Source organism: Epinephelus fuscoguttatus, linkage group LG2 (genome assembly GCF_011397635.1).
Source record: "Epinephelus fuscoguttatus linkage group LG2, E.fuscoguttatus.final_Chr_v1".
Lineage (NCBI taxonomy): Eukaryota > Metazoa > Chordata > Actinopteri > Perciformes > Serranidae > Epinephelus > Epinephelus fuscoguttatus.
The window spans coordinates 1,305,438-1,593,795 of NC_064753.1; the positions used below are offsets into that span (position 1 = coordinate 1,305,438).

General features: G+C 41.4%; 6 protein-coding genes and 1 long non-coding RNA gene across 11 annotated transcripts in view; 6 read left to right on the plus strand and 1 right to left on the minus strand.

Moving 5' to 3' along the window:
• The first annotated feature begins 23,634 nt into the window (after positions 1–23,634).
• On the plus strand, positions 23,635–28,742 carry LOC125905502 (uncharacterized). Its single transcript, XM_049603487.1, has 2 exons — positions 23,635–24,630; positions 28,594–28,742. Coding segments are annotated over exons 1-2 (690 nt in total). The 5' UTR covers positions 23,635–23,941; the 3' UTR covers positions 28,595–28,742.
• Positions 28,743–34,910: 6,168 nt separating this feature from the next.
• LOC125905467 (uncharacterized) lies at positions 34,911–47,707 on the minus strand. Of its 2 annotated transcripts, XM_049603393.1 has the most exons (8): positions 47,489–47,707; positions 44,277–44,365; positions 43,343–43,413; positions 43,020–43,093; positions 38,422–39,454; positions 37,661–37,816; positions 36,547–36,639; positions 34,911–36,231 (listed from the first exon to the last, which is right to left on the minus strand). In XM_049603393.1, the coding sequence occupies exons 5-8, from the start codon at positions 38,578–38,580 to the stop codon at positions 35,815–35,817; spliced, it is 825 nt and encodes a 274-aa protein (XP_049459350.1). In that variant the 5' UTR covers positions 38,581–39,454; positions 43,020–43,093; positions 43,343–43,413; positions 44,277–44,365; positions 47,489–47,707; the 3' UTR covers positions 34,911–35,814. The 2 variants fall into 2 exon arrangements, with proteins under 2 accessions (XP_049459350.1, XP_049459359.1); XM_049603402.1 differs by lacking the exons at positions 43,020–43,093; positions 43,343–43,413; positions 44,277–44,365; positions 47,489–47,707 and adding an exon at positions 41,952–42,150.
• Positions 47,708–55,210: 7,503 nt separating this feature from the next.
• On the plus strand, positions 55,211–57,583 carry cartl (cocaine- and amphetamine-regulated transcript-like). Its single transcript, XM_049603708.1, has 3 exons — positions 55,211–55,748; positions 56,815–56,892; positions 57,473–57,583. Exons 1-3 carry the CDS (start codon positions 55,611–55,613, stop codon positions 57,578–57,580), a joined length of 324 nt encoding a protein of 107 aa, XP_049459665.1. The 5' UTR covers positions 55,211–55,610; the 3' UTR covers positions 57,581–57,583.
• Positions 57,584–69,073: 11,490 nt separating this feature from the next.
• On the plus strand, positions 69,074–70,891 carry LOC125905695 (uncharacterized). Its single transcript, XR_007451686.1, has 3 exons — positions 69,074–69,107; positions 69,262–69,382; positions 69,844–70,891. It is a non-coding gene; the product is annotated as an uncharacterized LOC125905695 (long non-coding RNA).
• A 17,398-nt stretch (positions 70,892–88,289) lies between these two features.
• On the plus strand, positions 88,290–233,247 carry iqgap1 (IQ motif containing GTPase activating protein 1). Its single transcript, XM_049602676.1, has 37 exons — positions 88,290–88,569; positions 89,832–89,934; positions 146,656–146,812; positions 147,562–147,639; positions 161,224–161,300; positions 166,120–166,187; positions 166,518–166,631; positions 167,910–168,088; positions 168,700–168,787; positions 168,910–169,067; positions 169,152–169,236; positions 169,323–169,486; positions 182,087–182,247; positions 182,391–182,515; positions 190,520–190,683; positions 199,438–199,528; positions 199,960–200,127; positions 204,247–204,389; positions 204,473–204,643; positions 204,735–204,818; positions 204,911–204,982; positions 205,366–205,435; positions 205,525–205,889; positions 206,000–206,163; positions 210,692–210,916; positions 213,781–213,921; positions 214,011–214,095; positions 215,241–215,473; positions 215,884–216,016; positions 218,240–218,342; positions 224,354–224,489; positions 224,624–224,711; positions 226,630–226,839; positions 226,926–227,092; positions 227,879–228,001; positions 231,068–231,176; positions 231,296–233,247. The coding sequence occupies exons 1-37, from the start codon at positions 88,524–88,526 to the stop codon at positions 231,407–231,409; spliced, it is 4,962 nt and encodes a 1,653-aa protein (XP_049458633.1). The 5' UTR covers positions 88,290–88,523; the 3' UTR covers positions 231,410–233,247.
• Positions 135,712–138,632, plus strand: LOC125905388 (RAB6-interacting golgin-like). The gene has a single exon (XM_049603315.1). The coding sequence runs from the start codon at positions 136,903–136,905 to the stop codon at positions 137,983–137,985; it is 1,083 nt and encodes a 360-aa protein (XP_049459272.1). The 5' UTR covers positions 135,712–136,902; the 3' UTR covers positions 137,986–138,632.
• A 1,502-nt stretch (positions 233,248–234,749) lies between the features above and the next one.
• Positions 234,750–288,358, plus strand: part of crtc3 (CREB regulated transcription coactivator 3) — a 146,144-nt gene continuing 92,535 nt past the window's right edge. For 3 of the 4 annotated variants that reach the window (XM_049602966.1, XM_049602973.1, XM_049602982.1), the window contains exons 1-4: positions 234,750–235,993; positions 255,245–255,352; positions 275,791–275,919; positions 281,220–281,281. In XM_049602966.1, coding sequence (XP_049458923.1) covers positions 235,862–235,993; positions 255,245–255,352; positions 275,791–275,919; positions 281,220–281,281 — 431 coding nt within the window. In that variant the 5' untranslated portion in view covers positions 234,750–235,861. The remainder of the gene's footprint in view (positions 235,994–255,244; positions 255,353–275,790; positions 275,920–281,219; positions 281,282–288,358) is intronic. The other variant, XM_049602990.1, reaches the window with a different exon arrangement.

Below are 288,358 nucleotides of genomic sequence, written 5' to 3' on the forward strand. Positions count from 1 at the left end.
AAAATACATGTTCAGATTCACAGGAAATATACAGATTCTGTTCACTAGATGCAAACAATCTTTTTTTTTTTTTTTTTTTAAATAAACTTATTTTGGGCTCTAGTTTCCCAGCGCGGCACAGGGTAGCGCAAGGTGGCGAATCCCGCACAGAGCTAGTTTTGAGCAGCGCAACCAGAAGCGCGCTCAGTTTGGTAGTTTGGCAGACTGACGTGCGCTGAGATGGGTGTGGCGGCGCAGCAGGGGGAGGTGTCGACAGATCCAGCTTGGCACAGTGACAGTTTCATGCCAAAAGGCTTCGCCAAAGGTGTGCTAAAAGCTCGCCAGCTGAAACCAGGTCTACTGTCAGCGCAGGTGGAGCGCAGCCGATGTAAGCCGAAGTTTGGCTGACCGGCTGATAGTGCGCACACGTCACCAAAGCCTCACAGGCAGGTTTCCAGAATATCAGGCACATTAATAATGCAATAAATACCCAAAAAACATTATTCAATGCAACTATCTGCGATCAGCACATAAATGTATCTTTATATCGACTGTCCCATCACATCTGATGTCAGATCAAAGGGGATTGGCATCGTTTGGCACGTTTGGCAAGCATAATGGAAACCCAACTTGATTTGATTAACACAGCTGCAAACTAATGAGTTCACATCCCTCTCAGCCAATCACAAACATGCCACAGCATCAGATAGGGAGTATATATTCAGCATCTGTCATCTTAGAAAAGTCAAAAGAAAAGAAACAGAGTGAAACTGCGAGAGAGAAAGAGAGAGCACACGCTCGTGCGAGAGAAACGCAACATTGATTTACAATTGTGGTGACCTCCTCCCAGGCTACCTTTGCATCATCAGCCCATGGAGGTCTGCTCGCAGTTCTGTATATTCGGACACTGCGAGCTTGGACCTCCCGGACCAAAACATCAGTTTCCTCCTGGGAGAAGATTGGCCGTCTGACGCTGTTGGTCTCTTCTGCCATGGCGAATTGAATAAATTCTCATTACGCCTTCGCTTAATCTTAATCTTATGTTTTAAATAAGACAGGGCAAGTTTACTTATAGTACATTCTATACACAAAGGCAAAGCACATAGAGCATAAAACAATATAAACATACAATAATAATAATATAATAATAAACTGAATTTACATACCACCTTTAATACAAGCAGTGCAACACAAAGTGCTTTACAATAAGGGTATTATAAGCAGTGTTTAACATGAAAATATATAATGAACATAAAAGAGACAAACAAGGCAATTCAATATAAAAGGACATTTAAAAACAGTTTAACCAAGGGCGGAAATTCCATTTTATTGTTATAACACATATAAATGGAACCGGCAGGGGCAGCTGGCCAATAGAGGGTGATAGCCCCTCCTTGAGCCACAAAAGAAAAGAAAGATAATGATAATAAATGTATGATTATCATCATCATTTTTGTCATATATACACATGATATATTAATTATTCTAATCATTTTCACTTGAAACAGCTCGTCCTGCCTTTGAATATCCCATTAGCCGCAGTGTGAAGTTGCATTCTGACCCTTTGGGGCGATATCAGTCTTGCTGGAAATTGCCCCGATCACTCTCATAGACTTTCATGTAAAAGGCTTTTTTTTCTAAATGCAGGCACTCCAATGCAATCTCTAAGGGTTCTGGGAGGACTTGCCCTAACATGTTTCCTTCATATGTAAACCAGCAAGTATCATTCATGCGCTCCTTGGTTGGTCCGATTTCCCATGTCGGGAAGTCGTTCTTCTGTGCTTCATTGTGTGTTCATGAGCGTTTAAGTCGTAATGTGGAGACAACATAGACATTACAAAGAAGACGTGTTGTATTTTATCACTCAAAATGTTTGAAAAACACGTTGTCAACCATTTCCACTGAAATATTGCTTTACAGTCGGAAACTCATTTTTCCGACATCACATGAGGCAGCGCCACTGCGCAATGGTCACATTCACGATCAACATGGCTAACATTTCCAGCTGATACAAGAGGTTTTTTCAATCATAGGTTAAAAAGTAACGACGCATAGTGTGTCCAAATTCACACCTGTTCTTCTCTATGGATTTTTTCCGCGACTGTTCGTCATAGCAAGAAGGCACTCAAATCACGTGAAACAGCAGAACCGCAGCTTTCGACAAGACCAAGCACTTGTCGGTAGTCCAATGTTTTCACAACAAAAAAAAACTATAAACTTACACTAAAATTATGTATAACAATTTACTTACTTACTTACTTACTTACTCGCGAATGCAGGGTCGCACAGAAATGCCACGCATATCACATGAAAAAGCTTTCCAGTCATCCCATCATGCTATAAATCTAGATAAATTGTCTACAAAATAAAAACCTGACAAATTTCTTTACAATCCATTATACAGATCTTGTTATCAGTCACTTCGTATAGTGAGGAATATGGTATCTTACCACGTCTTAGGCTTGCGTGTGTTTCTCCCTGTCTATCCACATTTGTAGTCCGGCTTTCAAGATGCAAATATCTCCGTATTGTCCCATTAACACTCCTTCAAACTTTGAATGACAAGACCAGCACACTTCACCTTTGCGCACCCAGACAACTGTAGCCTAATCATGCATACATGACAGGGCAGTAGTCACCATATACATTGAGGGGGACAATAAAATGTTTGTCTGATTAAGACTGACAATGACTCAGTGAATACCTTACTCAATTTTATTTGATTAATGGTAAAACAGGTCTCTGTTCTCATTCAAAGGTATTTGTGTGGGCAAACTGATGAAAATTAGTCTGTTGATGACCACAGTGGATTGTTCAGTCGAACAGTCAGAACGGGTCACCTTAGCCATCATCACAACAATTGTCCCCCCTGAGAAATTTGGCAGGAGCCGTCACTGGGAACCGACATGGTCAAATGTATTTAATAATTATATTAAAAGTAATAATAATGTTTAGAACAGCATCCCTTATAATACAGTAGCCCCTATATAAAGGTTTTTAATACCAAGAATGACTAGTAAGTGGCAATGTACATCAAATATGGGTGTCGTTTTTCTTATTACAAAGACTGAAAATCACGATGAAGATAGTTTCAGTTTGAATTTATCTTCATCATATATTTTCATGGTCATTCAATAACTGTCACTCATTTTTATCTCTGCTACAATACTTCACAAGAATATAAATCTCTAAATAAACTCAAAAAAAGTTTGGAAACGTTATTTCGGTCAATTATTTCTCCCCTTTGATAATACTAATTGGTTTTGTATCATATATCGTTGGAAAGCCTGATTAGTCACCTTTACAACAAGGTATCACTTGTAAGGATCATGCTTTCGTGGAATGAGCAACACAGCTAAACGTGTGGGTAGCACCCCCCACCCCTGTTGGTATTCACTCTTGTTAAGAGCTGCTTGGTGGATTGGATGATTGCACTCTCCCACAGCAATAAAGAAAAAAACAACACATATTGGCCATTTTTTCACTTTATTCATTTTACACTGTCAGGGACCTCAGTAGCGTGTGGAAGATCCATACACAGCCACAACAGCTTGGCACCTCCTCCTCATGCTGGTCACCAACCTAGCCACATTTTGCTGTGGGATGGCATCTCCTGGTAACCAGGAGTTGTTGAAGTCGAACCAGCGTGGCTGTGTCGGTCACTCTGGCACGTGCAGCACACCCAAGCTGATCCCACAAGTGTTCAGTTGGGTTGAGGTCTGGACTCACGGCAGGCCATTCCATCCTCTCCATGCTCAAATTCTGGAGGTAGTCTGTGATGATCCTGGCTCTGTGGGGGCGAGCGTTGTCATCCTGGAGGATGGAGTTAGGTCCCAGATTCTGGAGGTATGGGATTGCCACTGGCTCCAGAATCTCATTCCGATATCTCACTGCATTGAGATTGCCTTCAGTGATGACAAGTTCTGTTTTGCCTGTGAGAGAGATACCGCTCCACACCATCACACTGCCCCCATTGAAAGATGTGACGCAATCTGTGCAGCAATCTGCATAGCGTTCTCCATGCCGTCTCCATACTTTGATCCTGCCATCCAGCTTCCGCAGACAGAACCTTGATTCATCACTGAACATGACGTTGCCCCACATTCTTAGGTTCCACTGTTGGTGCTGTCGACACCAACGCAAACGGGCCTGACGGTGAAGGCCAGTCATTGCAGGCTTCTTGGCAGCCTTATAAGCACGAAGACTGGCCATGTGCAGTCTGTTCCTCACCGTCTGATCAGACGGTCAGTCTGTGGTACCATTGTGCAAATCTTGCCTGTAAATCTCTGGAAGAAAGCCTAGAAAGAAAGAAGAAAGCTCTTCTTGGGGTGTTGTCTTCCTGGGACGCCCACTTCTAGGTCTGTCTTTGACTTCACCAGTCTCAAGGAACTTGGTCCTAAGTTTGGACATGGTACCAGGGCTGACACCAAATAATGCTGCCGCTCTGCGTACCGGAACACCAGCTTCCAGTTGCTCTACTGCATGGGCTTTATCCTGAAGGGACAAATTTGGCATGTTGATGCTTGGAGCACACACAAACTCAACAAAGTTGCAGGACCCATGCACACAAGTGCTGTCAATTAGGTGCTAATCAGGTGCCAGTCACACACCTGTGACTGGCACACACCTGGCAGCACTTGAAGCTCAAAACAAGAGTGAATACCAAGAGAAGAATATTGCAGGGGATTTTGGCACATTTTTTGGGGGCGCTACCCACACATTTTGCTGTGTTGCTCATTCTACAAAAGCATGATCATTTCAAATTATACCTTGTTGTAAAGGTGACTAATCAGGCTTTCCAACGATATGTAATACTACACCAATTAGTATTATTAAAGGGGAGAAATAATTGACTGAAATGTTTCCAAACTTTTTTTGAGGAGTTTAAATACAAGTTCATAGGCAGAATAAATCCTTCAACTGTTGAACTGATAGAGGTACCTTGATTTTTAATTTAGAAATATTACAGTTACCATTTACAAATGTTAAAAAAAAAAAATGTTATGAGAGTGAAGTATTCTCTTGCGTAAAACACACTTTAGTAATTTTTTTCTGTAAATTGTAACAATCCAAATTGTAAATTGTAACAGTCCAAAATTCTTTGAGTTTGAACAATTTATAGCGGCTGGACTGTTTGTATGACTGTTGCATTCAGACAAAAGATTCAACAGCGAGGTAATTAAGTGAACAAAACGCTGCCTGGTTACAACTGGTGTTTTATTCTGTTGAAAAGTAGAAGTAAATAAAGGTGTCCAACATGTCTCTTGTTTTAAGTGAACTTTTGCAAAGTGCTTACTTACTGGAGCCGAGTTTCCTCTACTCTAACACACTTCCATTGATCCACAGTCCGTCCTGTCGAGTGCTACTGTGTGTCGGTGTATGCAGACAGGGACCAAACCATTGTGAGGCAGATGAGGGGGGAGGATGCAACCTGTTAAAAGTTATAAATGCATCGTGTTGCGTATATAATTGGCACAAGCGCTTGTATAGTTTCCTCACATGATATATTGGGGTGGACAGTTCCCCATTTTTCCAAAGAACACTAAGATTTGTAAACTCTGATTTAATTCAGGGAGTTAAATTCCCCAGATTATTTAGCAGCATTTTTGATTATGTTTTAGGGCCGACAAGCAGGATTTCAGTTTTGTCATCATTTAACTTCAAAATATTATTGCTTCCATTTATTTCTTGCCAAAAGACAGGTAGTAATAGAATTTATGGTTCCAGTATCTTTTGGTTCAGCAAGCATGTACAGAAACAGAAACAAACAGAAAATAAGACAATTATAGAAATAAAAAAAAAAAAATACATTGTCAAAAAAACAACAACAAAATCAGAAAATCCTAGAGATGCCTCCAAGAGTCAATAAGCAGCTCATCTGTTCACACTATGCTCCTAATTATCTGACTGACAGACAGCCTGCAAGGAGCATTGATTTTCTGTATCAATGACCTTGAACAGTAACAACACCCACTCAGTTAGACCCTACTGAAAAAAACACATCAAGCTCAGTGCAGGTCATCCTAAAATTAAATCCTGTTTTTAGACTTCATAAAATGCCCCAGCACAATTTCTCACCTCTTTTCCCCCTCACTTTCTTTATTTGCTCTGGAGCAGACACCCCCCAGCATAATTTATGCAGTCAAGCTGCCGATTGCCTCCTGTCAAAATTAATCCCTTCACTTGATCCTTCGTATATAAACTTTTTAAAATACACCCTTTTTAAGAATCTCATGATAGGGGGAGGTCATTTGTTTCAAACCTATGTGGGTTGAGCACATAATTAACTAAAATTCCTGTCAGTTCTTACCATCAAATGATAATGCTCAGCCCCTTAGAGACTGCCCAGAACACTGAGGATACAATTTGTCTTTCATGCGTGGACTGTAGAAGTCCATTTTAAACAGTCTGTCATGTTGCAGAACATTTCAAGCGGGTTAAAGAGATGATGAAACAGCTTTGATCTGCCCTCACTGAGATTAATACTTCAACTTTAATAAAGTGAAAGACAGAAATATTTAAATAACAGAATATTAAAGAAGAGAAATAATAATGGCATTGGTCTGAATCATAAATGATTCATACGGACCTCTACCTTATTCTGCCCTTTCCTTTTGAACCCTCAGGACAAAGGGACAGCTCTGAATTCACTGATCAGTAAATAACATACACTTGGACGGAAGTTTACTCTGTCAGCCCAGCATCCTTCCAGAGGCACTCTTGTGCGTCACTGTGAGGTAATTAAGGGTTGTGGGTTCAGGACCTTTTTGATTCTGTCTGCCTACACGCCTCACATTTGTTGTTAAATAAAGCACACTGTTCTCTGTTCTGTAATTGCAGTGTAGAGAAACAGACCGGTGACAGTTTTTGCAACAACGATAAGAATTTCTCTCATCTCTACTGCTACTCTGCACGTGTGTGTGTGTGTTTTCACCAATGCAAAGACATGTACAGAAACACACATGCTTTCTCATCCTACTCAAAGACACACCAACAGGAACGCACACATACACATTATTTAACAGAGCACAGTGGCATTTGAGCCTTTATGTTCATCTTAAATACATTAGATGATATGATTTGTGGTGGTGCATCCATCTCTAAACTGCAACACAGTTTTAAGTTCAATACAGTTACTTGGATTTTTTAAGAGCCTTAATGCTGAAAACATTAGCCAATTAATCAATTAATCAGTCAACAATTTTGAGAAAGTTTGCTCAGCAGTTGAGCTGAGATTTTGAACAATGCTGCCATGGTCAAGGTCAAACTTTTAATCGCTTGTAGTAGATCCAATGAAATGAAAAATAATTTTTTATCTCACACAGGCTCTGCCCTCTACTGTACTATTTGGGTAATACCACATCAATCATGAGCACGCATTCTCTAACCAAGATTTTCATAAAATAGCTGGCCAGTCAGTATGTGCCTTCCTGAATATGTGCAGACCTGAAAATACATAAGGAGGAACACTGTCTGACATCCCTTCTCCCTTGAGCAACAAAGACCAAATGAGTAGCTTTCTCCATGGATGGAGCTGCCACTTCAAAAACCTCATCTTTGCCTCGATGCAGACCGTACAAAGTGGTGTTCAGCAGCCGCCAGCCTGTGAGGCCTGCCTGGCACTGCCAATGTTTACCAGCAGCGGTGGGATAACTTCAGATGCTTCAACGTAATGTTTTGCTGCCATGAGAGTGAGCAGGAGCTCGAGATAAATAATGTTGAAAGCCCAACTCCAACTGCCACACTTGGCAGCCTTGGTCAACCTCGCTGAGACAACAGCTTGGTTTCAAGATGATGACAACATCTCGTCTGTGACGCGTGACACACACACACACACACACACACACTCCTATCCAAGCCAAGTCATCTTTGTTATGGTCCACCTCGCCCAGCTAATGCTGCTTTTGTCTCTCACATCTGGCAGTGTGTTGAGGCATCCTGTCCCCGGCTGTGGATATGGTGGATTATCTCAGGATGCACGGAGTAATATGCCCCCTTAACAGGCTGGCACCCGAACCACTGCTGCTGCGTGACAGAGAGATGCTGGAGTATTTTGACTAGATATTTCAGCAGGAATGCCTTCTCCCTCACCATCTCAGAATGACATTTGGACCACAGCATGGACATATCATAATATCATTGAAGATGTTACTGCAGATGACTGTGTGATGTCTTGCCACAGTAGGCTCTTGTCACATGTGACTCACTTCCCCTATAAGTACTGTTGTGATCTCCATGAGCCACAGATTGATCTCAACGGTCACTTGGCTCCTTTAGCAGCTAGAGGAGGAGAAATTGCAATTTTTTCCTAACTGCTCTCCTATAGGAGACAAGAGGAATTAAGGTACTGTCACCAGTCATGAATCCTATACTACACTGAACAAAAATATAAACGCAACACTTTTGTTTTTGCTCCCATTTTTCATGAGCTGAACTCAAAGACCTAAAACATTTTCTATATACACAAAAGACCATTTCTCACAAATATTGTTCACAAATCTGTCTAAATCCGTGTTAGTGCTTCTCCTTTGCCGAGATAATCCATCCCACCTCACAGGTGTGGCATATCAAGATGCTGATTAGACAGCATGAATATTGCACAGGCGTGCCTTAGGCTGGCCACAATAAAAGGCCACTCTGAAATGTGCAGTTTTGCTTTATTGGGGGGGTCTGGGGGGGTCAGAAAACCAGTCAGTATCTGGTGTGACCACCATTTGCCTCACGCAGTGCAACACATCTCCTTCGCATAGAGTTGATCAGGTTGTTGATTGGGGCCTGTGGAATGTTGGTCCACTCCTCTTCAATGGCTGTGTGAAGTTGCTGGATATTGGCAGGAACTGGAACACGCTGTCGTATACACTGATCCAGAGCATCCCAAACATGCTCAATGGGTGACATGTCTGGTGAGTATGCTGGCCATGCAAGAACTGGGATGTTTTCAGCTTCCAGGAATTGTGTACAGATCCTTGCAACATGGGGCCGTGCATTATCATGCTGCAACATGAGGTGATGGTCATGGATGAATGGCACAACAATGGGCCTCAGGATCTCATCACAGTATCTCTGTGCATTCAAAATGCCATCAATAAAATGCACCTGTGTTCATTGTCCATAAAATACGCCTGCCCATATCATAACCCCACCGCCACCATGGGCCACTCGATCCACAACACTGACATCAGCAAACTGCTCACCCACATGATGCCACACATGCTGTCTGCCATCTGCCCTGAACAGTGAAAACCGGGATTCATCTGTGAAGAGAACACCTCTCCAAAGTGCCACATGCCATCGAATGTGAGCATTTGCCCACTCAAGTCGGTTACGACGACGAACTGCAGTCAGGTCGAGACCCTGATGAGGACGATGAGCATGCAGATGAGCTTCCCTGAGACAGTTTCTGACAGTTTGTGCAGAAATTCTTTGGTTATGCAAACCGACTGTTGCAGCAGCTGTCTGGGTGGCTGGTCTCAGACGATCTTGGAAGTGAACATGCTGGATGTGGAGGTCCTGGGCTGGTGTGGTTACACGTGGTCTGCGGTTGTGAGGCCGGTTGGATGTACTGCCAAATTGTCCGAAACACCTTTGTAGATGGCTTATGGTAGAGAAATGAACATTCAATTCACGGGCAACAGCTCTGGTGGACATTCCTGCAATGAGCATGCCAGTTGCATGCTCCCTCAAAACTTGCGACATCTGTGGCATTGTGCTATGTGATAAAAGTGAACATTTTAGAGTGGCCTTTTATTGTGGCCAGCCTAAGGCACACCTGTGCAATATTCATGCTGTCTAATCAGCATCTTGATATGCCACACCTGTGAGGTGGGATGGATTATCTCGGCAAAGGAGAAGTGCTCACTAACACAGATTTAGACAGATTTGTGAACAATATTTGAGGGAAATGGTCTTTTGTGTGTATAGAAAATATTTTAGATCTTTGAGTTCAGCTCATGAAAAATGGGAGCAAAAACAAAAGTGTTGCGTTTATATTTTTGTTCAGTATACAACATATTGTTGTCTAAAATAATGTAGCAGCTCTGATTAACTTAGCTTACAAAAAGGTTAAACACATGTCTTTTTCTCCCTTACCAGCCTCCATGGAAGATGAGAGAGACTGAACAGTGACACAATATCAGTTGCTGCTTTGTTTATGGGAAAGCTGGCAATCTAGGTGGTGGTGGGAGAGTAAAACAAGAATATGGGAGGGATGGATCTGCTTGCTTCCTGTTTGCACTGTACTGAACCAAAATCAGATCAAATAAGTCATACCACTGGCTTCTGTTCCACCTCCTGGATATGATTGTTGTGACTGGCTACTCTACTGAAGAAGTTATGAAGGCACTGGCATTGAAATGAAGGAACAAATGAGGATGTGTATTTTCAAGTCATACAGCACTGAAGGCCTATGCAAAAGTGGAAAGGGTCTGGAACACAAGTTGTACCAGTTTCTAAATTGCTGTATGAGAAGAGGTGAAAGACATGACCTGTGGCTAAAAGGCTAAAAACAGAGTTCAAATGACGTTTTTTGAAACAACTTTTTATGTCGGGGCTTCAGGACACTTGGATCACTACGGATGAGCATGTTGGAGATATTTTGTGGTTTCAATTTTGTGTTCTTGGACATTAGTCTGGGGTGCTGTATGCCATTAGGTGTGCTAGCTGCTCCCCCCGCTGATCTCCACAAGGGATGTGAGGACTCTAAAACTTCACCAGGGCCTCTGTCGGCATATGGGTGAGTAGATTATGGCTGAATTTTCATTTTTGGGTGTACTATCCCTTTAAATGATCTGGCCCTGATGAGGAGATTGGCTGAGGAAGGAGTCAGGCCTCAGAGCTGCATTCACAACTACACTTCATGACACCTAGGGAAGTATTCCCCCACCACATGATGTTTTGACTTTTAATCTTATAATTGTAGCACACTGTTGCCTGAAGGCAATAAACCAAAACCTGGTTGGGGGAATGGGATCCAGGACCTGTTACAGAAATAGGCTGTGCCTGTCATCCCCGCTCATGACAGACAGAAGGGGTTTTATTCCGCACTCTTCCTCGTTCCCAAGAAGGCAGGAGAGACATTCCAAGACATTCCATATGCTAAACATCAAGCAGTTACTGGAACTGGCCCAGCTAGTTCACCACTGTTGACTTAAAAGGTGCATACTTTAATGTTGAGGTGGCTCTGCAGCACAGGAAATTCTTACATTTCACCTCCCAGGGGATAGCATTCAAGTACGACAGACTGACATTTTGCTATTACCTGGCACCTTGCGCCTTCTGCAAATGTGTGGATGTGGCACTTTGGCCGCTGCCTGTCCGTGGCATGAGGGCCATTTTTTCTCTTGACAACCTTATCATGGCAAAGCCCAAAAATCTGGCGATGTTCCACATAGTCCAGTTGACCTTACACCTATTCAAGTTAGGGTTTATGATCAAATGAGAGAACAAGACAAGCCCCCTACCACACCAAACTGGTGGAGTATCAGTGGGTTTTGTTCAACACACCTTGCCTGCAGGCCACTCTGTCTGAGCACAGACAGATGACTCTGCAGCAAGCAGTTTGCAAGCTGCTTGGCGGACCGAGCAGTGCACAGCCGCTCCCGGCATGCACTGTTGTTCCTTTTGCTGTAAAATACAACAGCAGTCTTTGCGGGATAAAGACAGCATTCATACATAAGCCGCATTGAAGCTAAGCTAACTAAAGCTAATTAGCAACAAGGTGCCTCCCTTTTCCACGGATGACTACCACAAACTTCTTCAGAACATAGCTGTACTGAAAATGAAAATTCACCTACTCGAAGTGAATGTGGAGGTAAATGTGCTATCTGGGAAGGAGACCACTCTACCGATGACTGAAAAGAGTGGACAGAAGTAGGCCAACAGCTAATTAGCACCACCACAAAGAAGGAGGAGGCCTGTGTAAACAGCAATAAATCAGCCAGCAGCCCTCCCTAGAACTTGCTTTGAGCAAAGCCCAAGAATAATTCAGGTAAAGATATGGGAAGATGGATGACAGGCAGAATCCAGCACCCAGAGATAAATGAGGAAAATGGTTGGCCTACACTCCCATCACACAGAGGTGTTTCTTCAGCCCCATTACTGAGGAGAGAACAACCACAGATAGTGGTTACAACAAGAAGTAAAAGCGAACCAACCCAAGACACAGACATCCAATTGGAAAACAGATTTGCTCCACTTCTACAAGACTCTGACTCCCTGAAAGAAAGCTCATCTACCAGCACCAGAGAAAGGTATGAAACTAAATCATACAGTAAAAGGCTGCAGAAAGAGCGAACTACTGGGCCTCAAACACTGATAGTCGGTGACGGAGCTGTGAATGAGATAAAATGCTTTTGCAGTGAGAAAAACACCAAAGTACTATTTTCAAAATGACATGGTATCTGATATCTCAAAGAAAATTATGAAAATTGCTGCTGAGCATCCGACAGTGAAATCTGTCATCATACACACAGGAGCCCTATGTTGTGAAGCAACAATCAAAGGTACTGAAACAAGATTTTATTGATCTGCTGGACAAAGTTCGATGTCTGAATGCTGAGGTGTATTTGAGCGGACCTCTGCCAACAGTACAACAAGGAGATGAGAGATTTAGCAGGCTGATGATGCTTAACAGGTGGCTCAAGGATACGTGTGCCACTCAATCAGTGAACTTTACTGACAATTTCTACATTTTTGGGAATGTAGGCATCTATTTAAGGCAGACAGATTTGCCTTAATAAAGCAGGAGTACAGTTGTTAAGTTCCAACATTTTTTATTGTGTGCCTCAGTCGCCAATGGCCTCTGCCAAGGACAGGAAATGAGATAGTTCAGCAGGGCAGATAAGATAGCGCTCTGGAGGACGGCAGACCCAGATCAATTATGTTGTTCCCCAGGAAAAGTCAGGGCCCTATGGAGCTCAGGCAGCCTTTTCTATTCCTGTGATAACAGGGAACAGAAAAATGGTTAAAGTGATGAGAGATAAAAACAATACAGTTGCTAATTTATTGAGTATAATATGTCAACCTGAGAACACATCAGTGTCTCCTGTTACCTCTGCCAGGTTACGTCTATTCAGTATTAGATCACTAGTTAACAAATCACTGTTAATTAATGACATCATTTTGACCTATGATCTAGACTTTTTACTTCTTAGTGAAACATGGTTGACTGAATGTATCTGTGACACTATTCTTAATGAGGCAGCACCAACAAATTTCAGTTTCATGAACAAGTGTCGAACTGGCAAGAAAGATAGAGGAGTTGCCGCATCTATAAATCTGTATTTCAGTGCAAGGAAATTATATTTGGTGATTTTAGCTCTTTTGAATATCTCTGCTTTTTGGTAAAAGGTAATCCAAAAGTCCTTTTTTAATCACTTATAGACTTCCAAGATACTCTGGAAAATTCACTGAGGAGTTTGCTGAACTCCTGTCAATTATTTGTACTGACTACAACTTTTTAGTCAAAATGGGATTTTAACATTCATGTAGACAATAGCATGGACAGTATTGCCAAAGAACTCTCTTCTCTACTTGACACTTCAACATGTGAAAGGGCTTACACACACTCAAGGCCACACTCTAGATTTGATTATCTATAAGGGTGTTGACATTTCTTCTGTTGATGTTAAGGATTTGGCTCTTTCTGATCATTTCTGTGTGTTATTTTACTTACAGATCATTCCAATTATTCAGTTAACCTCTGTGTCTGTTAAGAAAAGGTACATAAAGGAAAATACCAGTGCTCAGTTTATGGAGACCATAGCTATGTCACGAACTGTGAGTGTAGAGACAGTCATTTGGAAAATCTCAAATGTCATGGATGCTGTTGCTCCTATTAAAATTAAAACTAAGACAACCTTGAGCAGACAGAAAACACCATGGAGGAACACTATGATGGTAAAGGCCTTAAAAACAGATTCCAGGAAAGTAGAGCATAAGTGGAGGAAAAACTGAACTTCAAATTCACTATGACCTCTACAAACAAAGTCTTTGCAATTTCAACCATGAGTTATTCAGGGTTTTTCAGAAATCATCAGTAAGAACATCAACAATACTCACACTTTGTTTGCTATGATTGATAAGCTTACTAACCCCCTAATCAGATAGCTCCAGAACTCCTCTCAACAGATAAATGCAATGAATTTGCTTGCTATTTTAGTGAAAAATATTAGCACACAGCAGCAAAATAATAAAATGATGCAACTCTTAAAACCACCCAGGAATAACTCAACAACCTTGTCAGAATTTAAAACAGTTGACCTTAAAACTATAAAGGAAACAGTTCAGCAGCTGCCATCTGACTTCTTTCAAACTATTGCAATGTTTGTCCTTACTGATTTGCAGCAAATTATCAATTGCTCACTTGAGTCAGGCATGTTTCCTAAACTCCTAAAAGAAGCTGCTATTAAGCCACACTTAAAAAAGACAACGCTAGATGCTTCCATGCTAGCAAACTTCAGACCTATCTCAAATCTTCCCTTCATAGCCAAGATTGTTGAGAAAGTGGTTTTTAATCAACTCAGCAATTTATTTATCTTTAATGGTCTTTTTGACAAATTTCAATCAGATTTCTGACCTCATCACAGTACAGAATCGGCTCTGAGTGCTAAATGATATAAAGTTGAACACTGACTCAGGCAAGGTGTCAGTTCTAGTCTTATTGGATCTCTGTGCTGCGTTTGACACTGTAGATCACAGTATACTGTTGAACAAGTTGGACACTTGGGCAGGACTCAGTGGCACAGTTTTAAAATGGTTCAGATCCTACCTGGAGGAATGAAGTTATTCCGTGACCATCGGAAGTTGTGAATCCAGTTGAATGGCTATGACATATGGGCTTCCTCAAGGGTCATGTCCCAAACAGACCAGGAGAAGCTCATGCATGCTTTCATCTCCAGTAGACTTGACTATTGTAATGGTCTTCTGACTGGACTCCCCCAAAAGAGCATTACAGCTCATTCAGAACACTGCAGCTCGGGTTTTGACCAGAACAAAGAGATTGGAGCATATTACTCCAGTTCTGAAGTCTTTAGACTGGCTCCCAGTCAGATATAGAATAGACGTCAATGTTCTACTACTGGTCTACGAATCGGTTAATGGTTTAGGTCCAGAATACATTAAAGGGATAGTGCACCCAAAAATGAAAATTCTGCCATTATCTACTCACCCATATGCCAAGGGAGGCTCAGGTGAAGTTTTAGAGTCCTCATAACACTTGCAGAAATCCAAGGGGAGAGGGGGCAGCAACACAACTCCACCTAATGGAGGCTTATGGCGCCCCAGATTCAAATGTCAACAACTTTTTTTGTCGGGGCTTCGGGACACTTGGATCACTACAGACGAGCAGTATAGAGATATTTTGTGGTTTCAATTATGTGTTTTTGGACATTTGAATCTGGGGATTTTTTGACTGCACTATCCCTTTAAGGAAATGTTACTGGAATATACACCCAGTAGGGCTCTGAGATCTAAAGACTCAGGTCAGATAGTGGAGCCCAGAGTTCAAACCAAACACAGTGAAGCCGCATTTAGCTGTTATGCTGCACACAAATAATATAAGCTACCAACAGAACTGAAGTCAGCCCCAAATGTGAGTGTTTTTAAATCAAGGTTATGATTATGATTGAGCTCTTTTAAGGAACTTTTAAATTCTTATCCTTCATTTGCAATGTTTTTAATCATTTAAAGTAAATTATTGTTTTATGCTGTATTTTAGTAAGCTGTCTTTTTATTTTTCTTCACATTTTTACTGCTTTTAATGTTGCACTTTTTATCATGTACAGCACATTGAGTTACCTTGTGTATAGTCTCTATATACAGACTCTACATTCAGTAAATATAGAGTCTGTAGGCAAATCCTGGAGATCTTGCCTCTGGAAGAAGAGCGGAAGAGCCCTGGTTTCTGGTTGTAGGATGTTTGTAGTCCGCGTGATATTGACCAATCACGTTTGAGCCGGCTGCAGTTGTTGCCAGGTTAAATGGTCCGTGCGGTGAACTAACAAGGCGGAACATAATTGGCATCACTGCAAACTCTGACTCCATCGCAATGGTTCAGCATATTTATTTATATATAAATGGAAGTCAGAAACAGAAATTCGCCTCCTCCACCAAAATCAAACCGGAATGCCAGCAACAGGCAGTGTTTTTGGTCCTCCAACACTTCATGCCTATGGCACAGGGAAAACATGTGCTGGTGAGGACCAACTACTGCACAGGCAGGGCAAAGTTCCATCCACTGCACTGTTGAGGATGGTGAAGAGCCTGTGGTTGTGGGCCTCCGGGCACTTGTTGTCTCTGAAGGTTCTTCACATTCTGGGACTGGAAAACAGGGGTGCCCCTCATGTCGAGGGGTGATCCCCTACCAGACGAGTGGAACCTTCACCCTGAGGTGGTAAAGCAGATCTGGACTCAGTTCAGGTAAGTGGATCTGTTCACCAAGTTATCCCTGCCACCACAAGACGACAAGACTTGTGTTGACCTCAGCTCAGAGACTGTGCGAACTATCCGCCGGTGCACTCCAGTTGCTTGCTGCTCCATGATGACTGCAGTGAGGCGTCTTTCAGACCAGTTCGTTTCTTTTTTACCAAGAACTGAAGGAGTTAATTCAGGTCAAGAGTAACACAGTTGTCACAAACTGGCTCAGAGTATGTGACAATTAGGGAGTCCACACAAAAGATTTACTTAAAACAAGCCAAATTTATTAAACTAAAATTAACTTAATAATCAATGGAGTGTGTAGATCAGCAAAGTCAGTCATGAAAGCCATGCATGGGTGAGTGTCAAGTGTTCTGTGGAGGTGTTGAAGGTGCAAACCAAAACCAAAGATGCTCAGTGGATGTAAGCTGAAAGGAAGGGAGAAACCAAGTGAACAGATTAGGCAGCTTTTATAGCTTGGAAGCCCAGGTGAGCCTAATCAAGGTAACGACCCTCCCATGTCAGCCAGCTGCCTGACGAGACTGGCTGAAACATTCTCAAAGACAGTGGGAGGGGCGTCACAACAGTAACCTTATTAAGACTTTTACTTCCTCTAAATCAGGCCTATTCAATTAGTGGCCCCTCTAGTTGATGACAACTACGTTTGTTACGGTAAGTAAGTGCAGTACAACCTCTGCAAGTAAAAAGCCAATACATTATCAATATGTGTTCAGCAAGTAGAAAGCCATATTTCAATCTGCTCTGTCCACAGTCTCTCATTCACTGCTATTATGGCTTATGATCGTGGTTTACACAAGCACATCGCACTTGCGGGGTTAACAGCAAACTGTTAAAGACAAACTAAAATGAAAAATGTCTGTATGTAGTCTAACACTTTATCTCAAAATGTACTTGAGGCAGCTGACCTGCAGACAGTGAGTCTCCTCAGTAGAGGGGGGACAGAGAGCAGGATGAATGACTGATACTGATGTCTGTGTACTTTATGCTTGGATAACGTTACTTTTTTCACTCAGTATTGTGATGTCAGGAGGAATACTTTTTTTTTACTGACGTTAGGTTTGTTTCCAGTGAGATATTATTGAGTTTATATAGTGACTTTGTTGCTGTAAACATGACTGTTGCTGCCATAGACTGTATAAAACTATATTCTGTGTATTTGACCTATAAGGAAAATGTCAGGAGGTGAGGTGTGTGCATGTGTGTGTGGAGAAGAGGGGGAGAGGGAGAGAGGGTGATGCTGAGAGATAGTGTTATTAGTTACTGTTAATGCCTCTTATTATGCTTCTGTGCATTGATAACTCTTTTTTATTCTTTTTCTGCATTATGTTGAGGAGGGCCGTATATATATCTGTACACGGTGAAAATGTGGCCCATCGACCTTTCATTCTTCATTAATGATTTTGCTTTTGTCCGTCTTGCGTCGGTCCAAGAGTTTCACCTCTAGTGGCACAATATGAATGCCCCTGGCTGTCCCTCACAATCATGGCCCCAGTTCAATGAGAAGACCCATAAGATAGAACCAGAGTCCAATTCCATTATTCACCAGGCCTGCTTTGAACACTCTAATGTTTTCAAAGTAAACACTTCAGAACCCACCATACATTCAGCTGAGACCATCAAGGCGGCGAAGAAAGGCAGGGGCTGGTACAGACGGTAGCTTGCCTTATGGCGGAGCATCAGCTCGATCCTGAGATCCAACTATGTACTGCAGCAACTTTAAGATACACTATTGGAGCTGGAATAACCGCGGCTGCTGGCATCACACTTGCCTTCCAACTGATCATTGTTAAAGGATTTAAGTGTACTCATTCAAATTACAGGGCTTTGAAAGAGTCCTGTTCTGTTAATTTTCATTACCACCTCCCCAAGTCAGGAGTGGGTAATTTGCAGACCTGCTGCCTTTCTTGGATGGAGCAGCAATTTCTTAGGGTCCCCCTCCCGCATCAAACTCTGATCCCTCATTACCCATGGTTACCATGGTAGGCACAGAAATCATTAAAAGTTGATAGGGTAGACATTTTAATGAGGCATTGCCACCACAAGGGCTAGTGATCACCCCGAGGTAATCTAGAGTCACCTAAGTGATCGGAGTGCCCTGAGAGGCACCTGCATGGGGTCTGTGCTCTTTGGCATGTATTAGCTCTGGAATTGCTAAGTCTTAGGGCTGCTGTGAATCTGTGCCTACTTAGGGCAACAGAAAAGTTTATCTTGGGTGCGTCGGTACAGTGGACAACCAAGGAAGTGTTGGGAATCAACATATTATTACCTCACACGGTGGCAACAAATATGTTGGGGTTAAATTGGCTATCGGAAATAATTAATAATTATTATTAATAATTAATAATTATGTTAAATAATGTGACTTAATTAACATTAAATCACCTCGTGGGGCACCATTCCTGTAAAGGATAAAATGATAGCCAGTTAAAGATATCAGTCTCATAAAATAGGCTAAACTGTTAATTTGGAGTTTGATTAATAATTAAATTAATGACAACAAGGCACACCTGTGCAATATTCATGCTGTCTAATCAGCATCTTGATATGCCACACCTGTGAGGTGGGATGGATTATCTTGGCAAAAGAGAAGTGCTCACTAACACAGATTTAGACAGATTTGTGAACAATATTTGAGGGGAAATGGTCTTTTGTGTGTATAGAAAATGTTTTAGGTCTTTGAGTTCAGCTCATGAAAAATGAGAGCAAAAACAAAAGTGTTGCGTTTATATTTTTGTTCAGTGTATATACAAGCTTGGTGTGTATGTGTGTGTGTGTGTGTGTGTGTGAGAGAGAGAGAGAGAGAGAGAGAGAGAAGAAAAAGACAAAGGCGGGTGTTGGTGATCAAGTAGCTGTTTGGCCTACAAAACAAAATGGCTGACAACAGCGAACTACCAAAATGGCTGAATCAAGGCTGGCTTCTGGTTGGGGGAGGTGTTTGTCTGACCGTGTGGTCAGGACAAAGACAAAGGAAAAGAAGCGGGAACTTTGAAATGCCTGTTTGGATGTAGCTCTGTTGAAAGCCTATTTGTTAATTAGTCTATGTCAATGTGACGTGTGTTGCAAACGGTCTGAATTAGTGCAGAGATTTTTTAGTTGCATGCAAGAATCTGTTTGTGAACAGCATTAGCAAACTAAACACTTAGCTGTGGCGAAGCCAAGTAATCAATGACCTAACTGCAATCTATCACAACAATAACTCAGTAAACAGCATCAAATCACGTACAACAAGTTAAACAGTCTTGCTCAGCCTGTAAAGCTGTGATAAGCTATGCCCAGTTGTCAGATTACCGATCCTTGAATGGATGGAGGAAAGAGTCACTCGGTGGTGTACTGCTGTTAGCCGGCAGAAGAAGGCTGGGAAGATGGTTCCAGCTGCAGTCTTTGATGGGTCCTTGGGTCCTTTGGGTCCTTTGTTCCAAAGGTTCTGATCCGAGGAAGCTGGTCGCTCGGGGTCCTTGCAGAGATGCTGGGTGCTAACTCACTTAGTTCCTTGTTGCTGGTTGCAAACCTTGTGTTCGCAGGAGAGGCTGTGATCAATTGCCCTCCCTTTAGTGGTTTGGGCTATGGAGCCAGGGTTTGGGCCTTTGCTGTTCCAGGCCCAACCGGGAAGAGATGTGAGCTGCTGAAGCAGCTGGCACAAGAAGAGAGAGATCTGTGAAAGGGAGCAGATCTTGTACAGATGCCTGTGACATCACAGAGTCACATGTCACTGTAAAAGGTCTTGTCCAATCAAGTTTTGGGACTTGAGTCTTACTGAGGTGTGAGGTGAGACCTCCTGTGGAGATGGGTGTCACCTAGCTCTCTTTGTTTGAAGACAAAGAGCATGCAGAGGAAAAAGCCTTGAAATCAGTGATGATTTTACCAAATGATCCTGTGAATCCCAACAGAAGAATGGCAGTAAAGATGCCCACACAGCATAGCTAGGTACAAAAAAGGTACACAAGCTGAGATCAAGGCAAAAAAGTTAATACATTTACAATATGAGAGTCAAGGACTGAAATGTTTGCTGCTGTTTTAAATAACTTTTTTTGGGGGGGGACTTTAAGCACCCTTCTTTTTGTGCACAGATGTTCTAAATTAATTGATTTTTATTTTATTTTTTGTATTGATCCCAGCCTGCAAACCTTTTCTGTGGCTGTCCAGACCATTGTTTTGGTGTGCTGGTATCATCTTTGACATCCTTTCTTATCTCGAGAATTGCCACAGTTACTCATGTGACACTGGAGCAATTAAAGGAACCATAATGATGAGCCATTCCCAGTACCTGGACTTTACTGGGACTTAAAGAAATTGCAGTCTGAAGTTTCTGGCTTTCTCAGAGGGAGATAAAAAGTCATTGCTTACCACTCAAGATTGGGAAGAAAAAAAATCAATAATGTCGGAACTATTCCAGGCTTTTCAAAGCCATAACATGGCAACTTGAAGTGACAAGGGAGGTCACATGGAAGAAAAAATCCAAACAGGCTGGAAATAATTGTACAGACTGTGTCTTCACCAGGCTTCATTCTTCTCAGGAGATTGTCATTTTCAAACATTTCTTAAATAAATAAGTTAGTGTATAAGTTTAATTCCTTAAACTTTTTGTTTTATTTTTGATCACAAAGATCGTTATATATAATTGAACATTTGAGCACTTAAAAGGTCTTTGGTAGACCCTTTAATGGGGTCAAGCACAAGAATTTACTTACTGACTCAAATCACTGACAATGCAAGTTAAATGCAAGTTAATCATTAATCATCAGTTCATCTAATTTCACTTCTGCACACAATTTGACCAATATTTGAATAAAGCAGCCCTCAAAATTTAATGAATAAATGAAGAAAAAATATTTGTTCACTACTGATAGGGCCCACTTGTGGAAATCAGAATCAGAATCAGAAAGCTTTATTGTCTGTTGTGACAGAAAATCGTAGATGTTGCTTATACAACAAACAACACAACACAGAAACACACAATTCCTAAAAACCTAGTGAGATAAAAGAATACTGAAGCATAAATAATTTATACAGAGTTTAAGAAAAACTCTAAAATGTGCAATGTGGTAAAGTGCATGTGCTGGGGATCATTTATGAGCTATTGTTTGTTTAAAATGTTTATGGCAGTGGGGATAAAAGAGTTGCGGTAAGTGTTTTTCTTGGACAGGGGGACTTTATAGCGGCAACCTGATTGTAGGAGCTGGAAGGACTTGCGCAGGGGTTTAGTGGGATCTGCTGTGATGAGGTTGGCTTTCCATGTGACTGCTTGGGTATAAAGTTCTGATAATGGAGTCTGAGTTTTGCCAGTTATTTTACTTGCTTGGCTGATGATCAGGGAAAGCTTTGATTTGTTCTTGACAGAGATGAGCTGAACCAGGATGTGATGTTGAAAGTGAGGACCGATTCAATGAGTGACTTGTAAACAGCTGTTAAAATGTCCTTCCTCACATCAAAGCTCCTGAGCTTCCTCAGCAGGAACAGGTGTTGTTGTGCCTTCTTAAAGACAGAGTCAGTGTGCTGGGAGAAGGACAGCAGGTTGTCTACCATTATGCCCAGGTATTTGAATGCCGCTACCTGCTCCACTGCCTGTCCCTGCAGCTTCAGGGGCTCAAAAAGAGGGTGGGTAAGATCCAGTGCTCGCCTTCCTGCACAGCATAGTTCCTTTGTCTTGGAGATGTTAAGTTCCAATTGGAGCTCTCCTTAATGCAGGACATCAGGGTGTCCACCTGCTGGTGGTATGCAGACAAAGAGTTCCCATCCTTAATGTGGGCCACCAAGACCATATCATCCACACTGTGGTCCTCCTGCCCATATGTCCTGACAGCTGGCCCAGTTACAGCACATGTGGTATGAAAAACAACTTTATTGACCGACGCGTTTCGGCTTGTGGCCTTCATCAAGGTCATCAAAAAACATATTGCACACATCATTTAAATAGGTTCATTTGAAATTAAAAGAGCAGAAAAAAATGCATGCACGTGACCAATTCTGTGCATCCACATACATATATCTCAGCCAGTGAATCACTTGACCAATCCGAAACGCCCTCATTTTGTTTTTTTTGTATCACCTCTTAAACAGAAAGTTCATCTGAAAAAAAAAAAAAAAATTAAAAATCCTCTTCCGTAAAGCTATATCAATGTAGATCCTTTTGGTGTGAGTGGCTGAGTGTTGACACATAGTCTCTTATTTTATACTGCTAACTCCTAACTCCTTACTTGAACCAGAAGTCGTTCGAGTTCCGCCATCTTTAAGGCCGTCTCATGTCTCTTATTCCTGCCAGTAAGGAGTTAGCATTAGGAGTTAGGAGGGATCTGTTAGGTGCGATGAGTAAGGTAACATGAGAGGTTCCTAACAGGAAGTCTTTTTCAGCTTGAGGCCCTGACATATAAACACCCGCCCCCTACATCTGGTTCATTTGAACGAGATGGTGGAGAAACAGCGCAAGTGTGCCCGTTACATGCATTCTTTGCAATGAAACATTGTAATTCACATGCCTATGTGACTACAAAGAGTAACGTTAATGATATTTCGTGCAAGACTGTCATGTTGTAATTAAGTTTATTTCATTCACAACCTGTTGCGTTGTTCAGCGGACTGTCGGTGATGTGTGGCTGTTAAATGTGCAGCTGCTCATGTTCAGAACCACACATGTTGATATAACACCACGCACGCATGCACGCACGCACGCACACACACACACACACACATTTGCCCATCATTAATTGTCCTGCATGTCATGTGAGTGGAATAATGTTTAATAGCCTGTAGGTAATTCATTCATTCATCTTCTAACCACTTCATCCTCTTGAGGGTCGCGGGGGGGCTGGAGCCTATCCCAGCTGACATTGGGCGAGAGGCAGGATACACCCTGGACAGGTTGCCAGACTATCACAGGACTGACACATAGAGACAAACAACCATTCACGCTCACATTCACACCTACGGACAATTTAGAGTTACCAATTAACCTAGTCCCCAATCTGCATGTCTTTGGACTGTGGGAGGAAGCCAGAGTGCCCAGAGAGAACCCATGCTGACACGGGGAGAACATGCAAACTCCGCACAGAAGGGCTCCCACACCCGGGACTGAACCAGCAACCCTCTTGCTGTGAGGCGAGAGTGCTAACCACCACACCACCGTGCCGCCCCTGTAGGTAATATTAATTATTAATATTAATATTAATTAATATTATTACGTTCATTAATGCTGTTGTAAGCTACTGTCATTACCGTCTGTCCTGCATCTCTCTCCCTCTCTGTCTCTCTCTCCCTCTCTCTCTCTTTGTCTCCCTCTCTCTCTCTCTCTCTCTCTCTCTTTGGCTGCCTTTACACTACCATGTCTTCATGCCCAGTTCCGATTGGTTGCCTACATCCGATTTTTCCTGACTGCTGTTTACATTTTCTATAGAAGTGAGCCATATCTGATATCTGTATTTACATCTCCTTTGCTTGTGTCACCGGTCTGGCTTGCGTGAAACAACCCGCATGCGCAGACGCAGTTTGGCCAACAAAGCGGAAGAGGAAATTGGCAGTCGAGTTGTAAACAAAGATGGACGCTGAGGAAATAGACGTATGTTGTCAAGCACTGTTTTTCCAACGCACTTTCAAAAGTGCACAGAACATTTGCGGCATTTTAATGTGGAGGAGAAAGAAGAGAGCCGTTATTAAGGCCTGGGCATATGCTGCAGTTATCGCTGCCACGTCGGTTCAGTGCAACGTGTGGGCACTGGAAAGGACTCAAGATTGGTGGGATCGTGTTGCGGTAAACTGGAACCAGGAAGAATGGGTCAGCAACTTTTACATGCGGAGAGAAACGTTTAACATGTTGTGTGAGCAGCTGTCGCCAAGGCTCTCCTACAAGGATACAAAATTTCGCCAGGCAATCCCAGTGCAGAGGCGTGTAGGAGTCGGACTATGGTGGTTTGCTACAGGAACTGGTTATCGCACATTGGCGCATCTGTTTGGTATCAGCGAGGCATCAGTATGCCTGATTGTCCGCAAGTTTACCCAGGCCGTACGATATGAAATGCTGCACGAATACATCAAACTACCAGAGGATGAAGTGCTCCAAACTGTCCTCGATGGGTTCAGTAACTGCTGGGGGTTCCCACAGTGTGCTGGGGCTATCGATGGAAGCCATATCCCCATCATTGCTCCTGCTGAAAACCACACAGATTACTTCAACCGAAAGGGATGGCATTCCATGCTGCTGCAAGCAGTGGTGGACCACAGATTTTGGTAAGGACAGATAGGCTATGATTTATATTTTGATGACTATTGTTTTTCTCAATTACTTAGGCTTGATTATCGATTGTAACTTAAATTAAAAAAAACAAAAAAACATTACATATATTTCAGGGAATATCAAATGCAGTGTAATAAACCTCAAATGTAATCATAATTACCTAAATATAGGTGCAGCTATGATGTACATGCATTCTATCGTATTATCACATCTGAGTCCTCATCTTGGTCACAGACTTCTACAACACAACCATGTAAACTGTTAAAACATGTTCTTAAAATATTGCACAAAAAACAAACTCATACCACTATTGTAATATTAGCCTCTTGAACAATGTATTCCAAAAGCTCGTGGGCTGATTGTCATTAAGGTGTACCTATTAGTGTCATGTGGAATCATTATTTTTATATTGCTACATCTGCATGTATATAAGCCCAGGCACAACAGATGGAAATTAGCATTGCACTACATCTGGTGCAATATATTTATTGTACACTGTCCCTGCTTTAAATAAACCAATATATGAAATGATGAAGAATGAGACTTTTCAAGGATTTCATTCTTTATATTGGCCTACTTAATGTCTCTGTTTCTATCACTGTCTATACTCCACTGATTATTTTTGTCATTACTAATAAGCAATTTTTTCTTCATAGTTTCACAAACATTAATGTGGGGTGGCCAGGGAATTCAGAAATCTATGACACGGGAGAAAGAGGAGTCCTTTTTCTAGATGTGAGGTTTTTTTCTTGGACATTCAAACTTGCACATGGGTCTTTTCTGTCCTCATAAATTATGATATACCACAATAACAACTGACCTATCTGTTGCCATGCATAGTTAAAAAAAGGCCACACTATTTTGCTGTTCTTGGTAAAAATGAGTGTGGCCATTTTGTTCATCCCCACATAGCAACAGGTAGGTCAACATTTGGATATTTGACTAATGACAGATTAGTAGATAGGATTTGATGTTGTCATTCCGTATGTATCATTGATATTAAAGGGATAGTTCAGTTTGTTTTTTTTTAAGTGGGATTGTATGAGGTACAAATACCCTCTAAATATATTAGGTGCAGTAGATAGCTCTCTGCTCTCCTCAGTCAGCCACAGCAACACAGCGAACCTACAAGAACTCCCATCTCAAAATAATACCACAGTTTAAGTGTATGCCATAAATACTTTTTTCAGTGCATTAATTGGTCAGAAAAAAGAAGTTTATCTGGAACTAACCAACTCACGTCATGTACTCCTCCGCACATCCTGCGTGCTGAACTCGCCAGCTCCGTGTTGACTCATAGGCGGAGTGATTCAGTGCACCGCAGAGGAATATGTGACGTGAGTCCGTTAGTTCCAGAAAAAAATGAAAAAATCTTTCCAACCAATTAATGCACTGAAAAAAAGTATTTATGGCGTATATTTAAACTGTGGTATTATTTTGAGATGGGAGTTCTTAAATACGCTGTTTGTGTGGTGTACACTTCCTTGTTTATGGCTGCTTCTGTGTCCTGCGCTGCTGTTGCTTACTGAGGGTTAGCTGAGAGCTGTCTACTAGCGATGGCCTCATGAATCATTTTCTTTATTTTCTCAGCCCACTAAATGGCGCTTTTTGTTCAACAAAAGGTTTAAAACACACTGAATTGCCATTCTTTGAGCCTCTCTCTTTAAACCAAAGAGTGCCATCTAGTGGGCTCAAAAAATAAAGAAAATGCTTCATAAGGCCTCATTCGGCCATCACTACTGTCTACTGCAGCTAATATATTCAGAGGGTATTTGTACCTCATACAACCCCACTTCAAAAAAACTGAACTATCACTTTAATGTGCAAGTGTATACATATCTTTTCTGTATTTGCATATTCAAAATGTGATCACAGTATTTTACTTTAGTATAAGCTTTAATGATATATTTTTCTTTATTTTAATGACCTCAGACCACAGAGGAGATTGGAGGCACAGCAGTGCCCATCATGCTGGTGAAAACAATGCCAATGTAAAGTCAATTAGGGTCCTCTCCCGTGGTGGACACACGGATTCCCTGATTCAATCACGTCACGTCAACCTCGTTTTCCTCAATGATATCTTTAACATTCCTGTACACACACAAAAACGCGGAAGTGTCCTTGATAACTCAACAATATGACAGGTTAATGTCAAGGCCATAAAATAAAATAAATGTATTTTGCCAGCTTTTGATAGCGTAGGGCTTTAAGAGCATTGTGCTGTGGGCGGATGGGGCGCGTTCCACTACTGTTTTGTAGCTGCTGTCCGCCGTCTGTGGGCTTAATGCCATTTCAGATTGCCATCCGTCTGCCATAACTGAATCCAAACGCTACTAATAAATAAATAAATAAGAAGATAAAAATAAGGCTGAGCACGGAAGAACCAGAGAGGAAACACCATCACATGGAGCCATCTGCCCCGAGAGGGACCCAACTGCAGTCAAGATGGCCGACTAGGGCGCCGCCATATATCTAGTCTATACCGGAAAGTTGGAAAGTCCCAAGCGGAAGTTTCTTCTTCGTGTAATTTTTTGCTTATTCCATGGCCATACTGATTAGCGGGTTGTGTTCAGAGAACGAGAGAACGGTAAGAAAAATAATCTTTTAATTATCACCCAACGAGTGTGGTATGGTTTCTAAGATGTAATTCGTGCTATTTACAAATGCGATGCATCGAAGAATTAGAGCGTCATGTCTCATAAAGGCTGTTTCTCCGCTTGACTCGATGGTCTGGGCTAACGTTAGTTTAGCCAAAGAAAGTACGCAAAGTCGTATGGCAATTTTTTCAGCGTTTTTGGTGTGTGTATTACCCTATACACACACACGCGCATATTTATTTCTTACATATATATGTATGTGTGTGTATAAATAGATACAAACAGTCAGTGTGGGTCAAAATGCCGTAACAGGCTGTTTTATTATGGTGGAGGGTCGCTAACATCAATTTGAAAAGTTAAAAAGTCAAATATTTCGCTGCAGGTGGTGGTGGCACACCGGTCAGCAGGCTGGTGCACTGGCAGTATACTATATGTGAACAAAACAAGAAATAATTAAATGCCAAAACTAGAAAACAAAATAAACCCTCTTTACCCCAACAGAAACACACCCAAATTAATACCAGTGCCACAGCAAACCTTAAAGGATAACACCACAAATCGACAGGTGAACTCCCACTGCACCAGCTGCTCCTGTGACCAAAGGCCAACACCAGCTGCAGCACTACAACAAAAAAAACAGAGTTATAAGTTAGCCATGTACTCCAACTACTAAAAACAAAATCCAAATATAATAGTAGGCCAGAACGGCAATCAGCACTTTCCCTGTAAATTTAACAGAGCACATGTTAAATCTCAGGCTACAGACATGCAAACAATGGTTGATAATAAGGAGGCATTCTCATACCTTGCCCTTGGCACTACTGTAGGACTGTTAGGACCCTTTACAAAAAAAAGAATAAATTATTGGCAGACCCACATATTTACACAGTTTCTATATTTACATACTATATACAAATAAAATACCTCAGGGTGCAAAATATATATATATATATAATAGTTCGTGTGATCCTGGTCACATTATTATTACCATCAAGGAACATATCTGTTGCCCGGACATAGAACTGTTGGCTGTTGGACTCAGGCCGTGTTATTTGCCAAAGGAGTTTTCACATGCTATTATTATTATCCCTCCTCATCCTCATCCATCCTTCAATCATGTCACCAGGGCAACGACACTTTGTTTTTGTTTTTTTACACTAGTATGTGTGCCACTGCTGTATATATTGTTGCATATATTCTATTGTATTGTACATATTGTTGTACATTTTATATTTCTATATGTTATATATTATACTACAGTCTTTGTTGAATAGGAGCAACTGTAACACTAACAATTTCCTCGGGATCAGTAAAGTATTTTGATTCTGATTCTGATTCTGATATATTCTTTTCTTCCAGATGCACCCTTCTATAATTGAAACAGGCTGAAGTGCACAACCGTGTCGCCATCTGTGTTTGCGTGTCCTCTCTGCCCCAGATTCACTACCAAAACGAAAAGTGTCATCCAGAGGCACTTGGCGAATCATGAGGCAAATGCAGTGCATTTCAAGGGTATGTTCATCAAAACATCAAAAAAAAAAATCTGTGCACACCTGAGTGTGTGACAGGTGCGTCGGAGGAAAATTCAACTCAAGAACAATTAGGAGACTCCGCACACTGTCTCGCTTTGTCTTGATTTATTGAATAAACGAAGCGCGTTCGGTCTGAACGACCTTCATCAGGTATACTTGCAGCCTGCAAACATTTCTACACATGTGCACGACTTAATGTAGCACTATTATGTCTGTTGTATAACTCTACTTCCCTACTGTGCAATACTGTATGTTTACACTGTTTTTATCTCTATGCAATATTTATTCCACTGTGTATCGCACTGTAAAATCTCGCTGCTAATATTCTGTGCAATCCGTAAATGTAAACATAGTTTACATTGCTTACATGGCTTAGTATGTACATTGCTTAGTATTTTTATTCTTAATGTTACACACCATGTGTGTATTGTACAACTCTGTACACAATTATCCTGCACATATATCCATATCTCTCCCATATATACAGTACAGGCCAAAAGTTTGGACACACCTTCTCATTCAATGCGTTTTCTTTATTTTCATGACTATTTACATTGTAGATTCTCACTGAAGGCATCAAAACTATGAATGAACACATGTGGAGTTATGTACTTAACAAAAAAAGGTGAAATAACTGAAAACATGTCTTATATTCTAGTTTCTTCAAAATAGCCACCCTTTGCTCTGATTACTGCTTTGCACACTCTTGGCATTCTCTCCATGAGCTTCAAGAGGTAGTCACCTGAAATGGTTTTCCAACAGTCTTGAAGGAGTTCCCAGAGGTGTTTAGCACTTGTTGGCCCCTTTGCCTTCACTCTGCGGTCCAGCTCACCCCAAACCATCTCGATTGGGTTCAGGTCCGGTGACTGTGGAGGCCAGGTCATCTGCCGCAGCACTCCATCACTCTCCTTCTTGGTCAAATAGCCCTTACACAGCCTGGAGGTGTGTTTGGGGTCATTGTCCTGTTGAAAATAAATGATCGCCCAATTAAACGCAAAACCGGATGGGATGGCATGTCGCTGCAGGATGCTGTGGTAGCCATGCTGGTTCAGTGTGCCTTCAATTTTGAATAAATCCCCAACAGTGTCACCAGCAGAACACCCCCACACCATCACACCTCCTCCTCCATGCTTCACAGTGGGAACCAGGCATGTGGAATCCATCCGTTCACCTTTTCTGCGTCTCACAAAGACACGGCGGTTGGAACCAAAGATCTCAAATTTGGACTCATCAGACCAAAGCACAGATTTCCACTGGTCTAATGTCCATTCCTTGTGTTTCTTGGCCCAAACAAATCTCTTCTGCTTGTTGCCTCTCCTTAGCAGTGCTTTCCTAGCAGCTATTTGACCATGAAGGCCTGATTCGCGCAGTCTCCTCTTAACAGTTGTTCTAGAGATGGGTCTGCTGCTAGAACTCTGTGTGGCATTCATCTGGTCTCTGATCTGAGTTGCTGTTAACTTGCGATTTCTGAGGCTGGTGACTCGGATGAACTTATCCTCAGAAGCAGAGGTGACTCTTGGTCTTCCTTTCCTGGGTCGGTCCTCATGTGTGCCAGTTTCGTTGTAGCGCTTGATGGTTTTTGCGACTCCACTTGGGGACACATTTAAAGTTTTTGCAATTTTCCGGACTGACTGACCTTCATTTCTTAAAGTAATGATGGCCACTCGTTTTTCTTTAGTTAGCTGATTGGTTCTTGCCATAATATGAATTTTAACAGTTGTCCAATAGGGCTGTCGGCTGTGTATTAACCTGACTTGTGCACAACACAACTGATGGTCCCAACCCCATTGATAAAGCAAGAAATTCCACTAATTAACCCTGATAAGGCATACCTGTGAAGTGGAAACCATTTCAGGTGACTACCTCTTGAAGCTCATGGAGAGAATGCCAAGAGTGTGCAAAGCAGTAATCAGAGCAAAGGGTGGCTATTTTGAAGAAACTAGAATATAAAACATGTTTTCAGTTATTTCACCTTTTTTTGTTAAGTACATAACTCCACATGTGTTCATTCATAGTTTTGATGCCTTCAGTGAGAATCTACAATGTAAATAGTCATGAAAATAAAGAAAACGCATTGAATGAGAAGGTGTGTCCAAACTTTTGGCCTGTACTGTATGTGCAAGTGAAAGGTGTATATACTGTAAGTAGTCTTGTGTGTATAGCCCTGCCCATTTAGTACTTAATATTTTATATTTGTTATATTTGTATATCTTTGATTCTGATATGTATATACAAATGTTCTGATTTTTAGCTTAATTTTACAAGTATCCTACTGTCACTTTCTCCTTCCTATCTGTACAGCTTGAGCTGCTGTGACATGATTGAATTCAGTAAAGACGTTGTTTACAAAAAAGAGAACTCCAAGTGAAGTTATTATTGCCAGTATGATAGTGTAATATTGTGTTTTATTGGATTCCAGAAATAAAATAGAATTAACAGAAGACTGACAATAGGAAAATATAATTATTGCATTCATTTAATAGCTAAACTGGATAATGAACACATCTCTAGACCCAGGAAATACCTGTTCTGTTGCAGTAACAAATGTCTGGCGCCATTGTGTTGCCCATGATGTCCCCGCTCATCCCTGAAGATCCCTGGTGGATGAAAATACAACCAGCAGGATTGAAGTCATTTCTCTAAGCTGCTGTTCTGTGCCTTTGAACAAACAGGGTGTGGGGAGCTGTGTCTGCACAGTGTTTGAATGATATTTGTAGCAGAGGCAGATTAATACACCATGAATCTACAACAATTTTCCTTCCTCCCCAGCAGACTGCAGCATAAAACAACACACTTGCCACCACAGACTGATAAAACATCTGCAGCATCTTACTACAGATGTCAAGAGATCTGAGCTTCCTTAAGAAAAGAGGTGGCTCTGCCCCTTTTGTAGAGAGCGTCTATGTGTAGGGACCAGTCCAAATTATTATCCAGGTGTACACCTAGATACTTATGACTTGGCACCACCTTGATGTCCATCCCACAGGTATTCACTGGCTGAAGAGGGGGCTTGGACCCACAGAAATCTATAATCATTTCCTTGGTCTTTGAGGTGTTCAGTAGGAGACAGTTCTTGTGACTCCAGTCACTGAAGGCTTTATCAGTTCTCTGTATTCAGATTCCTGCCCATTCCTGATACATGCCACAATGGCAGTGTCGTCCGAGTATTTCTGGATGTGACAGGACTCAGAGTTGTATTTGAAGTCTGCTGTGTACAGTGTGAACAGGAATGGAGCCAGGACAGTCTCCTGTTGAGCCCCCGTGCTGCTCATTAATGTTCCAGAAGCACAGTTCCCCAACCTGACATACTGTGCGCTTCCTCTCAGGTAATCTGTGATCCAGGAGATAAAGGAAGGATCATATGATTAATGCATAATGTCTGGGCAGTACAACCCTTACACTGTACCACCAATGATTTACAGTGCTTTCTTTTTTACTGTTAACATAAATTAATATTAACCATATGCTAATGTGAAAGTAAGTATGACATTTGTTGTGACCATGTGTGCATGTTGCAACTGCAGCCTAATCTGAAAGTGCTGTTTATTTGGTTGTGTAAATTCTCATTTTTTATTAAATCTCAGTTTATTTAATCTGAGAATTCAGTTTATTTAACTTTAGTTATTCTTCAGTCCTATTGTGAATGTGTGTGTGTGTGTGTGTGTGTGTGTGTGTGTGTGTGTGTGTATGTGTGTGGCCACCACCACACAAACATAATATTTACATTCGTATTCATAACGTTGATATTAAAGTTAAATCCATGAAACGTTAGCATTATAACTTAGTGATATTATTGTAGGCTTTTAACTAACTTCTGAGTTTTACAGTAGCCTATAAAGTCGTGGCGAGACAATTAACTAGTCACTTATACCGTTACGATAAACATGTAACTGCACAAAATGCATAAAATTATGTTATGTGTAAACGTACGTGTTTTTTAAGCTTTTATTTTTGTTTTAGCTCGGTCATATTTCCGGGATCGAGCGGCGATTAACCAACTTCCGGTTGTGACTTCCGGCATGAATTGGATGTATGGGGCGGCACCCTGTCGGCCAGATAAACATGTAACTGCACAAAATGCATAAAATTATTTTATGTGTAAACGTACATGTTTTTTTAAGCTTTTATTTTTGTTTTAGCTCGGTCATATTTCCGGGATCGAGCGGCGATTAACCAACTTCCGGTTGTGACTTCCGGCATGGATTGGATGTATGGCGGCGCCTTGTCGGCCATCTTGACAGCAGCAAGGTACTCTTGTCTGCCCCTGGCAACCCGGCCACCCTCCACTCCACCAAGGGAGAGCGGACCCCAAGCCAGCGCCACAGAACCAGCGGCTGCCCCGCTGGTTATACCTCCGACTGTGGCAGCTGTCACACAAACCGCTGCTGAAAATTATAGCCTACATTTTGATACAGGTAGGCTATATAGATATTGCAAAACTCTGTAAAAGTACACCAAAGCATATTTTCGTTTCCAAATATTTATTTGAAAACGAAACCATTCATACGGTCAATATAAAACATTTTGTTAGTAATAAAAAACAAATGGAATCTCAATGTGACCACGCCAGCCGGCGGGACTGTGGCTGAACCACTTCCAATGTTCATTCATTCATTCATTCATTCATTCAATTGCGTGTTCAATGTGTGTGTGTGTGTGTGATCAATAAAAAAAAAGTAATTATTTCGGTGTTTATTTCTTTTATTCTTCCGTTTTTTTAATTAAAATGCGTAATATAGCCAACAATATTATAGACCAAATGTTAATCTAATTATTATTGTAGAATGTATTTAGCAAATCATCACTCTCAACTGGAGACAGCAGCAGCAAAAAAAAAAAAAAAAAAAAAAGTATTATAAAAAGCCGACAAATAGTGTTAATTAATTGACGTGAGACATTGAAGAGGCTGTCTCCTATAGTCTGTAATTTTTTATTTTTTTTTTTATCATAACTTCTCGGAAATTACTCAAAAGTAGAACATCTTCTTCTTCTAACCGCTTCATCCTCTTGAGGGTCGCGGGGGGGCTGGAGCCTATCCCAGCTACATCGGGCAAGAGGCGGGGTACACCCTGGACAGGTCGCCAGACTATCGCAGGGCTGACACATAGAGACAGACAACCATTCACGCTCACATTCACACCTACAGACAATTTAGAGTTATCAATTAGCCTAGTCCCCAATCTGCATGTCTTTGGACTGTGGGAGGAAGCCGGAGTGCCCGGAGAGAACCCACGCTGACACGGGGAGAACATGCAAGCTCCGCACAGAAGGGCTCCCACGCCCGGGATCGAACCAGCAACCCTCTTGCTGTGAGGCAAGAGTGCTAACCACCGTGCCGCCCAAAAGTAGAACATGCTAAAAGTAAATATAATAATAGGCTAAATAGTATCTAAGCAATAATAAAGTGTCTAAACAATAATAAATATTATCTAAGTTATCTATTAGGCTACCATTCCACTCTGTAAATACACTGAAAAAAAAAGTCTTTTGGATTTACATAAAAAAAACATGTACATCGGTTCCACATATTAAAGTTATGTTTACCAAAGTTGATATATTCATGTTCTGTACATTAAATTATTATTTGTTAAACCAACATGACTTTCTTATATAAATCAAAAATATTTATTTTATGTTCTATATATTAGATTGTATTATGCTAAACTGACTATTTTTATTATGTCAAATGAATGTGTTTCTTTAATGTGTATTATATGTAATTATCATCAGTCGGATCAACATGATTTTTTCGCGTGAAGCTAACCTAATCTCAACAAGTAAATCAGACACTATTAAGTTCGGTACACTTTAAATATTTAAATTACTTTCATAAGCTGATTTGTAAGTTAAGAATTTCATTTCTACACCCTTATGCCACTTAATCTAGTCCAATCTTTTACCTACATTTACTAAAGCACATGTGGACAACCAACATAATCTTCAATTATTAATTCCAGACAGTGCATAATAAACATGCATAACTACTAAAGATACAACCTGCTAGGTAATCTAATATGTACATCACATATTGACAACTCAGTGGAAAAATAAACACTAATTTAATTGAAAATTACCATTTATATTTATTGAACATTTCAAGCAATAGAATACTGCAGAAAACATCTTTAAGGATGTACAGTTGCAAAAAAAAAATTGCAGTGTAAAAAAAACATGGTGTCAGCATGAAATGAGTGTATCAGTGTTCAAAGTAAAGAAAAACTCACCCCAAACCCTAAAAATGGGGGTTGTAATGCATTTCAGTTCTATAAAAAAAATATAATTGATAGCCTTTTTTTCCAACAAAGATACAACATTATTGGTGAACCAGAGGAAAGGACTATCCATGGAGTCAGAAATGTGTTTGTGCATGTGGATAACAGAGGGACATTATGCACACCAGAACCTTTAGCAGAACCTTTAGCTACAGTAACCACACATATTAAAAGTCACCTAAACACACCGACACAAAGAATTTTCACTTCACATGCATTACACACCTGTCCTTTCACAGCACATGTAAATGTTCCTTAATGTGAAACATTGAAACAATTGCAGTGGCTCATTTCCAACTACCAGTGCTCACAGTAGACAAAAAAACATCCCAAACTCTTTTGGGGTTATAGTTCAATTTAAATTTAAAAGAAAAAAGGGCCTCCCTCTTGCACAAAATGAAGGTTCAACTGGAGGAGGTAGGTGCAATGTCTCACAATAAATCAAACAAATATACTTTTTTCAACAAAGAGAGCATTATTGGTGAGGAAAGAGGACTGTCCATGAAGTCATAAATGTGTGTTCGTGTGGATAAGAAGTAGACTTGTGCACACCGTTTCGCAGAACCTGTTCATGTTAATACAACACACTGACATGGAGAGAATTTTTGCTTGAATACACACCTGTCCTTTAACTCTATGGTACACAGCGCACAGCCTGACCCTGACTACAAGACATGTAAATGTTCCATACTGAAACAATGGTAGGGGGGCTTGTTTCCCATTATCAGTGTCCACAGTAAACAAAAAATCACCCCCAAATTCTGTTGTAGTTCAATTTAAAAAAAGGAGGAAAAAAAGCCTCCCACTCGCCCAAAAGAAAAGTCCAACAACTGGAAAAGGTATGTCTTGCAAGGAATCAAGCTGGAGGGCCTGGATAGCCAGTTCACTGATAGTCTGTTTTTCAGGACTTGGGCTTTTTTGGACAGTGCATTGCCTTCAAGCTCCATGACCACCTTCTGCAGCACTTCAAATGTGTACTTGAGTTCAGCAGGATAGTTTAAGTTCAAGGAATAAATGAGGCCAAACAACATGGCAGCAGCTAAGGGAACATTGTCCAAATCCTGCATCACAATCTGGGACTCAAGTACAATGCCAATGTCCTCTGGTTTTTCACTGGCATCTCTGCGTTTCAAGACATATATACCCATGGTGGTTTCCTCAATGGATTCCTGGAGGAGGGATTCATCAGCTGCCTGTACAATGCACAAAAAATAAAACAAGTGGGATTATACTACATGCCACGTGCATACAGGAATACTGCATGTGTACTGTGTAATTTATTAAGATATCAAATCTTTATTTATATGGCACTTTTCATACACAAAAGTAACACAAAGTGCCTCACATTGGCTCAAAACCACACACAAACACACTTTGATATTAAGATCACTGTCATATTATCTTACAACTTAGCTGATTGTGAAGTAATTACAATGAGTAGATGTTTTAAAGCTTATACAAAATATGAAAGATAACACCTCAACATACTAAACCTAAGTAATACTTACCACATACTCTCTTAACAGATTCTCTGGGTCCTCGTTAAGGTACACACAGAGGGCCTTTATGACACACTCTCTTCCTCGATCCACATCATCCTCCTAAGGCAGAAAAGCAGAAGCACAAGTTGTTTTGTTTGAGTAAATTGTAAATTGTCATTTGTCCAGGCAGTGTTTCCCACAGGTTTGTTGGAATCTTGATTGAAAATGAATGTAGTTCTATGGAAGCTCAGTGGCGCCACCTCGGTTCAACTCGACCGCAGCAGAAGTGCGTTTGATTTCAGATCCAGGCTGCAAGATGACATTGACGCGCTGCTCCGTTCAGACGTTGTGCTGAGTGTGAACGCACCCCACTGGCGCAGCATGAAGAGAGAAATAAGGAGACGGAGGTGTAGTGAAGCGAGTTTAGTGCGAGGTATGTTGAGTCTAAAGCCAGACTCTCCTGTACTACAAAGGTGGCTCCCTTTTAACCCGGCTAGATCACCATGGTAACTTATGCTCATCTCATAACCTGGTCCCCACCGGGTTATGTTCAGAGTTTAATAATAAAATCGGCTATAAAAGCGCCGCTGTTTCACTATTTAACTCATTTACAGCTGCGTGTTAACTCCGGGGGGACCGCGGGGCTAGAGGTTTTGTTGAGCTAGAACATGAACACAAAGCCTGGTTATATTGAGCCTCCTACGCAGTAGCTACAGGCCGGAGGAGTCGGTGTTTTTTTTTCCTCTGCCTTTATTTAGAAAGGACAGCTGGAGAGGGACAGGTAGGCTACGCAGAGATAAAGTGAGGGGGGATTGACACGCAGTTCCATTATTAGGCTGAAGCTTTCAGGCAACGTTATCACCCCTAAAAATACTATATTGGTGAGAAATGAACGTTGAGGAGGGGAAAAAAGGCGTGTAAACGATTACTGATTTTTCTAAACGGTTATGATTTGTTATCCGTTTACACGTGTAGATGATGACACCCCTGTGTGTTCGTGTGGATAAGAAGGGGTGGGGGGTGGGGGGTGTATTCGTGGCGGACGTAATAAATGAATGTGTGGGAAACACTGCCAGGTAAAAGGGATTTTTGTCTTGAAGACAATCAATTGTTACACCCCCACCCCAGAGATCATACTTACTTCATCCATGGGTGCAATGATGTCCCCTAGGCGTCTGCCAATCTGTCCTCCTCTGTTTTTAAAAAGTTTGATGAGTTTCTCAGAGTGAACATCTAACTGAGATAGAAATCTGGACTGCAGGGGCATTGTTGTGATCCGCTTGAATTCAGCATTAATCTGAAAAGGAGAATGATTACAGACATCAACATGCGATATGGCAGTAATTTGGAAAAGCATTCATTAAAAAAAAGCTTAAGTAAGTTTAAATTAAAATATTTGTACAGGAGCAGAATAATTCAAAAAGCTCCTCGTTTTATTGCTTTATTTTCTAGTTGTCATGATCATACTTAAAGAAAAATCATTTATGCTCTCTAAATATTTTCCAGCTGAAACTTACTGCTTTTTAGTGTGTAAGTACATCAATTCAAAATCCTTTGTCAGCAGTATCAGTTGATTAACACATGGGACAAGTTTTAAACAATGGACTTTGTCTCAAACAGTGAACATTGCCAAATAGACCTTGGATCATTGTTAACATTTTATCAAAACCACTACTCATATTATTTCTTTCATTACTAATTGTTTAAAATATATATACAAAAAATGAAGAAAAAAAAACAACAAAAACAAACAATAAACTCAGAAAACAATAACAAAATTATTTAGTTTGGGAGAGGGTCTGTTAAGCAGCCAGCAGGCAAGTGTAAAACTTTGTCAAATAGTTTGTAATGTCTGTGAGTGTATGCAAGAGAGAGACACAGTGAGAATCATAAAACACATACCTTGCCTACTTCAAAAAGTGCTGGCCATCTCGCCTGGAAGTCTTTTATCATTGGTGTGTCGCAAACCACTTCCTGTCTTCTATAGGCAAACGTCTTCTCCATTTTCATCCTTACAGCCTCCCTGTTGTTCCTCTTCTTAACATCTGAAACAAGCTCCATTCTCACACTCTCAAGACTCTTCTCAGATTCTCCAGTAGGATACGGCGGACAGTAGTTCACTTCCGACCTTCTTGGTTTTTTAATGCCAAAGGCAGGGCTTGATTTGCCCTCTGGTTTGTGCTTGAGAGAGTTTATTGTCACCTCATGACACCCAAGCTTCCTCAGGTGAGTGCGATAGATCGCCAGTTTGTTCTTCAAGCTGCATTTCCACCCAGCTTATCCAGAGAGTGAGCCTTTCTCAGTCAGGCAGGGATGCTTTGAGATTAGAGCCTCTCCAACTGTGCTAAAGTCTTTGTCAGAAACATAAAGTTTGTACCGAACAATTTCTTGCACTAGGCCCTCAAGAATGTTTGACTTCAGTTTATGATCTGGAATTAGCAATGTACCATTTTCCCTGTAAGCTGCATTGCCCTGCTGAAGTTTCAACTCTGCATCATAACTAAACTGAGGAACATGAAAGATGCTCGGCCAAGATGACCGAGAGCTGGATGACTCTGACTCTGGTGAAGAGAGTATGTCAGTGTCAACTGTTCCACTGGACAGGGATGAGGATTCATCAAAGGAGTGATGGGCAGCTAAGGTGGGGGGTACATTAGCACACTGAGGAGTGGAGGTACCTGTCAAGGTAATCACTCTAATTGTCCCTCTATCCTGTACTTCATCCATTGAAGTGAGGTTCATGAACTCATTTCCAAATAGTGTATCCATAAACTGAAGTCTGAAGTTAGAGTCAAGTCCACATTGTCTTTGTACCTCACCAACTAGTTCATTAACAGTTCCTGGGAGTCCATTTGGGAAAGTCATTCTTTGGCTGCTGTTGTCACCCAAGATGACTTTGAGAAGTGCCGGGGCATTCATGCTTCTACGTTTCAGTCTGTAAAAACAAATAAAGTAACAAAGAGGAAAAAAGGTTAATGCTTATTGTTTTGTGTTAATCACATTATTTTTCCTGTGTCAACACAATAATTGATGCAATATGTTATGTTAGGTTTCTCATTTTCAATTTACTCATATAGTATGACCAGTGTTTCTCCTAGTGTTTTCCCCTCACTTTCATTTTGTAATTTGCCCAACCACTAGATGATCAAATCCATCTGTACTAGCTTCAAGTTCTACCTAAAAAATACTCAGAGGTGGATACAAATGAGAAGCCTAGGATGTGACCCACAAGAATCAGTATGACATGCAATATAGTATGACCTATAATAGACAAAGAGATTTCAGAGAAAGTCCCATTATTAGTACACAGCAAACAAAAAAATACAGTATGAATGTGGAGGGAAAATAGATGTGATGATACACAGGCAGACAGAGTGACAGACTCCAAAGACAAATATCTAGTGACAAAAAACCCCATAGAATTCAGCATGCACATCACCAAATGTATGTGTTAAAAAAAACACAATTACTTAGGACTGAAAATATTGTGATTGATTGATTCTGTGTACCACCCACACAGCACTTTCACAATCAGGAACAACGTCTCATTTATCACACAAATCTGACTAATTTCAGCGAACTCTGGTAATCCAGCTACTGATCCATAAGCAACTAACATGCCATTGCTGTAGGCTATGCCATTGCTTGATGCATTCTTAGCCAGATGCACTTCAGATGTGCTAGGGCATTTTAGCTTTATAGCCTCAGCTACTTCCTCTTTCAGTACATCAACTGGAACTGTGGACACAGTAGATACATCTAGGCAAGATTTACCATATGATGGTGAGTTTATGTGAAAGGCAATCATCATTTGATGTTTTGAAGCCAAAGTCAGTGGTACATTCCTAAAGCAACTTGTGTGTTTAACAATGTTCTTGAAAAAACTATGTTTAGATTCAAATCTCATTGTCCAAACTGTGACTAGAGGGCCAAAACACCTTATCATCTGCGGGTAGTGTTCGAGATAATGGTGTTTTGGTGCAAGTCTGACACCAGGGAACAGGTCTTCGTACCTCTGTCTGTGCTCAACAATTTTACTTTCAAGGTATGAGATGGATTCATCTGTATGCACAGGAGCAACAACTAACTGCACAATATCTTTTAAATCCATCAACACAAGCCATGCTGGCTCATTTTCTGGGACAAGGGGACCTATCACAAATGGGAGTAACCTCAGTAAACTCCAATTCTCGTGAGCGTTGCCACCAATAGTTTTCCGACCTAAGAAACTCTGTGGTACAATATGTGGCTTGTTTGTTTTGTCTGACCACTTGTATGGAAAAGTCAGTATAGCTTTATTCAGTTCATCTAATGTAAAAAACTTCTTTGTTATCAGTGATGCCAAGCAGTGGGCCAGTTCTACAGGCACAACACCTTCAAATATATCGTGAGCAACATCAGGTGGAAACCCGGAGACAACATGAAATTGAGAAAGAGTTTTGTTAAAAATGCACTCTTTCTTAACTCCAAAGCAATGTGTATTCTTTTCAGAAGCTGACTTTACATGATCTGCGTGGCCCTCTCTAGTCCTAAGGCTGAACGCACCAGAAGCAACACAGTGATTCCTGAACTCAGAACTCTTTGCTGTGCAAAAGCGACAGACGTAATCACCAGAAAAATTTTCTATGAACCCTGCAATACCATGCGCTCCTAAGTTGTCCGCCACAATACTCAGCACTGTACCTTTTAGAGACTTACCTAATAAAGGCACATACACACCATGGTCCTCAAGAATTTTAATATCTTGAAGAAGGGGTTCCAAAACTGTCTTATAATCATATGTTTTTACATCACAACTTTTGCAAAGCACTGCAAGATAAATAGATGATAAAGATGAGTGGGAGCCTGGTGGCAGGTTACTTAGTACCCAGTAAACACCACAAATCTTATGTTTTTACGAGAGGTGCCTAAGGGATTGCAGGTCTCGAAATCGTCCACATACAGACGCAGTGATAACCGTAACTCATCTGCATTTAGGAAGCTGTTTTTCTTGAAATGCAAACCATCTTCAGGGGACCTGAATTCAACAGATGGGTCAAGTTCAATGTCCTGCTTTCCTCTATGATTTTCAATAACCTTATCAAGAATGGCCTTGTTATTTAAAATTTGCTGCAATGATTTCAAGAGTGGAACATACTGAAAAGTGTGTTTCTTTTTATGGTTGAGTATGTAAGTAACTGGATCAACAACACAGAATTTTTCCTTATAAAATAGTTTACGATGATATGAAGTACTGAGAGGCCCGCCTTTTTCAATTGCTTTTGGAACAGGGTTAGATGAGCATACTGCTTTGGTGATTTCTGTAACTACAGAGTCATCAACTTGTACGTTGTGATGTTTAAGAATATCAGTCACAACACTTTTAGATAGTGTGACTGATGCTGTGTTTATCAAGTAGTGAAGTTCTTGTAAAAAATCGTCAATTGCTGTACCTGGCACGTGAACTAAATATTCCAATTTTAGTAAGGCTGCTGCAAGCTGCTGCTCAATTGCACTTGGAAGTGCGCTGTGTTGCTCTCGTGAAGAATCAGTAACTTCCTCCAACACACAGTCCTCGTCCTGGCTATCTGAAAACAAATCTTCTAATGGTGGAGATGCTACTGTAGTTGTTTTTACAATACCTGGTAAGAAATCAGCTAATGTGTGAGGTGTGTGTCATGATTTTATGAGACTTAAAAGTTCCATAAATACTAGTTTGAAAACTACAGCCAACAAACATGCAACTAACATTTTCATTTCTCTTCAGATGTGTGTTTATATGGACAAAAAACTCCCTTTCATTAGCTAAATTTTTGCATGCACATAAGTGACAGCTGAAAATGGACAACTCTTTTAATGTCCGAGTATCTTGTGTGGAATGCACTCTACTTTGATGTACGATTAAAGCATTCCATGTCTTAAATGTACAGGGACATCTAGAATACGTACATGGATAACTTGTGGTGGGTGTTTGAGTTTATAATGATTAAGTAATGCAGACCTACTTTGCACAGCAACTGAACACCCTTTACACTACCACATTCACTAGAAAAAGAGAGACAAATGGAAGTTCAGGTCATACGTATGAGGGGCCGCGCAAGCCATAATTCATTCTGGTCCTCTCACATACATATATTTTCTCTCATACTCACATACATTCTCCTTTCACACACATACAGAGAGGTGAATATATGTGTGTGAGAGGGCCAGAATGAATTAAGTCCTCACACACACACACATACACACACACACACAGTCTAATCCAGAAATCAGGAAATCTTATCATAAAAGTTATAGTAATATAGTTTAGTAATTGTCAAAAAACTTACAAAAAAAGAAATTAGAAAATGGCAGGAGAAGTTGCAGTAATTATCTTTACTCATAATATGTTTAACATTAAAAAATATATATATATATATATATATATATATATATATCATCATGTGAAGAAATCCATTCAGTCTTGTTTAAACAGATCCAGTAAACCAACAAAAGCAATTTAGGCTAATAGTAATACTCACCACTACTACAGAGCCTTTGACATAGCAGCACCCAGTATGTCAAATATTCCACAGCACATTCCCTGCTACATTCACTAGAGAAAGCAACACAAATGGAAGTTCAGCTCACACACATTGAACAGAAATACAGCAAATCTTTACCATCATTTACCATGTTTGCCATTTCTTTCTTGTACTGAGAGATTGATTATTAGGCACATCTCTCCAAAATAGTTTAAACAAAAAATGAACATTAGAATCTTAAAGGCAGTAGGACTTGCAGTAATTATCTTTACTCACAATATTTTGAATATTTAAAAAAGCAACTGAATAGTAATACTCACCACTACTACACAGAGCCTTTGGCACATGCACCCAGAGACATGTATTATGGGCCTTGGCTGGAGGATACTATCTACACAGTAAAAAAAAAAAAAAAAATGTTGAAAAAAAAAAATCAAGCATGTGGGTGCGTAGGCAACATCAACTCAAGGCAGGACATAAAACAGTTAACGTATAATGTTAGTTGACCTAAAGCCGAGCAAGAACGACAGCCTCCCTTATTAAAAGAAAAAAAAAATCACAGGCCATTTCTGTTCAGATGATTTAAGTCAGCGGTCCTGAGATGTCTTCCTAATACACATTCTACATCTCGGTGGCGACTGTACTTTAGCTAATAGATTAACTTAGCATGCGGCAAACATGTACGAACACGTACGGCTACGGCGACAGCGACGGCGGCGATCACCCCCCCGCCCGCCGCCACCACCACCACCACACACACGGGATAATTTGAACAGACAATAGTCACCTCCATAGTGGAGGCAGCTGAACATGAGATACACCACTAGACCTCAGCATGCCAGTTAATATTAAGATAAGTTACGTTACTTTAATGTCGCCGAGTCAGTTCCCTCCTCCGCAGCCACCTTTAGCCAAAGCCAATGCCAGAGTTACCCATCCCCCACACTAATTAACCTCCCAGTGCCAGTTTGAAAAGAGAACAGACCTATATTCTTTGAATTTTCCCATACAAACTAGGTGCCGTGCACACATTACCTTATCAGAAATAAAAACTAATGAAAAGACTTAAGGACGGCACCCATGACCGCTGCCATCAGCAGAACAGAGAATGACCAAACAAACGTTAGCAGTTAGCCCCAAGACTAGCTCGGTTTTACTCGACGTTACGGGGCAAATAAAAAGCTAAACATTTTCAAACCTTGATTATAAACACCCCACTTCTATCTCTGGCCCATATTCGGTACGTTTTTATACCTTCATCGTGTCCAGAGCCGACCAAATCCACAGAAACATCACAACGAGGGAGAAAATGGCAGAGCCTGCAGGTCCTCAACAATAGTCTTCTGTACTGAAAAAAAAAAAGTCTTCTGTACTGAAAAAAAAAAAGCCCCGAAAAGACCGCCCTCTAGAGGCGGGCTTTTCAACTTACTTCCGCCTGATAAAACATAACTTTTTTATTTCTTCTTAAAATGACAGAGACATGTAGGTTTAACATTGCTCAGTATTGAAATACTTTTTTAAGATTTAATCATGTTTTAGAGAGAAATAAAAAAAAATTATGTAGCATATACAAAATTCATACTTGTAAATTGAACAACCCCCCTTCTTCCATATTATCAGTGTAAATTTTAAAATTTCAATATAATTTTAATATTATTTTTGCTTATTTCATTATTGTTATTATTGGTTTTACTTTTTAGTAGTATTGTATTGTCTGAGGATGACTCATATTAGTAACTATCTACAGTAAAAAAAGAAAAAACAAGCAAAGAAACAAACAAAACTCATTTTATACACTGGGCCTTCGAAGTGCTCTCTGAAACTACACCTGGCATGGCTTGTGTCCAAAAAATGAAAAAATCTAAACTTTGTCGTAGAGCTAAACCAAATACATCATTGGAAAGGTCTCCACCTGGAGAGTAACATATGTCAGTATGAAGATTCTACATGGCTCCTGCTTTCAGCCATTGACCTTTGAACCTTGACCTCAGTGCATGTTTGAGGGCTTATAACTCAGCAACTAAAGGGGGTACAGACATGGGACCAACTGTTATAGAGAGCTCTTGACCTCAGCTATCATGTGAGTGTAGTCAACAACTGAGGGTGCTGTCAGATATGGATAAAATATGGATAAAATTAATTTTCACCCATTTAGAAATTAGATATTTAAAATCTGATTACACAAGTGTGTTTACCATTCGCTTAAAGTCCACACTGTACTCTCAATTCAGTATTTACAACTTCCAAATCTGGGAAAAACACTTAGATTTTTAAAAAACTACAATTCCCTGGGACCACGCCATGCAGTTTGATACATATCAGCAACATAGTTGTAGTTCTTCTGATTTGCAAAGTAGGGCTCTAAATAGGGTTGTAAAAAGATATATCTACTGAATATATCTAATATCAATAAAGCCGAACTAGTTATTACACTCCACCTAGATGAAATATGGTAAGAAAAAGTAAAGATGTCGGCTAATTTTCGATATTTTAGCTAATACACTAGAAACGGCGTTTTTGGGACAGTAGGTTCGTTTGCTGATTGTAAAATAGGGTTGTAAAAGATAGATCTACTGAATAAATCTAATATCTAGTAAAGCCGAAGTAGTTATTACACTGCATCTAGATGAACCATGTTAAGAAAAAAAGCAAGGATGTTGGCTAATCGTAGCTATTTTAGATAGTACTCTAAAAATGGCGTTTTTGGGACGGTAGGTTTTTTTGCGGCTTGTTGTAAAACAGGGTCGTAAAAAGATACATCTACTGAATATATCAAATGTCTAGTAAAGCTGAACTAGTAATGACACTGCACCTAGATGAAATATGTTAAGTAAAAGTAGGCATGATGGTTCATTTCAGATATTTTAGCAAGTTCTCTAGAAACAGCGTTTTTGTGATTGAATATTTGAATAGGCTATAACAAATATCTAGAACAGCTGAACTATCACGTTATTACCATTATTATTATTATTGGTGGGAAATTATAACAGAGGAATGTATTTGCCGTCTTAATATCAAGGACACTTCCGCGTTTTTGTATGTATACAGGAATGTTAAAGATATCATTGAGGAAAACGAGGTTGACGTAACGTGATTGAATCAGGGAATCCGTGTGTCCACCACGGGAGAGGACCCTAATTGACTTTACATTGGCATTGTTTTCGTGGTGGCAGCACGTAATTTCAACCCATTACGTGCTGCCACCACGGAATGCGGTGTTAAGAGGTCGTGGTCATTTCACGTATTTCTGTGAGATCAGGTTGATCCAGCATACCCACTTCGGTCATGGCTGATGAAGGGCTACCCAGAGATGGGAAATGATAATGAAGACCAGCGTTACTTCAAAAAGAGATTAAGCAGGGCCAGAATGTCTGTGGAGTGTGCCTTCGGGCGTTTAAAAGGTCGATGGAGGTGCCTGGCAAAACGTCTTGATGTAGACATAACACTGGTCCCTACAGTCATCTCTGCTTGCTGCACTTTGCATAACATTTGCGAAAAACACAACGAGGCATACACTGAAGATCCTGATGCAGCTGGGCCTTCTGACGTACCACCAGTGCCTGTTGACCAGTTGGGTGTTGCAGACATCCAACCATTAAGAGTGAGGGAGGCACTGGCCCAACATTTTGCTCAACACCACTGAACTTAGGTGTCTTTAGCTTCCCTTTACATAACTAGTAACTAACTCACATTTTCCAACTTGAATATAAACACAATATTTTTGACACATTTTAGTGTCAACATTCTCAATGCTAAATATTAATTTCAGCACATTTTCCAACTCTAATGCTGAACAGTAACAAAGAAAACACCTTTAAGTGTTGCCACTTTATCTAAAACACAGTGGCTCTTCTAAACTAGCTGTTATTAAATCAATCAAGTATGTTTGCATATACAGGTGCATCTCAATAAATTAGAATATCTTGAAAAAGTTAAGTAATTTTGTCAGTTATTTTAGAAAATGAAAAATTAAATAGAATATACGTAAATATTTTCAGACACCTCTAAAAAAATTAGATATGGATGTACTTTTTTAAAAATTTCTGAAATAACTGACAAAAAATCCTGAACTTTTCCACTATATTCTAATTTATTGAGATGCACCTGTAGGTACCAGCACTTGTTGCTGCTTTTCTGCACAAAAATAAGTGCAAAAGATCTCTTCCTCAATCTGTAAACTCAAACAATATTTTATTCCTCCTCAATATCTTAAGGCTTTCTGAGGCTAATGAGGTAGTACAAGGAACATAATGTTCATGAACATACTGTACTGAACATGACATTGATGAATATAAATTTCAAACCAAAAGTTGTACAAGACAATGTTGCTTACCCCTGCCTGCAATGTCTACATTAAACAGAAATCATGAAACAATAGTCCACTAAAATGTAGAAAAACTAGAGACTATTCTGAACTGTTCATAGCTGAATGTCAAGCAGGTGAAGAAATGGTGGCAGGGGATTACTTTTCCTGAAACAGCTGGGGAGATGCAGATTCCAATGTGGAACTGTCTTGCTGGGCAGCACCTATTGGCTGAGAGCTGATGTGGGCCTGGTGAGTGGATGGAGGCTGAAGGTTGGTGAAGGTTGGTGGAGGTGGGGTATCAATGAGAAGAGGAAGGAGTGGTCTTTCATCCCCGCCAAAGAATGGAGGTTGTGGACAGTGAGGAGGAGCGGATGCGGAATATTCCTGATAAAAGGAAAACGAGGAGTAGTGCGTGTGCGATCCTGGGGAAAGGTAACAGGGTAGGTGTAATCTGGACCAAACCGTGGAGGGTGAACATGATCTGGGTATGAGCTTGACTGGGTGTTGGTGCTTGGGTGAATGGGTGGCTGGTGGGGTTGTCTCCCTGCAAGGAACTGTGTAAACAGGCTCATCATCCTCTACTCACGCTCATGCTGAGCGGCTTGTAGTTTCAGCTAAAGTTCAGTATCATTTGCTTGTGAGAGGGACTCTTTAATCTTTTGGCTAAAAACCTCCATTGTGGTTTCCATATTGTTTCTTCTCTTCTTGTGTGTGTTAGATTCATCTGATCCACTACGCTTCTGTGGGTTTGAGCCAGGTGTTGCTGTTGAGGGCCCTGAATTCACCTCCTCCCTGGTGGTGGGTCTCTCATTGGGTGATGTTCTCCCAGAGGATAAAGGTGGTGTGCCAGGGGCTCATCTGCAGGACAAAATGTTGATTTGTAAAGTTAACCAACAGTGACCGATGAACTAATGAACTATGTCGACTGCACACACACACACACACACACAGCTACATGATTTGTATGATAACGTTAGCTAGATTAGTGACAATACATCATCATTTTTGCTATCTGGCGATGGCTGAACAAACGTTAACATCAATATGCCATTGAATTTACTGAATGTTAGCAACTTTTCCTTACCAGTAACGTTAGCACTGTAGTCCGTATCATACTTTGTATCCTCACTGTCGTCCACTGACATGGTGGCGTCCCCTTTTAAGCTGTTGAGTATTTCAGGTGGTCGGCAGCTCGGTTTGTCACCGAAAATAACATCAAGCTGGTCGTAGAATGGGCATGTAATACGGCTATTGCCACTCCTGCCGTTATGGTCTTTGACCTCCTTGTACCTGGCTTTCAAGCTTTTGATTTTGCGCTGGCACTGTAACCATGAGCGTTTAAAACTGCACTCTCCCATTGCGACTGATATTTCCTTGTAAACATGCTTGTTTCTGTACGACCCTTGTATTTTCGCGTGCATGTTTTCTTCACCCCAAAGGCTCAAAAGACAGGAAACTGGCTTGAACTGTCGTCCTCCATCGTTGAAATTTTCCGCGGCTTTCCTTCCTTTCCCTCGCTCATGAGCATGTCATCAAAATGCGCTGTCATCGCATTGTTCATGACGTGCGACGTGGATTGCCAGGAAATATCCAATCTGTCTGTTTAGATTACAGACCTATTGGCAGATATTTGATTCATATCCGATATATTTCCACATATGAAGGAGGCCTGAATCTGATCTCACAATATCCAATATCATGCGTTTTTTTCCTGTTTACACGTTCATGTTACAGATCTGATCTGTGCCACTTGAGAGGAAAACATCGGAATTGGGTCACTTGAACCATGTAGTGTAAAGTAGGCCTTTCTGTCTCATTGTGTCATACGGATTACTGTTAATTTATCATGTTGATCTGTTCTGTATGACATCTATTGCGCGTCTGTCCGTCCAGGAAGAGGGATCCCTCCACAGTTGCTCTTCCTGAGGTTTCTACCATTTTTTCCCCGTTAAAGGGTTTTTTTTTGAGGAGTTTTCCTGATCCGCTGTGAGGGTCCTAAGGACAGAGGGATGTCGTTTGCTGTAAATCCCTGTGAGGCAAATTGTGATTTGTGATATTGGGAAATAAAATGAAATAAAACTGATTGACTGACGTAGACTGACAGGTGTGATATGTCTTATTCACTCAGCAGCTGACTTGTTGAATGGTGGTGAGTGGATTTAATAATAGTGATAATAATGATGATGATAATGATAATAATGATAATGATGCTCATCACAGTGACAGTGGCAGGGTTACAGACCGTTCTTTAATTGCGACAAACTTCAGCAAATGACTCAATAACAGTGGTAATACATGGGGGTTAAAGCTTTGATCAGCGAATATAATGGGACTTGAGATGTACGCCAAACGCTGGCTCCGTTATGCAGCAGATCCAGCTGTCGCACTGTCACCAGAATAGGACGTTGCTTTACGTGGCGCTTCAGAGTAAGGCCGTCTCACAGGCACGGCGCCAGGATTTTTTCTCTCCCGGGGCTAAGGGGGGGCTTGACCAATACGTGGGGGTGCTAAGAAAATAATTGACTTTCATGACTTCAGTTACTTTATAAGAAGGTTCTTGTTTTTTCAGTAAAAGCAGCTATGATACACAGCACAAGCATGTTTGATATAAAAGTGGTTTTAACTGAATTTGGCCAAAGAATGTCCAACAAAATAGTTAAGCCTAATACAAGTGACCACAAGGCAATGGCAAAAATGTTTCACATGCAAAGGTGACAGATTCAGCACAGGACAGCACCCATGTGCCTGCCAATAACCAGACAATACATCCAAAATGTGACAGCAAGTGCATTTATTCCATATGCACTATTAATATGAATATTCCAGCCATTTGTAATCCTCACACCATCTACAATTTTTTCTTGATCACAAAACGATCCATTGCAACGGACTGTAGGCTAGCTAGCCTTAGCCTAACGCAGGAGTATAAACAAAGGACTCCCCTCGCCCCTCCCCTCCTCCCCTCCTCTCCCCTCTCACTCACACACACACACACACACACAGGTTATGGTACACCAATCAATGGGGTACAGGCACAGCACAAACATGCAAGTGACGAGGATTGCATTGGAACAGAATGACTACTTGTGAACTTTTTAATGTTTTTTAACTTAAAAATATATATTATAAAATATAAAATAAAATGCTTGAGGGGCTTAACTGGGGATACACAGATTTTTGACGGGGCTATAGCACCCCCTAGCCCCGGTGTAGCGCCGTCCCTGCCGTCTCATGTCTCTTAAACAGTTAGATAAGGTGGTTAGCAGTAATTTTAAGAGACTTGGGATGCAGCCCACGTCCGACTTCATCCCGACTTGCTCTGACGTATTACAAAAGTGGACAGTGATAAAACCACGAGAGCGAGGCGGCTGCAGTTTTTAGAGCCAGGCACTGCAGTTGCTCCCCACCAACTGCACCGCCTGGCTCTCACCTGATCTAACAGCCGATCGGTTCAGTTGTGGACTCAACAATATGACGTTTTAGATAAACTATTCATTTTGTTGAATTTCAGAGATTAAGATTGTATTTGTCTGATTTGAAGGTTTATTCTGTGAACAGAAAACATGTTGTGTGACTGATGGTGAAGTTTAGTTGTCAGAGACTAAATACATTCATCATAAACTATACAGAGTCTACTGTATATTAACACTGGACTTTTTAAATTATTGAAGTATTTAGCAACACAGAGACTTGTGGTCAGTGGGATGTGAGGATTCTTAAAATAACATCTGTACAGATGTGAAGCCTTGATTGTATCTGACTGAGCCTTAATGAAAGCTGTTGTCTAGTATTTTTTTAAAATATGAACCAAAGAACAATCAGCTCGCACACCACAGGGCTCCAATGCTGAAATGTTTAATGAAGTAACTTTCGAGCGTTATGCTCTTCATCAGACCCTCTGAAAATATGAACCTTATAGTCAAACACAGTTTATTCAGCCTGTGTAGTTGAGGGGACAGGTTAAACTGATATGATGCTGATTTGCAGGAAAATTCATGTCAAATGGAGGATTATTATTATAACATTAAACATAACATTATAACATTAACATAAACTACAGATCACCTGTAAAGCATTCAATAAATAATTAAAACAACTGGAGACTGAAAACAAACATATATATGGGTATGATCACTTTTTGAATGAACTGACATCATTCCAGACAGGATGTAAGTGTGTCTGTGACTTCCTGTATGGACTGAAGGCTGCTGGAAACTCTTGTCTACTTTCCAGGCGAGGCGCAGTTCATCTCGAACGAACCTAATATATGGCCTTTGTTGTGTCTAAAATGCATGGTCTACCTCTTTCTCCCTGAGGTTGATGTTATATTGCGGTAAATTTCGCTCAATGAAAGCAGCTAAACATAACCTTGACATGATAAAGCAGTGACTAATTGTAACGTTAGCTGTGGGTTGGTCTAAATTTAATGTACATTTAAATTTGAAATGCTTACCCAAACTTTAAGATGAGTTCCCCCCATTTTGTTGCTGCAGACATGTTTCAACAAAGCCAAAGCCAATGTCAGAGTGAAATCCGAAAGTACCATTACCCCTCCCCCCACACTTATGTTGCAAACGCTAATGTTAGCTTGTTTAATACCTCGGTTTAAGCCACTATCATTTAATGCAGATGAGCAGATCTATGTTCTATGAATTTTCAGATCCAATCCACGAAACGTTACCGTGCACACACATCCATAGACATAAACACATACAGGGAAATTTTAGGACTAACATTAGCATTGGCAGCGAATGATAGAAAACGTTAGCATTGAGATTGATTTGGTTTTGCTCGATGTTACCAGCAAATAAAAACCTCAACTTGTTAAAACATGGCATGTAAACACTCTACCTCTAATACTGACTGATATTTGATAGTTTTTACTTACCTTAAAGCAGCCGTGCGGAACGGTTTACCATTTATAAAACTGTCCCTAGTTCGTATCACCCCCCCTTGAAGATCCGCATATTTATTTGAACCCAACAGCGACAAAAAAGCCTTTCTCTATATGGCTATTTAGCGTAGCCTCGCTCGGGTCGGACACACAGCGGAAGTCAGCAAACCAGAATACGGCACCCGAGGCGGAAGTGATTCTGCTCGCCCGCAGCGATTAAACCACAGAAGAAGAAGGAGCCGTGTTTACAGTTTTCTTCAAGTAAGCAGTACGCAACGGACATTGCTGAACACATAACACCTAACAGTTTTACCAGAGATGTATCTATGAGGACTTGGTTGTACTTTTGATGTCATGGCGGATAACGAAGGAGCATCATCTAAAATTATCTGTGACCGTGACCATGAACACAAATATACAGCAGGCAGTTGTCCTCAGTTTATAAGAAATTCAGAGCTGCACCAGAACATTTATGTACAGGTCTTACTTTACTACTAATTTGTGTGTAATGTTAGCATGTTTCCACTAATTACTTGGACTGACCTAACGTTAGTAGCGTTAGCTTTGCAAGAGAAGGCTGCAGGTAACAGCTTTGCTGTGTTAGGATTATGTTATGTCTTCACTGTGTATCTTCACATAAAAGAATACTCTGACGATTTGGGAGTTATGCCTTTTCTCAATCATTTTCATATTGAGACAACATGATTGATATCTTTTTTGTGTCTGTACGTCCAGTGGCTGGGTCTTAGTGTTTAGCATTGCGCTTATAGGGGGTCAGTACGTCCTGCACTGTGATCCGCGGCGGGATACACCGGTGAGCAGGCAGGCACAGAAGTAGCTTGTAAACAAAACTCAGCTGTTTATTTAGCCTAGTGATATCTCCGGACTATAGTAGCTACAATGGATGACTTTGAATGCGATTTTGAAGAGTTTCTTGTAGCGGACACAGACCCAGAGCCATACCTGTTTGAGCCAGAGTACACAGATGAGGAACTCCATGTGTTGCATGCTGAGCAGGCGAGAAGAGAGGCTGAATTCTCCGCTCCCATTTTGCTGCACAGAATGGGATTCGGTGGTACCATCGTTGGGGAGATATATCATCAGGAGGAAAACCGCTGCATAGAGTGCATCACAAGGAATGAAAACTTTGCAGCAGTCACTAATCCTGGCGTGATTGAAACTTTCTTTTATGTTCCTAAGATGAACTGGGGGCGGCACGGTGGTGTGGTGGTTAGCACTCTTGCCTCACAGCAAGAGGGTTGCCAGTTCGATCCCGGGCGTGGGAGCCCTTCTGTGTGGAGTTTGCATGTTCTCCCCGTGTCAGCGTGGGTTCTCTCCGGGCACTCCGGCTTCCTCCCACAGTCCAAAGACATGCAGATTGGGGACTAGGTTAATTGGTAACTCTAAATTGTCCGTAGGTGTGAATGTGAGCGTGAATGGTTGTTTGTCTCTATGTGTCAGCCCTGCGATAGTCTGGCGACCTGTCCAGGGTGTACCCTGCCTCTCGCCCGATGTAGCTGGGATAGGCTCCAGCCCCCCCACGACCCTCAAGAGGATGTTGCTCACCGGTGTATCCCTCCGCGCAAGATGTACTGACCCCCTACAAGTGCCATGCTAACCGCTGTCTCAATATAAAAATGATAGAGAAAGGGCATAACTCCCAAATTGTTGGAGTATTCTTTTCACATAATAATGCGGACTCCGCAGATGACTTGTTAACTGTTCATTCCTCCTTACATCGAACGTACATGGATGCTTCTCATTGTTTCCAGTAGCACAACAACGGTTACTACATTACCCAGAATAACTTGAGGCTCACACTACTACGGTAGCCTCAGTAGCTCAAAATACACAACAGATTAGATTAGATCAGAACAGAAACACGACAGGAGAATTTACTGAGTAATTTTGCTGTTTCCACTAATTACTTGGACTGACCTGATGTTAGTTAATCCTCTCGCTCTCCAAAACAAATGTATGCGGTAATTGCCGGCTGCAGTCGGAATTTTACGACACCAGGCTGTGGGTGTCATACCACTTTGACCAAAGGGGCGCTATAATCCACGAAAACGAAATGTTCCGCACAGCTGCTTTAACCGTGTAGAAAGCTGTCCAAATTCACAGTTGTGCGTCCAAAGCGAGGGAAAAGATGGCAGAGACGGAAAGTCTACAGCAACAGTTTTTCCATCCCAGACCCCGCCCACAGGGGGCGGGATTTCCCATTTCTGGCTGATGAAACGTAACTACTTTCTATCTTCTTAACATGATGCAAATTTTAAGTCCCTCAAGATCGTAATACCTTTATAAGATTTAATCATGTTTCAAAGATAAATATAAATCAATTATTTAATATATACGAGTTATTGAATTTCCCCTGGGGGATAAGTTATTCTTATTCTTGCATATATGTAAATTGAACAACCCTCCATCTTCTATTTTTCCAGCGTATATTGACCGAACCTTAATTTTTTTGCTTTACTGTCCTGCTGCCCTGCATCAGAAAAGTACATAGTTACACACACCAGAGAGACTTTATGAAATCAATAATGAAATGACCTTTCTGTGCAGGTGTTGCAAACAACAAAAAGGGTAACTTCTGTTTTGGTCCTGTAATGTGCTGTCAACATTTTGGCAGCACATTACTTACTTAGGCCTACATTACTGTCTGGAAATAATTTGCAGTGCAGCAAAGTCACCACTGTGAAGCCACACTGACCCTCCTCAGAGACCTGACCACCTGCACCCTTAATGAGGAACTCAGTTTTAGGTCTGGTGGTCATCTTAAATAATCTGACGGAAATCCACAGTAAGTGCGTGTTTATAGGGTTGTACTTTACAGAAAAGTTTTATTAGCCTACTACTTATTCAATAATAATCATTACAGTGTTTTGGTGAGTAATTAAATTATTAATTGTGGTGACTTATTACCTTTTTGAGCTGTTTACGGTGTTGGTAAATGAACAAAAGGGCATTAAAGGCATTCTGTAATTTACCTGACAGAATATCCTGTGACCAGGGTGTTTGATATGGACTTCAAATGTTTCCTGATGTGAGCTGGTCTCATGCAGTTTAAACAGCCTATTTCTGGACTTCGTGTAAAGACGTCGCGACTTTGCACTAGATCTGTTCTATCTGCAAATTGAATTTCGAGTGTTATTTGCTTTCTCCTGCTTTGACATGCCCGCCACAGACTCCCCTTGTAAATCCTGCCGTGGCCTCTCTTGGGCGGTGCCGTCCGAGAGAGGAGCAGGTCCGGTGGGTGGAGGGACAATCTCCTGTGGACCTGCTGTAACCGACCTGCTGTAACCCTCTGCTCCTCCAGTCCTGATCTGCTGCCTCCTGCTGAGACCTCTCTCCTTCTCTTCCTCCTCCACCGGGTACCGGCATCATGGAGAGCTCCGGGATGCTACGCAGACTGCTGTTTGTGTGCCTGCTGTCCGTCATTTGTCAAGGCCAGGCATCACAGGACGTCTATGCAGAGGACTTTGGAGTGAACAAACCCGAGCCACGCGCAGACAGAGACCTGGTCAGTATCAGTGGTAAGATGCTCCATACATGTTCGCTTAAAGAGAAATGTCAGTGATTGCGATTAGGATCCCTGATGATACATTGGTTTCTTTCTAACTTATGCAGAACAGATCACCCGTAACATTAAAATGAAAATAAGAGAAACAGAGAATATCATGCACTCATGAAAACACAACTTTTCAAAAACTCATGGATTAAAAAAAAATCATTTCTTTAGTTCAGTAAACAGAACTTGCAGAAAACATTTCAAATGTATTTTAAAGTCGTGGTTTACTGCACAACCACTTTAAGAGATGCACAACAAACGATCTTGGCTTTGCGTGGTCTTTAGAATGAAAGCCTTCACATGGTCTTTATGGAGATATATTTGCCTCAATATTAACTGTCTGAGGAGATCAACAATATGTGGGTAAACATGTAATCTATAGATATAAAACAACTTCCACAAATATAGAAAACATAAAGTCAAAATAGTGTTTTCCAGATAAGAACAAATTCCACCCAAAAAGAAGACTCGGTGTACATTAAATGCAAATCTGCAAGCATAAAATTGACAACCAAATAGAATTTGTGCCTTTGCAGATGCATAGACAAATCTATCTCCATATTTTTTTAAAAAAAAAAATATTTCTAAGTGCTTTTTGTCATGATTGTTAAAGGGAAAGTCAGAATTTATTCACTTTATTTTTATGTTAACATCCTAAACTCTGATAATGCAGGGCAGCCAATCAGTGTTCAAACCCACAGAACTTTATTTTAACATCCAGTGGAGCAGCTATGTCAGGCTAGAAATGCAGGGAAATGTGTAAAACGATGCATAAGACATGTAGGATATTTCCATCTTATTGAACAGTGCAGCTCGAAAAAGCACAGCATCTTGGGTTTAAAAGTATCACATGACTTCACTGAAAAGTTACAGACAGTAGAGTAGCCTACATATATGTGATGCTGTCATACAGTGTGGACAAAGTAAAAAATTGGGATATTTAAAAGATGAACATGCACAGACAGCTCTGATTTGATATGTTGTGTTTGTGTTTTGTGATCTAATCTCCGCTGAGCAGATGGAAGTACTCGAGGCTCTGCTGGGCAGGATACATCATCGCATTTCCTCCACTGAGAAAAGAGGAAGCATCCCTGTGGTAACTTCATTTTATTCACTATATTTATGCAATGCAGCTCTAAATGCACCTGTAGCTTATTCTTTGTAATGAAGAGCAGAATGTAATTTACTGATTCGCTTGACAACACTCCATTGCTGTTTAATTAAACCAGTTAGCAAAAGATACCTAACAGTAATTAAATGATAACAACAAAATGCCAACAAGAATGTTTCTTACTCAGTGCAGTCACAGACTAATCATGATTACTGGCCAACTCCAATTAGCTGAGGAAGGAAAACTGAAAAGCTACAAAACCTTTCAATCCTCCTGAAATACGACAAAAGCAGTTAATGAACTGGATTTAATGATTTCACTGAGAATAATTAATATCTCAGCCTCCTTCTCTGGGAAAATCAGAGGAATTAACTGAAAATGGAAACAGTCAATCACAGCAAATGAACCAGTGGAAGGGCCTGAGCTAGTATTTGCTCCATATGTTGATAGTAATATTCGCCTCCTGCAGTGTTGATATTGCCAAGCATTGCTGGAATTTTCACAGCCTTATTGGGCAGTATCTGAACGGATGTGAGTAACCACTGTATCACCCTCCTCCCCTCAGTGTGGGATGGGTGACCGGTGTGCCATGAAGTTCGGCCCTCGCATTGGGAAGCTCTGTGACTGCAGTAGAGGAGCCAACTGCAACTCCTACCTGCTCAAGTGCATCTGACACACTTTTCTTTTTTTTCCACTAACACAGCATCTCTTGTGCAGGACCAACCATCCTTTATGACCTCAGCAAGCTTCCATAAACTGACACAAACCCTGACTCTCCTCTTACTGTTGGGCTAAACAAATACAAATTATATTTTTTTGTTTATTGTTTACAAGAAAAACTAACAAAACTAAATTCTTGACAGTTTCAATATGTCAGTTCTCAACATTGTCGGTATCAAAGTCAACAAATAACAGAGAATGTATTCAAAACTGAACAAAAAATAAATAAACCATCACATCATCAAATTAATATTTAGTAGTCCTGCCATTGGCACGTAGTAGAGCTCTAATCCTGGCTGGCATGTTCCCCACGAGCCTTTCACACTGTTGAGGGGTAATCTTGTCCCATTCTTCTTGAATTACTGCTTTTAATTCTTCTAAATTCTTTGGTTTATGCTTTGAAACAGACCTTTTGATAATCCACCACAGATTTTCAATGGGGCTCATGTCCGGGGATTGAGCTGGCCACTCTAAGACCTGGATACTGTGCTCCTGCAGCCAAGTTCTACTGGCCTTGGATGTGTGGCAAGGGGCATTATCTTGTTCAAACATCCAGTTTTTACCTCGACTGAACAGTGCACGCGCAGAAGGGAGCATGTGGGTTTGGAGAATGGTACAATACTTGGTAGAGTTCAATGTGCCATCACAGACAGTGAGATGACCAACACCAGCAGCACTCATGCATCCCCAAACCATGATACTGCCTCCACCATTCTTGACAGTAGGTACTGTACATGCTGGAGATAATGCTTCGCCTGGCCTTCTGCGTACCCTCACATTAGTAGGGGGAAGATAAAGCTGGAAACTGGACTCATCTGACCACAAAATCTTCTTCCAATTCCTGGCTGTCCAGTTCTTATGTGCCTGGGCCCAACGACGCCGGGCTAACCTCTGTCTCTCATTGATCAGGGACTTCTTGATAGCCTCGTAGGACCTTAAGCCATGATCTAAAAGTCGGCCACGTACAGTGCGGGTGGAACACTGGACACCAGTTTGGTTTGACCACTGCTGCTAAAGCTCCTGTGATGTCATTCGGCGGTTTTGCCTGCACGAAATAAAAGGTCAACAAGGACCAACAGAAATGAAAGATCGTAAGACCAAACATAAATTAAGGTCAGAAGACCAAACTTAAGGTAATGCAAACAAAAGGCAAAGGTGGGACGACCAAACATAAATTAAAGTCAGCAATTTTCAGCATGACAGCAACAGAAATTAAGGGTCTGATGACCAAACTGAGATTAACGTGACTGATGCGAGGTCCTAGTGATCTGGGCCTATGTATGCAGAAAATAATAAAAGATCAATAAAGACCAAACGTAAACAAAAGGTCATAAGACCGAATGAAAATTAAGATCATAAGACCAACTCAAATAAAATGGTGAAAGCAAAATAAGGTCCGGCGACCAAAAAGAAATTAAAGTCATCTTGACAAACAGAAATTATGGCCCATTGGTCGAAAAGAAATTACCGTGTATAAGCATGAGGTCCCGTAGACCTGGGTGCACAAACTGGAGTCCTAAAGACCATCAGTAGAACAAAATAAAAGGTCAGAAGGCCGAACAAAATAAAAGGTCACATACCAAACAGAAACTAAGGTCGGAAGACCAACTTAAATAAAATGGAAAAATTAAAATAAGGTCCGACGACCAAACATAAATTACTTACGATATGACAAACAGAAATTAAATGGGTCCCACGACCAAAGAAAATTAAGTGTTGCAGGGGAAACATTCTGAGGTGGTCCAATGACCTTGGTGTGGTGCATGAGGTCCACAGACCATGAGGGGCATTTGCATGAGTTCCCGAAGACCAGGGCTGTTAGAGCATACAGCGTGGGGTCCACAGATCATGATGGGGCATTTGCATGAGGTCCGAAGACCGAGGGTGTTAGGGCATACAGCATAAGGTCTCATGGGCCATGATGGGGCATTTGCATGAGGTCCTGAAGACAGAGGGAGGCAGAGCATAAAGCATGAGGTCCCACAGACCATGGTGGGGCATTGGCATGAGGTCCCAAACACCACAGGTGTTAGAGCATGCAGCATGAGGTCCCACGAAATATGATACAGCATTTGCCTGAGGTCAGACGACCGAGGTTGTTAGTGCATACAGCATAAGGTCCCACAGAACATGATAGAGCATTTGCATGAGGTCCGAAGACTGAGGTTGTTAGTGCATACAGCATGGGGTCCCACAGAACATGATAGAGCATCCATGAGGTTTGAAGACCAAGGTTGTTAGTGCATACAGCATGAGGTCCCACAAACAGTGATTGTGCATTTGCGTGAGGTCCAGAAGACCATGTAAATGAGCGAGAGATAAGGCGAATGAGGTAAAAGGAAATTAACCAATAAAATTGCATTAATTCACGGCCAACTTGAATAAATGAATACAGCAGAATATGTCCCAGGACCAGCAGATAGAGAATTGGCAGATAGAATTTGTGATTATATAACCAAAATGGAATATTCATGGGTGATGCATGATTGAGGATTATAAAACGATAGGTGAGCAGTAGCGGATGAGTAGGTGTTCGTGCATGCCGCATTTAGTTAGAGGGCCACGGATGACTGAGCAAACAGCATGAGAACGCGTAGAGCATGGGTATCGAGGGAACGTGGGATAAATGACAGCCATCCTAACCGAACTGAGGCAGACGGAATTGGAAACATGAACGAGTGCAAGGAACATAGGACTGCACAACAAGCAAATTTCAGGGCAGCAAAGATGCAACAGCAATAAGATAACCAAACAGAAATGGCAAATGGCTGATGCATGACTGTGGCTCCATCGAATATAAAGGTGGGCAATAGGACAAACCATAAGTGAGCTACTTGAATGAGTTAGTGAGAATTTGGGGAGCAGAAGTTTGATTTATGAATTGGTGCTAGAATGGCGCCGTACCTACCTCCCCCCAAAAACCAGTGAGTACGTGCTACCCATTTAAAATTCTGCCCTGGCAATTATCGTGGCAGTTGGGATTATGATGATTAACGTAGGGTCACCAATGGCCAGAACAGCTTGAAAAGGTCAGGTAGCCATGCTACTGGTTTTATTTGGTAGAACTGACATAGTTAGGTGTTTGAGTTTGCCCTGGTTTAGCGTGAGTAGGAGAGAGTCTGCTAGCTGCGAGGCTATTTATGCAATTTAAAATGCCCTAGCTTGTGCTAAACATTAGCATGATGCATTTGTGGGGAAAAGTGTCCAGAAAAGACCAGTTATGTCTGAGAATGCTGCAAGTGATAGTGAAACTGATTGTGAACTTGCATTTGAAAATGTCGCCACTTAGCCATAACCAATGCATGTTTCAGGTGTGTCTTGAACCAATCATGCTTAGCAGCACACCAAGGGGCCTGCTGCTGACAGTGTGTATGAGGAGTAACATTGTGCTGCTGCATGTTTGATCCCTGTCTTTGTATGTTATTTTGATCACTTTTTTATAATGTTTTTTTTTCATTCATTCATCTTCTAACCGCTTCATCCTCTTGAGGGTCGCGGGGGGCTGGAGCCTATCCCAGCTACATCGGGCGAGAGGCAGGGTACACCCTGGACAGGTCGCCAGACTATCGCAGGGCTGACACATAGAGACAAACAACCATTCACGCTCACATATGTCCACACCTATGGACAATTTAGAGTTATCAATTAACCTAGTCCCCAATCTGCATGTCTTTGGACTGTGGGAGGAAGCCGGAGTGCCCGGAGAGAACCCACGCTGACACGGGGAGAACATGCAAACTCCGCACAGAAGGGCTCCCACGCCCGGGATCGAACCGGCAACCCTCTTGCTGTGAGGCGAGAGTGCTAACCACCACACCACCGTGCCGCCCTAATGTTTTTTTAAATTTATTTATTTATTTTTATTAAAGAGATGAATTTATTTGTTTATTCATTTATATATTTCTTCCTCCCTGTATTGCTCAGCCTTAAAAGATATTACCAACACTGATTGGGAAGTGCAAAGCTAGATGCATCTATCTCAACAATAAGTGGATCAAGATTATTGCCCAATTAGATGTAGTGGGTCCTATGATAAAAGCCCTACCACTGAACTGGACGAGTGTCACTCAATTGGAGATTGCATGGGCATCTTCAAGTGTATGCTGACCGGCTACATTTCCCCTGCAGGCAGCTGACAAATGATGCTCTGGATCACTGCTAAATACGAACGGAGCGTCATGGCGCAATGATGCCATGTGCATGAGGGGGCGATCACACAGCTACTTGCTGAGCTCAAATGAGTTGACAACTACTATGCATGTCCTTAAAGTGCGTGAAAACAGGAAAAGATCAGGCTGATTAGACGCTGCCCTGCATACTGCTCTGCATGACGGGATTGAGGCATGTTCCGGGCCCGATTCATGGATGACAACGTGAATGGTGAATCTGTGATGGATATAATTGTGAAGGACAGCTCGAATTAAGTTAGACCATTTACAACTGGGAACTGTGATTACCAGACCTGATCAGTGTGCATACCACTAAACTGCAGACAGACTGGAAACATGACAATTAAAAATAGCGCAAGGGTTGAGAAAATGCCTGGAGCACCGCCAGGAAGGAGCTGCTTGCGAGGACCTCTTAATAGAATAGAATAGAGTGAACCAGATGATTGAGCCCCAGCTGTCATGACTACGATGTGTGTCAGAATGGTGGTTCAAAACATTATCACTACTAGGTGAAATAAATCTCACTAAATAAAAGCCCTGTAGGTGCAGACTGACTGCCCCTTTCTTAATGTGCATGTTAATCAACCATGGTGGAGGGAGCCCAAGACGTGCCAATGGCTGCTTCTGTATTACTGTCCATATAATGATGATAATTATGATAATAATAATAATGATAATAATAATAATAATAATAATAATAATACATTGTATTTGGAGGCGCCTTTCAAGACAGCCAAGGTCACCTATGGAGCATGGAAGAAAAGATCAGTAAGACAACATTAAAACAAAACATCAACATAGGAACAAATGTAGGCTAGTGCACAATGTCCAGATAGAGGGAATGCCAAATTTATTTATTTTTTTTTTTTTTGAGGATGTGGTATAGTACAGGAAGCCAATGAAGTTGGATGAGAACAGGGGTGATGAGGTCAGATAATTAGATACAGGTGATGATCCGGGCGGCTGAGTTCTAAATATGATAAATGACAAGAATCAGGCAGATGGAGGTAATGGTACTGCAATAGATGCCGCCATACTTATCCTTTGAGTATTTTATTTTATTTATTTTTTTTATTGTCACCTGATGAAACAGCTGTTGTGAGAGCACGTGCATACTTTAGACACGCATGCGAACTACGCTGTGTTTCCTGAAAGAAAGGGAATGCAAATAGTATCAGAGAAAGCTCCAGCCTTGCTATTTTCAAGGGTCACTTAAAAGCGTGGCTCAGAAACAACCAAATATGTAATCATGGGTAGTATATTCTTTAGTCAAATATTAGCATGTAGCACATCATGGGCATAGTGCATTATCACCAGCACTTAGCACTTTGTGAAATGTGACCATTGGTCTATATTTATATTTATCTATCAGCACTGGCACTGGCGGAAATACTTGAAATGCGTGGCTATGGGCATTGTGCAATAACTCTGACATAGAATTCTATGTGGACTCAATTACTGTCGCTGTTTATTGTTTTTGGTTTTTTTTGTGTGTGTGTGTTTTTTTTTTATATCCACATACATTTGGACTCAATTTCATACACTGGACTGGACAGACATTCACCTCAATGGCCCCAGTTTTTGATGTCTGTACACCATGTTGTTATGTTTTATCTTATATGGTATATGTATTTTTTCCTCCTTTTGTCCTCGGTGAACTGATGTATTCACTATCTCATGTTTTTCCTTTTCTCCTTTCTTCTAACGTTTTTTTTTTTTTCTCTCTCTCTCTTCTCTTACTACTCTGTAAGATCAACCTGCCAAGGGACTACAGATGAAAATTAGCCTGGGGCTATAATCCGGCATATTTACATAGGCCTATAAATGTTCATTAATGTGCACTGCCCCTTAGACTTAAATAAACAAATAAATAAATAAATATGAGTGCTGCAATGAGGCGTTTTTAATTGATTGTGCTAGAAGTATATTCTCGGTCACCTGAAAAACCTGCACAACCCCACTGGAGAATCGCTGAAGGGTTTATGATTGAAATGATACAGAAAGTGTGGTAAGATAGCGCCATGATGCACACGTGAGTTTATTTATTTTATGAATGAAGATTAAGAGGAAAAATCGCTTATCTTAAAGTGAATACCGTTGAGAACGGAGGACATAGCGTGCCTGCTTAATATGCTTACTTTGATGAAACCCAGTGAGCTGAAAATCGAGGCCCGCCGCTATTACAGTATTACGGTAATTGTTTTCCCATTTAAACGGGGGTGACGAGAGCATTAAATAAATCACTTCATATTAATGATGCAGTGATAATATTGTCTGCGGCACTGAATGGAGTAGTAGGCTGATCATATGAGACACACTTAACTTAACAGTGAGGGAGGCTGATGATCGGATGGCTTAAACCGCCGGCTCTCTTGCCGTGAGGGATTCGGGAGCTCCAGGGCTGGAGAGGCTGGAGACAGAATGAAGTGCTGGTTCGGGGTGGACACCAGCTGTGAGTGGACCGGTCGGCTGAGAGTGGTGGCCGCTGCATGTGGAGGCCTGCGGTGATGATGACGATGACGAGGCGGAGGTGAAGCATGTCCAGGGACTGAAGCAAGGTGTGCGTGGAAGCTTGGCCGGAGTAACGGGGGATGGCGCGTGGCAATCCGGGTGTATGTATGCAGCGTGTCCCGGAGAAACAAATCATGTTACATTTAGTTTGGGCCCACATCTTGAATCTGTACACGACACTGAGCTCGAGACTGAAGAAGGAAACGGAGGCAGAAAAGCGTGTTGACAATATGACTTAGGTGAAATTGCCTTAACTGGAGGACTTGATGAATGAGAGATGATTCCGCTGCTGCTGAAGAATCGCACGAGGCTGTACAATCAGCAATAGACTGCAGGGAAAAAAGGTAAGGTGAGCAATTGTCGGTGGTGATTCTGCCTAGAATGACAGCTGAAAGCGGCAGAGGAGATACGGCAGATGCAGATGAAGATTCCCCACCAGATCACTCATGACCATATCTGAAGTCCATGCTTGAAGTTTTTGAGATGAAGAATGATTCGTGCACAAACTTCATCACAGCCTACAAGGATTTACCATCCATCCTGAGAAAGCATTTTGGGGATTGCACACATTTCATGTTTTATACAAAGCTGTCTGTTCATGTAATAGTTGCAGTTTTTGTGCTATGTTGGGTCAAATGAATGTTTGTGGATTTGCTCAGCATTTTTACTTTAGCTGTGGATTCACATAGGACCTGGGGTTGTGTATTTAATATGTGTGCGTGTGTGTGTGTGTGTGTGTGTGTGTGTGTGTGTGTGTGCTCTAGAAGTGTTAATGTATTACAAGATTATATACTTAAATAGTTATATATGTGTATCACAACCAATTCCGGTTGAGTGGATGCTGGCGCAACTTGCTGCTGCTGCTGCTCACCGGTAACCTTTTAAAAGTTTTTATGTTTTTTTTATAGACTCACAAGTCAGTCTTTAGATGCTTTGCTTAACTAAAGACTGATGACTTTCTCCCTGATTTTGTGTTTAGATGGGCGGATACAGTTTCAGAGTTTAAAAAAAAAACTCCCTAGGTTGCAGAACCAATAGTAAATCTGCAGGGCGGTCCTTCGGTGGCTCGCTGAACTCTTGTGCTTGTAAACATAGTCCCACTAGAAGCACGTGTAGTGGTACAAAATGGCTCAGCCGTGCTTGCAGAAAACACTGTCAAAGTTCAGTGGATGTTTGTCGCGTTTGCAGCAACACATTCTCGCCAACTAAAAGAAACAAACATAATCTTTTATAAGGCCATGACTCATCCATCCGGCCGGATTATAGAGAGAATCGCCTTGTTGTTTACAAATACTTCCAGGTAGAAAACCAGCAGAGCTTTTAGCTATATATATAGCCTATATATCACATTTTTCACATCACTGTATCACCGTTTGGACTAATCCGATGTTTGTAAAGTCTATAAACACAATGATTGAACAAACATTACTATTTCTGTGTGCACGTTTAGCTGGGCTAACCGTTAGCTGTTAGCCCTGTTAGCCGTTAGCAGTGTCTGTAATAGGTAATAACTCATTAAACGGTCCGTGAAAAAAATATCTTTTCCAGCGGATATCTTAGTTACAACATGATTGAGCTAGCAAAGCAGTTTTCTGTTGCTATGTGTGGTATTTATTCAGTTTTAGGAAATCACGATGTCTAGAAAGCATCAGTGGCTGCAGCTGACAGGGACAACTAACAGCAGCAGCAAAGGTAACAGGACGTCATCTGTTAAAAGCCTCCCGTTGTTAGATACGACATGAAACTACTCCAGTTAGCTCAATAATGTTGTAACTAAGACATCCGCTGGAAAAAATATTTTTTTCACGGATGAGCACACATTTGATAAAACGGAGTTAAATCTCTCGGCATCCATTTTCAAGCTCTCTGTGTGTTTGTTTCCTTGCGGACGAGAAAAGGGGGAGCACACATTTCCAAGAAGGCGTGTCCTTTTCAAAAATGCAAGAGGCGCTGCTTTGTTGCCGGCCGTTTTTGCCAGTGTGTTAAACACACTTTAGAAAGGAGTGTCCCCAGACTATCAGAAGGCGGAGATCTCTGATTGTCTGGTGTCGAGACTAGGTTTTTTATGGTTTTTATCGCCTTCTGGACGTGTGCTAGTTATTGCACTCAAGCGAGAGTACACCCTTTCATCCTCCCGGGATGACGAACAATTCTAGGTGTCTCTTCTGTGTGGTTATGTGTGAGCCGGCTAACATTAGCCTACTGCTGATGTTACCTGCCTGACTCACCTCCACCCGGCTTCGCAACCATATCTGCTGACATCGCTTGCAATGTGGACTAGCATCATTCTTATCTGGTCCGCACTAGCCTGGACTCTCCTGTTGCTCGTCCATCAACCTGGTCTGGTTTACTCCAGTACACCGCTGCTGAGCTCCTCCGGATCCGCCTCCACCTGTCTGAGCCTCCGGTGGCTACACTGCACCTCCACCCTAACATTGCACTCCTGCCTCGCCGGAGATACGTCCACCGTGGGTTCCGCTGGAATTTCCATCTCCACAACTCCAAGGCAATCAACTCCTTCTGGTCCACCACTTGCTGCCCCTCCAGAATCGCTGCCTGGACTGTTGACCACAGCGTATTAGCCAGCCTGGCTAGGTCGGCTAACGCTACTTTCAAACATGACACCTCTGCTATCAACTTCGGTCTGCTCACCATCCGCTCACTCACGAGCAAGGGACATCTCATCCAGGATCTCCTCACTTACCATAAGCTTGACTTTCTCTGTTTAACTGAAACTTGGCAACAACCTCATGACTTTTCACAATGCAATGACTCCACTCCTCCGGGGTTTGTTTACATCTGTCAACCCCGCGGCTCTGGTCGCGGAGAAGGTCTCGCGATAATTCAATGTAAAAGGTGGAAAGTTCTGCCCGTTTCTGTCCCAGCCTTCAGCTCTATGGAATGCCTAGCCCACCATCATTGCTACTGTTTACTGTCCTCCGAAGTCTCAGAATGACTTTTTAAATGACTTCTCTGCTCTCCTCACCCACTTATCATCTCTCTCACCAAACGTAATATTGCTGGGAGACTTCAACATACATGTAGACAATAGAACCCTTTTTATCTTTTTAGACTTCTTATCCTGCCTTGACAGTTTTGGATTTCATCAGTTCATTGATTTTCCCACTCACAGAAAAGATCATACTCTGGACTTAATCTGCTGCTCTGGTCTCACCCCCTCCAACTGTACAGTTGATGAACTTCATACAACTCACTACTTCCTCATCTCATTTAATGTTACTCTCTGTCTCTCTCCTGCCAAGCCATCCCGTCTCATTTCATTCCGCAATATTAAGGACATTAACATGGATAACCTCTCTTCCTGCATTGAAAATATTCTGATCCTTGACCAATCCACCCCTGATGAACTGGCTACTCATTACAATAATGGTTTAAACAACATTCTCAACTGTCTTGCTCCAGTGAAAACACAGTCTGTTACCTTCACTCCATTTGTCCCCTGGTTCACCCCCCAACTCTGGTCCATCAAAGCCAAATGTTGTCAACTAGAGAACTATACATAACTCACCTGTTACACTGTAAGGACTCAATTGCTCAGACCAAATCAAATTACTACTCCGGCCTGATCTGGTCCAATGAAGGTAACACCAAGACTATGTTCTCACTCCTCAACAAAATTCTCTAACCCCCTGACTCTCTGCCCCCCACACCTGTGACTCCTTAATGCACTTCTTCACTGACAAAATTCACAAAATCCGCCAGCACTTAAGTATTGGTTCTCTACCTCTCTCCTCCTCTAAACTTCTCCCCCACTGTCAGCCTTTCTCCAGTTTCCAACTCCCTTACACATCTGAAATCTCTGACCTCATCCGCAAATCCAAGCCTTCCACTTGTCAGCTCGATCCCCTTCTTACAGCTCTGGTCAAATCCTGCCTCTCCTCTCTGCTCCCCTTCTTCTCTGCCATCATCCATTCCTCACTCACCACTGGAATTGTTCTCTACTCTCTTCAAAACTGCAGCCGTCACCCCAATATTGAAAAAACCTGGTCTAGATCCAAACACCTCCAAAGATGATCCAAATATCTCTCCAGTCGCACTCAGTTCATTCAGGCTCTGTCCTGGGGCCCCTTCTCTTCATTACCTATCTCCTCCCACTTGGCAGTATTTTTCGAAAATTCAACATCCATTGCCACTGCTTTGCGAATGACACCCAGCTCTACCTCTCCACTAAACCAAACTCCACCCTCCCACCCTCCTCCCTTAACACCTGTCTTTCCGACAATCAAATTCTGGCTCACATCTAACTTCCTTAAACTCAACAGCGATAAAACAGCCTATAGATGATGAGTAGAACCTCCTCTCGCATATTCTACAGACCACCGAAGTTGAAACTGACCACCGCTCTGTCAATATGGTCTGTGCGGTGGAGATAATGGGGCTAACACACGTCGGCTGCTTCGCTCACATCATAAACCTTGCCTTGCAAGCAGGCCTCAAACTCCCAAATGTTGCACCTCTGCTTGGGAGAGTGAGGTACATTTCACTGCAGTATGACAGCCACCCGCATCCTCAATGAAAAACAGAAGCTACTGCAGCTGCCAGCACACAAGCTCACTATTGATTTAGTGACCCGGTGGAAAGAGACAGCTGGAAATGCTTGAATGCTTTTTGGAACAGCAACCAGCTGTCTCTGCTGCTCATGTCAGAAGAAAAGTCCCCAACTCTGTCAGTCATTTCACCTCTGCACACCCTGCTGCTGGAGGAGATGACCAGCAACCCCGAGGACTCCAGAGTTGTTAAGGACATCAAGGCTGAAATCAAGAAAAACCTGAGCACAAGGTATGCTATGCATTGCTTACAGAAGTGTGTGTGTGAGTGAGTGAGTGAGTGAGAGAGTGAGAGAGAGAGAGAGAGAGAGAATGTGTATTGTATAGTATAGAAAATATCTGTATTATCCTCCTGTGATGATATAATTAAATGTGTGAAATTTCAGATATGTGAAGGACATGCTCCATGTAGCATCAGCGGTGGATCCGCGGTTCAAAGTCCTGCCCTTCCTGTCAGATGAGGAGCTAGGAAACACCTTCTCCAGACAGAAGCTAACCCTAACCCATGTATTACTATTGACTTTTTATCAGCACTTATTTTAGTATGTATTTATTTATTTATATATTTTAGAAGCACCTACTAACCTCTTAATCCAACCCCAGCACTTATTTTATTTTATTTTATTTTATTTTATAATATTTTACTTTGCTCCTGTTAATTGATAGCAACCCCAAGATGTAAATTTGGAGACCCTGGGAAGCTGGAGTACTTTGTTTAAAACCTACTTCCCACTGCCAAACTGCCCAGTGGCCCAATCCACTTTGCATTTTATAAAATTTTAACAGGGCTTTTAAGGACCTATTTGGTTTTAAACAAAAAAATCATTTTAAGTATCTTATGGATATATATAGCCCCCTCTCTTCAGAGCACTGCGCTTTTATCCTAACCTAACCCACCCACTCTTCTATTCTATTCTATTCTATTCTCTCTCTCTCTCTCTCTCTCTCTCTCTCTCTCTCTCTCTCAGCAAGCTACTGATGGTGATGATGAGGCTGATGGAGTTGAGGGAGTGGTGGAACCCCCTTAACCTAAGAAGTCCAAGGAATCCAGCGCCTTGAAGTCTCTCCTTGGGGAAGCCTACAGACCGAGCGAAAATCCTCTGGCCTGGTGGAGGTCGAATGAAAGAGAGTATCCTCTTTTGGCTTGTGTAGCAAAGCGACACCTCTGTGTCCCTGGGACCAGTGACGCATCTGAGAGGGTTTTTTCAACCGCGGGTGATATCATCACCGCAAAAAGGAGCTGCCTCAACCCAAGGGCATGTGAATGAGCTCCTTTTCCTGCAAAAAAATCTTTTAGTTCCCAAGTGAGAGCAGAGTTATGAGAGGAGGACAGTTTACAGTCTAAGTCAAGTTTAATTTCCAGTTTGAGTTTATTTTGTTTTTCTTTGTTTCTATATCTAATGCATAGTGCACTAAAGCTTTGATGGGATTTTTAGACAGTTTACAGTTGGAAGTTTAAAATGTCCAGTTTACATGTTTGCACTTTGAAGGCAATTGAATGTCTTTTGCATTTCTAAAGAAGCTACACAAAACTGTGAGACACAGTGAAGTGTCTTTATGTTTCCTCAGGTACCGTACCTTTGATGTTTATTTACATAAGGTAATGATAGTCTGGTTACTTTGATGCCACTAGTAACCAACACTTTGTTTACATTTACACTAGCTCAATCTTTGTTACCTTTTCATATTGATTAGACTGACTGCATTAGAAAGACTGGTGATAGTGGTTAGTCAGTCATTCTGCTTGTCACACTGATGCTGACTGGAGAGTGTATACAACATGCAGCATAAAGTCTACTGTGACCCTACAGTAAATGTGCTGTTCACAGCTGTTTGTGGGCCAAACGGCCATGACAAAATTAAAATAAAAGTACATTTGTATTTGTTAATAGCTTTGGGGTCAATTCTTAATGTAATATTTTTTAATAATGCACCAAGTTAGAGTTCCAGTACAATTACAGCTTTTGTACATTTTGAATCTAATTCTGTCCACAGTAGGACATTAACGACTTTGATTTTTTTCAGGTCGACTTATCTGTCAATAAAATCTAAGTCGAGTTGACAAGTCATTTGATGACGTCATCACATTGACACAGCGGAGGAAAGTGAAGTATCTCCACACATGTGATGTGTGTCTGTCACTCTCAAGGCCCGAACATACTCAGGCGTACTATTAGTGGAGCGGACTCTGCGAGGAATGTCCGCAGTCATTCGGGCTTTCATAGTCGAGCGCACTTCCGCGTTGTAGTTTCCTGTAAAAATGTCTGTGAAAAATCCCTGTGATGTGAAAAATACATCCCGAGCAGTCACTGGTGCGCGGAGCGGAGTCCGCGCGGTCATAAAATCTGAGCTTTGCGCGCACAGGGCTTGCGGACATCCGCTTTGAGTCTGCGTGGACCTCCGCGGAGTCCGTTCTGTGTACGTTCCGCCCGAGTATGTTCGGGCCTTCAGGCATTTTCTCAAGCCTATCAACTTCTACGTTCTCTGCAGCCATGTCTCTTGTCTTGTTGTGGTCTTGTGTTAATTTCCCCTCGACGCGCCAAGTAACGTTACCGCCCTTTTTATGAAGTGACTATGACTATTGGTTAAGTCAAGGATAAAGTGTCAGCGTAAGCCAATCAGAGGCAGCGATTGCATTCCGTACTCACAGAGAGAGAGGGAAAAAAAACACACTACTTGTCGAGTCCTCCCGGACTGCCACTGCCACTGACGTCGACATGTCGACAAATCAGAAAGTGTTTTGCGTGATCAGAGGTGATTCTGAAGATCGTTAAGTGCAGAGGATTGAGTGACCCAGTCACACAAGCACTCTAACCTTTTGTGGACACACACACACACACACACACACACATATACATATATGTGTGTGTGTGTGTGTGTGTGTATGCACTTTATTGATATACCACGTTCAGGATAGATTCATTTCATCTGTCGCAGACCAGCTGTGTGATTTTCTCCATGATAATAATCTATTTGAGAAATTTCAGTCAGGATTTAGAGTGCATCATAGCACTGAGACAGCACTAGTTAAAATTACAAATGACCTTCTGATTGCTTTAGACAAAGGACTTGTCTTTGTACTTGTTTAATTAGATCTTAGTGCAGCGTTTGACACAGTTGACCATCAAATTCTACTGCAGAGACTGGATCACTTAATTGGCCTAAAAGGTTCTGCACTGAGCTGGTTTAAATCTTATTTATCTGATCGTTTTCAGTTTGTTCACATTCATAATGAATCGTCCTTACGTACCAAAGTTTGTTTTGGAGTTCCGCAAGGTTCTGTGCTTGGACCAATCCTATTTACTCTATATATGCTTCCTTTAGGTAACATCATTAGAAATCACTCTATAAATTTCCATTGTTATGCGGATGATACACAGTTGTATTTATCGATGAAGCCAGAAGAAAGTAATCAATTAACTAAACTCCATAACTGCCTTAAAGACATAAAAACCTGGATGAGCACCAATTTCCTGATGTTAAATTCAGACAAAACTGAAGTTATTGTTCTTGGCCCCAAACAACTCAGAGACTCTTTATCTGATGACATAGTTTCTCTAGATGGCATTGCTCTGGCCTCTAGCACTACCGTAAGAAACCTCGGAGTAATATTTGATCAAGATTTGTCTTTTAATTCTCATTTAAAACAAACGTCACGGACTGCATTTTTTCAACTGCGTAATATTGCGAAAATTAGGCCTGTCCTGACCCGAAAAGATGCAGAAAAATTGGTCCACGCTTTTGTTACCTCAAGGCTGGATTACTGTAACTCTCTATTATCAGGTAGCTCTAGTAAGTCCTTAAAAACTCTCCAGCTAATTCAGAATGCAGCAGCACGTGTACTAACAGGAACTAAGAAACGAGATCATATTTCTCCTGTTTTAGCTTCTCTGCACTGGCTCCCTGTAAAATCCAGAATTGAATTTAAAATCCTACTGTTAACTTATAAAGCTCTAAATGGTCAAGCTCCGTCATATCTTAGAGAGCTCATAGTGCCTTATTATCCCACCAGAACTCTGCGCTCTGAGAACGCAGGGTTACTCGTGGTCCCTAAAGTCTCCAAAAGTAGATCAGGAGCCAGAGCCTTAAGCTATCAGGCTCCTCTCCTGTGGAATCATCTTCCTGTTACGGTCCGGGAGGCAGACACCGTCTCCACATTTAAGACTAGACTTAAGACTTTCCTCTTTGATAAAGCCTATAGTTAGGGCTGGCTCAGGCTTGCTCTGTACCAGCCCCTAGTTAGGCTGACTTAGGCCTAGTCTGCCGGAGGACCCCCCTATAATACATCGGGCACCTTCTCTCCTTCTCTCTCTCTCTCTCTCGTATTCTATTACTGCATCTTGCTAACTCGACCATTCTGGATGTCACTAACTCAGCTTCTTCTCCGGAGCCTTTGTGTTCCACTGTCTCTCAGATTAACTCATATCGCAGCGGTGCCTGGACAGCGTGACGTGTGTGGTTGTACTGCTGTCGTGGTCCTGCCAGATGCCTCCTGCTGCTGCTGCCATCATTAGTCATTAGTCATACTTCTACTGTTATTATACACATATGACTATTGTCACACTTGTATACTACCAGATATTAATACATACTTTCAACATATTGTACCGCAGTAGCCAGAACTATAACTATAATATTATTACTTTCAATAATATTGTTGTAAGCTACTGTCATTACCTGCATCTCTCTCTCTCTCTCTTTCTCTGTCTCATTGTGTCATGTGGATTACTGTTAATTTGTTATGCTGATCTGTTCTGTACGACATCTATTACACATCTGTCCATCCTGGAAGAGGGATCCCTCCTCAGTTGCTCTTCCTGAGGTTTCTACCGTTTTTTTTCCCCGTTAAAGGGTTTTTTTTGGGGAGTTTTTCCTTATCTGCTGTGAGGGTCATAAGGACAGAGGGATGTCGTATGCTGTAAAGCCCTGTGAGGCAAACTGTGATTTGTGATATTGGGCTTTATAAATAAAATTGAATTGAATTGAATCTGGCTTTACAATACCTCATAGGGGGGTTCTGACGTAATCATCATCATTAAGCATCATTATGTGTATGCCAGATCCACTGAGGTAGCCCACATGTAATATCACAGTAGGACTGCTGTACATCAAATGACCAGCAGATGTCAGTACTCCTAAATGAGCTGTTAAACGGGGATTTGTGTGATCGGCCTTTTGGCGAAGCAATCCGCCTGAAAGATTCGACACATTCACGGGGCTTCATCACACCATCACTAGTACTGATGTGAGGGTCCCAAGGATAGTCGTATGCTGTAAAGCCCTGTGAGGCAAATTGTGATTTGTGATATTGGGCTTTATAAATAAAATTGATTGATTGATTGTTGCATAAATGGGCAGTCATGTAATTCAGGTTACTGCTCAAAAAAACAGGTTTTAGAAACACTAGTGGAATCGATATTGAATCGAATCGAATTGAATTGAATCGTGATAATCAGTTCTGAATCTTGTGAATCGGAATCGAATCGATTATTGAAATTTGAATCGATATCCAGCCCTACTTGTTATACATTGCTACTGGCTATTTTATCAAGCAAGAAAAAAGAAAAGAAAATCATGATGGAGATGAGTTTACATTTTTGAGGGCATATAGCCTATAGTGAATGGCACCATTTTTAATTTAATTTGAGTTCTTCATTGAACACAGGTGTAGTTCTGAGGTAACAATCTGAATTATTCGCAAGGGCTGGAACCAAGTGAAACGTGCTTATAAAGTCCAGCATAACACAGTGTGAGTTTACCTTTTAAAAGGCAAAATATACAAACAAGCAAAACACCAGCTTAACATTTCTGAAACCACAATGTTACATGTAAATAATGTGCACTTCAGAAAACCATGTGTAAATTATTTTGGAGAGTCTTTTAGAAACTGACCTTTTCTTAAATTTTTACTGCTGCCCCTTTCAGAGCCTCTGCACCCCATTGCTACACACATTAAACCACAACCAGTTCATTCACAGGGTTTTTGCTCTACTTCACCACAAACTGTGACACATGAAAGCAAAGCATCCAGCTGTGACATAAGACGTTTATTAGCGTTTATTCCAAATAATTAAAAATATACAGAGCAAATCCAGCTCCCCAACACATGTGGCCTGCAGCCATCAGATGTGCTTTTCATTTGTCCTGGAAGTCTTAATCTGCAGAGCCATAAAAGGCTCAAGAGCTCATCTACAGGTCCTTTGGCTCCTTTTGGCTCTGGGAACAAAATAGGAGACAAACAGAATGTATTGTTCCCCTCGTTCAATGCCTGAAGCAATTAAGCCCATCATAAAAACAAGTCAAAAGTGAGTAAAATGAATGAATGAAAAGTGTCTTTATTGTGGATTTCTGCTTGGTTTGAACTTTTCTCCTCCTGTTGTAGAGGATAAGGCAGGGTTGTATCATATTCAGTAAGTCATCATCTACCATACACTGATTAGCACATTCTATATATATGACAATTTTCATGCTCCTAATAATAACTAGTGAATAACGTGAGAGTCTCGGTGCTCTGATATAAAATTCATTCAGGTATTTTTATCTCATAATGTGTCTTTCTATGTTAATTGCTACCAATTTAGCCTTGCACTCCTATAACACTGTTGGCAGTGACTTGCTGTGGCACCACCCAACTCCCTAGACCAAGGGTTCATCAGACAGCGCAGTAGTTGAAGGCAGAGGACACAAACAGCGGCATCCAAGAAGCAGCAGCAAAGCTTGAGAGCGGCAGCGATAGCTTGTGTTTCTATACCCCAGCCCTAACTAACTAAAGGAGGCAGCAGACCTTCCCTCCTGACACAGGAACAAGCTAACCCCTTGTGTGTTCCTTGTTGCTGGCAGCCCTGACCAGCTGCAAACAAAACCCTCCCTCTCCGGACGTGAACACAGCCATTCTACAGCAGCCCTCGGACAGCGATACCCCATCCACTTTTCACTGCAACGGCCTTAGACTGAGAGGCTGTTTACACATTACCGGCTATTTTCATAAACGGACATTTCACCGTCTCCGTTTTCAAAAAGATCTTCGTTTACACTTACCCGTGTATATATACACAAGAGCATGCCAAACCTGTAGGTGGCAGTGTAATGAGAAGCTCAAGCCTTCCATGTATCCATTGTCACCATAGCAACATAGGGCGCACTTTTGACACAGGCGCAAGTTCCGGCGCATACTGTGACGTCGACTGCCTATAGCTCTGTTTATCTCCGTTCATCTCAGTTTACATGCAAACGCGCAACCGGAGTTTTCCAAAATCTCTACTCTGGCCGGAGTTTTTAGAAAGACTCGTTTTCAGAGGAGAAATCTCCATTTGCGTGTAAACGAAGGGCACAAACGAAGGAAGATGTTTCCGTTTATCAAAATCACCGTGTACGTGTAAACGGCCTCAGAGGATCATCAAAATCAGTTAACATTAGTCTACACAGTTCTCCCAAGCTGTCCTGGAGAGCAGGGAGATCATGTCGGTCACTGGCCATAAATATGAGGGCAGCCTTCGCAGCTACTGGGCACCCAGCATCTCCAACCGAGAGAGGTGGAGTAAAATCCTCTCCTCCGCTCCCGTTTGTCTGGTGAACGCCTCTCCTCTGTCAATAGTCAAGTCAAGTCAATTTATTTATAGAGCACATTTAAAAACAACAGGTATTGACCAAAGTGCTTTACAGAAAATTAAAATTACAAACACATGAGAGCCATTAAAATACAAAGAGTAAAAATAAAATAAATTAAAGTCCCTACAAGGAACTTTCATTTTGAGCTGATTTTGGCGACCCTGTGGACAAAAGCGGTAGTGTTTTGCCAGAATGAAGCCTACATTTCCCATGAGCTCTAGCACGTATTGTCATAAAGACGCTTACTTGGCTCGCGCATGTGTTTGTTTTGGGAATGAATGAAACAACAAGACGGGAAAACTTTGCCCTCGCTCCTATCGGGGATCCCAGCTCACCTCTGCTGCGCCCCAGCTCCACCTCCCTGGCGTAAGCGCCACTGCCGCCGAGGTAAACGCAGCGATCGGCTGGTCAGGATGAAAGTCGGTTTGGCGAGCACTTCCACGGCTTCTTGGACTGAGTATGGAGCGGTACCTCGCCTCTTTATTTCTCGGCACTCACTGGACCCTGTCGGCGCCTGGCTGGTACCTGTCATCGGCCCGGATGAAGTGTTCCAGCCTCGCGGCCCCTGCTCTCCTCGTCCCCGCTGGCGCGGGGTGAATCTGCGCAACCTGCGGCTTCTGTGTGTGGCTCCCCAGACAGCTAACGCCGTGGACCGGCTCCTGCCAGGATTGAGCTGGTAAATGCTAGATCGCTAGCAAACAAAACGTTTATCCTGAAGGATTTCCTGACTTCCCGAGGATTGGGTTTTCTCTGTGTGACTGATACGTGGCTGACTGTTGGTGAGTCCAGTGCTTTCACAGAACTTTTACCCGATGATTGCTGTTATTTTAACTCCCCGCGGACATCGGGTCGAGGAGGAGGAATAGCGACTATTTATAAATGTATGCAGCTAGGTAAGATGCAGGCTGCAACCGAAAGGCCAAGTAGTATGGATTGTAGTAGACCACATTAGTATGTAGTATGTCCGAAACCGTAGTAGGGTGGAGCAGTATGCTACCACCCCTACTAAACACGCCTACATTGTAGTATGATGGCAGAGCATACTGCAGGGCTACTACTTACCCAAAATGCACCGCGGGTTTCTTCTTCGTCTTCTTCTTCATCGTAGACGTTGCACGCGGTTGCACGGCATGTTACCACTCTCATCAGTCTCCTATTTAAATGCAACATGCTCGCTGCCCGGCAAGATTCAAAACATCATGGCGGAGCAACGGCAGCCGGCGACTGGAGCAGCGCATCAATACAGATTTATATATATATATATATATATATATATATATATATATATATATATAGATATATCTATATATATATATATATATACATATATATATATGTATGTATAATCTGTTTGACCATTTCATGTATAATGTCGCATTGTTGTGGCTGCACAGGTCTGTACACCTCCTTCATTATGTGCAACAAGCTAAAGATTTAAGTTGCACAAATATACAATTATCAACACACACAGTTTTCATTGGTCAAAAATGTATTTCTGCTATTATGATTATGAGCAAAGCGGTCTGTTTTATACCGGTATGAAGTTAGTTTGATATCTGATATCTTTTTGAAATATATCTTATGTAGCCTATAAGTTTTGAGGACTTTTTAAATGTAAAAAAACTCATATAAAGCTATTATTCTCCATATAAAGCTATTATTGACCATGTGACCTCTGGATGCCAAACCAACTGTGCAATATTAGAGGAATATTAGAATATGTTAAACTTCAAGGCCTCAATTTTCACTAAATTGATTGATCAATTTCAATACTGTTCAATTTAAATCTCTGCAGACACCCTGGATGTAATATCTTGCAAACCTTTCACAACTCACCAGCACATGTGCAGTAGATACAGATATGACTTAGCATGGGATCATTTCTAGTAGCATATGCTATAAAGACTGTAGCACTGTACAGCCCTGCTGTAATATTTAGCGACATTTATGAGGCCAACAATCAGACATCAGAAAAAACACTATTGTCACATCACAAGTGTACAGCTGTAAAACCTCATGTTACATGAGTGAGAGGGGACAGGGGACAGACCCAAAGAACAGTCAGGTGGGTAAAGAGTGGCCAGCTTCATTTTTGGGCAATTTCAATAGTCACAGGTGCGCTCAGATTTTGGTGCAGTACTTCAGCCAAACCAGCAAATGGGGTGCTTTCGTAGGCACTCCATCTGCTGGCAGAGCAGAGGTACTGCACATGTGCAGTACCTCTGCTCTGCCAGCGGATGGAGTGTTTTCCCACCAATCTTTTAGTATGTCCGAATGGACCCCACTTGTTTAGTAGGTAGGAGTAGTATCTAGTGGTAGTACGTAGTAGTAGTATGCAGTATGCCAATGGGCCTTTCAGACGCAGCAGCAGTGTGCCGTCTGAGTGCCGTAAATCGCCTTGTCCTGGAAGCGACCTGCCGCGGACCCGGACACAGTTTCCTAAAGGTATGGATATACACTAGCCTATACAGAAATAGCTTATCTTCACACTGATGGTCTCATTTGCTGTTGTAGGTCACGCACAGACATCAGCAGAAATGAGAGACTTTTGCATATCCAGTTAAAAGTTCCTTGTAGCGGCTTTAAAATTAAGTAAGACATGTTTATGTGATCACAATTAAAATGCTAATGAGAACAGGTGGGTTTTTAGACGGGATTGAAAGATGTCAATGGGGGGGGATGTTCTAATGTTCAGAGGCAGACTGTTCCACAATTTAGGACTGACAACAGAAAATGCTCGATCACCTTTAGTTTTTAAAAGGGTACGTGGAATAGAGAGCAGTGATTGGTCAGCAGATATGAGTGGTCTGGAGGTGGAATAGGGGATAAGTATTTCAGAAATATAACCAGGTGCCAGTCCATGCAGTGCTTTAAAAACAAAGGCCCAATCCCAATTCCCATCTTAACCCTCAATCTTAATTCTCAAGCTCAACCCTCAATCTCACTAGCCCTCAAAACCAAGTGTTAAGAGCTATCTTGTGACTTTAAAATGGGACACCCCTCAAAGGCAAATACGTCTTAAGACTGTCGGGGGCAGCAATAAGCCAAAACTCCGTCCAGTCTGTCAGTTCAAAGAAGAAGAAATATATGTCATCAGTAGTCATCGATAAAAAGACGTGATGAGTTTTTTTTTTTTTCCCAACACTTTATTTCAATTCTTGTACAAAACAAGCAGTGACAGACATGAACAGAACAAATATGCCAGGGTTAAGAGAAAAGAAAAAGAAATAAAATAAACAAATAAATAAATAAAAAAGTTCAGCAGCTCAAACAATTAAATTGTTTACATATTTTCAGTCTTCATAGCTTTGGAGTTTGTGGAGTGCTGAATGGTTTCTAAGTATTGCTGCATTTCATTCATAAAAATTTTGAACAAGGGTTTTCTGTTACAAAATTTACTCTTATGAATATGGAATTTCGCTAAGATAATAGATAGATTAATGATATAGAATTGTTTTTGTTTTGAAATGCTGACATCATAAAATCCAAACAGCACATCTTTGTACAGTAGTGAAAATAGAACATAAATGTTGCAACGAATATACTCGACAAAATCTTTCCAAAAAGTGACAGTATAGGGGCAGCTCCAAAACAAATGTACAGTTACCAAACAACAATCTTCGACAATGCCGTCTGCAGCTGTGCTGATTTCATATTGAAACAGAATGCTTGATCACTAGGGGAACAGTTGCCATTGTGACTGAGAATTATGTTATGAATATGAACAGTTCACAAGTTACAAATTACTCACTCCCATAGTTTTTTTTTGGAGCCTGCTTGCTTTTTGTAAACTTGTCTTCATTGGTGGCCCTGAAATGAATCAGGGCTTGTGTTTTGTCTGGTGGCCCTGAAATGGAACAGAGATAACAATATTACTTTCTTTTATTTTTTATTTTTTTGGGCTACCTGTCAGATATTCGTTAAGTTATTAGTTTAGTTTCATGCAGTATTGCAAGTATTATCACAATGAATACTGTAGTCAACATGCAGCAGAACTGGTGAGGCTGTTTGCACAGTCACACAAGTGTTATCTGGTGACTTTCATCCATGTTATTGTTTCACTCTTTGGGTTATAAGTTGATATTCAACCAAATAACCTGTACCACAACAACCGACGTAACTTATTCAGTGGAAAGTCACCAGATAATACGATCACTAACGTTAACCTGCAGCTGTAACGTTACCAGCTGCAGACTCTATGGCTACAGAAGATGACACCGTCCGGTCATCTTACAAAAATGTTGATGCAAACATTTCACGTACAGTACAGGCCAAAAGTTTGGACACACCTTCTCATTCAGTGAGTTTTCTTTATTTTCATGACTATTTACATTGTAGATTCTCACTGAAGGCATCAGAACTATGAATGAACACATGTGGAGTTATGTACTTAACAAAAAAAGGTGAAATAACTGAAAACATGTTTTATATTCTAGTTTCTTCAAAATAGCCACCCTTTGCTCTGATTACTGCTTTGCACACTCTTGGCATTCTCTCGATGAGCTTCAAGAGGTAGTCACCTGAAATGGTTTTCCAACAGTCTTGAAGGAGTTCCCAGAGGTGTTTAGCATTTGTTGGCCCCTTTGCCTTCACTCTGCGGTCCAGCTCACCCCAAACCATCTCGATTGGGTTCAGGTCCGGTGACTGTGGAGGCCAGGTCATCTGCCGCAGCACTCCATCACTCTCCTTCTTGGTCAAATAGCCTTTACACAGCCTGGAGGTGTGTTTGGGGTCATTGTCCTGTTGAAAAATAAATGATCGTCCAACTAAACGCAAACTGGATGGGATGGCATGTCGCTGCAGGATGCTGTGGTAGCCATGCTGGTTCAGTGTGCCTTCAATTTTGAATAAATCCCCAACAGTGTCACCAGCAAAACACCCCCACACCATCACACCTCCTCCTCCATGCTTCACAGTGGGAACCAGGCATGTGGAATCCATCCGTTCACCTTTTCTGCGTCTCACAAAGACACGGCGGTTGGAACCAAAGATCTCAAATTTGGACTCATCAGACCAAAGCACAGATTTCCACTGGTCTAATGTCCATTCCTTGTGTTTCTTGGCCCAAACAAATCTCTTCTGCTTGTTGCCTCTCCTTAGCAGTGGTTTCCTAGCAGCTATTTGACCATGAACACGACAATGACCCCAAACACACCTCCAGGCTGTGTAAGGGCTATTTGACCAAGAAGGAGAGTGATGGAGTGCTGCGGCAGATGACCTGGCCTCCACAGTCACCGGACCTGAACCCAATCGAGGTGGTTTGGGGTGATCTGGACCGCAGAGTGAAGGCAAAGGGGCCAACAAGTGCTAAACACCTCTGGGAACTCCTTCAAGACTGTTGGAAAACCATTTCAGGTGACTACCTCTTGAAGCTCATGGAGAGAATGCCAAGAGTGTGCAAAGCAGTAATCAGAGCAAAGGGTGGCTATTTTGAAGAAACTAGAATATAAAACATGTTTTCAGTTATTTCACCTTTTTTTGTTAAGTACATAACTCCACATGTGTTCATTCATAGTTTTGATGCCTTCAGTGAGAATCTACAATGTAAATAGTCATGAAAATAAAGAAAACGCATTGAATGAGAAGGTGTGTCCAAACTTTTGGCCTGTACTGTACATGAAAAACTATTATTAGTATTAGTATTATTATATGATAAAAAATTAGAAGGGGCAGGACTCAGTTTATACTTTTTGAACAGACAGAAATCACTCATTTCTTTTGTTTTCATATACTATCTATGTTGGTTTTTTTCTATCGGCTATATTTTGTTATTGTGGTTTGTTCATGTTTCCAGAAAATTACAAAGTGCTTTGAAAACACAGAATACTAAAATCAAACAAAAAAAAAATTCAACAGTTTCTTTAATTAGAAACACTTAAAGCACCTGTTACATTGAATTTATTCTATGTATTTCGTTCATTTTCATAAAGAAATTATAAGCAACTAACCGGAGACAGATGGACAGGCGCTCCGCAGCTGGGATGGAGCGCCTGTAGTTGGTGTCCAGGCGGGAGATCCTCGCACCGATACGGACCAACAGGTCCTCAAACTGGGCCAGTGTCAGCCTGAAGTACCGCTGGAAACGACCGTCATCCAGACGCAGCTCTTGCAGGAGGTGATGATATTCACCCAGCTGTGTGCGTTTCTGGAGGATACTGTGAACCCAGACACGGCGGCGTTTGGGTCTCCGATCCAAATCAGATGTCCACAACAGATAAAGAGCAGCTACAGTAGTTAACTCAGCCATGGTCGACGAGAAAATAGCGGGAGGTGAAGAAAATTGTGGGAGGAGGGTTGCGTCATCGCGATTGAAGCGATGAAGCGATGATCAAAAAGGTGACATTTGTGATCAAGCGACGCGATACTCGCGTTACGGGCGATGACATCGCGTCCATCGCGTTTGGAGTGAACGCACAGTTAGATGTAGCTTCACAGCGTTCAAAAGGTAGTTTCACCAACTTGTTCTGCATGCATTAGAAGTGGAATGAAGTTGATGGGGTCAAGTTTGTGGCATCAGTACATGTTAACGTAAAAACTGGTCACTTCCTGTAACCACCGGGGGTGCTATGAGTAAGGTGGGATATTAATATATCAAGGCATTCAAGACGGAGCCATCATGTCCAGCAAGTTTGAAGCTGCTGAGATCAAGTATGTGGGCGTGAGAGCCGTTTGAAATTCGATGGCGAGAAAACGAAAAGTCGCCAAAATTTGTCACGCCCTAGCGGCCACGCCCCTTAACATAGAGAAAAGCTTTTAATAACTTTTGAGCAGCATGTTCTCAGGATGATCTGTACCAATTTTGAAGTTGATCGGACGAAATCCCTAGGAGGAGGAGTTCAAATTTAAGGTATGGAAATCACAAAATGAAAAAATTAAAAACAAAATGGCTGACTTCCTGTTGGGATTTTACCATGACGTTAAGAGACTTTCTTGTGCATCTGGGTATGATACATGTGTGTACCAAATTTCATTTGCCTACGACAAACAAACCCCTATGGTGAAGGTTTTTTGAAAATTTGTAGGGGGCGCTATTTCGGCATTTCGCGTTGACCATGTGCAAGCGCCCAATATATCGAATTTAGGATGTGGCCGGAGAAATGTGGAAAGTTAGAAGCATTTTGAAATTTGGGAAAGGGGCGAAATTGGGGCACGAAATGTCTCAATAATAACAATAATTAAAGCTGCAAGCAGCTGTGATCGGGCCCTCGCTCCCCCATGCAAACGCGGGGACCTGAGGCATGCGGGGGCTATGGCGTGGAGTGAGAAGGGAGAAAAATCCTGGCAGGAGCGAAAAAACGCAATGTTTCGTTCATCCACCAGGTGGCGCTACGAGTTTAACAACATATGGGCAGGTGCGTTCGGGGGGGGGGGGGGGGGGGGCCGTCAACACACGTGAAGTTTCGAGAAAATCGGACAATGCATGAAGGATTTATACCAAGTTGATGTTCCATGGCGAAGGATGAAAAGTCGCCACCGCGGCAGCCTGCAACATGACAGGACATGTGTGTCACTGTGGAGATTCATCAAGTTGATTGTCACGTGGCTACAAAATGTAGTTGATCGGGTCAGGAGCTTGAGGTTGGTGTTTGTCAATGTAAAAGATGGCATTTTCTGTTTCCACAAGGGGGCACCATGAACAAAATTGCCTACAAGCATATGGAGGCGTTGAGGGCGGGGCTCTTATCATGTACAGAAATTTTGAAGCAGTTTGGATGAATTATGTGGGAGAGAGAGCTGCTTGAATATGCATGGCGATGGATCAAAAATGGCAGCACCATAGCAGCCACGCCCTTTGACCTACAGACATGCAGAGCACAACTTTTGATCAGCATCGTTTCTGGATGATCTGTAAAAAATCTGAAGTCGATTGGATGAAATCCCTAGGACTAGTTCGTTAAAATACAACATGTGGAAATCATGCCAAAATGATAAGTCAAAATGGCCGACTTCTTGTTTGGAGTAGACCATTGGTGCCAGAGACTTTTATGTGCGTCTGGACAACATACGCATGTGTACCAATTTTCATGTTCAAACTCCATAAAAAAACGCTATGGGGAGGGTATGTTGAAAATTTCAAGGGGGCGCTATAGAGGCATTTTGTCCCCCCCATAGGCAACGCCCCTATCAGATGTATGAGCTCGCCATTCTTGACCTGTGTATCAATTTTCATGAGGATATGAAGTTGCTGAAGCAATCAAAAAGCCAAACGTATTTAGTGGTGAGGGAGGCGCCATAGCAGCCACGTCCCTTGATATAGAGAAAAGCTTTTAATAACTTTTCATCAGCATGGTCTCTGGATGATCTGTAAAAAATTTGAAGTCGATTGGATGAAATCCCTGGGACTAGTTTGTTAAAATACAACGTGGAAATCACGCCAAAATGACAAGTCAAAATCAAAATGGCCGACATCCTGTTTGGAGTAGACCATTGGTGCCAGAGACTTTTATGTGCGTCTGGACAATATACACACGTGTACCAATTTTCATGTTCCTACTCCAAAAATACCCCTATGGGGAGGGGTTTTTGAAAATTTCAAGGGGGCGCTATAGAGGCATTTTGTCCCCCCCATGGGCTACGCCCCTATCAGATGTAAGAGCTCGCTATTCTTGACCTGTGTATCAATTTTCATGAGGACATGAGGTCGTTGAAACCATCAAAATTGCCAAATGTATTTAGTGGCGAGGGATCGATAGTCGCCACGCCACCACATGGACACCATTAGACGTAGCTTCACAGCGTTTGTAAGGTAGCTTCGCCAACTTGTTCTGCATGCATTAGAAGTGGAATGAAGTTGATGCGGTCAAGTTTGTGGCATATAATGCAACCTTAAAAACAGTATAATGGTCACTACCGAAACAGGACAGTCACTACCGAAACAGTGCAGTCACTACCGAAACACTGGGTGTTTTGTAAAAAATAAAGTATATTGAGTTATCAACTAAAGTATTATGATGCTAATCGGTTACATTTATGTTGTTTCATCAATTATTAACTCTGAAATCAATCTGATCAGCATTATGCATTTTACAAAGAAAGATTGCATTTAGATTTTGAAGAATTCTATAATTTGAACTTTGAAATTTGTTAAAATATTAATTTTTATAGATTTAATTGTGAAAATCTTAAGTCAAAATATGTAAAAATACTGTAAAAATATAATACTATATGTTTCGATAGTGACAAATTTTGTGACAAATTTTGGGAGAGGAAAAACATTCCAAAACAGTCTGAAAATACAATATAAAAATTTACAGTCATTTTACTAGATATGTGACCTTTACATATGGTACAATATATATACACAGGGACAAAGTTTTGGAAATAAAACATACGAAATTTCAAAATATTTCCAGCCCAACTTTGCACACATTCGGTAGAATGCCCCATATATTTTTGTCTAAAGGTTTTTAAATGTAAATATATCATGTTAAAAACCACTGCAATAAAGTATCTACCAACTGTTGTCTCATGTTGTCCGGTCAGGTTTGTTTTGGCTCCGCCATGGACACCAAGATAAAATTGTATTTATTAGTATGACTTAAATGCAGGTTGTAGCATGCTTCATAGTTTTGACTATATAATCTTAACTAAAGGTCCACTTACCACCTGATGTGGAGGTTTGGGCCTTAGGCTCAGTGTGATTTGTCAAACAGTTTTTTAAAGCAGTAGTAGTAGTAGTAGTAGAAGTAGTAGTAGTAAAGTATCAACTTAGAAAAAACAAATCAAACTGAGACATGGTATTATTTTTTTTATTATTAAATAACATTCATATGCAATTTATGCCACATTATGATATACTCTGTCTGCTCTATATTCTTGCAGATGAAGTTGTAGAACTACGTCAGAATAGCTGTCCATCATATAATTTCAAATTATCTATTTGGTCATTTTTCAATTTCAGTTTCAATGCCTTTATTGTCACTGCACAGCTGTACAATGTTATTAGGTGTCTCCTGTGGCACATACAGAAACTTCACAAACAGACACATTAAAGACTACATACATAATTATAAAAACAATAAATAAGTATGAAAATGAGGCAAAAGCAGAGTAAGTACAGTAAATTATTGTATATAATCATTAAATATTGCAGGTATTCAGGATATGTATCGCACATATGTAGGATATTCTCCTTTGATGTCTTTGCACATATCTTATAGCATTGTTATTTACAGGTTAATTCTTTAATGGCACTTAGCTAAAAGCTTTTCAGGCATCTGGAGATACATAGCCTGAGTGTCAGACTGAAGCTCCCAGAACCTTCAGTCTGACATGGCTTCCATTGAAGGCGATTTACAAGGGGGAGGGAATTTGATTTTTCGCTAACCAATCAGTAGAGATCAACGACTCACCCAGAATCTGACGTCATTAGTATCCATGCCTCGGGGGTGCCGAAAACAAGCGAGCATTGCCCGTTTAAATGTCTCCGTCGTCGTGCAAGCCCAGCTGCATTGCCGTTAAATCCAGTTTAGCAGCTTCCTTAATTTGGTCCTCCATTAACGCGAGTAGTGGCGAAATACCTCGATAGCATCGTTAATGTGGTCTGTAGGATCTGTAGCGGTCGCCATTGTTGCTATCTTCACCAGTTACCCACCGGCATACAGCTTGACATCAGCATGGCGCTGATTGGCTAACCGCTAGACCCCCGGCGTTCATTGGTCCGTCCATCGTTTGGACGAGCTAAATCGCAAATTCATTGAAGCATGCCAGACCAGAGATGCAAGCCTACTCAGTTGAGTGGGCGGGGTCTATGGTCTGGAACCAGGCTAGGAGATGCAAGAAATGGAAGAATTTTCTCTTTGCATTTTTTATTCCCTTATGATAACAAAAATCAGTGTTTCTTTTTTCTTTTAATGGACCCCTATAGTTTTTTTTTTTTTTTTTAAATATATCATAACATACCTAAACCGAATGGTAGAGATAGCTCGATCAGATTGAATTAAATTCAACACATTTTTCATTACAACATAGTCACTCAAACTGTGCACTATCAAATGGTTGAGCAGGACATTAAAGGGTGAAGGACCTGTAGTGCCATCCCGAGGTGAGAAAGGTGAAAAGGTGGTGACCTGGGTGAGACGCGTCTCTAATGATGTTTGTGGCCTGACAAAGACATCAGGCTCTGTAAATGTCCTCTAGTGATGGTAGCTGAGTGCCAGTGATATGTTCTGCTGACTTCAGGAGTATGCGAAGAGCTTTCCTGAAATTATAATTTGGACAGCCCTCTGAGGCATGATATGTTATATGGCTATAATGAACTTTGACTTGACTAATCTGTAGAGCACTTTGGGTAGCCTTTTGGTATGAAATGTGCTCTAGAAATAAATTTGCCTTTGCCTTTCCTGTCTTCTGCAGTGCAGCTGACAAGGCACATCAGTATGCTGTCAGTGAAAATGGTTTCAATAGAGCAGTGACAAAAAGGCAGAAGCTGCTGCTGGGACAGATTGGCTCTTCTGTTGGCTGTCCTCCAGGTTTGGCTTTAAAACAAATGAAAACTAAATGTTCCAGCTGTTGATTTGGAAGTCAGGCCCTCTCCATCACATACTAAACTACACAGACATTTCCAAATGATCATGTATGATATTTTTCATTCATTGGGCTGGTGTATGTTTGGAAACAGAATCATAAATCCTGAACACTTATTCGCCTTAAACAAGTTCTCATTTCACTGTGAACTTAGCGGCCCCTGAAGGTCCGCAGCCCACAGTTTGAAAACCTTACACGGACAGCAGGGGGCGCTGCGCCAGCAGGTTGACCGCCTGGAGGCTGCGTAGCTCTGTTTCCTGAAACGAAGACTTCAGGATTAGGAAGAACACACCCAGACCCAGTGACATCAGTGGGGTGTGAAGAGGAAGAAAAAAGTCTCAACTGTGCAGAAGAGGAACAAGAGGGCCGAAAGGTCCTACCCGGGTTTCTGTCGCTGTTGATTGTTTGTTTTAGCTCCGGATTATTCGGAAACCAAACGCCCCAAACTGTGCGTAAAGTTTTGACCGAAGCGAACCGCTGGAGCGCAGAGAGTCGTGTTTCTCAAGAGAGGAGGATGTCAACTTCTGACGAGACAGACGGGCTCCGGCCGAGATATGGCTGTAAGTTCACACTCGTTTTTGCTCACCTTGAGATGCCAGGCAGGCAGCTTCTCCTCACTTCACAGCTCCGGATCACTGCTCAGCTTCTGCTTCATGCAAACGCCCACAAACTTCAGCAATGTCTCATTTTTTCGTACAAAGCGCTCCCAGTCAGATATGGTTTGATTTCTGACAGCATGGTCTCAGCTTAATTATGACTTCCGCGTTTTTATAATAGGCTAATGCATGGCAGAACAGGGCGGAAGGGAGGCCTGCTTTCAGAGTTCACTGAACTTTTTCTACGTTAGTTTTTACACTCAAGTTACGACCTAGTTGTGCCAAATATTTAAAACAGGACAGAATATTCCAATTGTAGACAATCTATGCAAGTTTTGGGATTCAGGGGTGTAGAATTGCTCAATAACCACCGCCCATCGATTACTTACAGAGTGGATTTCTAAATCTGCGGAAGCAAACTGCAGAAAATGTGTGAATCAATTCTCCATCCTTCATTCTGCACAATAAAAATGAACTTTATTAATCAATATAGAAAACAAGAAGTAGCTTGTTTAGCTGGCATATCCTAATATTTCATTTGTGAATACTTCTCCGTGGTGAAACTAACTTAGAAACTGGTGGTGAAGAGGACATTCATCATGTTTTTACAGTCTCAGTTTTTGTCGAGATCAGGATTTACCTGTAGAAGGTGATGTCTGTGATCCCACTCAAGTTGAACTCTCCCACTCAAATGTGACAGGAGAAGACAATGGGGCCTCTTTGTTTTGGGCGCCCTCCTGTCCCCCATCCCCCTCTCAAGAATTTAGGAGAAAACTTAAGTGGGGAACATTTCTTTGCAGGCGGAATCATGGCTCCACTCTGGGAAATCTCCCAGGAATTGCCCCATATAACCTCCACCGCATTGTTTTTGTTTTCAGTGTATGAATAAGCATTCTATTTACAGACAAAGGCATGCCCTCATCATATAGTCCGACAGCCCTGAGTCCCACTGAGCTTATGTGTAAACACAGATGACTAGTGAATGAGGCTAGTTTAAAATACCTCAGTGTTTAGAGCTTTGAAGAGGACAAGGAGCTGGTTATGCAACCAGGAACAACTTCATAAACACAAATGTTCATAAATCCATCATTAATAATAATTCTCTCTGCTCTTTTTGTGTAAATTTAGCAAGAGACCCAGCTCTTTATTGCCATACTTTTCAGAGTGATTAGATTCATTTCTGCAGCTGTATTTAATTGCCATATTGTGGATGTTTCTGGCTCCAGCTGTCCTGGATGGCGTGGAGCGGCTCACAGCAGAGGAGATGGATGAGCGGCGGCAGCAGAACATGGCCTATGAGTACCTGTGTCACCTGGAGGAAGCCAAAAGGTAAGAGCTGGAAGATGGTTCATTGCGAGCTGGCTGAACCTCTGCAGGCCACTAACACAGAGGGAAGAGCCTATGGTGACAGCAATTCTGATTCAACTCTGATTCATGTCACACACTGTCTTACACATTGGGGTTCAGGGTTTATTCAATTCAAAAGAAAGGTATAGTGAAAGTAATACAGAGCTGCCATCAGACTCCAGTGGATGATGCAAAACACATCATCCAGTGGAGCTACTGGCTGTCGGGCTGTTGCTTGAACTACAGACTGTACTTCCACATCTTTGTATTTCCTGCCACACATGCAACCACAGACACAAAGAGTACAAAAATGGATTAAGAGATAGGCAATCTAACAGACCAACACGTATCAACTTGAGGTCCACGTCATTATCTGTTGCTTCAATAATCAATTAATGGACTGATCACTTCAACTCTTGCTGTCATGCTTTGGTAACTGATTACATAACATGATCACCATGACAAACTGGCATCAACATTTGGGAGTTTAGTCCATTCAGACATGTTTTTACTATTCAGTTCAGTGCAGTGGACACTAGTTTGATTGTTTGATCTCCACTCACTCACTTGGAAATTTTCACATTGTAGTTCTTGTTGATAGACATGTTGAGTCTCCATTCTTTGTCCATGTGTCAGCTGTGTATGTAGCACAGAGCACTGACAGGTGTGACAGGTAAAGTGTCTGGTCACACTCATGATTTGTTTTATATATTCTCTGATCTAATAGTTTTCCAATCAAAAATCAGGCAAATTTTAGATACACATACAGTAAGTTTTTAGTTTGATATATTGGTATCGGCACTAATACTGACCTTGTTAAGGTCATGATGTGACTGATCCACAGTAAATACAGTGTCTTTGTAAGTGTAATTTAAAAAAACAAACAAACATGTTTTCTCTATCACTTACATTCATCCAGGCACAGGAGGCATTTTGTCAATAAAATCAAGGGTGAAGATTAGGGATTGGAATTGATAAGATTTTATTGATATCAATGCCATTTTCGATTCTGCTTATTGATCCGATTCTTTATCGATTCCCTTATCAATTCCTCCTGTGAATTCTCTGTGTAGAAAAAAAAGACCTTACAGGTTTTCAGTGCCAACAACACAAATTTAGATAAGTGCTTAGAGATAAGTGCTTGTGTAAGTAAACAAATATGAAATTGGCCCACAGCTATCATCTAAAATGGAACAAATGAAAGAATATTTGTACAGCATTTATTTTCATCTACGTCAAATGACGTTACAGAATCTGTCATTGAATGTGTTGTGCTATCGTTAACATGGGACAGGATATACGTACTGTCACTGGCACTGCTCTGCTGAGACTTTGCTGCAGCTGCACTTAATGCCATGTGACATGTGACGACAAATTTACTGAACAGCTTTACTGAAGGGGGAGTCATGTCCCCCCTGTCCCCCCCGGGATTTCCACCCCTGCTTGTGAGTAAAACATATGAGGAGAGGAGAGGGCTCTGTCTTATCTCTTCATAAACTAAAGTTCTATTATTTTGCGTGACGGATGCATCATATAATAACACAAGAATATACTATTTATCGTGTTATACGGTGAAACATTTCACCTTATAATTTAATGACTTATATTGTTTACATCACGGCATGTCATTTCTGTCTCTACATGCCTTACAGTCCTCCTCTGCTCTCTATATCGTGCATGGCAGAGTTCGGCCCCGATGCCCGATGTGCACAGACACACACGCAGACATGTGCTTGCGCGCATGCACACACACACACACACAAACACACACACACACACACACACACACACACACACACAAACAAACATGTGCGTGCACACACAAACACACAGACACAGGTGAGCACACTAGAGCGTGGCTCGGGCCACATTTTCCTGAGTCCGAGACATCTATAACCTAGCCCGGCCTAAACCCGCAGCACTGTACACACAGTCTATGGAGCCAAGCCTGTGTTGCGTTCAGGCGTTGTCACATAAATAACAAATTCCAGCACTTGAATAGGCTGTTTATTCTTTATTCCACTAAATTAGATATCTTTGTTGGTCAGTCATTAAAACGGAAGCGAGTTTTACGCGCATCACATGGCAATTTAAACGTGCATGCTTAATTTAATTAGGGCAAGCCACATGTCGCAAGTGTGCATCACAATGGCGATGCTTAAAAGATATATCGTTCAGGCCTAGTTGGTGGTTTTTCCGCCCTTGCATGTAATTACGGTGCTGCATAAATTGCATGTCACGCTGTTAGTCTTTTTTGGTGAACTCTTTTGGTTGACCGTTTCTGTCTCTCCACCATTACGTCTTCTTTGTTGTTGAACGTGCTGCTGACAGACGAGTGTGATGTGCGTCATCGATGTAAAGATTCAGCGTAATGAAAAGAATCGATAAGGGAATTGTTAAGCATAAAGGCTAATGATGTCGATGAATTGAACCAGTTGGAACTGGTTCTTAACAGGAAACAGGAACAGCCGATATAGAGCTTTAGAAAATTATATAAAACATAACTTTATATGTAGCACACTTTAGCCAAACATCTCATCTGCTGTCATGTCATTAATGAAGAAATAGTTGAGGTCTGTCTGTTATGTGCATCTTTGTGTGTGTGTGTGTGCGTGTGTGTGTGTGTTGGTGGTGGTTGCCTGAGCGCGTTACAGCTGGTGTATGTTTGCTGTTAGTGACTCTAAAGTCAACCCCACTGCAGGCTTGCAAGTTCAAAAGAGGAAGGATTGTGTGAGACAGGAAGTGACTCAGTCTCTGTTGATTTTAGTATTTCCCTCTGTTGCCACAGAAACCCAAAGTTGTCATAGCAACAGGTTCCGGTGTGAGTGCTGGAGTCTGTGCTGCTGTGATAGTGTACACTCTTGTATTTGTGGTGTGGCGTGGCGCATTTTTCTGCTGGGGGGGCCCACTGCCATTAGGGAGTACCATTGCCATTGGGAGTGGGGCGTAGGGCAGCAAGTGGCATCTATAGCATGTATGTTAATGTTGGAATATTTCACAGAAAATGACATGACTCTGCTTTTCCTTCCTTGACCCACAATATCACTGGTGTCAGACAGTGTTGTGACAGGGTTTCACACCAGCCATTAGCATGTCAGGGTGGAATTGTTCAGAGGAAGAGTTTGCAATTGTTTTTGTGTTTGTTGACCAAATGTGGTCTTCTACTCAATCCAGTTTGATTTACATATTAAAAAGTTTCATATCTGTCTACTGGCACATTAAAGATTTCACTATGTTTTGACTGGCTAATGGCTTATGAGCTAGGTCCTTTTGACTAATAAGTAGGTAAGTAGTAGTGTATGTTTGAGACTGAAGGTGAGCCACTGTATCTTCTTTTTAAAACATTACTGCTTGATTATGTTCTTAATTAAACCCTTTGTGTGCCCTTGATAAATGAATGGTAGTGGGTTGTACCACCCACACAGACCTGTTTCTTTCCTTAAAATACATTTCCAGCAGAGTATAGCTGCTAATTGCAAGTGATCCAGGATTTGTTTCCAAGTGAACTGATGAATCTGTTATTAAAACACACTTTATTAGTCAGTAAAGGTGTCACCAAATACAGATACATTCAGCACTGAATGTCAAGGTACTTAAAGGGATAGTTCAGATAGCTTGAAGTGTGGTTATATGGGGTACTTATACATCAACAGTATGTTACATACAGTAGATGCAGCGGAGATGTCACAGTAGATGTCACCTTCAGTTTGGAGAAACAGGCTGGAGTCTGATATGGAAGCTAAGCAATGAACTGCTGTAGAGGGGTCAGCAACAAAACGTAATTTAGCCACCTAAAAAAAGTACCACCTGAAAAGATCAATATCAGCTTAAATGTAAGATATATTGAGAGTATTTTTACTGCTTTACCTTTCTGTCATACAGCCGGTTCCATCTGGGAAACCATTAACGGCTTCAGTTTACCATCTCTGCTCTTGTCAAAGCCACCGAGCCTTATTGACAAAAACAGTAATTTTAGCTTGCTAATCACAGGAGCTGCTGGTCTACTACCGCTGCCTCAATCAGTTTGTTTGTCTCATGGTGTGACTTTGGTGAATCCGAACTAACCTTTTTCGAACCCCAAAGTCACACAATAACATAAAATAACTAAGTGGTTATTGCAGTAGTAGACTTAGGGATGCTAAGTCACTGTCCCAATGAAGTCTGGCCTTGAGGAGGACACTACATGTGTTTACCTGGAGCCATGTATTCCTTTTGCATTCGGGTTGGAAGCCCTACCTGAATAGAAATGCTCCTTATAAACACCTCAACCCAAATGAAAACAGCCAACCTGAAAGAAAATCTAATCGGGTACACAGGGGTGGAATATTCCTTTTCCGAACCCGAATGGAAGAATTTTTTTGTCTTGTATACACCTCCTACCCAATTCCAGCCATTCCGTTCTTTCTGTGCATGCTCATTTCCTTGCCCTTCTGGTGTGATGACGTATACAGCGTGCATATCAACAGGCTGAGATAGAGCAGTCGGACTTGTTGCACTCACCGGTTTCCATTTGCCACAGCATGGTCCTCTATCTCCCTTCTTCGACTTTCTACCTCTCTTCTCCTCAACAAACGAAGTATTAGCAGAACAAGGTTGTTGTCGTACTGCTGCTTCAAGAATTAAGCAAAACAAGCCTGAAAAAGGAACTAAGAACGGCGTCGTCAAGCATCTTGTTATCTGGAGCGAGGACTACAGTGTTTTCTTCCGGTACACATAACATCCGCCCTGTCCCCTATCCAATCAGAAACCTTCTCTGCCCCAAACCTTGCACAGACCCAAATAAAGGCGATTAAACTGATCTCCCATGTGAACCCTCATTCGGAATGAATATTTCCCATGTAAACTACCTGGTGAAACTTTAATTCCGAATGATTTCTTTCAGATCTATTTCATTCTGAATGAGAAGCCATCATGTAACTGCACCTAATGTAACGGCTTCATTTTTGTGATGGAAAATACTGTCTGACGGAAAGATAAAGCAGTGAAAATACTCTCAATGTAGGGTACACTTAAATTGATTTTGAAATTTATTTATTTTTTGGTGGGGCTTTTTTTTAGGTGGCTAAAATATGTTTTTTGCTGACCCCTCCTATGCAGTAGGTTGCTTAGCTTCCATGTCAGACTCCAGCCTGCTTCTCCAAACTGAGGGCATGCCAACTGCCATCTACTGTATATAATATACTGTCTATTAGGGGTGGGAATCACCAGAGGTTCCATGATATGATATTAGGGTTAGGGGTTAGGGTTAGTTAAAGGGTGCACCCAAAAATTAAAATTCAGGCTGTCCCCTGTTGGAACATTGTGTGCGCACAGCCCTTCACCACCTGGATCCTAAAATAAACACCTGTTTTATTACATAATCATGCTTCCGTGTTGCGCCATTCAAATTAACAAGAATTGCGGTTTAATACTCTTAATTACAGCCCTCCATTCTGAACCCCCCCCACCCCCCGTGCTTTCAGAAAATAGTCCCACTGTGTTTGCAGGGCATATCAGGCTGTATGATTATGCACAAAGATTGGTTAATGCATTGGAGCAATTTTATACAATTGTGGACATTTAACATGATAAACTAATTTCAATTCTACATGGTCATTTGCTTAGAGGATTCAGCTGAAGCACAATGAGTGTTATATGTCATTAAGATGAAGTATTTGCTTGTTTTGTGGTTAATTATGCACATGATCCGTTTGACCCCATCATGCGATCCGTTCGTCCCTGCAGAGAGGGTTATATTGTTCCTTAAATGGCTTGATTTAGTTATCAAAGTTTCATTTTCATAACAAAACATTCTAGTTGTCTTATAACTGCATGTTATTATAAAATAACTTCAAATCAAATCCTTAATCATTGATAAGTGTGCATGCTTCCCCCGCCCCTCCCAACAAACCCCTCGACGTCCATGGACATAAGACTAAAATATCCACAAGTGTTTTACAGTAATTGTTCTACCTGGAGATGATGTACGAGCTCACAGAGACCAGTGTGTACTGGACTGGACAGCAGCCAGCAGTCATCTAGTGGTCGCACTGTATAGATTTATTAGGCTATATTATAATTCATTATTCGTTATTAGTGATGATCATTTTAGATGTTGTTTACTGTTTATAGCCTGTACTATTTACGTCAGCATATAATTTGTATTCACAAAATACAGTTTGATATTCAAGCGGATGCGCTGGAAAACTTGGCAGAGAGCCAATGCTGCCTGGCTGCGTTGTAACGTAACAGTGACCTGTCTGAGCTTCCAGCGTGGGAAATAATTGTATGTCGAGCGCACGTTTTAGTATCTCGTGCGCTCGAGTTAGTATCTTGTGCGCACGAGATGATGATGTAAGATATATATGTAAGATATTACCACATAGAAATATCGCATTACTATGCTGTGTGATGGAAATTTTATCCGGTTACATGTATAGTCTTATATCATAAAGACAAGATGGCATGTGCAATGTCAGAGCACAGGCCGTGACTTACGACCAGAAGAGGCCGTGACTGTTACGAAGAAGTCTTCTCTCCCTTCATGTCATCTGCTAGACATAATTTCAGTGCTCACATAGAGATAAGGTGGGAGAGCCTCTCGTGATGGTATGTTTTTAATTGTTATCTTAAACAGACACTTGACCTGTACTTCACACCCCAGTTAGATAACATGCTGTATAAATATGATGCTCTGAGAAATGTTCAGGGCTCACTCTCTCAGCCTTTTCACTTGACTGTTTAGTGTGTGCCCGGGTTGCAACTGTTGCTAGATTAAACTTTACAGAAAGGCAATGTTTGACTCTGAGTGTTCTTTATTCGGAAAAGTAATTTTCCATTACAGCTGTATCAGATTTTTCCCCTACCCCCACTGTCTATGGGTAAGTACCTCATACAACCCCACTTCAAAAAAAATCTGAACATTCCTTTGAAAGTCAATCTTGTTGCTTGTGTTGAGCTGCAAATCCACACTGCGAGCCTCCTGTTTGGCCACTGAGGTCCTGGAGCCATCTGTTGTTTTCATCAGGCCGAGTTTCAGGCAAACAGAGCTCCGTGTGGGGAACACCTGAGCCTGCAGGGGAACGCTGGAATGCTGGGAGTGTATGCTGATGCTGAGTGGTATGATGGGAATGCTTCTGACAGGTGCACAGAGCAGGGTGTGAGATGGCTGCAGGAACGCATTGTGGCTCTGTCACTCTTATAACACTACTGCTGTCAGGTGTGTGTTTGAGCCTAGAAGGCCAGTATATGGATTTGGGTACAGCCTGAACTTTCTCTCAGCAGAAATGCAAACTATGTGTTATCACTCTTATTTTCATGTTCCCATCAAATGCAGAGGAGCAGTCTGAAGCTGACGTGACCTCTTTGTGCAGTATCATGCTATATTTGAATGTTCAGCGACCTGTGCAGCTCTCTTGGCTTTTCAAACAGTACATGCTGTGTGTTTGATGCTGCGTGCTAAGCTTGGCTCAAAGGCTACAACTGTGGCTGTTTTCTTTATCATTTAATCTGCAATTATTTTTAGATTGCTTTATAATTTAGTTTTAGCTATATTGCCTTTGAATTGCAGGTTTTGTCCAACCAGCAGTCCAAAACACACAGACACTTAATTTACAAAGATGTTAAACTGAAAAAGCTGCAGACTGTCACATTGATGAAGCTGGAATCAGGATTTTTGCATGGTAAATGAGTTATCGATTATCAGAAATTGCCTACCAACTAATCTAATCTAATGTAATTTCTTGAAGATAAATTGAAGGCCTTATTGATGCTCACTCTCCACATTTCTTTCTCTGTATATTCAACTGTCTTTCTTTCCTTATCTCACTCTTTGGTTGGCTGCTGCAGTCTCCCTGGGAATGCAGTTAGACATGTTTTCTGTACGATACTTCTGTTTATTGATCAATGCATGGTGCAAACTGCACATTCATCCCTCCTCACATCTGAGTGTACATCAAACCATTTCAGGTAGTTTCACTATAGATTTGCTGACAATGAATGATACACATAACGTTTGAAGTCAGGATGTCATGACTGCTGCAGCACCTCTATCACATGTCCTCCACATTGGCCTCTTCCTCTTTTCCTGTTCTGGGTGCAGTGAAGTAAAGCTGGTTGTAAAACACTCACTATCTCATATTTTCAGCAGTTAACATAGTTTTTTCTGGGGGTAGCAGAATGGTTTTGATTCCACAGGTGAACTAAATTCCTCTCAGATCTGACAGCAGAGTGAAAGTGAAGTGGAGGAGAGGAGAGGGTTTCTGTGATGGTACAGTGGAGTGAAATTGATATTTCAGCTTGATATTGATCTGTTATATATTATTGAATATCAGCAGTAGAAATAACTAACTTTCCCAACATCCTCTGCTGCAGAGGCAAGGCAAGGCAAGGCAATTTTATTTATATAGCATCATTCATACACAAGGCAATTCAATGTGCTTTACAAGGGAAATATGTTAAGATAAAACATTAAAGGAACAATAGATCATTAAAAACAAAAGCTAAAAGCAAGAAAAACAGTGCAGAAAATGCATTTAAAAAACAAACATAAAGCAAAAGCAACAGCAGACAAATATAAAAACAATAGCTACAGATTATCCTAACAATAAGTTACATATCTAGTTCACTGGTAAGCTGCAGTAAATAGTAATGTTTTAAGCCCTGATTTAAATGAGCTGACAGTTTCAGCCGACCTCAGATATTCTGGAAGTTTGTTCCACAGGCGGGGAGCATAGAAACTAAAGACTGCTTCACCTTGTTTGGTTTTGATCCTGGGAACACTGAGTAAACCTGTTCCAGATGATCTGAGGGGTCTGGATGCTTCATAACGTACAAGTAAATCAGAGATGTATTTAGGCCCGAGACCATTTAGTGCTTTATAGACAAGTAACAAGATTTTAAAGTCTATCCTTTGACACACAGGAAGCCAGTGCAGCGATTTAAGCACTGGTGTAATGTGCTCCACTCTCTTGGTGTTGGTGAGGACTCTGGCAGCAGCGTTCTGGACGAGCTGCAGTTGTCTGATTGATTTTTTACTCAGGCCTGTGAAGACACCGTTACAATAGTCCAGCCTGCTGAAAATGAAAGCATGAACAAGTTTTTCTGTATCTGGTTTAGACAGAAATTCTTTTATTCTTGCTATGTTTTTAAGGTGGTAGTAGGCTGATTTAGTAATTGTCTTAATGTGACTATTGAAATTTAGGTCTGAGTCCAGAACTACACCAAGATTTCTGGCTTGATTTGTAGGTTTTAGTGTCATGGCGTCAAGGTGAGTACTGACTATTGATCTTTGTTCTTTGGGGCCAAAAACAACTATCTCAGTTTTTTCTGTGTTTAGTTGTAGAAAATTCTGGCACATCCACGTATTGATTTCATCAATGCACTGATTTGGCAGATGTAGGGGACTGTAGTCATCTGGTGACACTGTTATGTAAAGTTGTGTGTCATCTGCATAAGTATGGTAGGAGATGTTATGATATTCCATAATCTGAGCAAGAGGGAGCATATAGATGTTGAACAGAAGAGGCCCAAGAATGGACCCTTGAGGAACTCCACATGTAATCTTTGTTCGCACAGATTCATAATTGCCAAGTGACACAAAGAAATCCCTGTCTTGTAAATAAGATTTAAACCAATTTAGCACAGTGCCAGAAAGTCCCACAAACTTTTCTAGTCTGTTGAGCAGTATCTTATGGTCAACTGTGTCGAATGCAGCACTGAGGTCCAGTAATACCAGAACCGAAATCTTTGATGCATCACTGCTCAGATGAATGTCATTTAAAACTTTTACAAGTGCAGTCTCAGTGCTGTGATGTGCTCGAAATCCAGACTGAAAGGCATCAAAGATATTGTTTTGCTCCAAGAAGGTGTTAAGTTGCTGAAAAACAACCTTTTCAATGATCTTTCCTAAAAATGGTAGGTTTGATATGGGCCTGTAGTTATTTATTACTGAGGCATCCAGATTAGGCTTTTTTAAGAGAGGTTTAATGACTGCAGTCTTCAGGGCCGTTGGAAAAAGGCCTGACTGAAGAGAACAGTTGACTATCTGTAGTATATCTGATGCTATGCAGTTAAAAACATCTTTAAAAAAGCTTGTAGGCAGAGTGTCAAGGCAGCAGGTAGTGGACCTAAGGTTTCTAACTATGTCTGTCAAAGTAGCATAATTTAATGGGTGAAAAAGTGTCAAATTAACTGGAGTAGTCTTATGAGGCACAGGTGAAATAGCCACTGTGTCGGAGTTACAGACTGTCTGTCTTATCTTTGAAATCTTGTCTGTGAAAAAAGAAGCAAAGTCATTGCATGCCTTGGTGGATAGCAGTTCCGGAGGGACTGACACTGATGGGTTTGTCAGTCTGTCAACAACAGTAAATAAAGTCTGTGCATTGTTGTTATTTTTGTTGATAATCTCAGAGAAAAAGGACTGCCGCACCCTTTTTAGCTCCAAGTTATAGATGTGCAGACTTTCCTTATAGATGTCATAATGAACCTGGAGTTTGGTTTTTCGCCACCTGCGTTCTGCTTTTCTACATTCTCTTTTTTGAGCTTTTACCTGTGTGGTGTTCCTCCATGGTGGTTTTTTCTTACCAGAGACAACTTTGACCTTCATGGGGGCAATATTGTCCATAATATTCATAGCTTTAGAGCTGAAACTATGAACCAGATCATTGACAGAGACTGAGGGCAGAGCTGGTGTGGGTATAAAATCCTGGGTGAATAGTGTACAGGTGTTTTCATTGATATAGCGTTTTCTGATTACCCTGTTGTACTTTTACTGGTGTCAGCGGAGATGGCCATTTTAAAGAAAACACAGTAATGATCAGAAAAGGCAACATCAGTCACCACAACCTCAGAAATGTTGAGCCCTTTGGAGATAATTAGATCTAAAATATGTCCCTTGTTGTGCGTTGGCTCTGTTACATGCTGGGAAAGTTCAAAGTTGTCCAGGATGTAGAAAAGTTCTTTCACACTGCCATCTGTGGGATTATCAGTATGAATATTAAAATCACCCACTATAACAACACAGTCAAAATCAATACAGACAACAGACAATAGTTTAGAAAAGTCATCAACAATTGTGCACTATATTTTGGAGGCCTGTAAATGGTTACTAATACTGCTTGACAGGAGGATCTCAACTGCAGTGCAACATATTCAAAAGACTCAAACTTCCCATATGACAACTGTTTGCACTGGTAAACATCCTTAAATAAAGTGGCTACTCCACCTCCTTTCCTGAGTTCTCTAACTGAGCTGATAAAATGGAAGTTTGGGGGGGCTGATTCAATAAGTACTGCTGCATTGTTGTTTTCATTTAACCAAGTTTCAGTTAAAAACATAAAATCAAGGTTTCTCTTGATAATAAAATCATTAATTAATAGTGACTTGCCAGCCAGAGATCTGATATTTAATAAAGCTAAGTTTAGTGTACTAACATTGTCTGACACAGTCTGTGGCTGACGCATAACTGGAGTAAGATTAGATAGAGTAGCTGCGCCGAGTACACATTGTTTTTCCTGATGCTAGTCAAAACAGGAATGACAGACCTTGGAGATGACTCTGGCTGATGCTTTTCAATTTCAAGATGTGTTTGACCATGCCACCGGCTATTTAAGATTGCCGGTATGTTTAAGGAAGCGGCATGGGGTCTGACTCATCTCTGACAGGCACCTGAGTGATGACGTCTAGGGCTACTTTTTAAGAGTTCATCAATTTGACTGAGCTTTAGTGTGGCAGCTTTAACTAACTCCTTGATTGGTGAGCGTGGTGGAGGGGGGGAGGGTTGACGCTAGCTCCATGGTGATTGTGGTGGTGGTGGGGAGGGTCGACGTTGGCTCCTTAGTGTTTGCGCCGGTGCTGGAGGGGGGCGACGTTGGCTCCTTGGTGGTTGTGGTGAAGGGCAGGAGGGGGGTTGTTGGATCCCTGACTGGGACAGGGACATCCTCTGAATGCCTTGGGTGATGTGGAGCAAAGGGTCAGGTGAAGGGGGAGAGATGCAGGCTGTCTGTCTCTGTGCCACGTACTTGTCCTTGGCTCTTATCTGTCCATTCTTGTTTTGGTATGGCCTTCCAAGAGCATGACGTAGGTTGGCCCCGAGTAGTCTGCATCCAGTGATGTTCGGATGAATCCCATCACGCGATCCTTACAGTTCCAAAAGATGTTAAAATTGTCAATGAACTTTATCCCATGAGTGAAGCATGCCGATGTCAGCCATGTATTCAGGGCAAGGAGTCTGGTAAAAGACTCGATTCCTTTCCCCAGGGTTGGAATGGGGCCAGAAATGAACACATTTTGTGACTGACAGTCACTCAGTTTCTCCAGGAGCAGGGAAAAGTCTTTTTTCAGGATCTCAGAGCCAGTTTTTCCTCGTAGAATGTCAAAAGACCCAGCATGGATGATGATCCTCATGCTACTGGGGTGTGTAGAGAGGATCACTGGCAACAGCTCAGTTAGCTCCCTGACAGACGTGTCAGACACTGTTAGATTTTCAGTCTTTGCCATTCTTACATGCTTGGTTATTGAGTCTCCGATCAGGATGGTGTCTGGCTGATCAGGTGTGGAGTTAGCATAGTTTTTTCTGGCCCTGGGTCTAGCAGTGGTTTTGGGGCTATTGCTTGCATTTTGGATAGCCTTGGCCTGCCTGGGTTCAGTGTAGTTGGTATTGTCACATATTTCATTTGGAGCCAGTGCATCGTACCTGTTGTGTAGAGAGAGTTCAAGTGAAGGGGTGAGCGTTGGGGCTCTCTTGACTGATTTCCTGCTGGATTTGCCTTTGCGTCTAGGAATGTAACAGATATTTTGGGTGTGCTCACTTTCAGTTTCAGGTGCTAATAGGGTTAAAATGGGGGAATGGGTGGTCGGGATTGTTTGACCTTGTCTGTCTGGTGTTGCTGCCTTACTGGACCTACCGGTTCTAGTGATGTCACTGCATTGTCTGAATCTCAACAGTTTTACCAACTGTTGAGATTCAACTGTTGTTCTGGTGCATGAATTGCAGTTTTGTCCAAATTGATTGGAAGGATGACCACAGCTTTGAAAATTAGACTCAAGGGACAACAAATTGGATGGCATGCATACACACATTTAGAAATCTGTGATTATCTCATTCATTTTAATTCAGAACACCTGATTGGCCCCTCAAAATCACTTCAAATCAATTCACTAAAATCAGCCTGATCATAGATATTTTTCAAACACGATTCAAACAAAACATCATGTTAGATTAATTCCCTTGTTATTCGCACTGTTGTAAGAATAGAACAGAATAAAGTAACATTTTATTGTCTGCTAGAGTGGAGAATTGTCTTAAGGTCGCAAGAACATAATGGTTCCTATCCCAGCTTTCATTGATAATTTCAGACTGTTGCAGTTGTCATGTTCACGACCAGCACCCATGCTGCGTAAGCAGCAAATGTATGTGCTCACACCATAGCCCATGGGCGCTCAGGCTTTAAAATGAGGTGTGGTGAGGTGCATTGTTAGCATGTTAGTATTTGGAGGCAGCAGAAAGTGATTGCAGCATTGATTAATTAAAAACTTGCTCTAAAGTCAGAATGATACAGTATTTTTCTGCTATTCAAAGGTTTAATTATTCAGATGGTAAGATGTGCCTAATAGGTGGGTTCACTAAACGCATACACTCTGCTTGTCACATACACAGGGACATGTGGGTGGGTTGGGTAAAAATAACATTAAGAGAGACGCTGTGCAGATTTACACACGAGAAGCAGTGTAACTTCACTGATAATTTCAGTAGCTAAAAGTTTAGTTCTGTGTCCTCTGTCAAGTTTATAACTACAGTAGATAGTTTTGCTGCTTAAATGATATTAGCTGCAGTGGCATTACTGCTCTTACTGCATTACTGTCAGCAGAAAACCGCTCGCGTCTCCATTTTGCTACCTCTGCCATGAAGAAAGCGTGCCATATGCAGGCGCACCTGGTTTTAGAAGTGAATGGGAGATACACTCTCATTGGTCGAATTCATATTATTGCAAAAGCACACCTATGATTGACAAAGGGACTAAGTACAACTCTATTGCACCCCCACATTCACAGTTTAACTAGCAGAAGTGGAGTTGGACACACCTAAATTGCACTTGCACCGTGCACTTTAGAACCTGCGCTATGACAAAACAAAAAACACTCCAGTATGAAATACTCCACAAATAAAATAATTAAGTAAGAAAATAAAAACTACTATAAACTGCTTTAAAAATACTTATATGTTATGTGATAATTAATAATAATAATTAATTGACACCCTCTAGTAAAAAAAACAAACAAACAAAAAACAATAAATGATACAAAACAAAACCACAATCATTCAAATATCAGCAGTGGAAATAACTCTGGCCATAGCCTGATCAGCTTTTTATAGATGATGGACTTCCTGTAGAAAATAATTCCAGTGTGTTTGTGTTGTGTTTTGCCTCCTTCTCTGTGCTGTCCACAGACTCTGTAGGAGTCCTTGTTTACACAGTGCTAAACAACGTGAGATGGTCGTGTCATGACTTTCATTTCATTTCATTTATTCCTTTTGACCCCTCACCGGGGTATAAGGGACAGACAACAAAAAATAACATTAACAAATCAGAACAGGCGGCAGCCAATGCACAGCAAAATAAATAAAACAGAATTTGTGTACATACATACAAGTCAAAGCAAATCAAAAGAAACTATTCAAGATTTTCTTTAAAAGTTTCAACAGATTTGACAAGACCTTTACTTTTCAAGATGACATTAACTTTTGAAACTTATAAATATTTGGATTTGCTCTGTAGAACTGTCCGACCAACTCTCTTCTCTCTTTATCAAAAAAAGAACACACAAGTACATAATGATATTCGTCTCCTCGATTGCCAGTCAAACAAAGAGTACATTTCCGGGGGACATTTTCATGATCATACCTGCGCTCAGAGATAGGTAACTTATGATTTCCACAAACTTAGACAAACAAACTCTTTCAATCAGATAAGGTTCAAAAGTGAAATCAGTTTTAAACAATTTATAACTATCACATAAATGGTTACTTTGTAATTTCTCATGCCATCTCTGTAGTTCCATATCAGATAATCTACGTTCAATCATTAATTTTAAATATTTAGGGTTCATCCGTCCAACATCATGCCATAAGTACGATAAACCACAATCATCAAGAATATTTTTAACTTTGGAAATGAATTTACACTGAAAAATATTGTCATCATACAAAATCTTGAAAACAATAAACACAGTCAAAGAGATTTTTGCTGTATTATGACTAATTAAATGTACCCAAAAGTTAATCATTCTCATGTTTACCTTTAAATCTAAACTATTTCGACCAAACTCTCCATAAATAATACAATTGGACTGCTTTAGAGAGAGACCTGGATGGTAAACCAACAGGATTCACTCCAAGTGTCAGTATAGTCTGTCTTAGACAGCCACAGTATCATCCTGCCTCCCATCCCTGCTACCAAATCCTCCTCACTTACTCCACCTCACTGATGGTCCTGAACTGCCATCCTCATCCTCCCTCTGTCACTGTGGTTAGGAGAAATACAGAGCAGTTCCTTTTTTTCTAAGAGGGGGGTTCACATTCAGGTCTGGAATTAAAAGAGTTTCTAATTAGTGTTTTGAGATAATATTAGATTATATTAGATTAGATTAGATAGAACTTTATTAATCCCTTGAGAAGACTCCATAAGGGAAATTAAGATTCCAGCAGCATTGGATAGCAGCACACAGGGTATCAAGATGTAAAAAAAACAACAAAAAAAACAAAAAAAAAAACAAGTAAAAACAATTTGTAAGATATAAGATATATGATACAGATATGATATATACAGAGAATAAATAAGTAATTCCTTATTATATTCCTTATTGTGGTGGCTACTGGCTTCTGGTTACTGCTCCATTCCATCCTGTCTTCCTGTTACTCCTCCTCTCCCCGAGTGAGGAGTTGTACAGTCTGATGGCCTGAGGGACAAAGGAGTTTTTCAGTCTATTAGTCCTGCACTTGGGAAGGAACAGTCTTTGACTGAACAGGCTCCTCTGGTTGCTGATGACGGTATCTAGAGGGTGACTGGCATCGTCCATAATGTCCAGCAGTTTGTCCAGTGTTCTCTTCTCTGCCACCGTCACCAGAGAGTCTAGCTTCATGCCAACCACAGAGCCGGCCCGCCTGATCAGTTTGTCCAGCCTGGATGTGTCCTTCTTGGATATGCTGCCCCCCCAGCACACCACGGTGTAAAACAGGACGCTGGCTGCCATGGACTGGTAAGACATTCGCAGGAGTTAACTGCAGATGTTAAATGACCGCAGCCTCCTCAGCAAGTACAGCCTGCCCTGTCCCTTCCTGTACAGGTGGTTGGTGTGGGTTGTCCAGTCCAGTTTGCTGTCCAGCCACAGCCCAAGGTACCTGTAGGAATCCACAGCCTCCACCTCAACTCCCTCTATCAGAACTGGTCGCGGTCTTGGTCTTGACTTCCCAAAGTCAATGACCAGCTCCTTTGTCTTCGAGGTGTTGAGCTGTAGATGGTTTGTGTGGCACCAGACAGCAAAGTCCCTCACTAGGCTCCTGTAATCCTCCTCTCTGTCATCCCTGATGCATCCAACAATGGCTGTGTCATCAGCGAACTTCTGGATGTGACACAGCTCAGAGTTGTAGCAGAAGTCCGAGGTGTACAGGGTGAAGAGAAGAGGGGCCAGCACCGTGCCCTGGGTTGCTCCGGTACTGCTGATCACAGTGTCAGACATGGTGTCCCTCAGCCTGACGTACTGGGGCGTGTCAGTGAGGGAGCTGGAGATCCAAGTGACCAGCCAGGGGTCCACTTGCATCCTGTTCAGTTTGTCCTGAAGCACAAGGGGCTGGATGGTGTTAAAGGCGCTCGAGAAGTCCAGGAAGAGAATCCTCACCATGCTGCTTCCCTTATCCCGATGCGAGTGGGCTCGGTGTAGCAGGTAGAGGATGGCATCCTCCACACCAACACCTGCCCGGTATGCAAACTGCAGACATCCATGCAGACGTCCTGGACATGTTGTACCTGGGGTCTGAGGAGGCTGAGGAAGAGCCGCTCCAATGTCTTCCTCAGGTGTGAAGTGAGTGCCACTGGTCAGAAGGCATTCAGCTTGCTGGGCTGGTTCTTCTTAGGCACTGGAACGATGCAGGATGTCTTCCAGAGGGTGGGCACTCTCCCTAGCTGCAGGCTAAGGTTGAAGATGCGTTCAGCAATTCAGCAGCACAGGTCTTCAGTAGTCGGGGACACACCTTGTCCGGACCTGCTGCTCTCCTGGGGTGAAGCTTCCTCAGCTGTCCTCTGACCTGGTCCACAGTGATGTATGGAGGAGGTTGTGTTGGGGGGGGGGGGCTGCTGCTGCTGTGATGTCTGGGGGGAGGTGTGCTGAGGGAAGAAGGGGAGATGGCTGCAGTGAGGGAGAGGGTGGGGGGTGGGGGCATGGGCTGGTTGAACCGGTTGAAGAAGTCGTTAAGTTCGTTTGCCTTCTCCATTGTCCTACGACCCTGGTCTTTGTGTTATGGCCTGTGATGGTTTTCACACCTTCCCAGACCTCCCTCATGTTGTTTTCTTTCAGCTTCTGCTCCACCTTTCAGAATCAGAATCAGAATCAGAAATACTTTATTGATCCCCGAGGGGAAATTGTTTATGTTACAGGTGCTCCTTGCAAGAGAGGAAAGATACGTGAAAATATAAGAAATTTAAACAATAGTATTAACAAATATAGAGTTAAATAAACAGGAATTATTAACAAACATAAACTTAAATATATATATATATATATATATATATATATATATATATATATATATATATATATATATATATTGTAAACTGAACAAGATTATTTACACAAACAAAATATATACAGTCAGGGTGAATGGGGTTATTGCACAAGTTAGATTAAATTATTGCAGTGGGTGAAATAGTCACAGGGCCACTCAGAGGGAGGAGTTGTACAGTTTGATGGCCACAGGCAGGAATGATTTCCTGTGGCGCTCAGTGGTACATCTTGGTGGTATGAGTCTCCCACTGAAAGTACTCCTGTGCCTGACCAGCACATGGTGGAGTGGGTGTGAGACATTGTCCAAGATAGTTCGTAGCTTAGACAGCATCATCCTCTCTGACACCACCATCAGAGAGTCACACTCCATTCCCACGACGTCACTGGCCTTGTGGATCAGTTTGTTGAGTCTGTTGGCGTCCGCCACCCTCAGCCTGCTGCCCCAGCACACAACAGCATAGAGGATAGCACTGGCCACCACAGACTCATAGAAAATCCTGAGCATAGTCCGGCAGATGTTGAAGGACCTCAGTCGCCTCAGAAAATAGAGACGGCTCTGGCCCTTCCTGTAGAGAGCATTAGTGTTCTTAACCCAGTCCAGTTTATTGTCAATGTGTACCCCCAGGTACTTATAGCTCTCCACAATGTCCACACTGACCCCCTGGATGGAAACAGGGGTCACTGGTGTCTTGGTCCTCCTCAGATCCACCGCCAGTTCCTTTGTCTTTGCCACGTTGAGCTGCAGATGGTTCTGCTCACACCATGTGACAAAGTTATCCACAACAGCCCTGTATTCATCCTCATCACCCTTGGTGATACATCCAACTATAGCAGAGTCATCAGAAAACTTCTGAAGATGGCAGGTCTCAGTGCGATAGCTGAAGTCCGTGGTGTAGAGGGTGAAGAGGAAGGGAGAGAGGACAGTCCTGGGCCCCAGTATTGCTGACCACTCTGTCTGACACACAGCGTTGCAAGCGCACATACTGTGGTCTGCCAATCAAGTAGTCTACAATCCAGGACACCAGGGGGGCATCCACCTGCATTGCTGTCAGCTTGTCACCCAGTAGAGCTGGACGTATGGTGTTGAACGCACTAGAGAAGTCAAGAAACATGACCCTCACAGTGCTCGCCGGCTTATCCAGATGGGTGTAGACACGGTTGAGCAGGTAGATGATGGCGTCCTCAACTCCAAGTTGGGGCTGATAGGCGAACTGGAGGGGGTCCAAAAGTGGCTTGACCATGGGCCGGAGCTGCTCCAAGACGAGTCTCTCCAGTGTCTTCATGATGTGGGAGGTCAATGCCACGGGTCTGTAGTCCTTGGAGCCACTGGGACGCGACGTCTTAGGCACAGGAACGAGGCAGGATGTCTTCCACAGCAAGGGGACCCTCTGGAGACTCAGGCTCATGTTGAAGACATGCTGAAGTACTCCACATAGCTGGGGGGCACAGGCTTTGAGCACCCTGGGGCTGACACCATCAGGGCCTGCAGCCCTATTTGAGTTGAGTCTCATCAGCTGTCTTCTCACATGGTCAGCAGTGAAGCACACTGTGGAGGTGACGACACGTGGGGGAGGGGTGTAGTCCTCATGATGGAGAGAGCAGTCAGTGTGACCGCGGGGGGAGGAGGTGTGAGGAGGAGGAGGAGGGGGGGTCAAGCAGGAGGGTGTTGAGGTGTGAGAGGGAGGAGTGGGGGAGGAGGGTGGAGTGGGTGATGTTTGACCAAGACAGACAGCAGAAGAGTTGGGGGGGGTGGATGGGCAGGTCCAGCAGTGTCAAATCTGTTAAAAAACAGATTCAGTTCATTGGCCCTGTCCACGCTGCCTTCAACTCCTCTGTGGTTGTTGGTCCTGAAGCCAGTGATGGTCCTCATTCCACTCCAGACCTCTCTCATGTTGTTCTGCTGGAGTTTCCTCTCCAGCTTCCTCCTGTACCTCTCCTTAGCCTCCCTTATCTTCATCTTCAGCTCCCCCTGTATTGTTCTCACCTCCTCCCTGTTACCAGCTCTGAAGGCCCTCTTCTTTGCATTTAGGATGGCTTTGATGTCCTTTGTTACCCACAGTTTGTTATTTGGGTAACAATGGACAGTCCTGGCTGGGACAGTGGAGTCCACACAGAAGCTGATGTAGTCCGTGATGCATTCTGTGAGCCCATCGATGTCCTCCTCATGTGGCTCACAGAGTGCCTGCCAGTCTGTCACACCAAAACAGTCCTGCAGTGTCTCATAAGCCTCCTCTGACCATCTCCTCACTGTCCTCATGGTCGCTGGCTGGCTCTTGACTAGTGGTACATAGCAGGGGTTGAGGTGCACCAGGTTGTGGTCTGACCTACCCAGAGGGGGGAGGGGAGAGCAGCTGTATGCATCTTTGGCGTTTGCATACAGCAAGTCCAGTGTCCTCTCCTCTCTGGTAGGGCAGCTCACATACTGTGTAAATGTGGGTAATGTTGTTGCCATGGTGACATGGTTGAAGTCACCCGAGATAGCTATGAAGGCACTCGGGTGTTTAGTCTGCAGGCGGGCTATGGCGGAGTGAATGACGTCACATGCCGACGTTGGGTTGGCAGAGGGGGGGATGTAAACAATCACAATAATGGCATGTGAAAACTCCCTGGGCAAATAATACGGCCTGAGTCCAACAGCAAATAGTTCAATGTCCAGGCAACAGATTCGTTCTTTAATAGAAATATGGTCAGGACTGCACCAGCGGTTATTTACGAGAACAGCAAGCCCCCCTCCTTTGCGCTTACCACTCTCGGTGCAGTCCCGGTTGGCCTGAACAGTCTGAAAGCCGCTGATGGAGACGTTGTTGTCGGGAATGTCCTGGTGAAGCCATGTCTCAGTGAAGCACATCAGGCTACATTCCCGGTACTCCTTCTGACTTTTGGCGACCGCTGTCGGCTCGTCCATCTTATTTGCCAGTGACCTCACATTGCCCATGATGAGAGAGGGGAGACACGGCTTATATCTTCTCTTCTCCGTAAGCCTCCGTTGTCTCAACCCTGCTTTTTTCCGCCGCTGTTTACTTCCTCCCCTGCATCCTCTGTGTGTTTTCCTCCACAGTTCAGCTGGTATCTCCGATGTTCTGGCCGCCAAGCCGGCCGGCCTCAGCGCGATCAGCTGATCTCTGGAGTAAACAATGCGGCCATGAAGTTGTTGCGCAATTATGCCGGGTCCGAATGAAATAAGTAATTCCAGGGTGAGGAAAACGAGTACAACTCTCTCGCAGTTTCAAAATTACAATCACAAAAAGCAAGCACAAATACCAAACTTAATAAAGCAAAAAAGTAAGAAAACTGAGAAAAATGAGCAGGAGCGACTGCAACAGGCTGCACGTGCTGGCACATGCGCACTAGTTTCTCCTGTAGCTGTCCTTTGCTTCCCTCACGCAGTGTTTCACCTCCTGCTGTGCTGCCTTCATCGCCTCCTTGTCTCTGCTCCTGAAGGCGGCCTTCTTCCTGTTGAGGACAGCTTTGACTTCCCGCGTTACCCATGGTTCTTTATTAGGATAACAGTGGACAGTCCTGGTAGGGGAGACCACGTCTGCACAGAAGTTAAGGTAATCCGTCAGTGGGTCAGCCCCTCTATGTCCTCACTGTGCAGGTTGATCAGCTCATCCCAGACCATGGTGTTGTAGCAGTCTCTCACCTTCCATTTCAGGGGACCACCTCCTGATGGAGCGAGTGGTTACCAGCTGCCTTTGGACCAGGGGGGTTTACTGTAGTTGTAGGTGGACCAGGTTGTGGTCAGACCTCCCTAGAGGGGGGAGGGGTGTGACTCTGTATGCATCCCTCACATTAACATACAGCAAGTCGATTGTCCTGTTGTTTCTTGCTGGACAGTCAACAACCTGGTGGAAAGCAGCCAAAGCAGAGTCCAAAGTTGCCTGATTAAAATCTCCAGAAATGAACATAAATGCCTCAGGGTGCTGTGTCTGCAGCCTTGCTATGACGGAGTGAATCTTCTCACATGCAGTGGCTGCGTCCGCACTCGGAGGGATGTAAACACAGATGGTGATCACGTGACTAAGCTCCCTCGGCAGATAATATGGCCGCAGGCTAACGGCTAGTAGCTCGAGGTCCCAGCAACACAAGACCATCTTTATGGAGATATGTCCTGGGTTACACCAGCGGTTGTGTAATTTCTTTAAATGACAGGGTTCCCTATAACCATGAAATTAACCCTTTAAAACTGGCGGGAGCCGCCGCGATGCCATTTGCATATTGATTTTTAACCAAACAAAAAACAACCAAATAAGATAGAGAAATAATTCTTTTTGTATTTAAAACCGGAGGAGTTACTCTAACTTACCATGCATTCATCATGTCCCAGAGTGCTGTTTCCTTGCACTGACAGGTTTGTAGAAAAACAGTAAAAAGCGCTAAGAACAAAAACATTATAATCCTGATCGCGGGTATTCACAGCACTTCCTATGTTGGACTAAACGTCATCACGTTGTGAGCATGAACTGTCACGTTATTTTCTTGCGTGTCTTTCTCGCGACACTACCCGCGTCAACAAGGAGTGATGTCATTTCCCGGGAAATTCCTCTTTCTTCTGCGGTAAATATTTCTCTCAGCTTGCAGTCACACACTCGCTCTCGTTTTGTATTTTACTCTTTCACAACAACACTTAGACACACACACACACAACAGACACTCACCACACACTCGCACACATATATTTATGGAACCGCAACAACCCGGATGCGCGAAACGGCTTTTCTCCTGGCACGAAGCTTTCAAGCTATTTACAGCGTCAGATGAAGATTCACTCCACTCATCTGGTCCGGATCCTGCCGACAGTGGAGATGACGCCGACCTCATCCAAGAGAGCCTTCCTATGATATGTATGTATATATTCATGAAATATTGTTTGTTTATGAGTTAAAGTAAAGAAAATATATATGTAACACAGGCTCCAGGTCAGAGACACTCCCTTGGTGATGCAGCTGGCTGGAGAACTGAAAAGGAGCCTGACATCTTGCCACATCCCCTACCAGATTTTCTGCCCAAAAGGAGGCCAGGTGTGCAGCCACCTCTATCACAGTATGTGGACAATCCCTCTTCATCTGAGCTGTTCAGGATGTACTTTCACCGGGCTGCCATCAAAACACTGTGTGCCCACACCAATAAAAATGGAGCAAAAATATTGCTCATCGTGGACAGGAACTGTCACAAGACCTATCACAGCTCCCCTGGTGCTATTGAAAAGTAATGTTTGACTTTGAACTTTGGTTGTTCTATTGTAAATAGTTTATTTTGATGTGCATGTTGTATTTTTGCTAATTGTGTACAATGTGCATTTAACTTTCTTTTTTGTCACATTTTATAAAAATGAGTGTATCTCAAAAATTAAGTTATGAAAACACTCAAAATAAATTTTCTGTGGTTTGAAAGGATTTTGTGCAACTTTTTTACATTTACAATTTTGAGCGATACAGCCATGATATTTCTGTATTTAGAAAAATGTGTGTAAAAACAAAAACGATTTTCATTTTTTGAGTGGTTTATTGCACCTTTTAGCAATTTCTTTCATTAGTATGGACATATGTCCACACATATTATTAAAATTTGGGATTTAAGGACTGTATTGATGTATAGCATATTAAAATACTCCAATAAATGGCCCCTGAGGACATTCTTACATATTATGGGAGAACTGATGTCCTTTTGGCTGATGTACACTTACCCAGATGTGCTATGAGGTGTTCAGATGTAAACTGTAATGAAGTCTCTCATCGTGAAGACCTATGTGTTAGGTATGATTGTATTGTGGCAGCTGTATTGGAGGCCAGTAGACCATACTACACATACTCTCATAAGGCAAGCAATATTAAGCCAGGCTGGAATAGGTATGTTGCTGCACATCATGCAGAGGCCAAAGAGGCTTATAAAGCCTGGGTTCTGGCAGGCCGGCCTAGGCAAGGGCCTGTCTTGGATCTTAAAAAATTAACCAATGCTAAGTATAAATATGCTGTTCGCCATGTATGTAAAAATGAGCAGGTTCTCAGAGCTGACTCTATGGCAGAAAAACTCTTCAGTAATAATGTACAAGGTTTCTGCAAAGAGGTGAAATCTCTTAATACGTGCACTGGATCATTGCCTTGCACTTTAGAGGGTGTTTCTGGAACTGATAATATAGCCAACCTGTGTAAGCAACATTATTTTGAGTTATTTAATTGTGTGAAAAGTGATCGCTACATAGTTGGTACTATTGATAATAGTGATGCAGTTGGGATTACAACTAATGAAGTCTATCAGGCAATAACACAACTCAATAATGACAAAGCATGTGGCTCAGACCAAATCACTGCAGAACACCTAAAGTTTGCTAGCCCAAGGGTTGCTGCTTTCCTGGCTATCTGTTTCACTGGTCTCATGACCCACGGGCTGCTGCCAGATTCTATGTTGTCCGTCACTCTTGTCCTTGTCATTAAGGATAAAGCAGGCAAGATTGGGAGCATGGACAACTATAGGCCTATTGCACTAGCCAGTGTGGTTTCCAAGATTCTGGAAAAGATCCTATTGGATAATCTATGTGAATTTGTATCCACCACACATAACCAATTTGGAATTAAGTCTAAGCATGGTACAGACTTATGTATTTATGCTCTAAAAGAGGCCGTTGATCTGTACAGAAGACAAAACTCCTCAGTACTAATCAGCTTCATAGATGCTTCGAAGGCTTTTGATCGAGTCAGTCACAAAAAGTTGTTTCTTAAACTGAGTCAAAGGGGTGTGCCTAATAGCATCATAAGAATACTGGCGTACTGGTATGCTAACCAGAGCATGCAGGTTAGATGGGGCAACAGAGTTTCCGACTGCTTTTGTGTTAGTAATGGCGTCCGCCAGGGGGGGCTACTCTCTCCAGCCCTTTTTAACATCTACATGGATGATCTTTCTCATCAACTAGGCGCCTGTAGAACAGGCTGTGTAATTGGAAACACTCTTTTAAGCCATCTCATGTATCCTGACGATTTCGCAATTTTCTCCCCCAGCAGTGCTGGATTGCAACAACTGCTCAATATATGTTCTGAGTATGGGATCAACCATGATATATTGTATAATGCCAGGAAGAGTATTGTTATGCTATGTCGAACTAAAGAGGATAGAGACCTCACATTTCCAAATTTTTATCTAACAGGACAAATGTTGAATGTCTGTACTAAAATAAAATACATTGGCCATTTCATCACAGATCAATTAACTGATGATGATGATATTAATAGACAGTGCCGAGTCCTATATGCTCAGGCAAACATGCTGAGAAGGAAATTTAACATGTGTTCAGACCAAGTGAAGATCTGTCTCTTTAGGGCATATTGTACCCGCTCTATACTGCCCCATTATGGTGTAAATTTAAGAAAGCGAGCATTCATAAGCTGCTGGTTGCTTACAATGACTGCATGAGGATACTATTGAAACAGCCGAGATGGTGTAGTTCAAGTGAGCTGTTCTGTAAGGTAAGAGTCAGCTCATTTCAGGCTTTGCTTAGATATCTGATGTACAACTTTGTCTGCAGACTGAATGTTTCTCAGAATGCCATCATTGCTCAGCTGGTTAGCCCTCGTGTCAGTGATGTGAGATATCAGTCACCTTTGTGGAAACATTGGTATGATTGTCTTGTTTAGCACTGTTTTTCTTTTTTCCTTCTTTCTATTCTTTTTGAATGTGTTTATTATTTTAAAAATCTCTTATGTCTAGGATATGTTGTTAATTGATTGAGTGATCTGTTTTTATGTATTGAGTGTTGTATGTTTTTTAGTATGGACCTTGAGTCTGATAATAATAATAAACTAAGGATTAAAGAAAAATGCACTTGCAGAAATAAATTACCTTAAAGGTACTTGACGATTTTTAACCAGATCACCAAAATACCCCATGACTAACTCTTTGTAGAGCTTATATAGATTTAGCACCAATGTTTAGGGCTGGCTTAAATAAGCAATTCAACTAATTCAAATTAATCTTCATAGGAATGATCAATATCGATTCCTAAAATCCATAATCGTTGTTTTACTATATGCTTTTTCCCACGGGCGCATTAAGCTTTAACTCTTATAATCTTGCCTCTATTAACGGGGGAACTAATGTTTTTTTTCAACCTGGGCCCTATTTTCTGATCTACCCCAACTCAGAAACATCGATTCATTCCCCCATTTCAAATCACAACTCAAAACACATTTGTTTAAAACTGCCTATTCCATCTGATGCCAACTGCTCTGTCACTTTCTCTTGTGGTTCTTTTTTTTTTCCTTTTAATGTCTTTTTAATGTCATTTTGTGTATCTGTACGGTGTCCTTGAGTGCCAAGAAAGGCGCCTTCAAATAAAATGTATTATTATTATTATTATTATTATTACTTTTGTCTAAATGAGTGATAGGATGTTAAATATTTGACGTAGCTAGGGTTGACCTGCTTGCAGCCCGTGAGCGCGCGCTATGTTAAATAATATTATATTAATATATTTTTTTCACACAGATAGGCTCGGACTGTTAGTATAATTATCCGACAGCATAACAGAAAGGAGAAATGAACGTCTGTGTTTACCTTTAGCTGGATTCGGACATGTTCCTCTGTTCACTCATTTAGACAAAAGTAGATCGGAAAATAGGGCCCAGGTTGAAAAAAACATTAGTTCCCCTTTAAATTGTAGGGGTTGGGGAAAAAAAGATCCAGCATAGTACTGTTATATTTTTGCTTGGCAATATCGTATTCGTCACACGGTGCCAAGTATCAATTTTTAAAAATTAAATAAATTATAAATGTTACAACTTTAGGTAGCCCACCAGAATAATAAAATCAATTGCTTTTTCAGTCCACTAGATACATTTTGATGCTGCAAAAAATGGTTGAGGTGAGATGAACAGACTGAAAATGTATCTTTTAGATCAAACAGATGTTACAAAGTTTTCCTTTGGGGGTGTAATTTACAGTTGAAAACAGGTAATTAATCACAATATATTGGAGTGTATTTTATTGAAATACTTAGCATATCAAAACAAATTTAAAATTGCAATAATATTGTATTGTGACTCAAGTATCATGATAATATCACATTGTGGATCTTCTGGTGATTCCCACACTCAGGGCCGGACTGGGAGAATTTTTCAGGCCGGGAGTCACACATTTAACCAGGCCACCCAGCCCACACACGCACATTCACGCACACATACATGCACGTGCACACACACAGTGGTACATGTTGGCTGAGGCAAAACAAATATGCACCCCAATATAGGCATAATAGTCACTACAACACTCACTTCAATGCCACAGGGACACTCCGTATGAATCCAAAAGTCACAGCATTATTCCATTTCACATATGGGTATTCACCATATAACTAATCACCAGCAGTCCAGTCCAGTGCTTTTCTCTCCTACATGCCACTGAAACTTCTCACAAAAATGTGCCCCTCAATACAACAGTCACAACGTGACTCCTGAAATAATGCTATGGTAGTATGCTCAAGTGAAAAACATGATTGTATTATTTTATCAGCAAACCATTTAGATGGCAGCTTATATTGCCTGTCAATATAATATGCCAATACCATATTCAATGCAACAGTGAATAGTACTAGTATTACTGTTTTTAGTATTTTATTTCTGTTTCTGTGTAGCACTTTGGAAACCTCCGTTTGTAAAATGTGCTAGGCCTATATAAATAAAGTGGAGTGGAACTGGATTAGTAAAAATATAGGCCAACAGCAACTTCAGCTTATGTGAACTTATTTCAGTAACATCAGTCATTGACAAAGTCAAGTCAACACAGACAGAAAAGAGGCGTAAGGGCTTCTGACATTTTTCAGGTCATGACCCATATGTGGAGGTATTGACCCACCAAATATTTTGAAGTAAAATATGAAATAGATTGTCATTACCATATAAAAGAGGTAAATAATTAACACTCCTCTATGTATATTGGCAAATGGTCAATGCAGTATATTCCTTTTTTCAGTCTTCATACATTATCATACCAGGTAACCCTAATGAACCCCAACCTAAATCCAAGGTTGGAATATTCAATAGCTTTCATGTTCGGGCTGGGATACATAACAGTAAAGCAACAGACAGCAAAATTCACTTACACTTTATAGAATAAAGCTGTAGTGCCAAGAAGGCTATTATTACAACTACATGAGAAAGCCATTTATGTCAACTGACAGTGCCTGGTGTTCATGTGTCTGCATTCTTCAATCCTCAGTGTTAATTTAACTCTGTCTGGGAACGTACAAATGGAGCCTTACCAAATGTACTATAGGGTCCATTTATCAATCATTTATCTGGCCTCAAGGAACCCCGGGGGACCCCGGACCTCATGCTGAGTAGAACCAGTGTTTTTTCGGTAACTTACTTGCAGAAGCATTAGGCCCGTTTCCACTGAAGAAGTTCCTGGTACTATCTGGGGGGCAGGAACTACTACAGGAACGTCCTTTCGCTCGGCCCTCTCAACCGCCGTGTCTAGAGCGGCGTAGCAGGAAGGTTCCTGTAAAGTTACCGGGCTCTGGATGTGACATAATCGTTGTGTGACCATTTTGACCGGGGCGACGTAGGGGCGTAGGGACGCCGTTAGCTGTTAGCCCTTAGCAGTGTCTGTAATATTCAGTAACTCAAAAAACAGTCCATGAATTTTTTTTTTTCCCAGCGGATGTCTTAGTTACAACATGATTGAGCTAACTGGAGTAGTTTCATGTCGTATCCGACAACGGGAGGCTTTTAACAGATGACGTTCTGATGTTAGCTTTGCTGCTGCTGTTGTGAGCTGCCCTGTGAGCTGCAGCCACTGATGCTTTCTAGACATTGTGATTTCCCAAAACTGAATAAATACCACATATAGCAACACAAAACTGCTTTGCTAGCTCAATCATGTTGTAACTAAGATATCCGCTTGAAAAAATATTTTTTTCACGGACCGTTTATTGAGTTACTGAAGCTATGAACGAGCTAACCCTCGTCTGCTGAGTTTTTAAAATGCTGGCTATTTTGCCGCTTTCTGTTGACATCACATCCCGTCTTGAGTATATCCAATCAGCACCAAGTAATCCCCAAGCCCCAGCCAGGAGTTTTTCAGGGCCGTTCTGAGTACCTACTCCGAGGCAGCCCCTGTAAAAGTTCCGGAACTCTGTCCTTCGGGGGTGGTTCCTGTGGTTCCTGTGGTGGAGACGCACCAACGACCCCGGCCCCGTAAAATTACTCATAAGTTCCTGCAGTGGAAAAGGGTCTATTGTGTGTTTTTGTCTCAGTGCCAGTGGGCTCCAACACAGACACACGCAGTGCGAGTTGACACACCCCCTCCTCACCATGCTGGCTGTGTTTACAACGTAGGACTGTTGGGGCGGGTGTAAATCGAAACAAACCAATCACATCTTGTCTTTTGACAACTGACAAGTGGCTCAACCTCACACACCTCATCCCTCTCCTCGCATCACTGCGCCGCTGTGATTGCATTGGTCTGGCCTGCCTGTTGGGGAGTTCAAATAAACACAAGAAGTTTGTGCTCTAGAGAAAGGATCAGCACTCAGTAAATAACCTAAGCCCTATGATAAGCTAATATGGCAAGGCTTAACTATACAAACCAGTGAGCAGTGATAACTAGCATGTCTTCGGGGTCATCGGGTAGGAACCTCCTTTCACCAGTGTTTCATCTAGTTGGTCCCACGACACCTCCAGGAGGCTAGACAGTGATCTCTGGCGTCCCAGAGACACTCCCCCAATGCCAGGTCTCACTGTTCCCCTCCCAGCACCAACCCAATAACCTCCTTTACCTTACTTACACATGGCTTTCTCAGCCCAAACAGCACTGCCACCTTCAACCAAACCCAGGCTCTGTATATGCGAGCTCCAGGTAGAAACAGGGCTTATACTACCTTTCCTAGCACATTCACCATACTCTATTTCACACACTACATAGCATAACTACAATATAAGTTAAATTAAAGGAGCTAAATAAACTTACAAGATCAGCAAACACACTGGACTGGACTTTCACTGGACAAATCCTAGTCTTCCATCCTTGCTGCTCAGCTTCTGCTCCTAAGTCTGCATATCTAAGCTTTTTTCTTTCATAGGCTTCTTCCACTGAGTCTTCCCAAGGAACTGTTAGCTCAATGAAATAAACTATCCGTTGACTCACTGACCACAACATTAAGTCAGGCCTCTGCTTGGTACAAACTATTTCCTGGGTAACAACAAGCTTTCCCCCTAAATCTACTTGCATTTCCCAATTACAAGCACCTTCTAGGCGGCCACACCCTTGCCTCCTCACTAACTTATCCCTTCTATATTCTCTCCCTCACGGACAAACTAAATTACTAAACTCCTATCCTTCACACCTTCTGAATTCACCTGTCTTCGTTTCCCTTCGATGCCTGCAGCTAAACATTTCAACACCTGGTTATGTCGCCATGTATATCGGCCTTGTGACAAGCTAACTTTACAGCCTGACAAAATATGCTTTAAGGTTGCGGTACCTGAACACAATGGGCATGATGGGTCCTCATTTACCCACAGTTTTAGGTTCTGGGGGGTTGGTAACACATCGTATGTAGCCCCTACCAGGAATCTAATACGATTCTCCGCCATACTCCACAGGTCCCTCCAACTAAGCTTCGTCTTCTCTACACTTTCCCAATTCAACCACTGTCACTGTTTAGCCTGGGCCACTACCTTTGCACCCCTTAACATCTTTTCCTGTCTACGTATCTGTTCTACAACCAGCTTTATTTTATCTTTGAGACCTGCTTTATTCCATACCGGTTTGCCTGAGCCAAGCCCCAGGCCTCCCCGGCCAAACTGAACATTACCTACAATCTCTGCATGCCTAAGAGCTGCCTCTGCCTACTGAACTGCCGATCTTGGGTTCCACTTCCTCCCCTTGGTTGGATTTGGAACCACACTCCTAACTACCACGTCCTTACTCCCAGATAACAAGAGCTTTGTCCTGACCTTGGTACATTTAAATTCCTCTGTTAAACTAGATACTGGCAGCTGAAGTATCCCTTTTCCATACAATGCAACACTACTTAGGCATCTAGGAGCACCCATCCACTTATAGGAGCTAACCGACCCTTCAATTCTCTCCACTACGGATATTGGAATTTCATAAATTGACAATGGCCACATTAACCTAGGATATAGCCCAAATTGCAAACACCACAACTTCAACTTTCCTGGAAGTTCAGATTTATCTATTCTATCCAATCCTTCTGCCACATCTTTCCTAAATTTCACCACCTGTTCCTCATCATTCAACTCCACATTGTACCACCTACCTAAGCTCTTTACTGACTTTTCCCTAATTGTTGGGACTTCCTATCACTTAACTTCCCTCTATGTATCGAGATGCTTCTAGATTTACTAGGCTTGATCATAATGCTGGCCCACTTGAGGTTCTTATTTACCTTCTCTAGTAGCCTCTTTGTACATGGCATTGTTGTGGTCACCAGTGTCATGTCATCCATGTAAGCCCTAAGTGGTGGAAAATGCAACCCGTTCTGTCGTCTCTCACCACCTACCACCCACTTAGAAGCCCCGATGATTACTATTGCCATAGTAAATGCTAATGGAGAAATTGTACACCCTGCCATGATGCCTATTTCTAGCCTCTGCCAACCTGTTGTGAAACCTGCTGTACTTAGACACAACCTAATATCCTGAAAATATGCTTTCACTAAGTTAACAACTACCTGTGGCACTTTGAAGTAGTCAAACACACTCCAAATTAGGCTATGCGGTACTGAACCAAACACATTTGCAAGATCTAAAAATACTACATGCAGGTCCCTTTTCTTAATCTTCGCTGCCTGAATCTGGTGCCAGATCATGCTAGTATGCTCTAAACACCCCAAAAAACCTGGTATTCCTGCCTTCTGCACCGTGGTATCTATTAAGCGATTCCTTTCTAAGTAGCTACCTAATCTCTGCGCAACTACACTAAAGAAAATCTTCCCCTCTACATTCAAGAGAGAAATCATCCGGAACTGGCTAAGGTCCACAGACTCCTTCTCCTTAGGAATGAGGACACCCCTATGCCATGCTTTTGGTATAATTTGTTTCTCCCAAACTATTCTTAGCTGTTTCCACAAAGATTTAAGGGTATCAGGCGCACTTTTATAAACCCGGTAGGGGACTCCATTAGGCCCTGGGGCCGAAGAAGCCTTTGCACGCCTGACCACCTCCTGAACTCCCTTCCACCTAGGTGGTCTGACATCAGTCTCATGCTCTATTCCTTCTAATGGAGGGATATCGGGTGGGAAACCTACTATCCTATTCTTCTCTAAATCTGAATATGTATTTCTCAAATATTCTTCAACCTCTAGCCTTTCTGCTTTGAGCTGCCCTCCCTTTTCCTGGCTCAACAATCCTTTAACAAACTTAAAAGGGTCCCTGAAAAAACCTGTCCTTACATGTTCCATCTTCCTCCTTTTTTTCCTGAGATGCTCTGCCCTTCTACGAACTGCTAGCCTGCTTCTCAACTCCTCTTGCAACACCTTAATTCCCTCCCTTTCTTCTTCTGTAGCCTTTTTCCACTGCTTTCTTAACTGTCTCCTTTCCTTGACTAACTCCTCTATTTCTCTTTGCCGCCTAAATTTACCTGACTCTACCCTCTCACTCCTCTTTCTCCCATGCACCCTAAACCTCTCTACACCATATGAGTAAATTATGTCTCCCATCTTTTCTAACCTTTCTATTGCATTTCTTCTAAGCCTACTTAAGATTACTGACAAATCTCTATTAACTATCTCCCATTCTTTACTGTCATTTGCCCTAGGCCATCTAACTCTAACCTTTTGCTCCATGGTTCTCTCTCTGACTGGCACACTAGCCTCAGTGTCACCTGCATCCTCTCTTACTACCCCCTCCTCCTCCTCCTCCTCAGTGGCAGCGTTACTGATATCCTGCGAACTGTGGTTTTCTACCTGCTGGACTTCACCCGACTGACTCGACTGACTTCTTAGGAAGTACTGACCAATGCGGCTACTCTGCCCTTTCTTTGCCACACACTTCTTCTTTCCCTGATGAGTTCTTAGACCTTTTACTGATGTTACTTTCTGCTAACCACAAGGACAAACCTGAAGCATCTTGTTCTCAGCTGTGCTACTTTTATCCTCTACAGATGCACTCGCCTTGCCCTGAGTGCCAAAGCGAGTTGACACACCCCCTCCTCACCATGCTGGCTGTGTTTACAACGGGTTGGGGCACCAGTGTGACTTGCAAATACTATAGCTTAGAGCTGTTAATAGGTCTACATCTCACAGGAGATAAATCCTCACAATTAACAGCGCAACGGCAACAGTTTAACTTTGTGCTAACTTTTGTCTGGACGCTTAACCCTATGAGCCCGAACGACGCATTGTGCGTCCAAATTCAGACCTGTTCTTCTCTATTGATTTTCTCCGCGACCGTGCGTCATAGCGAGAAACCACGCATATCACATGAAACAGCGGAATTGTAGCTTTCCTACAAGGCCAAGCACTTGCCGGTAGTCCAATGTTTTCACAGCGAAAAAAAAATCATGAATAACAGAGCTTTCATACAGCTCTACACACACATTACTCTTGGATGGATTACTTGCAAACGCAGGCTCGCACAGAAATGCCACGCATATCACATGAAAGCGCAGGAGCAGAGCTTTCCACTGACACCACACACATCATTGTGCTGTCATCCCATCACGCTATAAATACAGATCATGTGTCTACAAAATAAAAATCTGACGAATTTCTTTACAACCAATTATACAGATCTTGTTATCAGGCACTTCATATAGTGAGGAATGTTGTATCTTACCACGTCTTAGGCTTGCGTGTGTTTCTCCCTGTCTATCCACACTTGTAGTCCTGCTTTCAAGATGCAAATATCTTCATATTGTCCAGTTGACACTCCATCAAACTTTGTATGACAAGACCAGCCACTTCACCTTTGCGCACCCAGACAACTGTAGCCTAATTATGCATGCTGACAGGGCCGTAGTCACCATATACATTGAGGGGGACGTGTTCCCCCAAAATGTCCCCCAATATATAACTGAAACTGAAAAACAACAACAAACTTTGTTTACTGCAAACAAAGTTGCAAATATTATCTTGGAGGACATCATTGTACTTGGTTGACTATTTTTCTATGATCTTAGATGTAAATATTGCATGTTTCTTTCAGATAAAACACATTTTTGACTTGTGAATGAGTCAATGGAATTTCTTGCAATAATGAAAAAATACTGGCAATCATGTCCGCCTGGCACAAACCACATGTTTTGGACAGCTGTGAAGTGACAGAATGTCCCAGCATCATGGTTCTTATATTGCCAGATTCCAGAGTGTCTCCCCTCTTCATATATGGCAGAATATGTCTTTTTCCAACTTGCGATGGTGAGAAACACATCAAAATGTAAGAATTTAGTCACACAGATTTGTTTTTTTCATTGATATAAAAATTAATATAAAATACAGGCACATAGAAGGACATGGAATGATGGCAAATCTGGATAGCCCACATTGTCCTGAAAAAACAAGATATAGCATGTGTATGTAGCCTTTATAATGACTGTGATATGAGCTTAGAAGTAAAGGCAGTAACAATACCCCAAAAAATGCCTAGGGCCCATAGGGTTAAAGTTAACAGCAAAAACATCAACACTTCCAGCCCAAGATGCACTGGATGCTTGGAAAAAAAAGCACCAGTGGTTCCACTGTTTTTTTTACTGAATTATAACAATAATTTATTGAAATTTATTTTAACAGTATTCTATTTAACTTCATTATAACAGTATTTTTTTTTAACCTTATCATGACAATCACCACTTTACTCAACTTAATTTTAACTTAAAGCCTCTGGAAACTCAAATCCACAATAGCCTTCTAGCTATGTAATTTAGGGTCTTATGTACATAATATTAAACATGTAAAAACAATTAGAAATCAGTTTCCATCCAAATTCGAAATATCTGTCTTTTAAGTTTTTGTACATTCTTGAAATTGGGTTTGATTTGGTCGTTATCTCTGAGATTTATTACACAATAAATTCCAAACCAATCATAAATCATCTGTCAGTTGTCTCATCCGGCCCCCTAGTGGCAGTGCAACAAAACCTTTCTGCTCAAGCTAAATCTGCCTCTTTGAGTCTGAGCCAAAACTGAAAGCTCACTGGAATAATCACGGTGGCATGACAGAATATCTTGACTATCTAAACTAAAACTTTTATTCAGCCAAATGAAAACGTCAGATGACAGATTTTATAGAGCTCAGGACAGCTGTGTTACTTAAAATTATTTTATTGTTTAGTGGAGTCTGAGAAATAGCTTTCTAGTCTGATGTTTAGAAAATATAGATCGTAAACTGGCTGAACTGCTCGGCTGCGACCCAGCGGAGGCTCTGCCTCCGGCGGGCTCCCAGCAGCACTCAAATCAGGTTATCAGGTTATCAGGCTCCAGAGCCCGGACAATCCGAGCCTTTGCAGCTCATGGAGCTGCAGGAAGAGGCGGCTTGTGAGTGGCCAGGCTTGCCCCCTGAGCCCGGTGCCTGTGTCGGCTCACCGGGGGCATAATGTGCACCCTTCCTCACCCCTAACCCCAACCCCAAGCAGTTAGCTTTGCTACGCATAAACATATCCCCAATCGCGGAGGTGATGCTGTGGGAAACAACACAATTTTAGCCAGAAGGGAACATTATTCAAGGCGGGCAAATACTTCTACGCAACGCCAGAGAGACGGCCGGCCAGCACCGGTCTCTCCCGCTTTGAGGGTCTATTCTACGAAGTAACATTAATATGAATCACAAAACATTTTGAAACTTAACATTCAGTGACCACCTGAAAGGAATCATTTTCAGCTGGCAGGGCTTCTGCTTCGTCCTCTGAATCATCAGAGGGCTCAAACATGTACGGCTGGATTAAATTTGTGGCAGCCATTGCTGAGCCAGGGAGATGTCAATCAAAACGGGGGAGCTGTCAATCAGAGCATTATCTGCCATGCCCACTCTGTCCTGGCAAGTGGTCTAAACAGCAAAATGAGCTGTTTTTAAACCAGGCTTTCTAATAGTTATGAATGGTTATTTTCACTCAGACTTTTGTGGATGATTAATGAGACACTCGACTTTGATATAATATATGCAGTTTTACTATTTCAAGCTGTGTTTCCAAAGGCTTTAAGTTAATTCGATATTTTTTTAAGTTTAGTAGTCTACAGTACTTTAGAGGAGATTTCAAAATATCAGGATATATATCACATATAGCAATATAGCCTTAAAATATTGCAGTATTATTTTTAAGCCATATCACTCAGCCCTTGTTCAGAGGGTGTCTGCTGAACTCATCCAAACTCCAGGAGGTTTTGCAGGATAAAATCTGATCTCTGGTGGAGCTACATCAGTGTTTTTCTCTGGATTCTGTACTCTCTGGCTGGACTGCCTGTGACTGTGACCTCTGCATTGCATATCTGCTGGTGGTATTATATTTCTGTAAATATCATAAAAAGTATTGAGGACACGTAGCATTTCAAGTAAAAATATAAGAAAAGTACATCCTCTGCTGCACTTTTTGATGAGGGAGCTGATGTTCAGCTCATGAAGTTGTGGGTGATTATGGAGCCCAGGAAGCAAAAGGACTCCACAGTGTCGACTAGGGAGTCACACATGGTGATTGGGGTGAGTGGGGCTGGGGCTGGTATGGACATGTTTAAATTACTCTTCAGTGATGTGACATTAGTTGGATCACAATGCTTCATAATTGATTTTGCTGACTCTTACCTTATTTGGGGTCAAGTAAATGGAACTCTCTGACAGTCTGGGTTTTTTATCAGAATAGTTGTGATGTAGTGTTGAGTGTTGTGAGCATTGCTTAGCAACAACAGAGTTTACCTGTGCTTGGCAAGTTTCCTCCTCACTGTGACTGACTGACTGAAAACACACTGGTGTTTTATTGACTCAGGTGCTCTGCTGTATCAGACAATCCACTCTAGTTAGCTCATAGTAACAGTGTGTGTGTTTGTATGACAGTCCAGTCTGACAGCAATGATATGATGCCTTTAAAAAATGTACACATTTTAAGTGAAAGTTGATGAATGGATCTATTACAAGAAGTCCACTTTTTAAAAGAGGTTTCAGCTATTTTGTCAAAGTAACTGACACTAAAGAATGACCAGCATTTACCCAGACGACATTATTGCTGTTGGGACAAATGGCTCAAATAACACAGTGGTATTTTGATTGGGTTTACATCATTAACAGCTGGCAGTGGAGTGACATATTTCTCATGTTTTTGATCCCAGGGTGGAAATCTTTTGGTCTTACTTGATTTCTTGGGGTTTGCTTTTTTTTTTTTGTAAACCAAAATGCATCGAAATACTTGTAATTTGTAGGATCAGTCTGGTTAAATTGTATTTGCCTCTACCTGTGCCTATAAAGTACTGAAAATAAGCCTTGAACATGAGGAATTAAGATCCAGGTAATCACTGGATTTTTTTTTCCAAACTCCACTCCTTCCTGGAAAACATATTTGCAGGAACCTGGGATTTTAACATGTGTATGCTTGTGTGTTTTCATATTAGAGTCTATTGTACACCCTAAAAGACAGCCTCTCTAAACCTCATTGACTCATTCATCATCCTCTATCACAGCTGTATAATCTCTTGTCTTGACATGCTGTTACAACAGTTATAAAACTGAATCACCTTAGATGTAGACTGACATAGAAAAGCTGTAGACTTATCATTTATGTTGTGACGTGATAACCAAAGTTTCAACACACTGTGTCTCTGCTTGCATCACTGCTTTTTTCAAGTACTATGGGAGCTTGTTGGATTGTGCTCCATTTTTTTAAATCTTTCCTAAAGAGAGGCTGCTTGTATGAAAAGAGGACTGTGACAGAGCAAGATAATCCATCACAGTAAACAGAATATCTCTGTTTTATCCTTAATCCATCGTGCAGAGTTGTGTCTTGTCTCTTTTATCCTTGCTCCCTCTCTGTTTTCTAACACCCACGTCTGTTGTTAGCAGGGCAGCAGAAGTTTGTGCTAAAAATTGTTGTGAAATTTCTACATTGGAAAAAACAGGATTACTCGCTTTGGACATTGCAAAATGAGAAGAGTGGTTAAAATATAATGTTAAAGTTGACTGACAGCAGTTTTCAAGGTGTATAACATCCTGGGTGTCTTGCTACATCTGTTTAAAACTGTCTTCTTAATGTCACCCTTTACTGCAAGACTAGCCCAGTTCCTCTTAAAGCTCTGGCCATTTGTCTGTAATTTCCTGTTTTTGAACAGTTTCTAAACCCTCTTGTGCAGATCTGCTGCTGCAATGAATATTTTGTAATGTCAGGCCCTGACATTGTGTTGCTGTGAGGAGAACAATGGTACCAAAGTTATGTGTTTAAACCTCTTCAAAGTGATATGATCTCTCTTAAGGTGCCTGATCATGTTGAAGAGGGATTTTTGACTAGTAGGTGGCAGTAGATGAAATGCCATGGGTATCATAAAGTCATGAAGATTTATTCCCTGGTGACCATAAAAGTCTGTGCTAAATTTAATGACATTAGAATCAGAATCAGAATCAGAAATACTTTATTGATCCCCGAGGGGAAATTGTTTATGTTACAGGTGCTCCTTGCAAGAGAGGAAAGATACGTGAAAATATAAGAAATTTAAACAATAGTATTAACAAATATAGAGTTAAATAAACAGGAATTATTGACAAACATAAACTTAAATAAATATATATATATACATATATATATTGTAAACTGAACAAGATTATTTACACAAACAAAATATATACAGTCAGGGTGAATGGGGTTATTGCACAAGTTAGATTAAATTATTGCAGTGGGTGAAATAGTCACAGGGCCACTCAGAGGGAGGAGTTGTACAGTTTGATGGCCACAGGCAGGAATGATTTCCTGTGGCGCTCAGTGGTACATCTTGGTGGTATGAGTCTCCCACTGAAAGTACTCCTGTGCCTTCAGTAAGTATTTGTAAAGATATTTCTTAAGGATGGTGTGATGTTTTAACATTTAACACAAATTCAGCCAATCCCTGTGGATTCTGCTTATGTTTTTGTCCAATCACCGCAACTTAACACCAAATTGGACGATTTAAAACAGTTAAAATCTAGTTTGATTGTAGAGCTGCCTGCAGTGTTCTGATTCGCTCAGCTCTTCCTCTCTCCTGTCTCTCTAGGCCCTTTTACACTGCCTTTTTCAAGGCGGGAATATCACGCTGTTATGCGGCCTCCCTGTGCTCTATATAAGGCACCATTACAGGATGGGGGGACAGAGTTGTTTCGCCTATAAGCAGGCATCGGAGGTAGTAATAGGGCAGAAACTATGTCTGTATAAACAGGACAGCTGGCAGGACAGAACCATGGGCAGGACGGGTGTTATGTTTTTGACAACGTGTCATGTGTGCGACCTGCTATGGGAGATTTACAAAGCAGAAGGTAGTAGGTAACAGGCAGTAGGTAGCAGTTAGTGGCTAACTTAAGGAACAAGAATAGGGGCTTAAAATGTCCACATATTGGGAAAACAGTGAAGTCCAGGAGCTCCTTACCCTCCAAGCAGAGAATAAGATCAGCCACCATATAACAGGGACAGTAAATGATTGTTGTTGCCATGTTACGCTGTTGTCATTGTTTATAAAGCACTGCAGTCACGTATGTTTTATGTCATTGGGTATCGTAAAATGCAACTTATACCTGAGGCTATGCTTTCCCTTTAAATGTATTGCGACGTGAGCTACGTCATACGTCATGGAGCGCAGGAGAGGATCTGCTGTGTGGAGGTATTTCACACTATTTCAACTGCTGTTGCACAATTGTTTATTTTTGTTCAAAATAAATAGCTCATTATTGCATTAATCTGTTTCATCTTGTTTCATTTTATCTTAGGAAAGAACTGTGTATCATCAATGCCTGATGTCTCTAGTCTTTTCTGTTCTACATTTAAAGGTATATAGCTTTTTAGGTCAACCATAGTATCGGATCGGTATCGGCTGATACTCAAAGCCACAAAGCCACCATCGGGATCGGACACAGCATTTTCATCCCTTTCGCAGACCTGCTTGGTTTTTTTATTATTCCAGCTTTGTACGTCAGCCCTCAGCTGGCATTTGCACTCAGGTAATCTCAGCAGGGGACAATATGGATCTACTTGTCCTGAGAAGGGGTCAAAGGTCACCACCATTAGCAGTGCTGTGCTTTTATTAAACAAAAGGCTTTCATAAGTTTCTTCAAATAGAAGGTTACAGTATGAAAATATTATGTATTATATTTTTTGTTAATCATTAAAATGTTCTCTCATAAAAATTACGTTGACCATTAGTTATTTACATCTTTTTATTGTGTAGAGAAATTAGTGCTTGTGACTCTTTTTTTAAATATGCATGTTCAATAACCTAGTTATATTTCAACTTATTAACCTAATTGCCTGTTTCTTTGTTGATAGATGCAGCTTTCATTTCTGCATTTTATTAACTTTTTTTATATCATGTTTACTGAAGCAAAATGTATGTAAGGAGTCCAGGGGTCCATTTGTAAGAAAGATGCCCATTGCAAGTTCCCAGAGTCCGGGATGACATTTTTTTTTTGTCTGACCAGCAGTCCAAAATGTTTATATTTAAATATTCAGTTTTGAGGTTTCAGTTGCAAAATCAGCAAATCCTCAGATATGAGAAACTATAACCTGTGAATGTTGAATGTTGGGTCTTTCAATTGATAAACTGATGAAAGTGGAAGGGCACTAAAAAAGTGCAGACTAGAAGATTACATTGAGTTTGGGGTCCTGTGAGACCCAACACAAATCTCGCGGGAGTGGGTGGTCAGAAAACAAACTGTGGGTCTGCAGATTTGTTGGAATACAATGAAATAAGGAGCACTGCTCCCAATCAATTAACCTAACCTAACCTAACTGGTGACTCTAAATTGCCTGTAGGTGTGAATTTGAGTTTGAATGGTTGTCTGTCTCTTTGCGTCAGCCGTGTGATAGTCTTGCAACCTGTCCAGGGTGTACCCGGCTTCTCGCACAGTGTCAGCTGGGATAGGCTCCATTCCCCCATGACCCTCAACAGGATAAGTTATTACAGAAATGGATGAATGAATTTACTCCTGATTAATGCTAAAGGCTATCTCTTTACCAACCCTCTCTGTGTGATTGTCCTTCAGAGTGTACGTGAGAGCATACAGGCTCACTGGCCAATCACAAATTAATTAGTTAAACTTGTGCTAAGATCATCATAGGCTCTATTGTAGCTCACTTCATTGCTACTGTAGTGGCTGTAAAATAGTGAATAAATTGTTATGAGCATCACAAACCCCCAAAATAACTAATTTCACTATCAAGATTTGTTCAGTTCTGCCCGATAACATTTGGAAAATCATACAGAGCCGCACAAATAAATTATTTTATCCCCATTCAAGTTAGTATAGGACCAATCTGGAAATCCATCGGGGGGAAGGAAAAAAAAAAAAAAAAAAAAAAAAAATATAAATATGTATATATATATATATATATATATATATAAATTTTTTTTTCTTCCTTTACCTCATGCCCTTCACTCCCGGCGGTGCCCCCAGGGAATCGCAGTGTTGTTTACAAATACTTCGGGTAGAAAACCAGCAGAGTTTAGCTATATATCACATTTTTCACGTCACTATATCACCATGTAGACTAATCTGATGTTTGTTAAGTCTATAAACACAATGACTGAACAAACGTTGCTATTTCTGTGTGCACGTAATTAATATGGTTATCGTAGGTTAGCTGGGCTAACCGTTAGCTGTTAACGTTAGCCGTTAGCGTTGTCTATAACCATAGACTATAAAAATAAGGTAATAACTCAATAAACGGTCCATGAATAAAATATTTTTTCCAGCGAATATCTTAGTTACAACATGATTGAGCTAGCAAAGCAGTTTTGTGTTGCTTTGTGTGTTATTTATTCAGTTATGGGAAATCACGATGTCTAGAAAGCATCAGTGGCTGCAGCTGACATGGACAGTTAGCAAAGCTAACATCAGGATGTCATCTGTTAAAAGCCTCCCGTTGCTGGATACGACATGAAACTACTCCAGTTAGCTCAATCATGTTGTAACTCAGACATCCGCTGGAAAAAATTTTTTTTTTCACGTTGACGAGACGGCATTACTGGAGTGGTCGCTATGGACGCGGAGCTTGCTGTTTCTGTAGATACACATTTCCTGGGGACACCTGCACGTCTCGGCCGCGCCGGCCTCCATTGTGATTGGCTAAAGCGCAGCATCGTTCAAACTCAAAGCCCCGCCCTCCCCCCCTCTCTAGTCGTCTTTCACACAGGGCTGCTGACAGATTTTACAATGTAGACTGCAGAATCTGTCTTGAGAGATTAGTATAAGACTAAACCGGAAGTAGCTGGCTACTGTCGGATTACATTCTTCTAGTCAGCTTATTGATAATCAGCGAATTGTTTCAGCTCTACCTTACATGAATTCTTATAGTCTGTGGTAAAACAATTGTAGAATTTCAAGATAATGAGTTTTGATTTGCAGATGTACTGTAACAGGCTGTATATGGACCAGGCATGTAGTTTTCTCACAATCTTTCACCAAACGTCCATGTAGAGGTCAGTGTCTCGGCCTGTGAAGTGTGTTGCAGTGTACAGTCCAGGGCTTGTTGCAAAAGAAACCTAGTTGATTATTTCCCCCATTTAACACACTAAGTGTGGATTTCATGCAGTGACTCAGCAAGCACTGTGTCAGGCCAGCTGTTGTCAGCTTGTTTGAGTATGAGTGCTAGGAGGAAGAGGTCAGTTGGTGCACGGATTCCAGCAGTGCAGCAAAGCATGTCATGGACAACTTGGCACGCACTCATCTTCTTTTGTGCTCCCTCTCGTCGATCTTGTCCTTGTTTTCTCCTTTGTGCTTTGTCTTCATGAAACAGCACAGTGTTGATGACACACTGGTTCAGCCTGAGGTTGTGATTTAGATTGTCAAGCAGTCTTTAGTTAGACTCAAGTTCATCATCTCAGTGGAAGAAGAGGGTGGTTAGCAAAAAACAGAACAGACAGTAAGATGATATGTGTGTTAATACTTTGTGTACCTTGACATTTTGCTGCTGCCAGATATGGCTCATGAAATATTTGCCTTTCCAGCTATTCTGTAAACGTACAGCACTTCCTTCTCTCTCCTTTTCAGACACAAATCTATCTATATCGCAATGTGTAGACATTGTTGTCTAAAATTCAATCATGTTTGGACTTATAATGCCTGTTTTATGTGTTTCTGGTCAGACTGGGGACTATAGTGGTAAATGGGGTTCATGTGTTGGCTAAGCCTTCCTATAAGGTTAAAGGCATGAGGCTCTTAACCTGACTGTTCACTATGTAAAGATGATCAGTGAGAGTAAGGCAGTAAAATCAATTTATATTAATAATATAACACACAAAACAAATTTTTTCCCATAAACATTCAGGTATCTATGTGGACACTGTATCTTGGAGGGCAGAAACAGATTATATTCGTAGCGAGGTAAAACAATGTATTTACTTTCTTAGGAGACTGATGTCATTTAGAGCAAAGAAACACATCCTGTAGTTCTTTTTCCAATCTATAATGCAAAGTGTTATGCAGTATGAAATCAGTGCATGTCTCTATGTTCAGCTTAAAGCCAAACTGGCTAGACTGCTGTGTACAAGACTGTGGGTCAAACACTTGAGTCAGGAGTCCAAACTGCGTACACTAAAAGAATAAGTGCTAGTAGTATTACATCTAACCCCTCTCAGCTTTTGCGGTCACGGAGAATATGTAGAGTCTCACACTTTGGACTGAACAGGTTGAGGAACTCTTTTTTTTTTGTTCCTCAGTCTGTCAGCATATTAAATCAGAGTATGGCTTCTGACGCTAGGGCCACACCGCAGCGAATAGCCTCGAAGCGCCGAGAAGAGAAGGCAGTTTCCTTTCGGCGCCCATGTTAACCGACTGTGTCGTCCACACTGGCCGCGCCGCGCCGGGAAGCTCCGCGGCAGGCTCACGATTTGCAGCGATCAGTTCGGCGTCTGGTCTATTTTCTGCGCGAGCCGCGAGCGAATCTGACAAGCCAGGCAGTGAAAAACAAGAGCTGGGAGCAGAATCGCTTGTCGACGGCGTGGAGAAATGCGCGTCTGATGTGAACGGAGGTGCTCCGGCGCGCGCGAGAATTTCGGTGCGCTGCGCTTCCGCGGGCAGTGTGGCCCTGGCGTAAGTATGTAGTGTTTGTAGTATGGGTCTGTAGTTTAGATAAATATTGTTTTCTATTTTTGTATATGTCTGAAACACTGTAAATCCTGGCTAGGGCTGGGAATCTCCAGGCACCTCACGAGTCAGTTACAATTCAGTTGGCAACGATTCAGTAATAAAACGATTATGGATGCACTGATGCATCAGAATTTTTGATTTCTAAACATGATTTATTTTTCTAATTGTGTGACTTCTTGAAACTTTTAAAAATAGTATACTGTATTTGTAATGACCCATAATTGAATAAAGAGATACATTTACTTGCATACAGTGTAGCTCTTGTCCAGGTCCCCTTTCCATTCAACTTCAAAGAAGTGCTTCCATACCCAGGCTTTTAAACCAGGGGGTTCCATTCACATTCTTTTCATTTGCAGTTGCAGTCCATGGAAAGCCAAGACACCAAATGGGCGCAGGGTTTTGGAGGTGAAGCAGACCAAGTTATTTTCTTCACCACAGAGTTGGTTCTAGCTGACCAACACACACTACAGATTTTGGTCAGCTGGCTTCATTTGATTACTTTACTGCTGATCGCTGTTCAGCTCAATTTGTATGTGGGTGATGCTAAAAAGTTTTAACTAGGGGTGCACGTTAATATAAGCACGTGATCGCTATTGGTCGATGTCGGCTTATAAGTAAACTATCAGAATCAGCCAACATGCTTTTTCTTATCTGCACAATGAATGAATATTACGTACATTGAAAAGTATTCTGTTTCATTTTTCCATCTGCTAGTTGGCCATTACAATACAAGTATGCATGCATCAATATGATATTAATTCCACTACAGAGGAGACATGATGATCACTAATATCAGGTGGGGAAAAAAATATATATGATATATTGATATCAGTATCGCTTATCAGTTAAATGAGTTGTTCCACATGGGATCTCGGCAAAACATCCAATATTATATATACAATATATATTGTGCATCCCTAGTTTTAACAATATACGTAACGTTTATCTGGCAATTGTAATTATTTCTACATTAAATTAAAACATGCCTGAAAGTGCTGTGTTTCGTGAGGATAAATTACTAAAGAAGGAGAAGGAGAAGGAGGAGGAGGAGAAAGAGAAGAAGAAGAAGAAGAGCTTCATTCTTACACAGATATGCACAAACAGGACCTATACATGCATTAAATGGATAGATGTCAGAGTGAGGGGGCAGCCTTTGACAGGCGCCCCAAGCAGTTGGGGGTTCAGTGCTTTGCCTAAGCGCACCTCGGCAGTGCCCAGTAGGCAAACTGGCACCTCTCCAGCTACCAGTCCACACTCCATATTTGGTGTGGACGAGGACTTAACCGGGCAGCCCCCCAGTTCCCAAGCTAAGTCCTTATGGACTGAGCTACTGCTGCTTCTAAATAGGCCAAAACTAGCATGTCCGATTCCATTGTGAAACTGAACAGGAAGTGTTGAGTTTGCTTCAATAACATACTAATAAGTAACTTCTAATCTCCTACACCGACACTTTGTCTCTGTTATGTGTTGTTTTTAGGCTAAATGTCTGTTTCATATTCTTGTTGTAATCCAGCAGGATGCATGACAGCCTGCAACATTCTTGTTTTTACTGCCACAAAATAATAACTGACACATAGGTACAGTGTTAATGTGAATTTCCACACTGGCAAATTAGGAAAGGCAAGCTTTTGAAAACTGAAAATTACACTGCAAACAATCGTGTCACTGTTTGTGACGCTTGAATCTGGTTTATGGGTTATTGTTGATGGTTAATTCAAAATCAAAATGTCTAAATAGATCACATTATGTACCTAGTGATTCAGGATCATCTCACTAACATGCTGATTTGACAGTTTCAGTAGGTTTTCCTGGACACCTTGGTTACATAGAACTGTTGTTTTAACAACAATTTCATTACTGTATTGTACCAGTATTTTTAACTATGTAGGACTTGCAACGTAATGACTTGAAGTCATTTTAAATGCTGTTGAAACAACATTATTTCAGCCAAATGTAACCAGTTTCAAATTGCTCAGCATCTTTTTGAATCCTGAAAAATCAGTTCTCAGCTCTCTCTGATTATATTAAAGTGGCTTTTTCAGGATAGTTTTATGTAAGACACATCAGCCAGTAGCACACTAGACACAAATTGTCCTTGTTTTTTATAGTCCCGATCCAACATTTCCAAACAAGCATGACAATAAAAATGCTTCCTGAGAGAGACAAGAGAACAGTACCTCTGAGCATTACAATAAGACTCGTGATCTGTTAGTATAAGCTTAGCTGTTATTAAATATTAACTGCGGTGGAAGCATGTATTTAACTAAAGCCCAAAGTTTCTCATCTCCACTAAAGACTCAAGATTATTAACAGACCCTTTGCAGCCAAAAAATAAATAATTATAGCCAGTAAAGCCATGCTGCAGGAGGAGGTGAATTTAAACTGTGCAGGAGAACAGAGGATGCACCTCAACCGCAGCTGGCGTCGGACTGCTGGTAATGTGTCAGTGTGTCTTCCTGGAGAGACAGTAGTGAGTATCAGATCTCTTCCTATGAGACTGACCTCTGAACTCGGCACGGACTGGAGCTTCCTGCCAGCTACAGGAGGGATAAGACAATGATTTGCGATGTTTCCATGTTTTCCTGTACTGTAGACCTGTTTGATTTTCTGTACTTATAACATTGTTAATGATCCAGAGACAGAAGGAGTTAGTTCAGTCTGCTGAATCCTAATCTCTATAAACCGATATCTGCATATGAATGCAGAATCGAGAGGATATGGGACAAGATTTTGATGTTTTGTTTGTCACCGTATACATATGTATATATATATATATATCCTACAACGTCTAGGCCAATGTGATATTTACTCCACAGTAAAGAGGTTGTTTCACAAGAAATTAAGATTTTGCAAATTATGACAAGTCAGTAAGCAGACTATTTGCTGTGTGCATGATTCTTGCTGTGTTGTTTTGGGTATTTCATATGTAAAGCTGCACAATGAGCGGCTGGGCCGGTTTTTCTGACGAGAAGTTACGGAAGATGCAGCAGAAAGACTCAACATTCCCCGCAGCGGCAACCCGCGGGCGGAAATCTGGTCCAGCCAACCGGAGTCGGCAGCAGTTGCAGCGGGAGAAGGCCCTTCAGCTGGCCGCTCAGAAAAACGCAGGAGCCGGGTCTCCTTGCCTCCCACCGGAGCAACAACTCACCAAACCGCCGCCGCCGAAGGAAGAGCCTCAGCCTCGGCCTCAGCCCACAGCTCCAACAGCAGCTCCGGCTGTCAAACAGGAGGTGCAGCAGAAACCTAGCGAGATGAAGCCGCCTCCAGAGCAGGAGACCCCGGCCGTCAAAGAGCTGGAGAAACAAGAGGTGGCACTACGGGAAAAGACGCGTCTGGAGCAACTACAGCAAGAGCAAAAGATAATGGAAGAGAGGAATAAGCGCAAGAAGGCTCTGCTGACGAAAACTATTGCTGAGAAGTCCAAACAGACTCAGGCAGAAGCTGTGAAGCTGAAGAGGATTCAGAAGGAGCTCCAGGCTCTAGATGACATGGTGTCCAATGATATCGGCATCCTGAGAGGCAAGATTGAGCAAGCCAGCTGGGACTACTCCGCTGCCAGAAAGCGTTATGATAAGGCGGAGGCGGAGTATGTGATGGCCAAGCTGGACCTGCACAAGAAGACAGAGGTGAAGGAGCAGCTGACGGAGCACCTCTGCACCATCATCCAGCAGAACGAGCTGCGTAAAGCCCACAAGCTGGAGGAGCTGATGCAGCAGCTGCAGCTTCAAGCCACCGAGGAAGAGCTGGAGAGGCAGAAGCAGCATGAGGAGGAGCAGGAGAAGAGGAAGACAGAAAGCTGTGTGGAGAGGCAGAGAGACGGGAAACAGGGAAACGGCTCAGTGGAGAATCAAGAGGGGACAGTGCAATCAACCAAAGACTGTGGAGCCACAGAGGGAGAGGCTGTGGAGGAGAAGGGAGGTGGCGTTCAGCAAGAGCACCACCCGATGACCGAAGCACCAAAGACTGAACAAGACTGTAAAACATTAGAAAACTGTGTCCAGAGTGAAATTATGGCTTCCTGATGCTCAGAAAATAAAGATGTCAGCTGTGAAATATCAGGACATTGTCACACGTCGCAGTGTAGATTAATATAAAACACTAATGCTTAACTCATATCACAGCGGTGCCTGGACAGCGTGACGTGTGTGGTTGTGCTGCTGCCGTGGTCCCGCCAGATGCCTCCTGCTGCTGCTGCCATCATTAGTCATTAGTCATACTTCTTCTGTTATTATACACATATGACTATTGTCACACATGTATACTGCCAGATATTAATACATACTTTCAACATATTGTACCGCAGTAACCAGAACTATAACTATAATATTATTACTTTCATTAATGTTGTTGTAAGATACTGTCATTACCTGCATCTCTCTCTCTCTCTCTCTCTCTCTCTCTCTCTCTCTGTGTCATATGGATTACTGTTAATTTATCATGTTGATCTGTTCTGTACGACATCTATTGCACGTCTGTCCGTCCTGGAAGAGGGATCCCTCCTCAGTTGCTCTTCCTGAGGTTTCTACCGTTTTTTTTCCCCGTTAAAGGGGTTTTTTGGGGAGTTTTTCCTTATCCGCTGTGAGGGTCTTAAGGACAGAGGGATGTCGTATGCTGTAAAGCCCTGTGAGGCAAATTGTGATTTGTGATATTGGGCTTTATAAATAAAATTGATTGATTGATTGATTGACACTGGGTCCTACTTCATAGGTTTTATAATTACTGTTATAAAACTAAATCTAAAATATGATCGTTAATGGTATCTTAATGTTTTCATTTATGTCTTAACATTAACCCAAGTTTGCATTTATCTTAGCAGAATGTAAAAAAAAAAAAAAAAAAATGAAAGCTGATGTTATGTGCTGGTTTTGTTTGAACATTTCTTTAAGACAAATGAAGAAATTTCACTGAGAAACTATTCTCCTTTTGTGAAAAACAAGGAAATATCTGCACACTGAATAGTTTTAAGTCCTGTATGAGGTATTATTTATTTGTGACGTTGTGACATATGAGTAGGTTCTGTGGGTATTGCTCGGTATTGAGGCTTATATAGTGAAAACGTAACACACAATTGGCTGATTATGTTTCTGTTTGCATTTGCACTATAAAAACATCACAATACCTTTGCCTGATGAAGACCCTCTCAGAGTTGGCAACATAACGAACAAGTGATACCTCCTTGGGGGCTTCAAAACTATTGTGTCCAGCTAATTCTTTGTTTTTCACTTTGAGCCCTTTTATCCAGTCAAATTCTAATGTGTTAAAACTAGACTTGTAACAGAGCAGCAAACAAAGGTTACTCTCCAATATCTTCTCAGGCTCTGCTGCTGGGTAGTAAGGTGCTTAGTTATCTTCAAGTACAAAGTTAAAATAATCAGGCCCACACAGAAATGGACTGCTTAATTTTTTGTCAGTGACAATGTTAAACATTAATGCTTTATGTTTTATCTGTAGTGTATGATTTGTTTGCCCTTTCAGTTGACAGTCAGATTTGATTGTGAAATACAACATTCAGTCAGTAACAAAGACAAAAGGAGTGCAAATGTAAATAGAATTTATTGAAATTTTAAACAAGTTATAGATGAATATCAAAAACTCAACATTAGCCATGACAGCCTGAGCTATGTTCAGGAATAACACAATGTGTCCTAAAGGCCAAATTCAAAAGCAGTGACACTGCCAACAGTAAACAGTTCACTGCGTTTGGAGGTGGTCTTTAAGATAATTAACTAATTTACTTAAAAACGTATAATTTCTCCTAGGTGTGAGATGAATGTGTCTGATGTGAGGGTGCTCAATTATGGCACCATTTAAACTATGAACAAATGCAGCCATAACACTATAAACACATTTCCTGGCCTTATCAATCTTTGCTGGATTGCCACCAGCCTCCCACCTGCACCTTTGGGCCAATGAAGAAAATATTATCTTAACGCCAGGATGCTGGATGTGTAGCTGGTGCAGGTCCTCCTTCATCATGCTGACCAGCTTGACACTGCTGACCTTCCCCATGTCACTGCCGCAACAGTGGATGATGAGGACATCTGGTGCTGCTCTTCCTCGAAGGGAATGGGGAAAGAAGGAGAAAAGGCCTCCACTGCAGTCCACCCCAGCCAAACTAGCGGACACGGATGCCCGGCATGCTGAGGGTGCTTCCCAAGGTCTCTGCAGCTCTCTGGACACCACGCCAGACATAGCTGTCACCAATGATCCACACTGTGTCTATGAAAGTAAAATGAGTGCAATAAATAATTAGCGTTATATATTTAAAAACGTTGCAGAGTTTTTAAGATTGTGTAATCTCAATAACAGCTGAATCATTGTTTCAAGGTTTGTTGTATAACGTTAGTTTCAGCTAAACTCAACTTACCTCAAGTTTCGTGAGGGAGCTGGCACCAAGCGGGAGCAGCCAACACCACAGGGCTAGCCAAAGTAGCATAGCTTGTTGGCCTCGTAGCTTCTTAGCCTAGCTTGTTAGCCTTAGCTAACTTAGCAGCGCTGAGCGAGGTGGGCGTGTTTAAGCAACTAGGCTTCCTTCGGCCCTCTTTGCCCATTTTTGGTTGTCCGGGAGTTGGGCGGAGTCAGGCACTGCCAAGATGGCGACGTCCATAGCTGGGTATTTTGAGCTTCAAACCCGCTCCTCAGAAATGGATGGGTGACGTCACGGTGACTACGTCCATTATTTTTATACAGTCTATGATTGTAACGCTATATGGCGTATACTGCCCTCATCAGTTCCGGAACAGTCATAGCACCGATTCTTACGCTGGTTTCGGTTCTTCTGGTTTTTCAAAAAAATTAGTATGAAATGAGAGTAAAAATTATTTTTCTATCACCATGGAATCGAAAGGTATCGCAAGTATTGGTTCTCATAACATCACTACTTGTGAGTAAAGCATATAAGAGGAGAGGAGAGGGCTCCATCTTATCTCTTCATAAGCTAAAGTTATATTATTTTGCGCGGTGGACGCTTCATATAATAACATAACATTATACTATTTATCCTGTTATACTGTGAAATGTTTCACCTTCTAACGTGATGACTTATATTGTTTACATGACGGCATGCCAATCAATCAATCAATTTTATTTATAAAGCCCAATATCACAAATCACAATTTGCCTCACAGGGCTTTACAGCATACGACATCCCTGTCCGTAGGACCCTCACATGTCATTTCTGTCTCTACATGGTCGCGCCTTTACAATTCTCCTCTGCTTACTGTATCACTGTATCAGACACAGGTGAGAGTGCGGCTCGGGCCGCATTTTCCCGAGTCCGAGTCATTTATAACCAAGCCAGGCCCGAACCCGCAGCAATGCACTGTGCACACAGTCAGTGGAGCAGAGCCTGTGTTGTTTTCAGGCGTTGTCACGTAGATAACAAATTCCAGCACTTTAATAGGATGTTCATTCTTTATTCCACTAAATTAGACATCTTTTGTTGGTCAGTCATTAAAACGGAAGCGAGTTTTATGCGCATCTCTCGGCAATTTAAACTTGCATGCTTAATTTAATTAGGACGAGCCACATCACAAGCCCCGTGATGTAAATATTGCACATGTGTGCATCGCGATGGCAATGCTTAAAAGATAAATTGTTTATGTCTACTTTCAACATATTGTACCACAATAGCCGTAATTAGAATTATAATATTATTACTGTAATTAATGTTGTTGTAAGCTACTGTCATTACCGTCTGTCCTGCATCTCTCTCTGTCTCTGTCTCTCTTTCTGTCTCATTGTGTCATACGGATTACTGTTAATTTACCATGTTGATCTGTTCTGTATGACATCTATTGCACGTCTGTCCATCCTGGAAGAGGGATCCCTCCTCAGTTGCTCTTCCTGAGGTTTCTACCATTTTTTTCCACATTAAAGGGTTTTTTTGGGGAATTTTTCCTTATCTGCTGCGAGGGTCCTAAGGACAGAAGGATGTCGTATGCTGTAAAGCCCTGTGAGGCAAATTGTGATTTGTGATATTGGGCTTTATAAATAAAATTGATTGATTGACATGAACATAGCATTAGCCTTCACATAGCCTTTCTTAGAAGATGCTCTTGCACCTTTCTATCTCTCATAATCTGTTTTTTGTTTAGAGTCATTCCAGACAATGCTTTCATAGTTGTGGCTATTCTTTGATTGTAGACATGCCTGTTAGTATCATAATAACAACACAACATGTCCTTAGGCTGCTCTACGCTGTTGTTGGAATCCAGTCGTTGACATTCAAAAATCCCAGCAGCTGTTGTACTGGTGAAGTGGAGGGTGTGTCTGTGTTTGAGCTAGCCTGGAAAGGGCGTGTAGGCCCGATAAAAGAGCCATTAGTTAGCAGTCTTTTTGGAGCCTTTCACTGCTCCAGTTTGCAGTGAAAGGGGAGGGGGTTGTTCCTGGCTGGCAGGCCCAGGCCTTGCGCCATGGGTTGGTCACCTCGGCCTCAATAGCAGGCCTGTTTGGAGAGCCCATGGCATGTCTTCCTGGGAGGGAAACTGTTTCAGCTGGGGCTTAGCTGGCCTGTGCACTGCAAAGTCTGTTTGCGATGTATGTTCATGTATTTGTATGAGGACCAAATGTCCAAACAAGAATTGTAAACTTTGAAAGCTTGAGTAATGCAAGTGTGTGTGTGTCTGTGTGTAAGCAACCCCAACGCAACGAGCAGGAGAGGGACTGCAGCATGATATTTATACCAAAAAATATATAAAAAATTACGGATAAAAGAAACCATAAGGTCAGGGCTCGTGTGTGTGTTTAAGGGGAGAGCAGGGGGTCTGTCTGTACGAGGAAGGAGATCTTTTAATCTCACTCAGGTTGTATTTAACCCTGTTGCTGCTTGACAAAGACCTCCATTACAGAAGAGAGGGAGCGTTTCCTTAGAAAGTGAAAAGAGAGAGACTTTGCATTTTTTTCAAATTCCGTGTTTGACTTCAGTGTGTGAAATTCCTCATAGCTGATGATAAACTCAAGGTTTTCATAATCAGAGCTGATATCTGAAGGCCTTAATAAATCAGGGCAGACAACTCTGTTCATTACTGAGAAAGAAACAATGTTTGCCTCATGAAATGTTATCTTTAGTAAAAGAAGACGTGTTGCTTTGAGGTGGGGAAGTCAGCTAAAATGGCTTCATTTTACAGTTGATCCAGGCATAGAGCAAAAGGCCCAGATAAGAATAAAAGACATTTCTGATCTTTTCTCTGTAATGAACAATGAGCCTGAGGGAATTCTAACCTGGAGTTTTAGTTGGTTGAAATGTGCAGTTCACCGCTAGATGCCACTAAATCTCCCTCAATTTTACACACCTTTAAAAGAAAACCCATCTTCTGACTTTGCAGAGCAGCTACAGTGGCACAAATGTGTCTAATCCTATACCTTAAAAATGAATGTCAAGTTAGGTCTAATTTTCTTTTCCTTACAGCAGAATGCAGCTGGATTGGCTTTGAGTAAGAGAAGCGACTGTGAACAGACACATGACATCTCCATTAACAAGCTGCTGAACAGTGTAGATACAGTGTGTTTACATACAGCACCAATGACAAGTTTGTGGGGGAGGCAAGTTTGTTTAAAAACAAGTTTGTTTAAAAACATTTTCTCAGCTACTGAAAGAAGAAAGATAGTACTTCTCTTATATGAACTCTAAACATATTTGAGAGAGGGAAATGCCAGTTTAATTTTTGGGTACAAAAATGGAGTGATTACTTGGTAGTGATGACATGAGATGGTGGAATCCAGTCCACCAGGCTCATCCTAGTATGGGGGCTTGGCATGTCTTCTCTGTGGCCCAGAGCTAACATGGGAACACAACAAGAATGTGACTCCACAATATGACCTAAAAGAAATGAAATGTCACACATGAGGAATGCTGGGAACTCAGTGTGCAGGAGGACGAGAGGTTGCCACAGGCCAGGTTAGAGCTGCACAGCCTCTAGCCTCAGCCACTCACACGTTATTGGTTCAGGATCATTCATTCAGGGAATGTGTAGGAGCTGTGATGTATGTATGTATGTAACGCATACCTGTGAGATCTAAGCTAAGCACAAAAGGTAAGGAAATTTGTGTTTGGTAGATTATTTCTTTGTTGTAACAATGCTTCTTGGCAATAAATCTTGTACCATGGGAAAGTCTGTTTATTTCCCTTTTAAATGGTGCCACATTTGTAAGGAACATGCACTTGTGGGTTGAGCAGCAGAGCTGAGCATGTGGGTTGCGCCCATGAAAAATTTGCCAAATCATTTCTGCCAATGCCAAACAGCTTTTTTTGCTTTTGCTATTGACTCTTGTTTTGAGCTTCTGGTAGTGGCTGTGTATGGCAAACTGCGGTAAAACCCCAGTTGAGACGCATATTCTGAATGTGCTGTCTACATGGTTTGTCAGGCAGAGAATAATCACCTGCTTCCTCAGGTTTGGTTTCACTTTAGTCTGGTGTCATGTAGTGACGTCAGCATTACGACACAGGAGTGGACATGTATGGAAAAATGCACATGTGATGACAGTGAGTAGTGGACTGAAAAAGTCCACATGAAACATATTGTTGAATTTGTACTTATTTTTCTTAACTCATCTCAGGCTGTTTCTCACTCAAATGAGATTGACAGCCCTGATCTGAAGGGTGGTCACTTTCAGACATCTGAGGTTCAGCTCTATAATATCAGACCTGGTTACGTTTAGGGATGTGCAACATTGGAGTTTTTTCTGATATCCAATATGCTGATTTATAACAGCTCATTTGGAGATAACTGATACCGATATTGATATATCCACTTTTTTTTCAGGGTACTGTGATAATTTTGGCACTCTAATGTTGTACAATTTGAACAAATGTAAGCAGAATTTTCAGAGCCATTTGAGTTTTAGGGAGAATGTATTTCTCTGGATCATACTTACGATTAAGTGGAGTAATGAAGTGAAGACAGCAGCTGAAAAAAGTTCTAAATTATCATTTACAGTATATACACAGACTCAAACAGAATAACTCTGATTCCAAAGTGTTCCATATTTTATGTGCGTCTTACCACACACGCCACCACAATAATATGAAAAGCGGATCTGATCAGATGAGCCGCGCTTTTCTGAAACAGCTGACCAGCTACCTGTATGCTTTGACCTGCAGAATATTCCAATGTCTTTACTGTGGCTGTTCTCACCGGGATTCCCCTGAAAAATACATCAATTGAAGCTGACAGAATGAAAGCAATTACCATGTCATTATCATGTCAATAGCGGGAGGAGGTGGACACTTAGAGCTCCATCTCTGCTGTAAATGATACATTGAAAAAATTTAATATTTTATCTAACTAAATCACATTCTTTTATGAGGTTTCTGTCAATATTTTTTGTCATGCTTGTATGAAACTTCTGGAGATATTAATCCAAATAAATGACATTTATCTAAATCCCGCTGAACTCCGCTGGCTCAAGTCTCATTAAAGAGGCCCCGCTTTCACTTCCAGCAGATTGGGTGCAAAGCATTGTAGGTATTCTCTACCCACTGAGGATACACATATGTATTCTGGGGATTTCTCTGAAAGAGGGACTCAGTACTTGGTGAAATTCGGAAAGATCCTTGACATTGGAACAGTCCTTTGGCAGGGTTCAGTGATGTAGCCTCCTTAAAATTCAGCTGTTTGGGGATCCCTCCTTGACCTTGAGAAACACCCATTGTCTGCTCTTCTGTTCCCCTCTGCCTCTGTTTCCAGCCCCTGCTTATTTTCCCTGATCAGGTCTGTCCCTTTAATTCCCCAGAACTGCTGTTTTCCATCCAGCCACCAGCTGTCCTCGGACTTTCTTCCAAGCCCCATATCCTCTCCTATTTTCCATTTGCAATCACCTGGGCTTCTCTCCCCCCTCACACATCTGTTCCTAGTTACCTCATCACCCTCTTTAGTATATGACCTGCCACTGTCACTCGCTTGTTGTTGGTTTATCTGCTCATTTTACCTTGTGAGTTCCCTGTGTTTTTGGGTTTTTGTGTTGATTTTTCTACTTGTTTCCCTGCCTGTCTGATATTCATCTCATCTGCCTGTTTTCTTCCATTAAACAATCTTTTCTGAATCCACCTGTCTGTTGTCCTGCATGTGGATCCTCCCTGCCCGTGCTGCTTCAGTCAGCTGTAACACAAAGTAAAAAGGATTCAGCTGACCAGTACAGTTGCTTGGGGGAGACTTCAGATATTTTTTTTCTCTTTCTTTGTTAAATATGGAATCCCAGACATCACTGGTCTGATGGCAGTCAGCCAGATAAGGCATTTTGTTGCCATTTGACCATCAGCATCAATTAACAGACATTGGTTGACTTGATCCAAGAGAATTGCCTCTTAAATGGGATACTGCTAACTGAAGTTATAATGCTATCAAAACAGTCTTTTCAATGTCACATGGCCACACTACTTCAACATTTCTAGAACATATTTGACTGCATGTTACACTTTTTTGTGCATTATCTTTCCTCAGTTTCTATTAACTGTAAGTAGTGCTTTCTATTGAAAATTGTTTTTAAGAAGCAGGACACCCTTGTTAAATTCATACCCCTAAGAAGTGCTGTCTTTACTGTCTTGTGTCTTTACAAAAACGAAATGGCAGAAGTTTTAAAAACAGTAATTATCTCTGAAGGGAATCCGGGGTGTATATTTAAGTCTGAACGTATGTTTCCTCTTGGTGTTTCCTGTGGTATGTGATGTATGTGTTGCGTTGCTCTCCTTGCAGATGGATGGAGGCCTGTCTGGACGAGGAGTTGCCTCCCACCACAGAGCTGGAGGAGGGGCTGAGGAATGGCGTCTATCTGGCCAAACTGGGCAACTTCTTTGCCCCAAAAACCGTCTCCCTTAAGAAGATCTATGACCGTGAGCAGACACGTTACAAGGTGCAAACATGCATTGTGTATTTGTACATTGGAGGAAGATTACATTACCAAAATTTGGTCAATCACTAAAGCCAGACACTGAGAATGGCGGTCAGAGATGTGAACTGTAGGGATTTATGTATTTCTACGTCCAAGTAATGTATTTTTAAAAACTTGAAGTGCTTTTGATGCCTCCATTAGCAGGTCAAAAACTGCCACAGTAAACAATCAAGATAAAATCATAATAAATACAAGAATAACCAAAAACATGATGTATCAAAAGGCAGCAGTGGTTAAGATGGAGCGCATGGGTGTTAAAACGTTTAAAGAGATAGTTCACGCTAAAAAGAAACACCATGCCCCTCTGTGGTGCTTTTTCAATAATCTCATGTCTGGGGGTGTTAACAAGGACATCATTTTTATATCTTTTTTTAAAGCAGGAAGTGTTAATGTAATGCTCCAAAGAGTTTCTACATTTTTTTTTGTTTTTTTACTCTCCTTTCCTAGAGCTATGAAAAGAAGAACATGTTGATCTCCATCATTCAGTTCTGAGATGTAACTCAGATTGTGTCTGTAGAGTCTTTACTGTCATAGTATTCCTTTAAGTCCAGTTTATGACAGTCACTGCTTTGTGTTGTAACCTGTCTGAGGTTGTAGCTGAATAGGACCTCAGTATGTAGCTGGTGTTGTCAGTGTGAAGGAGGCTGGAGTCTTCTTTGGAACTTAACAACATGTTTTTTGTGTCCTGATGTTTAATTTCTTTTTTACAGGCAACCGGTCTCCATTTCAGACACACAGACAATGTCATCCAGTGGCTCAATGCCATGGCAGAGAAGGGACTGCCAAAGGTGAGCATGGTTAAGACTTTATTTTAATGAACACCAAGTATCAGCCAGAGTTTCCTCCTGAACCAGTTAGTAAAACCTTCAATAAAAATCTCCTCCCTTGTTCTACAATTCTGTTTTTGTAATTGAATTTGGGATGTCCCGATCTGATCTCAAAGATCCGTACCTGTCAGATTATGTCAGATGGTGTTTTAACTGGTGATGTTTTCATGCACAGTAACGCACAAAGTGCAGCCGCTGTTTGCTGTCCAACTCTCTGTCTCTCCTATGTTAACAAAATGTGGTTTGAGTTTTTTTGTTCATGTTATTTATCAAATAGTGGGACGGCATAGTTATAAAATAGTTCATTTTTGTGATAAAAGCACCAAATTTGGCAGATGTGTTGACAAATATATTGAGAGCAAATCTGGATATTGGGGCATCAGAAACTCGCCCCTTGGTGGCCAGAGCAGGCAATTGAATCCTACCAGCCCATGGACCCGTCCCTTTAATTGGATCCACTCCAAAATGTAATGGCTTCTAAGTTGGACCATGCTACATGCCTCCACCAAGGTTTGTGAAAGACAGTTTTCACATAATCCTCATCCAAAAAATGAATGGAAGTGAATGGGCGGCCACATGTGGGCGGCCCGTGGACACACCCCCTGAGTTGGATCAACACCAAAATTTAATGTATTCTAAGTTGGCATGTGTTACATCCCTCCACCGAATTTTGTGAAAATCAGTCAGTCAATCAGTCCGGCAGTTTTTGTATAATTCTGCTGACAAACTAATAAATTGGGTGGCATGACCAAAGTGTGACCAAAGTGTTCTATTCCAGTATATTAAGCTATAAATGTACCAAATTTGGAGCTTTTATCACAAGAATGAACATTTTTTTTTAGCTATGACGCCCAATTTATTAATAAATTTTGGTGTTGATCCAACTCAGGGGGCATGTCCACGGGCCGCCCACATGTGGCCGCCCATTCACTTCCATTCATTTTTTGGATGAGGATTATGTGAAAACTGTCCAACCGATTTTCACAAACCTTGGTGGAGGCATGTAGCATGGTCCAACTTAGAAGCCATTACATTTTGGAGTGGATGCAATTAACGGGACGGATCCATGGGCAGGAAGGATTCAGTTAACTGCTCTGGCCACTAGGGGGCGAGTTTCTGATGCCCCGGTATCCAGATTTGTTCTAAATATATTTGTCAACACATCTGCCAAATTTGGTGCTTTTATCACAAAATTGAACAATTCTAGAAATATATTGAGCTACCACTAAAAGTGATAAGCGCTTGTTTCATTTTAGCTCAGTCAGTATGTTCACATGACATTAGAGACAATTGATTTATTGTGTTAGTCCAACTGAAACTGGACTTTTAAAATATATGTAAACATGTTAGTTCGACTGAAATCGTAGTAAAGCGAATTTCCCAAAGTCGGACTAGCACACTAAGATAATGTGATTGGGAGTCTAATTACGTCTGCATGTATACCGTCAATCCCCAAACTGGCAGAGGCACTCTACGCTAAATATTATTAAAAGCATACCATTGGTGCCTGTTAATTTTGGCACAGTATGAAAATGTACTTGCAGAGACTTGAATTTGGTTTGAGATATGGTAAATGGTTGTCACATGATAATGTGGTTGTGATTAATAATGTTTTGAAGACTGTGGTTGCAGTGGAGTCAAGTAGGAAGTAACATTTAAATGCTTGAGATGAAAGTAGGCTGCATACATTTTACTGTGAGCTTTATGAGCCATGTTGTTGAAAAATCAAACCTAAAAACACTAGACATGGATACTGTAAAAACAAATCACAAATATGGTCATTTGGTCTCGAGAACTGTTCACAGTGACAGATTACCTCAGACACATTTCCAGCCAGTGTAAGTTGATTCTGTGGTGAAATTAACTCACTGGAGAGGAGAAACATCAGTAGGAGAGTATTACAGACTTTTAAGTGGTTACACAGGGTCGATCCCTTCGTGCTTCTGGCCAGTTGACCACAATACTGCCGAATAGTGACCTGTGAAATTCCACAGAGATTCAGAGAGAGAGACATTCATACTTGTTTTTTTTTTGTTTTTTTTTTTCTTTATTAAGTTTTCATCAACAACAATACAATGTTTACATTTTCCTTTTTTCCAACTGTATATAACATTTGTATACATTATATTCAGAAATTATTATAATTATTACTCCAACATATTAACCAATTAGTTAGAAAAAGCAACACTTAAATCGAAAAAGGTAAAAGTTCTTTTTTTTTTTTTTTTAAGAAATGAAAAATGAAAGTAATAATTGTCCACTCCACATTATAATCACAGAAAAGTACAGGTGCAAATTTTGTGCTACAGACAATGACATATGTGTATGTGATATGCACATAGGGGAAATATAAAAGCAAAAGTCTGGCAGAGCCCAACTAGATGATTAACCTCATTGTATTAATAAAGGCAGGACAGGATTCCATCATTTAGTAAAGACCGATGTTTGTTATCTTAACAAGTATGCAATTTGTTCCATCTGATATAAGTCCCAGACCACCTAAAGGCTGCTTTAAGTAATATATGCAAGAGGTATTTCTTATCTTTCACATTCAGACTTTCAAGGATAACACCTAGTAGTGCCACTGTAGGGTCTTGTGAGATATCTTATTAAAAGACCTCCTTAAGGGCAACAAATACCTCTCTCCAATAACTTCGGACATTGCCAAAATATACGGATGTGATCGGCAGTGCATGTTCCACAGTTTCTCCAACATGAGCTGGGATGTGTTGGACCCATTTTAAATACAATTTTTTTTTCCATTTAAATTCCCCCCATGTGTTGGTATTTGTGACCAGATGGGCCTCAGTGCATACCAAGTGTTCTGTGATATGACCATGTTCATCTCTGCCTCCACCTCACCTGTAGGGTGTTATGTAGATTCATAATATTTTATACACTTCACTAATTATTTTTTTTGTCTCCGTTTCTTATTTGTATTTCTTTTAGAAAGTTTTCTGAGGATGTAAGCTTTATGAGTTTACCCCACTCATTGTGTGTTGTCAAAAAAGTTCTTTCCTGCAAGTATCTCAAGAAATCTGTCCAGGGGAGATCAAGGTCATTTTTCAACTCTTTGAATGTCTTAAGATTATCATTGTTAAATAACTGATGAAGATAAATCAGTCCATGATCTGATTATTTTTCTAAAGCCAGCATCCAAATGCTTAGGTGTAAAGGTCCTCATAGAGTCCAAAAGCAGACTTTATTTTATTCCAGATTTTAAGAGTAATCTTAGTCCAATGTGACATTTCTTGTGTAGGGGCATCTAGAAAGGGTAGGATTTTCAATGGCTCTGTACTTGTATATTTTTCAATATTGAGCCAGCAGGTGTGTGTACCATTCTGAATCCATACTATCAGAGGCTTCATTTGTGCAGCCCAGACATGGGGGAAAGTTACACATGTGCAAGTCACAAGCAAGTCTCAAGTCTTTATCTTCAAGTCTCAAGCAAGTCCCAAGTTAGTTGTGGTGAGAGTCAAGCAAGTCAGGTCAAGTCCTTGCTGTAGGTCAAGCAAGTTAAGTCGAGTCATTGCTCAGGTCAAGCAAGTCACAAGTCAAGTCATATGTCACATACAGCAAACATCTCCTCACGATCCGCTAGCTACATGTCCTCTGAATATGCAGTGAAAAAGTCCGGTCTCTGTAGGCAGCCCAGGCTCCGCAAATAGCAACAAAAACATCTGGGTCCAGGCTGTACCAACCAGCCAGCCCGAGACAACCGAAAGCAAGCATACACACATGAACGTGATGCCCATGTCTCATGGTCTCACGCAAGCGTGCACACGTGAACGCGGTGTACAGAGAAGCAGTTAGAGCTTCAGGCTACAATGAGGCTAAAAACAGAGTTCAAATGAAATTTTTCCAAACAACTTTTTATGTTTGGGGCTTCAGGACACTTGGATCACTACGGACGAGCAGTATGGAGATATTTTGTGGTTTCAATTATGTGTTTTTGGACGTTTGAATCTGGGGCGCCATAAGCCTCCATTAGATGGAGTTTTGTTGCTACCTCCTCCATCGGCATGAGGCTGAATAGATAATGGGTGAATTTCCATGTTGGATGCACTATCCCTTGAACAGGTGTGTAAATCCAGGGTAACTAGCAACTATTGCTCGTTCATGACAAAGTCACGGAGGATGAGGGAGGGAGGGGCGAGCTAGGTCTGTTGTGTTTGATAACATTGTTGAACGTAAACAGAAGTTTGGTAGTTGCAAAGTTGTGAATTAAATTCTTGGGCGCTTATTTTGCCATATGAATTTCATTTTTTTTTTAAATTCAAATGATCAAGAGTAGACATTGGAATATCTATTGGTAAGATCTGAAATAAGTAAAGAAGTCTGAGCAGAACATTCTTATGAATACTTTCAGTGCAACCCAGAAAAGAAAGGGGGAGTGTAGACCATCGTTCCAGATCATCACTAATGCAACAAATTATTTTATTATAATTAACATCATAAAGATTCTGTAGAGATGGAGGAATATATATGCCAAGGTACTTAGTACCTTCTTTGGGCCATCTAAATTCACTTTGAAGTTAAACAGTTTGTGGGATATTGCCATTGATATCCATTGCCTCTGTTTTATCCACATTTACCTTGTATCCTTAGTAGTACCCAAACTGAGAAATAAGCTCCTTCAAGTGTGGTATTGTTGAGGAGGTTTCTGTCAAATATGATAAAGCATCATCCGCGTAGAGCAATAATTCGTGTGCTCCTTTATTTATCACAATTCCTTTTATTTCACGATCATCTCTGATAAGTTGGGCTAATGGTTCAATGCTAGCCCCTTTTACACTGCCAGATTTTCCGCGAAGGTTGGGCCGTTTTGGCGGCAAGCTGCAAGCGTGTAGACACACAGAGCCGAATTGGCGAGTTGATCCGAGGTGCCCAATTTTCCGCCTCGTAGGGTAGTCATATTGGCGGAACCCTTTTAGTTTAAAAAGACAGAGGCGGCCTTCCGCAACAGGAGGGGCTGTTGATGACTTGTGGGAGGAGCTGTTGATGATGCCGCATGTGCAACGCACTGGCGGTGGATAAACAGGAAACAGCTGGTAGCAGGAATTAGTGAGCAGCTAGTAGCAAGAGGGAGACGCAAATCTGACGGACACTGTAAAGATGACCAACTGAGGAGACAAGAAATCACGCGCATTCCTTGCCCTCACAAACAAAGAGGCCATTAACTGTCAAATGACGGGGATGGTGAAGAATGGGCCAACTTATGAGAGAATCGCCGAAGGACTGACTAGCCGCGGCTTCCCTCCCACGTCACTGTTCACATCACGCACTGAGCTACACGTTTTGTTACTTGCTCATGCCCCCCATTGCCCCGAAAAAGGCGCATTCTGTATAAACAAAATTAGGTAGGCGGCATTTTGCTGCACTCCTCCGTTTTGTTTTTATATTGCCAATGCTGAAAAAAGACTGACTGGGCTTTCCTGCAAATTTGCACAATTCCTATCTAAAAAGGGCTACTGATAGCAAATAACAAAGGTGATAAAGAACAACCTTGTATGCATCCCCGCTCCAGTTCAGATTTCCCAGATGTATCCCTTAACCCTAACAGCAGCCTGTGGAGATAAGTCAGTGTTTGCACCCAGCTTATGAAATTAGTGCTAAATCTGAACTGTTTTAATGTTTGGAATAGATACTGCCATGATACACAATCAAATGCCTTTTTTGGCATCTGAAGATATGATGAATGATTCGGATTTCTTATCTTTTTAAATGGGATGTTAAATGGGATGTATGTTTTGCAGGCCATGCATATTATCTCCATAGTACCTACCAGTGATAAAACCAGTTTGATCGGGGTGAATAGTTTCAGTGATTATCTGATTAACTCGTCTAGCCAGTATTGCTGTCAGTATCTATAGATCCCCCTTCAACGAACAACAAAAAAAGATAATCTGCAGCCTGGCCGGGAATAGCAGGCTGTACTGAACTCCTTTCCATCCCCGTAGTGCCTTCCGTGCGTCTGTAAAAGCAGCTCTGGCTTTGGCAACACCAGGGTTGTAGTCAGGTAATATATCAACCCTACTCCCATTGTTGATCAGTGGGGCTCCAAAAAAAGACATCTTACTCTGTAGCCTGCTCACTAGCAACCCCCCCATACTTGTTTTTTGATTACTGAGCTGTCTTTGCAAGTCACTGAATCCAACCATATACCAATAATAACTGTCTTGTTACCTAAAACATAACACCTTTTTGAACTACGTAACCAACTCCCAGCAGATGTTAGCTAGGCTTGATCACATTTCCGCACAGCGGGGTTAGTTGTTACACGGTGTTACAACTAACTATATAGCTCATTTTCTCTATTTTTACACTTCAAACATATGATCAGTTGGGATTAATGTTCTCAGTTAAGTGATAAATGGTAAATGGATTGCATTGTATAACGCCCTTTAAGTCTTATGACCACTCAAAGCACTTTTACACTACTGAGTCACATTGACCCATTCACACACATTCACACACTGGTGGCCAAGGCTACCATACAAGGTGCCACCTGCTACTCAGTAACCATTCACACACTCAAACCGATGAAACAGCCATCGGGAGCAGTTTGGGGTTCAGTATATTGATACTTCAGCATGCGGGTTGGAGGAGCCGGGGATCGAACTGCTGATCTTCCAATGTGGACGACCCGTTCTTCCTTTGAGCCGCAGCCGAATGAGATATACTTTGTATTTTTAATATGCAATATATCTTATTGACACATAGTTTCACAGTCTTGTCAATATTCATTCTTTCAATATGATCTAGGTTACCCAATCTATGTACATCTATCTGCACGATTCTGGAAAAAATGAGAATCACGATTTTTTTTGGCTTATAATTGAGATCACGATTCTCTCACGATTTTTTTCAACATAAAGACATATTGTGCTTATTTCCTGATACAAAAGGAAAAGTAACAAAAATTATAAATAAATAATAAAAAAAAATCTCATTAAATAACAAAGCCTATGATTGTGCCTGAAACAAGAGACACAAGGCACATAAACTCTGGTCAGCAGAGAGGGAACACTGCTGTTTTAGCTTTGTCTCTTGTCTTCTCTTACAGCTTTTGAACAATTTTAACAATAATATCAATGTTGAACAACATTTTTCTGAGGTAGGTATTGCAGGCCTGGAATTAAGTCAAAATTAAATGTTTCAACACCATGCATTTGACAGGAGTATTCACCTAACATAGCCTACATATCTTTAATTATATAATTATTTATATGTCTCTATGTACAGTACAGGCCAAAAGTTTGGACACACCTTCTCATTCAATGCGTTTTCTTTATTTTCATGACTATTTACATTGTAGATTCTCACTGAAGGCATCAAAACTATGAATGAACACATGTGGAGTTATGTACTTAACAAAAAAAGGTGAAATAACTGAAAACATGTTTTATATTCTAGTTTCTTCAAAATAGCCACCCTTTGCTCTGATTACTGCTTTGCACACTCTTGGCATTCTCTCCATGAGCTTCAAGAGGTAATCACCTGAAATGGTTTTCCAACAGTCTTGAAGGAGTTCCCAGAGGTGTTTAGCACTTGTTGGCCCCTTTGCCTTCACTCTGCGGTCCAGCTCACCCCAAACCATCTCGATTGGGTTCAGGTCCGGTGACTGTGGAGGCCAGGTCATCTGCCGCAGCACTCCATCACTCTCCTTCTTGGTCAAATAGCCCTTACACAGCCTGGAGGTGTGTTTGGGGTCATTGTCCTGTTGAAAAATAAATGATCGTCCAACTAAACACAAAAAGGATGGGATGGCATGTCGCTGCAGGATGCTGTGGTAGCCATGCTGGTTCAGTGTGCCTTCAATTTTGAATAAATCCCCAACAGTGTCACCAGCAAAACACCCCCACACCATCACACCTCCTCCTCCATGCTTCACAGTGGGAACCAGGCATGTGGAATCCATCCGTTCACCTTTTTTGCGTCTCACAAAGACACGGCGGTTGGAACCAAAGATCTCAAATTTGGACTCATCAGACCAAAGCACAGATTTCCACTGGTCTAATGTCCATTCCTTGTGTTTCTTGGCCCAAACAAATCTCTTCTGCTCGTTGCCTCTCCTTAGCAGTGGTTTCCTAGCAGCTATTTGACCATGAAGGCCTGATTCGCGCAGTCTCCTCTTAACAGTTGTTCTAGAGATGGGTCTGCTGCTAGAACTCTGTGTGGCATTCATCTGGTCTCTGATCTGAGCTGCTGTTAACTTGCGATTTCTGAGGCTGGTGACTTGGATGAACTTATCCTCAGAAGCAGAGGTGACTCTTGGTCTTCCTTTCCTGGGTCGGTCCTCATGTGTGCCAGTTTCGTTGTAGCGCTTGATGGTTTTTGCGACTCCGCTTGGGGAAACATTGAAAGTTTTTGCAATTTTCCGGACTGACTGACCTTCATTTCTTAAAGTAATGATGGCCACTCGTTTTTCTTTAGTTAGCTGAGTGGTTTTTGCCATAATATGAATTTTAACAGTTGTCCAATAGGGCTGTCGGCTGTGTATTAGCCTGACTTCTGCACAACACAACTGATGGTCCCAACCCCATTGATAAAGCAAGAAATTCCACTAATTAACCCTGATAAGGCACACCTGTGAAGTGGAAACCATTTCAGGTGACTACCTCTTGAAGCTCATCGAGAGAATGCCAAGAGTGTGCAAAGCAGTAATCAGAGCAAAGGGTGGCTATTTTGAAGAAACTAGAATATAAAATATGTTTTCAGTTATTTCACCTTTTTTTGTTAAGTACATAACTCCACATGTGTTCATTCATAGTTTTGATGCCTTCAGTGAGAATCTACAATGTAAATAGTCATGAAAATAAAGAAAACGCATTGAATGAGAAGGTGTGTCCAAACTTTTGGCCTGTACTGTATATTTTTTAAATAAATCCCCAATATTTTATTTGCCTTTAAAAAAAATCCTCTTCCTTCATTTAATTTGACAATGTTTATTTTATTGTATTATATCTATTAATTCTCTACAGGATCTTGTATGTTCTTTAAGGTGTGTTCAATTTATTAAAAGAAACAAACAAACAAAAAAAAAAGGTTTTGGTGAACCCTGCAGCAACGTGAGCCCTCTTCCTCAGAGAGGATCTTTGCCTCCCATTTTGTTCCTGGCGGCAGAGCAGAGTGAACCGTCTTTCGTCTCGGAGGATCTTTGTCCCATGAGAGCAGGCAGCTGTTCTCCGTGTCCACAGTGTAAACATCTTTCGCTGGCGATTTGACAGTCACTAGAAGCACATTTTGACCCTTTGTAAAAGTTTCTGTGTGGTACCTGTGTTGTACATGAGCTAACGTTAGCGGCTAAGGACTAAGAGGCTGTCCGGTAGCCTATGTGTGTGTGTGTGTGTGTGTGTGTGTGTGTCTGTGTGTCTGTGTGTCTGTGTCTGTGTCTGTCTGAGGAGTGTCAGTACGTTAACTTGTCGTAGCCTTGCTGTTTGTCATGTTAATGTTATCGTCGGCAGCCCTGAATAGCTTGTAAAGCTTTAGCATAGTTAGTTAACACATTTTTTATCGGCCCATGTGTTTACTGCTACAGAAAATTAATGAATCTTTGGTTTATTTGCACAACGTCGCCTCTCTGCCGTCTTTTATCACGTTTGCTAACGCTAAGTTAACTTTACCAGCAGATCTGTTTGAGGTATAACTGAGGCTACAGTGAGCAGTGTGTTTCCCCCCTCTCGCTGCTTTCCAAACTGCCGGCCGGCTGTCGCTCTGCATCACGTGGTATAACGCTGCCTCGTTGGGAGCGCTTGTTTTCATGCAGATGATGTCCCGACTCCCGGCACGGGCGGGGCCGGCAGAATCGCCGTCATTGAAAAATTAGATCGCATATGCATATGAATCGAGATCACAATTTTATTACGATTAATCGTGCAGCCCTACTATCTGTCCAGCCATTGAATGTGTATGATTGACTAACAGGTGGATGGATACCTGTATGGATACCTATCCTTCCCCTGATGTAGATTGAGAGATATGTATCTACATATACAGGGCTCCAGACTGCAACCAAATTTTTGAAGTCAGTGCAAGTACATTTTACAACTACTTGCTCGTTTGTGACCCCCATATTTGCAGGCTTTTTTCCTTTTTTTCAGGTTGTCAAACGAGGGAGTGAGTCATTGTAGGCTAATGTGTGTGAGAGGATGAAAGTCCAGGAGTGAGTGTTAGTTAATTGCAAGGATCACATCATCTACACTTATCAGTAGGCTTTAGTGATGCGCGGGTCTGGGTTTTTTCCAATCCGCGGGTCCCGCATTTATGAAATAATTTGACGCCCCATCCCGCCCGCACAACTGCATCTATTTTCACAACACGCCCCACCCCGCCCCGCAGCTATTAACGTAGGACCTGTCTTGCGGCTCTCATGCTTGTATAGCAGGAATTGCACTTCTATAGTCAATGCTGCTGTTGTCTGGTGCACTACCTCACAGAAATTGTCGCAAACATGAGCTTGGCCTTCTTTTCTTTTAACTTTGTACTCTCCCGACCGTAATCTTTCCCGCACTTCTTTCATCTTCACCGCTTCATTGATTCTGGTTTGTTGTGGCCGCTGCTTGGCAGTTTTGTGACGTCAGGTCACAGGTTACGTTACGTAACATGCATTTACCTAACCTACAACAGTGTTGTTAACAAGTAGGCTATGTCCGACATATTTCATCTTTGTTAGAACATGGCACTCTTAAATACTTGATTCTGATTGGTCAATCAACAAAATTCTGCGGTGTTTATTTCTTGAGGTATCACCGCTGCCCTGCTGCTCCGTTGCTAGGGACGCCATAGCAACGGCCTTAGACCGAGGAGCATCAAAATCAGTTAACGTTAGTCCACACAGGCCAAATAGGATCGGAGTGGAAACGAAAACGTATCTACTGAATGTATACACATGCTGCTTTTACTTTTTAATGATTATAACAGTGAAAAAAGGCTGACCCTGCTGTACAGGAACCAGTGAAGGGAAGCAGGGAAACTTTGCTGATATTCAACCAGGTGTGTGTCAACGCATTGTGCGCAGATGAACGTTGTTTGACTTCTTCCGCAGGCCCCCCGACAGTCCAGCTGCCAGTCTGGGTGCTGGGAACAGCATGGGGGTGAAGCTAAACACTGTTCATCTGCACACACACTGTGTTACCTTGATTTCGTTGCTGTGTCAGTCTGAAATCCTGATTATATTCTTCAAATGCATATTGTAGCAACTTGAGATTTCTCCAGGGAGTGCAATTAGCGACAGTGGGAGCGCCATGCCAGTCTAGCTCCGAAACCGAAAGTTTGACTTAGCAACAGTAACTAAGGGGGGCGGGCCTTAGAGAAGGGTGAATTCAATAGGCTATTAATTATCATTAGGCTGCCTTTGCCATGGATAGCCTACAGAGTACAGACACATTTCTTTTTGGGAATTTTGAATCAATAAAACGTGCTTTAATCATTATTTTGTGTCACATCACTGAATGTTTTAGTAGTAAGCCATGTTCTAAGCAGGATAATGTATAGTGAGCCGGTGACTGTTGAAAAATAAGTCCCTTCAGGGGAATGGAACCCCAACGCGCTTCCCTTGTCGGGAGTTATTTTTCAACAGTCACCGGCTCACTATACATTATCCCTTACATGACCCGCCCCACCCGCCCCGCCAATAAAGTGAACATTTCTTGACCCGACCCGATCCGACCCGCGGGTAACCCGTGAGCAGGCTTGTTTGAGATGACTGTGCCTTGCCTGGAGAGTGGATGAGAGCTGGTGGCTGCAGCAGGAGGCGGAGACAACAAGTTGCGGCCAAGTTCAGATTCAGATTCAGAAAACTTTATTGTCTGTCGTAACGGAAAATCTTCTTCGACATGGTTCCACATACAAAACAAGACAATACACTGATTGGGAACAATCGCACAACACAGATTCTGAAAGCAGGCCAAATCCAAATGTCCAGCCTCTGAACTTGCAGACTGAACCCTTGTGGACTTCAGTTGTACGGAGTGTGATGTATTTACTCTCATGGAGGCTGAATCCAAATGGCCAGCCTCTGAACTTGCAGACTCAGCCCTTGTGAACTTCAGTTGTACGGAGTGTGATGTATTTACTGTCATCACGTAAAGTCTGTGAGGGCAGAGACTGCAAGCAGCTGATAGGCAGCCCTCGAGACTGTTTTACTCGTTGCCGTGGAAATGTTAAACTATCACTGCTGTCATATTCATGTCACGTAAGTTGATGAACAGTGCCTACTGATCTGTCCCTGCAGATAACCAGATATAAATCCCATGTGTAGCCTTTTTTTGAGACTAAACAAAAATGTATTAACATATGTCTGTATAACAGACTACATGCGTTCAAAAACAAATGTTTGTAAATAAGGACAAAATATAACTCAATAAATTGGGCATTACTTACAGAACAATCATGAAAATATTATCATTTATCAGTTTGTTCTCAGTCTCCAGTTGTTTTAATTAATCCCACTGACCACAAGTCTTTGTGATGCTAAATACTTCAGTAATTAACAGTCCAATGTTAATATATAGTAGACTACATATAGTTTATGATACAGTTAAAATTGTCAAACTGTGAGTAATTGCGTTGCAGGACGACTAAAGGTGTGCCCCTCAATTTACTGCTTGTGCGGGGCAAAAGTGCTCCTACTAAAAAAAGTTAGTCTGGAGCCCTGACCCATCTATCCATCAATCTATCAAGGAGGAAAACAGACAGATATATATATTATCCACACATACTATGTATCTGTCTGTTGTTGATCCATTGATGAAGCATTAGTGGTTAAATGAGGGATGGATAGATGTTTGGATATCTATCATAGATACATCCATAAACAGTGTACACCTCTAGTATATAGATAGAAATGTATTGAATTAATTGTGTCAAGAAGACTTTTCTAGCAAGTGTTACAACTAACCCTCTGCCTGTTACAATTAACCCCACCCATGGCGTAACAATTCACCACTGCTACTTTTCGGCGCAATTGTAGAAGAAAGGTAAGTTCTAGAACAGCTGTTCATTTGTAGCAGAGATGTGCATGTTGTTAGAATCAAACCAAAAAAATCTCGAATGAATTTAATAACATTTAGCCAAAACTATAATGTGTTAGGGTGTTCCCCCCTTTCCCCTATAGATATGTAAATTGTGTTTTGTTTTGTAGGTTGGAATGGTCTTTTAAATGACAGCTCAGCCTAAAATAAGTCAACAGTTGTCTAATATGGTAAAAAGATTTTTCTGAGAAGTTTCCACCCTCTGTACTCTGTGGAAACTGAGTATTTGTCATTTTGTTGGTGTGAAGAAAAAATTGAGAATCAGTCCAAAATGTCACTAATTGGCAGCTTCAATAGAAGATATACTGTCAGCAGGTGCATTCAAAATTTCCATTTCAGTTTGCCACAGAGACAATGTCAGGGTTTGTGATTACACATTTACATGGTGTAATCCCCCATTTGAGCTACTCCCCCGAATCACCCCTTCACCCATGCTGTGACATGCTGGCATGCTATCATGGCCCTGCTGAATGTGCTGCTCTGAATGACTCATTGTCCCTGTCTGTTTCAGATCTTCTACCCTGAAACCACAGACATTTATGACAGAAAGAACATGCCACGCTGCATCTACTGCATACATGCACTCAGGTAATTGTTTGTCTGTCTCCTTGTACAACCAGGCTGTCAGGCTGTGTGGTTCTGCAGCATGAAGTTTCATTAATAAAGTACTGAAGTTAAACATCACATCAGAAAATTACAAAAACTAAACACCTTGTGGGGATCAACACATTTTAGAAGAGTTTTAGGGGGGGAAATTAGATTTTTTTTTTATGTTTGTTTTTGTATGTGATACAACATATTGTCTCTGTATTGCATGCAGGTGTAACCATCAATACCCTCCCATCTCTCTGTTACCAGCTATTGCAATTAGCATGACTGTGGACACTTCCTCCAAGTTTGTGATGTTTATCCTTCTAAACAGACGCAGTTTTCAGCACAATTGCTTCAGAATCCTGATACTTACTACTAGAGGTGTGCCATACCATCTCGTTCACGATAATACTGGTATCATTTTTATTATGATATAAAAATTCATATCATGATAGGCTACTCACAATATTTCAACTTGTTGGCATATTGACGTCATACTGTTACGCACGGCAACAAGTGTGGCTAAAAGCAAAATTATTTGCAACCCTGCGTGGGTTCCAAAAAGAGGAGCAGCTTCAGTAGTGTAGAATAAACTGCATTGTCCTGAATGTTTTATGAACAGCCCCAAACTTCTTAGACTCTCTAAGCGACTTACCGCTCAGAGGGAACTCATTCAGCGGCTCCTCTGGTAGCAGCACAGTGTCTCTCCCTCTCCTCTCTTGCTGTGCGCACACAGGTTGCGGTGTCATCAAGTGATTTTTGTCATAAACCTTTGGTAATGGAAAACAAAAAAAAAAGACATATATGTGAATATGTAATATTCTGCTACTGAAAGCAATCCTCCTCTCATCTTTCCTTTATGCCAGATGATAATACTCCTCTGTAAGAGACAGATTTTCAGTTGCAGAAATTATTTGAATTCCTCATTCACTGGACTTTTAGTGCTCACACAGCTCAGGCTCATGACTCCCTGTGGGCCACACACATTTGTGGTTTGAGCGTTTTTCAAGCCTGTGACATTTTTATGAGGTGATTAGAGCCGAGGCATTCAGCGGTACAAGCTACAGAGTTCTTACTTTTAATAGAGCATTCTGCCTCAGGTAAAATGGATGCAGGTTCCTTTGGAGTTAGGAAGCCAGCCAATGCAGCAGAGACATGGAGTTACTGTTGTATATGCACCTGCTCTAGGCTGTATGACTGGTCCAAACACAAACTGCACAACACCCAAATGCCACAATAATGCTGCAGAGGTGTGCTCATCAACTGTTTTAATTAAAACACCACAAGAAACGGTTAACATAGTGTGCTGCTGCTGCTGTGATACTAGACCTCAACCGAATCACAGGTTTTATCTCTAAAAATTGGATATCTACTGCAGAACTGCAAGTATTTTATCCTGGACAGCTGTGTAGCAACGTCAGCACAGAGGGTTTCCTGACATTGTTTGAAGAAAAATATATTTTAAATGATTCGTGGCATTGTGGTCAAGACATGATGCTCGGTTTGACCCTGTTATCAAGAGTCAGGCTGGATCTCTGTTCCACCTCCTTTGTCTTCTCTTAAAACTGGGGATGTCAACAGTTAACCATTAATCTTTTTTTTTATTTTTTATTTTTTTTTTTTAACTAAACTGGTTATTCACAAGTTAATGGATGTGGGCCTATCGAAAGCAAAATTAATTGAGACTGACATCCTTACTTCAGACTGTATTTAACTTTGTTGCCTGTTGTCCACATCACTGTAAAATACACACTTTCAACTGTGAACACAGTAGGGCTGCACAATATGAGGAAAATATGCGATACGTGATAACGTTGAATATCAAGGTCTTGTATTTTGATTACTGAGCTGTCTATGTAAGTCACTGAATTCAACCATAAATCATCTTAATAACTGTCTTGTTGCCTAAAACATTGCAATATTTTGAACTATCTAACCAGCAGGTGTTAGCTAGGCTTTATATAATTTCCACACAATGGGGTTAGTTGTTACACGGTGCTACAACTAAGCTGCCTATAGCGCATTTTCTCTATTTTTGCACTTCAAACTTATGTTCAGTTTGAACTGATGTCCTTAATGTAATGACATATACTTTATACTATAGAATTTTTAATTAGTCATGTATCTTACTGATGCAGTTTCACCATTTTGTCAATATTCATTCATTTGATACTCACATTTTGACATGTGGATCTAGATTACCCAATCCATGTACATCTATTCGTACAACCATTGAATGTGGATGATAGACTAACAGATGGATGGATACCTGTACGGATACCTATCCTTCCCCTGATGTAGATGGAGAGAAGCAGTGAGGGAAGTAATTATTTGATCCCCTGATGATGTTGTAAGTTTGCCTACTGACAAATAAATGATCAGTCTATAATTTTAATGGCAGGTTTATTTCAACAGTGAGAGACAGATAATTAACAAAAATCCAGAAAAACACATTGGAAAAAAGTTACAAATTGATTTGCTTTTGATCGAGTGAAATAAGTATTTGATCCCCTTCCAACCAGCAAGATTTCTGGCTCCCACAGACTGGTTATGTGTCCACAAGGCACACAAATTAGTCCTGTCCCTTTCAGAGAGAAGCCTACTCCTAATCTCAGCTCATTACCTTTATAAAAGATACCTGTCCACAGCAGCAATCAATCAACACCATGGCCAAGAACCGAAGAGCTGTCCAAAGACATCAGGGACAAGATTGTAGATCTGCACACAGCTGGAATGGGCTACAAGGCAATCACCAAGCAGCTTGGTGAGAAGGTGACAACAGTTGGTGCGAAGGAAGAAAAGGAAGAAGAAACATAAAATAACTGTCAATCTTTCTCAGTTTGGGACTCCATGCAAGATCTCACCTTGTGGGGGTTCACTGATCATGAGAACTGTGAGCAAACAGCCAAGAACTACATGGGAGGAGCTTCAATTCAATCAATCAATTAATTTTATTTATACAGCCCAATATCACAAATCACAATTTGCCTCACAGGGCTTTACAGCATACGACATCCCTCTGTCCTTATGACCCTCGCAGCGGATAAGGAAAAACTCCCCAAAAAACCCCTTTAACGGGGAAAAAAAACGTTAATGATCTCAAGGCAACTGGGACCACAGTCATCAAGAACAGCATTGGTAGCACACTATGTTGTAATGGACTGAAATCCTGCAGCTCCCACAGATCCCCCTGCTCTGGAAAGCACATGTACAGGCCCATCTGAGGTTCACCATTGAACACCTGAATGATTCTGAGAAGGACTGGGAGAGGGTGTTGTGGTCAGATGAGGCAAAAACCGAGCTCTTTGGCATCGACTCGACTCACCGTGTTCCTCCAGGAGGAGGAATGCTGACTTTGACCCCAAGACCGCCATCCCCACCGTCAAGTATAGAGATGGATGCATTATGCTTTGGGGTGTTTCTCTGCTAAGGGGACAGGACAACTTCACCGCATCAAAGGGAAGATGGATGGGGTCATGTACCATGAAATCTTGGGTGAGAACCTCCTTCCCTCAGCCAGGGCACTGAAAATGGGTCGTTGATGGGTATTCCAGCATGACAGTGACCCAAAACACATGGCCAAGGCAAAAAGGAGTTGCTTAAGAAGAAGTACGTTAAGGTCCTAGAGTGGCCCAGCCAGTCTCCGGACCTCAGTGCCATTGAAAATCTGTGGAGGGAGCTGAAGCTTCGAGTTGCCAAACATCAGCCTTGAACCCTTAAGGATTTGGAGATGATCTGCAAAGACAAGTGGACCAAAATCCCTCCTGAGATGTGTGCAAATGTAGTGGCCAACTACAAGAAACATCTGACATCTGTGGTTGCCAACAAGGGTTGTGCCACCGAGTACTAAGTCTTGTTTTGCTAAGGGATCAAATACTTACTTCACTTGATCAAATGCAAATCAATTTTTAACCTTTTCCTAATGTATTTTTATAGGTTTTTTTTGTTAATTATCTGTCTCTTACTGTTAAAATAAGCCTACCATTAAAATTATAGACTGATCATTTCATTGTCAGTGGGCAAACATACAACATCATCAGGGGATCAAATAATTATTTCGCTCACTGTAGGTATCTACATACACCTATCCATTAGCAATCGAGGAGGAAAACAGACAGATGTATAATATCCATACATACTATGTACTGTATCTGTCTGTGTTGATGCTTCCATTGATGAAGCATTGGTGGTTAGATGACGGGTGGATAGATGTTTTGAATATCTATCATAGATAGATCCATACAGTATAAACCTATAGTATATAGATAGAATTGGATTGAAATAATTGTGTTAAAAACTTTTCTAGCAAGTGTTACAACTAACCACCACCATTCTTTTATTGAACAAACTGAACATGAAACTGAACACAAAAGGCACCAATAAAAAAGTTATACATTACAAGTGCAGTTTTCTACTGATACTTTCAACTAACTCAAAAAAATCCCAGAGTACAACATCACAGTCTTTATACAATGTGTTTGACATCATAATGAAGATAAAAAAAAAAAAACCTCATATATTGTGCTGCCCTAAAACCATTGACTGTAGAGTTCAACATTTTAGCAGTCGCCAGACAAATATGCATAATTGACAAAATGTAAATGGGTAAGTTATATAAAGCCCCCGTACAGTTGTGAAGAGGGGGGAAGATTAAAAAAAAATTGAAAACAATTTAGCTTTTGATTAACTTTTATTTATTTATCTGCATTCATAGGCAAATATCTGTTTATAGAGCATCATGACGCTGTGTATATAGCGTCTCAAGTTGCTCTGTATACTGTGTTGTGTTTCTTAACTTATTGTTTTTCTTTTACAGTCTGTACCTGTTCAAGCTTGGCCTGGCCCCTCAGATCCAGGATCTGTATGGAAAAGTAGATTTCACTGGTGAGCTGGAACACAAGTCTGTGCATCTGTTTTCCTCGTTCTGTCCCTGTTAACCCAATTTTGTCATCTTGAATCCAGAGCATTGCAAATTTTGCCAAAGTTAACATAAAGTTCAGAATGTGTTGAATTTGTCTCCTGCACTGAGAAGAGGAATGTAATTGTGAGGTCATTTCCTGTCAGTTTTTTTTCCCAGCTCACTGTCCCAGGATCATAGTCAGAAATATGATTATCACAACAGTCGGGAAAAAAAATGTCTGTCACTTCCCTAACACAGCCCTCTGTCTGCTAACGCTTACTCATCTGTTCCCTGGGTGCTGTCTTCTCTCCCAGAGGAGGAGATCAACAACATGAAGAGTGAGCTGGAGAAGTATGGAATCCAGATGCCAGCCTTCAGCAAAATTGGCGGGATCCTGGCCAATGAGCTCTCAGTGGATGAGGCTGCATGTGAGAGGGGCTCAGATGTCATGGGGAGGGGGCGGGATCTGATACCTGCAATTAGTTCAGTTCAATTTCTGCTTTCATAGTACAGCAGATACAAATCTGCTTGATCCTCTGGAGGTCATAAGCCATGACATGGATCTGTCAGTCGTTAACCTCAGAAACACTTTATGCTCTGTTTTACTGAATTATTTTTTTAAGCACAAAAGTTCAATTATCAGTCAACTTTCTTCTCTCTGAATCAATTAATAGGTTTATAAACAAAGTGGTCAAAGAGAAAGCTTCATTTTTTAATGTCAAAGATAAGACATAACTACAGCTTAAATGACGGTAGAGCGGGTTGTCCACCAATCGGAAGATTGCCGGCTCCTCCAGTCCGCGTGTCGAAGTATCCTTGGGCAATATACTGAACCCCAAACTGCTCCTGATGGCTGTTTCATCGGTTTTGTAAGAGTGTGAGTAGCAGGTGGCACCTTTTATGGTAGCCTCGGCCAACAGTGTATGAATGTGTGTGTGAATGGGTGAATGGGACTCGTAGTGTAAAAAGCGCTTTGAGTGGTGGGATGATTAGAAAGGTGCAATATAAGTGCAGGTCTATTTACTATTGACAAAGTCATTACTACTTTTACTAAAAGATCTGTACCTCTTCCACCTCTGCATTAGCTTAAAATCCTGTGTGGATAGCCACTAATTAAAGCTGATTTCTCACTTGAAGAGCCGATCTCTATAGCTATGGCAATATCTTTTTGGCCATTGTCTTTATAATGACGAGCTTGTGGGTTGTTTAGCTTGGAATATCTCTCAGCCTTAACAAGTCGAGGTGCCATAGGAGCAGAGAAAAAGAACAGCTATGGGAGCTGGTATGTACAAGCAGAGAGCGAGTGAGGGCAAAATGCATTTAATTCTAGGGGTAGCAAGGTTGGAAATAGGACAGTGGCATGAAGTGCCATGGGACGGTGCTTCTAGCCACTGCTGGTGTGGTGTTTTAAATTGAAAGTAATAGGGGCAAATATTTTGATGCCCACTGTTTGCTGCCGGTGTGTTTTAGTGTCCTCACTGTAGCTTCATATTTAACAGACTGACATGAGAGTGGTATCAATGGTCTTATCAAGTTCTCGGCAAGAAGCCAAATTGGCGTACTTCCCAAAATGTCAATTAAACTATACTTTTAAGTTCAGGCACTAACAGTGCAACAAGATAGAGTATAATATTGTTTGAGTAATACTTCACCTCATCTAAAATTCATATGCAAACTGCTGCTAACCGTCTCCTCTTCATCCTCAGTACATGCTGCTGTGATCGCTATCAACGAGGCCATTGACCAGGGAGTACCAGAGGGCACATTGGCTGCTATGGAGAACCCTAATGCCATGCTTGTCAACCTGGACCCTAGCTCTGCTCGCCAGTACCATGACACACTGTACCAGGCCAAGGGAGAGAAAGTGGCCAACTCCCGCAAACGGGTATGGAGTTGTAAACCTCAGTGATCACAGATGTGCCCAGTGTGCTTCACACAGGTGTCTGATGTCCAGAGACGAATGATTGGTGGCCTCAGGCACATTATACTTGAGAGACCGTCAAATATATAATTAAAAATAGGACAAGCCATTGTCCACTTATAGATTAGAAAGTAATTGAACATACAGCCCAAAGCAGATGAAAGTTTTGGCATCAGACAGATTGAAATGTCACACAAACCACTGGGGCAAAAGGAGTTTAAACAGCCACTACAGTAAAGACAATAGGCTGTAAGATGGACTGACCAGGGACAGGGAGATGAGTAAAAACCTCCATCCTTTTGACAGACTTGCCAACAGTTTCTTGCAGTGACAAATAAATGAAGGATGTGTGATGTGTTATGATTTAAAATGTGAAAAGTTTGTTTTGTCAATAGGTAAGGCAAATTAATGATCAAACATACCCCCAAAATCAGACCAAAAGAACAAAAGTACCCTCTGGAAAGAGATATATTGACTTTGGTGTCCTGCAGGAGGGCTGTGATGATGAGAAGTGGAGCTATTGCTGTTAAATTTAGCTTGCTGTTAAACACATTCTTGTTGCTCTGCTTCAACAGCAAATGGAGAATGCCGGCGCAGAGAGAGATATCTATGATGAGCTTCTCACGCAGGCAGAAATCCAGGGCAACGTCAACAAGGTCAATGGTAAGTCACATTATCACACACACGCACACACACACATACACACACACTTTTTTATTTACTGACTTGTTCATTTGTCTTGGTTCCCATGGTGCAATGGTGAAATGTCAACCTTTCTCCTACAGTGAGCAATGCTTTGAGTGCAGCTGAGCAGGCGCTGCTGTGTGGGGATGAGGAGAAGTTATATGCGGCCCTTAAAGCCATGGGCATTCAAAACCTGCAGGCCCAGAACAAAGGCTGGTACCTCAAACAGCTGCAGGCTGACCGGGAAAATAAAGAGCAGGTAGGGGTCAAGGTGCAAATGAAGCTGTACATTTATTGTCTCTGTCTCTTCAGTGCAGCCTCAAGTATATTTCTTCCTCATCAGGCATCTCCAGGAGAAGCCCTGACTAAGGATGAGTTGCAGTGCGGAGTGGACGCAGCCAATGAATTTGCAGAGGGCTACATAAAAAGTATGCAAATACATTCTAACAAAAATGATCTCATGTTCTGACGGTCATCAGAATCTGTTATAATTAACCTACGTCTGTGTGTGTAGTGTTAAAGGCAGTAGAACGCATCAACGCTGCAATCAGGGCCAGCGTGCCGGAGAAGACGGTGGAAGAGCTGATGAACCCTGATGCTCAGCTGCCTGAAGTCTACCCCAGTGCTGCAGAACTCTACCAGAGAGAGCTCAGCAGCCTGCAGCAGCAAAGCCCAGAGGTACCCACTCTCACAAAGTGAGAAACACAGTCATCCAGATGTAGGACCCACACTTGCATAATTGCATCATTCTTTACAAAAAAACATTTGATCATAAGGCATTTGAGGTTAAATAACAAGATGAGTTGACCTGAATATAAAACCCACTGACCTCGACATCAGTCGGTACCACACTGACGTTTGTATAGTGCTGCATCTGTGATGTGGATATCTGGCCCTCTTTGTTAATAGCAGAGTTTATGTTATGTTGGTTATGTTGAACTAGTGAGACTTTAGTCCTTTTTACACAGAGATGGTGCTATAGAACTGCTACGAAGTCTCTTCTTTGCCAGCGCTTTATGAATAGTACCAATGGCATTAACATGGCAACAACAATCATTTACCGTCCCTGTTATTTGGCGGCTGATCTTGTTCTCTGCTTGGGGGGTAAGGAGCTCCTGGACCTCATTGTTTTCTCAATTTGTAGACATGTTTGGCTGCTGTTCTTCGTCTTTGAGTTAGCTGCTAACTGCTGTTACCTGCTTTTTAAATCTTCCAGCGGTGGGTCACCCGCATAACACATCATTAAAACATCACTCCTGTGCCGCCCATGATCCCGTCTTGCTTTCTGTCCATTTTAGACAGAAGTTGTTTTGGCGCAGTTACTGGCACTTTTGCTGGCTTAAAGGTGAGGAAACTTTGTTCCACCTATTCCACAATTATGCCTTTCATTCAGAACAGTAAGCTAGCATAATGGCGTAAAATGTTCCTGCCTTGAAGAGGTAGTGTGGGGCGTCGGTAGCGTAGTGGATAGTGCAGAGGCGATGCCTCGCTGCAGCGGTCGCAGGTTCGACTCGCTTGCAACCATTTGCTGCATGTCACCCCCCGCTTTCTCTCTAGCTAGACAGTGATCTCTGGCGTCCCAGAGACACTTCCCTAATGCCAGGTCTCACTGCTCCCCGCACCAACCCAACAATCTCCCTTACCTTACTTACACATGGCTTTCTCAGCTCAAACAGCACTGCCTCCTTCAACCAAACCCAGACTCCGTACATGCGAGCTCCAGGTAGAAACAGTGCTGATACTACCTATCCTAGCACACCTTACTTATGCATGGCTTTTTCCAGCCCAAACAGCACTGCCACCTTCAACAAACCCAGGCTCCGTACATGCGAGCTCCAGGTAGAGACTGTACTGATACTACCTTTCCTAGCTCATTCACCATACTCTATTTCACACGCCACATAGCATAACTCCAGTATAAGCTAAAGTTAAAGGAGATAAATAAACTCATATGATCAGCAAACGCACTCACCTTGCAGCATGGTCTCAAACAAAAGGGATTCAAATAGGCCACTCCCACACTTAAATAACCTTCCTCTTCCTGGATTTTCTCCTGAGAGGACTGATTGGTGGACTCTCCACCTGATCTCAATGAGTTATGTACCCTGCTTAGTAGTTCCCCCTGCTGGCCCCCAACTGACATTATTTCTTCTCTTATAGATCCATTGGCTAGCTCTGGCTGCTTCATCTGACATTTCCTTCGCTGTCTTCCTCAAGCTCTGTACCTGCACTCTGAGTTCCCCCAGGAACAAGACAGCTGATCTTGCTATGAATCCCCTACACCCCACTTCCACTGGACAGATCCTAGTTTTCCATCCTCGCTGCTCAGCTTCTGCTCCTAAGTCTGCATATCTAAGCTTTGTTTTTTCATAGGCTTCTTCCACTGAGTCTTCCCAAGGATCTGTCAGCTCAATGAAATAAACTATCGGTTGACTCACTGACCACAACACTGTCAGGCCTCTGCTTGGTACAAACTATTTCCTGGGGAACAACAAGCTTTCCCCCTAAATCTACTTGCATTTCCCAATCACAAGCACCTTCTAGGCGGCCACACCCTTGCCTCCTTACTGACTTATCCCTTCTGTATTTCTCCCCCTCACAGACAAACTGAATTGCTAAACTCCTATTCTTAACACCTTCTGAATTTACCTGTCTTCGTTTCCCTTCTATGCCTGCAGCTAAACATTTCAACACCTGGTTATGTCACCATGTATATCGGCCTACCCACAGTTTTAGGTTCTGGGGGGTTGGTAACACATCGTATGTAGCCCCTACCAGGAATCTAATACGATTCTCCTCCATACTCCACAGGTCCCTCCAACTAAGCTTCCTCTTCTCTACACTTTACCAATTCAACCACTGTCACTGTTTAGCCTGGGCCACTACATTTGCACCCCTTATATATATGTCGTAGCCATCACAAAACAACGTAAGGCACAATAATTTACTTTTAGAACAATATCTTACTTTTTCAAACTAAAGTGTTGACCGTCCAATCGTCTGTCCGTCATTATTACTTTCATTAATGTTGTTGTAAGCTACTGTCATTACCGTCTGTCCTGCATCTCTCTCTGTCTCTCTCTCTCTCTTTTTCTGTCTCATTGTGTCATAGGGATTACTGTTAATTTATTATGCTGATCTGTTCTGTACGACATCTATTGCATGTCTGTCCGTCCTGGAAGGGGGATCCCTCCTCAGTTGCTCTTCCTGAGGTTTCTACTGTTTTTTTTCCCCGTTAAAGGTTTTTTTGGGGGGGAGTTTTTCCTTATCCGCTGCGAGGGTCATAAGGACAGAGGGATGTTGTATGCTGTAAAGCCCTGTGAGGCAAATTGTGATTTGTGATATTGGGCTTTATAAATAAAATTGATTGATTGATTGATTGAGGTGTGTGACACCATTGGTCTGGAAACCATGCATCTCAAAAAGACAGTGGTTCAACATACAGACGGCCTATGTCATCCCAGAGGTCAACAATGCCTGGACAGTACACAATGAGGTTGTACTGAGTGCCGTATGTGATGAACCACTAATTATGTCAGGAGGCTGCAGATATGACAGCCCAGGTCACAATGCTTTGTATGGCACCTACTTGCTCCTGGACATCAAGTCAAAGTTGGTGGTGGCATAGAAAACTGTAAAAGTCACAAAGGTGAAGAACAGTTATTGGCTTGAGGTGGATGGTCTGGAGAGGTGCCTTTCCAAGGTGGGAGAGTATGATGTGGCCATATCTGTTTTGGCAACCGACTGCCACCCATTGGTACAGGAAGTCATGCCTCAGGAGTATAAATGCATACAGCATGAGTATGACCTCTGGCACACTGTGAAGTCTGTCAAAAACGACTGCTGCAGTGCCACAATGAGGAGTTGTCCGAGTGGATCAGAATGATCACAAACCATCTCTGGTTTTGTGTCACAACATGTGAGGGAAATATGACAAAGTTAAAGGAGAAGTGGATCTCAGTCCTGCATCACATAACCAATGTGCACCACTGGGTGTCTGGTGAGACAATCACAAAGTGTTAGCACCCTACCTACACCCCTGAGGAAGAGAGTCAGCGTCCATGACTCCTCCCTAGCTCTGCTGCCTTTCAGCACCTGCAAAAGATAATGCTTGACAAGCAGCTCCTGAAGAAACTGGAAAAATCCACCCAAGGCCTTCACACAGGACAGCTGGAAAGTCTTCACTCTTTGTACACAAAGTACGCAACAAAGAGGAAGAAATTTCTGAGGGAGAGTTTGGAGGCACGTCTGCGTATTGCTGCACTGGATCACAACAGTAACATGAACAGGGAGACAGCTACAACAAAGAAAGGTGAGGAGCAACATAAACACCAGTACTCAAAGGCTGCTCAACAGTATGTGATGATCCCACTGAAAGTGGACAAGGATTATTCGTTCAGGAAGAACATTGTGGCAGGAGTGATCACTAGGTGTAAAAGTCCACACCCATCCGCGTAACATTACAGGAGCTGAAAACTGAGACTCTAATCACCCTGGCCCAGCACAAAGGTGTGGAAAAACCAGAGAAGGCACTGTCTGTTGCCAAGCACCTGAGCAGATTTACATCCTCACAGCACCATAACACAGCTCACTGAGGAAGAGCAGAAAGATCAACACTAAACAATAAGTTCCTTAACAAGTTCAGCTGACTAACTGATTGATCCATAATTGTTCCGTTATTATAAGAATTAAGAATCAGAATTAATTTTGAGAAAAAAATATTCAAATTCAGAGTTCTATGGATTTCCATTACTGTAGGAACCCTGCAGAATGTTCTTTTGGTTTAACATATTTTTATATTCTGTTTTGAGATTGTAATCCAGTCTCCATCCTCTGTTTACAGTTCAAATCACTTATGTACAGTACAGGCCAAAAGTTTGGACACACCTTCTCATTCAATGCGTTTTCTTTATTTTCATGACTATTTACATTGTAGATTCTCACTGAAGGCATCAAAACTATGAATGAACACATGTGGAGTTATGTACTTAACAAAACAAGGTGAAATAACTGAAAATATGTTTTATATTCTAGTTTCTTCAAAATAGCCACCCTTTGCTCTGATTACTGCTTTGCACACTCTTGGCATTCTCTCCATGAGCTTCAAGAGGTAGTCACCTGAAATGGTTTTCCAACAGTCTTGAAGGAGTTCCCAGAGGTGTTTAGCACTTGTTGGCCCCTTTGCCTTCACTCTGCGGTCCAGCTCACCCCAAACCATCTCGATTGGGTTCAGGTCCGGTGACTGTGGAGGCCAGGTCATCTGCCGCAGCACTCCATCACTCTCCTTCTTGGTCAAATAGCCCTTACACAGCCTGGAGGTGTGTTTGGGGTCATTGTCCTGTTGAAAAATAAATGATCGTCCAACTAAACGCAAACCGGATGGGATGGCATGTCACTGCAGGATGCTGTGGTAGCCATGCTGGTTCAGTGTGCCTTCAATTTTGAATAAATCCCCAACAGTGTCACCAGCAAAACACCCCCACACCATCACACCTCCTCCTCCATGCTTCACAGTGGGAACCAGGCATGTGAAATCCATCCGTTCACCTTTTCTGCGTCTCACAAAGACACGGCGGTTGGAACCAAAGATCTCAAATTTGGACTCATCAGACCAAAGCACAGATTTCCACTGGTCTAATGTCCATTCCTTGTGTTTCTTGGCCCAAACAAATCTCTTCTGCTTGTTGCCTCTCCTTAGCAGTGGTTTCCTAGCAGCTATTTGACCATGAAGGCCTGATTCGCGCAGTCTCCTCTGAACAGTTGTTCTAGAGATGGGTCTGCTGCTAGAACTCTGTGTGGCATTCATCTGGTCTCTGATCTGAGCTGCTGTTAACTTGCGATTTCTGAGGCTGGTGACTCGGATGAACTTATCCTCAGAAGCAGAGGTGACTCTTGGTCTTCCTTTCCTGGGTCGGTCCTCATGTGTGCCAGTTTCGTTGTAGCGCTTGATGGTTTTTGCGACTCCACTTGGGGACACATTTAAAGTTTTTGCAATTTTCCGGACTGACTGACCTTCATTTCTTAAAGTAATGATGGCCACTCGTTATTCTTTAGTTAGCTGATTGGTTCTTGCCATAATATGAATTTTAACAGTTGTCCAATAGGGCTGTCGGCTGTGTATTAACCTGACTTCTGCACAACACAACTGATGGTCCCAACCCCATTGATAAAGCAAGAAATTCCACTAATTAACCCTGATAAGGCACACCTGTGAAGTGAAAACCATTTCAGGTGACTACCTCTTGAAGCTCATTGAGAGAATGCCAAGAGTGTGCAAAGCAGTAATCAGAGCAAAGGGTGGCTATTTTGAAGAAACTAGAATATAAAACATGTTTTCAGTTATTTCACCTTTTTTTGTTAAGTACATAACTCCACATGTGTTCATTCATAGTTTTGATGCCTTCAGTGAGAATCTACAATGTAAATAGTCATGAAAATAAAGAAAACACATTGAATGAGAAGGTGTGTCCAAACTTTTGGCCTGTATTGTACATATGTTATATATCATATTACTGGAATAGGTCTTTCTTGCAGACAGTATTGATGTGTGAATTTTCCACAATTATAATATTAGTGCAAGTCCGAGCTCAGTTCAGTGTCAGACGCTTTTGTCATTAAATCACTACAATAATAATAATAATAACAACAACAACAACAACAACAACATCAATAATAATTCGAGAAGCAATTTCTGAAGAAATTGCGGGTGTGAATGCTGCGAGCTGAAGCCACGCTGCAATGCTGCCTTGAATACAATAAAGTTTGAATGATTTGAATGTTTGAAAGTTTGTTGAAAAGCTGACGCCACACTGAATAGCTGCCTATTATAAAATAAAGTTTGAATGATTTGAATATTTGAATGTTTTACTGAGATTTATGAAATCCAATATGGCTGCCGCCTAGTGACGCCACAATATGCAAATTAGATGAGTTACTTTACTCCCATCAAATTCCTCTTCCTTTATTTAGAGGATGAGATGAAAAAAACAGCACAAAACAAAAGAAATGTACTGTGTAAACATGTTAAAAATGCTGTTTTACTGAGATTTATGAAATCCAATATGGCCACCGCCTAGTGACGCCACAATATGCAAATTAGATGAGTTAATTTACTCCCATCACAAACTTTGGGTCATGATGAATAGTTTTCTCATTTACAGTATGCCTTTATCTCTCACCACTTTCATGCGAAAGCCTTTTGAAATGTTGAAATGAATATTTTCCTCAAATAACTCTGGCAACTAAAGGGTTAAAATGGAGATTCTGCCCCTGTCATGTCTGAATGTAAGATGTAGACACACACACACACACATCATGTTTCTGTGAGTTTGTGTGGCACAGCGGTTGCCATGGTAATAAACTAGGTGCACCTGGCAGAAGAGCAGAGAGAGACAGACAGAACACAGATAAGAGAGCTCTTTTAGAGGAGATTTAACTCCTCGAACAAATTCTTCGCATACCCAAAGCGTTGGTCCCATCATGAAAATAAAGCGATGGTGAGAGACAGCCACTTGTCGTGAACGCACGTGTCGTGTTTTATATTTCTCAAGTCCAAAATGGGGTCACCAGAGCGAGTTACAAATGTGTTGCACCTCAGCTGTTTCCAGAAATTTCTCCTCTCAGATTACATGGGAGTGAATGAGAAAAAAATCGGCGCTCCCTTCGCTTTGGAGCCGCTCAGCAAAAATGTGTACATGTGACAGATTCCATGTCAACATTTCTGTGAGCAGGACAAATTTTCCTACGTTTTGTGGTATAAATTGTGTATGTACAGTGAAAATTGTGGCCGTATGAGCGAGTTGAAGAGAAAATTCAAGTATGAGTAGAGTTCTGTGTGTGTCTGTGTGTGCAGCCGTTGCCATGGCGATTCCTGACTTGCCTGCGCTTGAGGGGCACACAGACAGCTCATGAGAGAGCAGAGGAGCAAAGGCTGTTTTTAATGGGTTTTCACTCCTTGAACAAGTTCTTCCCATACCCAAACCGTTGGTCCCATCATGAAAATAAAGTGATTGTGAGAGACAGCCACTTCTTGTGAACGCACGTGTCGAGTTTTATATTTCTCGAGTCCAAAATGGGGTCACAGGAGCGAGTTACAAATGTGTTGCACCTCAGCTGTTTCCAGAAATTTCTCCTCTCAGATTACATGGGAGTGAATGAGAAAAAAATCGGCGCTCCCTTCGCTTTGGAGCCGCTCAGAAAAAATGTGTACGTGTGACAGATTCCATGTCAACATTTATGTGAGCAGGACAAATTTTCCTACGTTTTGTGGTATAAATTGTGTATGTACAGTGAAAATTGTGGCCGTATGAGCGAGTTGAAGAGAAAATTTCTTGATTAATTTTCAGCTGCTCTTCACTCTAGTGATGACATCACCCACTCTAGCTCACGCAATACACACCCATTATAAAGTCTGAGAAGGGCTGAAAACTTCATGGATTTTAAACTGATTTTGTAGAAAAACTAAAAGAGATATTGAAAATTTGAATTACTTCCTGAAAGTCGACAACAGCGTCAACATTTGAGAGTTGGAATGGAGTTTCTACGTCAATGTATGAATTCGTGATTCGTGGGTGAAGATGAGTGAGTTTGAAGGATTTTCTCATTGACTTCCATTATAACAAAGTTTTAGAAAACGCTGAATATTTTTGAAAGTTTAAATGGTATTGAAAAGTTGAATCATATGTAAAATGTCAGCAAAATGATGAATATTTTCCATTTTGAATGGAGTTTCTAGCTGAAAGTATGAATGGGTAGTCACAGTTTGAAAAAAGGTGAAATTTTTAGATTTTTGAGGATTCCGTAATGCATTCCCAATGGGAAAAGGATTTGGGAAAATCGTAAATATCTCGGAAAGTATGAACGTTAGGAAAAAACTGAATACATCCGTGAATGTCCTAATTCAGCTGAACGTTTTCATGTTTGAACGGTTTTAATCGGTTGAAGTTTGTGGAACTAGTAGCGGTCCAACCGTTTTGGCTCCATCCGCTTTAATAGAAGTGGGAATTTTAACGTTGAATTCCCGGGAAAATATGAACGTTATGGAAAAATATGAAAGTTTCCGATAATGTCCTAATGAAGCCAAATCAGAAGAAGTTTGAATGGTTTAAATCGGTTGAAGTATGTTGAAGATAATTGATGTTGAAAAACGCGGCAGAATAATAATAAGAAGAAGAAGAAAAAGAAGAAGAAGAAAAATAAAGAATTTGGTAGTAGAAGAACATAGGTTGTGAATGCTTGCAGCATTCACACCCAATTATAATAATAATTATTTGATGATAAACTTTCAGACATGTATTAGAGCAACACAACTACTAAATAGCATTTAAATGCACATTCAGCCACTCATTAAATGTAAACAGTAAATCATATTTAATGGGAAGCACTTAAAAATCATCATACATATAGGCATACTCAAATCCATGGTACCCTGGGGAGGGAAAAACAGCCCTGATGGAGCTGACCACACAGGCTGGAATTGGGATCTGGTTCGTCTTCCCCAAATGGCCCCTGTCCCAGAGGGTAAACTGCCTGTATCATAGAGCTTATCAGTCTATTGGTGTGCATGTTGTATAAATCTTATTATATAATGACGAAAACTCTGTCTGTCATTGGGTGTGTGTGGATGTGTCTGTTCCACGTTTTTCTCCTCACAATTTGGCACAGTGGTAGAGGGTAATGGGAGGATGCGAATGAAGCAATATTACAACAGTTGGCCAAAGGGGGGCTCTATAGCAACCAATTGAATTTGCAAACTTTGAATGGGCATACCACATGCCCCGTATGTCGTAGAGACATACGGGGCATGAGGCACAGAGATGGCACAGAGATGCCTCTCTTGGCACAGAGATGCCTCTCTTCATGAAGAACAAATTTGCCTCAAGAACCCATAACTTGTGGTTATATAGATTTTCCGCCATTTTGAATTTTTTGAAAAACACTTAAAATCGATCTCTTCCTGGGAAGTTTGACCGATCTGCATGAAACTCGGTGAACATAATCTAGGGACCAATATCTAAAGTTCCCTCTTGGCAAAAGTTGGAAAACGTACTAAAACTGAGCTTCTATAAGGCAATGACTTTAACCTCAACTACTAATGTACAGTTTTAGCCCACTAACTATCCCACTAAGTTGGAAAACGTACTAAAACTGAGCTTCTATAAGGCAGTGACTTTAACCTCAACTACTAATGTACAGTTTTAGCCCACTAACTATCCCACTCTTGGCAATGGTACTACTGTACTTTCAATAAAACAATCGTATTATCAAATTCATAAAAACTCTGTCTGAATAAATTGCTCTTCTTAATGGGTTCAGTTGACTATTTAATCTCCAATTTCCTATGACCTGTATCCCAAACACACACCATGTGAAACTGCGCGTGGGCAACTGTGCACTCAATGCGTATGGACTAGTATAGGTATGTTTTCCGTTTTTTTTTTCATTGTGACCTGACGAAGATCCAAGTAGGATCAAACATTGTCATTATTAAACTTTTGTGGCTTGGAGTAAGTGTGCAGAAGTTACCTTTTTTTAACAGTTTTAGTATAATCACATGTATCCATACATTTCCTCTCCAGAACTGTCTGCTATTCATGCAGTCTCAATTTTTTAAGCGAAAGATATAACAGGGCGTCTTTTTTCTTTTATATATGTACACTCGTTAGAGAGTGAAAATTCATTTGGTAATTTATGTTAACTTGAGCCTTGCTTCATATCCACTTTTATGTATTGTTCTATATCTCCTACAAAGTACAAAATATTGAATCATACCTTTCAGATTCCAGACGTCAACTGTGTATTGCTGATCTCACTCAGAAGTTATTGAGGACGAACCCGACTGAATGTCTGAATATCCGACATTAAACTGTCTACGTTACAGTGTTTTGACAGCGGTTTCCCAAACGTTGGTTTCGTAATGTGCGCAACATGATGTAAACAAACTACGTATAGAAAGCATTCATATGGCATTATATTGTTATGTCAGGCCTCACAGACATGTTCCGCATCTCACTGGCTCATTCACCAGTACCAGTATGTAACATAGTCAGCTATGTGAACCAGCGAACTAACGTTAGGTACCGTTATTGATAGCTAACAGCTGTTAGCGTCAACTAGCTAACGCTAAGGGTTAGCTAGTAATTAGTACCGGAGAACTGACATAAACAAAGACATTTCGGTCAGACAACAACTATATGTAAACAAACTGCACGTGGAAACATTGTTCGCATTGTATGTTATCATATTCCTGTCTCTGGCCAACACCATGTAGCATGTATTTGTTTTCTTTACTGCATATGGTTACTGGCTCATTCGCCTGTGGTTACAGCTAGCTTGACTTTTTTTTTAAATCAACTTTATTGAATGTAACAACATTACAAATTCATCATATGCATCAGAGAATAGAAAAGGAGAAAATTATATAAATAATATATAATAAAAAAGTAAATGAAGTACACAGAAGTTAAAAAATAAAATAAATAAATAAATAAAATAATTAGTAAACACGAGTATTTTCAAATAAAGACATTAAACATACCACAAACACTGATCGTTTTAAGAGATTTTTTTGATTTGCGAATGAGATAGAGTTGCTATGTATTGTTCTATTTCTGATTTGAATACCAAAAAGAGGTTTTTGTTTTGAGAATTTACACTTATGAATGTGGAATTTGGCAACAAATAAGATTAGATTTGTGAGAAAAAAAGCATCAATGTCCTTCTTATTATAGTCAAAATAGCCAAAAATGACATTTTGGTAGTATAGAGTAAAATTTGGGAAAATATTATTGATGACAAATGAATTAATGTCATGAATTAATGTTAATGTTAATTTTAATAGTTAATGTGTAAATTCACAAGACCAAAATAAGTGTGAGATGGTTTCCGGGTGCAAACCACAGAAAGAACAGTTCACATCAATGTCCTGTTTAAACTTTTGTAAGAGCACTTTAACTGGGTAAAACCTGTGAAGCAGCTTGAAAGGGACTTCTTTGGTTTTGTTTGTTAAAAGAAACTTCTGTGGTAGGGACCAAATTTTATCCCAGTCAATGTTAGAGACAGATTTACTCCAGAAGAAGATTGCAGGGGAGGTGGAGACTAGATCTTGACTAGATTGGGACTGTTAGTCAACAAAACAATGTGAAGACATCACCTTGGCTCTAGGAACTATTTATGGAGATTTTCATAATTGTTTTATGTTGTCATAAACAAATGAGACTGCGAAAGAAGTAGTGGTTAGTTGGTGCTCCACAAGCAAATTACTTTACTTTTCCGGAGGTAGCTGTTTATTAGTAGTTAGAACTTATTACATAGTCTACCTGTAAGCCATACAGTATATATCATTCCCAGTCTTTTTTAGCCGTATTTAGGGCTGAATATTATTCATAATCACGATTTTGGCTTCGCACAATTATATGAACATGATGAACATTTTGATGTTTAAAATGCATGTATGCTATGCTCTGCTACATATCAAATCAAGAGCCTCCTCATATTAGAGCAACCTCCACTTTTAAAGAGCTGTCATGGTGCTACACGCGCATCCCACAGCAGCAGCCTGTAAAAAAATATTCCGGAATGCTATGACTGCAGACGGGCAAAACAAAAGTCATCTGTCATCAACCATCATCATTGGCTGTTTGGAAGTATTTTGGATTTCTGAGAGAACAAATCATGTGCAAATAGTGCATGAGATGTGTATTTGCGCAGCAAAGCAACACAACAAACTTGCAGCTGAAAAAGCCCAAAATCTGCAATGCAATAAATGCATGAAGGCCAAGAAGAATATTGTCTCCAAGGTCACCCCACTGATCAGTCCCCGTCAACTCACGCATCCATGACAGTGACGCTACAACACATCACAGTACCATGTCTGCAGTGAAAATACAGAGGTGGATAGGTATTCACACTGACGTCAGGTGAAGAACTTTACTTAAGTCTCATTTTGATGCAAGGAGTAGTAAATTAGCAGGAATGTAGCATAATGTCGAAGTGAAAGCAGTGTTCTGTTGTTTTAAATGTTATGGTGCAATAAAAATATATTGTCCCTAAAAACAGTGTACAATGGTGACAAATAAATAAAATAAATGTGTAGCCCAGACGGCATAATTAGTGACACAGCTGCTGTAGACTCTGTTTCTGATGTTCGGACTCAGGCTTGTTTTCTCTAATTTTACTGTGGTACAACAAATGAAGACACCACCAACATAATGTTCACTTCTGGCAGTCTTAATTGGCAGTTTGACGTATGAGGTAAATTTGTTGTCTTGTGTCCTGCAGGGCTCACTGTCCCACCCCGAGCTGCTGGTTGCCGTAGAGATGCTGTCATCGGTGGTGCTCATGAATGAGGCGATGGATGTTGGAGACCGAGCTGCCCTCTGGAAACAGCTGTCCAGCGCCGTCACTGGGCTCAGTAATGTGGAGGATGAATATGCACAGAGGTGAGCACACACAATCACACACACACACACACACACACACACACACACACACACACACACAGCAGAGGTCAGTGACACATTGTGTCAGAGGTCTTTATATGCTTCTAACGCAGGCTGTTGATGTGTGTCTGTGTGCTCCTCAGGTACATGGATGAACTGATGCGTCTGAAGGCAGCAGCCAGAGAAGAGGGCTGCGACTTCCTCACCTGGAACGACATTCAAGCCTGTATTGACACAGTCAACCTGACTGTGCAGGAGGAGCATGAACGTAACTAGTGGTTGAATTGTTAATTTTTAACAAGGGGAATGCAATGTAGCTTTGATTTTTTTGCGTGCACACATCATCAAATATGACAGCACAGATGTGCAAAATTAATCAAGATAAAGAAAAATGGCATGACCTGTACCTGCTGCCTTTAAAAACACAAATAATGCAGTAGTATTGCTATTGCAATACAGACAAAAAATATTTTAAAGTATAAATAAGAGTAGTTCTGAAATAGCTGTGAAAATTAATCTTAGAGTCACTCTTATCCTATAGACATTTCCTTAGCCAGTTATAATTACTCCTTACCTGTGAAGCCTTGGGCTGATAATGGGTGATGCTGTCAGGTCCCTGTCCTGATACCTGCCTGGTTTCTCCCTGTCCCTCTTCTATCTATTGCAATAATATAGGTAATAAATATGCAAAGCAAAATTTAGAAATAGAATTAAGAATAGTAGTGGTGACATAGCTGTGGAAATTAATCGCACAGTCACTTTTATGCTATAGATATTTTCTCTCAGCCAGTTATAATCTCTCTTCACCTGTGAGGACCCTGCATGATCATCCTTGCTGGTCTCTGGTCCACTGTCTCCTCCCTGACCCTGCTCTTTCTATTGTGACAATAAAGATTAAAATAATATGTGCAAATCAATAGTGAGCACAAGTTCTGCGCAGAAATTAAGGAGGAGTGGGTTTATTACTAGCATGAAACTAGCTAGAATGTGATTTAAGATAGGTAACAATAACATTAGTATTCTTGTTAACTATCTTAACTTGGCATCTATTAATTAGTCATCATTTAGCTAACATTATCTACATGCAACAGCATTACTCAACTTACACGGTTTGTTTGGAAGAAACTGTGCAAGGTTTTTTGCTTCTTGCTGGCTGGTTTGCTGATAATAGTTAACACACAGCAGCACTGCCCAGCAGCACACGTTTGGTCTGTGATTGATTCAGATCACAACACGACAACATGTGTATGCCTCCTGGCGCCGCCTACCCATGGTGCGCTTAAAGACGGCTTGGAAAAACACGTTATCAAATGTTAAAAACGAATTGAACGGTTGTCGCAGCTGTAAAAAGTGCGGGGGACAGAGGGCACAGATACGGGGAGTACGGTGGACATGTTTCCTGTGCTCCCCCCTCAAATTACGTCTGTGCCTGCACACACAGATTCTAGATTAACAAGGGGGATGGTTTTTGGTCAAGGTTAACAAGGGGGATGATTTTTGGTCAATTTTCTAACAAAGGGGATGGCATCCCCCCTCATCCCCCCTAAATTCGACCACTGAACATAACTGACATCAGTTTACATCCATGTGTCAAAATTCTCCATTAAAAGTAACACACACATACTGACTCCAAAGCACAGATGGATATAAATAGACAACTATTGATCCAAATGACATCTTCATCAAGTCAGAATGTTTAAATATGATTACCAGATAAGCTAACAGCTAATATATACACAGGTACAGTATGTGCCTTGTCAACTCATTGTAAAAGACACATTCAAACTGGACAGAAATGCCTCTCTACTTTTCCAACAGTCACCAACTCTGGTTTGGTCAAAATAAACTCTAGTCCACAGAGATCACCTAGAGCTGATTTACTTTTGTTCAATCACCCAACCCTACTGTGAATACTTCATGTTCAATCATTGTAGATATAACTTGTGTTAGAAAAAAAAAGTAAGATAGTGGAATACAGCTGTTTTTTTAATGATTAAGAAGTATAACAATATACCGGCATATTTGAAAGTAACATTTGTCCCGTTTTATTTAAGTACAGTTACATCTTTAATTGTCAGATGATGCCACATCTTGACTGATATTACGAATGTCTTTTTCTGTCTAATCTTCTGACTCACCCTCTCATATTATATTGTGATCCCAGACTCACAGAGTTTTATTAAGTCTGTCTGTTTGTTGGGTTGGGTACTGAACTCAGTACTTCAAAGGGTACCAACCAAATTACATCACTACTATTGAGTACCGATTCACATTGAATCTGTCGGTACCAAATATTGATACCTGACAGATCTGGGTGAGAACACCAAGCTTAGACAAAGGGTGGAAGTCTGAAGTCGGGAAACCAGCCACGAAGCTCTGCAGTCGCTCCATCAGCTTTACAGTGAGCCAGCGCTATCACTGTAACGCAGATCTGACACAGCAGTTTTAGCATCTGGTCTATTTTCTTTCTAGTATCACTGCTAGAAGAGCAGACACACATACACACACACACACACACACACAAGCAGACAGACAGAGACAGAAGATAAGATTTGGGTGATTAGAAAAGAGAGGCGGAGCAGATTAATTCAATTCAATTTTATTTATAAGCCCAATATCACAATTTTGCCTCACAGGGCTTTACAGAATACAACATCCCTCTGTCCCCTCACAGCAGATAAGGAAAAACTCCCCCCAAAAAAAAACCTCAGGAAGAGCAACTGAGGAGGGATCCCTCTTCCAGGACGGACAGACAAGCAGTAGATGTCGTACAGAACAGATCGATATAATAAATTTACAGTAATCCATATGACACAATGAGACAGAAAGAGATACAGAGAAAGATGCAGGACAGACGATAATGACAGTAGCTTACAACAACATTCATGAAACTAATAAAATGATAATTATAATTACGGCTATTGTGGTACATTAAATTGGAAGTATATATTAATACATGGTAGTATACATATGTGCCAATAATCATGTGAAAATAACAGTAGAAGTATGACCAGAGTTGGGTAAGGGTTACTTTAAAAGTAATCAAATTACTTTACTGTGTTACCTTTTTGAAAAGTAACCAGTTACTTTACTGCATTACTTCCTGAGTAAAGTAACTCCATCCATCCATCCATCCATCCATCCATCTTCTAACCGCTTCATCCTCTTGAGGGTTGTGGGGGGGCTGGAGCCTATCCCAGCTGACATCGGGCAAGAGGTACACCCTGCACAGGTCGCCAGACTATCACAGGGCTGACACATAGAGACAGACAACCATTCACGCTCACATTCACACCTACGGACAATTTAGAGTTATCAGTTAACCTAATCCCCAATCTGCATGTCTTTGGACTGTGGGAGGAAGCCGGAGTGCCCGGAGAGAACCCACGCTGACACGGGGAGAACATGCAAACTCCGCACAGAGGGGTTCCCACACCCGGGATCGAACCGGGAACCCTCTTGCTGTGAGGTGACAGTGCTAACCACCATATCACCGTGCCGCCCTGAAAAGTAACTCAAGTACTTTTAAAGTACCTTTGTACCTTCTACATTTCCTATTGGGCAATGGACCACAGGCCGCTTAGCCTACATTTTTTGTCTCCAAAATTAAAGTTATGGACCACTTGCCCTTCAGATCCAATTCTCCTATCACAGCCGTCACTTTGACCAGTAGAAACACAGAATGATCTGCTGCCATAGACAACTGTATGACAACAACACCCCAGCGTTTTTAATATTTCCTCTAGGGATGTTACCACACAGAGTAAAAGGGGGAAATGATAGTGTGAAACAGCAGAGGTACTCTGTCAACCCGGTGAGTTACTGTCATTAGCATCAAGCTAGCAAACAATGTTACGTCCTCATAATGGAGACGGACATAAAGTAATAACATTAAAAAATAGTGACGGTTTACTCACCACAGCTGCAGAGGCTACCAGCTTCATTTGAAACAGACGACATTATAGACGGTTGTTATTTATTATTCCCTCTGTGTTTTTACTTTTTATCCGCTCCTGTTGTCTTTATAAAGTTAATGCATTGCACCATCTTTTTAAACTCAACACTTCCTGAATTTGTTTCAAATTAAAAGCCCGTTATAGCCTTGGCTGAGAGAATCCCACCATTTTCTAAATAAAGAAAATTTAATTGTGAAACATTTGTAGGAGCTTGGTTGTGGAGGATACAGTAGCTTGAATGTTTGCGTACGGTACTTCAGATGAAGCTCCTGCCATCTGCTGGCGCTTTTAGGTGACTACAACAACATTTCAGCTGGCAAATAACCAGACACAGTGACTCAGATGATAGTTAAAGTAATAAAAATAGGACAAGAATAACCCGATGACATCACAAACGTCGTGAAAGACAACCGGTGACAATTGGTGAGTACCATCGTGTAGTGTGTCATGTCTGCTGGCCAAGGAACAGCACGATTTTATGACTCCACAATCATGTACATCGTGACATAGTGACATTCAGAACGGACAGAAAAGTCGTGTAGTGTGTACCAGACATAATGCAAGTCCTCCTGAGTCCTCCTCCATCGGGATTTTACTGACGATCCTGCGGAATGTTTTAGACTCCACCGTAGACAATGGCAGCATTTCGTCTACCACGTAGCTAGTCACAAGCTTCATGACTTCTTTCGGACTGATAGGTTTAACATTATCTCCGTTATTAGAACCAAAAGACAGTCGTTGCTGTTTCGTAGCTGAAGGACCAGCATTCTAAAAGTAATGGAAGTAACTGATGGCTTGTTTGAAAATGTACTCAAGTATTTGATTACTCAAACAGCAAACTAATGCGTTAGGTTACTCGTTACTGCAAAAAATAATCAAAGTACTCAGAGTTGGGTTACAAAGTAACGTGTTATACCCAACTCTGAGTATGACTAATGATAACAGCAGCAGCAGGAGGCATCAGGCAAGACCACGGCAGCAACACAACCACACACGTCACACTATCCAGGCACCGCTGTGATATAAGTTAACCTGCGAGACAGTGGAGCACAAAGGCTGCGGAGAAGAAGCCGAGTTAGTGACATGCAGTACGGCCGAGTTAGCAAGATGAAATAACGGGACATGAGTGTTAGCAAAGGGGAGAGAGAGAGAGAGAAGGAGAGAGAAGGGGAGAGAGAGAAGGAGAGAAGGTGCTCAGTGGAGCTCAGTGTTCATAGGAGGTTCCCTGGCAGACTAGACCTAAGTCAGCCTAACTAGGGGCTGGTACAAGGCAAGCCTGAGCCGGCCCTCACTATAAGCTTTATCAAAAAGGAAAGTCTTAAGTCTAGTCTTGAATGTGGAGACGGTGTCTGCCTCCCGGACTGCAACAGGAAGATGATTCCACAGGAGAGGAGCTTGAAAGCTGAAGGCTCTGGCTCCTGATCTACTTTTGGTAACTTTAGGGACCACGAGTAACCCTGCATTCTCAGAGCGCAGTGTTCTGGTGGGATAATATGGCACTGTGAGCTCTCTAAGATATGACGGAGCCTGACCATTTAGAGCTTTATAAGTTAACAGTAGGATTTTAAATGAAATTCTGGATTTCACAGGGAGCCAGTGCAGAGAAGCTAAAACAGGAGAAATATGGTCTTGTTTCTTAGTTCCTGTTAGTACAGTACATGTGCCCCTGCATTCTGAATTAGCTGGAGAGTTTTTAAAGACTTATTAGAGCTACCTGATAATAGGGAGTTATAGTAATCCAGCCTAGAGGTAACAAAAGCATGGACCAATTTTTCTGCATCTTTTCGGGTCAGGATGGGCCTGATTTTCGCAAAATTACACAGATGAAAAAATGCAGACCGTGAGATTTGTTTTAAATGAGAATTAAAAGACAAATCTTGATCAAATATTACTCCGAGGTTTCTTATGGTGGTGCTAGAGGCCAGAGCAATGTCATCTAGAGAAACTATGTCATCAGATAAAGAGTCTCTGAGTTGTTTGGGGCCAAGAACAATAACTTCAATTTTGTCTGAATTTAATATAAGGAAATTGGTGCTCATTCAGGTTTTTATGTCTTTAAGGCAATTATGAAGTTTAGTTAATTGATTACTTTCTTCTGGCTTTATCGATAAATACTAGGTGTGTCCCCGACTAAGAATTTTCATAGTCGAATCTGATTTGACAGATTTTTCCTTTAGCCGACTAATCGTCGAATCATGTTGTTTTCCCCCTCATTGATTAATGAGCTCTTTTGTGTCAGTTTCCGCTCCAGGGAAAAGAGCTAAAACACCCAAATAAACAAATTTAATTCTTCAGTTGGCATAATAAGATAATAATAATAAAAGTAAAAGGGTTATGATTTTATCTTTATCTTTATTCCTTTCACTTCATCAAGGTATGATGCTCTAGATGAGCGCAGACGCGCTGCAGCCTCATCCATGTCTTTATTAGGAGTCGTTTCTGACTCGTCAGAACTTGCCATTTCATTCACAAATAAACATCCAAAAACATCATCAAAAGGTTTAGAAACAGTTTTCTTTCTTTCTGACTTCAAGTTCATCCACACGGACCATGCGTCACCACTCTCAATTGTTTGGCCACATCGGATAAAAAGTAGCAAAATAAGTAATCAGTCTATCAAGAAAACAATCAGCGGTGAAATTTGTTTCAAGACACTTCAGGTAAACGAATAATCCTTCAAAAAAGTTTGATTTGAGAGCACATACCTCCTCCAAAGTGTTTGTTTATGCGCTCCGCCACCATAAATCATCACCACATGATTCCCGAGCGCGGCACCGCTGCTACTCACCGCCTCACCGCTGCTACTCACCGCTGCTACTCACCGCTCCCTCATGGGATGGGTCAAATGCGGAGAACAAATTTCACACACTCAGATGTGTGACAATCAGTGGGACTTTAACTTCAACTTTAAATCACCGTAGGCTTCGATGCTGCTCTGATGATCCTGCAGCGCACTCACTCACCTCAGCTTATTTGGATTGAGCAACTGGGTGCTTTATTCATGCGTAGTAATGATTATGCCTGCTGATTAAACGCACATCATTTTCAATTTTTTATTAACAGAAATTAGGCTGATGTTTGTCTCAAAATAGGCTATATATCATGAATTACTAAAAAACAAATACATTCTATGTCAAATCAAGATGTTCAGCAGCAGTGAGCACCCCCATATAGTCAGAATGGTACGGTCTTGTTTCATAACCGCATTTTGCGGCGATTCGACGGCGAGACTGGCAGTCGAATCAGACTTCTCCGAATCGAATCACCGAATCATCAACTATTCGGGGTCACCAATAATAAATACAATTGTATATCATCCGCATAACAATGGAAATTTACAGAGTGATTTCTAATGATGTTACCTAAAGGAAGCATATATAGAGTGAATAGGATTGGTCCGAGCACAGAACCTTGTTGAACTCCAAAACAAACTTTAGTATGTAAGGATGATTCATCGTGAACATGAATAAACTTAAAACGATCAGATAAATAAGATTTAAACCAGCTTAGTGCAGAACCTTTTAAGCCAATTAAATGTTCCAGTCTCTGTAGCAGAATTTGATGGTCAATTGTGTCAAATGCTGCTCTAAGATCTAATAAAACAAGTACAGAGACGAGTCCTTAGTCTGAAGCAATCAGAAGATCATTTGTACTTTTAACTAGTGCTGTCTGAGTGCTATGATGCACTCTAAATCCTGACTGAAATTATTCAAATAAATTATTATTATGGAGAAAATCACAAGGATCAAGGATCTTTGAAAGAAAGGAAGGATTAGATACTGGTCTATAGTTGGCTAACACCTCTGGATCCAGGGTGGGCTTTTTCAGGAGAGGTTTAATTACAGTTACCTTTAAAGACTGTGGTACATAGCCTGTTAATAAAGATACATTGATCATGTCTAATAAGTGAATGTTAACTAAAGGTAAGACTTCTTTAAGTAGCCTAGTTGGGATGGGGTCTAAGAGACACGTTGATGATTTAGACAAAGAAATCACTGCAGTCAATTGTTGAGGAGAAATTGGGGAGAAGCAATCTAAATATATATTAGGTCTGTGTTTGAGGGCAGATAGGTACTATCTGAGGACAGGAGGTCATGAATTTTGCCTCTAATAGTTAGAATTTTGTCATTAGCATTTTAATCTACTACGTCACTACAGCTTGTTTAGAAAAGTATTTTTTGTTATTACAGAGACAGTAAAGCACTGTAAAGGTGTACTGTTTGGTACTGACACTGAATTACAGGTACTGGAACTGATGTTGGGTTGAATGTGAACAGTACCCGACCCTAACTGCATCTGCTTGTGTTTTTGTGCAGGTATCGCTGCCATTGGACTGATCAATGAGGCTCTAGGTGAAGGGGATCCCATGAAGACTCTGAACATGTTGCAGAACCCCTCAGCCAAGCTCACAGATGTGGACCCATCTGTGGCTCAACACTACCATGACAAAATGCTGGAGGCCCGCAGAGAGAAGGCTCATGTAAGACACCAACACAACACACACAGTCTGGCTTTTTGACAGCTGCTGTAGTGACATGGATGTAGAACGTTCAGGTTATCTTCTAAAGATAAGTATTAGGTTTGGATAAATATAAAGTTTATTCTGGGTAGCATGTCTGTGTCCTGGTCTCTCCCTTTGTGATCTGCTTTTCTGTGTGTGTTTAGTATTCAGGGACCATTATGCAAACACTCCTGGCTACAGTTACATCCAGACTTTTTACTGCAGCTCCAACAGTTGAAAGCTGTCAGAGCTATATACATTGTGACTGGGCATATGATATGTATAGTTGTATTTTGATTCAAATGAATATAGTTATAGTAATGATAAAAGGTTTCCTGCTTAAACAAGCTGTTAGCGGCCAAAACGTACAGCTATTTGAAGTTCAGTATTTGAAGGGATGTGCCTATTGTGCCCTTTATATTACTGTGAAAACAGTGAGTTTCTTCTTCAAACAACTGTATTTGAGTTTCTCGCCTAACAAGGATTTTCATGAAATTATATTTGAATACATCATGATAACATCATAATTAACCCTCGCTTAATGCTCATTTTTACTGAATAGAGCTAGAATTTATCATAACGTATGTCAATGCAACCTCCATTACATGTTAATTCCGGCCACTTGCTGCTAACAGCTAATAATAACTAGTTCTCCTCCTGCCGATTTCAACACTGATTTGTTTTTCACAATGTAGCATTATCGGGGAAACCATAGTGTAACAAACCCTAGGTCAGACAATGGTGAAGCATACTGATGTTTTCGAAAGTCTTAAATTATGTTCAGGTGTCATCCATATTATTTGAACACCATTGTTAAATTTCTCCTTCTAAAACACCTTTTCTCTAGAAAACACTGTAAGACACACACACAAATAAATAAAATTAGCCCTTACCCATGTGCAAACATAACCATAATCCATAAATACCTTGTCAAATACATAATGGCATAAATTAAAATATCACCAATATGTTCCTTTAAGCCCTCATGAAACAAAAAAGCCAATATCACCATGATGTTACCAGAGCCAATCAGATGCAGAGTAGGGTGGGTCTTGCCAACAAAAGCCAGTAGCGAAAGCAGCAAGCAGAATAAACTGAGGGATTAGTATGTGGTGTCATGAGGAAATGCTTCCCTTCTCTACATGCCTTGGTGTGGCGCTGGTGTCAGTCACATTACTTGTTGCAGAGTTTTTCCTGGGAAAAGAGCTTGTAACTTTTGTGGATGCTACTGTGCTACTCGGTCCATTAATCAGCTTCACTACTGAAAAGCTATTTGACTCAACAAGTAGTGACATTACCACCATACTACTGAGAAATGTAGTTAAGTTAGTAACACCGATACTTGTAGTAACGCTACAGCCAAACACTATCAAAACAGGAGTCCACAAACCAATGGGTGATGCCATGGAAGCTGTGCCCATTATTTTATACAGTCTATGCCCGTGACTCATCAGTAATTAGTTTACCATGTACTTTCATCCTAAAGGCATCTCAGGAAAGATCTCTGTTCGTTCTAAACCAATTTTCTATTGTCCCTGGGACAACAAGACACAGTTACTCTGGGGCCCTTCTTTTTAGACTGCGCAAAATTGACATGACACAACAGAAAAACATTGGCCACTGCCATCGGTGAATGTCACTGTATTTTTTGATATGCCCCATGGCAGTCAAAAATATTCACACAAAATAAATCTGTGCATCCCTAAATATTTGCTCTCATTCAGACAGTAAGATATTGGATAAGAGCTCAGATATCTGCTCCAGTTTGTTTAGAATTCCTGCACCTGAATAACAGTCAGTATTTCTTATTACCAATCAGTAATCCATACCCTCACATGAAGAATTTTGCATGCATATTCCCAAGTGGAGGTGTTAACAATTTTTTTATTCCAATTAAAGCATTTTATATTTTTGATATAAATGGATACTGAAAAAATATATATATTTTTTGATACCATGATGCTAATTTGAAGCAGCCAGCCCTACTTTGAGCCCAAAATGAATCACATTATATATTGTCATATTCTCTGTTTGTTTTGGAATGAGCAGCTGTTGCCATCATTGATGCCTTGATTAATTGTTTCTTAAGTGTACATGTTAAAGAGTTCTGGATGTTCAAATGATGTATTTCTGTATTATTGTGATATGTGGTCATAGCTCAGTGGGATCATAGAGCCATCGTGGTTGCAGATGGCTCCTTGTGACTCAGGGCTCTGAAGCCCATATGACATCATCAGACTGCTGATGCAATGTTGCAGTCATCTCTCCCCTGCTTACTTCCTGTCTGTATCTGACCTGTCTCTCTCTCTTTCTGTCTGTCTCTTCTGAGATTTGACCTGTCTTTTCTAATTTTATCACTACTCTTCGGTTTCACATGTGCATCTGTGAAGAAGCATTGTCTCTCTGGACAGCAGATCATCAGCGCCTTGCTCTCTCTGAATCATTTGCCTGTGTTATCTTTACATTAGAAAGGCCAGCTGATGAATATTGAGGTGAGGTATTGGCCATGGAGATGTCTACCTTCTCTCCAGTACGCTTGTTGTGCTCAAAGTGTCCCCCGAAAAAAAGAATGAGAAAAACCTAACAGAAATGTCTCTTTCCAGAAATCATGACCCAGTTATTCAAGATAATCCACAGACCTTGTTGTGAACAGTTTCATGTAGGAACTGTTTTCTTTCTTCCAAACTACACCCACTAATTTTATCACCGCACAGAAGGAATCATGCATCTAACGTTTGCTGAGCAAGTTAAAATTACAGCTCAGCCAACGAGGACACCATTAGTGTATACATCTTGTGGTTTCACAAGAACAAGCCTTTCGTCCATGAGTTAACCCCTTTTACACTGCCTGTTAAAGGTGGGAATATTGCACTGTTACACCACCTTGCTGTTCTATATAAAAGGTAGAATCGTGGAATCAGACGATAGAGTTGTCTTCCTTCTGAGCCAAGAGTAGAGGTAGTAACAGCCCTGAAACAATATCTGTACAAAAGGGACAGCCAGCAGGACAGGATTATAGGTGGCATGGGTGTGATGTTTTGATGATGTGTTATGCGTGTGTCCTACCATGGGTGTAACTTGCAATTTTTATTTGTTTGTTTCTTGCCTTTGTATCAGTCAGTGTTCCCTTTCTCAGTCTTTAAATTCTGAGGTTTTCGCCAGTCCGTGAATGTAGCGCAGGCAGAATTCAGTGTTTTCCTCAGCAGCAGTCTTAGGCATTTTGAGTCACAGGATAATTGAACAATTGATCCGAATACAGATTAGATCAGATCGCTGGTTGAGAGGAGCAGCTGTTTGTGAGTGAAAGCAAACTTTTAGACCCAGCACAAAGAATGGTTAAGTTGCCTGATATTCTGCTGCTCTGTGCTGCGAGAATGTGAAGTAATTGATAACTGTATATATTCCAACAGCATGCCTAATGAACGGTCCAGCTCCAAAAATGAAAAATCAATACGTGACAGTAGATGTTTTATTCATAGCGGGCATCCACAAATAAATAATTGAGAGGGAATCCCTTGGTCCAGGAGCTCCTTACCTCCGAGCAGAGGACCAGATCAGCTCCCATTTTACAGGGATGGTAAATGAATGTTATTGCCATGTTAATGCCATTGTTATTGTTTATAGAGCACTACCGATGCATGTGTTATATGTCACACTAGAGGCTGACACTGTTGTATTACATATCATGTGCGTCACGGCCCTTTCGATTGCCTGCATGCTGTCTGAAATCACACACTGCGGCGGCATGATGCTGCCGTTTTTTGGTTCTGTGTAAAAATGCAAAAAATTCAGGTAAAAGGAAGAATATGTATTTTTGATTTTGGCGTGAACTGTTCTTCAAGAACATGGTCTGTAAATATTCTCAGTGTATCCATTTTTGTCTTGAGTCTGTTTTTATTCTGTGTAAATACAGATAAAGGACGTCTGTTATCAAGCCGGACTCCAAAATACTCTGTCTGTGCCCACACTGTTTCAAAAGTCAATAGCCATCAGTTATATCTTAACCCTTGAATACATCATGTGGGAACTTGTCATACTTTCGTAACTTAACCCAGAAAACAAAAAAAACAAAAAAAAAACAACAAAAAAAAACCAGGAGAGATAAAGAAAGCACAGTGTTTTCCTGCAGATTTCACAGGCGTTGGAAATAACAAGCCAGGCTTCAGTCATTTGCTTCCATAAAAGGGCAGAAAGCTGACCACTGTAATAAATGGGCCAGACCAACAGGCACAAGCACAAGCACACACATGCACGCACACACACACACACACACACACACACACACAAAAAAATCCTCTGGTTGTTGATTAGGGAATGTGGCCATTTGAGGCGATTAGCTAAAGGCAGAGGAAGTAGTTAAGGTAGTGTGAGCTTCCTGTTGGGTTTCAAGGGGTTAGTGCCGAAAAGATATTCCCAGCTGAGAGGGAAGGATCATTGGAGGTGGGATCGACTGAGGAAAAAGACTCACATGCCTGAGATGTGTTCAGGTTGCAGAGGGGTGTTCCCAGGTGATGTGAAGTCAGGAGAGTTTGGGAAAGATGCATACAACAAAGCTTGTTATTTCAATTGCAGTTCACTTCAGTCAGGCAGAAGCTGACTCTGACTTAGGGCCGAGGGCTGTGCCCAGCTCAACAGCAGGAAGTCCTGCCCAGACCCTACTGACTAACAAGCCCAAAATAGTCTACTACAGCGTGTCTCTCAGATGGATATCATCTCACTTTGTAACTGCAACAAACACAACTGGGACTGTAGAAGTTTCAATCTAGTACAGTACAGTGGGGGAAACAAGCATTCAACGTGTCAAAACTTTTTTCATTAAACATATTGCCAATGCAGCTTTTCACATGAAATGTACACTAGACATTGATCTTAACTCAATAAAACTGTACAGATAAAGAAATCATAAAACTTTAATTCTTCAAAAAAGTTATGTGCAATAAGGTGGAATACTACCAGTAAAAAGTAGTGAATATGTCGACTGAAATGGATTTAATAATTGGTGGAGAAGCCTTTGTTTGCACTGCCAGCTTGTAAGATGCTTCCTGTATGAAGAAATCAGTTTGTCACAGTGTTCAGATGGGATTTTGGCCCATTCTTCTACACAGACAGTCTTCAAAACTAGAAATTTCTTGGGGGCTGTTGGTGAATCTGGATATTCAGCTTCTTTAACAAATGTATTAGGTTTAAGTCTGGTGATTGATTGGGCCATTCTAACACCTTTATTTCCTTTCACTGGAACCAGCTGAAAGTAGGGTTGCAATGGTATGAGATTTTCACAGGATGATAACCATCTCAGAAAATATTGCGGTTTCCCAGTATTACATAATTTATGATTATCAGTCAGATTGACCCTTGAAGGAATGAAAATGGAAATGTTATTTTAGGTTGAACAGATGCTTTATTTTTGTAATTAAAACTTGAAACCATTTAATGGAAGTATGTAAAAAGTCTCTCCTGAAAATAACTAAAATGACGACTACTTTTGCTGCATATCATTTCAATATCTTACATAAGCAAAGGTACGCAGTGTGATAACCTTCAATATTTATAACCGGTAGGTCTATATTTCTGCAACCCTTGTTGACAACCCACTTTGCAATATGTTTCGGATATTTGTCCTTCCGGTGGGTCAACCCACATCTCATCCTCATCATCCAGATGGATGGCAACAGATCCTTCTCAAAAAATTCCTGGCACATGGCTGTAGCTGGTGTGTTCAATACTCCTGTGTTATTCTTCTTTATTGCACATAACTTTCTTTTACAGATTGAAATGTAATGATATCTTTATCTGCACAGATATATAGAGTTAATATCAATGTCTGGTGTAAATTTTATGTGAATACCTGCATTGGAAATATGTTTAATGAAAAAAAAATTGATGCACTGAATACTTATATCCCCCACTGTATGTGTGTGTCTTCAAGCTCTCCATGTTTATGTCCCTTTTGACATGATAGATGTGAATGACCTCGTGGTTTTCCAAGAAGTAAAAAAATGCAGCTTGTACCTCCTCTGTTTCTATGATGTGCTTATAATGTATAACTACACCAAGCTACGCCCAATTCCTCATCCAGTCCCCCTGCCCACTCTGGCACCACACCCTTCCTTGCACCTTCCGCCAGCTGCAGGGACTCATCACCCACACACAAATAAGTACCAAGTACAGCTGCCAAGTGCAAACATACAAACACTTATCAGCGCTGGCCCAGGCTGCAGGTACAGCTCTGTTTATTATAAAGATGGAGCTCATTTGAGTCCTGCTGCATGCTGGTGCAACTCCCCTTCCCTTACATAAGATTAAAATCGGGTATCACAAATTTCACAAACACACATACCCACATATAGACAAACCTCCCTTCGTCTACCGTGAAGCACAATATAAAAGGGTGGGACACATGGTGGGGGAGCCTGTAACCAATGAGTTGCCTGTTGGAGCAGGCTCTAGAAAGTAGCAGCATGTAGCACACAGCTGCCAGACACATTATACAGAGACAGAGTGTGCCATCTGGCTGTAGTGTCATATAACTACAGTCATACAGCTGAAGTCAGTGTTTAGGTCTTGCTGTGGTCTGTATGCTGAGAAAACACTGTTAAAAAAACTTCTATTGGTAATATTTCTTGCATCTTTAAGTCTGTGGTGCTGCCAGTGATTGAAGAAGTACGCTAATCTTTTACTTAAGTGAAAGCAGCAATGTATAAGTCCTGCATTCAAAATTTTATTTAAAGTTCAAAAATTTTGGCATCAAATTATATGAAGTATCAAAAGTAAAACCATGCATTATGCAGAGTGGCTAATTTCAGAATATTATGTTATAATTATTGATGCATCAATGTGTTCATCACTAGTGTCGCAGTTGATAAAGGGGAGCTCATTTTAATGACTTTAAATGCTGCTGGGTAGTTTCATCTATAATGCACTTATTCTTAGGTAATGTTTTGTATTAATAATCTAAATCTGTATGGTAACTTAAGTTTTAAAATCAATATGATGATGATCAATATGAAGTAAAAAGTACAAAAGATGAGATCTGAGATAAAGTGAAGTAGGAAGTATACAGTAGAAGCAAACTGAATTACTCAAGTAAATCACAAGTACCTCAAAACTGTACTTAATTAGTAGTATAGTACTTGAATAAATGTACTTAGTCACTTTCCACCTCTAGGTGTGGTGTATTTTTCTGTTCTTATGGCCAATTGTGGTGACAGTATGTCTGCATGTTTCTAGCAGCTGCAGAAGCAGGTAATAGCTTAAATGTGTCATTACCTTGAACCAAAAAGCAAAGGCTTCTCAGTTGCAACTTTAGAGAACATTCACAGAGCTATCCCCACCAACTGTAGCAGGAAAACAGACCAGAATACATGCAACTGTAAGAGATGGTGTAAGCTGAATACTGGGTGCGGCCACACACATTTAACCCACAGCTGACTTAACACAGTTTGAAAGACTTCATTGTTCCACTCTAGAAAAAGTCTACTGGATTTTTTTGTAATGTAATTGAAAATTGCATCCTGTAGTTATCAAACAATACGGGACTGTGGATTATAGAAGAACTAGCAGGGAGAATCTGTGAAACCCATTTTAAGATAGAACTAAAATGAGTTGATAGACACATGGCAGGAGGATGGGTGTATTTGCTATTAACAAAAGGGCTTCTAATTATCTCAGCCCTCTTGTGCACTGTTTATGCCTAATATTTGGCTATTCCTTTTTTGGCCAGCGGCAGGGAGAGTAATGCCTGTCTTCATCTTAATAAATGCTGGTGAAAACCTCACAGATAGCACTGGAAATAAATCAAGGACTTTATTGTGCTGTTTCCAACAAAGTCTGATATGTTATATTTTAACTATATCAGGATGTAGTTAATAAACCAAACCATGATGACAACAACCACACACAACCTAACGACCTAAAAAAACCATCATACATTCAAGGGTTCCATTGGTATGAGATTTTCACGGTACAATAACTGTCTCAGAAAATATTGTGGTTTCATGATGTTGCAGAATTATTGTCAGTCAGAATGAACCCTGAAGGAATGAAAACAGAAGAGTTACTTTTGGGAGAACAAACGCTTTATTACTATAATTGAAACTTGAAACCATTTTGGTAATGGAAGTATGTTCTGTCTCCCCTTAGACAGTGACAAAAAATAAAGGGGACATTCTCCGTCCAGTTGCATTTTTTTTGTTTAATATCATAGATAAGCAAGTGAACACAGTATGATAACCATCAACTTTTATATCATAGTATACCCTAAAACTCGTATATTGGTTAGGGATGCACGATATTGGATTTTTTTACGATATCTGATATGCCGATATGTAACAACTAATTTGGCCAAGAACATATATGGATATATCCACACTTTTCCCCATCTTTCCCCACCACCTTTTTTAGGGGCGGCTGTGGCTCAGAGGTAGAGCGGGTCGTCCTCCAATCAGTTCCTCCAGTCTGCATGTCGAAGTATTCTGGAGCAAGATACTTAACCCCAAATTGCTCCCGATGACTGTTCCATTGTTGTGTGAGTGTGTTAAAAAACTGAGTAGCAGATGGCACCCTGTATGGTAGCCTCGGCCACCAGTGTGTGAATGGGTGAATGTGACTCGTAGTGTAAAGCTCTGAGTGGTCACATGACAAGGAAGGCGCAATACAAATGCAGGTGCGCGCGCATGTGCATGTGCTTGCTGTGTCCTGTTTGTTTCTGAACATATTTTGCATGTGTCCTTCCAGGAGACCCAGGACCCCTCTGCTGTGCTGTGGCTGGATGAGATCCAGGATGCCATTCTGAAGGCAAACCAGGATACACAGGAGGCTTTACACTGTGAGAACACACACTCTCTTTTCATTTTACTGGAGCTATTTTTATATATGATTGCAGAACATTTGCTATCCATCTGTTTATCAGTTATCAGGGAAATCTGTTAAAGTCTGACATATTTAAATCTCTGCGGTTATAATGTACGGTAAAAAGATTTCCTTATGAAAATATGCAGGCCTACCACCATGTCCTAACAACATGTAAGCATCCCTCTGTCCACACTGAATACATTAAATATGTACTGCTGTTAAGTCATAAGCAAACCACATAGGACATCAGCATTTTCAGTTGAGATCATTACCAGAAACGTTCAGCTCCAGTTTGAAGGTTTGCAGGTCAGGTTTGGGTCATTGATTAATACAATTTTTTGCTGGTCAGGTAGGGTGGATTGGCTCTCAATATGGGCTGGGTTGGTTCTGTGTCTGTATCTGCAGTCTCGCGGTCTATCCAGGCTATCAATGAGGCAGTTGATAGTGGCGATCCAGCTCAGACCCTAGCTGCTCTGCGGAACCCTGAGGCAGGACTGTATGGTGTTACCTCTGAGTGTGCCCAGACGTACCAGGATGACCTGTCCAAGATCAAAGACAGGAGAAAAGAAGAAGGTGAGGAGAAAATCTACGGATGACAAAAATAGTGAGAATTGTTGTACTTGTCAATAATTCTTAAGAAATTAATTCTTAAGAAGTGATGCATCTTTTCAGTGGTTTCTGTTTTTTAAAGGGGGACTGTTCTGCTTATTTTCTGTTACACATATAATGTAAAAGTGTAGAGTGTGGCCAGATTTTCAAATAATGAGGTAAACATATGTAAAAGAAATCCCTGTGAGTAAAAACCTCAGGCTTTTGACTGTTGTGAATACTCTGTTTCCAGTGGGTTTTTCTTCTGAGACAAGCTTACATCAGATTGTGACTAATTTTTTTATATGTTCAACTGCGCCAGGCATTTTACTACAAGTGTTTATATTACATACACTGTCGCGTCTAGCTACATGCTAACATCAGGGAAACACGTAATTTTAGTTGTCTGTGTTGTTATTTCTCCCTGTTATGGTGAGTTTTGACGGGAGAAAGTGCTGCTACACAGTCATTCCCTGATTTCAAGTGCACTGCTATATGTAGCAACATGCTATTGTCAGGGAAACCTGTTAACTTGGTTGCTGTCGTTAATTTCTCCCCAGTTTTGTATCATATTCTTGCTTGAACACATCTGATTGTGAAGATTTTGGTTTAGAAGCCATTATTGTTCCTTTTTTACAGTAGAAAGCACCGCTGTACTCAGTTACAGTGATTTCCTTAGCTGCAATAAAGGTTCAAAGACACTGAGATGCAGATGACCTGGAAATGCTGACCAATCGGAGCAGACTGGGTTTTTTCGGGAGGGTGTCTTAAAAGCCCCGTTTCCACCAAGCACTTTCAGTATGTTACCTTTGGAACCAAAACTAACCCTGCAGACATGGTGCGTAGACCCTTGGTCCATTTAGCATTTCCACAGCAAGCAGTACTCTTAAATGTTGGCAGGGTTGTTGTCACTCGCTGCTTCGTCCAGCACCAGTGACACAGATGTATGTCTGCACCTCATTTATCACTGACAGAACGACTCTGTATGCAGACATTTTCAGAACAAAATGGAACAGGCTGCAGTGAGAGTCTCTCTCCATGGGATATTTAAAAATAGTGGGTTTGTGCATTTAGTCCCTCCTAGGCAGGCGATCACATAATCAGGTCAAAATTAACATGTATTTTGAAACGCTTGAAGACCCACTCATTATTTAAAGTGTTTGTCATCTATAAGAGATTAGCTCCATCTTTTAGTACCAGATCTGTGTGCTAGGTAGCCCAACAGAGGGATGAGCAAAACTGGGGACTGAACTGAACTGAACTGAACCAGACTGCTTGGTGGGAATGGGGCTGAAGAGACAGGCTCTAAAACAGAGCGTTTCAGACAGAACAGAATCCAGGTGTTTCAGCACAAGCATTATGGGGGGAAAAATGTGTTTTTTGAACATTAAAGCATGTAAACTAGCACAAAGCCAAAATATAAGTACGAACCTGGATTACAAATACATCTGAAGATGCTTCCCCTTCATTCACCTTAAGTGAATGTAGCCTCGGCCAGGAGGAGTTGATGTCATCAGGCGGTACCCATCGTTCATTGGGTGTTTCGACCCTTAACCGCAACACCCTCCTGGTGGTGGGTCAGCAGTGGTGGCCAAATCACTGCCCATCTCCTCCTCCTGGCTTGTGCAACAGATGAGTCAGCTGCCCATTTGCATCCTGATCTTGTGATAACGCCTGCATGTCTGGTCTGTTCATCCTGGGAGTCTCTGTATGTCATTACGACTCTGCACTTTGCAACCTTAAATTTTTCCACCATGGATGACAGAGGATGTTGGAGCTGCCCTGATCTTATGTAGAGGCCTACTATAGTGAAGCTTGGAGGGATTCCCAACCACCTTCGGAGGTACTTATTGATCTTCCTCTCCACTCCTTCTATGCTTGTCATAGGAATTTCATACACAGTCAACAGCCACATGAATCTTGGCAACAGTCCGTGTTGGTAAAGCCATGCTTTAAACTTCCCCGGGAGCCCTGATTTTTTGATCCTCCTCAGCCATTCCTCTGTCTGCATTTCTGTACTGGCGATGTTGTTCCTGTCAGTAAGTGAAGCATCAAACCACTTTCCCAGGCATTTGATTGGATTCTTCTCTATCGATGGAATCACTTCCCCTTGTACATGCAGCTTGCACCTGTTCCTGATCACCATACTCCTGGATTTCTTTGGCTTAAACTTAATTCTAGCCCACGTTGCCATGTGGTCCAGAACAGTTAGCACCCACCTCGCCTCCACATGGGTTGTGATTGTCACAGTAAGGTTGTCCATGTAACCTCTTATTGGGGGTTGTCGGATGCCTGACTCCATTTTTGGACCCCGAGCTTCTTTCCCCACAGCTGTTATTAGGAGGTTAACTCCCATGAGGAAGAGGATGGGGGACATAGTGCAGCCAGTTACGATCCCCTTTTCCAGGCTTTGCCACTGAGTTGTAAAAAGGGCTATCTTGAATCGTAGCTGGATTCTGCCAAAGTAGCTGGTGATCATTCCCTTGATGTGGTGAGGGATGTGGTAGTGGTCTAATGCTACATGGATGAGGGCATGAGGGATTGATCCGTAGGCATTCCAGCAAGACAACAGTCAGGTTGCCATTGCTGGCTTTGGCCTCCCGGATCATCTGACTTAGAACTCCGGTGTTTTTCCAGACATCCAGAGAAGCCTGGGATTCCACATTTTTGGATAGCGGTGTCGATGTATCTGTTCTCTGTCATGTATGAGGTCATCCTCTTGGCCAGTACAGAAAAGAAGATTTGCCTTCTACACTTAGCAGTGACATTGTTATGAATTGGTCAGCAGTTGAGGAGTTCTCTTCCTTTGGCACGAAACAGCCCTCTGCCTTCTTCCAACATGATGGAATGGTGCCCTTTCTCCAGATCCTCCGTAACAGCTTTCACAGCCTCCGAAGGAGCATTATGCATTTCTTATATACCTTGTAGAGTATACCACTTGGGCCAGGGCCAGATCCTGTTCTGGCCTTCTTCACCATCTCTTGGACTTCCTTCCAGGATGGTTCACTGATGTTGAGCTCTTTTTCTGGGGTCTTAATGCTGTTGATGTCTGGGTTGGCATCCAGGGCTTGGTTTCTGGAGATGTCATTGTGGGTCTCCCTCAAGAACACCTCCACATCTTCTCTGGGGCTGGTCAGCCTTCCAGATTTTGCTTCACCCAGCAGTGTTCTGGTGAATCGGAAGGGGTCTTTGGTGAACTGTGATCTTTTCTTCTCCCTATCCTTCCTCTTTTTCCAAGTGCTTTCTGCTCTTCAGAGTCTGCAGAGGTGTTCCCGGAGTTGACTTGTCAGATCCTTGATGCCTTCCCTTTCATCAGCAGGGGCTCTTTTGAACTGCTTGGTGAGCATCTTGATTACTTCACTCAAACAATAGATTTGCCTTTCTCTTCTGCTTGGCTGGTGTGCAGACTTGATGTTAACTTTCTTATCTTTGATTCCAAAATGCTCCCTTGCCAGATTGTATGTTATTGTTGTGAGAGTATTGACTTTCTGCTCAGCTGTCCCTGCTAGTGTGGCTTCTAGCATGTTGTCGAGATCTTGGTCTAGTTGGTGCCATTCCTTGTTGTTGCCCATCTTGGGCCATTCGTTCCCTTGCGGGGTGGGGTTGTTCTCTCTGGGGTGGCATCAGGTGGATCCCTCCTGACGTCTTGAGGTGACACAGGTGCTGAGAGATCTCCAGTGCTGTGGGGCACTTCCTGCCTGGAGTTCTCCTGCTTCTCACCAGGTGCTACCGCTGTGCGCTGCTCCTGTGGCCCCTCTTTTCCACAGATGGTTCGGCTTTGGTGTATCTTAAGCCCTCTTATGTTCTTAAAGAAAAAATACGTATAACAAGTCCCCTTTAAGTTACGCTGATTAGCCTGATGAGGAGATTAGAACTTAGTTTCCAAATGTCATTCTTTGAATGGTGGTATCTGCCTACACTGCAAGTCGGAAATCTCCTTCACACATGCATCTACCTACAAATTGCACTGATTTGCTTTTTCACTTAATTAAAAATCATATTCTGAAATAAATGTAAGATGGACGGATGAGGCTTCTGACTAATCATTGTCCCAAGTTGTGCCTCCTTCTTGTTCACTTGCATTCTGTTACGCTGCCTATCCAGGTGATAATGGCAGTAAGTGGGTGAAGCACTGGGTAAAGGGAGGACACAACTACTACTATAATCTGGAGACCAAGGAGGGCACCTGGGTGGAGCCAGAGGGCTTCATACAGAACAACACCCAGCTCAACAAGGAGGACATCCAGGTAGGTCACTGTTCCTGTGCAGCACTGCATGGCTGTAGCTTTTTAACACCCCCATAAACTGGTTGTATTATGTTACCTGTCAGTCGGTGGTTTCCGGGGTAACCACAGCCTACAACAGAGAGCAGCTGTGGCTGGCTAACGAGTCTCTAATTGCCAAGCTGCAAGCTCATTGCCGTGGCTACCTGATAAGAAAAGCCCTAAAGGAGCGTATGGACTTCCTGAAATCCCAAGACCCAGCTGTTACATGCATACAGGTGAGACAGAACTGTATATAATTGTCCTATTTTACACATCGAAGCTTGTGTCTGCTGGCAGGACTTACTCCACTGATTGCTTTTTTCTTAGGCCCACTGGAAAGGTCACAAGCAGAGGAAGAAGTTCAAAGATCGTAAGCAGTATCTGAAGGACCACACTGCAGAGGCTGTCAAGGTAAATTTTGTAAATATTGTCTATAATCCGAGTATGATAATCAGCAGTAAAAATGCAGTTAAGACTGAAGAATTCGTTTGTGCCTTTCTCAGATACAGTCCATGGTTCGGATGCACCAAGCTCGTAAGAGGTACAAGGATCGCCTAAAGTACTTCCAAGATCATGTGAGTATTTATAGCCTAAATCCTTATTACATAAAAGTAGCTATTTGAATTTTTGACAGTTTGAGAGAACCGAGACAAGGGGTTGTAAATTTTCTGTCGGAGGAATTAGGTTTTAAAGTAGATAAACTGGAGTGTTATCTAATAAAAGTTTAAATTCACTGTGCATAATTTTCCCCCACTGTATCTGCTGACATTTAGTCTGTGTCTTGTGGGGTTCCAGGGAGGCTCATTTAGCACTCTGACATGAGCAAAGTCATTTCCACTTTAACTCACAGTGGAGTTTCAGTTTGTTTTATTTATAAAAAGGACAGTACACATTAATCAAGTTTGTGCTGTTTATAATGAAGACTATTGATCATATAAATAATTGTTTTTTCCTGCAGATCAATGATGTGGTGAAGATTCAGGCTTTCATTAGAGCCAACAAGGCCAGAGATGACTACAAGACACTGAGTGAATACGATTCCAAACTGACTTTTTGTGCTAACTGGTCTCTAGCTTCGATGGTGACTTAAACTCTCAACATGTCCTTCCTTACACAGTCAGTGCTGACGACCCCCCGATGGCGGTGGTGAGGAAGTTTGTCCACCTGCTGGACCACAGTGATCAGGACTTCCAGGAGGAGCTGGAACTGATGCGGCTCCGCGAGGAGGTGGTCACCAACATCCGCTCCAACCAGCAGCTGGAGAATGACCTGAACCTGATGGACATCAAGATTGGGCTACTGGTCAAAAACAAGATTACTTTGCAAGAGGTGGTGTCCCACAGTAAGAAGCTGACCAAGAAGAACAAGGGCCAGCTATCTGACATGATGATGATGAACAAGCAGAAGGGAGGCCTGAAGGCCCTCAGCAAGGAAAAGAGGGTCAAACTGGAAGCCTACCAGTACCTCTTTTACCTGTTGCAGGTATTGTAACAGCACATCTCTGTTCTTTTTAGATCCTGAACAACAGAATCACAGTAGCCTTCCATGTCCATACCTCTCTAATATTTAACCAAATGTCTGCTTCCTTTAAGACCAACCCCACATATCTCGCCAAGCTGATCTTCCAGATGCCTCAGAACAAATCCACAAAGTTCATGGACTCTGTGATCTTCACCCTGTATAACTACGCCTCCAACCAGAGAGAGGAGTATCTGCTAACCAAGCTCTTCAAAACTGCCCTGCAGGAGGAGATCAAGTGAGAGCCAGACACTTAAGCACATCCAAAAACACAGAGGGACACTCAGAGGTCGCAGACCTCAGCCAAGTCTGATAGTGCATTACTCCACGATATGCAAATCTGCAAGCGCAACCACTATATATGTCAGGATATATTTCCAAAACTACTGGAATGATGTCAAAATCTGGTTGTGCCTTGCCGAAGCCTCAACATCTCAGCTTTGCATTTATTATGTACTTTGAAATTGGAAATGCTTCACAAACATTACATTTACACAAACGTGAAAACCCCTAAACACTTAATATCATGTACATATTATGTATCACACTTGCCCTTGAGTCAAATTTATATTTGCATACAGGAAAAAAAACTTCTTAACCAGTATGATTTAGTAACTTAATATTTACTCACATTATGTTATAGTTTTACAGCTTCTCTTATGAAATCACTGAGTGCTCCATAACCACTGCTTTCTGTATTGCGTTTGAGCAGCTACATGTGTCAGCTGCCCCAGAGAGAGGATTACAGGTACTTGTGAATATGGATTAGATTAGATTAGATTAGATTAGATTAGATTAGATTAGATTAGACTTTATTGTCCCAGAGGGATATTTGACTTCGCAGTCTGTTCAAAACAAACAAAACAACACATAGGAACAATACAGAAAAAAACACACACCCAACATATGAGACAATACACAGAATCTCCAGACCAAACCTCATGGCACCAACAACACATCAGCGAGGCAGTTTGTTCAACGCCGCAATGGCTAAGTGGACAAAACTCCTGCTCCTGCTAAACGATCCTTCTTCCATTTTAAAGTTCTCTATCGCCGGCCCGATGGCAAAAGTTCAAAGTAGCGATAGAGGGGATGATCAGTGTCATTTGCTATTGTAAGTGCACCACGTATTATGGCTTTTTCATTCATATCAGAAAGTTGAGGTGTGAGGAGACTAATGATCTTGGAAGCAATATGTGTAATACTGAAAAATTTGTTTTTGTTAACAAGGGTCAGTAGATTGAAAAAGCATGGTAAGCAGTACAATAGGATAGATTGCATAATACTTTTGTAGAGTAACAGCAAAAGATGAGGGGCAACAGACAATGATCTGAGCTTACGGATGACATCTTTGCTGAGATTGTGCATGCACACAAGTAATATGTTGATCAAAACTAAGTCTATTGTCCAGAGCGAGTCCAAGATATGTAAAATTATCAACCTGTTCTACCGTCTTTCCATGAATGGAAAGTGTATCCAATCCAGTATGAGGCGCGTTGATGACCAGTTCTTTTGTTTTGTCCACATTCAACTGTAGATAGTTGTCTGTGCACCACTGTGTAAAATGAGAGATTGTGTTTTGGTAACCTGTAACAGAATTATGGTCATTATGTAATCCAAGAATGGCAGTGTCGTCAGAGTATTTAAAGTATGCAATGTTACAATGAGGACTAGTACAGTCATTTGTATAGAGAGTGTACAGAAAGGGACTGAGGACACAGCCCTGGGGGGCACGGGTGTTTGTAATAACAGATGATAATGCTGTTACCTATTTTAACAGTCTGAGGTCTAAGAAAGTTGTGAACCCAGTGGATGAGAAGTGAAGGGATTTTGAGGCTATGGAGTTTCTTGATCATCTGATGGAGTTGGATATTGTTAAAGGCAGAACTAAAATCAACAAAACCAATTGTAGCGAAGTTGTCCGTTGGTGAATCCAGATGTTGAAGGAGGGGATGGAGGAGGCATACCGCAGCATCCTCTGTCCCCCGCTTGGCCCAATAAGCAAACTGATAGGGATCCAGCTGAGGTCTGACAGCTGGCAGGATGATGTTCAGGATCAGTTTTTCCAAGCATTTCATGATTATTGACGTTAGTGCAACTGGTTGATAATGATTAGGTTCTGAGGGGCAGGGTTTCTTGGGTACCTGAATGATGGTGGAGGTTTTCCAGAGGGTGGGTACTGAGGCTGTCCTGTGGGATTCCCAGAAGATGGAGTGAAAGATGGAGGAGAGCTCCATGGCACACAGCTTTGCACCTGGCCAGCTGTCGTTGAACGTCCTGTGTGAAGGGAGGCTGCGTGGGCTCCTGAAAAGGAAGGGCTCTCAACAGTTCCTTACAGTCAGCAGAGTAATTATGGTTATCAAACCTTTTGCAGAATGTATTCAGAGTATTTGCAAAGTGGTAGGGTCTGATGTTGTTCAACTATTTTGCCTAGTTTCGCAACCATTCAGTACTTTTACTTTATGGAAGGCTTATTTTGTGTTCATATTTCTGACCTCATTCTCTAAACTGTCTTTGTATTTGAGTTTGGCCCGAAGAATTTAATTTCTGATTTGTCCAGTGATCATTTCAAGGGCCGGTCTTTGCGCAGGAATGGCTTCCATTTCTCTCTAAGTGCTTAATCTCTGTTCTTTCCTTGTGGGTACGTCCACATATTGTTGGGAAGAGGGCAGGACCCCCTCAAGCGTATAGTTGTTACAATCTCCCATAAAGAACACTGGAGCTTCGGGGAACTTAGCCATCAGAAAGTTAGCTGCATCTTGCTCTGCTGCCACTCTCATATTAGCTTTGGGATGAATGTAAACACAAACGATAACTACAGTGGGGAATTCCCGTTGGAGATAAAACGGACGAAGTGACAGGGCTAGCATCTCTATGTTGGGTGAGCAAACTCTATTATGGAGTTTGATGTTGTTACAACACTTTTGGTGGTAAATATGAAGACCCCTCCGCCACTTTCCTTGTCTGACTGGTCCTTTCTGTCCGCCCATATGGTGGTGAAGCCATCCAGGCTGACAGTGTCATCTGGTGTCATGTCATTGATCCAGGTTTCAGTCAGGGCAATAATACAAGCCTCTTTGTATTTTCTCTCCAACCGACACTTGGACCGTAGTATGTCCATTTTGGACTTACTACTAGAGAGCTGGAGAGAGCGTACGTTAGCCAGTATGATGGAGGGAAGATGGGCTTTCTCAGTCTCATACATACACCTCCCCGTCTCCCCCTTTTCCTTGGACGAATCTCCGGTGGTAGGAGGACTGCTGGTTTCATATTGCAGAGGATAGAAGTTAGAGATCATCCCGGCACAGCTGAGTGTTCTGTAGCCACTAGCCTACAGTGCTAGTGCTTAGGTAGCCTCTGGTGCTAATGCTGAACTGTCATTCATGATTAGGGTTGGGACTCATTAGGATTTTAACGATTCTGATTCCTTACCGATTCCTCTTACCGATTCCTCTTACCGATTCCTACATTATATTCATTATACTTGCTATACTTAAACAAGTATATAATAAACAAAAATACAATCATACAAATACAAAATCTTTATTCTAACTGTTGTACAGTAGTCTACAATTAGATGAAAATACACATTTGTGTGTGGTGTGTATTTCAGATTTAGAGCTTGTATCATCTCCCTGAGAATATATAACAACAAAAAGTGATTCTCTGATTTCTACATTAACACTATTACCTCAAATTAACCACAGCAATGTAATAAAAAATACTTATATGCATTCATGCTTGGCCACTGTTATTTACGTGACAACACCTGAACAGAACACACACACACACACACACATATTGGCTGTTTGTTTCTATCGCTCCCCTCGCTGGAAGTCTCGGACCTCCCGCCGCCCGCCTCCACCTTGATTAAACGCTGAAAATAAAATAAAAGAGGGAGACAGGTTTCTCCTATTTTATCTTATTTTGTTATATTTCTCCCTCTCCTCTTACTGGAAGCAGACCTCCCGCCGCCCGCTCCCGTCTCAAACATGGAGGTCTCCCTCTCCGCTGAGCACACCCAGCCTGTTAAAGCCTGTAACCATAACAACTGTGTGACACAAACTCAGTGCTTTAGTAATTAAATAATGTCGGGCTCGGTCGGGTTCGGACAGAAATATGCGGCCCGTGCCGCACTCTAATGGAAATGCACGTGACGTTGTTTTTTTTTTTTTTTTTTTTACAATCTAGGAACTGTTTGCAAGAACTGTTACTCCAAATGTGATGGAACCGGAACCGGAACTTTGGACCCGGTTCCAAAAAATCCTATGGATCCGGATCCCAACCCTATTCATGATCCATAGGATTATAAATATAATCCAGACGGTTTTATATGGATCTGGCATGATGGACGTTTAGCCTGACAGCTGAGACTCTCAGAACTGACAGAAACTAACAAAAATAACAAAAAGACCAGACAAGACGCTGACAGACAAACAGACTGTGGTGTCGCAGCAGAGCATGCGCTGTTGACTGTTGATTGTGATGTGGACTAATCATAGTTCTACAATTGACTCTTTTGTGCTTTTGAACTTTACTTCCATCTACTGAATCTTAAGATGTAAGGTATTTATTCTGCCAAGGCCAAATATCATATCTCACTTTGTTAACGACAGCAAAGTTTTAGTTTTTCCTTAAATACTGCTGAAAAACAAAAAAACCAAACCAAAAAGATAACCTCCTTGGCAGGGGAAATAATTTATGACCACGGTAAATGTTTAATGGCACATGAATATGCGGTAAAATGTGTTAACACCTGCCTGCAGGTCAAAAGTGGACCAGATGAAGGAGATCGTCACAGGAAACCCTACAGTCATCAAGATGGTGGTGAGTTTCCACCGAGGTGCGCGGGGACAGAACGCACTGCGGCAGATCCTGGCACCCGTTGTCAAGGAGATCATGGATGACAAAACGCTTAACATCAAAACTGACCCAGTGGACATCTATAAGAGCTGGGTCAACCAGATGGAGACGCAGACCGGAGAGGCCAGGTGAGCTGGAGACGAGGTTGTCACTGCCAGCTCCTTCTAGGAGCTTCTTTTGAGGCTTCTACCTGACAAGAGAGTGACTGTCTAATTTTCCGTTTATAGGAAAAACATACTGCAACATCACTGCAAATGAAAAAAGTTCTGCAACTTCTTTTGAGATGATTCGATCAGATTTTTTTTTATATCAATATTAAATAGATTTCTCTCAGTTACATATTATTAACCCTGAAGAGGAAAATGCGTTCAGTAGTGTAAATGTGTGTGCATGTATGTATCTGTCTGTCTGCAGCTTATCTCACATACAACTGGACCCATCAGTCTAATATTTCTTATGCACATTCATGACTGTATCCTCAAGGAGCTCTTGTAGTTGCAGTGATTTACTATTTTTGAAAGGCCTTTTTCATTGACAGGTTTATGCCATCACTGACTGCTGACTCATCACTCCTCTTAACCTGCAAGTAGGGGCAGCAAGTAATCAACAAGATCATGTAGCAGAAGTAATTACAGCAGTCATCTCGGCTAAAAACAAGCCTTACCTAATCTGTTGCAGGCCACATTTTAGCCTTTGTTGTGCCTCAAAAACTGACATTTAAAGAAAAGGTTGGTCTCATTTTGAACTGGAGCATCTGCAGATGAATTCCACATCTGATATGTTTTGATCCACTTAAGTTGGTCTCGATAGAAGATTAATAAATCCCAGTTTTCAGTTATCTTCAGCACTGTCTTAACTGTAAGGAGCCGGGAAGGACAATTGAGTGACACTCAGCTCTTCTTTATGTGAGGGAGGAAGGAGGTAGGGAAGGATTCATTGGACATTGTGTCTGAGGTTTTATCTCCAAACAGCCTGACTACTCTGGTTACGCTTGGTAATGTTACCTTCAGGTTGTCCCTTTATTGCTTTACTATCATGCATACACACAACACACGCGGCCTGCCCTGCACTCCCTGTTCCCCCACCCACATGCCCCCAGACTCACCTTGTAGGGGTGGGTGAGATATTCATTATACACAATGTATCATAGCTTATTCCTCATAGGATATATAAATTGACTATGTTGGGAACGTCAAGTATTAATTGTTGCATCATTTTTTTAAGCCACCTGCATGAGAGTCGCTTCGGCATTTTGGTTCTCTCGCTCTATCCTGTGGGTCTCTCTCTCTCTCTCTCTCTCTCTCTCTCTCTCTCTCTCTCTCTCTCTCTCTCTCTCTCACACACACACACTCACACACACACACACACACACACACACACACACACACACACACACACACACACACACACCTCGGCAGTGCCCAGGAGGTGAACTGGCACCTCTCCAGCCACCAGTCCATGCTCCATATTTTGGTCCGGACGGGGACTCGAACAGGCGACTCTCCGGTTCCCAACCCAAGTCCCTATGGACTGAGCCACTGCCGCCCCTTTCCTGCTTATAGTGAATAAATTCTCACGTTTAATGTTGCTGCGGCAACAGTTTTTCTTTCGATTTACTGCTAACATTTAACCATTGACTGGAAGCTTCAAGTTTGCAGCAAAAACATAAACACTTCCAGTTCGAGACGAGCCAGGTGCTTCAAAGTAAAAGCACCAGTGCTTCCACTTTGATTTATTTATTATATAAATACTTTATTTAACTTTATTATAACTGTACTTGATTAAACTTCACTTCATAACCCTCAAGGCAATTGAATCAAACACAACTGGACTTAGTTTTGTCTTAGAAGACATTTCACCTCTTATCCAAGAGGCTTCATCAGTTCATGCTTGTCTGACTAGGCACACCGAGAAGAGCAACCTGGTGTACGCTGTCCAATGCAGTGAGGAATGCCCAGACTTGTACATTGGTGAAACAAAACAACCACTAAACAAATGCATGGCCCAACACAGAAGGGCTAATTTGTCAGGGCAAGACTCAGCTATCTATTTACACCTCAAGGAGAAAGTACATTCCTTTCAAGACAGCAATGTGCACATTTTGGACAGGGAAGACAGATGGTTTGAAAGAGGTGTAAAAGAAGCCATCTATGTGAAATTGGAAAAAACATCTCTCAATAGAGGAGGTCTGCGACACCACCTATCCCCCACCTATAATGCTGTCCTTCCATCCTTGCCCAGGAGATTTAACAGCTTAACCTCTAAAAACAATGATCTAAACAAATGGCCTCATGTGACTAATGACTCCAACGACCACCGTTGCAGCAGGAGTTTCAACGACCGTTGTTGACACACCATTGGAGCACTAACGAACCAAAGACATCATCGGCCTTGTGAAGACCTCCTCAGAGGTTAAATACCTGGGTTTTTTCACACCAGTTTGTCAGACTAGTTCCAGCCTAGTCAGACAAGCATGAACTGATGAAGCCTCTTGGATAAGAGGTGAAACGTCTTCTAAAACAAAACTATGTCCAGTTGCGTTCGATTCAATTGCCTTGACATAACTATGATCTGGATAAATGAGAATATCCACAGGCATCTTCACTTTATAACAGTAGAGCATATGAGCATATCATTTTTTAATAAGACTTGAAATCTGTAAAAAAAAAAAAAAAAAAAATATATATATATATATATATATATATATATATAATATTTTATATCAAGTCTCTCTATTAAAGTTATGGCGTCCTTTTAAGTGCTCTGACTTTTATGCTAGATTAAAGAAATCTTATCGAGTCATTACTGCTTATTTGCTTACCCATCTGACAGACTTTTTTGTTTAGTACTTGCAAATGACATAATATTAAGCTTATTTTGGAATGGTTTTTGCAGTGATAATAGCATGCATAATAATGCAAAATAGCCAAAAGGCTGTAGATGTTCTGATCAGCATTGATGGTCTTTTTCCTGCCTGTTCTGTTCTTAACAGTAAGCTGCCTTATGATGTGACTCCAGAGCAGGCTATGGCCCACGAGGAGGTGAGGACAAGACTGGAAGCCTCCATCAGAAACATGAAGACCATCACTGACAAATTCCTGTCTGCTATAATCGTCTCAGTGGATAAAATTCCGTATGTTCATCTCTCACAGCATCACTTCATCGCTATTTTTTTTTCCCACCTGGTTGTCTCACGCTGTCTGTTTGACTTTCATCTGTCAGATACGGGATGCGTTTCATCTCCAAGGTGCTAAAGGACACCCTCCATGAGAAGTTTCCAGATGCTACAGAGGATGAGCTGCTCAAGGTTTGCATCTTTCATTGTAGGCTTAATGTGCTCCACAGCCCTTAAAGGGTCAGTTTAGCCAAATCACAGAAAAATAATAATTTTCCAGTTCCCAATTAACACATTGGTACCTAGCTATGCAGATTATTTTGGTTTCATGTGGAAATTAGTGTGAGATATCTAACACTGAGACTTCTGCTATAACATACACCTAAGATGAATTTCATTTGATTTGTGGCACAAAAACATGAAAAAATGTAATTGAAAAACAGATCACAGTGACAAAAACTGGTGTATACAGATGGATTTGCCAGCTACAACCTCTGAGCGCTACATCCCTCTGCATACAGATGGTTTGAAGTCATACTAAAATATATGTTTGTTTTTTTTAAACTGGGTGAACTGACCCTTTTATCTTGGTGAACTGGACAACCATAGCTCCTCTTCCTTGCCTCTTCTGTTCTCTTATCTTCTGCCTAGCTCTCCTGTTCTCTCCCTATTTCTGACACATTTATGTCTTTTTTTCTTTTCCTGCTGTTGCTATGCTCTTCCTGCCTCACCAACCAGCTGCAGCCTCTCTGTCAGGGTGGGCGTGTTGTCCTCTTCTCTGTCTGCTGATATTAAGGCAAGCCATTACACTCTTCTGGCTCTCCTCTTCCTGCACAAGCTGTGTCCAGACATGGTCAAGAGCTTTTCCTATTTCTGCAGTAGCACCCACCAGATCCTTAAATCTCAACTCACTTCAATCAGGATTAATCTCAATAGTTCTAAAATATAAATATGCTAACAAAGATGAAACTTGCAACTGTTTTCTTGTATGACAACAAATGCAATCTCTAAATGTCTTAAGTTCAATGAAAATAGTCTAGGTTAATGCCTGATTCTCATATTTAGTATTTCTGTTGATGGCTGTATCACACAGCATCTTTGGATATAACTTCACTACATTTGTTGTAAACAGTCTGATTAGTGTTTTAAGTTATAAATGTTTGCTCAGTTTTCTAGTTTTAAGAGCTTTTATATGTCACTACAACTTGTGGTAATATTTCTCATCTTTAAAAAAGGCTCATAAAGCATGAAAAATATCACATATTATCACATATTTTCACATTTTCTGATCTGAATAATTTTAACAATATGATTCATTTAATTTTTTGACTCTTCAGATTGTGGGGAACCTCTTATATTACCGCTACATGAACCCGGCCATCGTAGCACCAGATGCCTTTGACATCATTGAGGTGTCAGCAGGTGGCCAGCTCACCACTGAGCAGCGGCGAAATCTGGGATCTGTCGCCAAGATGCTGCAGCATGCTGCCTCCAACAAGATGTTCCTGGGAGACAATGCCCATCTCAATCCGATAAATGAATATCTCAGTTCCTCCTATCAGAAGTTCAGGTCTGATGTTAACGATTTAAGAATTATGAAGCAGATTAGGGATGCTGATATGCCAATATATAACAATATCAATTTATCTACTGTTTCCCCCCATCTAATTTTAGTGATCATCAGGTCTCTCCTGTAGTGGAATTAACACCATATTATGCATACTCTTATTGTGATGGCCTACCAGCAGATGGAGATATGAAATAGAATGCTTTTCATGTATGTAATATTCAGTCATTGTGCAATTTAAGAAAAAGCATTTTGGCTGATTCCAATATTTCATTTTAAAGCCAAATTTGGCAGATACTGATGATGTGCCAATATTATCGGGCATCCCTAAAGCAGATATGCTACTTAGTTGTCCTTGTTGGTTAAATCTCCTTTGTCTCACCTGACTCTAACCCTCGCATCTTCCACCACAGGCGTTTCTTCCTGGCAGCGTGTGATGTTCCCTCACTTGAAGAGAAGTTCAACGTGGATCAGTACTCTGACTTGGTCACTGTCACCAAACCTGTCATTTACATCTCCATTGGAGAGATTATCAACACTCACACAGTGAGTCCGGACCCCTTGACTTTTGTTCTTTCTGTTTCCAATCATTCCCACTGCCACGCATGTGTTCCTGTCAGTCTCTACCTGAAGTGTTCAGTGTGTAGTATTTAGTGACATCTAGTGGTGAGGTTGCAGATTGCAACCAACTGCATTTCCCTCTGCACATACCTCCCTGTCCAAGTGTGTAGGAGAACCTACAGTGGCCTTCAGATGCATTCACACCATATTCAAGCTGACACTTAAAGGCTAAAACATGAAGGCCCTTTGAGTCAGTGATTGGTTTGTGAAATCTGGGCCATAATAGAAACAACATGCTGGGCTATATGGAAGAGGACCCAATCTGTAAAGCCCAGTTTCCACCAATCACTTTCACATGGTACCTTTGGAACCAAAAGTAACCCTTCAGACATGGTACCTACACCCTAGTTCCTTAAGCGTTTCCACTGCAAACAGTACTCTAAAATGTGGTCAGGGTTGTTGTCACTCACTGGTCCGTCCAGCTCTTGCTGTATTTCCTCCTCACCAGTGACAGAGATGGAAGTCTGCACCTCAATTATCATCCACAGAACGGGGTTGCCCACTCACATTTTCAGAACAAAATAGAACAGGCTGCAGTGAGAGTCTCTCTCGATGGGATATTTAAAAATAGTGGCTTTGTGCATTTAGTCCATCTCAGGCAAGCACAGGGGTTTGATGTTGCCATAGCACACAGGAACGATTCTTCGCAACACTTTTTTTTCACCAAGTGAGGATTACAACATATGCAGTTCACATAATTCAGTTGAAATTAATTTATGCTTTTAAACGCTTGAAGAGCCCCTTATTACCAAAAGTGTATGTCATCCAAGAGAGAAAATAAAAACTAATGGAATGGTTAAAGTTGTCATACTGAAATTTAAGGTGTGCTGATGGATTCACGTTGTCAACTCATGCATTGAGTAACAGTAAACAAATCAGACCCTTTCTGACAGTCGGTGCTGCTAGGACGTACCTGTACTGTATTTTATCTCACATCAACTACTGCTTCACAGACTGGTCTTTCACAGGTGTGACGACACTCAAACCCATTGAACAATTATACAAGAGAGCATTAAAGGTATTTGATAAAAAAAACACGGTCACACCATCACTGCAACATCCTAAAAAATTATGATTTTTTAGTTTTGATAATTTTAAGCTTTTTAAACAGGTATGTGTCATCTACAAAGTTCTACATGGACTATGCACGCCACCTCTGGTAGAATTCATAAAAAGAAAGCCCAACAGGGGCACTGGGACAAGGGCTGCTACCAGAGGGGTTTGTGAGGTGCAGTTTAGACGATCAACCTTCGCTCAGAATGTACTGTCAGTTCAGGGAAGTTTAAACTGGAACAAGTTACCCGTCAAGATAACAGAGTGTCCATCTTTTGGGTCTTTTAAAGTGCAACTTAAAAATTGGATCCTAGACAATCAAACCTGTGAGCATTCTTAATCTGGCTTGCATGTTTGTACATGTACACTGTTTACACTGGTCTTTTGTATTGTAATGTGCTGACTGTTTTTTATGTTTATTGTTTGGGGACTGCAGATGAAATTTAGCATGCATGCTAACTCCAGCATATTTACATTACATCATGTATGTACTGTCCCGACAAAATAAACCAAGAAATGAAATGAAATGAAATGAAACATTACAAGTAAACATTCCACCTTAAAAGTTGCCAGCAGTCAGCCCAGTGAATTAAGCTATTTTTTTTCTCAGTCTACAGCTGCTGCGAGAGGCAGCAAAACATCCTTTAATTTTATAGTGATAGTTTACTAATATACATAAGACTTGCCACGGCATGAACAGTGGTTACATAAGCCTCAAAACCAGCTACAACTCCAGTGACCATCCTCTATTGACCAGTCAATGGACTGCAGTGTTTCTAGCTCTACCTACCTCCTACCAGATCTGTGTCCTAGGTGCCCCAACAGAGGGGTGACCAAAAATGGGTTAAGAACAGTTCCATTGGCACCATCCACAACTTTTCACAGTGGAAATGGAAAAAAATGTGTGCCAAACTGTACCAGACTGCGTGGTGGACACAAGGCTTATATAGACATGATGGGCTCATTCAAAGCTAACAAAACCAATTCTTAGTTTCAGGTATTACACACTAATCCTACACACTGCACCATGTTTTTGAGAGTTTTTTTCTTGTACAGTATAACTAACACACTGACTGTGTTTGTTTCTCCTGTTAGCTGCTGCTGGACCATCAGGACGCCATCGCTCCCGAGCATAATGACCCTATCCATGAGCTGCTGGAGGACCTGGGCGAGGTTCCCACCGTAGAGTCCCTCATCGGTGGGTGGAGTGAGGCAGGGAAGACTTTCTTAAGCCCTTTTGCCACTGCACAAAAAAACCTGCTAACATCCCACTAACGTCTGGCTTTTTATCTTTAATCAATCAATCAATCAAACTTTATTTGTATAGCACTTTTCATACATTAAAAATGCAGCACAAAGTGCTTCACAGAATAAAAACAAACAAAAATAATACATACATATTGAAAACCCGCCCCTCCCACCCCCACATATAAACACATACACACACACACAGTCAATATAGTCAATAACATGGCTGGGCACTGAGGAACCAGGTGAGGAAAGAACCACCTATGGGGAGCCATCTACACTGAGAGGCGCTACAGCCCACAGCCACAGGGAGCGTCGCCACAGAGACCACCCCGACCAGACAGACCGGGGTGGACTCCACACATGGTGTGGAGATTAGGAAAAATTAAAGAGTTTAAGATTAAAATAATATTTATAATAATAATAAATTAATTAATTAATTAATTAAGATTTAGAAACTAAAATGCTTAAAGATTTAAAGAAAAATCATTTAAAAGCATTAGAAAGTAAAAAGAACATATAATAGAAGAATTAACAGAGTAAAAGAAATCAGTTACAAGCTAAATTAAAAAGGTGAGTCTTGAGCCACCTTTTAAAAACATCAACAGTCTCTGCAGTTCTGATGCTCTCCGGCAGGCTGTTCCATAAGTGAGGGCCATAATGGCTGAATGCAGCCTCCCCGTGGGTTTTCGGTTCTAACTCTTGGAACAGTTAAAAGGCCGGTGCCGGAGGACCTCAGGATCCGCGAGGGTTGATATGATAAAAGCAGGTCAGATAAATAAGATGGCCCAAGGCCGTTAAGACATTTAAAAACTAATAAAAGAACCTTAAAATCGATCCTGAACACACGGGGAGCCAATGCAGCGATTGCAAAACTGGTGAAATGTGCTCCCGCCCTCTGGTCCTCATCAGCACTCGTGCGGCTGAGTTTTGGAGTAGCTGCAGGTTAGAGATGGTCTTTTTGGGAAGACCAGACAGCAGGGCATTACAGTAATCTAAACGACAAGAGATAAAAGCATGCATCAGCACCTCCATGTTAGCCTGAGAGAGAAATGGGCGGACTCTGGCTATATTCTTAAGATGATAAAAACCTGTCTTTGTTACATTTTTGATGTGTGGAATAAAACTAAGCTCAGAGTCAAAAATGACGCCCAGTTTCTTTACACATTGTGAAGGTTTAAAATCTTGTAGTTTTGGTAAAAGTTTCTCTCTCTGGCCTTCAGGACTAATAATTAAAACCTCTGTTTTGTCCTGGTTGAGCTGTAGGAAATTCACTGCCATCCATGACTTGATATCTAAAATGCAGTTAAAAAGGGTATCAATTGGCCCTGTGTCATCAGGAGACACGGCGATGTACAGCTGTGTCATCTCCATAACTGTGGAAGCTGATGATGTGCCTCCTGATGACGTCCACAAGGGGAAGCATGTATAGATTAAAAAGAATTGGACCTAAAATTGACCCTTGGGGCACCCCACACCTCATTTCATGCGTTGTGGAGGAACATGTATCCATACTTAAAAAGAAACAACGATCTGTGAGATAAGAGCTGAACCAGTTAAAAACAGTACCAGAGAGGCCCACCAGGTTTCTGAGTGTGTTTAATAAAATGTGGTGATCTACTGTATCAAAGGCGGCGCTTTGATCCAGTAGTACCAAAACTGTGAGTTTTTGTGAATCAACATTCAACCTGATATCATTTAAAATCTTTAAAAGGGCTGTCTTGGTACTGTGGTAATATTTCTCTAAAATACTGTTTCTTTTTAAAAAATCATTTACTTAGTTAAAAACCAGTTTTTGTAAGATCTTACTTAAAAACGGTAAGTTGGATACAGGTCGGTAATTATTAAAAATGTTGGGATCTAAATTACTTTTCTTCAGAAGGGGCTTCACCACCGCCATTTTGAAGGCAGCCAGGAAGACACCTGTATGAAGAGAGTAATTTACTATATTTAAAATCTGTTCCTCAAAGAATCCATAAAATGTCTTTAAAAGTAATGTGGGAATCGGATCTAAAAGGCAAGTTGTTGGGTTTACCTGAGAGAAAACTGGTTGATGCAAGTGTCCTTGCATCAACCAGGGCAAAACTCTCCAGTGTTTCCTCAGGTAAAAGCAATGATCCAGGTGTGTTAAAAATTACATTCCGTTGGGATAAAAGACTGGACCTGATATCATTGATTTTACTTCTGAAGTGGTCTGCAAAGTCCTCGCAGAGGGCATCTGTTGATATGTTGGATGGTTTATTAAAATTGGTGCTGGTTAAAAGATCGAAGGTGGAGAAAAGAAATTTGGGGTTGTTTTTGTGATCGGAAATGAGTTTTGAAAAGTGGGATATTCTTGCCTGTTTGACTGTTTTATTGTAGGTTTTGAGTTGTTTGCGTAATATTTCAAAATGAACTGTCAATTTGGTTTTTCTCCACCTCTCTGCACTCCTGCATTTTCTTTTCAGTCTTTCGATGTTATCATTTCTCCACGGGGGTGTAGGTTTTGTTTTTATGATTTTGGTTAAAAGTGGAGCCACTGAGTCAAGTGTTGACTTTAATTTACTGTTAAAATTGTCCACAATAAAATCACAGGGTGCAGGTAAAATTTCAGCAGGAATGCACTGTAAAATCTCGATAAAATTTGCAGCCACTTCAGAAGTTAGGTAGCATTTCCTCACCATTCTCACCGGGGCCTCCTGATGGCTAAAACTGGTGATGTTAAAATACACACAGTAGGGGTCAGACACAGCCAGGTCAACAACAGAGGACACACCAGTGGACAGGCCATAGGTTATGACCAGGTCCAGGGTGTGTCCTCTGTTGTGAGTTGGCTGTGTGACATGCTGTTTAAAATCCATGCAGGTTAAAAGGTTTAAAAATTCTCTGGACATTGGATCCGAGGTATTATCAATATGTAAATTAAAATCACCAGTTATTAAAATTCTGTTATAGGTGGTGTGTATGATTGTTAATAGTTCTGAAAAATGAGTGATAAAAGAGGTGGAATGGTGGGGTGGTCTATAAACTGTGATACAAAGAATAGGAGGGCTGCCAAAAACAAAGGCATGATACTCAAATGATGAGTAGCTGTTATAAGAAACTTCAGTAGAGTGCAGCTAAGTTTTAGTGACTGAAGCAGTCTCCCCAGTAGAAAATAAAAAATTAAAATTTGGTGGGCAGGCCTCGGTGAGAACAACAGGTGCGTCAGTGCCAAGCCATGTCTCTGTTCAGTAGCCGACTGAAGCGTTCTGCCCCGCGGGACAGTGTTGGCAGGGGACCGCTGATAAAGACCGACTTACCACAGTCTTTTAAAAGGTTAAAAAGAGCTACAAAATCTATTTTTGTCTGCTCTGATTGCCGGCGGGCCGTGTCGTTGGAGCCAAAATGGAAAATCAGCCGATTTATGGAGGAAGGGAGTGAATGAAGCAGTTCTGGAAGTTTGTCAACGATGACCGGAACTGTGGCTCCAGGAAAGCAGTGAGTTGTGGCGTTGAAAAAACGAATATTCCTGATGATGCTGTCTCCAAACAACACGGTGGAAGGAGGGAAAAGAGGACGAAGAGGAACACGATGGGGATTGGGTGACTCACATGAGGCAGGTGGACGGTCCATGCTGAGTGACCGGGGGGGCAGGAGCGGCGGCGACTCGGCGGTCGCGGTCCCGGTCCCGGCTGTGGCAGAGGAGTCCCCCGGAGCGTCTCCGTACAGCCTCCTTTAGGAGCCTCCGGAAGCTGATGTCCGGGATGGGAGTCGATGGTCGGGTCCTGCAGCCGCGGCACTCCGGTCCACAGGTGCCAGCGACGAAGACGCGGATCCATCCGTGCAGGGCGCTGCAGGTGTACCACCGGCCGGCGGAGAGGGAGCCACAGCACCGCCGAGGCCGACTCCTCCAAGCGGGGAGCGGCTGGAACAGCACCGGTCGGCGGGGAAGGAGCCGCAGCGGCAGCGTCTGCAGTGCCACCGTCTGGATCTCCGTCCGATGCCAGGTCGCTGTAGCGGTTTGACAGGCTGAGGCGCGGAGGTGAGGCAGCACAGTCAGGGTCTCTTTCACCCCTGCCGACCACCTCCACCCAAGGCCACCGGCGACTCGGTGTTGAGCTGGAGGACGGTGGAGGCCAAGCGCTGGGATCCCAGTGCACCGTGTCCTGGAGGGCCGCCGTGAGTGAGGCGATCTGGAGCGACTGTTCATGAGTCACCTCCTGGAGGGCGGTCAGCATGGAGGATTTGATGTTTAGCTCACCAGAGAGCCGGCGAATGTCCTCTTTGAGGTCAGAAATCTTTTTGTCTGCTTTTACAAGCTGGGGGTCCACATCAGCGTGCATAGATGTAGCCATATAGGCTATGCTGGCGAAAGTTTTCCCACCTGTCAAGCAGGCCGTGTCTGGCTGTTAAAACCCCTAATGCTTAATCCAGTGATTAAAATAACGTCCGATTAAATGAGATAAATAAAAACAACTGATGTCCAAGCAGATAGCTTAAAAGTCACTCCAAAGCTAAAATAAATCAGTTTAAAATCGCGGGTTAGGGAGAGCACAGACAGGCAGCTACAGACGCCGACACATGCGCAAAGGAATCCCTCTTTAATGGGAAAGGTTAAAATCAGCATTCACACCTGGGTCAAATGACTGCAGTAGTCACAGGTATTTGTCGGCTTCAGTTCGATCGCCATTGATGGAAATACAACACCAAAGTGAAAGCGCTCATTTTAACCCCTTTACTAACAAGTTGAAGTGATGCACCACCACAAAATATTGTTCGTTTCCATCCAAGTGCGTGTGCGGTGTTTTTTTTACATCACAGATGGGCTGGAAAACAGGTTAGTAAACAGTAAAGCAGCATAGAGACCAGTAAAAATGTTAAGATGTTTTTTTCTTTTATATATCTGTTTCTTATTTAGTCTCTCAAACTTGGTGCAGATTAATGTTCAAGCACTGCTTGGATGAAGACATACAGTATTTTGTGGCAACCCGCATTGCATCGTGCTGGCAAAGAGGCGAAAATTGTAGCATATACCTGTTTGTTGTATTTCCATCATTGACGAATGAAGTTGATCAGAGCTGGAGCCAATAAATACCCCTGAATGAGTGAATGCAGATTGTAACCTTCCCCATATAAAAAGCCAGATGTTGGTTAATGTTAGTGAGGTTTTTTGCCCAGTGGGAAAGGGGCTTTAGTCAGTGTGGTTCCAGTCCAGCAAAAAATTTGTTGTACAAGAGTATACTATATTGCAAAATTAAAAAGCAGCAATCCTTACTGAGGGGCATGTTAATACTTTTTGAGAACACAGGCCTATTTATTCAACTGATTTGATAAAACATGATTAATCCACAGACATTTGTACCTCTGATGAATTTTTGGGATCACATGAACCATTAAAGGTTAAGGAACTGTACATGAATTGTTGGTAACTCTTTATGAATAGTATCAGCAGTAAGGGTGAAAGCAAACCAGATTCACTCACATCAAGTTGCGAGCTCCATCTGCTTGACGTTTCATCTTGCTGTGCATTTTTGCTGTGCTGTGTGCACATTTTTTATAGCTTCCTCTTAGATTTGTGCTGGTTATGGTCTGGCAATTGCTCACTACCTTTTTATAAAGTGAGAACTCCACCTGCTTGCTGTGAAGTCAAAAATAAGATGGAAAATAAGAAAATCCAGGCAGGGGGCAGAGCCTCTGCAGAAAAATACACTGCCACACACCAAGAGTGGGTCATGAGTGATGATTGTATTGAAAGGGATGACTTTTGAATGAGTGTATACATTATTTCTTAGGAAAATTCAGCACCTTTATCAACTCCAAAATACTTAAATAAATCTTTTTTTTCTGTGAATATTGTGAATAATGTAATTATGTAAATGTTTGACCTTGCCTTAAGTAACAGGTCACAGATGAAGATGAGAGCAGTTATTAACCACCCATTATAATCTGATCCTTTAATCAAACTGCTGCTTGGTCTGATTTGCTCTCTGTCTCATTCAGGTGAAAATCCTCTTCCTCCTGACGACCCTAACAAAGAGCTGATGGGGAAGACTGAGGTTTCACTCACACTCACTAACAAATTTGACCTCCCTGGTGAGGCTAATGCTGAGATGGACGCCCGGACTCTGTTGCTCAAGTAAATTCGTACTAGCTAGTTAGATTGATATGGTTGTTTTAAAAAAAAAAAGCCAAGTCAGTTTTATTTATATAGCCATATACTGCAAATCAAGGATCTTCTGAAATATCTGTGTTTTTGTTTGTTCTTTTCAGCACCAAGAGGCTGATTGTGGATGTGATCAGGTTCCAGCCTGGGGAAACTCTGACTGAGATCCTGGACTCGACTGCGAGCGCAGAACAGGTCAGAGACATGATTTAGGGCCAGTAAAACTTGAACTACTACTGCTAATTTTGTGGACCTACAATTAAAGCTATAGTTGGTAATGTTGGAGAGCTAGCAGGATTTGAAAGCGGCACCTCCTCTAAGCTCCACCCACTCCTCCCCCTCCTGTCAGTTCTCCGTCAAAAGCCACGGCCCCACAAGCTTGAACGCGCATCCTGCAGTAGGAGTCAGACTCAGCAGGGCAGAGGAGAGCCGAGTAAAATAACAAATCCCCCCGAAGCAAACAAATAAACAACAACAACAGACAGACAGCAACCTCTGCATCACTTTTCAGGCCCTTCAGTTCCCTCAGTTGTCTCCACCGTTCAAAAGCTGCACCGATGTTGATGTCTGATGATCCAAAGCCTTTTTTTTTCGTCGCAGCCTTTTCTGCCTCCGACTTTCTTTTCTCAGCCTGTTTAGCGGGGCGAGCGGTTACAGTTAACGCTGGAAATGGTACTTTTGGCTGCATTTTCTCTGCCATTGTTCAGCAAACTCCTGCTAACTCGGTATTTCTGCTGAGGAGTGTGCTGAATATTTCCAGCAACGGTGACACGTGATGAGTGCATGCAGGGAGGAGGGAGGGAGGGACGGAGGGGGGCTCGGGCAGGACGAGACATGAAGGCATCTGATAGGTTCTTTCCATTCGCACTGAATGGCAGGGATTGGTCAGAGTTTTTACAGGCCTGCAGCTGCCACAGAGGTCGGATTTTTTTTATTCCTTTTTCTGAACACATTATGTATTGACTGCTCTCAGGATGGAAGGACCATTTCACCCAGTATAACAAGAAGTGTTTCTGAACAGGATTACCAACTATAGCTTTAAAAGAAATTTACAGGTGCTGTATTTAAAACAAAGTACAAAACTACTGGATTGTTTTCTGGCACAATACAAGAGGCGGCTGATCTGCTCTGCTTGGTGACACTCATCTTGGGTGTCTACCTTGACACTGTGCTGATTGTATAGATCTTCTGTGCTGCCGGGTTGAAGTTGTGTAAAACGCAAGCATGTGTTACAATTTGTAGCTTCTTTGCAACGGCATTCATATTTGAAGCATTGTCAACTGTAATGGCTACATATACGTCTGTACAGAGTTTGGGAGGCATACAACTGTGAGGCAATAATTTTCCTATTTTATGCCTCCATACTAGCAATAGAGGTTGTCTGTCCATACAGTAAATGTGTACGTACGGACATCCCATTCTCGTGAATACAATCTCTTAAGAATCCGTTGTGGGAATTTTCTCAAATTTGGCAAACGTTTACTTGGACTCAGGAATGAACTGATTAGAATTTGGTGGTCGAAAGTCAGTGTGACCTCACAAACATTATTTTTTGGCCATAACTCAAGAATATAGGATAAAATAATGAAGTGATGACATTTCAATATCCAAAAGGTCAAAAGTCAGCTTCACTGTGACATCGTAATGTTCTTCAAAAACACGTCATTGGCCATTACTCAGCATCATATCTGAGGAACAGAGGGGGAGGCATTCGGCCAGATACTGAATTAGTGATAATAATCTTGGGTGTCCACCTTGAAAGTGTGTTGATTGTGTAGATCTTCTATGCTGTCAGGGGAAGATGTGTGTGAAGTGTCCATTTTATCACAGACATGGATGTAAACTATAAGTGCAACTGGACTGGTTCGTGCAGGCATACAACCGCAAGGTGGTAATTCTAGTTGTGTGTTTTTCAGCATATTTGCCTTTATTTGACAGATGACAGTGTAGAGGCACATTTGAACAATGGGGGCGTACAACAAAGGCCCCACATCTGAACTGGAACTAGAGAACCATTTGGCTCCCAAGGTGCTCCTGTTTAGCTCTGTCTATAGTGACATTGTTTAACTGAAACTATAATGACTATAAACCATCTTATTTCCCTGGGTGACAGGAAGCAGAGTACCAGCGTGCCATGCAGAGGAGGGCCATCAGAGATGCAAAGACTCCAGAGAAGATGAAGCAGGTGAAACCAGTGGTCGATGACAGCCTGACACTGCAGGGCAAGAAGGACAAGATCAAGAGCAACCTGCAGAGGCTAGCCGAGCTGGGGAAGGTTCACCCTGAGAACCGCTATCAGGACCTCATCAACGACATAGCCAAGGTAAAAATACAAATACGACAGATTATCTCTGTGAACAATTAAAATAATCAGTGTATTACTGAGCTGTTTTTTTATATGTGTTCCAGGACATAAGGAATCAGAGACGGTATCGTCAGCGTAGAAAAGCTGAGCTGGTGAGACTCCAGCAGACCAATGCTGCGCTGAATTCAAAGACCAATTTTTACAACGTTCAGATTGATTCTTACAATCAGTATATCAAGACATGCATGGACAACCTGGCCAGCAAGGGCAAGTGAGTGACCTTTCATGTTATTTTAACATGTTTGATTTATTTTTTATTTCCAGCATTTTTACCCTCACAACAATCATCCCGGAGCTATATCAGATTTGATTCATTTTGGGCTGCCAGTTTACATCTACCTTAAACCTGTCAGCAAAGTTACACGGCCATCTATATGGTGCTCATACATAACATTTTATTTCAAGCTGAAGTTATAAGTGTTTACATCCCAGGGTCAAGGTGCAGAAGATGGGCCGGGACAGTGGGAGCAACCTGTCATCTGGGTAGAGCACTACTCCAACTTTCCCCCCTCTGGTTAAAAGCACAATTCTGAATTGTGCCAAAAATCAGAACTGGGTCGCTTGTAACAGGCATCGGGTCATAGTGCTGATCCTCAGAGTCCCACTGGTTTTCATTTCGGATTTCCTCTCTGTGGCTGTTTTACTCCTGGAGTGCAGAATGCTGCTGCCGCCTAGTTAGACAGAAAACCAGTACTGTGGGTACCAAGGACCAGGATCTAAACTACCAACTCACATACATATGAAACAGATTGCCATCAAGTAGAGAGAAGCATTATCAAAGCTACAGTGTATACTCAACAGACAGCAAAGATCAAAACCAGATAAAGGCCAGATCATTTTAAAGTTTTCCTTTGTGTCAAGTACAATCCCATTCTCAAAAAAACTACCTTTAGTCCTCTGTTGATCATTTTCCAAACATGCTGAACAAACCTGAAGAGCCATTCATACTATGAGCTAAGAGATGGTATCATGCACACTTGTCTTTCCCTCTTTTAAGGTTGTCAAAGAAACCAGGCGACAACAAAGCCAAGAAGAGTAAACAGGTTTCACAGAAGTACACCGCGTCTCGCCTCCATGAGAAGGGCGTGCTGATCTCGATTGAGGATCTGCAGCCCAACCAGTGAGTTCTGCTTCCTGAAACACAAAGCCAAGGTTCCAGTTTACACCTGCCAGTAGGGTTTGGTCAGTGGGAAAAATGTTTAAACCAGTTTGATGTTATCTAAAGACCGAACTGGACTGGGATGCTAAATTTAACCACTAGGTGTCACATTTGACCCAGCAGCTGCTCTCGAGTGGAACATAATGAGACTGAGAGAATCCATGGGTGCATCCCATGTCTCTTAAATTGCATCCATGTTTTCTTCACTTGCATCTTTTTGCATTCACCCTCAAGGGTTGCCATCTTTGTGACATAGCAAACTTCCCAACTTTTGACATAGCGACTGGGGACAACAAGGAGTCTGTTAGTTCTACATGTTTTGTGCACTAAGTACCAATACTGTTGTCAAATAGAAGCAATCAGTTGGGTCTGTAATGATTTGGTACCGCGAATAAGTTCGCAAGTGCTAATATTAGCATTTACTAGCTTGCTAACTTGCTCCTAGCAACAGCGGCACATTTTAATCAGCACTAGAAGTGCGTAGTGTACATAGTGTACTGCATTAAAATGCGATTTGAGATATATTCCTGGTCTCATGTCACAATATAGATATGATGTCAAAATATTGCTAAGCCCTACTGTCATGCTACTCAACTCTTATTAGGGGCCGCGCAGCCTAATGCCAGGGCCACACCGCCTGCGGAAGCGCCGCGAATAGCCTCGAAGTGCCGAGAAGTCAAGCCAGTTTCCTTTTGGCGCCCATGTTAACCGACTGTGTCATCCACACCGGCCGCGCCGCGCAGCTCTGCCGCTGGCCCTGCAGCGATCATTTCGGCGTCTGGTCTATTTTCTGCACAAGCCGCGAGCGAATGTACCAAGCCGGGCAGTTACCCATGATGGAAAAACAACAGCTGGGAGCAGAATTGCTTGTCGACCGGCGTGGAGAAATGCGCGTCTGATGTGAATGGAGTTGCTCCGGCTCGCGCGAGAATTTTGGTGCACTGTGCTTCGCAGGCAGTGTGGCCCTGGCGTAAGCTGCCAGGACCCTATTGTTATCTTGCATGTTCTTCTTCTTATTTCTTCTTCTAACGAGGAAATCCTACTTCCCATGCACGAAAAATCACCAAATTTTGCACAAAGGTCCAGTCCCATGCCAGATTGCCTCAGCTGCAAAAACAGGCCAATAGTCCTGATGGTGGCGCTACAGCAAGCCTCTAAAGTTCAAAATTTTGAAAATTCACAACAAATCAACCATATGTGCTACAGATTTGCAACTTTCACCAAAATGTAGCCCCAATACTGAAGAAACTTTTGTACATTTAAACCTATTGCAAATTATGAAGTCCATCACATTTTTTCAAAAACTGTAAAACCTATTAAACCTATCTCCTCCCACAATTTTTGCTCAATTGACACTTGCTACAGAGCATCTTCAGACTGTCCTACACAAACGATCCACACAGATTTTTGATTTATCGAAAATTGAGCCTACAGTGCATCAAAATATTTGACTGTAAACGGTATTGTAAACATATATTTGCTAAATACATTTTAAATGTTCATTAAAAAAAATGACAACATTTTGGAGTCATGGTAGATGATGTTTGGAAAATATCAGAATTCTGTCTCAAAAACTGAATTTTTTACAGCATTTTGAATTTCGCTCTCATGCGAACAGTTGGAGTCAATGCAAAAATGGCATTTTTAAACATCAGTTTATCACTTATGGAGCCAATAAATCATGGTTAAAAACAAACTACCAACATCTCCATGCTGTCTAGATGCAATTTGTGTATTTTCTGATTTTTGTCTTAATAACTGAATTTTTGACAGCCATTTGAAATCTGCCTTTACACACTAACAGCTGCTGTCTTGCACACAGGTGACTGGCTTAGTCAATTTGTGAAGCTACATGTGACATTTCTGTTTGCCAATTAGCTCAGTGAGATAGAGGATGGTTCTTGGTGTTGAAGATTGTGAGTTCAAGCCTCAGCTCGTGCAACTGTTCCATATGAGAAATCTGCCCAAACTTTTCATAAAAGTCCAGTCCCATGCCAGATGTCCTCAACTGGAAACACAAGACAATAATCCTGATGGTGGCGCTACAGCAAGCCTCTAAATTTCAAAACTTTGAAAATTCATAACAAATCAACCATATGTGCTACAGCTTTGGAACTTTCACTTTGAAATTTGCTTTTCCATGGCATGGATGGCTTCTGTCTGGCATCCTGATGCTTGGCTTAGTCAATTTGTGAAGCCACACATGAACTGTCACTTGCCAATTAGCTCAGTGAGATAGAAGACGGATCTCAGTCTCAGAAGTTGTGAGTTCAAGCCTCAGCTAAGGCAGATTGGACATTCTAATGTGAAAGTCCTATGTTCAGGCATCATGCTATGTGGATTAGAGACTACTAAGGTTAAATTAATTATGATCCAGGCAATTTCTCGGAGAGACAAATACTCTTTATCAACACTTTTCCCTGTTATCCTTGTCTCTTTTCCCTGTTTATTTGGCTTAGCTATCAGTCAATATGCAGAGCCTATCCAATAGCTACTTTTACATTTTAAAAAATGTTTTCATCATTGTCACCATGGATAATGTTTAGCTTTAAGCTAGATCAGGCCAGTTTGTTCATAATTGCTAGCAGTTAATGTTATTCTTACTTTCTTGTTCTTGAGTTTTTTCTTTCCTTTGTATATTATGAGTCTGATCACTTCAGCCACTCATCCACAATTTGAAGGGCATGCCATAATTATATGATGTAACTTCTATGTTGTGATATGCTTTGTTTTAGTGTGTGTGTTGCTCAGAATTGCCTAATTTTGCCTAAAATTGCCCGGCCCCGACCATTGCTGCGCAGCAGCTATAATTTTATCTTATGTTCAATATCAAAACGTGACATGTTTATGTCTAATGAATCTTAAACACCTGTCAGTCATTTTGTGAAAAAACAGTTGGCTCACTTTGTTTCACCAATGTTAGTAAAATTCAGGAAGAATCAGCAGGCTCTCACTGATCAGTTTCTTATCTCATAGTTACTCCTTTATCCACATTAATGACTCTCCCCTCCTGTTTACCTCTCACAGGTTCAAGAATGCCATTTTTGAGATCTCTCCATCAGAGACTGTCGGAGTGTTTGAGGTCAAGGCCAAGTTCATGGGCGTGCACCTGGAGACACTGCAGTTAGAATATCAGGTATTGTTTCTTTTTACTTCAGTAAAGTAGACAGACAGACAGTGAATTTTGGTACATGTTATAGAGACATTACCTGTGAATATTTACTGTAGCTAATTGTTTCTGGGTTTGTTTGGCAGGATCTTCTCCAACTGCAGTATGAAGGTGTGGCAGTGATGAAGCTCTTTGACAGAGCCACTGTCAATGTCAACCTGCTCATTTTCCTGCTCAACAAGAAATTTTACGGGAAATAGAACGAGAGGGTCAAAGGGCAACAGACACTGATTTAAACCACAAAACCCACTTTTAGGGTTGCAGAAAGCCCTGACTTGAACCATCATGGCTTTCCTATACATTCTGCACTTCTCTTTTGTGCCTATGCAAATGTATGTGCATTATTATTTTTATTATGTAGATCACCATATGTGCTTTATTCTTAATGGAACACTCTGTTGTGTAACTCTAGATAGCACACCACAGAAGCTTCCTGGAGTCTTTTTCTTACTGTCTTTATTGTCTGTAACTGCAGCTAGGTCAGAGGTTTAACATATGTATGTTTTGCTTTAAACATTCTGAATATCTTGTGCATGGGCCTTGATTAATTATAAAAAAAAATGTAAGTTTTATGTAAAGAGATCACCTTTTGTGTCCTTCTTAGCTGTTAGTTTATCTGCTCACCTGACAGATAGAGGTCTGGTAAATATCTCCGCCAATACCAAAGTGTTAGCTCATAAGCAGGGCTGTAGGACATGGCACCTGCTCTTGATCTCCTCTGGGACAGTTTTGATGTGATTTTGTGTTGCTGCTTTAGACCAATTGGAAAGAAAAACTTAAAGAGTTGTGGGGGGAAAAAAACAAGATGCACTCCTCCTTCTATACCATATCTTATTTTAAAAGGAGTGTAATTCAGGTATTTCTCACATTTATAGATTTGAATATTATTTGACCCACCTCAACACAACCACCAACACACAAATATTCTGATATTTATGCAAAGAGGAAGTGGCATCAGAGATGGCATGCTCATATTGAGCTGTTGAACTTAACAGTTTATATATCTATATATATCTATCTATATCTATATATATATGTGTGTGTATATATATATATATATATATATATATATATATATATATATATATATATATAAAATTAACAACTTAACAGTTCATATATATATGAACTGTTTAGTTGTTAATTATTATTATTATTATTATTATTATTATTATTATTATTATCTTTAGGATTTAATTTGTTACATGACAAACTCACATTACACCACTCAAGTCCAGTCTGTGCTGGCACCAATCTGACTCGGGAGTCTTTCCTGTCTTTCCTGAAGAGTCAGGATGTCCGTTTGTTTTGGACTTGACTGAGCTAGCCATGACTACAGCCCTGGTGCTCAGAACTGACCTGCAGTGCATCTCTGCTTTTAGCTCTGACATTCCTAAGCAGGCACTCCTGACGTGGCACTCCTGCACTTCCAGCACACAGAATTGTGCAGATGTGCTCAATCATTGGCTTTCTCACATGTCTTACTGGAAAGTATACATATAATGTTTGATCTGTCTCATGGGCTTTTTGTCTTGTTTAACTGAAACACAGGATATTGTTACATTCCAGAACTGGTTTAAATATATATAACATCATGTATGTAAAACAGGATAGAATCTAGAAGTGTAGGATGGAATATGGAATACAGTGATTTTCACAATGTCTTGTTGAAAATAATTTGACAAAGTTTCCCTTATTTATATTTTATATGTTGTCAGTCCATATTATGCTGTAGTTGATGTTTGCAAAGACAGATCATGTGTGTGAGCTTGAGGATGTGCAGTATTACGGAAACTTAACTTGTGGGTCCAGTAGATGTCACTCCACACCATCCAATTTCTATTTTTTGTAACAGAGTTTGACTTATTTCTAAAAGCCTTGAATTGAGATTTCATTGAACTAAATGTTGGTTTTCCTTCTTATGTAAAGCTGCCATGACAGGTGGATGACTGTTATTTGAAATGGAGGAGGCCGCGCTCTCATGCACAGTCCATTAAATGTATTTTACCTGATACAGAATAAAGCTCTACAGATGCAATGTGTCTTCCCCCATCTTGCAGTTTTTGTTATGCAGGCAGTGCTGAATTGAACACATTTACTCAACTACTGTACATGTGTACAATTTTGGTGTACTTCTATTCAACTTTAGAGCTTCTGTTACTTTATTCTTTGACACCATTACATTTTAGTGGGTAATATTGTATTGTTGTTAAGCTACATTTATTTGACTGCTATAATTACAGAAGATTTACATAAAAAATATGAAAACTTTATAAAATATGATGCATGGTTACAGATACAGAAAGCATTAACAATCATCTCCCTCCCACCAACATTAAAGTAGTGCTTAAATATTAATGCATCAGTATTAAAAATTAAATGTGTACATTCACAGAGGCATACTACTAGTTGATGAATACTTTCACTTTTGATTTTATTAAGTTTATGTTGCTTTACTTCCACTTCACTCGTGATGAGTGTTTTTATCTCACTACTTTAATACTTCTTGCACCACTGTGTGCAGGTCCTACTCACAACCATAAAAAAGCCACAAAAGCCTGATTGGATTCAGTCATTTTCTGAGAGGGTTACTCTTGGAATGGTCTTTGATGCTTTTAGGTTGTAAAAAAAGCCTTTTTTTTTTTTTTTTTTTTTTTACAAATAGATGTTAAGTATGAAACATTTGCTTTGCATATGGACAACAAAAAGATGTACAATGGTTCAGTCAGGCTGATAACTGAAAGAAACAAAGATCCCTCTGAGCAACAGTTAAAAAAGAAGAGAAGAAATCAGCAGTCATTGGTAAAAGAAACTGGAAGCTCAGCATCCAAATGTGTGCAGATTTAAATAAGAACAGATTCCTATGTCACTGTCAACTGCCTCTAACAAGCTGGATCTAACAGGCAATGTGTTGCTTTAACAAAGCTTTTCTTCAGACTTCACAAAAGATTGAAGGTTAGTCAAGGGTTACCACTATTTTTCACATGTTCAAGTTAAAGATCGAAGACTTTTTGAGTACTCAATAGATATATTTATCTGAAATTTTGGTCACAAATTTGTTAAAATCTATTTTAGTGAGCACTTCTCCTTTTCCAAGATAATGCATCCAGTTGACAGATGTGACATATAAAGATGCTGATTAAACAGCATCATTATTACATAGTTGTGTCTGGGGATGGTCCGAATAAAAGGACACTCTAAAATGTGCAGTTGGAAATTTAAGTTTTATCTTTTTTTTATTGTTTATTTATTTATTGTGGTTCCAAAACTACTTAAAATATAAATAATACATTTGGTGTCTGAATTATTTTGTATTTTTCTGTTGAAATAATTATTATTGAAGAAAAACAATAATGTAACAGTAGATTCTAAACTTTTCAACGGCTGTAAGTGAAGGACCTGAGTTACTTTCTCCAACTCCGATAATCTTAAAGATTACATTCATTAGCAATTCGTTGAGACATTTCAAATAGGAGGATGTGATAGGATTTGTCGCCGCCCTGTGGACATCACACGTAATGGCTGTGTTTAACGAGGTAATGTTTTTCTCGCAGTAGTGTGAGTATAACAAGCCAGCGGATCTGCGTTGCCGTTGGTAGCCCTGTAAGCAGGAGGCCAATAAGCTGATAACATTAGCGGTTGTTTCTCAGAGGATTTGGGGTGTAGCAGTGACTGAGAAGACGCGTTTTTTCTCGGTGTTGTTTGTGTATCTTCAGTGTATCCTAACGTTAACGGTTGGAATTTGTCTGAAATCTCTCTGCTGTCCGTGGATTAACGTTAACACACAACACTGGACTCCGAAGAAGCGCTCTGATATCAGTTTAAATGCGAACTAGTGGATTATGTTCCTGCGTAACGTACGAATATCAGTGTTTCTCAAGTTTCCCGGAGTGTGGGAGTGACAGAAACTCGAAATTTAGTTTTAAGTCTGGACAAGACCAGCGGCCACTTGTTGAAATACAATTTCAAAACCTTTGCCCAACTGCTCAGGAGCTTTGCTAACGTTAGTAGCAAGATTTAGCTATTGAGGCTAACAACTTTCTCTAACATCAGCGCTAAATCTGGTACAAGTTGCTTCTAATACATGCCTGTCAGAGTTTGATCGAGGTCGAGTGTCGACAAGTTGGCAAAGTAAGTTTGTCATAATTGTGCAGATGGCACTGACAGCAGTTTAGCTAACGTTAACTTGGCTAGCTGTGGCTGTTGAGTTAGCAATGACAGCTAACGTTATGTTAACGTTAGATTCAAACAAGTGGTTAGCTGGAAATATAACAGTATGACGTCGTGTTTTCCCGTTAACTTCTTTCAATCGACACGTCATTATTCTCGAATGTTTTAAGTGTTAAGTTGTAAACGTATATTTTGTGAAGGTTTCATTCAAACCTGTCTTGGCGTTAGAGGACAACTTTTATTAACAGGAGCTCTAACGTTAGCTTAGCTAACGTTACGTTAGCCTCTAGCTCGGCTTACAATAACATAGTTGTGATACCACAGCCAGCAGAGTTGAGTGAATTAACTTTGGCCTGACAGTAATGTGTGCTGTGTTTTTAAAACTCTAATGGATTCACTGAAACAGTTTGGACTATAGACTCCTAGCACCGTCTGCCACTTTTCCTCCAAGTAGCTGAAGTAGTTAAACTGCGGCCCGCACAATGTCCGGCTCCCCGGGCACAGGTGGCTCAAACCCCAGGAAGTTCAGCGAGAAGATAGCGCTGCACAACCAGAAGCAAGCAGAGGAGACGCGGGCCTTTGAACAGCTGATGACAGACCTCACTGTGTCGAGGGTAAATGCACTTAATTTTCAGTGAATTGTCAGTCATTTGTGGCTTTCTTTGTTGCACTACACAAGACTTGTCAAATGCAACCAGCAGTGAAACAGGAAATGGGGAAAGTAGCTCCTGTACTTCTGCACCGCCTGCTTTAAGATCCCCAGGCTTGCACTGTTATGAATAGTCAAATGAACTCTGTTAAGATACATAATACGTGTCTTCTGCGTTTGCTCTTTGTCATTCTACACTCTGCATTCTGGACACTGTGGACAAACTGCATAGAGAAGGGAGAGAGGGACCAGCTCAAGAGTATGATTCATAATTCGACTTATCAGTATCATATACACTTTTATTGTGATATTTTAAATATCTTGATATTATAGTGCAAATGATATAAATTAGAGAAAAGTACCAAATCCTCTCATTCTCTGAAAGAGGTTGGTTTGGAGTGTGTTTGGAGATTTTTCTTCATTTTTTTGTTTATGGACAAATCCATCAATCAGTTAATTGTTTTAGCATTAAATTCTGCTGTTTAAACAGATCAGATTTTATTTATGTTAGTTAGTTAGTTAGTTAGTTTTAGTCACTAGTCACTATGGTGTTTAAAAGGGTTAGCCGGGGTTAGTCAGTTCACCAGAGTCACACAAGAACACAAACTGAGTGAAGCAATGGAAGACCAGCACTGCCTGTGTTTAGTAGGGATGTAATGATACCAGAAACTCACAATACGACATTATCATGATAAAGACTCCACGATACGATATATATCACGATCTTTATACAAGAGGAAAAAAGAGAAAATTTATTGTTAAAAATAACTATTTTATTCAAAAATATTGCATGTACACTGTACAGCATGTTACGTTTTTTAAACTTGGAAGCGTATCATAAAGTATCATAAACAAATCAACACAGTTGAACATGTGCTTTCATCAAATAGAAATAATGTAAACTCAGAAACACACAATCCCTCACTCACAGATACACAGAGAGACACAGAGAGAAAGAGAGAGGTGGGTAGAGATGTGTGTAAAAGAAAACCAAAACAAATAAAGCCCAGCCATTTCCCTGGAAGTCACAGAAACACACATTCACAGGAAAGCTCTGCTCCTGCGCTTTCATGTGATATGTGTGGCATTTCTGTGCGAGCCTGAATTCACGAGTAATCCATCCAAGAGTAATGTGTGTGCAAAGCCGTATGACAGCTTTGTTATACATTATTTTAGTGTAACTTTATCATTTTTTTCGCTGTGAAAACACTGGACTACTGACAAGCGCTCGGTCTTGTTGGAAAGCTATGATTTCGCTGTTTCACGTGATATGCGTGGCTTCTCGCTATGACGAAGGGTCACAATCAATCTCCTTACTTTGTTCGCTATTCTAGCATTTCTGTTCACTTGTCTTGTTTTCTCTGGTCATGCACGGGCAGAGTCGGAGGCTGAGCTGCAGGAGTCTGCTCTCACCTGCGCGTGCAGTTGCATGCAAAGGATTATGGGGAATGTAGTCGCACAGTCATAATCGGCTCTGTAGGAGAATGCAGCTATATAACTACTGTGGCATTCCCACGACGGTATTGAGAATTTATTTTATTGCGACACCGCAAAATTCGATATATCGTTACATGCCTAGTGTTTAGTGAGCCAAAATTACTGTTTTTGTCGGTGGAGTCTGGGGGCTTTGACAAGAGCATAGATGGAGAACTGAGGCTGTTAACAGCTTTCCCATCGCATCAAAACAGTGAAAATAGGGGCGTTGGCTTAGTGGTAGAGCAGGCGCCCCATGTACAAGGCTGTTGCCACAATTGCCCGGGTTCGACTCCAGCCTGTGGCCCTTTGCTGCATGTCACTCCCTCTCTCTCTCTCCCCCCTTCACACTTGTCTGTCCTATCTATTAAAGGCTAAAAAAAAAAAAATGCCCAAAAAAATCTTAAAAAAAATATATATATATTTTGAGTATAGAGTACACTTAGGGCCTTTCCACACCTGAAAGATTGGTCCTTATTGTCCGAACTTTTCTGTTTGATCCGAACAAAATTAACAGGCGTAAAACCTCTTAGAAACCATAGCCCAAACAGTCCAGCTTTGGTCTGATAAAAAGAGGTGGTCTCGGTGGTCTCGGTCCGGGTCAGACTGAAGCATGGTGCGGGTCTTTGTAGTGTGAAAACATTTTTATGATCATTTACAGGAAGTTTCAGTAGGTTTGATGAGAGCCGGAAACAAGGGAGGAAGGACGAAAAAATTAGCTATGGTACCAACTGGAGAACTTTGCAAGTCTTTAGATTTACTGAAACACGTTACTAAATTGACCTATGGCTAAGCCACGCCCCCCTCCACTCACTCAGGCAAACTATCAACATTCAGTGACCGGTGCTATGGCAGGTGTCACAGTATCCGGCATTTTGTAGGAGGCAATTGATGATTTTTAGAGACGTAACGATCAGATGTCTTTGAGAAGTAACCAAAAGGGCCTAAACTAGGCATTGGAGGGATATATTAATCATTTTAATGTTGAGAAGGTCAATGAAAAGCTTAAATTACAAGCCAAAATTTACAGGTCACAGTGTAAGCGTGATAAATCGCATCTTGTTGCCGTCACCATCAAAGACAACAAGATAGAGGATCAGCATTGTTCCACTGAAGTTAAGGTTTTTGGCTCGGAATATGAGTGAAGGGTAACAGCCTTTTTACCATCTTTACCAAGAGTGTTTCTTAGTTAGTTTGATGCTACAGTATTTACACTGAATCATTCAGCATAACGTTTCCCAACCTTTTGTTATCTCTATGATTACAGATAAGTTAATGAAGCTAAGCTCCAGAAGTTAACGTTAGCTTAACTAGAGCCCTTTGGACAACAGCTAACAATAATGTATGATCACCAAAGTACAAAACTAGAACAAAATAGGCTAATGAACTCCCAGCAAACAAGGTGACATGATGAACAATGCAGCTAGGGGTTAACGTTAGGCTAACTTTAGCTAACGTTAGCTAGAGATGTTAAAGATAACTTTATATTTTTTTCCAGCAAAGTGATAATATGTTGCCTCAAACACAATGTTGACTTACCTTAAAAACAGATGTAGACATCATTGTTAATCTTATTCACGTTGAGTTGATGTTGTGGTTACCACACGACTTTATCCAAAGGAGACACTTTTCTCCGTTGAAATGTGGTTTAAAGTGTAAAAAATACACCTCATCACCCAGCCTCTCAGGATACCTTGTGTCGGAGTTACATGTACCCCATGCACACCGTTTGACCATTTTTAAACTTCAAATCTCCGAAAAAGCTCATTAAAACTGAACAAAACTGACTTTCTGTAATGCATTTCAATGAACATCCAGGCAGAGAATGTCCGAGTGTATGGGAATGGCTATACACACTGTGATTGGCTCATCGCGTTTGAGGGCAGGGCTTAGCCATAGGTCAATTGTTGACAATAAAAGCTTTCTATGACATGAATGCATTGTGAACACTGAGAAGTCCAACGTTTTTAATTAAAAGTTAAAAGAACTGTTGACATTCCAAAAAGAGTAGTCTTGCCTGCTACAGTTTGAAACTGGCAACTCTTTTATGTTTTTTGCATAAAAGCTAAGTCTCAAGATGTAATAACAGTATAATAGTAAATCGCTCATGACAGCTCATCTCTTGTAATAGACTATGATTCACCTCACTCTTGGTTCCCAAAATGGAGTTGCCAAGCGTCACAATTAGGGCTGTCAGTCTTCCCCCAAAATCAGATTAGAATTTTTAATGTTTTTTATGTTAATTCAAATTTTGAATTATATTATTATATTAATTATATTCAATTTTTTCCTTGGTATAGGCTATAGCCTAGGCCTATCACCACATTTTTATATTTTTTGTGTTATAATGACGTTATTTCAATATTTTGCATTGCATCACATGCAAAAGTGACCGTCTCCGGCTGTGCAGCTGTGTCAGTACCGACACCGCTATGCTGACAAGCCGGAGACGTGTTGCTCCTCCTCACTTCAAGTCGCGGTCATTAACTTTTAACCTGCAAAGGCGGCAGTGCCGCAGCATTGTATGAATTTATGAAAGCCCTTGTGAACTTTTCAATAGTTAGCCTACACATTAAAACAATATTTATTTGCAATTACTCTATTGAACGACCTCGAAGCATGAGCAAATGGGCTGTGTCACTTTGAATCAAAGAGATGCTCCCTGTCACTGTCACCACAGGGCTGACAGGGCACCCTCCGCTGAGAAGAGAGAGAGGGGAGGAGAGGAGACGAGATGGATTGTAGGTCTGTTTGTAAACGGGGCTTATCTGACAGTCATGTATTTCCCCAAAAAACATCTCTTAATGCATGGTAGAGCGCCATTTTTTTTTTTTCCCCAAATATTCGAACCTTAGTTTCCAACTTCGAATATGCTTATTTTTACAATAATTCGAATTGTTTTCGAATAGCAAAGTTCGTTCTGACAGCCCAAGTCACACTAGCGCTTGTAGCTTTCTCCTTCTCTCCTGCTGGTAACAAATTGACTTTAATTGAAGTGCATTCCTGTGGGGCATCAGTAGCGTAGTGGATAGTGCCGGCGCCCCATGTACAGAGGCATTGCCTCGCTGCAGCAGTCACGGGTTCGAGTCCGGCCTGCGACCCTTTGCTGCATGTCTATCTCCCCATTTCACACGCTGTCCTATCGTTAAAGCCCACAAAAATAATCTTTAAAAAAAAAAAAAGAGTATTCCTGTGGCATTCATGTGGCGAATCAGCTCATCAGTGATGAGCTTTAAGTTGGCGCAGTTGATAATGACGCCACAATAATAAAAACAAAGTGGCAAAGAAGTGAATCTGCCTGGAACACAATGCATTGAAGTCAGCCAGTCCACAAACCAATCAAATACGGGGAGGTGCAGCACACGTAGGAGATGACGACAAGGCGTAAGTTAGTCATGAAAAGTTCTGTGGTGCACTCTCACTATTGCAATGTGAAACCAAAACTAACCGTATCAGAGGAACACAATTAAACAACAACATGAACTTTTGTTGGTACCATGGTGCAGACTTTCAGGTCTGAAAAGGACCTTAAATGGATATTGATTTTTTTTTTTTTTTTTAAGGTGGCTAAAATGCATTTTGTTGCAGACCCCTTCCACAACAGTACATTGCTCAGCTTTTGTGTCACACTCCAACCTGCTTCTCCAAACTGAGGGCATGCTGACCGACACCTACTGTATGTAATACACTGACTACGGATAAGTACCCCATACAACCCCACTTTAAAAGATCCAAAGTATCTGTTTAATCAGAAAGTAAGGCCCAATCCCATTTCTCATTTTCGCCCCTACCCCTCTTTTTCGAGTGCCCCTTGCCCCTTGCAACAAAGTTACAAGGGGTAGGGGTTGAAATATTCCCCTGTGAAATGGGACAACCGTTCATACCCAGAAACCTCACAACTAGCGTTTTTTTGGTTTTGTTTTGTTTTGGGTTTTTTTTTAATGTTTGTTAGAACAAATGTACAGTGGTGGAAAAAAGTTTTCGGACACCCCATGCGTTTGTGAAATATTGCATTAAGAATCACTCTTAGTCCTTCAAGTGCAATTTCTTTTAGTACAATGACAGCCAAAATACTATATAAATCCTAAAAAAGCCATTAAAAACTTAAAATTGATTGGTTCCATAAAAATACATAAGAAATTTTGAGTATTGGGTCATTTTGGTACCAGTGATGAAGGTTGTTCTTTTTATTAAAAGACACAATTTTTGTTGCCAAGCTTCGTGTCTACATAAAGCCAGCACATTTGAAAGTTCTTCAGACACAAAAATGGCTAAAACAAGGAACCTAACGCAGGAAACACGCCTGAAGATAAAGATTCTCAGCCAGGAAGGATACAGCTGCCGATGCAGTCCTTCAGCAGTTGGATACACTCTGCAGAAATACAGACGAACCAACAGCTTGGAAGACAAACCAAGATCTGGGCGTCCAAGGGTTTCTTCAGGAAGAAATGACCGCATCCTGATCATGCATGCATGTGCAGGCAAAACCGCTGAATGACATCACAGGAGCTTCAGCAACAGTGGTCAAACCAAACTGGTGTCCAGTGTTCCACCCGCACTGTACATGGCCGACTTTTAGATCATGGCTTAAGGTTCTATGAGGCTATCAAGAAGCCCCTGATCAATGAGAGACAGAGGTTAGCCCGGCGTCGTTGGGCCCAGGCACACAAGAACTGGACAGCCAGGAATTGGAAGAAGATTTTGTGGTCAGATGAGTCCAGTTTCCAGCTTTATCTTTCTCCTACTAATGTGAGGGTACGCAGAAGGCCAGGCGAAGCATTATCTCCAGCATTTACAGTACCTACTGTCAAGAATGGTGGAGGCAGTATCATGGTTTGGGGATGCATGAGTGCTGCTGGTGTTGGTCATCTCACTGTCTGTGATGGCACATTGAACTCTACCAAGTATTGTACCATTCTCCAAACCCACATGCTCCCTTCTGCTCGTGCACTGTTCCGTCGAGGTAAAAACTGGATGTTTCAACAAGATAATGCCCCTTGCCACACATCCAAGGCCAGTAGAACTTGGCTGCAGGAGCACAGTATCCAGGTCTTAGAGTGGCCAGCTCAATCCCCGGACATGAGCCCCATTGAAAATCTGTGGTGGATTATCAAAAGGTCTGTTTCAAAGCATAAACCAAAGAATTTAGAAGAATTAAAAGCAGTAATTCAAGAAGAATGGGACAAGATTACCCCTCAACAGTGTGAAAGACTCGTGGGGAACATGCCAGCCAGGATTAGAGCTCTACTACGTGCCAATGGCAGGACTACTAAATATTAATTTGATGATGTGATGGTTTATTTATTTTTTGTTCAGTTTTGAACACATTCTCTGTTATTTGTTGACTTTGATACCGACAATGTTGAGAACTGACATATTGAAACTGTCAAGAATTTAGTTTTGTTAGTTTTTCTTGTAAACAATAAACAAAAAAATATAATTTGTATTTGTTTGTATCTGTCTAATGCAGCCCAACTTTTGAAACACAAAAAAGATTTTTCCACAAATATTTCATGATAATATTTGAGATTGTGTAAAATGTTAAGGGTGTCCGAAAACTTTTTTCCACCACTGTATATAATACATTGAAACGACATTTCTGATGGTTATCATAGTCTTTAAATATTTAGTTACGAAGAAAATACTTACATTTATGGTTTTCTTTCATTGTCTCTGAATCAGCCTTCCCTGCCATCTTGCCAGTGATTCACAAGGCATTCTGGGAGATTTCTCGTAGCACTCGCTTTGAATTGTGCCTCTGAAAAAACTCCGTTTGGATATAGCCCTAGCACTCCGCCCTTCCCCTCTGCCTCAGTGAGAATCGGGACATCCCTACCCCTATGCATGAACGCGCAAAACGGAGGGGTAGGGGCAAGTGTTAGGGTTAAGGGGTGTATTGGGATTGGGCCTAATACTTAGATAATCTTGTCTTTTCTTTCTCATATGTAGGCCTATTAGTTTCTTTTTGGTTCTGGACTTTTGGTCAAACCAAATGAGACATCAGCTTGGACACTGGGAACTGACGGATAATGGAAACTGCGATTTGCAGAATACAGTTTTTCGTCATTTGCTTGAACACATTTGTCCATTCAGAAGTGACTTTTTCAAAACTGACTGTTACACATACTCTGTTTAAAATGACCCATTTTGTTTTCAAAATGCAGGGGTTAAAGTTCTCCGGCACAGCGCCAGATTTCCAGCGTGGCGAAGTTTCTGTCCGGCACGGGCAGAAGTGCTCTGCAGTGCGAGCATTTCACTCGCATTTGCCCCTAAAAATATATATATGTGCAAACCGGGAAAATGATTTAGACGCACAGTGTGCAAGTAAACACAGCCTACTGTTTACCATACTCTGCATCAGACGTTTTTTCATTGATAACCAATCAAATAAATGTATTTTAAAACTCGCTCCTTTGGCTCTGATACAGCTGTCTCCCTCCCTGCCTGCAGTCCCCACTGCACTGGGCTTTGTAACAATGTCCCGCCTACAGCCCCCTCTGATTGGTTACACGGCACAAGTGATAGCCAATCAACACTGACGCCTGTGCATGCTTTCACATCATTTCACATTGAGACACAGAGCACAGACGGAGCAGGAGAGGCTCCAGTAAGCCAGCTGTAATTTTGATCAAGGTCTTTTTATTTTGTTTTTACAATTTACAATTTAACATACAGTACAGGCCAAAAGTTTGGACACACCTTCTCATTCAATGCGTTTTCTTTATTTTCATGACTATTTACATTGTAGATTCTCACTGAAGGCATCAAAACTATGAATGAACACATGTGGAGTTATGTACTTAACAAAAAAAGGTGAAATAACTGAAAACATGTCTTTATATTCTAGTTTCTTCAAAATAGCCACCCTTTGCTCTGATTACTGCTTTGCACACTCTTGGCATTCTCTCCATGAGCTTCAAGAGGTAGTCACCTGAAATGGTTTTCCAACAGTCTTGAAGGAGTTCCCAGAGGTGTTTAGCACTTGTTGGCCCCTTTGCCTTCACTCTGCGGTCCAGCTCACCCCAAACCATCTCGATTGGGTTCAGGTCCGGTGACTGTGGAGGCCAGGTCATCTGCCGCAGCACTCCATCACTCTCCTTCTTGGTCAAATAGCCCTTACACAGCCTGGAGGTGTGTTTGGGGTCATTGTCCTGTTGAAAAATAAATGATCGTCCAACTAAACGCAAACCGGATGGGATGGCATGTCGCTGCAGGATGCTGTGGTAGCCATGCTGGTTCAGTGTGCCTTCAATTTTGAATAAATCCCCAACAGTGTCACCAGCAAAACACCCCCACACCATCACACCTCCTCCTCCATGCTTCACAGTGGGAACCAGGCATGTGGAATCCATCCGTTCACCTTTTCTGCGTCTCACAAAGACACGGCGGTTGGAACCAAAGATCTCAAATTTGGACTCATCAGACCAAAGCACAGATTTCCACTGGTCTAATGTCCATTCCTTGTGTTTCTTGGCCCAAACAAATCTCTTCTGCTTGTTGCCTCTCCTTAGCAGTGCTTTCCTAGCAGCTATTTGACCATGAAGGCCTGATTCGCGCAGTCTCCTCTTAACAGTTGTTCTAGAGATGGGTCTGCTGCTAGAACTCTGTGTGGCATTCATCTGGTCTCTGATCTGAGCTGCTGTTAACTTGCGATTTCTGAGGCTGGTGACTCGGATGAACTTATCCTCAGAAGCAGAGGTGACTCTTGGTCTTCCTTTCCTGGGTCGGTCCTCATGTGTGCCAGTTTCGTTGTAGCGCTTGATGGTTTTTGCGACTCCACTTGGGGACACATTTAAAGTTTTTGCAATTTTCCGGACTGACTGACCTTCATTTCTTAAAGTAATGATGGCCACTCGTTTTTCTTTAGTTAGCTGATAGGTTCTTGCCATAATATGAATTTTAACAGTTGTCCAATAGGGCTGTGTATTAACCTGACTTCTGCACAACACAACTGATGGTCCCAACCCCATTGATAAAGCAAGAAATTCCACTAATTAACCCTGATAAGGCACACCTGTGAAGTGGAAACCATTTCAGGTGACTACCTCTTGAAGCTCATCGAAAGAATGCCAAGAGTGTGCAAAGCAGTAATCAGAGCAAAGGGTGGCTATTTTGAAGAAACTAGAATATAAAACATGTTTTCAGTTATTTCCCCTTTTTTTGTTAAGTACATAACTCCACATGTGTTCATTCATAGTTTTGATGCCTTCAGTTAGAATCTACAATGTAAATAGTCATGAAAATAAAGAAAACGCATTGAATGAGAAGGTGTGTCCAAACTTTTGGCCTGTACTGTATATTTACAAAAAAAAAAAAGTTTGTCAGTTTCAACATTAAATATCTTTTCTTTGTACTGTATTGAGTAGAATATAGGTCAAAAAGGATTTGGAAATCATTGCATTTCATTTCTAATTTATGTTTAACACAGCGTCCCAACATTTTTGGAATTGGAGTTGTAACAGTTCAATGACTCAAATGCTCTTACTTTAATGGAGCGCAAACATAATACACATGGACTTCCAAAGTAAATGATAAAAATGCAGCAATATTTGCAATTTAAGGGACACAACTTAAGGGGACACATTCAAGGAAACGTAAGCTTGGCCACCAAATCGGCACTCCGGGAGATGGCACGACTATCTCTCACAAAACAGATGGCAGCTTGTTCTGCCAAGGTGAGGTAAACAGCCAATCATCAGCTGTTATCATGAAAAGTCAAATCAGAGGGGCATTTCTTCCTCAGACTACAGAAAGCACAAAATTTAAATCTCAATGACTGACCTTGTTTGATTTTATCAGTAGATTTACAACAAACTACCAGAACTTGCTTCGAGATTGTTGATATGACAAAATATTAAGGTTGGGCTTGGAAAATGTGAACTTTGTCCTTGGGTGAAACATTTGTCAATCCATGGGGAGTAACAATAGTCAAGTGTTAACTATTGGCACATTCTGTTTATACAGCAATGCATGCATTTATCTTGTCTGCCAGGAACAAATGTTTGTCTTTTCGTCAACTCAGTTCACCTGCATTCATGGGCATCTATGGTCAACAACCAGAAACAATTAAATATTTATAACAATGAAAACAACACATTTCTTGTCCTGAATAGGGGTGGGCGATATGGCCCTAAAATAATATCCCCATATGTCAGGGTATTATAGCCATAACAATATTCTTGACAATGTGACAAATTAGTAAAAAAAAAAAAAAAATGAATTCATTATTAATTTAAGAACAAAGATTTGCGACACAGTAAGTGATAAAATTTTACATGTCAACCTAACAATTTGCCTTCAAATATTCAGTAAAAACCAAAGAAAAATGATCTCTCATTTCTTTAGTTTGTAAACAATGACAGTAACTCAAAGTGAGATTCAGATTCTGTACACTAAATAATAGTTCAACAAAATAAAATCAACCGAGGTACACATTTAAACAGCTCCCAAATACAAAAAAGTACCCTGGGTCTGTATATATTTAAATCAACAAGTGATTTCCTTCTCTTTTAGCAAAATCCTAAATGATTGAGTTGGTTTTTTTTTTGTTTTTTTTTTTTCACCTGGACCTTTACGCTCTGCCATTTTGGCTCTAATCACTAGGGCCCAACCGATATGGATTTTTTGGGGCTGATGCCGATTCCGATATTATGGAATAAAAAAAATCCGATAACCGATATATTGGCCGATAATTTTTTTTGCGTTTTTCAATTTAAAAAAACCCAAAATACCTGCTTTTGATGGCTTAAATATAGTTCAAACACTTGTTACAAAGATAAAAATTGAAGGAAGAACATTTTACTATTTTCAAATACTTTTATTAACACAAATTGTGCGGAACAAGCAGCATATGAACAATTTGAACACAAAATAAATCAAAAATATGATGTGCAAAAAGGCAGTAAACCTCTGGGAAATAAAATAATCATGCAAAGTCTACATGAATTAAGACATTCACATGTATGTTCACAGTACCAGAGTTCTTATTATTATTGCCAATTTAACAGAGGTAGGTTATAGTGCAAAAAGTAACACAAGGACATCATTTCTAAGTGAAACACCATATTCCCTGCATTTTATTATTAATGAAAATATAAATGTTAACATCAGCGTCAATTGGCCAACTTTTGGCTGATTGCCGATTACACTCTAATGGTTATAATCGGCCGATTAAATTGGCTGGCCGATAAATCGGTCGGGCCCTACTAATCACCATGCTGTAACCTCTGACAAGCTGTGATGCTAGCATAACTATCGCACATTCACATATATGTAATTTTTGGGCGAGCTGCGAGCGTCACATAGGTTTACATTGCCAAACGTTTAATCACTTGACGACACTGAGGAGAGGGAGGGACTAGTGATGTCTCGGTTCCTAACGAAATGGCTCTTAGAGCCAGCTTTTTGAAGTGAACGACGGGAGCCGGCTCCTGATTGGGAGCTGGTTTGGGTTTTTTTTCTCTCTTTTTTTCTGTTCAAGCCGCATGTGATTGGTCAATATGTGTGGTGCCGTCTGTGTGTCTGCGCTGAGCAGAAGGGGGAGGGGCGGGTGTTACAGACACACACAGCTCAGTGAGCACACGAACAGGAGGGAGACTCATAGTGGGAGCAGGGCACTGCCGTGCTGACAAAATTATATATGTTATCGGGGCTATTCGTCATGATATTGGACTTATCGATAACATACATAATTTTGTCAGCACGGCAGTGCCCCACTCCCACTATGAGACCTGAATGGCCTGCAGTGAATGCTGCGTTCAAGTGGCGTCGGCATAATCAGAAAAACTCTTTCTGACTGGGAAAATTCAAGAATACCCCCCTCATGTTGGAAAACAACTCGTTAACTTGGTCATAATTTCACACAGACGCGCACACTCTCTCTCTCACACATACACACACAGACACGCACACTCCTTCTCTCTCACACACACACAGATGCACAGACTCTCTCTCACACTAGTGTTGCACGGTATACTGGTACCAACGGTAGACTGCGGCACTAAAACTCCACAGTACATATGGTACCATAATGTTGGATTGTGTGATCAGTTCAAAGTCCAGTCGCAAGAGGCTGAGTGTCCATGCGCTGTCCAATAACGGCGAATCCTGCCGGTTGTGGGTTGAACAGGGGTCACAGACACAGACAGGAATACGTATTCCTGTCAAATACGGCAGCCATAGTGCTCCGCGGCGCAAGATAAGGCTCCAGGTCCAATAATGTTCTCTTGTTGGCGTCATGACTGCCCAGAAGTACCTGGACAGCCGAGCCGTGGCGGCACACAGGTATGTGGCATGTCAGAGGAGAAACGAGCCGTTCACATTACTCTTTGTGGCAGGTAACGGTCCACAAACCTCAGCGCACTTTGGGGACTGTTCTTTACTTATGAAGGGACTGCTCTTTACTTGTCAGGGGAGCAGGGTGGCTGGTTGATTTTTATTTTATTTATTTATTTTATTTTGATCCCCCCTATGTTAATCACTTATCGATGCTGTTTTTGAAGTATGATTAAGTCAGTAAGTAATTTATTCCATTGAAATATCATTGATGTATTATAGAAAAGTGATTTATCTTTTTATAAATGACAAAAGGCACATCTGCCTCATTTTTGCTGTGGTATCGTGATACTACTCAGAACCGTGATACTGTCACTAGTATCATACCGTGGGTCCCAGATGCTCTCTCTCTCTCTCTCTCTCTCTCTCTCTCTCTCTCTCTCTCTCTCTTTCTTTCTTTCTTTCTTTCTTTCTTCTAATATGAGATAAAAGAACAACTGAACCTCATTTACCTTAGTAAAAAGGTATTCATTTGAATGGAACCATAAGCCAAAATTCTTTAAACTCATTTTTTTGTTACTATGGAATGCACTTTGCACACAGTTTGTTTACATAGACAAGTCTAACTTGTTCAGTGCAATCATTTTCTATATATATTTATTTTTTTGAACTTCTGGAATTAACTTTTTCAGTTTGTAATCCTGATGCATGTATTTGCATCAGTTCAAGGGGCCTTTATTTTTATATCAGTAAGTAATGCACCTTATTTAAATTGATGTTCATTTGAGATATCAAATAGTTTTTTTTTTTGGTTTGATATCTTTTCAAAAATGTTTGAGATGCTTGCCAATAGAAAAATACATATCTCTTCATTTAAAGGGTCAAAACTGTTTTGGTTTCGTTCATAGTATTGATGTCATGATCTTAGAGATAGATATATATATATATATATATATATATATATATATATATATATATATATATATATATATATATATATATATACACTACAGGCCAAAAGTTTGGACACACCTTCTCATTCAATGCGTTTTCTTTATTTTCATGACTATTTACATTGTAGATTCTCACTGAAGGCATCAAAACTATGAATGAACACATGTGGAGTTATGTACTTAACAAAAAAGGTGAAATAACTGAAAACATGTTTTATATTCTAGTTTCTTCAAAATAGCCACCCTTTGCTCTGATTACTGCTTTGCACACTCTTGGCATTCTCTCCATGAGCTTCAAGAGGTAGTCACCTGAAATGGTTTCCACTTCACAGGTGTGCCTTATCAGGGTTAATTAGTGGAATTTCTTGCTTTATCAATGGGGTTGGGACCATCAGTTGTGTTGTGCAGAAGTCAGGTTAATACACAGCCGACAGCCCTATTGGACAACTGTTAAAATTCATATTATGGCAAGAACCTATCAGCTAACTAAAGAAAAACGAGTGGCCATCATTACTTTAAGAAATGAAGGTCAGTCAGTCTGGAAAATTGCAAAAACTTTAAATGTGTCCCCAAGTGGAGTCGCAAAAACCATCAAGCGCTACAACGAAACTGGCACACATGAGGACCGACCCAGGAAAGGAAGATCAAGAGTCACCTCTGCTTCTGAGGATAAGTTCATCCGAGTCACCAGCCTCAGAAATCGCAAGTTAACAGCAGCTCAGATCAGAGACCAGATGAATGCCACACAGAGTTCTAGCAGCAGACCCATCTCTAGAACAACTGTTAAGAGGAGACTGCGCGAATCAGGCCTTCATGGTCAAATAGCTGCTAGGAAAGCACTGCTAAGGAGAGGCAACAAGCAGAAGAGATTTGTTTGGGCCAAGAAACACAAGGAATGGACATTAGACCAGTAGAAATCTGTGCTTTGGTCTGATGAGTCCAAATTTGAGATCTTTGGTTCCAACCGCCGTGTCTTTGTGAGACGCAGAAAAGGTGAACGGATGGATTCCACATGCCTGGTTCCCACTGTGAAGCATGGAGGAGGAGGTGTGATGGTGTGGGGGTGTTTTGCTGGTGACACTGTTGGGGATTTATTCAAAATTGAAGGCACACTGAACCAGCATGGCTACCACAGCATCCTGCAGTGACATGCCATCCCATCCGGTTTGCGTTTAGTTGGACGATCATTTATTTTTCAACATGACAATGACCCCAAACACACCTCCAGGCTGTGTAAGGGCTATTTGACCAAGAAGGAGAGTGATGGAGTGCTGCGGCAGATGACCTGGCCTCCACAGTCACCGGACCTGAACCCAATCGAGATGGTTTGGGGTGAGCTGGACCGCAGAGTGAAGGCAAAGGGGCCAACAAGTGCTAAACACCTCTGGGAACTCCTTCAAGACTGTTGGAAAACCATTTCAGGTGACTACCTCTTGAAGCTCATGGAGAGAATGCCAAGAGTGTGCAAAGCAGTAATCAGAGCAAAGGGTGGCTATTTTGAAGAAACTAGAATATAAGACATGTTTTCAGTTATTTCACCTTTTTTTGTTAAGTACATAACTCCACATGTGTTCATTCATAGTTTTGATGCCTTCAGTGAGAATCTACAATGTAAATAGTCATGAAAATAAAGAAAACGCATTGAATGAGAAGGTGTGTCCAAACTTTTGGCCTGTACTGTACATTCATTCTGAATGCTGCTGGCTTTGAACTTTGAGGGAGTAACAATTTGGATGGTCCTTTTCCTCTTAAGCCCGGAGGACACGACGTCCATTATTTACATAACCAATCTGAAATGTGTACTTGTCAGACCACAGCACACTTTTCCACTTTGTGTCAGTCTGTCTCAGATGAGCTTGTACCCAGAGAAGTTGGCAGTGTTTCTGGATGTTGTTGATATATGGCTTTCACTTTGTATGGTAGAGTCTTTTCTTGCATTCGTAGATGCAGTGATCAGCTATGTTTACTGACAGTGGCTTTCCAAAGTGTTCTGGAGCCCATGTAGTAATATCCTTTTATACAGTCATGTTGTGTTTAGAAACTTTATTCTGATACTGTTGTAATATTTGCGCTCGCAGTTATTCACAAAGTGGTGAATCTTGCGCTGCACTTGCTTTTCAATGACTGAGCCATTGCAGATCCCCCTTTCATACCCAACAATGATACTTAACTCTGTTACAACAAACCTGTTTACCTGTGGAATGTTCCAAACAGGTGGGTTTTTTTTGTTTTGTTTTGTGTTTTTTTTTTGTTTTTTTGAGCATTTCACAATTTTCCCAGTCTTTCGATGCCCGTTTAAACTTTTTTGGAGCATGTTGCAGGCATCAAATTCAGAATGAGTGTACATCTCCAAAAAAACAATAAATTTTATTAGTTTGAACTTGAAATATCTTGTCTTAGTACTGAATTCAATTAGACATAAGTTGAAAATTATTTGCAAATCATTGCATTCTGTTTTTAATTCACATTTTACACAGCACCCAAACTTTTTTAATCAGGGGTGTACAAGAATAGTATTTGTAATAAGTGACAGTTGCTGTTTTGACTCTATAGTAGCTGTTTGCCTCACAATATGACTTGCATCATCTCAATTCTGTACATCCCCAGTTTGCTGTAGTATACTTTGAAGAGACAGAAAGATGAGAATTGCAGTGAGATTAAGGGCGCTGACAGGTGAAATGTTGTGTTGCACTTAGGGCTGGGCAATATGGCCTAAAAAAAAATCTCAGATTTTTTCACAACCAGTCCGATTCACGATTTAAATCGATTTCCCCCCTCTACTTAAAATAATAAAAATATTTGCGGCCTGGTAGCACGTACCTGGGCTCCAAAACTTTCAGCATGTGAATAAACCCCGGCTTTTCCACAGTAAATATGGGCACCATATCTCCTGCAAGATACATCGTGACTACATCTGTGATCGCTTTCCACTGGGCCCCTTTCTCATCATACAGCAGTGCCCCCCCCCACCTTCATTTTATTTTCTATATAGCTCCAGATCACAACAGAAGTCATTTAAGGTCACCTTTCCTACAGAACATGTCTATACCCTGTCCTTTCATTAAACTAACTAAAGAGCCTTATGTTATTTATTAGTGTTGGGTCAGTATGAGAAAATTTTCGCCACTTGGGGGCACAGTTGACTCATTTAAAATAAAAAAACAACCACAGGACAACAGAGTGACAGTAACACGTTTCTTTTATTCCTTACAAATAAATTTGCAGGTTTAGCTTACTCAGTCAGTGCAAACAGGGGTTGCCTCCTTCGTCTGGCTCAAAGCCAAAATGTTGCCATATTGGCGTATTCTTTGATTTCTTCGAGACTAAATTGTCCGCCATTATCGACTCCCCGTTACTGTTAAACAAACTCCAGGCTACAGTAGAGGCCTCGGCGCATGCGTGCTCGCACCCTCTAGCTCAGTCCCCGCCCCACCCCCACCCCCTCTCTCTCCTGCTCGCTGTGCGCTTGAGGAAGAGGCAGACACAGGCTGTAAAATGACGCATGCGGTCCGGTCGGTCTCAAAAAAAGAAAAAAACCTGGTCCAAGACAGACTACCGAACCGAATTGGTATTACCGAGAACTGACCCAACCCTATTATTTATCTTTACACAACGGTGTGTCAGTTCTGTCTCTACACGGTGCACGTTTACAATACTCCTCTGCTCTGTGTCGCGCATGGCGGAGTTCTGCCCCAATGCGCGCGTGCACACACACACACACACAGGTGAGCACACGGAGCGCGGTTCGGGATGCATTTTCCCGTGTCCAAGACAATTATAACCGAGCCTGGCCCAAACCTGCAGCACGGCACTGAACACACAGTCTATAGGCCCGTTTCCACTGCAGGAACTTCGGGGTAATTTTACGGGACCGTTGGTGCGTGTCTCCACTTCAGGAGCCACCCCCGAAGGACAGCGTTTCGGAACTTTTACAGGGCCTAAACAAGTCCCTGCCTCGGAGTAGGTACTCAAAACATGTGACGTTTTGTAATTACTATGGTTATCGTAGATTACCTGGGCTAACCGTTAGCTGTTAGCGGTGTCTGTATTAACTCATTAGCTCAATATACAGTCCTTAAAAAAAAACACTTTTTTCCAGCGGATATCTTAGTTTCAGCATGATTGAGCTAGCAAAGCAGTTTTGTGTTGCTACGCTGAACAAAAATATAAACGCAACACTTTTGTTTTTGCTCCCATTTTTCTTGGGCTGAACTCAAAGATCTAAAACATTTTCTATACACACAAAAGACCATTTCTCACAAATATTATTCACAAATCTGTCTAAAATCTGCGTTAGTGAGCACTAGAAAATGTTTCAGATCTTTGAGTTCAGCTCATGAAAAATGGGAGCAAAAACAAAAGTGTTGCATTTATATTTTTGTTCAGTGTATGTGTGGTATTTATTCAGTTTTGGGAAATCACGATGTCTAGAATGCATCAGTAGTGGCTGCAGCTGACAGGGACAGCTAACAGCAGCAGCAAAGCTAACATCAGGACATCATCTGTTAAAAGCCTCCCGTTGTCGGATACGACATGAAACTACTCCAGTACGCTCAATCATGTTTTAACTAAGACATCCGCTGGAAAAAAATATTTTTTTTCATGGACCGTTTATTGAGTTATTGAGTTAATACAGACACCGCTAACGGCTAACAGCTAACTGCGTCCCTACGTCGCCCCGGTCAAAAATGGTCGCACAACGATTACGTCACATCCAGAGCCTGGTAACTTTACAGGAACCTTCCTACTACTCCGCTCTCTCAGTGGAGACAGTGCGGTTGAGAGGGCCGAGCGAGAGGACGTTCCTGTAGTAGTTCCTGCCCCCCAAATAGTACCAGGAGCTTCTTCAGTGGAAACGGGCCTTATGGAGAGGAGCCTGTGTTGCGTTAAGGCGTTGTCACATAAATAACAAATTCAAGCACTTGAATAGGGATATTTTCGTAGGGAGCAACACCTCTCGCACTCGGCAGCATGCCTCTGTTTGAGGTGCTGCAGTAAACTGGTAGTACTGCTACCTTGGGTAGCAACAGCCTTCAAACACACTTTGCAGCGGGTTGCTGTTTATTCTTTGTCTGACGCCACAAAACCGAACTCATTCCCTTTCTTGGGAACGAGTTCTTCCCCGCTCGCTGCCATGATGTTTGTGTATCAAGTGCGGGGGGGAGGGGTGAGCCCACTATGAACTACAGGAGCCCAGCAGGGAGCGTCGGTGGCAGATTTTAAAGAGAAACTCGATTTTCATTAAAACAAATCGACCTAAACTACAAATTCGAATTAATCGATAAAATCGATTTATCGCCCAGCCCTATTTGCACTAATGGATGAGTATGACGAAGAGAAAGGAACCAGAGAGCTGATATCTTTGTTTATTTCTGGTATGTAAAAAACTGTTGAGGGAAACAAAAGCCCTGATCAGCACCAATTGCAATTTTCATCCCGAAGCTGTGTTCTTTACATGAAGACTCTTTGTCCATAATTCATCATGTTTGTTTGTTTTGTCCTTCTTTGACTGACAGGTGCAGTTTCAGAAGGTCCAGCAGCTTCGTTTGACTCAGTCACGGGCACAGTACTATGGCTCTCTGCCCAACGTCAATCAGATTGGAAACACCAACACCGAATTCCAGGTGAAATCTCATTGCAGTCAAAATATACAGCACCAACATATACTAGGAATTCAGTATTCAGTATTAACACCCCTCTTAGATAGTTGGCAAAACTAAACATTATGGCAGACTTTGGCATTTTATGGCCCCCGGGCCACATCTGGCCCTTTGGCAGTCCGTATCTGGCCCACATGAGGTCAATCAGAAATTAGAAATCAAAGGCTAAAAAAGTGCATGGCATGCACACAATTCAAGGCGATTTATGTGTGTGCGTGCGTGCTTACGCACCTTCACAGGGATGTGTTTGACAAAAGACACCGAGTTAGCTTTCGAAAATGAAAGCTTATGGTAGAAAAAGTAAGGTAGATACAGAATGTAGAGTTTTAAACAAGACAAGAACATCTAAGTATTTGTTCACTGAAGTCAAAGGCAATGCCGTGTGCTTAGTCTGTGGAGCACAGGTTGCTGTATTTAAGGATTACAATTTGAATCACCACCACATGACTAAACAAGTGGGCACTAGCAGCTGATGCTTTGCTAGCTAAGCTGCAAAACTAACAGGGATTTTTTTTTACCAAGCTTCACACATCCAGGGATGGAGCAGTCAAGACCTGTTATGTCAAAATTGCAAAAAACAGTAAGCCATTTTCTGATGGGGAGTTTATCAAAGAATTCTTGGTGGATTCTGCAGCGCTACTATGTCCCAAGAAAAGAGATGTTTGCGAATGTGCCCCTGCCCCACTCCTGATGAACTGTAACGAGGAGGATCGAGGACATTGCGGGAAATGTGGAGCTTCAGCTGCAAAACAAAGCAGACAATTTTGACTTTTTCTCCCTGGCTTTGGGTGAGAGCTGCCCAGTTACTCGTCACTGTATGTGGGGTAACGAAGGAGATGATGGAGGAGCTGGCAGTAATGTGGTCAGTGAAAGGAATGACAACCAGGAGTGATTTGCTCATGGAGGTAAATGCATGCTTGGACAAGCTGGGACTGAAATGGGATAAACTTGCAGGTGTTACAGCGGATGGTTGTCCAAATCTGAAGGGAATCTGAAGCGGATTCAGGATAAAGTGACTGAAATGAACCCCCAGAAATTGGTATTTTTTCATTGTATTATACACCAGGAGGTGTTGTGTAAGTCAGTGCTAAAAGTTAACCATATTATTGATGTTGTAAGATAAGATAACATAAGATAATATAAACTTTATTGTCCCAAGCGGGAAATTTGTTTTCGGCACATAGTGCGACATAGCTGCATAGCAGATACAACCATCATATACAAACAATACACACAGTTGTCAACCATGTAGTACGCAAGGCGCAGATTTGAATAACATAATAGTGCAATGAGGACTACTAGATGAAATAAATGTAACTAAAGTAGTTAACTTCATCAGGGCATTGAATCACAGACAGTTTGTTGCAGTGTGAGACTGACCATTGTGTCATAGGCTGCCACACAGCTGTAAGATGGCTCAGCCTGGGCAACGTGCTTAAGAGTATAGGGCCCGAGGACAGAGATTCAGGAGTTCTGTGAGGGGGGCGTGGAACTACAACCTCCCCCACCACAATCACACGTGGAACCACCTTTGGCAGAGGCTTGGGAGATACCGGACACGACACCTGTGGCTTAGGTGCTGGTATCTCCAGGTGCTGTTTGGTGGCAGCCAACAGCAACTCCACCAGGATAGGCATTCCCATGTCGTCACTGGGGTGTACCTACAAACACAAAACAATGACAAAAAAAAAAAAAAAATTAAATATTATTTTGAAAAGTGTGACTTTTACTGTCAAACATACTGTGTTGAATAATTTTCTATTTATGATATGAAAATAATATATTCTACTTACACCATCACAGCACCACAACTTGCGGTTGTTCGGGGGAAGCGGTCAGCGTGGTGAAAATATTTCACACCTTAAAAAAAAAAGGAACAAGAAAAGAAACAGTTTTTGAAAAACACATTTTAAAAAGGCAATGTCAACTTTCTTATTAGAAAACCATAATGGGTATAATATTAGAAATTATATGTAAAATATATAATTCTCATAAGCCTTCATAAAACTGTTTAGAACCATGTATCATTATTTTCAAACATACCGAGACCTGCTGACACACGGTGAAATTCATGCCGGAAAAACTCTTGGATATCCCCCGGGACTGTCAAGTGTGGGACAAGGTCCCAGCGAAATCCTAAACAAAGTAATAATGGTTAATGACAAAATCATACTGACCTGTACACATCTGCCTCATTAAAAAGAATACATGAATAACCTACCTGTGCAGTTGGCCAGACGCTGCAGACAGTGGCCAGGCCAAAAGCTATGCCTCCTTGCTTAGGCGTCTTGCTGGCCATCAGGTTGTTCCTAGGGGCCATGACACAGACAGCGTCAGAGATCCGAGGAAGAACAGCATTTTCATCCTCAATCCTGAGCTGGTCAGTGCACGCCCCTGGAGTGGACATGACGCCAAAGGTGTTGCAATCCTCTGGCATCAGCACAATCCCATCTGCAAGGGAGTGCAGATGGGACGCCCCTACAAGAAGAACAAGCTGGAACAAAAGACAGGATTTCTTTTAGGCTGAAAACACACAACTAAAACTTCTAATCATCAGTGAAGTCTTCATGAATTGTACATACTGTCTTGCCTGGGACCTCAACTGGAATGACCAATTTATGCTGGCGCCCAGTGTGCTCAGAAATTGACCGTTTGTGCACTTTGTAGCACCACCCTGTGCCACAAGCTGTTGATGAACATAAAATGGTTTAAAAAAAAAAAAAAAAAAAAAAGAGACCAAATTCAAAGTTCAAGCACTTCAACACAATATGTGAACTTTTCAAGACTATAAAAATACACAAAGTTAGGAGTTTAACCCAGTCATACAGCAAGGATATACATGAAAAGTTGATTTCAAGAAGGCATGCCACATACATGCACCAGCGTCACTGGAGGCCAACTGTCGCTCCGACATCCTCCACTCAGTCGCCTCAGAGCAACGGTAGGACTTGCCACGGGGCATCTAAAAGTATAAAGACCCAGTTATTAAGCATATTAAAATCAAACTGATAATTTACTAATGATTGACATTGACAGCAACTGACACAAACACACACACACACACACACAACTGATACACTTTTTTGATTGACAAGGCCAAACAGTTTCACGACCACACTGCATTCTAACTTCTTCAAATACTGTCTACTTGTATTATTAAATCAATGATGTCCACAAACACATAAAGCTTTAATTACATTGGAACATGCTTTGTTAAACACAGTAGGCTATATCACAGAGCATTGGACAAAAGTAATTCATTTTCAGACATTAAACATGAGAAGGAAGGACTCAGCTTAAGCATTAATGAGTGTTACACGCCAGTAATATGAAGTTATTTACGTGTTTTGCGGTTAATTCTACCATGGATCTGTTCATCCCTGCATGCGGAGGCAAACAGGCAGATGAGCTTCGTTTCCTGCTAGATTGAGTGCGACTCATTCATCCAAACTTTGCAAACATGGTCGGGATTTGTAGAGGACATATGTATGTTGTTCACTATGAAATGTGGTTACTATAAATAAATGCATCTCTGTGCAGAGAGGGAAATATGAAAAAAATGCTCCGTTCAACACCCCTCTCCCCTAAGTTACAACACATCACTCTCTGGGTGAGTCAGAGAACAATGGCGGCTAACTAGCCGTTACTCTAACTACCCGCTAAGTTACGCTAGCTTACTAAGCTAAGCTAATGGCACAACATTGCAATTTAATCACTGAATATTCCACAGCTTAAAAACAACCAGTGTGAGCTGACATAGCACCTAAAATATTGCACTGTCCTGCTGAGTCGAAGGATGCTGGGGGCTAAGTAAGCCCTATGCTAACTAGCCGCTTTGCTAACGGACGGCTACGCTAACGAACTGCTACAGTATCTTACTGAGCTGAGCTAGTGACAATACATTCCAATTGAGATAATGTAGGTACACACATAGTTTATATAGCATACAAACCCACATATAATGTCAGAAGCACGAGCAACATTCACAAAATAACTACGCTACAAGCAAGCTCCTACCACTTACCGTAGTGACTGCCGTGTCCTTAGGTGAAGAGGGACAAACAATCACAGCGCAGCGCCGGGGAACAAGGTGGAAGCTCCAAACGGAATGTCATTGGATAACATGATCCTTAGCTAAGCCCCGCTCCCTTGGTTACTGTTGCTATGTCTTTCAAGCATTCACTGCCAGCCAGGCTCTATGCATAAGAACTACAGAGTATGCAGTAATATAGCATCGGTTTCAGAGTAAATACCAGAAATTTCTTGGAAAACTGTTAGGAGATATCAGAGACAAGCAGTCAGAAGATAAGACATTTTTGACTTGAGCATCTTAGTGATAAAGTCATCATCAATGGAGCTCCGATACTATGATTCACCACGACAACAGGGGAGAAAACTTCCGGGAAAAAATACACAGCTACAGTCATAAAAAGAATCACTGACAGAGTTAATGCGTAACTCATATTAAATGTAACATCACTTTCTTTTCGTATTAGCCTTTGAGGAAGTCATTAAATGTTGTTCAATGTTTTTAATAATTGGGTGAAAATGAAATTTAAAAACAGACCATGATTGCTCCTCACTTTGGTTTTATTCATATTCCACATATTAAACAAAGTAAAAGTTTACTCAGTCGCTATTTCAGCGTAGCTTTTACTACCAACAAATGCTGATTACCACACATCTAGTTTCCTAACATCCTTGTTGAGTAAATGAACACATGGAAAAAAGCACAGGTGGTGGTCACTTCCACCTCCACCACGTCCAACAAAAGGCAGAGAAGCTGGTCCTGAGTCAGGTTGCTGGATGACCAGAGCCTCAGGTCATCACTCACTCCCAGGTCCCCAGGGCCGAGAGGCTATTAATGTTACCTATAATGTTGCAGCAAATTAGAAACACAGACATGGAAAGGGAGTTGTTGACAAAACTAAAAAAATAAATGACTACTGATTGTTGTTTTTGTATCTATAGAGTTCGTTAAATTACAAGGTGTGGAAATCACAAAATCAACGCCAAATTGAAAAATTTTAATCAAAATGGCCATCTTCCTGTTTGGAGTAGAGCATTGGTGGCAGAGACTTTTTTGTGCATCTGGGCAACTTATACATATGTACACATTTTCATCTTCCTACTCTTATCTCACTATAATTGTCAGAGCAGTGTTTCCTGACTAGTCCAACAGGAAAACAGTTGTCACATCTGACTGATTATAGCTCTAACTCCTCTTAGAGACTTAAACAATTGCTTTTTTTTTATTTATCGACAAGGACTGCAGATAGGGCAGAGGACAGTCTGCCACTTTTGTTTGGAAACTGTTATTATTTCTTTTTATTTGCTGAACACCATATTCTATTATTCAGATTAAAGACCCCAAAAGATATTTCTGTGTCCTGTACTGGTTTAATTTCGCCAGGCTACAACTGTTTTTGTAAATTGTGTGTGTGGTTGGGTAATTATAAAGTAAAAAATCATTTCAATTAAAAAAATTCTGTTGTGTTTTCAGTTACTGTATTATATCACAAATATCCTTTAATTTTATTGAATTGTAAATGTATATGAATTATCAGTGGAATATCCCGAAATGAAATCCCTGAGAAATTACCTTCGCTTCTTTATATAAAAAACAATTTTACAGTAGGCTCTCATTGTCTATTCTGAACACTATGATACTTAAGATACACACAGAGCCTCACAAAAAACTACTGTTTGTATACACATCAAGTATGTATATTCAAGTACTAAAATCTGATTGATCACTATTTAAAATATGTAGTGTTGCTGAAGTGTTGTGACTACATATTTACTATACAAGCAAGTAGTAAAATCTCTGCATAATCACTATTTAAATGCCTGTAAAATTACTGTTTTACTACAACTCTACTGGTGTGTCATGAGTAGTGTATAAACTACAGATTTACTACACAATTACTACAGGTGACTACACAGCCACTACTACACGAAAAGGTTTTGTGTAGTAATTTAATAGCAGCTTTTCATGAGGGCACACACGCACGCTCTCTCTCTCTCTCTCACACACACACAGACGGACACACTCTCTCTCGCACTTTGCACGGTATACTGGTACCAACGATAGACCACGGCACTAAAACTTCACAGTACATATGATACCATAGTGTTGGAGTACCATAGTACTACGGTACCTCAGGTACCACTGCTGTGGGATAAGTTCAAAGTCCAGTCACAAGAGGGTGAGTGTCCATGCGCCATCCAGTAACGGCAAATCCTGCCGGTTGTGGGTTGAACGGGGGTCACAGACACAGACAGGAGTACGTATTCCTGTCAAATATGGCAGCCATAGTGCTCCGCGGCACAAGATAATGGCTTACCGGCGACGGAGAACAGCCGAGCCGTGGCAGCACACAGGTATGTGGCGTGTCAGAGGAGAAACGAGCCATTCACATTACTCTTTGTGTCAGTAACGGTCCACAAACCTCACCGCACTTTACGGACTGTTCTTTACTTATGAAGGGACCGTCAGGGGAGCAGGGTGGCTGGTTGATTTTTATTTTATTTTTTTTATTTTATTTTGATCCCCCCTATGTTAATCACTTATTGATGCTGTTTTTGAAGTATGAATAAGTCAATAAGTAATTTATTCCTTTGAAATATCATTGATGTATTATAGAAAAGTGATTTATCTTTTTATAAATGACAAAAGGCACATCTGCCTCATTTTTGCTGTGGTATCGTGATACTACTCAGAACTGTGATACTGTCACTGGTATCGTACCGTGGGTCCCAATTTTGGTACCGTGACAATACTACCTCACACACACACACATACTCTGTGTCTCTCTCTCTCTCTCGCTCTCGCTCTCGCTCTCGCTCTCGCTCTCTCTCTCTCTCTCCTAATATGAGATAAAAGAACAACTGAACCTCATTTACCTTAGTGAAAAGGTATTGATTTGAATGGAACCACAGCCAAAATTCTTTAAACTTATTTTTTTGTTACTATGGAATGCACTTTTTCAGTTTGTTTACATAGACAAGTCTAACTTGTTCAGTGCAATCATTTTCTATATATATTTATTTTTTTGAACTTCTGGAAGGAACTTTTTCAGTTTTTAATCCCGATGCATGTATTTGCATCAGTTCAAGGGGCCTTTATCTTTATATCAGTAAGTAATGCACCTTATTTAAATTGATGTTCATTTGAGATAGCAAATAGTTTTTTTGTTTGGTTTGATATCTTTTCGAAAATGTTTGAGATGCTTGCCAATATTTTTTTCATTGGAAAAAATAAATATCTCTTCATTTAAAGAGTCAAAGCTGTTTTGGTTTCGTTCATAGTATTGATGTCATGATCTTAGGTATATATATATATATATATATATGTATACAGTACAGGCCAAAAGTTTGGACACACCTTCTCATTCAATGTGTTTTCTTTATTTTCATGACTATTTACATTGTAGATTCTCACTGAAGGCATCAAAACTATGAATGAACACATGTGGAGTTATGTACTTAACAAAAAAAGGTGAAATAACTGAAAACATGTTTTATGTTCTAGTTTCTTCAAAATAGCCACCCTGTGCTCTGATTACTGCTTTGCACACTCTTGGCATTCTCTCCATGAGCTTCAAGAGGTAGTCACCTGAAATGGTTTCCACTTCACAGATGTGCCTTATCAGGGTTAATTAGTGGAATTTCTTGCTTTATCAATGGGGTTGGGACCATCAGTTGTGTTGTGCAGAAGTCAGGTTAATACACAGCCGACAGCCCTATTGGACAACTGTTAAAATTCATATTATGGCAAGAACCAATCAGCTAACTAAAGAAAAACGAGTGGCCATCATTACTTTAAGAAATGAAGGTCAGTCAGTCCGGAAAATTGCAAAAACTTTAAATGTGTCCCCAAGTGGAGTTGCAAAAACCATCAAGCGCTACAACAAAACTGGCACACATGAGGACCGACCCAGGAAAGGAAGACCAAGAGTCACCTCTGCTTCTGAGGATAAGTTCATCCGAGTCACCAGCCTCAGAAATCGCAAGTTAACAGCAGCTCAGATCAGAGACCAGATGAATGCCACACAGAGTTCTAGCAGCAGACCCATCTCTAGAACAACTGTTAAGAGGAGACTGCGCGAATCAGGCCTTCATGGTCAAATAGCTGCTAGGAAAGCACTGCTAAGGAGAGGCAACAAGCAGAAGAGATTTGTTTGGGCCAAGAAACACAAGGAATGGACATTAGACCAGTGGAAATCTGTGCTTTGGTCTGATGAGTCCAAATTTGAGATCTTTGGTTCCAACCGCTGTATCTTTGTGAGACGCAGAAAAGGTGAACGGATGGATTCCACATGCCTGGTTCCCACTGTGAAGCATGGAGGAGGAGGTGTGATGGTGTGGGGGTGTTTTGCTGGTGACACTGTTGGGGATTTATTCAAAATTGAAGGCACACTGAACCAGCATGGCTACCACAGCATCCTGCAGCGACATGCCATCCCATCCAGTTTGCGTTTAGTTGGACGATCATTTATTTTTCAACAGGACAATGACCCCAAACACACCTCCAGGCTGTGTAAGGGCTATTTGACCAAGAAGGAGAGTGATGGAGTGCTGCGGCAGATGACCTGGCCTCCACAGTCACCGGACCTGAACCCAATCCAGATGGTTTGGGGTGAGCTGGACCGCAGAGTGAAGGCAAAGGGGCCAACAAGTGCGAAACACCTCTGGGAACTCCTTCAAGACTGTTGGAAAACCATTTCAGGTGACTACCTCTTGAAGCTCATGGAGAGAATGCCAAGAGTGTGCAAAGCAGTAATCAGAGCAAAGGGTGGCTATTTTGAAGAAACTAGAATATAAAACATGTTTTCAGTTATTTCACCTTTTTTGTTAAGTACATAACTCCACATGTGTTCATTCATAGTTTTGATGCCTTCAGTGAGAATCTACAATGTAAATAGTCATGAAAATAAAGAAAACGCATTGAATGAGAAGGTGTGTCCAAACTTTTGGCCTGTACTGTATATATGTAATATGTATATATGTATATGTATATATATATATATATATATATATATATATATATATATATATATATATATATATATATATATATATATATATATATATATACATATAATATGTAGTGTGAGAAATGAGCCAGAAGTCCCCTGCGTATTCGGCCTACCACGGCATTTTACACTGCTCAGAGTCTGCAAAATAGGTGTGCTTCCCTTTGCAATATCAAAATTCCCTGCCACGGATATCAAGGGATCCTACAGAGCCTCCACACCTGAAACAACGCCGGAACGTTATGGCATTCACACTCGGTCCCGTGAGTTGGCAAAAGCCGGGGGTTACTTTCCGTTTCATTATTCCTTATTTGGAACCTTCGGGCCGGGTTGATTTAGTGTTTTGAAACTGAACTGAGTCAGAGCAAACGGTGGATTCTCTTTACCTCCTTGTTGGCGGGAAAACCTGGGGTGGAGTTTTCTTTCGTACAGCGAACTGTGTAGATTGAACTGAATTGAACTGTGATATGTTTTTGGAAATCCCTGAGTGGAGTTTTTTGTTTGAACTGGATTGAATTGACTGAACGGAACGGAGCATTTCTTTTCTTTGGTGGAAAAAATATATACTTTCTTGAAACTGATTACAATTGTATCTGAATTTTTGAAAATTGAGTATAATTCTTTTGTTCTACAGAAACAATTTAATTTTGGTGTTAGGGGACCTGTTTTATGGGTTTTATGGTTTCTTTGTGGAGTTTGACTGAGTAAAAGAAAAATATTTGTTTCATGTGTCAAACCACTACAAAAGATATAGGCCTATTTTGTTATGGGACAACTTGGATGCATTCTTTTTTTTTCTTTCTTAATGCTTTGCAAAGTATCGGATTGGACTCAGTTTCAAAATAAAGGACTCCTATCGGATCAGATGCAAAAAAAAGTGATTGGGACATCCCTAATAAATATATATATATATATATATATATATATATATATATATAAAATAACGTATTCACTCTTTTTGTTGAGATGGCTTTAGAACAAATCCAGCATACCGGCTCGTCCAAATTACTGGGCCCCCCTTTGTCATTTGGTTTAAATCCAAAATACTCCCACACAGGGGCCATGTCAAGTTCCATGTCGTTCTCTTTTGCTCAACTCTTTTTTTTCTCAACCTCGTCTCCCTCTCACGAAGATCGCACTCTGTGTGTGTGTGTGTGTGTGTGTGTGTGTGTGTGTGTGTGTGGTCCATAGTCCCGCCTCCCCCACAGAGACAAAGACACTCGATGACAAGAGCCTTCCCTTTGATCATTACGCTAATGAACCAACTCACCTGGCTGCCAGACAATGCACGGCAGTGAACACTCTTGTTATCCAGTCTCTTTGGTGGAGAGAGACAAGGAAAACAAACACGCATGAATACAGCATTTAATCGCAGCTGTAAAAGTTACCGCCTCCCTTTAAATTTACTGTGCAATTAACCGACTTATCGCATATCGGGACAGGCCTACATATAATGTACAGCTTGGTGAAGGCTTTCATGTGAAAGTTGCAGTTTCTTTCAACCCAGATAGAGGACAACATTCGGTAACACTTTATATTAAGGTACTGTAATAAGTGTTAATTAATGCTTAATAAGCACAAATTAGCAGTTAATAAGCACTTATAAGACAGTATAAGATGCTTTTTAACATTAGTAAGACTATATAAGTGTTTATTACAGCATAACTGACAGTTATTATTGTTTATAGGAACATTATAAGCACCTATACTAAATATTAATAAGATGCCTATTTACATTAATTAGAATTTATACGGGTTAATTATAGAATAATAACCACATTTATTACTGGTTTATAAGACACTACAAGACCCTATGAGATGAAATTAACAAGGTGTTTATTAACATTAATAAGACCTAATGAGTGCTAATAATAGTATACAACACATTTATTATTGGCTTATAAGATATTATTGGGTACTAGAACATCCTTAAGAGTTTTTAGACAATTTATCAATATTAACAAGATGTTTATTAACATTATTGAGACCATAAGAAGTTAATATAAATGCCATATTACAGTTAATAAGTGCTTAATTATGCATCTGACTAATAGTAAATAATGATCCTTTGCAGCTACCGGATCTAAAGTGGGAACAGTGTTGTATAAAGGTTAATAGATTATTAATATGTACTTAATAACAGCTCATAATGCATCTTTGCAGCTACTGGATCTAAAGTGAGAACAGTGTCGTAAAAAGGTTAATCAATTATTAATATGCACTTATTAACAGCTCATAATGCATCTTTGCAGCTACTGGATCTATAGTGGGAACAATGTCTTGTTGACATTCATAAACTCTTTATTATGCACTCACTGAAGTTAGTAATTCTATTAATTATGCACCTATTGCAACATCCAGATATAGAGTAGATTGATTCAGAGTTAGCTGCTTTATTCACTCGTGATGAGAATTCAGCCTACCAATGGTGGTGAAAACACAACATAAGGACATATTTCCTTTTCATATTGATTTTTAATGCAACCAAAAATTGTAGTTCTAAAAAAAAAAAAAGACAGATCTGAGTTCATTTGGGTTTTTCAAAAGTTTTGTTACTTAGATTGACTGTTCGGGAATACAGTGTTCCACAAAGCTCCCTGTAACCCATCAGTTTTCTGAAAGTGCGTGACAAAAGTCTCAACATCAGCCAGGCCAAAGGCGGCCAGGTCAGTGATGTCTTCAGGCCAGTTGCTTAGGTCAAACATGGTGGCAGCAGCCTTCAAGACACCCTCATCAAGGTTGCCAAACCGCGTGGTGAGGTTGTCACAGAAGCCATTGATTAGTTTATCTTTCACTTTGTGAAAGTCATCACCCACTTGTTTCCTTGTTCAGTTTTTCCGGGAAAAGGTCCCACTTCATCCAGGAACTGCTTCAGATGCTGACCTGGGACTGTCTGAGGGTGCTTTCACACCTACCTCGTTTGGTCCGGACTTTAGGACTTTTCCGTTTGATCCGGACCAAATTTACAGGTGTGAAAGCTCCCCCGGACCATGGTCCGGATCAAAGACCCGAAATTTGGTCCGACCAAAATAGGTGGTCTCGGTCCGGACCAAACGAAATCATGGTTCGGACTTTTGCACTATGAAAGCTTTATTTTCGATAGTTCGGACTTTAAAACCTTTAACCCTGTGGGCCCGAATGATACATAGTGCGTCCAAATTCACACCTGTTCTTTCCAGTGATACACATCATTGTGCTGTCATCCCATCATGCTATAAATACAGACCAATTGTCTACAAAATAAAAACCTGACAAATTTCTTTACAATCCTTTATACAGATTTTGTTATCAGTCACTTCATATAGTGAGGAATATCGTATCTTACCACGTCTTAGGCTTGCGTGTGTTTCTCCCTGTCTATCCACATTTCTAGTCCGGCTTTCAAGATGCAAATATCTCCATGTTGTCCAGTTGACACTCCATCAAACTTTGTATGACAAGACCAGCGAACTTCACCTTTATACACCATATACATTGAGGGGGACAAAAACCACTATTCAATGCAACTATCTGCAATCAGCACATAAATGTATCTCTATATCGACTGTCCCGTCACATCTGATGTCAGATCAAAGGGGATTGGCACCGTTTGGCATGCATAATGGAGCTGCTCCCAGCTGTGCCCCTGGCTGTGCAGCCAGCTCGCCCGGCTCCTCCTCCTGCTCCTGCTCCTTCTCCTCCTCCTGCTGCTGCGGCGTGGCACCGTTTGGCACGCGTAATGGAAACCCAACCTTATTTGATTAACACAGCTGCAAACAAATGAGTTCACATCCCTCTCAGCCAACCACAAACAGCCACAGCATCAGATAGGGAGTATATATTCAGCATCTGTCATCTTGGAAAAGTCAAAAGAAAAGAAACAGAGTGAGACTGCAAGAGAGAAAGAGAGAGCACACGCATGAGAGAAACGCTGTCAACAAATTGTAAGTTATGTTCGGTGTCTTAAAGCCCAACTTGCAGGTTGGAGACCATGGTGAATAAATGTGTAGATAAATGATGTAGAAACTCAATTAAAACAAAAAACAAAAACATATACACACTACAGTGACTTTTGGGGTCGTTTTTGTGAGAGAATTTTGCTTCCACATCTAAAAACCCACTAACCGGAAGTGACGTAGCGTAAGGGAGTCCGGCCGAGTTCAGTTGAGTGTAACATTAATAAACATGGATCCCAGTACTAGTTTTGAGACTGAAGAGGTTGAAAATGTATATTCATATGCATATGACGGCCCACAGGCTTATAGTTATGAGCCAGCTAGGCACCCAAGAGACCAGGAACAGATCAGGGTTAGGAGAAATAACTGCCACAGGAGAGAAATAGAGCTGTGGTGTGAGGAGAACCAGTGGAGAACTGGGCAGGTGTCTTGGTGAGCAACTAGCCTTAGCTAATGACAGCTAACTATGTCTAACGCTGTGTTCATATCACAACATTAAGTTTGTCATCACGTAGGTTATAACAAAGCTACCAATAGTTCTGCCAGTATTAGATAACTAATGCTACTTACCCATAACAGAAACTAATGCCTCAACCCTCACGTCGCCCGCTCCCGTCTCAAACACAGAGGCCTCCCTCTCCGCGGAACCCGCCCGCCCTTGTACATACTCCCGAGGGTCGACCGAGCAGCCCCGCACATACCCCCGTGTGGGGCCGCGAGCCTCAAACACGGAGGCTTGGGTGTGACGGTCTCCCTCGGGTCTCCCCTGAGAGGGAGACAATTTACTGTCACTGTTGTATCTCAACCATATGCATCTTCACACACATTTCTCTCACTTTAACTCACACAGAACGTCATTAGCGATGCATTTAGCTACTGAAGCTTTTTCTAGCGGCACCCTCCACGAACCGCAACATGCATACACTCTCTTAATCACGGTCAAAATCAGTGTCTCTGAGTGTCCAATGTTAGGTCCACTGCATGGTGAGTTTTCAAGGCGATTTCAGGACTTCAAAACAGTTGAGAATTAAAAGCACCTGATCCTATCTCCCTTTACCTGCAGTGTGGGTAACACACCCGAGCGATGTTCAGCTCAAACTTACTGACCTGCAGTCTGATACACTGCTGGCAGAGCACTTAAAGTCAATATCATTGCTCTATTTTAGTCTTCTCTCAAAGAGGAGAACTTCCCATACATGAGGAGGCATGCTCATAAGATGTTGGTTCTCTTTGGATCTACCTACATATGTGAACAAACATACTGAGTGATAATGTTCAGCAAATCCAGATACAGATCCTCTCTCTCTGATGATCACCTGTTGGCTGTCCTTCACCTATCCACCCCAGACATTCAACCAGACTTCAGTACACTTGTTCAAGCCCAAGACAGACTGGATTTTTCTCACTGAATAAGAAAAAAGAACTGAAAAACATCAAAAGCACTTGCTTTTTGAATAAAGTTAATTAATTGCTGGTCCTTAACATTCCGCAAAACATACATTTTCTGTTGTTCTGATGTTAAAAATAAAATGAAATAGTGATATGATGATTGGAGTTTATACTTTTGGGTTTGATCACCTCCACATTTTCACAGTCTTATTATAACGTGTATTCTTACCAGTAGCAGCTCAAAACCATATGATTTACTGCTATTTATGAAGCGATAAAATTGATATTGAGCAGAATTAAGCTCAGCCTATTGGTTCTGCCCTCCACAATAGTCCCAGTTTCTCATGTGGCCCCTTGGGAAAATGAATTGCCCACCCCTGCATTATGGAACGCTGTACCATTTATTAAGCCTAGTCTGAGACAGTTTACAATTTCAATAACTAAATTCTAGGGCTGTCACATTCTGGTCGGTTGGTTGGTTAGTTGATATGCTCTTGTACGACCAAATTCTCATCAATAGAAAATCACTGGTGTTACTGTAATAAGGCTGTGTATAAATTAAAATCCATGGTGCTCCAGAGCTCGGAGTAGAGCCACTGCTCCATCGTGTCAAAAGGCCCCAGAAATTGGACGACCCGCCCCCGAGACCCCTGGCTCTGTTTCCTCAGTGGAATACGTGTTGGTGGGATTGAGGAGCTCCTCAAAGTATTCCTTCCACCACCTGACAATGTCCCCAGTTGACGTCAGCAGCTCCCTGCCCCCACTGTAAACAATGTGAGCAAGTTGCCGCCTTCCCCCCCTGAGGCGCCAGACGGTTTGCCAGAACCTCTTTGGAGCCGATCGATAGTCTTTCTCCATGGCCTCCCCGAACTCCTCCCACGCCCGAGTTTTTGCCTCTGCTGCGCTCCGCTTGGCCTGCCGGTACCTGTCAGCTGCTTCCGGAGACCCACAGACCAACCATGCCCCGTAGGCCTCCTTCTTCAGCCTGACGGCCTGACGGATTACTGTCGCGACTGGCCCCAGCAGCCTTGCGGCCACAGCTTGTGACAGCCACCTCAACAATGGCAGGGCGGAACAAGGCCCATTCGGAATCAATGTCCCCCTTTACCCTCGGGACGCGGTCGGAGCTGTCCGGGAAGTAGGAGTTGAAGATCATCTTGACAGGTTCTTTCGCCAGGCGTTCCCAGCAGACCCTCACTGTTCATTATGGGCCTGCCTGGTCTGTGCAGCGTCCTCCCCTGCCATCTGATCCAGCTCACCACCAGGTGGTGATCAGTTGACAGCTCTGCTCCTCTCTTCACCTGAGTGTCCAGAACATATGGCCACAGGTCAAATAATACGACCACAAAGTCAATCGTTGGCCTGCGACCTTGGCTGTCCTGGTGCCACATGCACCGATGGACATCCTTATGTTCAAACATGGTGTTCGTTATGGCCCGTTATGCGACCCGCACAGAAGTCCAATAACAGAACACCACTCGGGTTCAGATCGGGCAGGCCGTTCCTCCCAATCATGCCCCTCCAGGTCCTGCTGTCATTGCCCACGTGAGCGTTGAAGTCCCCCAGCAGAACAATGGAGTCCCCAGTCGGGGCACTGTCCAGCACCCATCCCAGGGACTGAACTGCTGTTTGGCGCATAAGCGCAGACAATAGTCAGGACCCGTTCCCCAACCCAAAGGCGCAGGGAAGCAACCCTTTCATCTACTGGGGTGAACCCCAACATACAGAGAGTCTGGCAGCTATCAGAAAGCCCACCCCGGCCCTCCACCTCTCACCCGGAGCAACTCCAGCAAAGGAGAGAGTCCAACCCCTCTCAAGGACTTGGGTTCCAGAGCCGAAACTATGTGTCGAGGTGAGGCCGACTATATCTAGCCGGTAGTGCTCAACCTCTTCCACAAGCTCCGGCTCCTTCCCCGCCAGAGAGGTGACATTCCATGTCCCAAGAGCCAACTTCCATAGCCGAGGATCGGACCACCAAGGCCCCCACCTTGGTCTGCTGCCCGATCCACAAAGAGCCGATCCCTTCTGGATCCCTCTGCGGGTGGTTGGCCTGCAGGGGGACGAGCCCATGTAGCTGGTTCGGGCTGGGCCCGGCCGGGCCCCATGGGCAAAGGCCCGGCTACCAGGCGCTCGCCCACGGGCCCCAATCCCAGGCCTGCCTCCAGGGTGGGGCCCCGGTAACCCTCCGGGCCAGGTACACAAGTTCTTGTTGTTGTCCATCATGAAGGGTCTTTTGAACCGTTCTTCATCTGACCCTTCGCCCAGAACCAATCTGCCATGGGAAACCCTCCCAGGGGCAAAATGCCCCTGACAGCATAGCTCCTAGAGTCATTAGGGCACTCAAACTCCTCCACCACGATAAGGTGATGGTTCTCGGAGTTTTCGCTTCATCCGATCACCACCAAAATTTTATCATCTGTTCCTTGTCCCATTATCAACCGTTCCTGAAAATTTCATCAAAATCCATCCAGAACTTTTTGAGTTATTTTGCAGACAAACAAACAGACCAACGCCGGCAAAAACATAACTTCCTTGGCGGAGGTAATAACAGAAATCAGAGTGAGTACCACTGGGCTCATTGCAGAAACAGTAGAACACTGTACTGGACCTTCAAAAGTGCAAACAAGCTTCTCCTGAGAGTGCTAAATAATTCAGCTGCAGACTGTAAAAAAGATTAAATAAAAGTTCAGTGCTTTCAGTTCTCCTTTAAGCAGTATGGTACTGTATGTGTTCCATCAGCCCTGGGCCTGTAAATGTGTCAGCTCTCCAAGGACTGGACTAGGCTGGGATACACATGGTCCAGGTTTAAGTGCCTTTGTTACTTGAATGAATGTGCCTTTGAGGTGGAGTCCATTCACCTTCTCCTCTGGGAACAAAACTTGACAAGCTAAATGGCTACTAGATTCCTCTTAATGATAACCATTTGTTAGGCTTTATTCAATTAAATGAAAGCAGGGTACTCAATGTAGCCAGCTCTAAGCTTACTAAAAGCCACAGAAACAGTTCTATTTAAATCCCCCACCAGCAATTTGTGTGCAGTGTGCATATGATCAAGATTCAAATGTAGATCATATATTTAAATTCAGTTGTTCTCGATATTAGCAGCGATTAAAGAGTGAAGCGTGTGATCTCAGACATTATAAATGACTTGGGCACTTAAATGGCAATAAATGACTTAGGCTTTAAACTTGCAATAAAAAGAGGACATTAGTCTTTTTTTATTTCAGTGTACACTTGTCTTACTATATAATGACGAAAACTCTATCTCTGTCGGTGTCTCTGTTCCACGTTTTTCTCCTGACTGACTTGGTCAATCCATGTGAAATTTGGCACAGTGGTAGAGCGTCATGGGAGGATGCGAATGAACCAGTATTACATCAATTGGCCAAAGGGGGGCGCTGTAGCAACCGATTGAAATTGCAAACTTTGAATGGGCATATCTCATGCCCCATATGTCGTAGAAACATGAAACTTTGCACAGAGGTGCCTCTCTTCATGAAGAACAAATTTGCCTCAAGAACCCGTAACTTCCGGTTATATAGATTTTCCGCCATCTTGAATTTTTTGAAAAACACTTAAAATCGATCTCTTCCTGGGAAGTTTGACCGATTTGCATGAAACTCGGTGAACATAATCTAGGGACCAATATCTAAAGTTCCCTCTTGGCAAAAGTTGGAAAACGTACTAAAACTGAGCTTCTATAAGGCAATGAATATTGTGGAGGGCGTGGCTCATCACATAATGGTGTATAACAACTAAAGGGTTTCACCGATTACCACGCAACTTTGTAGGCATATGACCACACATAATCTGAGGGAACCCCACCATTATCGACCCGATCAAACAAAATGGGGGTGCTAGAGAGCTAATTTCTTACCTAGGCCTAACCGTATATCGATTTTTACTAAACTTGGTAGATATGTAGAACAGGACGCCTCAAGGTGACTGGAGAAATGTAACTCTAATTGGCAACTGGGTGGCGCTAAAACAACAGAAAAATGCTTAAAAACGGCTAAAATGCGACCGATCGCTGTGGCTCCACCTGTGGCCGAATGTTGTGTTTTTCTTATTATTTTTGGTATGACTAAATCATGGTATGTATGCTGTACATAATCACAGAAACTCAGTGTGTCATTCTGTTGGTCATGGTATGGTATGCTGTACATAATCATGGAAGCTGTCAGTGTGTCATTCTGTCAATCATTCATTCTGTCTGTCCCACATTTTTCTACTCACTGATGTGGTCAATCTATGTGAAACTGCACATAGGCATTGAGGATTGACATAGGTAGAAGGTAATAAAGCTACTTTTTCCAAAAATTACACTATTAGTATATTCTTTTACAAAATCGCTTTTAATTGAATTGTATGCATTCACCCCAACCCCACAAGTTACTGCGCACACGTGTTGATATATGTATCCACCTCAAACGGACATCAGCTGTAGCCGAGCAATCGTACTATCAAATTCACAAAAACTCTGTCTGAATGCATTGCTCTTCTTAATGGGTTCAGTTGACTATTTAATCTGCAATTTCCTATGATCTGTATCCAAAACACACACCATGTGAAACTGTACGTGGGCAACTGTGCACTCAATGGGTATGGACTAGTTTAACAATAAAAGGCAAAAAATATATAATTCTGTCCTCTGCACACTGGTATTCACTCTGACTGGTCAAAGCAGTGCTCCTTTGAAGTGATTATGTTTGAGTGTTCAATCCAAATAAATGCATTGGCATTAGAGTACATTTTAATTCTATTGGGCACGATGTTCAAGATTATCCTGATAATGGAAATTCACCTCAGTCTACTTATTCAGTATGTTTCCACGCATGGTTAAATCAAGCTATGGTTGGAGCTCAACTAGGCCATTTAATTGGACTACTATCCTTGTCCCAGTATACAAGCGCAGGCGGGGAATTGATTTATTGGCCAAAGTATGTTGGACTCCACTATGATGGGTGGCGATATGCCCCCTTCAGCCAAACAATTGACAAAGAAGTTATCCACAGTTAGCTAGTGGCAAACTGGTACCATGGTGGTCAACTTTACAGTTCTGCATATTTAATATGTGCTGTATGCTTACCTTGTTTTTTTTCTTCTCCTGTTATGCATTTAATGCTATTCGACTTCCAGGTCAAAGCCAGGGGTGGAAATTTTGAAGCATGCACAGAGTGCCTAGGTCAGCTTGGGTCCAATTGACTGTATACATGCAGGAGTAATTTAACTTGGTGTGTTTTTCTGACTTTGAGAAATTCAATTTAGTATGATTTCAGTCAGACTAAGGTCTTCACATGATATTTAAAAGTATGTTTTTAGTAAGGCTAACACAATAAAATCGATTTCTGTAAAGAAATGTTAATGTACTGATTGTGAGCAGTTTTTATTGTGATCCACAATAACTGTACTAATACTGTCCCATCCCTAATCACGTGACTGTGCAATTGTCAGTAATTGTTGCGTGACTGGGTCCAGACCTGAACTCTTTTGTCAAGCAGTATGCAATAACCAATGAGGAGTAAAAACAACAATGGTGAGTGCTAGATAGACACTGCTATTGAAGCTGCTCTAAATTGACATGTTTTTGTTTTTACTTGGCTTCCATCCACTCTGAAACCCCAGCAAGACCTGTATGTTGTCTTTGCAATGCATCACTGTCGGATACTGTGGTTTCTAGTGATTGGTTAGGGAAAATGTAATCCCTCTCTCCAAGGAAATCAGTTGTGGAGTAGAGGCAATCTCAGACTGAAGATAAAACCAGAGTGTAAGAAGTTAACACTTCTGTCTGAAATCAGGCATGACTGTTTCAGTATAATGTAGTCAAACGTTCCATTGGTTTAAGAGAGACAGAGGCCTCAAACTCTAGCTGAAACTCAAGTTAATGCATGAATACAAACGAAATAGTTTTTTTGCTAAATTAATAAAATTGGAGACAAGTACTGCATTGAGATAAAACTGACGTTTGCTTGAAAATCCCATTTGACAACTACCGACCTGTTGAAAACTGCAGCGTTTTTTGACTGATGTCTCTTTTTAGGGTGGCTTTCCGTCAGGATTGGACTCGGTCAGAGGCACACGTCACCATGGGCTAGTCGAGAGGGTCCACAGGGACCGCAACCGCATCACCTCTCCCCATCGCCGACCCATTGATAAGCACGGACGGCAGATATCCTTTAAAGCCTTAATCATTGACTGTAGGAGATCTCAAAGAGTAATCAGCCATGTGGAAGTGGATGTTGTGGCTTCCAGGTGGCTGGTCCTCATTGTTTTTTTGTTTTGTTTTGTTTTGTTTTGTTTTGTGTGTGTGTGTGTGTGTGTGTGTGTGTGTGTGTGTGTGTGTGTTTGTGGTGTGGTTTTAAGCATGACACTTACCAATGTAGGCAGCTGTTTTGTAGCTCAGGGAGCAAATTAGTCATTATGCTAATTTGAAATGTGACACAGACAGTTGGTCTCATTCATGAAATGTGAGCAGAAGGAATTTGTATGTAAACTGTTCGCAGACGGAAATTTAAGTGCATGTCCGCATTCATCAGTATTTTAGTAGCTCCGATCTTTTCGTAGCTACTAACAAAATCTACTCCTGCTCCTGACCACTCGTAGTGCTTGTGTAAATTTAGTAAAGCACATAAATATTGCTTGTCACTATTGGAAATTACAATTTCAATTCGTATTGCGCTCTGTTATGTACACAGTACACAGATGCCTTTGAAACACATAATCTAAACATGACAAAAATATTAAAAATATAACACATTTAGTTAAATTAGTTGGCAATTAGCAGGTTTAAGATCCAGATTAGGTTCATGATTGTGAATTATCTATGTAAATTGACTCAATAGATTACACGTTCTTTCTACATGTTGAATGATGATAATAAAAATATCCGTAAGGACAGCCGGATCACAGCCTCTTCGGCCTCAGTGCCTGGGTTCAGCAGGGGCAGCAGGAGCAGCAGGTGGTGGAGCCACGAAGGAGCACGCGCCAGCTGAAAGAATTATTTGAGACAACATGTTTTTTTTTTTTTGTTTGTTTGTTTGTTTGGTTTTTTTGGCTTTTTGATCATTTGAATGAATAAATCTGATTTGAAAAATGTTTAATTTACGTTGTATAAAACAGAGCTTTAGGCTATTAAGATTCAAATAATTTGAAGACAATGCATACAAAACTGCTGTAGGCTATATGTTATCCGTATCATTTGTTAAAATAAATGTTAAATAGCTCTACATTCCGACAGCCATCACTGATTTGGTTTATCCATTACGCACAAAACATCTCTGGATTCCCGTTCCCACTTCATTCAAAACCCCACAAATGAATCTTCTGTTTGTTTGGTGACCGCTATATTTTTTTGTGTGTGTGCTTATGCATTTCTTTGCCTCCAGTTTCATATCAAGGCATTTACGCTTCACCTCTGACATGGTTCTTTGTACCACAGAGACAACATTAACAGCATCTGTTACCTCCCTCCAGGCCTTCACTTTGTCTGTCCCTGTCACACCACTACTAACTGAAGAAAATAAAATGTTTTTTCTTAAGTCCACTTCACCCAAAATTATTTTGATATTCGCTTCAGAAAAATTCTTTTTTCTTTGTCTCTCTTTCTTTCTTTGCGCCATGACTGACAGGTTGACTGGATGCACCTACACTTCCTTATATGGTGGTCATTGGCTATTCATGGCCTGGGATTTATGCTAATTGCTGATTACCGGGAGCGCGCTGTCACTTTACAATGGATTGGCATTCATGATCATACACAGGTGTTTGCGGTCAAATCTGAGTTTCCCGCGGTGTTCCTGAATCCGGAGTAGGTTTTTAGTAGTGTAGGCTTTTATGTGCAAATCTACACACAGATTTACTCACTTTTCATGAATGAGACCCAGTGCGTTTTACTTCTGCCTAATGGACATTGACAGTAGGAGATTCTCAGCATCATCTGAATTCACTCTCAGGTTGTGTATGAGTGTGCATATAAGTGTAGCAGCAGATATGATTTCAACAAGTAAGCTGCAGATGTGTCCCAAGTGTTGTAATGATGATAACACACTCAGAGTAAGGAACATAGGCATGTGTTTGCACTTCAGTTCCCAGAGACACCCTTTAAAATCCATTTCTCTAGTGTCTCCTTAATGATGGAGTGAGTAAGAGTGAAGAAATCTTTTTTTTTTTTTTTTTTTTTTTTTGAGAGAGAGAGACAGAGAGAGAGAATTGGGACAAAACCTTACTTGAGCGTAAAATATATTTTAAAAGATTTAAATCTCTACTATTAAACCTTGTTATGGGCCAGCCTCTAAGTGATTTAGTTTTTTCTCAGTATGTACTGTTAGATTTAGACACTTTAAACACATTTTTTAAAATTGTTTGTTTGCTTTACAGATAACCCCCAATTATTTTCTACAGATTTATATTTGAGTACTCTATAATGTTACATGAGGCAGGAGGGCAACTGCTGGCTGTGTTCTGCTCCTTTCTTCCATTGGATTGATGTAGAACACAGGTAAAGCCACTGGGGACCATATAATTATTATTAAGTGATAATTTTTTTTTTTTTTTTCATAACGAGGTCAGAGAAGCTTCATAATGGTGTGTTCACACCAAACAGGACAGTGTTTGCTAATATCAACATTAATGACAACTGTACAGATGGTGAATTTTTATGTAACTCACCTGTTTATATTTTATTGAAGCTTACATTTATGCATAATTAAGGACAGGCCGCTTTGAGAGACAGGCTGTCTGCTGATAATGTCCTCAGGTCCTCAGTCAGATCCATCACTCCCCCCTTTCACAGCTCCAACCTCTCGCCCTTTTTATGGTCACGTCTGGCTCCAAAAAAAAAAAAACAAGATGGTGATGGCCGTAATGCTGAACTTGAGGCTTCAAAATGGCACTCCACAAACCAATGGGTGACGTCACATTAGCTACTTCCAATATTTTTACAATCTTTGGTGTTAACATACGGTTAAGCCTTGGGTGTATGTTAGGCCATTTAATACAGTAAGTGTACTTCAAAACGCATGCATCAGATGCTTTCAGTGCTTTGGGGCCTTTAGCTTTATGAGTCAGATTGATTTATACAAATTATTTACAAAGAATTATTTACAAAGATTTATTTTTTTTTGCAATATATATTGCGATAAGATAAGAGATAAGATACACCTTTATTGATCCCACAATTGAGAAATTCCAGTGTTACAGCAGTCAAGGGTAAAGAGTCAAATTAAAGATTTCAATATTTAAAAACTTAAAAACTAGGCATGCAGAAAAAAGTACAAAAAATACAAGAAACAGCAATAAATAATAATAATGAGCAGTGGATAAAAAGTGAGCAATGGATTAAAGTGAACATATTTAGTGCAAAGTGAATATTGAATGTGCAAATAAACAACAACATGGGGGACAGCAATGCTTATAGTGGTGTCCATAAAATGTCCATAGTGTCCCTAAAGTGTCCGTGGTGCAGTTTACTGTGAGCAGTGCTGGTTATGTAGCCTGACAGCAGCCAGCAGGAAGGATCTTTGATAGCATTCCTTCACACACTTTGGGTGAATCAGTCTATTGCTGAAGGAGCTCTCCAGAGCTAAAAAAAAAAACACAAGAACTTTTGACTTAAAGTAAGAAAATTTAAAAATGGTTGCGGGGCTTTTACTCACCACAACTGAGCTGGACCGCAGAGTGAAGGCAAAGGGGCCAACAACTGCTAAACACCTCTGGGAACTCCTTCAAGACTGTTGGAAAACCATTTCAGGTGACTACCTCTTGAAGCTCATGGAGAGAATGCCAAGAGTGTGCAAAGCAGTAATCAGAGCAAAGGGTGGCTATTTTGAAGAAACTAGAATATAAAACATGTTTTCAGTTATTTCACCTTTTTTTGTTAAGTACATAACTCCACATGTGTTCATTCATAGTTTTGATGCCTTCAGTGAGAATCTACAATGTAAATAGTCATGAAAATAAAGAAAACGCATTGAATGAGAAGGTGTGTCCAAACTTTTGGCCTGTACTGTATATAAAGAAAATCGATATACTGCCCAGCCCTAGCATCAAATACCTGGTCAGATTTCTAGTCTTGTTTATTTATCCTTTAATGAGCTATTGATTGATTGACTCAAGTTTTTTAAGAATGTATTTTGTGAAGGCAGAATCCTTGAATGGCTGTCTTTGTTTAACATTTTAAAAAGTTTGACTTCTCATTTTAAATGGTAGAAAAGTTTTTATATTAAAACGGGGGAAAACACAGATTTTTTAGTGGGTCCCCATAGTTTGCCCATTCCACAGAGCCACTCCCCCATACACTGAGAATCAGTTTAGTCTGACAGCTGCAAGCTAGAAAGTTATCTGCTGTGCCAAGTGGTTTAAGCGATGATGACAGGCAGCACAGCAGCATCTTGAAAATGAAAATATTTAGTGTGGTTTGTGGCTCTGGCTTATCCAATCACTGTGCCATATTTTGAAAATGGAAAAAAGATTTTTTAATTATATCCTAATTTCACACATACTACTTGTGTAGTAGTGTGTAGTTTCTACTTTGAGAGACCAGTTGGATATACTGCCACATTAACAGAAACCACACTGGAGAAGGCCAGTGTCTGTTAGTTTCTGTGAATTTTAAGTGAATTTGGTAGCACATCCAACCAACCTTGCAACTACAGACCATGTGTAACCACACCAGCTCAGGACCTCCACATCCAGTGTCTTCACCTGTGAGACTGTCTGAGACCAGCCACCCAAACAGCTGATGCAACAATTGGTTTGCAAAACCAAAGAATTTCTGCACAAACCATCAGAAACTATCTCAGCGAAGCTCATTTGCATTCTCACTGTCTTCACCAGGGTTTTGACATGGTTCCAGTTCATTGCTGTAATCAACTTGTGTGGTTGTGTGGCTAGTTGGATGTACTGCCAAATTCATAGAAGCCACACTGGAAATGTCTTATGGTAGTAAAATGAACATTCAGTTCACAGTCAACACCTGTGGTGGACATTCCTTCAGTCAGCATGTCAATGGCATGCTCCCTCAAAACTTGCAACATCTATGTCGTGTTGTGTGATCAAACTACGCATTTTAGATTGGCCTTTTATCATGACCATCCCCACACACACCTGTGTGGTAATGATACTGTTTAATCAGCATCTTGATATGTTACACCTGTCAGGTGGATGTATTTTCTTAAAAAAGGAGAAGTGTTCACTAACATGGATTTTAACAAATTTGTGACCACAAATTTAAGGGAAATATATCTGAGTGCAAAAAAGTCCTGAACTTAAACCTGTAAAAAAACAAAACAATGGGAGGATAAACAAAAGTGCAATGTTTACATTTTGTTCAGTATATTTGTCTTCATTTCTTTGTGTGTGGTGATATCTACTAACATTGAAATAAGTGAATGTAATCTGTATAAAAATGACCTTAATATCACCAGTGATGTTTCTGTGTTTGTGCTAATAATTCCCTTAATTAAAATCTACATAGAGAGCTCTCCATATGGAGCAGTGTACCTGTCCCCACCTCTGGACAACAGCTGGAGAAGGTGAGTAGTACACCTGTTGAGCTGCTGACAGAATGGTTATTGTCTTCTCTTCTTCCTCTTACTATGTGATTTTACAACAGGAACTGTTTCCTCTCACCACCCCTGTTTCCTGTATCAAGCATCTCTGTACCTGCTTTCTATATTCAGGCACCAGCCATCACATTCAAACTCAAATGACAAATGTATGTAATTACTGAATGTCCAGGGCAGAGCCGAGGCTGGGTGATGGGTGGAGTCGTTGACCTTCTTTGTTTGTGCACAAATGTTCCAAGCCCTGTGTTAGCCCAGGGAAGGCTGCATCTACCTAAAGGTGCTTGACAGATAGCCTTTTGCTTTAAAGGTCATGCTCAACAGCAGTTGTTCAAGTGTGTAGGGATTTCATGTTGTCACAGCACTACTGCCCTGTGGTACAGAATCTCCATCTGAGCAGAAATGAAATATCAGTACCTGCTGGGAAAAAATGCCACACTAGCTGGCCTTGATGTAAATTGTAAGACCCCTTTATTTCAGCTTTGGTTGTGCCTACATAGAGCAATCAGTGTACTGGTAGACAGCTTTTCCTCAGTATTTACAAGGAAGTGAATTATGGCCCTGTGATAAAAAGCTCAGCCAAGTTCCTCCCCACACACTCTCACTCTTGCTCCCCACACTTGTGTTATGTATGCAGGCTTGGCTGGCTGCCAATCTCCCTGCCTTGTCTTCTTCCACTGTGCAGACACAGACATTTGCCAGACTCCATGATGAGCATACTATAACAGCTTGTACTGTAGAAGTGAATCAGGCCCACGCCCTCGTCATTGTTGGCACCACAAACAGGTTGGCTGACAAACCTCTTTACGGAGCAAACAGACGTCAGTCTTCTCAGAGTGGGTGTGTTTCTGGGAGAGCCATGTGGCACAAAGCAATGAATCCAGACTCTCATGTCTGTTTTGCACGGTGCTGCTTTGTTCCACACTGTGTTTCACAAAGATAGGTTGAGCATCATGTCAAATAAACTTCAGTTAGAGTATGAATAAATGAGACAGAGTCACAGTCATTGAGGCACATGCAGGCTGGGCAAGTAGACATAACATTCATACTCATTACTTTTGCAAAATGACAAGAAGCCAATTAATAAACAAGCATTAATATGCAGTGTTTCCCACAGAATTATAATGTATATTTGGCTTTAACTGAGAATGGGAGTGAGGTACTAACCTTGTGGGGTTTATTTTCTTGCCTCTGTGTCTATGTTTATCATTCTTTGTCCCCTCTCTAAATTCGGAGGTTTTTGCATGTCTGCGTACACAGCGTACACAGTGCAGACAGAACTTTTCATGAGTTAATTTTTTTCCCTTAGCGGCAGTTTTTGGAATTTTGAGTCTCGGAGTGGATAATTGACCAATCAATCTGATCAAAGCTGATCTGAGAGGAGCAGCTGCTACAAGAGGAACTTTTAGAACCAGCACAATGAACGGTTAAGTTATACTTTCACTGCACCTGACGCTCTGCTGCTATGTCTTTGGCTAGGGTATGCTCTGCACAGTGAGAGTATCGGGCATTAATAACTGAATGGTAAATACATTCCAACAGAACACCCAACAAATGGGCCAGCTCCAAAAAGAAAAAAATAAAATGTGGCAGCAGGTTTTTTAAATGTGGCAGGCTGCCACAGATAAATTAATGTGTGGGAAACCCTGTTAATATTGGGGACTTAGTCTGGACCTCTGTCAGGTTGTCAGAGATCTAGGAGCTCCTCCCCTGGCTCTTTTTTTTTTCTCTCTCAGTTAAACCAGCTCTATTTAAAGTTTTAATGATGTACTCTGGCACAAAATTTACATTGTGTGTGTGTGTGTGTGTGTGTGTGTGTGTGTGTATGTGCCGTGCACTTTACAGAGAGCAGAGAAACATTGTAAACGTGTGACCATGTAGAGACAGAAATGACATAAGATAAATAACACAAGGCTATTTATTTTGTTTAATAAAGGGACAAGGTATAGGCCTGGGGTGTATTCCAGAAAGTGGGTTTAGTGAAAGCTCTGAGTATGTTAATCCTGAAATGAGGGAAACTCTGGGTTTTCAGTTCCAGAAAGAGAGGTAAGTCAAACTGAGTCAATCACCATGGCAACTGACTCTGTGAACCTAACCTGCTCGCTGGCAGGTTTTCTTGAAGAAACCCTGAGTTCACCCTGTCTCCTCCCTACTGCCGAGCCTGAAGCAAGCTGTCAGACAGACATGGGTTGTCTGTATGTAGGAAATCCGATTGATATCAAGGCAGAATTAATTCGCAATGCCTTACGCTGGGAGAGGATCTCCGTTTAGATGTGCTGTCTTTCCCCATTGAATATCTGTTTGAACGGTACCGTTTTTTCATTAGGCTCAATCATTTACTGGCCACACATCAAATCTGACACATCGCAGACGTGTGCTCTCTCAGAGCAAATGTTGTGCATTGCGCTACGTTTTTCTGTGAATGGTAGCTTTTTATATATTCGTGGCCTACAGTACATAATGAAATAGCCACTGAATAACAGGTTATTTAAGTTAATTTGTTTAATAAATCAAATATAAATAAAACTAAAGAAGATAAGATAAGATACGCCTTTATTGATCCCATAATTGAGAAATTCCAGAGGTACAGCAGTCAAGGGGAAAGAGTCAGATTAATCATGGGTATGATAGTTTTTAAAGAATTCAGATTTCAAATTAGTCATCAACCATCTATATGTCAAACCCGAGCCGCTGCGGCAAAAGCCTTATACATGGGACGCCTGCTCTATCCATTAAGCCACCAACCTCCCAAAGAAATTCTGCTTGCTAAATTTGCTAAATTTCACATGCTGCCTCTCTCTTCTTGGCAGCTTTAGTGATGTTACTTTTTTTTTTAACGAAATATATGCTCATATTCGCTGTAGGCACTCATGAGCGCCTCCAGTTCCACAGATGTAAAATAAGTTCATAGCTTTTTCTCTCCGGTTGCCATGGTGAATCGAGGTATCGGGGCTCCACTGGTAATGGCTTTTTATTGTGGCTGTGCATGCACTTAACTCAAGGTGTATCTATTCAGAATTGATTGAACTAATTCAAATCAGCTGTTCTTGAACCGGATACTCAGAGTTTCCCAGCTCAGGGTAAGTCAACTCAGAGTTCAGGATTAGACTCGGAGTTTGTTGAACTTCCTACCTGGAATACCCCTCTGTTCTATAGGAAAGGTAACCTTAAATGACTTCTGTTGTGATCTGGCACTATATAGAAAATAAAATTAACTTGACATTCAAGGTGGGGCGGGGGTAGGGGAACCACTGATGTTTCAGTAAATGTTAATTACTAGTTAGTTACTAAGAAATGTTATGGTATTCATATTGTTAAAATTTCCTCATTAATCATATAATGGAAAAATAATCGATAATTGAAAAAATAATCGTTTAACTAATCGAAAAATGAATTGTGAGATTAGTCAATTAATCGAAAAAATAATCGATAATTGAAAAAATAATCATTAAACTAATCGAAAAATGAATTGTGAGATTAGTCAATTAATCGAAAAAATAATCGCTAGTAAAATCATCGTTTGGGACAGCCCTAGCCATCCACCTCCCTTCATTGGATGATTCTTTCTGTAGCATAAACCTGTTTGATATATGCTGTAAAGTGTCACCAGAAGTGTTTTACTGACTGTTACGGCTGCCAGGGCACAGCTTATCCAGTTAATACAGCAATAGACAAGGTTTTTGTTTAACTTGCCATTATGGAGGAACCGTTAATTGCACAATATAATGGCTATAGAGTGTCCTAGGAATGCCCCACCTTGTTGTGGTGGAGATGGTTAATCATGAGACTGTGCTGTAGTTTGTGTATGGCTTTATGTTAGTTTTTACTTTTGGTGATTGCATTTAGGCCTCAAAAATCATAAAAGTGGTGTCCATCAGGGAAGATTTTCTTACAGAACAAAAAATATAATTATGATAAACATTTGTTTGACACAGAGCTCTTCTGGAATAATCTAAAATAAAATCCAATGGAAAAATCCCATAGGCTTTTTCATGAGGGAACCAAAGTGATGTTAAGTTCCACGTTGGCCTACAGAAAAACATGATCATCATCCTTGGAGCCCACTAAAGTATATTGGTTTCCGATATAACCCTCACTCACTATGCAATTCTGCTTGCCACTGGATACAGTCTCCTGGGAGAATGAGGCTCAGTTTATGGCACAGAGGAAATGCATCAACCATCGCACTACCAAAACAGGAAGAGGATAGTGATTTTATTTTCCCCAGTTGCTATTAGTAGCCATCCCCAGTTAACAAAGACTATGGTCACTTCACCATCTACAGTTAGTACAAAGTGCTGCAGCTCGGCTTTTAACTAGGTCTAAAAAATGTGACCACATCACCCCTGTTTTAGCATCCCTGTACTGGCTGCCTGTTCATTTTAGGACTGATTTTAAAATTCTTTTATTAGTTTTTAAGGCCAGACTTGGGCTAGCCCCTGCCTATATTTCAGACCTTTTATCCTCACTCAAACCAGTTCGCAGTCTGAGATCCGCTGATAAGGCCCTGCTAGCTGTTTCAAGGTCTAGGCTGAAAACAAAAGGCGACAGGGCCTTTGCAATCAGGGCCCCTAGACTCTGGAACAATTTGCCTGAGGAAATCAGGTTTTCAGAGTCTGTTCCTCGTTTTACCTCTCTCCTCAAGACACACTTTTACAGGAAGGTTTTTATGATGTAATGTTTAATTTGTATGTATTTTGTGTTGATATTGAGTGTGTGCTGATATTTTATGCTGTAAAGCACTTTGTTATTTATATTGAAAAGTGCTATACAAATAAAGTTATTATTATTATTAATTGTCAGTGTTAAACTGAACTGCGGAGCTCTCACTGCTGCACTGTGCCGCTTGAAACTGACGAGGCGTGTGTCCGCGTACCGAAGATGTGCGTGTCCGCGCACCGAAGATGTGCGTGTCCGCGCGTTTACTGGCGGGCGTGTCCTGAAGACCTGTGTGAATTTTCCACAGGAGATATTTTTACTTTTTTGTCTTTTAAAGAAATTACCCACAAATGCTATACACCAAGGATTATTATTTTATTTATTATTTTATTTATTTTTATTTTTTTATTTATCTAAGATTGTAGCGGTTTATTATTATTATTATTATTATTTTTTTTTTTTTTTTTTTTTGTCTGCCGCTTGAGCTCAAATTCCTGTGAGCTGGAATGAGCCAGAAACCTGAAACTTGGCCCAATGATTGGAAATGATGTGCATCAACTTTTATTAAAATATGAGCCCAGTCGGCCACATGGTGGCGCTGTAATTAAGGCTTAAAAATGACCTTTTTGGGAGGCCACGCCCCTCACACCATAAGTCTGATTGACTTGAAATTTGACACACAGGTCCAGCTCAATGTGCTCTACAAAAAAGCCTCTGCGACCATTAAGCTCCGCCTGACTAGATTTTTTTGCTAATTTGCATAATTTGAAAAACAGTAAAATGTCATAAACTTTTACAATTTTGATTCCATCAACACCAAATTTGGTACACGGCTTTGGGGGATGACAAGACACATTTCTATTACAAATGAGCCAGATTGGTCAAAAAACGTGGCCACCACGGACCAATGAATCTTCGCTGTGGGCGGAGCTTAGAATTGCTCTAGGGGTGGCTATTAACTAATATCTTGAGTGCCATGTTGATAGGTGAAAGTGGGCGTGGCCTATTCGTCATTAACCGTCATAATTTGCGTTTTATTAATTTATGACCAGCTGGAAGGACCTAGGGACATGAAACGTGGTACATGGACTATAAATGACATCCAAATACTGCTCAAAAACTTTGGTCCCAATCGGCCTTATGGGGGCGCTATAACATAGAGTGTAAAGCTTGAAAGGCTCTGCCCGCCGCACCACAAGTGTTATTGACTTGAAATTTTACACACACATCCTCCTGATAGTCCTCTACAAAAAAGCCTCTTGTACCATGAATGCCGCCCTTACCGAATTTTTGCTAATTTTAATAATGTTAAAAACAGTAAAATGAATAAGCTTTTGAAATATTTGTGCTATCAACACCAAACTTGGTATGAGGCATCGGGGGACCGAGACACTCATTTCTGTTATAAATGAGCAAGATCGGACGAAAAACACGGCTGCCGTCAAGCAAAGTGTCCTTGGAAAGGGCGGGGCTTAGCGAATATCAGCTGTAAAATGTTAACCGTTTTTCCAATCGTCACAAAACTGGGTAAATATCATCAGAAGGGGACCAAGAACACACCCAAAAAAAGATTTTGAGATTGGCACATAGGGGGCGCCACCGCCATTCCCAGATATTCCCTTTTTTTTTTCCCAAACCGTTTTCCCATTGAAAATGAATTACGGAATCTTCAAAAATCACAAAATTTCAAACGGTAACTACCGATTCACACTTTCAGCTAGAAACTCCATTCAGACTGGAAAATATTCAGCAATTCCTTGACTTTTTACATATGATTCAACTTTTCAATCCCATTCAAACTTTCCAAAATATTCAGCGTTTTCTGAAACTTGGTTATAATGGAAGTCAATGAGAAAATCCTTCAAACTCACTCATCTTCACCCACACTTCACGAACTCATACATTCACGTAGAAACTCCATTCCAACTCTGAAATGTTGACATTGCCATCGACTTTCAGTGACTGATTCATATTTTCCATATCTCTTTTAGTTTTTCTACACCAGCTGTTTAAAAATCATGAAATTTTCAGCCCTTCTCAGAATTTATAATGGGTGTGTATTGCGTGGAATGTTGAGAGTTAGAGTGGGTGATGTCATCGCTAGAGTGCACAGCACCTCTGAAATCATCAAGAAATTTTCTCTTAAACTCGCTGGTGCGGCCACATCATTCACTCTACATACACAAATTGTACACCAAATTGTAGGAAAAGCCGTTCCATTGAAGAAAATGGATTTAGGGTTTTGGCTGCAGGTGGTCTAAAAGGACATCAAGTCCAACCAACTGCCCCATTCACTCCCATGTTAAGTGAGAGCCCAAATTTCTGGAAGAAAGCAGACCATTCCACTTATGTCCATCATGGCTCTGGCCTCATTTTTCACACCACAGA

Bases quoted from the DNA above. Each gene is read 5' to 3' on its own strand.
- LOC125905502 (XM_049603487.1), top strand. From the start codon at position 23,942: ATGGACGCTGAGGAAATAGACGTATGTTGTCAAGCACTGTTTTTCCAA.
- LOC125905467 (XM_049603393.1), bottom strand. From the start codon at position 38,580: ATGGAGCTTGTTTCAGATGTTAAGAAGAGGAACAACAGGGAGGCTGTA. The intron at 37,817-38,421 runs GTATGTGTTTTA...TCTCCTTTTCAG, and splicing joins CACTTTTTGAAGTAGGCAAG to ATTAATGCTGAATTCAAGCG. The intron at 36,640-37,660 runs GTAAGTATGATC...TTTCTGCCTTAG, and splicing joins TCATTGCACCCATGGATGAA to GAGGATGATGTGGATCGAGG.
- cartl (XM_049603708.1), top strand. From the start codon at position 55,611: ATGGAGAGCTCCGGGATGCTACGCAGACTGCTGTTTGTGTGCCTGCTG. The intron at 55,749-56,814 runs GTCAGTATCAGT...TCCGCTGAGCAG, and splicing joins CACGCGCAGACAGAGACCTG to ATGGAAGTACTCGAGGCTCT. The intron at 56,893-57,472 runs GTAACTTCATTT...TCCTCCCCTCAG, and splicing joins AAAGAGGAAGCATCCCTGTG to TGTGGGATGGGTGACCGGTG.
- iqgap1 (XM_049602676.1), top strand. From the start codon at position 88,524: ATGTCAACTTCTGACGAGACAGACGGGCTCCGGCCGAGATATGGCT. The intron at 182,248-182,390 runs GTGAGCACACAC...TGTGCTCCTCAG, and splicing joins GAGGATGAATATGCACAGAG to GTACATGGATGAACTGATGC. The intron at 206,164-210,691 runs GTGAGAGCCAGA...ACCTGCCTGCAG, and splicing joins GCCCTGCAGGAGGAGATCAA to GTCAAAAGTGGACCAGATGA.
- LOC125905388 (XM_049603315.1), top strand. From the start codon at position 136,903: ATGAGCGGCTGGGCCGGTTTTTCTGACGAGAAGTTACGGAAGATGCAG.